This window comes from Cotesia glomerata, linkage group LG1 (assembly GCF_020080835.1).
Source record: "Cotesia glomerata isolate CgM1 linkage group LG1, MPM_Cglom_v2.3, whole genome shotgun sequence".
NCBI lineage: Eukaryota > Metazoa > Arthropoda > Insecta > Hymenoptera > Braconidae > Cotesia > Cotesia glomerata.
In genome coordinates, this window is record NC_058158.1 from 35,217,096 (window position 1) to 35,466,212 (window position 249,117).

The 249,117-nt window shown below is 27.3% G+C and overlaps 4 protein-coding genes and 3 long non-coding RNA genes across 18 annotated transcripts in view; 2 read left to right on the plus strand and 5 right to left on the minus strand.

Annotated features, from left to right (window-relative positions):
* LOC123266683 overlaps window positions 1-17,867 on the minus strand; it is an 18,872-nt gene extending 1,005 nt beyond the window's left edge. The window contains exons 1-2 of the long non-coding RNA XR_006509838.1: window positions 17,852-17,867; window positions 5,353-5,358 (exon numbers count right to left, since the gene is read on the minus strand). This is a non-coding gene — a long non-coding RNA (uncharacterized LOC123266683). The remainder of the gene's footprint in view (window positions 1-5,352; window positions 5,359-17,851) is intronic.
* A 45,623-nt stretch (window positions 17,868-63,490) lies between these two features.
* LOC123264323 lies at window positions 63,491-65,154 on the plus strand. The gene is made up of 2 exons (XR_006509306.1): window positions 63,491-64,173; window positions 64,986-65,154. It is a non-coding gene; the product is annotated as an uncharacterized LOC123264323 (long non-coding RNA).
* Window positions 65,155-80,843: 15,689 nt separating this feature from the next.
* Window positions 80,844-238,590, minus strand: LOC123275262 (serine/threonine-protein phosphatase 2B catalytic subunit 3-like). 11 transcript variants are annotated; one of them, XM_044743258.1, is made up of 16 exons: window positions 238,512-238,590; window positions 236,972-237,206; window positions 173,531-173,734; window positions 136,325-136,449; window positions 129,071-129,182; window positions 121,936-122,081; window positions 112,146-112,285; window positions 105,315-105,486; window positions 103,636-103,762; window positions 102,320-102,400; window positions 101,746-101,748; window positions 97,112-97,144; window positions 84,186-84,270; window positions 83,110-83,207; window positions 82,696-82,915; window positions 80,844-80,995 (listed from the first exon to the last, which is right to left on the minus strand). In XM_044743258.1, the coding sequence occupies exons 2-15, from the start codon at window positions 237,021-237,023 to the stop codon at window positions 82,719-82,721; spliced, it is 1,575 nt and encodes a 524-aa protein (XP_044599193.1). In that variant the 5' UTR covers window positions 237,024-237,206; window positions 238,512-238,590; the 3' UTR covers window positions 80,844-80,995; window positions 82,696-82,718. The 11 variants fall into 11 exon arrangements, with proteins under 11 accessions (XP_044599193.1, XP_044599192.1, XP_044599195.1 ...); XM_044743257.1 differs by lacking the exon at window positions 238,512-238,590 and adding an exon at window positions 238,355-238,445; XM_044743260.1 differs by lacking the exon at window positions 238,512-238,590 and having other exon boundaries at window positions 84,186-84,261; window positions 236,972-237,518.
* On the minus strand, window positions 90,146-91,744 carry LOC123275267. The gene is made up of 2 exons (XR_006511653.1): window positions 91,498-91,744; window positions 90,146-90,681 (listed from the first exon to the last, which is right to left on the minus strand). It is a non-coding gene; the product is annotated as an uncharacterized LOC123275267 (long non-coding RNA).
* On the minus strand, window positions 174,146-175,198 carry LOC123275266. Its single transcript, XM_044743272.1, has 2 exons — window positions 174,442-175,198; window positions 174,146-174,370 (listed from the first exon to the last, which is right to left on the minus strand). The coding sequence occupies exons 1-2, from the start codon at window positions 174,929-174,931 to the stop codon at window positions 174,324-174,326; spliced, it is 537 nt and encodes a 178-aa protein (XP_044599207.1). The 5' UTR covers window positions 174,932-175,198; the 3' UTR covers window positions 174,146-174,323.
* A 15-nt stretch (window positions 238,591-238,605) lies between the features above and the next one.
* Window positions 238,606-243,137, plus strand: LOC123275264 (vesicle-associated membrane protein 713-like). Of its 2 annotated transcripts, none has more exons than XM_044743268.1 (5): window positions 238,606-238,776; window positions 241,565-241,696; window positions 241,757-241,952; window positions 242,039-242,194; window positions 242,985-243,137. In XM_044743268.1, exons 1-5 carry the CDS (start codon window positions 238,610-238,612, stop codon window positions 243,117-243,119), a joined length of 786 nt encoding a protein of 261 aa, XP_044599203.1. In that variant the 5' UTR covers window positions 238,606-238,609; the 3' UTR covers window positions 243,120-243,137. The 2 variants fall into 2 exon arrangements, with proteins under 2 accessions (XP_044599203.1, XP_044599204.1); XM_044743269.1 differs by lacking the exon at window positions 238,606-238,776 and adding an exon at window positions 238,811-239,021.
* LOC123275265 (glutathione S-transferase-like) lies at window positions 239,857-241,107 on the minus strand. The gene is made up of 5 exons (XM_044743270.1): window positions 240,967-241,107; window positions 240,690-240,837; window positions 240,439-240,606; window positions 240,235-240,371; window positions 239,857-240,093 (listed from the first exon to the last, which is right to left on the minus strand). The coding sequence occupies exons 2-5, from the start codon at window positions 240,826-240,828 to the stop codon at window positions 239,926-239,928; spliced, it is 612 nt and encodes a 203-aa protein (XP_044599205.1). The 5' UTR covers window positions 240,829-240,837; window positions 240,967-241,107; the 3' UTR covers window positions 239,857-239,925.
* Window positions 243,138-249,117: the final 5,980 nt, after the last annotated feature.

Below are 249,117 nucleotides of genomic sequence, written 5' to 3' on the forward strand. Positions count from 1 at the left end.
AGCCAATAAGAGAAAAGGGCATTCATGGATCGCTCTCGAGTTGGATTCAGAGTTTCAGATATATATAGTTATAGTTATACTTGCTGGAATAGACTACCTTCTGCAAATAAGCTCTCCGTGAACGCGTAATAAGGTTATAACGCCCGACACTCTACTTCTCCTGACTTTATATGTTTCTGCGCTTGGAACCGAATCATCCCGAATTTGTACTGCAACTAGTTCAGTCTATGCATGGGTAATGAAGTTATTTCAAGTAAATATAAACTACCGATGTATATCGCTAGTCAACATTGTTAGAATTTTCTATTTTTAATTAATACGTTTATTCGAAAAAAATTTTTTTTATATTTTATAAGCTTTATTATTTAACTTTTAATTAGTATTTTCTTTTTTTTTTAAATCATAAAATTAAATAAATAACAATTAATAGCAATCTTTAGAGAATTATAAATTATAAATTAGAAAATTTTAGCTTAATAATTTTTTAAATATTTTAAATTACAATATTATTTGAGTACTTTTTAAATAAATAAATTAATTTAAATAAAAAGAATTATTTCGTTATTTTCAGATCTATTATTGATAATTTAATGAAAAAATCTTATTGAAAAAATTTGTAAAACCAAAAAACTATTAAAAACTCCTTAAAAAACTAAAAGAAAAAATCTTTTATTAAAAAATATATTTTATTATTATTATGGTGTTTTGATTGCATAACTTTACAAGTTTTTTTTATCAAAAAATATATAAAATTGTTCAAGCTTGATAAACATAAATTCTAATTAAATTAATTAATTTATTAATGAACAGTTACTAAATTTTTTAATATAATAGAAAAAAAAAAACTAAAAAATCAATTGTTTATATTTTTGTTTTTCTGAATGTCGGATAGGGTATTGTCTAAATTCCGCGATTAAAATGAACTTGGTATAATACGACGAAGAACACAATGGTCTGGCCATTGGAGTGGAGTTGTCTAATGAGCACGTGCCGCTGACAGAATATTCTGCATCAAGAAAGGTGTCAAAGTAGTCTGGGGAGTGATGTACACATTTAACGTTTCACATTTCAGAATGTTTGTTAAATAAGACGCTAACGAATTTCGAGTCTCTATTATTGTTATTATCATTATTGTTATTTGGTTTAACTATATCTACCACAATTTTAGTATCTCGGCCGTATTTTGTATCTTGTATCTTGCAGACTATATTTAAACTTCATATCTCCCACTGAGATTCTCCTATTTATACGTGCTTTGTTGGACTCGTTTTGAATACCATACCCGGGTAAATTATTTTATCGCTTAGTTTTATCGCTAAAATTTTTTTTTATAATATTAATAGTTCCTAAAATATTAAAAGTTCATTTTTATAATTTAAAAAAAATTTTTAATTTGAATTTATTTACATAAATTTAATTTTAAAAAATTATTTTGAAAAAATTTATTGTCTTAAATAAAGCAGAAAAATTTTTTGAGACAGATTTTTTTTGTTTCAAGTTAAAAATTCCTTTTAAAAATTAATTAATTAATTAAAATTAATGAATTAATTAAAATTAATGAACTAATCAAAATTAATGAATTAAATTAAAATTAATGAATTAATTAAAATTAATGAATTAATTAAAATTAATGAATTAATTAAAATTAATGAATTAATTAAAATTAATGAATTAATTTTTAAATGGAATTTAATTCAATTAATTAATTAATTCCTTAAAAAAAGCAATTTTTTATCAGTAGAAAAATTTTTCTTCAGCTCAAAATAAATTAAAAAATTTAATTAAACATTTAGTAATTAAAAAAAAAATAATATTAAACTGTATGATAAAAAAAATTCCCAAAAAATCCAACAGTTCAATAAAAAAAAACCGTTGCAACGGTCAAATAGACACCGAAGACTGATAAAACGGGTGTCCGAGGTCTAACGGTCTTTCGTAATCTAAAAAAATTTGTTTCAATCGATAGTAATCTCTCTCAATAATAGGCTACAACCCTAAGCTCTGGCCGGCCCGAGTAAAAAAGTTATTAAAAACTAAAGGTAAAAATAAAACGAGGGACCAAGTACTAAGTGCTGGTTCGCCCCGCAATAAATATTTGAACAAGTGGAAAAAGCGAAATGTTATGAAACATTTAATTGTGAGAATATTAAACAAAGTACTGACAGACACAATACGTAAAGTATAGAAAACAGTACCGACTAGGGGGTGTAAAATTGGCCGCACCTGCACTCTGCTTGTCTACTCTACAACAAAGGGTGTAATACGCGAATACACACACATGATTACCGTCTATTTGTGTATAGTGTATTATTTTTAGTTTTAGTTTTAGTAAGGGTAGTTTGTAACTAATGTAACATAACGAGAATCACTAAATAGTTATCGGTAACACCGCGTGTAACCTGGGACCAATGACAAGGACGAAGAGCCATATCGCTGAGTAATGTCGCGGTGAATCACCAATTGAGACTCTCAAAACATATAATTGTATTTATAATTGGTATTTATTATACACAAAATTGGTAAATTTTTTTGATATTTTAATTATTCTTCCTAATTTAAGCTAATTTTTGTTGAATTTTAATAAGTTTTTCAATTAATTCCGTAACTGACAATTTGAAAAAATTTTTTTAATTTATTTTGGACCTTTATAATATTTTTTTCTTCATATTCATTTAAAAAATCTACTTATTTAATTCATGTGGCCAAACGGTGCTTTTTTTAATACTAAAGTCTTCTTAATTCTTTAATTTGACGATATTATTTTATTAATAATTTTAATTACATTTTTTTGGCAACAATTTTTGCCCTTTATAGTGTTTTATTAAATTAAAAATAAAATTTTATAAAGTAAATTTTTTTAATATCAATCTTTAGGTAGTTATTTTTAATTTAAGGTAATTTTTGTTGAATTTTAATAATTTTTTCAATTAATTCTAAGATTGACAATTTAAAAAAATTTTTTTAGTGTATTTTGGGCCTTTATAATATTTTTTTCTTCATATTCGTTTAAAAAATTTATTTATTCACGTTATGTGATCAAAAAGTGCTTTTTTCAATACTAAAGCCTTCTTAATTTTTTAATTTGATGATTTTATTTTATTAATAATTTTAATTAAATTTTTTTAACAATAATTTTTGTCCTTTATAGTAATTTTTTAAATTAAAAATAAAATTTTGTAATGTAAATTTTTTTAATATTAATCTTTAAGTAATTATTTTTAATTTAAGGTCATTTTTGTTGAATTTTAATCATTTTTTCAGTTAATTCCTATATTGACAATTTGAAAAAAATTTTTTAAATGTATTTTGGGTCTTTATAATATTTATTTCTTCATATTCGTTTAAAAAATCTACTTATTCACGTCATGCGGCCAAACTAAAGCCATCTTAATTCTTTAATTTGATGATTTTATTTTATTAATAATTTTAATTACATTTTCTTTGGCAACAATTTTTGTCCTTTTTAGTGATTTTTTGGATTAAAAATTATATTTTACAATGTAAATTCACTGAGAAGTAGAACTTTGAAAAAATATTGGGACGGAACAAGCCAGGAATCGAACTTGGGTCCCTTCAATTGAATGTCAAGTATTTATTTCTTAAATTAAGCTATCGGATACATAATTATTATCATAATTATTGTAAAATGTCTAATTTTCCCACGGGTCTAAATTTTAATGAGTTGTTTTGTCTACTAAAAAATAAATAGAAAATTTTTGGTGTACCATAAACCGATCGCGCCCCCAATAATACGATAGACTCATTGTCGTCAAGACCAAGGGTTGCTCGTTGCCCGATCGAGTAGAGCAAACGTAAATCGTGAATGTAAATACATATGTAGATCTATAATGCTTTACACTCTATATCGAGACGGTTTTTGTCCGTTTGGCTTAGCGTTGGCGTCCGTAGTATTGGTATAGACATAGACATAGGCATAGAATGGAAGACAGATAATAATGAAAGAACCCCTGGCCAGAGTAAAATAAATTAAACCCCGGCGATGCTTTTAATAGTATAAGTACAAACCGTTTACGTTTGTCTGAATTGTAGATTGTGGGAATACTTATATGGCGGCATTTGGACATCATTGTTACATACTTCCTATTGCGTTGCCATGTTCTTTATTTTATTTATTTATTTTACAGCTGTGTACGCAACTATTGTTACTCTAATTGTTCGACAGTTATGTTTATTTGTACCTTATAATAAAGTTTTTTTTTTTTAATTTTATTACCTAGTAATTTTGGCTTGCAGACAGTTGTCTTGTTAGATAAAATAAGGCTGATTATTCTCTAAGTCGTTTTAATTTGTACTTTTTATTTCAATTGCAATTGTTCGGAAAAATAATTCATTTTTTATATTTTTATATTTTAAGTAAAGAAAAAATTTTTTTATTTATAAAAATGCCTGAAACTTTTTGTAATTTTTAATTTTAAGACACTCAAAAATTCATTAATTAATTTTTGAGCTCAAAAATTCATTAATTAATTTTTGAACTCTAAATTTGGAGAAATTTCCTCTTAAAATTTTTAAATTGCAATTTTTTTTGAACCACTATTCAATTTTAATTTTTTTCGCGGCATTCAAAGTAATTTTTAAAGCATAAAAAATTTTTATGTCTTCAGGTACTTCGTTAAAAAATTTGAAAGTCAAAAATTAAAAGCTTTAATTATTTTTCAAGAGGGAAAGTAAAAATTTTGGAGTTATATGAGACTAATTTTTAAATTTAATAAAACATTAGATCATCAGTGAGTCACAGCGAAGTATTTGACAACTGGGATAGCAATAGGTGTATCTTTTTTTGAGTCATGCTACGTTTTAGCTCAACTAAAATATAATATATGTGACGCGACACTTAACGCTAGTGTGTCATGCATGGAGCCAGTCTAGACTGGACATTTTTTCTCCATTCATTTAATCTCTCATTTATTTACATTTTACATGTGCAAACATTTTTAGGGAATACTGATTCATCATTTTTGTAAAAATTATTACTCATTTTAATTATCCGACTTGTGAAGAATTTTAGGTATCAATCGGCCTAAAAAAATATAAAAAGTGTCTTATCATACTTACTAATGACAGCTACGTAGAAAATAATTAAACACATTTTCAATCATTCTTTTTTTTTCTTTACTATTTAACAAAATGATGAATTTTTCTACGATAGTGAGTAAAAAATTTGTAATTTATTTTATTATTTTATTCTTCGGTAACTTTGATAAATATAAAATATGCATTCAGCACTATTTCTTCAATGAATATTCCACTAGATAATTCCCGTAAACAAAGCATAAAAAATTCTTTTACCGCGAAGAAAACGAGTTTGAAACTCTAAGCTTGAATAAAAACAAAGTACTGTGAAGTAAGGAAAAAAAGTTTTAATATTTATTGAAAAAGATGAGGGTGGATAAATAATATATAAGTTGCACGAATATATGGATAAAAATAGTTTAAAGAGGAAATTCAAACGTAGCAGTAGGAACGAGTCTTTAATAGTCAGACAAGCCGGAACATGAAAGCTGGATGATAATAACTGTGCTTATTATTTACCTATACCTTTGCCTTTACCTATGTACGTTGTATGTCCTGCAGGGGTTCTTAGCGAGACAGGTGTGTCTTACACATTATCGAAAGGTGCATACGTTCACCCTTATACCTTGCCGCAGCGTGACACTTTGAGACCTCTCAATCATCGGTATTATATTATTATCATTATCATAATGATAATAATTTATATCAATTTTTTTGTATTAAAGCCTTCTTAATTTTTTGAATTTAACGTTTTTTTTTAAAAATATAATCCTTATCTATATTATGAAGAGAATAAGCAAAATTTTGTGGCTAGAGTATTTATATGATAAAATGGGTTTTTATAGTTAAATTTGGCATCGTTGGAAAAGTTTTGACCTGGAGTTGTTCCTTTTCATGGTTTCATATTATTCTCACCAATAATCAATTTATAATGATAAGTATTTAGGCTGAATTCAAAAATACTCTATTTCTAGATACATAATTAAGAAATGACCTTGTATCTTGTGAACTATTGACATTTTTAAAAATATAAGCTCATTCCGATGTTACCCTCATCAAGACCTTTCATTTGAGTACCCACATCAATTTTTCATATATTCATATATATTATATATATGTATATATGAAAAATATATCAAAATGCATATGGGTACTCAAATGAAAGCTCTAGATGAGTGTAACATCGAGATAAGCTTATATCTTAAAAAATGTCAATAATTAAGACCTGACTTTGCTATCACTCCAAAACCAAGTGTGTTATTTTAACACACATCAAGTGTGAACTATGCTTTGACGGCATAAGCAAACTATAGAATTTTAAAACACCATAAAACGTGTAAAAAGTGACTACAAAAAAGTATAGTTCGTTTCCGGCGTTAAATATGGAACACACTTCATGTGTATTAAAATAACGCACTTCGGTTTTGCTGTGATCTTGTCAACTAATGATATTTTTGACGATATAAGCTCATCTCTATATTACACTCATCGAGATCTTTCATTTGACTACCCACATCAATTTTTTATATATTTCATATATTTATATATAATATATATATATATATATATATAGCATATATATATATATATATATATATATATATATATATATATATAATATGAATATATTTCATATATTTATATATGAAAAATATATCAAAATGCATGTGGGTACTCAAATAAAAGCTCTTGATAAGTGTAACATCGGGATGAGCTTATATTTTAAAAAATGTCAATAATTAAGAATTAACCTTGCTATCTTGTCAACTAATGATATTTTTGAAGATATAAACTCATTTCTATATTACACTCATCAAGACCTTTCATTTAAGTATCCACATAAACTTTTCATATATTTATATATATTATATATATTTATATATGAAAAATATATCAAAATGCATGTGGGTACTCAAATGAAAGCTCTTGATAAGTGTAACATCGAGATGAGCTTATATCTTTAAAAACGTCAATATTTAAGAAAGTACAATGCAATTTAACAAAAGTTATTATTCAATAAAGCAAAATTTGATTTATTTATATTTCACAAGTCACATCAGTCACATAGTGACTGCAAGGTTGCTAGTTATTATTATTATAATTTTTTTTGTCCGCTTTGACGTATTACTTATTCCTTAAGATAACGTTATCACATTCTTATCGAGATGTAAAAATATTAACGCTTTTCTTAAGACGTGGATTAATGATTATTGAGTTAATTATCATCCGAGTAATTACCGCGTATGAGGGAGTAAATTAATTATCGGAGATTACCGGTGATTATAAGTGGATGTGTGCATGGATGTAATAATGTGAAGGGTCGCAAGGGCACCAGTGCAGGCAAATGGTCGTCAAATGTCGATGGGTGGGCGACGTAGAGTGTCTAGACGCCACCGCACCGACGTCGTCAGTCGTCGGACTGACTCACTTGGCGTCGGCGTTTACCTTTATATCTATACATTATGTATATATATTCATATGTAGATGTTTGTTTATATGTGTGAGTGTGAGTGTGTTTTGAGTGTAGATAAAAGGGGACTCCAACTTTACACAGAATATTGCGTGTACACGCAATGATACATGAAAGTGAGTGCGGAAATAGTTTCACTACTTAGTCTATTAGCTAATCGATACTGTTATTTCGAACTGTACTAAAAAATAAATACCTTGGAATATAAGTATTTATCTGATGGGCAATTATATTTTTTTTACTGATACCAAATGATAAGAAGTTACTTTTCGTGCATTCGATTATTTGTTTCCCTCAATTTTTTTGAATTCCAATATTACTTGCAATAATATACCGAAAAAAAAATAGATAAAAAATTTATGCAATCACTATTTTTTTAAAATAGAATACTCGAGAGAAAAATTTTTAAACCAAAAAAAAATTTGTTAAGTTTAGTTTCCTTGAATGAAGACAAAAAACTCTTGAATCATTTAAAATTTACTCAAAAAAATTTTGTTGATTCAAAAAAATTTTTATTTGATTAAAGACAATTTTAAAAAGAATTTTTTTGGTTCAATGTAATCCATACACTGATAGAAGGATTTGTTTATAGTTAAAAATATTTGTTAATATTTAACAAATCATTTATTAGAGACCACTTTTTAGTCCTTAACAAATATTTCTTGGTATTTAAAAAGATTTATTAATATTTAATAAATGAATATCAGATTTATTAAATACAAACAAATCATTTTAAATACTAAGAAATATTTATTAAATATTAAAAAATAATCTTCAATAAATGATTTGTTAACTATCAACAAATATTTTTTTATCCAAATAAATCTTTCTATCAGTGTATTATTAAGAGAATAAGCAAAATTTTGTGGCCAGTGTATTTATATGATAAAATGGGTTTTCATGGTTAAATTTAGTATCGTTGGAAAAGTCTTGACCTGGAGTTGTGCCTTTTCATGGTTTCATATCATTCTCACCAATAGTCAATTTATGATGATAAGTATTTAGGCTGCATTCGAAAATGCTCTATCTCTAGATATATAATTAAGAAATGACCTTGTATCTCGTGACCTATTGACATTTTTAAAGATATAAACTCATCCCGATGTTGCACTTATCAAGACCTTTTATTTGAGTACCCACATCAATATTTTGTATATTTATATATATTATATATATGTATATATGAAAAATATATCAAAATGCATGTGGGTACTCAAATGATAGCTCTAGATGAGTGTAACATCGAGATAAGCTTATATCTTAAAAAATGTCAATAGTTAAGAAAGTACAGTGCAATTTAACAAAAAGTCATTATTTAATAAAGCAAAATTTTAGTTATTTATGGCTCACAAGCTATTTATAGTGACTGTAAGTTTGCTAGTTCTTTTAAATCAAGGTAATTTTTTTCAGTGTATGAAAATGATTTAAACAAAAATTAAAATGAACTGTTAGTAATTTACAAACATATAAAATTATTTATTTCAACTATGGCTACATCGTAAAATAATAAAATATGGTGATTACACCAATAAAATAACCGGTAATAATTTTATAAACTTTATAAAATAGACAAGTATTTTAAAGAGGGTAATTTCACGAGTCCTTGGTCGTTGTAGTGATTTCGTTCCCCTGAATGGCGTAGGGCGCTAACTACCCTTATATCCACTGTCGAGGCAGTCGAGTCTCCTTCATCCCTAAACGCATCTCGAGCGCTTCAACAGGTTCATGAATAACTTGGTTTTCTCTCTTACCCTCAACTTTAATACTCGCTATGGTCCATTATCCCCCGTAGTTCCATCCAACTCGTGCTCACCAGTAAGCCGGGATATTAAAAAATAATTAACTTCTATTCGGGTAATTCCGAGAATCTTTGGTTGCTAATACCGCGAAATTCATTATTCACTTAACTATTCCGCTATTCATTCTTAAAATTCAGACTTGGTCTATTTTATAAAATACCTGAGAGATTATTTATGAAGGTAAGGAGAAGGAGCGGTCTTAAAATTTTCCGAGGTAGCTAACGTGAGAATAAATTGGCCAGAGTCTTCTCGAGGACGTCGTAGATGTTGCGAAATAGGGAAGAGGACTATACCTATCCCCCATTCTCGTTGAGAGCTGAACACGGGAACGGGGGTACAATGAATTTGCATCGAAAGTGGCTCTTAAACGTTTTCTCTCCCGAACTCTTACAACTCAACTACTCTCTCTGGTTTATATTTTATTATTATATTATGTACGCGTATAGAAACTCTATTTGTTGTCGTAAAGTACGTCCCAACAACCCGGACAGATTGTACGCCAGATTCCCTATAAATTGAATATTCAATCACTTGTCTATAGGAACGATATTAGTGTGTTAAATAAGTTGAATTACTTTAGTTCAGCTTGAAGAAGAATATTTAAAATTCTAGCTAGATAAATAGATTAAAAAAAAAAGTTTACCTATACATGCATGGAGAGAAAAATATGGAAATCATTCCTATAATTTTAATGAAATGTTTTCCTATACCATTTTAGGAGCGATTACTTAAATTATGGGAATTGTACCCATAATTTTTGGGAAATTTTACTATAATTATGGGAATGGTTCCTATAATTATAGGAACGATATCTATAATTATAACTGTAATATCGGCATGATTCCCATAATATATAGGAATAGTTTCTATAATATTACAGAAACCATTCCTATAATATTATAGGAACCATTCCTATAATATTATGGGAACCATTCCCATAATATTATAGTGATGATGCCTAATAATACACTGTAAAAAATTTTTTAGACTCGGTGTGGTGTAAATGATTCGGTGTAAAAATTTTTAACACGGACGGTGTGAAAATCGCACTAAGTGTTGTGTTAAATTTGAACGCTGTGAATCCTAAATTTTACACCATCAAGCGTGTAAATGTATTTCCTAAAAATTTCTCATTAATTAATTTGATTGTTTAGTTTCAGACTTGTACGATATTAGATTATAAATATAAACATGTATAGAAATGAATATAATAATAAACACAAAAAAATAATTTTCTTGGTTAAATAATTTTTTTCAGTGTATAGAAAAAATTGTTAGTGAAAATTATGATATTAAATTAGACTTTTAATTATAAAAAAAAAATTGTACTGTGTTGTATCTCGTTGGCAATGTTCAATATTGACGAGGTGATTAATAACAAAACTCCAATATTGTCAGCAAATTTTATAAAGAGCAAAATAAACTTCGTTAAATATTTCCCAACAATCTGTTATAAATATTCCGCGGTTTGCTGAAACAACATTTATTAATAATTATGAACAATTCATAAATTTACAAATAACCTGAAAATAAATAATTAAAGCTTGTATTTATTAAATTACCAATTAAACGCGTTCTATATTTGTCGAAAACAAATTTTTAATGACAACAATTCGAGCTCCAGAGTGACGGAGTAAAAAGTAAAATATAATACGTATTATACACACGAAATGTCACCGGTTTTGTCCTTCCGTTGTCCTCATTGGACACTGAAATTAAATATCGAGCGACATTTTCTTCCGTTTGTCCATCTCGCAAAAAGTAAAAGCTCTCTTTCTATTGATACTTTTAACATTTACTTTAAACTTTAAATTATTATCGCAAGTAGTATTTTTGCGTAATTTACAAACTTTTTCTTTGCTTTCATAAAATCGCTCCTTAATCACTGGACTCAAGACTAAAATAAGTTTTGTTCATTAAGTATACCCTTCGTTTAATGTGTAATCGATTACACATACGAACTTCAATAGTAATTTGAAAGTCTATCCAGTAATTGTCATTTTTATTTTTGTATTTATTAATATTTATTTTTGGATCAATCGATTCTTTAGGTCTTGATTCTTCTCTTCACTTTTTATTTTAATTATTTACAGTCAATTATTTATTAAATATTTATCAATCATCATTTAATAACTTCAAAAATTCCTTTTCAAAATAAAATTTTTTTTTCTAATAAATAATAAAGTATAAAAAAATTATTTTATCTAAAATTTTACATTATTTTGTCTGCAAAATTTTTAATTTTAATAAAAAATTAATTTTTCCTTCAGTGTATTGTTGAAATATGCAATTATTTAATCAATTAAAAAAATCATATAGATACTCCATTAATTAGAGGGGATGTCGATTAATCATAGCTTTGATAAAATGATATATAAATAATATATGTCATATAAAAAGACCATATGGCGTTTTTTTAAAGAAGAAAGAACATAGAAAGTTTACAATATGTTATTTAGGTTTCATAGCAAAGCGTGCCAATGCAAGTTTTGATAAAATTAAAATCTCGTTTTTTAAAAATTTTATTAACAATTTTACATGTAAGTGATTGTATTTATACTACTTACTAAGTATGAATATCGTTAAAAAAAAAATATTAATAGGGGGTGTAGAGAAGAGGGTAAGGAATAATTTAGTGAAAAATTGAATCGGATGTAGCACCTGGCTGATGATGCCGATCGATTTAATTGAGAATGTCCACCGTCGGAAGTTACTTCGGAGCTATTATGGTAGATATAAAAAAATAATAATAATGTTACATATAATATGACATACACCGGCGTACTAACACACAATAAACTATCAGACATGTCGAGGTTTATGCGACAACGCGTAATGTATAAAAATAGAAGCTCGCGTTCGTATTCGGTTGTGGTTGATCGCGATGTGACCACAGGTATAACAACATCGATCAGTGGATGGGGTTGGTTTTCAACTGTCGTTGATCTTTATCAAACTTTTTTGATATTTTAGCCAATTATTTAATGCAGGAGTTAAAAAATTTTCATTTCTTAATTATGCTCCAAATTAATCCTTTCGTTTTTTGTTAATTATCGAAATGAGAAGTAATTAAATTTTTTATTTCGGTGAAAATTTGTGTCTTAAATAATTTATTTGTACAAAATACATCCAATAATTAGAATATCAACGGGCACTTTGAATAAATAAAATTTTTAAATACTTCTTTTTTTAAAAATAATAAAAGTTTTCCGATAAAAAATTTAATAATTAAATTTTTCTGAGACTATACACTGAAAGAAAGAAAAATTATTGTCCAGATAAGAATAATAATTTCTTTCCTCAATAATAAATTAAAATCAACCATTTCAATTATATTAGTTTCTAAATCGAAAATTATCAAGCATACAGAAATTGCTCTATTTTTACTAGCCGTAACTTGAGAACTATAAATAAATACAATTTTGATTTAGTAAATAATGATTTTTGTTAAATTGCACTGTACATTTTAAATATTGACATTGTTAAAGATATAAGCTGATCCCGATGTTATACTCATCAAAAGCTTTCATTTGAGTACCCACATGCCTTTTGATATATTTTTCATATATTAATATATATAAATATATAAAATATATGAAAAATTGATGTGGGTACTCAAATGACAGGTCTCGATGAGTGTAATGTCGGGGTGAATTTATATCTTTAAAAATGTCAATAGTTCACAAGATACAAGGTCATTTCTTAATTATGTATCTAAAGACAGAGCATTTTTGAATGCAGCCTAAATACTTATTATAATAAATTGACCATCGGTGAGAATGATATGAAACCTTGAAAAGACACAAATTCACGTCAAAACCTTTGCAATGACTTTAAATTTCACTAACAAAACCGATTTTATCATATGAATATCCTGGAAACAAAATTTTGCTTATTCTCTTAATAATAAACATTAATTAAAACTATTTTGATCAATTCATCGACAAGAAAATGTCAAAAAATTTCGCTCGCTTCAGATTAAGAATTTTTTTTATTAAATTAAGATAACGAAGATCTTCAAAATTATTTTTTTTTTATTTAAGAATTTTTCTCTAGAATCAATTTTTGTTCAGTATTATTCTCGATAATTTTCCAAATTATACATTCGTGTATCAAAAATAATTTTCTGAAAAAAATTTTATTTCTCAGCGTAAAAATCATGCCATAAATCAATCAATCAATCAATCTTTTTTCTAAAAACTAAAAAAAAAAAAACATGTGCCTGAAAGAATTTCCCACCCACTCAATACTTAATTAACCAAAAAAGCCTCACACTAATCTGATGAATCAAGAATTATCGAAATATTCGACTCATAAATAAAAAAAGGACCCGAATAGAATCGATAGTTAGCCCGGTAATTTGAGCGAGGCGATACTTAAAAGCGTCGTGACACGGATAGTAGCTATCACGCATAGTTTTTTTTTGTTATCCCCCTGTCCCTTTTCCTTTGGCTTGTACACGCACACAAACACGACTTACCCCGTATGATTTCTTAAAAAGCCCTATGCATCCCTTATAACCCGAAAGGGGAATCAAATTCCCGTCGTAACACCCCCCGCCTGGTTCGCTCGTGACCAAAACTCCTCATCACCTGCCCCTTTACTTTTTAGTACGAGCCAATGCAATCGGGTATCCTCGGCACACATATAATATAATATTCCTGGCTTGGTGGCACAGGCCAGGTGATGAGTCACCCTCTGGCTCTATATATTGAACTAGAATCTCCCCATCAAGGTCTTTTTCTTTCCACTTCCCCCTGCCCTTTATTCTCCTTACCCCGTCGGCTTCGTACCTTCTATTCGATCATTTAATGCCCCTCATGCTCATGTGTTTAGTTTTCTTTCGCCCCTCGTCCCGCCGCCGATTGCGTAATTTAAAAACACGCACGCGCTGCACCACGTTTACGCATTTGCTTGTCTCATATGTAACACACTCTTACACCCTTACACCCTTACGAATCCTTTCATCTTTACCTTTTTTATTTAATCTAGTTCTTTTTCACTCACCCTTTCTTCTCAATTATTTTGTTCACATTTTTTAATAGTGTTGTAACTATTGAGTGAAGAATTTTTATATCAATGAGTATTTCAATTTATTGCAAATGATAATTTGAAAAAAAATCAAAGGACTCAAATAATTAAACTATTATAAGATAAAAAAAGCAAATTGATAATAACTTTATTAGAAAAATAAAAAATTAAATTGAATCCAGAGAAAAAATCTAAACCAAGAAACAAAATTTGGAAGAATTTGATCATTTTTAAATTAAGTAAATATAAATTATTTAATAAAAAAATTGTGCTTTTGCGCTGAAAAAAAAAATATTTTTGAACCAAAAAAATTATTTTGAAGAATTTTATCTTTTTGAACAAAGCAGAAAAATTCTTGAATTAAGTAAAATTTACTCGAATCAAGAACAATTTTTTACTTGATTCAAAATGATAATAATGTAGTTTTTCGAAGTAATATTATTGGTTTAAAATTTATTATCTGTATTTAATCTATATTATTAAGAGAATAAGCAAAATTTTGTGGCCAGTGTATTTGAATAATAAAATGGGTTTTTATGGTTAAATTTGGTATCGTTGGAAAATTCTTAACCTGGAGTTGTGCCTTTTCAAGGTTTCATATCATTTTTACCAATAGTCAATTAACAATGAAAAGTATTTAAGGCTGCACTCAAAAGTGCTCTATCTCTAGATATATAATTAAGAAATGACATTGTATCTTGTGGACTATTGAAATTTTTAAAGATACAAGCTCATCATGAAGTTACACTCATCGAGACCTTTCATTTGAATACCCACATCAATTTTTCATATATTTATATATATTACATATATGTACATATGAAAAATATATGAAAATACATGTGGGTATTCAAATGAAAGCTCTTGATGAGTGTAACATCGGGATGAGCTTATATCTTTAAAAATGTTAATAATTAAGAATTGACTTTGTTATCTTGTCAACTAATGATATTTTTGAAGACATAAGCTCATCTCGATATTGCACTTATCGAGACCTTTCATTGAATACCCACATCAATTTTTCATATATTTATATATATTACATATATGTACATATGAAAAATATATGAAAATACATGTGGGTATTCAAATGAAAGCTCTTGATGAGTGTAACATCGGGATGAGCTTATATCTTTAAAAATATCAATATTTAAGAAATTAGTGCAATTTAACAAAAGTCATTATTTGAAAAAAGCCAAATTTTATTTATTGATCGTTCACAAGTCACATAGTAATGCAGAGTTGCTAGTTTTTATTAAAATAACTTTGTAATTTTAAAGTTCGACACTGAACAAAATTAATTTTAATTTTTAATTTTTAATCATTTGATTTCTTACTCACAATTAAAAAATTAAAAAATAATTTTTGAGATTGTGTTTCATAAAAAAAAAATTGTTATTTAAGTAAACTAAACTTTATTTTCCTTCTAAATTAATTTCTATTGTAAAATTAATCTCACTTAAAAAATTCATCATATCTTGTAGAATTTATTCACAATTAATACAGAATTCAATTAATTTTTTTTTCAAGATAATAGATCTGTAAAATTTGTACATTCAAATTAATTAGAAAGTTATAACAACCAATAACAGTTTTTTCATAAATTATTATTATTATTATTCTTATTTATTATATACAAAATATATAATAAGTAAAGGACATGTTTCGTGCGTGTGTAACAATGTGTGAGGGGGTTGAAAGGGCACTTATTCGTGTAGCATGAAGCCGGATGGACAGGATATGGTAGCAAGCAAGGATGTGATTTATGCCACACCGGAACACCCCACGCCGACCAACTAAATAAAAGGGGAGATGGTTAATGTTGAGGAACCATCTACGCCGAATCGAACATGTAGTAGTACAGTATATACAGGGATTAGATATAATATAAGCGCTCGTGCCGTATGTTAGCTTCAGTTTACTTTTATCTTTAGGAATTTTAAAGATTATTTTCTGTCGTCTCTTAGCATGACAATGCCCAATTACCTAGAACCATCTGTTCAAGCTCCAGAGTTTTAAGTTTTCACTTTAGAGTACCATTTATTTTTATTTTTAATGCATCCTAAATCAGAATAATAAATAATCACCTCAACAAATATTTTGTATGCATATGTAGGGGATTGTTTGGTATTGATGAACATGGTGTAATATGGATATGGAGATGAAACCTCTGATGGGATGTTTAGGTAATTATAGTATCATATCTGGTAATAATGATATGTGATACTATTTGCGATAATACACCGAGGAATCTAATTTCATGTAAAGACTTGTGTATTTACATTTTAAAATTTTTTATTTATTTTAGTACTTTTTTAAAAGTTTTAGGAATTTTTACTGACTAAAATACTTTTTTGAATTTTAATTATCAATTATTATTTTGTAATAATTAATTTTCATTATTTTAGAACAATTTTATCAAAATTATTTACATTTAAATGCGAATTTTTTTAACAAAAAAATTAAAAAAAAAATTTTTTTGCAATATAAATAAATCACGAGCGGGAAATTTAAACTTTAACATAGTGTTTGAATTTTTATATTTGATAAAAAATTAGAAAAGATTTAATTGTAACTCAAAATTAGAATTTTTAGGGAATAAAATTAATTTTCGATTATAATTTGTTGAATTAAAATTATTTCAACAATATTTAATAAAAACAAAACAAAAATTTTAATATTGTTAAAATCATCTATATTATTAATAAAATAAGAAAAATTTTGATTTCAAGATAGTCATATGATGAAACCGGTTTTTTTTTAGTAATAAATTTATGATGATAAGTATTTAGGTTGCATTCAAAAATGCTCTATCTTTAGGTACATAATTAAGAAATGACCTTGTATCTTGTGAACTATTGACATTTTTAAAGATATAAGCTCACCCCGATGATACACTCATCGAGGCCTTTCATTTGAGTACCCACATCAATTTTTTATATATTTATATATATTATATATATGTATATATGAAAAATATGTCAAAATACATGTGGGTACTCAAATGAAAGCTCTTGATGAGTGTAATATCGGGATGAGCTTATATCTTAAAAAATGCTAATAATTAAAAACTGACCTTTCTATCTTGTCAGCTAATGATATTTTTAAAGATATAAGCTCATCTCGATATTACACTCATCGAGACCTTTCATTTGAGTACCCACATCAATTTTTCATATATTTCATATATTTATATATATATTATATATATGTATATATGAAAAATATATCAAAATGCATGTGGGTACTCAAATGAAAGCTCTTGATGAGTGTAACATCGGGATGAGCTTAGATCTTTAAAAATGTCAATAGTTAAGAAAGTACAGTGCAATTTAACAAAAGTCATTATTTAATAAAGCAATATTTTATTTATTTATAGTTCACAAGTCACGGCAGTCACATAGTGACTGCAAGGTTGCTAGTTTATAAATTCTTTTGGTTACAATTATTAATGATAATTTATTTATTTTATATTTTAAAAATCAATTTTTAATCAAATTTTGACTTTTTATTAAACCTAAAAGAAATATTAAATTTTAATTAGTCAACAAACATAAAAAAGCCAATATTTATAATACTAAAAAATACCAAAATAAGACCTGTCAACCAGGCAAAGAATAGACACCAAAAATGTCCACCTTGCTTCTATTCTATTTCATTCCTTTCCATTCATTTTAAACAGACGATTGTAGAGTAGTGACTACACTAGTGACGTAAGTCTTCCATTGAGAAGACGCAAGTCTTCTTGTGTCGATGGTGTAGAATTGTCGAGGGTCCCCATTTACATTACACGGAGTTCAGCCCCTAGCATAACATCAACAGTATTATATAGTAGTAGTTTCTTTGGCGTGGTGAAGCGTCTATCCTTACCTCTGATCCTGTGAACCCGTGAATAAGAAAGTAAAAGGAAACCTCATACTCACCAACAAGAACAAGTACCACACATCTAACACCAGAGCTCAGAGTATCAATGAACGAGAACTACCCAGCCGGAAGTCCAGCCCACGTGTGTATTATATAATACGAGGTGCCTTGTACCTATAAGTCTAAGCTAAATATACTTATACTTACACTTATACTTACACCAGCAACCAGCTATTCTTGTTATACATGGAAAGAGAAAGAGAATGTGAATAACATAAGAAAAAAGACTTTATATGTGAGTAAAGCAACAAGATACATATAATAAGACCCTTTTTATGTGAGCGAAATAAGGAAGTAAAAATTAGATGAATTACCTTTTTATTTAAGAGAAGTGTCTCAATTTATTTGTTTGACACCTTTATTGCAGTAATACATGTAGTTACGTGTAATATTTTGCATTATTATTTTTTTATTACAAATTTAAGGTAAAAGACCCAGTTATCGACACTGGCCTAGTTGATTGACACTTGCAATTTTATTCTAATTAAAAAAATAAAATGTTCTCGAAAAACCAATTATCTTAAAATTTATAATTCAAAAATTATATTTATTAAGTTGTTAGAGTCGATTTGTTTTATTTAGTTAAAATAAAACTGCAAGTGATAATAATTAATTCAGTGTCAATAACTGGGCCTTTTATCTTATACGTGAAGATAAAATTTCAGCCCGTAAAAAAATTTTTTATACGGCTAAATTTCATATATACCCTGATTTAGTTATGGCTATGTAAGACATATGATTTTTAAAGCTTTAATTTTTTTCTAAAAATGTTTACATCAATCAAAATTGACTTATTAGTTGATTAAATTCATAATTAATAACAGATAAGCTTTCAAAAATAGTAAAAAATAAAATTTTTATTTCATAAGTTTATATCTTGAATTTAACTCTCTTGTTAGGAGACGACTTAGCGATCATACACCATCTGTTGGCGATTTTTAACACTAAATTTTGGTAAATAGTATATTACACACCTGTGGCAAGAAAATGAGAAATGTCTCAGAACACATATATGTTGCCCGAGGCGAAGCCGAGGTCGACATATATGTGGTCTGAGATATTTATTATTTTCCTGCCATAGGTTTGTATACTATTTTTCTGTCCGACAGAGGCGGAAAGCGGCAATTTCGTTTAGCGCAGCGGGCCGAAAGTTGCCACTTTCCGCCTGGAGGGCAGAAAAAATTATATTTGGGCGTATTTGTCCATATTAGGCTTGATATTAGCTTATCAAGTTATATAGAGCCGTATCTAAGCAGATATAGCCAATTTTCATATCAAGTTAGAAATGGGCATTTTAAATTTTCTTATATAAATACACAGTAAAAAATTTTGCGTCATTGCGTCAAAAAATTTTATGTTAAAAATTTTTGTGTTTAATATTTAACATTTTTATGTGTCAATTTAACATTTATTGTGTTAAATGAGCACAGAAAAGTGTTAAATTAATACAAAAAAGTGTTAAATATTTAACATAAAAATTTTTAACACAAAATTTTTTGACGCATTGACGCAAAATTTTTTACTGTGTATGGATGGCTATTTTTAAAAATTTTTTTAAATGTGATTGGATATTTTTCTAAGTTTGAGTATGCGAAGATAAAATAAGGGTAATAATAAAGTTAAGGTGCATAGTAGCTGAACTTGAAAAAGTATACGTAAATTTTTTCAGTCAATACAAGAACAAAAAACACATATGTGTCTGCAAAGTCTTCTTTTATTTTTGCTAGACGTTTTATCCTTATTCGTATTAGTTTTGGTATATATGTATAAGTATAAGAGTGAGATGTGAGTATGAATGAATGAACACGGGTACGCGTCGAGTAATGCGACCTATGCCAAGAAACCGTAGGGATTCTTGGCAGAACATCAGTCACCCTTGGGTATGGGGCTGACTCGTGCGAGGCACGTGACCGTCAATGGAAACGTCTCGTTATTGGAAGGCTTTGTAACATCTCTGGACTTTTACCTTTCTTGGTGTAGCATACATATACAGCATGGGGTTTTTCGACGTTTTAGTTTTTTGTTCGGACACAATCGACTTTAGAAGGATGTTAATGATGTCTTAAGCTGAAAGAACTTTTATTGTTGGTTGTATATTGCTGTTTGCTCTTTAATTAGCTCAAAATATTCAAATTGATTTATGGCCGATTCAAGAAAAAAAAGGTAACTGTGCCAATTAGTGAAGTTACAGCAGTATTGACACCTTGACTTTTTTTGTTGGATTGTTAAATTGTTAGGAATTATAATGGATTTAGGTTCTATTTTCACTAGGACGTTTTTCACTCAGTTATAATTGAGATTTTTGTCAATTTTGGCTCTTTCAATTTTATCGATGTTATGACAAAATAATTTAAAAAGATTTATTGATTTTTATAGTAGTAATTACATTATTTGAAGTATAAAAAAATTAATTATTATTTTTAAAATTTTATCATTTTTTTAAACATATTTTATCAAAAAAATATCAATTTTTGAATAGAGAATAAAATTTTCATAACTTAAAATAGCAAGAAATAGTATATTACACACCTGTGGCAAGAAAATGAGAAATGTCTCAGAACACATATATGTTGCCCGAGGCGAAGCCGAGGTCGACATATATGTGATCTGAGATATTTATTATTTTCCTGCCATAGGTTTGTATACTATTTTTCTGTCCGACAGAGGCGGAAAGCGGCAATTTCGTTTAGCGCAGCGGGCCGAAAGTTGCCACTTTCCGCCTGGAGGGCAGAAAAAATTTTTTACTTAAACTAATTTTTAAACGTATTCAAGACTTATGTTTCATTACTTTTGGGAATAATTTTTTGATATACAATATCTTGGCCAAAATTAGTACTTAAAATTTCCAACAGATGGCGCATGGTCGCTAAATCATCTCCTTGTAAGAGAGTCAAGTTTGAGATCATAATTGTTAAGATAAAAATAATTTTTCCGCTTCTTAAAAATAAAATAAATACTGAATTTAAAATAACATACTTTTTACAGATATATGCAATGTAAATTCTATTATAAGGAGAGTCTATTAGAACAGGAATTATAAATTAACAATATTATATACAAAACTTGTATCTGTAAATATATTAATACATATTTATTTAGGTTTTTAAATAAAAATTTTTTACCTAAAAAAATAAAGCATGTAAAAATCATATAAATTTATAATAACAAACAATATTTGATACAATTAAGCAAAACTCGCGAGGAATTGTAAACATATTATTATACATTTAATTACAATAGCACTTACACACTGATAAAAGGATTTATTTGTACCAAAAAATATTTGTTAATAGTTAACAAATCATTTATTAGAGACCACTTTTTAGTATTAAACAAATACTTCTTAGTATTTAAAATGATTTGTTTGTATTTAATAAATCTGATTTTCATTTATTAAATAGTAATAAATCTTTTTAAATACTAAGAAATATTTTAATATTTATTAAGGACTAAAAAGTGGTCTCTAATAAATGATTTGTTAAATATTAACAAATATTTTTAACTATAAACAAATCCTTCTATCAGTGCAATCATGCAATTGCAAGAACTGATGTACAAATTTAAATATGTCAATAAATATCTTTAATAAATAAATAAATAAATAAAAAAATATATTAATAAAGATAATTATTAAACAGTATTTCTAAGATCGGTGATTTTACTTATTAAAGAGCATTTATTATTGTAAGCCAACTTTCCCGATCAAATTTTAATGGTAGACTAATTTAATTAGTTACTAAATAAAATAAATGCTCGTTAATAAATAAAGATAATAATAAAAAAAATTTTTCCGCTTTTAGGAAACTTATCTAACATTAAATTTTAGATCCATACATGTCAACAATTGTTCATATTTATATAAAATTGAAAAATGATTAATTATTAAAAAATTAATAATTATTATTAAATAATTTATTATTAAATAATTAATAATTATTAATTATTAAAAAATTATTAATTATTATAAATTAAAAATTATTAATTATTTTTATCTCACATAAAGCTATATATAAAATTTTTTTATGGGTTTATTAAATAGATCCAAATATCGTGCATCAAGTAGTTTTTTATTATCTTTCTATACAGTATAAATAATCAATTATAAGCTGTGCAAATATGTATAAAAAATCTAAAACACATAAATGAAACTTTTTTATTAGTGTCGATAAACATATCCAAATATTTGAAGAAATCAAATGAAGGATATTAATTACATTAAACACAGCTTTCGAGCCGAGGCATCTGTTGTCCATTTATACTTACAATAAAATATATAACATATAAAAACAAGTCTAGAGTTTCACAAAACCTCGAAAAACCGTTGAAAGATCTTTTATATCTGTCTATACTTCGGAATATATATCAGGAACAGTTCTTTGGTCGGGAATAATATGTACGCATCTCAAGAGTGCAGATGATGCGAGGGCGTTTGTTATACCTGTAGGTATATGTTTTCAAACGGTTAAATCGAATGAGTGTACGGACATCTGATCACGAAAACGCATCAATATAAATAGACGATATTCCTCTTGTCACTATTGTTATTATTATTGTAAGTATAACAGTGGCCACAAGAATAAGAAAAGTTAATAATAGGAAAGGTTTAAATCGTTACACTTCTGCGGCAGCTTTCGGGCAGCACACTTCTGCATTCAAATAATCCTTTCGATTTTGGTTTACAATGGGACACGCGTGTTACAATAATATATAAATCTGGCAGCTGCATATGCATTTTTACAATCCGTTGAACCCACGCTACTTTACATACATTTGCAACCAGGCGACAATCGCTTATCGATTCTCCAGCTACACCTTTCACATTTTCCGGTTATTCATTTTTCATATAATAGTCAATTCATAGTGTAACATTCGCTTCCATCAATCCACCCGCTCTCATTTATTTTCTATATAACGATAAATCAAATTTTTACATTTGATACTTTGCCACGATTTTTATTGTAATAGAAGACATTTTTTCTTCGATGGAAATATAGATACGTTCTTTGATTAATTTTTTTGAATACAAATAAACCAATTTTAAGTTCAACGCACCCTTTGAAACTTTAAATTAAATTTTGTCTATTGAAAATTAATTATTTTTGATAATATAGCTAAGCAATATATTTTTTAAAAATTTTGATTTTTGAATGCTGAAAATTTAACTTTGAAATTTGAATTAATTTTTTTTTAATACACAATATATAAGGTTTCATTATTTGAAGATAATTTGAAAGTTAATTTAATTAAGAAAAATTTCAAATCAAGAGAATTAATTTGAAAAAATTAATTAAATCAAGCAGAAAATTTTTTTGATACACCTAACTATGATTTTTTGATTAAAAATAGTTTTGAGGTGTCAAATTCCATTTTTTTTTATCTTTTGAGAGCTTATCTTTTATGAATTTCAAATTTAATTAGCTACAACATAAATTCTCATTTAATGCTACGATTAAATTATCAAAAAATATATAAAAATTAAAATTAAAAATGTACATTTAATTAGCACATAAAACTTAATATGGCCACATAACACCAAATCAAACTACATAAGGCCCATTATAAAATTTATCGATATCAAAAAATTTTTATATGTTTACTTCAAAAATCTTCTGCTTCATCTCTAAGACCACAAAGTTTCCCAAAATAATTTTTCGGTTCAAGCAGTATCCTTTTTATTCAAACTGGAAACCTTGCAGTCACTGTATGACTGCTGTGACTTGTAGACTGTAAATAAATAAAATTTTGCTATATTAAATAATGACTTTTGTTAAACTGCAATGTACTTTCTTAACTATTGACGTTTTTAAAGATATAAGCTCATCCTGATGTTACACTCATCAAGAGCTTTCATTTGAGTACCCACATGCACTTTGATATATTTTTTATATATACATATATAATATATATATAAATATATGAAAAATTGATGTTGGTACTCAGATGAAAGGTCTCGATGAGTGTAACATCGGGATGAGCTTATATCTTTAAAAATATCATTAGTTGACAAGATAGCAAAGTCAGTTCTTAATTAGGTTAAATCGCACTGTAATTTTTTAACTACTGACGTTTTTAAAGATATAATCTCATCCTGAAGTTACAATCATCAAGAGCTTTCATTTGAGTACCCACATGCATTTTGATATATTTTTCATATATACATAAATATAATATATATATAAATATATGGAAAATTGATGTGGGTACTCAAATGAAAGGTCTTGAAGAGTGTAACATCGGGATGAGCTTATATCTTTAAAAATGTCAACGGTTCACAAGATACAAGGTCATTTTTTAATTATGTATCTAGAGACAGAGCATTTTTTAATCCTGGACACAAAATTTTTCTTATTCTCTTAATGATATAGATTAATTTTTTTTTAAATATATTTTTAAACAAATGATTCAATAATATCGATAAAATGTATCTGGCATTTCGTAAGTGAGAAAAAAAAACAAAATACCAGGAGAGTAAGTGAAAGATCTGAAGAGATTGCAAAAGTATTTTTGGCACGTGGTAAAAGTAATTTAAGAGGTCGCGTGTGTATCAGTAATGGAGAATAGAGGAGGCTGGAACAGCTTTAGGCATCCAAGGCAGTATCGGTAGTTTATATATACATATATACTATATAATGGTATACTATAAAATTTAATTCCTCGGACAGTAGCGCGATAGATGGTGGATGGTGGATAGTGGGTAGTGCAAAGTCGCGTGCTTGGCACACAGGGCGACAAACAATGACGAAAATCAGGCATTGTGGTAGGCATTGTGAGCCAAAAAGCTGTGACATCGAGTTCGGGCAGCTGCACTGTTATACGCTGCCCCTCCGTCTTTGCTCTTCTACCCTTGAGCTACTGTGTGGATGGTGTGTGTATAGAATGTACTAACTCTGGTTGAGTAGACTGGGGTAATGTGTGTACGTAAAGAAAGGGGAGGGTAATGTCTAATGTCTAATGTATATATGTAGATAGCTAGCAGATGGATAAGGGACGAAGGGGAGCCGAAGGACCAGGGGAATGATCGAAGGGTGCCTTCCTGACAGGCTTCAACCAAAACTTGATTTGTTGGATTGCGCGTGCCTTAACTTTACGGCTGTATATTTTATGAATTCTTATGAGTGTAGTAGCGTGTGCATGTGTGACGGTACATTATTTTAGACACATTGTGATTCATAATTTACTGATGATTTTTGTAGATAGACAGATAAATGGATTATTATTTTAAGGGGAATGATTTGACGCCTTGCGTTAGTCCAAGTGGGGAAAATTATCATGATTAATTATTTACTTTTATTTATTTTCAATACTTTGAATTATTATTCAACTTTTGATGTATCATCTTTTATTATTATTATTTTTTTTTGACTATACAAATAATAATTACTCTGACAAAAAATTAGAAAAAAATAATTATAGCATATGTTTATACTTTACGAGCGTAATAATGCTTGATACAGACTCAGATATAAAATAATGCCCTAAGATACCTTAGATTATGTATTAATTAACAACCACAAGTCAGCGGTGCGTGTTTATTTTGGCACGCGTTTGTCATGCTCTAAACATTACGACATATGGCTCTACTTATAATAATATGTACATATACTCCAGACTAAAATTATTGTACATTCCTAGCTAATCACATAATTGACCACGATGACAATGTTTACTCAACATATTTTGATTGAGTCATGCATTTCATTAAAAGAATAATTTCATTTCATTCAATTATTATCAAGATTTTTTTTTTTCAAAAATTGTTTTAATTTTTGAAAAATTAAGTTCTATGTGATATATGGGGTTAAATTTGATAAATATTTACAAGTGGGGTCAACTATTTTAGTTTTCATTTTTTTGAACGAAATTTCTATTTGATTTTATTGATATATTTTTTTTTTTTTAAAAAACATAAAAAAATAAACAATTAAAAAAAAAAAGTTTATTATCACAAATTTAACGAATTTTACAAGTTTTCAAAAATATTTATACATTTTTTAGAGAGATGTGATATTCAACGTTTTTTTTAAGTTATTCGTTTTTTTATGTACACTGTAAAAAATTTCGGTGTAAAGTTCGACCCAGGGACTTTTACATCGCCGTGTAAGTGTGAAATGTCAGTGTAAAATTTCTTCCGTGTAAAATTTCCACTCGTGTAAATTTAACACGGTGTAATTTACTGTTTTATACTATTCCGTGTTACTATTTATAACTTTGAAAATTTAATAACGATTACTAGCAACCTTGCAGTCTGTATGTGATTGCCGTAACTTGTAAACTATAAATAAATAAAATTTTTGCCCTCCGGGCGGAAAGTGGCAACTTTCGTCCCGCTGCGCTAAACAAAGTTGCCGCTTTCCGCCTTCGTCGAGCAAAAAAATAGTATACACTCCACGGAAGTAAATAAGCCTCAGATCACATGTTTGTCAACCTCGGCTTCGCCTCGGCCGACAATTACATGTGATCTGAGACATTTCTTACTTTACTTCCCTAGGTGTGTAATATACTATTTGCTTTCTTGAATAATGACTTTTGTAAAATTACATTGTACTTTTTTAACTATTGACGTTTTTAAAGATATAAGCTCATCCCGATGTTACACTCATCAAGACCTTTCATTTGAATACCCACATTAATTTTTCATATATTGATATATAATATACAAATGTATAGATGAAAAATATATTAAAATGCATGTGGGTACTCAAATGAACGGTCTTGACGAGTGTAACATCGGGATAAGATTATATCTTTAAAAATGTCAATAGTTTACAAAATCCAAGGTCATTTCTTAATTATTGATATTTTTAAAGATATAACCTCATCCCGATGTTATACTCATCAAGACTTTTCATTTGAGTACTCACATGCATTTTAATATATTTTTCATATATACATATATGTAATATATTTATAAATATATGAAAAAATTATGTGGGTACTTAAATGAAGATTCTTGATGAGTGTAACATCGGGATGAGCTTATATTTTTAAAAATATATTTAACACTTATATTTAACTACTTAGATAAATTTTTAACAACTTGAATATTAACATTCTTGTTGCAGACTTTCCAATGATATTAAGATTTACGTTGGAATGACTTTACTCCGTGAAATGGCATAATATAAAAAAAAAACATACTTTTAAATATTCATTTCTCTACATGTTTATATTTATAATCTAATATCGTACAAGTCTGAAACTAAACAATCAAATTAATTAATGAAAAATTTTTAGGAAATACATTTACACGCTTGATGGTGTAAAATTTAGGATTCACACCGTTCAAATTTAACACTACACTTAGTCGTGCGATTTTCACACCGTCCGTGTTAAAAATTTTTACACCGAATCATTTACACCACACCGAGTACAAAAAATTTTTTACAGTGTACTCATAAAAAAATATATATCAAAAAAAGATAAATGGGAAATTTTATCCAAAAACATGAGAGCTAAAATTTTTTCCAATTTTTGAAGGCAAAAAAGCTATCAAAATCTTTATTTTTTTTTTTTTTTCACGACATTTTTTATCATAAAAGCATCGTAAAAACAATTGTTAAATTTTTACTTAGTTATGGTCCAAAATAGAGTTGACCCCACTCGTAAATAATTACCTAAAAAATTTTTTTATTTAATTATTAAATCTTAAATATGAGATTGCAAAATTAAAAATTATTTTTGCTTTGATATTTTAAAATTATAAAATAAAAAAAAATATAATTTAAACGCCAACAATTATTTTTCTCATGCAATATTTGCAACTCTCTACAAAATTAATATCAAATAAAATTTTTATCCACTAAATATTCAGTTTAAAAATAATTTTGATAAATTTGATAAATAGCCAAAAAAATAGTTACAAATCCACCAAATGTATCACGCAATGATACATCGGTCTATTATTTATTTTTATTCGAGTTATCTTTAATACTTCGTGTCTTGAATTGTTTGTTGGCATATTGAGTTCCTTAAATGGAAATTCTATGAAGTTATAGTCAACAAGTGTCCAACTTTAACAAAACAAAGAATAAAACTTTTTACTAAAGGAATTTATTATCAAGAAAACAACAATTATTGTAAATATTATGGAGTTAATCAAAGAGATTGGAATTAATTTATAAATGCGTAAGTAATAGCGTAAAACCAAAACAAAAGTGGGTATCAGCTCATATTATCCGAGTGGGTGACAGAATGATGAGAGGGCGATGCCGACTCACTTCACTTAGCAGCTATGCTCCCTCGCAGTGACATGTCAAAAGGTCACACAGAGCACACGCATCTGTGAAGCTCTGGTGTCTTGTTTCACGACTGCTCTGTATATAGTTCTGTTCTGTACATAGTACTTCGGTAAGTCCAATTGTATGTCTCTGTACACATCGGCCATCATCAGAGACCAAACAAAAGCTACTGCCACTCGTATACATTCCCTACACGCGTGATATTCAATGTCGTCAAATGGATTGCTCTGCACATCGTCAATCTTCCACCAGATCAAAGGAATCTTTCAACAAATCTCATGAAATTTTAAATAATTTATTTAAAAAAATTTTTTTTTTTTTATATAAAATCCTCCAAAAATCTGAAAAATTATTTTTACAAGCTAACTAAAACTTTCCGCTAAATTATATAAAAATTTTCTATTTAAGCTTAATAATTTTATGATTGACAAAAATAACTACAAAACAAAGGATCGTTAAGCCCAATTTTATTTAATTGAAAGAAAAATAATTTTAAAGAGTGAAAATTGAATAAAAAATATAAATTTTAATTCCCAGCTCTTCTGAGGTCTAAAAATTTCAAAAAAAATTTTAAAAAAGCTTTTAGATCTTCAGAAAAATTTTTTTTCTGAATTCTTAACAAATTTAAGGGTCACTTAATTCAGATCAATTAAAAAAAAAATAATTTTAAAGGGTGAAAATTAAATAAAAAATATAAATTTTAATTCCCAGCTCTGTTAAGAGGTCTAAAAATTTCAAAAAAAATTTTAAAAAAGCTTTTAGATCTTTAGAAAAATTTTTTTTCTGAATTCTTAACAAATTTAAGAGTCACTTAATTCAAAGCAGTTAAATTTTGAAATTGATATGTATACTGAAAAAAAAAATTCTTGACTGGAGTATAAATTTTCTTGACTCAAAAAAATATTAAGGAAGATTGAAAATTTCTTGAATAAAGTCATTTTCTTGAGCCAAGAAAATTTTTTCTTGCTCCAAAATAATTTTCGTTTTCTTTAAAATTTTTTTGATGCAAGAAATTTATTTCTTGTGTGTAGAGTACTTTAATAATTTATTTAAAATTCTCTTCAAAAATTTTTTTGAGCCATATTGATTACAATATTCAGAAAATCTTTGTAAAAATTGTTAGAATATTTTTTTAGTATCTAAAAACTGATAAATTTGATAGAAAATTTGTTATAAAAAATTTGAAAGGAATTCAATTAAAAAAAAAATAATTTTAAAGGGTGAAAATTGAATAAAAAATATAAATTTTAATTCCCAGCTCTGCTAAGAGGTTTAGAAATTTAAAAAGAAAATTCTAAAAAAGCTTTTAAATCTTAAAAAAAATTTTTTTTTCTGAATTCTTAACAAATTTAAGGGTCACTTAATTCAAAGCTTATTAAATTTTGGAATTGATCTGTAACACTAAAAAAAATTCTTGACTGGAGTGTAAATTTTCTTGACTCAAAAAAATATTAAGGAAGATTGAAAATTTCTTAAATGAAGTTATTTTCTTGAGCCAAGAAAATTTATTTTTGCTTTAATAATTTATTTAAAATTCTCTTCAAAAATTTTTTGAACCAAATTGGTTAAAATATTCAGAAAATTTTATAAAAATAATTAGAATATTTTTTAGTACCTCAAAACTTAAAAATTTGATAGAAAATTTTTTATAAAAAATTTGGGAATCAAAACTTTTGTATCTTTAGCAATTATTGATTTTCACAATGTGAAGTTTAAAAATTACAATCGATTAAAAATAATTGCCGCAATTGAGATCAATAAAGTCAGAGAGAATAATAAATAAATTCTAAGTACGTCATGAGTTGACAAAGTTGACTATAAGTCGACATAAAAAAACATAAATGAAACATACGAGTGAAGAAAAGTATCTAGTGACGTCAGAGAATTACGTCACAAGTTAATGAAAGACATGAAACACCGCGGTGCAGGTTGTACCTAATTGCCATTAAGCAGTCTTGTGTATTATATATTGCATACAAAGTTTGTCCTGCAGCTTTTATTTGGAATAATATAGACCTGCGCTACTATACGGAGCGTAGTTGAAGAGTGGAACGAGCGCCGTATGTTTAATGTACGAGTCATGGTTCATGGTGTATACTTATACAGCAAAGATTTTGATATGATGGATACGATCTTTGGCTGTGTCGCACCTTGCAAAAGGCTCGGTATTTTTCTTTTTTCTTTCTCTTTCGTTTTGTCGGGCCTTTTCTTTGGGGCAGGACGATGTGTGTGTAACACACTAAAGAAGCCAATACAACTCAAACTGTCCCCCTTAGGCCTTAGGTGGTGAACTGTTCACAATAAGGAGCTGAGCAAGGTGGTTTGTTTGTAAGAGAGTTAACCAGAGGTTACTCTAAAGAATTATGAGATAAGTTTTTTTTTCTTTTTTTTTTTAATATCCACCTTACAAAATAATCATGAGTATAAACAGCAAAATTTATTAGATTTATTTTATGCATTAGTTATTATTTCAATAAAAAAATTTATAAATTTTTTAATTAATACATATTTAAAAAATTATAAATTAAATTAGAAAATATATTACTATTAGTATTATTTAAATTATGAATTTTAAAAGTAATGTGTTTTTGAATATAAAATTTGATTTATTATTATGAATTTGAATGAAAATTATTTTTTAAAAAAATTTTGATAATAAATTTCTATTATTTTTGATTAAATAAAATTATTATTATTATCACTATTCAAATATTTGTTACATAAAAAATAATAATATTAGCAACCTTGCAGTCACCATGTCACTGCTGTGAATTGTGAATTATAAAAAATTAAAATTTTGCTTTATTAAAGAATGACTTTTGTTAAATTGCACTGTACTTTCTTAAATATTAACGTTTTTAAAAATATAAGCTCATCCTGGAGTTACAATCATTAAGAGCTTTCATTTGAGTACCCACATGCATTTTGATATATTTCTCATATATTCATATACATAAATATATAAAATATATGAAAAATTGATGTGGGTACTCAAATGAAAGGTCTCAATGAGTGTAACATCGGGATGAGCTTATATCTTTAAAAATGTCAATAGTTCACAAAATATAAGGTCATTTCATAATTATGTTAAATTGCACTGTACTTTCTTAAACACTAACATTTTTAAAAATATAAGCTCATCCTGGAGTTACATTCATCAAGAGCTTTCATTTGAGTACCCACATGCATTTTGATATATTTTTCATATATTCATATATATAAATATATAAAATATATGAAAAATTGATGTGGGTACTCAAATGAAAGGTCTCGATGAGTGTAATATCAAGATGAACTTATATCTTTAAAAATATCAATATTTCACAAGATACAAGGTCATTTCTTAATTATGTATCTAGAGATAGAGCATTTTCTAATGCAGCTTAAATACTTATCATAATAAATTGACTATCCTGGACACAAAATTTTTTTTATTCTCTTAATAATATAGATTAATTTGAATGTAAATTATTTTTTAAAAAAATTTTGATAATAATTTAATCTCATTTTTTATTAAATAAAATTATTATTATTATTATCATTATTCAAAGATTTATTATATAAAAAATAATAATTTTTTAAATTTGCCTATGAAAAAACTTCAAATTTTTTAAATATTAAAATTTTTATAATAATTTGTTAGAAAAAAAAAGTTTTTAATTTCTCACTTTACTTCTTTAATAAAATAATTTTTGCTCTAATCTCAAGTAAAAAAAAAAAATGCTAATTTTATAAAAAAAAACCTGTTCCACTTCGACAACCTAATTATAAAATCCATAACATCCACCATAATTACAATAATATATTCCTCTTAAGTATTCAAAAATAAATTGCGCTCCATTAATAAAAAAATAAATTCGCCATTGGTATTTGATTTTCCATGTGGGGTGATAATCGCAAAAAGTTTCCGAACATACGTCCCGTCCTTTGATACATATATGAGTATGATGTGTTATGTGGTATTATCCACAAGTATTGTCAAGGCACAGCTGCCTATACGACCCCCATGCGTGCCCCCATAGAGTGAGCGACGTCATACCACCTGGTCGGCCGCGAATTGCCCCTCGCTCTCGACACACCGGGCTCTATACTATCCTCTATCCTCTAACCTCGATCCCCGCTCCCCGACAAACATTTATAATCTAACACACGTACAGGCGGCGGACAAGAGTAAAGCAAAGTAAAGCAAAGCGAAAGACAAGAGCTGGCCATGAGCCATGAGGGTAAAAGTTCGAGAAGGAGAGAGCGAAATGACACAAAGAACTGCGAGGGGAGAAGGAGGAGTGTTGGTACTATATAACTATACTGCAACTTGCTTTTCGATCAGGCACGTGCTTTTTTTATTTTATTTTATTTTATCCATTCGTAAGCACGCGCGTGCATCGGGCACTTTTTACGAATGGATGCCTACATACACGTTTAGTGTACATGGACAAGGGAATGCGGCCCCCTTCGGACTCGATCACTATTTCTATTTTTATTTCTATTTCTATTTCTATTTAGGGGATAGGAACTATCAGGTAAAAACACTCGATTATATATCAGACAGACCAACATAGTGTAACTAAATGGATACTGAATATTAATATTAATGGCCAAGATAATAGGCATAAGGATTAGATTGTACTATCCAGGAATAATAATAATAATAATAATAGTAATAAATTAATTTATTAGCATCAACTATTTGTCATACAATATATAGAATTTTTTTTCAATAATAATAATAATAATAATAATAATAATAATAATAATAATAATAATAATAATAATAATAACTAGCAACCTTGCAGTCACTATGTGACTGCCGTGACTTGTGAATTGTAAATAAATAAAATTTTGTTTTATTAAATAATAATTTTTGTTGAATTGCACTGTATTTTCTTAAATATTGACGTTTTTGAAGATATAAGCTCATCCCGAAGTTACACTCATCAATAGCTTTCATTTGAGTACCCACATGCATATTAATATATTTTTCATATATACATATATATAATATATATAAATATATAAAATATATGAAAAATTGATGTGGGTACTTAAATGAAAGGTCTTGATGAGAAGTCTTAAAATTGTTTATGCCTGGAGGGAATACAGGCTAACGATATTATAAATAATTAGATAAAATAATTGTAGTATTAGACTCGATAACCAATAAATTGAAATATTTTCAATGGAAAATATATATAAAAAGTATAATAATAATAACAATATCAAACCCCAATATCTAAAACCGTGAAATTTTATTTCATGACAATTTATTCTCTTACACGTATATAGTACCTACATATTTATTTATATTTTTTATTTTCGGTAGGAAGGACTCGTGTTAATGACCGAGACATCTGGTCGATATATGCTTCAGGAATTTCAGGCATTACTTTGATTTATTATGATTTTTCAAAGGGAGGGAAATATTTGGGTGAATGAGGTTTTTTAATCTATTGGGGCGGTACCAATTATTCAGAGGTAGACAATCGGCACGTGGCCGTAGCGAGGAAGGAAACATTCAGACAATTATGGATTTTAACGATTAATATTAATTTTACCAGGTGTGGTAGAAAAAATGTTTTGATAATTTATTTATTTTTTTTCTTTATTTAAAAGTATAATTTTTGTGAAAATTATTTTAATTTTTATTTACTGTCCGTAATTTTTTTCCAAGTTCCTTTATATCTCCCCCGGAGACTAAAAGGGGAATTGTAGAAGGTGGAAGGTGGCGTGCTGCACGTAAAACTATCTGAGCTTGATTGCATTGTTAGATTTTTACTCTGATTTGAATCTTACGGCGTCATATTAAGTAATTCATTTTTATTAGTTAATCGGCGCCAAGTTCAAGGTGTATTTTAATGAGAAATTAATATAAATTTTATTATTAATAATATTGATTTTGTATTTTTAAAACTTGGTCGTTGAAAAAAAAATTTTATTAAATAAACGAAAGTTATTCAAGATAATTGAATAGTAATTCTAACTGAGTGATTTAGTAATTAAGTTATTTCAACCCACGTTATCTCGAAAACTTTCTATTGAACGATTTAGCGCACTACAAAAGATTCATTGAAATAAAACCCTCAATTACTTCAATCATTTCAAAAACAATTATTCTCTTTTTATTAAAGACTAAATAATATAAAAAAAATTTATAAAAAGTTTAAAAAAATTTTTTTATTACAAATTAAGGCCTAAATAATTTTTTTATTTATAAAATTATTCGTAAAAAATAATTTAAAATTTTTTTATTACAAATTAAGGCCTTAAAATTTTTTTTATTTATAAAATTATTCATAAAAATTTTTTTATTATAAAATATGAGTTAAAGAATTTTTTTTTATGATTTCCCAATAAAATAAAAAAAAATTTCTCTTCCCTGGATTGAGTAATTTAACTTAAAATTAAAATTGAACTAAGTAGACTTGAAATTTAATCTATTTATACTGAAAATAAAACCAATAATAAAATAATTTCCATGCAAAATAGAAAAGTCTTAGTTAGTGACTACGACAAAGTAAAAAGTAAAAAGTATGGAGCTCAAATAGGTAAATTGTGTGTAAAGACCGTCGTGTTTATAAATTTAAAAAAGTTTCGTCGAGTTAGAACTGAACTATAAAGAAAGAAGTTTTTTTTTTTTGTTTTTTTTTTATAATAAAGGTGAAAAACTCTCAGGTAATAACTTGTCAAGTACTTTCTCAGTGTTGAGTGTTCAAAGTGTATTACGAATGGCCGCGTTCAATTAATAAAATATAAGGGAGCGAATCACGAGACAGTTCAAGAGCTCCCAGACAAGCTTTAAGTGAAAAGCATCGAAAGCTCCGCTACTCATAATACATAATAATCAAGTAATTACTCTACACTAATGGACATACCAACTTTATTGTAATTTAAATTCCAAAAACGTTATTTCGTTTTAATAAAATTCTTTCCTTTACTTTTTATTTAATTACCGGGCATAATTTATTATACTTTTAATTAATTTTAATTCATTCCCAAAAATATTGATAAGTATTAATGAAAATAAAGTTAGCCGACATCTAAAAATTTTAATTATTTTTTTAATTAAAGAATTATTACAAAAAAATAAAAAAAAAATTTTTCTATTGTTAAAAACTTGAAAAACTATAAGTGCAATTTTTTAAAAATATTTTTTAGTTATAATTTAATAAAAAAAATTAAGCAAAATAAAAAAATCAAAAATGTCGGCTAACTTTATTATTATTGAGTATTAAATTAAAAATTTTGAATTATTTATTATTTAATTGAACTAAATAAAAGCGGGAATAAAAATAACTGAAGATACAAACATAATCAGCCCGCAGATCTTACGGAAAAAATTCTTAGATCTAGCTGTTCGACCCGTATAATACTAACTGCTTACCTTGAATTGGTATTATATGGGTTCTGTATTTAATTCAAGAGCTAATACCAATACTAAGTAGGTAAATAAAATTCCATTGGGAGTATTACTTGTCTACAAGTATTTGTATTAGAGGGATTTGTTATTGTGGGCTTGTTATTACGGGTAGCCCTTATCCTTGATAGCCTCTATTTCCGAGTGATCAAGCCTTGATAAGCTACTCTCAACTCAACTCCACATTAATATCAATTTTTCAAGAGGAAACCGCCAGAAACTAACGACTAATCACTTTTTATTATCCTAAATTTATTTGGGTACCTGCTGAGACACTGCGGGTTCATTTTAAACTCATTTTTTTGAAATACCGTGTGATCTTACGAAGATATCAGTTCCCGTCGTTTAATATTACCAAATAACAAAAGAAAGAAAGTGAACTTTAAAAGTTATTTTTGTTTTTTTTTTATTAATAACAATTTAATTTTTTTGTATTTAAATTTTCAATCCTCTTTTTAATAATAAGTTCTAAAGTTTTAATTTGAATAATTACAATCTGTATAATTAAGAGAATGAGGAAACATTATGTCTTGAGGCAAATTATACAATAAAATAGATTTTTTAATTGAATTTAGTATAATTAGAAAAGTTCTGACCGACATTTGTGCATTTTAAAAATTTCATATGATTTTTAAAATAGTTAATTTTTTATGAAAATTTTTCGAAGTATTTCTAAATAATTTAAATCTTGGTACTGGATAAAATTTATTTATTTTTTTATACATGTTTATGCAATAGGCAATTAATTTTGACAGCCAATTTAAAAAATTTCGAACAAAAATTTGTTTAAGTGAATTTCTTGAGATCAATTATAGTTAGAAAAAATTTTCAAAGAAAATAAATTGTCTACTTTTAAAAATCATTAAAATTTTTGGTAATTATTTATAAGTAGGGTCCACCCTATTTTTGACCACATCTAGGTAAAAAATGAATATTTTTTAATTCTTTTTTTAGACTCTGTTTGTTTTCACGCCGCATTTATGATAAAAAATGTCGCTTTTTTGCCTTCCAAAGTTGGAAAAAATTTTGGCTTTCATGTTTTCGGATAAAATTTCCATTTTATCTTTTTTTAATGTTTTTGATATATTTTTTTTTTGAAAAGTACATAAAAAAAGAACAATTAAAAAAAAAAGTTGAATATCACAATTTTCTAAAAAATTTATAAATTTGTTAAAATTGTGATAATCAACTTTTTTTTTTTTTAATTTGTTTATTTTTTATGTGCCTAGTTTTCAAAAAAAAATATATCAATAAAATCAAATAGAAATTTCGTTAAAAAAAATGAAAATTAAAATAGTGGACCCTACTTGTAAATAATTACTAAATTTTTGATAGAAAAAATTAAAATAAATATAAAAAAAGAAATTTGACTTGTAAATGTTGTTAAAAAATAAAATTTAAATGTATAAAAAAATCTACAAGCAGATGTAAAAAATGCAACATAAGTTGCCAAGTGCTTGTAAAGCTATTCAACTATATTTGCAATGTATATTGTATAGACATATAATAACTGGAGGCCAAAGAACAAAAATCACAGTCGATAAACGCATCTGTGCGTGGAGTTTCAATGATGCGGGCGGGATCATCGAGTGTAGTACAATCATTAGAATCCTTGGGTAATGCCTTGAATACCTTATACTTACGTTGAACAACTCGACAATTACACATACATTTATAAAGATCGAAAGAGAGAGAAAATATAATAGGCTGGTTTATAATACTAGTAGTTTAGGCAAGAACGCGTGAATCCTGACAAAATGCCTAGCTGTTTGTAAATTAGGGGGAGTCTTGTCTCTTGTCTAAAATACACTTATCCGTCACAAGTTGAGATCTCAAGTGACTGTCGACTTTAGTTTGCCCGCGAATTCCCTCTGTACTTACTCTCTTGCTAAAAAGGGTGATACGAATAAAAGCGATTGAAAAATATATAATAAAAGGAGAGTGCCAATACAATACAATACAATACAATATAGTAGGTATAATATATAATACCAGGAGCCAGGACCGCGTGCCACTAAATGCACTCTGGCTCGCACATCTGGGACTTCATGCTAAAGTCAATCTCAAAAACCCTTGTTATTTTTATTTACATCCATTAAGACCGACTGAATTATCCTTTTATTAATTTACACGGCAAACAAAAATAATGAAATTCATTAAATTCTGGATGTTTACATTCTGTGTATTATTATTGTAATTATTGTAATGATATATGAGGAATATTCAACATTAATTTAATATGTTTGATGGTTGATGGTTTAGTTAATAATGTATGACCTGCAGTGTTCACAATGCGATGTACTAAATGGTCTAGGATGATTTTAAGCGTAAAACGGATATTAGTAATCCCGAGTAGTTTTACCCAAAGCTCTACTGTACTAAAGTACAGTATGAGGATTTTAAGAAGTAAAGCTTTTTCAGGAGAAAATAAAATCCACTCACTCCCTCAGGACTTAGAAATCCACTGCGGGTATTGTGTCATTGCTTTGGGGGTGCCGATTCGCCGATCTTCGTGGGGGGCTACCACTTACACATCTGTTAGGCTAGAATCCCTATCATGCATAGTATAGCTGAATGCTGAGTAAATACTCATAGTTTTTTGGAATTATTAATATGATTTATGAAGCTGATTCAGTGATTTTGTCCCGAGGAATTATTTATATTTTTTATAGATTAATTTTACTAGCACTATGTGACTGCCATGACTTGTGAAATATAAATAAAATTTTAGCTTACTAAATAATGAATTTTGTTAAATTGCACGGTGCTTTCTTAAATATTGGCGTTTTTTAAGATATAAGCTCATCCCGATGTTGCACTCATCAAGAGCTTTCATTTGAGTACCCACATGCATTTTGATATATTTTTCATATATTCATATATATAATATATATAAATATATGAAAAATTGATGTGGGTACTCGAATGAAAGATCTCGATGAGTGTAATATCGAGATGACTTATATCTCCAAAAATATCATTAGTTGACAAGATAGCAAAGTCAGTTCTTAATAATTGACATTTTTAAGATATAAGCTCATCCCGATGTTGCACTCATCAAGAGCTTTCATTTGAGTACCCACATGCATTTTGATATATTTTTCATATATTCATATATATAATATATATAAATATATGAAAAATTGATGTGGATACTCAAAGAAAAGGTCTTACTGAGTGTAATGTCGGGGTGAGCTTATATCTTTAAAAATTTCAATAGTTCACAAGATACAAGGTCATTTCTTAATTATGTTAAATTGCACTGTACTTTCTTAACTATTGAGGTTTTTAAAGATATAAGCTCATCCTGATGTTACTCTCATCAAGAGCTTTAATTTGAGTACCCACATGCATTTTGATATATTTTTCATATATACATATATATAACATATAAATGAATGATATATATATGAATAAATAGATATATAAATTTATGAAAAATTGATGTGGGTACTTAAATGAAAGGTCCCGATGAGTTTAATGCCAGGATGAGCTTATATCTTTAAAAATGTCAATATTTCATAAGATACAAGGTCATTTTTTAATTGTGTCTAGAAATAGAGTAATTTCGAATGCAGCCTAAATACTTATCATAATAAATTGAATATCGGTGAGAATGATATGAAACCTTGAAAATAAATTCAAGTCAAGACCTTTATAATGACACTAAATTTCACTAAAAAAATTGATTCTATTATATGACTATCCTGAAGACAAAATTTTTCTTATTCTCTTAATAATATAGATTAATTTTTATTTACATTTTTTATAGATTAATGTTTTATTAAAATTTTCTATAGATTAATATTTTATTAATTTTTATTTATTATAAATTATAAGTGTATATTTAGGAATTTTCAATAGAAAATTGGAATTTAATTTTAAACAATTTTAATTAAGAAAAAATAAAAAAATTTATTATTATTATCCTGAAAAAAAAAATATTAAAAAAAAAATGGCATTTTTAAGGACTCTCGAATATAGAATATCACTTCCTGGATCAAAAGGATCCGGCTCGGTGGCACGTGCGCAGGATCATGCCTCATGTCGGTTAATTTAAGAATTCGATCATCCAGAAGTTTAACACCCGAACCAGTAATTATATATCACACATCACACAATACACTATACTCTCAACTATAATAAGTACATGACACTTGCAGAGCTCTTTAGTAAAGACTGGGCTTAAAAAACAGTCTAGACTGTCTAAAGACAAACCGCATCAAAATATATACATATATAATCCTAAAAAAAGACATGTAGTCTGTAAGTCTGCATCCGCAATAGTTTATAAAATATAAAAAGCACATTTGTATATTACTCTTCTATATCCCATGCAGTGATATCAATAGAACAGAACCGGAGTCGCTAGACAAGTTTGTCACGATACGAAGGAAGTAAAGGGTGAGAGTCATAAAAAGTCCATCTATCAGCAGGAAAATTAGAGCTCACCTGCAGAAATAAGGGGCTCAATAATCAATTCACTTTGTAAATTCCAGGTTGCGTCAACCACTCTACATACGTACGTACATAAATATGATACGTTCATGACGCTATTAACTTAAAGGTGTGCTATTTTGATGCTAAGAGAACGGGATATTATATATAAGAACTTTTCACCCTTTGACAGGCTTAAACGCACCACTGGAGGGTCGATAACACGTTTCATATGTGTACATATGTATTTTTATATCCGCAAATGGCAGGTACTGGCCGCTGCCGGATATGTTGATCATTTCTTTGTGATTTTTCCTTCACTGCGGCTCCGATAAGTCGGACTAGACCACTTACGAGAAATACGACCCTTCTTTTGCCCAGTTTATAATAAAATACCCTTCAATTGCCTTTTTGTTTTAAAAAACAAATCATCTTTAACAAGACGAAGTTTAAAGTATTTACACTACAAAATAAAAATTTTTTGTAGTGAAAATTACAAAACAAATAATTAGTAATTTTCATCGAAAAAATAAAATAAAAATTTATCTGATGTTTGTTCAATAATTTTATGCCTTAGATAAAAATTATATTAATAAATATTTATGAAGAAAAAATTTAGTGGAGATTTTTTTGAAGGTTCAAAATTCTCCATAATTAATCTGTGTATTATTAAGATAATAAGCAAAATTTTGTGGCCAGTATATTTATATGATAAAATGGGTTTTTATGGTTGAATTTGGTATCGTTGGAAAAGTCTTGACTTGGAGTTGTGCCTTTTCATGGTTTTATATCATTTTCACCAATAGTAAATTTATGATGATAAGTATTTAGTCTGCATACGAAAATGCTCTATCTCTAGATAGACCTTGTATCTTGTTAACTATTGACATTTTTAAAGATATAAGCTCACCCCGATGTTACGCTCATCAAGACTTTTCATTTGAGTACCCACATCAATTTTTCATATATTTATATATATTATATATATGTATATACGAAAAATATATCAAAATGCATGTGGGTACTGAAATGAAAGCTCTTGATGAGTGTAACATCGGGATGAGCTTATATCTTTAAAAATGTCAATAGTTAAGAAAGTGCAGTGCAATTCAACATGATTAAGAAATGACCTTGTATCTTGTGAATTATTGACATTTTTAAAGATATAAGCTCACCCTGACATTACACTCATCAAGACTTTTCATTTGAGTACCCACATCAATTTTTCATATATTTATATATATTATATATATGTATATACGAAAAATATATCAAAATGCATGTGGGTACTGAAATGAAAGCTCTTGATGAGTGTAACATCGGGATGAGCTTATATCTTTAAAAATGTCAATAGTTAAGAAAGTGCAGTGCAATTCAACATGATTAAGAAATGACCTTGTATCTTGTGAATTATTGACATTTTTAAAGATATAAGCTCACCCTGACATTACACTCATCAAGACTTTTCATTTGAGTACCCACATCAATTTTTCATATATTTATATGTATATATGAAAAATATATGAAAAATTGATGTGGGTACTCAAATGAAAGCTCTTAATGAGTGTAATATCGGGATGGGCTTATATCTTAAAAAAAGTCAATAATTAAGAAGTTATTTTGCTATCTTGTCAATTAATGATATTTTTGAAGATATAAGCTCATCTCGATATTATACTCATCGAGACTTTTCATTTGAGTACCCACATCAATTTTTCATGTATTTATATATATTATATATATGTATATACGAAAAATATATCGAAATGTATGTGGGTACTCAAATGAAAGCTCTTGATGAGTGTAACATCGGGATGAGCTTATATCTTAAAAAATGTCAATAATTAACAACTGATTTTACTCTCTTGTCAACTAATGATATTTTTGAAGATATAATCTCATCTCGATATTACACTCATCAAGACCTTTCATTTGAGTACCCACATCAATTTTTCATATATTTATATATATGTATATATATTAAAAATATATCAAAATGCATGTGGGTACTCAAATAAAAGCTCTTGATGAGTGTAACATCGGGATGAGCTTATATCTTTAAAATCGTCAATAGTAAAGAAATTACAGGGCAATTTAACACAGTCATTATTTAATAAAGTAAAATTTTATTTATTTATAGTTCACAAGTCACATAGTGACTGCAAGGTTGCTAGTAATAATAATAATGATAACTAAGAGCACAAATGATAATTTTAAAAATAAAAAAAAGGTACCGCGGCAATTAAAGTTCGGTATTAAATGAAGCCAGTACACCGGTTCGGTTCAGTGTCGGGCGTAATGGCACTTGTAGGGTTTAGGGTTCTCTCGTGGCTGAGGCTGATGGTGGATAGCTTTACCGAGCCGAAGTAACATACATATATGTTATATTCATAAAGACATAGGTGGATTATGTACGTGTAAAAAGTACCTTAACAGGAACAGCTGCCCGGAAGAGCCGACCACGACACTTCCTTCCTTCCTCTCTTCCTTTCCTCCATGTCCTGTCTCCTGTTCGACATTCTGTCACGCCCTTGTATTAAATCCCATATATAATATCCCAGACCACTTTGCTCTCTTTTACACTCTGTTATCTACACTCTGAAGTCCGATCGCCAAAACAATAAACATTTTTCGATCCTCCATTCATCGGGAATCAGAATGAGAATCGTGAGACCTGACCAACCTCGATGGTTACATACATTTATAAGTTATCTATTACAATATATACCTTTGATCCAAATCAATACGCATTCGAAAAAATATCTAATATAAAAATTTAAATAAAAATAACATTTGTATTTTTTTAAAAATGACTTAAAATTTTTTTAATTAAAATTAAATATTTTTGAAGGAACTAAAATTTTTTTTTAATTAAAATTAAATATTTTTTAATGAATTAATTTTTTTTTTTAATTAAAAATTAAATATTTTTTTATGAATTAAAATTTTTTTTTAATTAAAATTAAATATTTTTTAATGACTTGAAATTTTTTTAATTAAAATTAAATATTTTTTGATGAATTAAAAAAATAAAAAATCCAGTCGAAATGAAAGTGGTTCCTGAGTAGTGTAGAGACGATAATAAGTAATTGTCTGGCTAGCAATTTTTACGATTGCACCGACACTTTGGCTGCGGCGTGTCATAACGTCCCTATATACCTGTCATTCAAGTGTCACACACCAGAGGGGAAGAGGTGTGTTGCTGTTTCTGTTGGTTGACACGTTTGCAGGGTCGCCGCTGAAATATTGGGGTTGCCATATTTCACCAGTTCCTAAGATTGCTAATGTTAATGTTGAGTTTCATCACTTATCACTATCTCCTAAACAATATCTATCAATTTAATTAATTAATCCACACTGATAGAAGGATTTATTAACTAAATAATTTAATTTGTTTGAAGACAATTATTTAATTTATTAGATTTTAATAAATATTTTTTAACATTCAATAAATATTTATTTGGGAGAAAAGTACTTTTATTAATAGTTAATAAGTATTTATTAATAGTTAACAAATATTTATTAACAGTTAATAAATTCTACTTAATAAATTACTTATTAACTGTTAATAAATATTTGTTAACTGTTAACAAATATTTATTAACATTTAATAAATCGTATTTAATAAATAATTTATTACCAATAAATATTTATTAAATCCTATGATGTTAAAAAATCATTTATTGACAATTAATAAAGCTTATTAAATATTAACAAATGTTTCTATCAGTGCAAATATCCAGTGCTTTTCATTGAATTTCCGACAACAAAATCACACCAAAAAAAATTAACTTAAATCAAGAAAAAAATTCTTGAACGAAGAAAATAATTTTGAAGAGTTTCATTGTCCTTAATCGAGACGAAAAATTCTTGAATCAATTAAAATTTACTTTAAACAAGAAAAATTACTCAATTAAAAAATTTTTTTACTCAAATTAAAAACATGAAATTCTTCAAAATTATTTACTTGATTCAAGTAATTTTTTTTTTGTGCGGCGATTCTGCGTACCGAGATTTTGATCATTACAGCCGCTAGTTAGGTAAAAAAAAATGAAGAAAAAAACGCGCTCTATGTTTATAAAATCTTTTTTTACAACCAAAACCTAAATTTCACGGTTTACGATCACACATTAGGCGATAATGAGCTCAATTGTCGAAGTTTTGTTACTCAAGGCGACGCGAATATGGTGAAACAGGAGTATGCGATAGATTATCTTGGATCTTGATGAACATACTTATGGCTTCGACACACAAATTTAAAGAATTTTATGTTTTATGAGCTTATCATTATATATTTACACGCCTATGTAAGGTGCCGCATAACTTATAACTTATAATCGTAATAATATATTTAGAATTTTCTAAAGTTGAAACTTTTCGACTTATTCGCTGGTAATTTCAACTTGAAATTTCTTATCGAAAGAATTTATCATATTTTACAACCACAATACATTTAATGCTCAACAAAACAAACTAAAAATTGTCACAATTGACGTTTTGCTTGAGAACAATTTCGAAATTGACCAATACTTTCTCGATTATTATTATTCTTTCTATGCGTGACAATTATTGAGTATTAAATTGTCAAACGTGAGACTCATCTGCTTTAAAATAAATCATACATTCCAAATTATAATATTTGTTCAATCAAAACAATATTTAGTGCCTTCCTAGTGTTTAAAAAATTTCACAGTGTTCAATTAAATTTTTTTGTGATTGACCGGTTGATATATTTGTAACAAATGGACGAAATTTACATCAATACTAATTTATTAGAATTAATTTTTAACTTCATCGATCCAATAAAACTTTTAATATTACGCGAAGTGCATAAATCTTGGAGCTTAATAATCGACGATTCAGATGTTTGGAAAAGATTATGTTTGAGTGACAAATTAAAACCATGGGCTAATCAACTGATAAAACTTAAATTTCCTATTCTAAAAAGTGAGTATTATAAAACTTTGTCGAACAATCAATGGAAGGAAATGTTCCAGCTCTACAAACGGTGGAATACTTCCTTCGATAATACTGACCACATGATAACTTCCTGGATCGATTTAAATGAAATCCCAAAAGATAATAGCTCATATACTTACTACGATTTATTAGGTTAGCAAAACTTTTTTATTTGCTTGACATCTTATCACCCAATTATCAAATTCAATTCAATAAAATTTGTTTATTTCAGGTGAGTATTTTGCTTATATTATTAGTTTTTCTGGAGAACTACAATTGTATAATATTAATACTGGTGAGCGATTGATGGAAGCAATTTATTTGAATGATACTGCTGATACTGAAGGAATAAAAATTTGGCTAACTGGTACGATTTTTGGTCATTAATTTTTTTCAATTATAATCGTTGTAAAATAACAAGTTTTCGTTTTTTAGACAGTGGAAATGTTATACTCGTAATCCACTGCCGCCGTTATATTTCTTTCTGGGATGTCAATAAACGAAGTCAGTACGAAACTCCTCCAATTTTGTCGCAAAGTAATCAAGCTATTCGGGATTTACTGTACTTTTTTTTTAATAGAAATAAATTACTAGGATAGATAGATTTCTTATTTATTATTTTAGTTTAAAAATTTTATTTGAAATTTTTCAATGTCCAATTAATTAAAGTTACAAAATAAATTTTCACCCACTAATAATAGAAGCGAAATTTAAAGAAGAAGTCTACCTAACCTAAAAATATCTTGCACATGCATGAATATAATTAAAAAAATTAATTTTATTGAATTAAAATTCACCCAGACGAGGATTTAACAACGACGTGATTGTTTGCCAGTATGATTTTCCTGGAAAATTGTTCATTTTCCAAATCGAATTAAATGATCAAGACGAAATAATACTGCAGAAAATTTTAACGATAATTCAACCAATTCATTGTCATTATGATTTTGTAGAAGTGCTGGTTGAAAATAGGACGGTAATATAATTAAATTACAATAAAAAAATTAAATTGTTAATCGTTATAATTTTTTCCAGATTTCTGTAATTTACATTGTAGAAATTTCACCAGATTTTTTTAATGGAGATGATTCTGAAGATGATTCTGAAAATGATTTTGAAGATGACGGTAGAGATGCTGATGGATATAAAGTTTATTTGGCAGTGACGGTTGTCGAATTTCCCCAACCATTTGCTAATTCGGTTTATATCTGTGATGTTGATAATAATTATACATTGGAAGTCCTGGAAGGTTACGCTTATAACCATGGATATAGGTTTTTAATTTCAAATTCGATCATTTTCATGGTTATCAATGATGTGAACAAAGGTATGACAGTAAATATTATAGACGATGTATATTATTAATTGTTTATTCAAGTGCTGAAGCAACAAATTATTAAATGATATAGTAAGCCGTTCATCTCTGCGTATCATATGGGTGGAGCACTTTGGTGGTACCAAAAAACCTGTTCTTACTATGAGACATTACGTACTACCAAAAGACTTTCGCTTCGAAACAGTTTCTTATGTGAAAACTTTTCTTAATTTTTTGTTTATTGCTACTGCTATCGGTAATCACTATCAACAATATTGAATTGATTAATTCAAGCGCATAATAAATTAAGATTTTATTTTTTTTCCAGGGAATATCAGTATATACAAACTGAAAAATCTAGAAAATTTATTGACTCTTGATTTAAATCGTCTTCCCATGATCAAATTTCCATTAGACGGTGACTATAAAGTATGCATAAAAAATCTGATAATGACTCAAATAGACGGAGAACCAAGAATAGTTATACCAGTTAAAGGTACATCAATATATGTAATACGCATTGTTTGATTCTTTACTGATCTTCAATGAATTATTGATAAATAATAAACTTTATTTTATTGCATTTTGTTCTGTTTATTTAATATATTTCTTTACTTCTTTATTATGAGCATTAATTGATTGTAATAAATAATCTCATAAAAATTGTTCCAATCAAAAAATTACATCGTAGTTATAGTTATCCTTTGCACTTTTCAGTAAGATAATATAATTCTTCAAAATCATTAAAAATAAATCACAAAATAAAAATTGTCTTGTATCAAATATTGTCACAACTTGTCGAATTTTGGCTCGAGAACAATTTTTAAATTGACAAATACTTTCTCGATTATTATTATTCTTTCTATGCATGACAAATATATAACAATCAGAAATGTCTCAGTACACTTATTAAGTATTAAATTGTCGAGTGTGATATTGGTCTGCTCTAAAATAAATCATACATTCTAAATTATTACATTTTTTTCAATCAAAACAATATTTAGTGCCTTCCTAGTGTTTCCAAAATTTCACAGTGTTCAACTAAATTTTTTTGTTAATTTTTTGTGACCGACCGGTTGATTTCTATGTAACGAAAATGGACGAAACTTACATCAATACTCATTTATTAGAATTAATTTTTAATTTCATCGATCCAATAAAACTTTTAAAATTACGCGAAGTGCATAAATCTTGGAGCTTAATAATCGACGATTCAGATGTTTGGAAAAGATTATGGTTGTGTGACAAATTAAAACCATGGTCTCATCAACTGATAAAACTTAAATTTCCGATTTTAAAAAGTGAGTATTATAAAACTTTGTCGAACAATCAATGGAAGGAAATGTTCCAGCTTTACAAACGGTGGAATACCTCCTTCGATAATACTGACCGCATGATAATTTCCTGGATCGATTTACTTCAAATCCCAGATCACATGACAACTTCTCACTGCGATTTATTAGGTTTTAGTAAAACTTTTTTTATTTGCTTGACATCTAATCGTCAAATTATCAAATTCAATTCAATAAAATTTTGTTATTTCAGGTGAATATTTTGCATATAATATTCTTTCAACTGGAAACATTCAATTGTATGGGGGCGTCCATTAATTACGTGAGGTGTTCTAGGGGGGGAGTGGATCATGCTAAATCTTACCAAATCTCACTTAGGGGGAAGGGGGGGGGGATCTTAACAAATATCACGTAATTTTTTCTCTAGCAGAAAACAGTGTTAAATTGCGTGAATTAGTATTTCTATAATAAAATATGGCCAAATTTGACACAATAGTGTTTGTCGTATTCGTCTGAACCCTGCAGAGCAGCAAAGTAGCGCTCGATTGTTTAATTTGATTATTGATCGATAGGATTCACTAATTTTTTAGGTATAGATTTCTTTAGAAATCTATCGGTGGTAGCCGGTCTCATGTCGTAATTTTAATACAATTTTGTCATAATATGTTTAATTATCTTCAATTTAAACTATTGTTCGTCAACTTTTAATATTTTTTTCAATTTATTTCGTAATTGAGAAAATTCAAAAAAAATCAATAATAAATTAAATTTTAGCTTTTATCATCAAATGACTTTTATATGTAAAAAATCCTATTTTTTAGGTAGATGTCTTTAAATATCTATTTGTTGTAGTCAGTCTCATATCGTTATTTGCAAAAATATAATAAAAAATAAATTTTAGGACATTACGGCCTTTTAATAACGTGTTTTTTTCAATATTCAAACAAGAAATCTACCTATCCATATCGGGTGTAGCCGAATGGCACTTTTTTTCTCAATAATCCAACCCGTTTACAGCCAAAACATAAATTTTGAATAATCTCGCGTGAGATTAGGGGAGGGGGAGGGAGTTGAGGAAAATCTTACGAAATCTCATCAAGGGGGGAGGGGGGGTTAAAAAATTCTCAAAAATACCTCACGTAATTTATGGACACCCCCTATAATATTAATACCAATGAGCGAATGATGGTAGTAATTCATGCGAATGATCGTTTTGCTTTTCCTATGGGAATAAAAATTTGGCTAACTGGTATAATTTTTGGTCATTAATTATTTTCAATTGTAATCATTGTAAAATAATATTTTTTCATTTTTTAGACGATGGAAATGTTATACTCGTAATCTGCTACGAGCGTTGTATTGTATTCTGGAACGCCAATAAACAAAGTCAGTACAGAGCTCCTCCAATGTTGACGGAAGATAATTTAGTTGCATGGCATTCGTGGGTACACGATCGAGTTTTTCGACGTTTATTGTGATTTTTTTTTTTACTAAAAATAAATTAGTAGGATAAGTAGATCTCTCATTTAATATTTCAGTTAAAAAAATTTATTTTAAATTTTTCAATATCCAATTAATTAATTTAAGGTTACAAAATAAATTTCTATCACTACACGGAGAGAAAAATATGGAAATCATTCCTATAATTTTAACGAAATGTTTTCCTTTACCATTTTAGGAGCGATTACATAAATTATGGGAATTGTACCCATAAGTTTTGGGAAATATTACTATAATTATAGGAATGGTTCCTATAATTATAGGAACGATACCTATAATTATAACTGTAATATCGGCATGATTCCCATAATATATACACGGAGAGAATTTTATGTTAACGGTAATCATCCCTATTTTGTAGCTTCTACTATCCAGGATAGTTATTAATTTTTGCAAAGTTAAGATGATAAATGCAATTGTCTGGTGATTGTAATTAGTACAATCAGTATAGGTTGAAGGTAGCAACAGAAATGGCAGCGGTTAACAATTTGTTATACCGACAGAATAAATAGTCCCTAGTTGCGAGTGTAATTACGCATGAGAAATTTTTTCCTCGCGCTGTTATAGAGAGCGCGCGTGTGCTTCTCACAGGGAGTAAATGTTAAACTTTCATTCCTGCCATTAGGGAAAAAAGTACGTACTTTCGACCGAGGTATGAAGAAATAGTATATTACACATCTAGGGAAGTAAAGTAAGAAATGTCTCAGATCACATGTAATTGTTGGCCGAGGCGAAGCCGAGGTCAATAAACATGTGATCTGAGGCTTTCTTATTTGCTGCCCGTGGTGTGTATACTATTTTTCTCCTCGACGGAGGCGGAAAGCAGCATTTTCGTTTAGCGCAGCGGGAGGAAAATTGACGCTTTCCGCCCGGAGGTGAGAAAAAGAAATTTTTTCACTCTAGTGAAAGATCAATTTTTATTTACAAAAAAAAATTTATTAGCAAAAAAATATATAATAATTACTTTATATTTTTGAAGGGATTTCTTCATTATTATGAACATAAACATTCTTTTACTATTATGTGCGTCATTGTTCCCATAATATTATAAGAACCATTCCTTTAATAGTATAGGAACCATTTCTATAATATATTGAAGCTATTCCATCATTGTATAGGAACGTTTCCAATAAATTATGGGTATGGTTCCCATAATGAGTATATGATTGATACCTATAATTATAATTTTATTATAGGAACCATTCCCATAATTTTTGGAAAGGTTTCTATAAATTTCTCTCCGTGTTATAATAGAAATGAAATTTAATGAAGAAGTCTATCTAACTTAAAAATATCTTGCACATGCATAAATATATAATTAAAAAAATTAATCCTTCTGAAATAAAATTCACCCAGACGAGGTTTTGACAACGGCGTGATTGTTGCCCAGAATGATAATTTTGGAAACATGTCGGTTTTCCAAATAGAATTAAATAATCAAGACGAAATAATACTGCAGCAAATTTTAACGATAACTCAACCAATTAATTGTACTTATAAATATTTAAAAGTGTGGTTTGAAAATCGGACGGTAATATAATTAAATTACAATAAAAAAATTTAATTGTTAATCGTTATTATTTATTTATAATTTTTTCCAGATTTACGTTTTTTACGTTGTCAAAGTTTCACATCAACGATATTTTTATAGAGGTAATAGTGAAGATAAAATTTATTTAGCAATCACGGTTGTCGAATTTCCTGAACCATTTGTTCAGCCGATTGATATCAGTGATGTTGTTAATAATTATACATTTAATTGGCTGCGAGGTGACACTGATATCGGTCGATATAAATTTTTTGTTTCGAATTCGACAATTTTCATGATTAACGAAGCGGACACAGGTATGACAGTAAATATTACAAACAATATATATTATTAAATGCTTATCCACACAGAAAAAAAGAAATATTTGATCGAAATAAGATTTATTTGTGCCAAAGATATAATATATTTGGATATGGCTAAATAAATATTCATTTCTGCTAAATATATAATATATTTGAGTAATTTAGTTGCGTAAAATAAATAGTTTATTCATGGTAAAGATATGGCTTATTTGTGGTAAATAAATCATAGTTAACGACAATAATTAACTTTTAAAATTTATTATGACATAAAAGCTAGCTGTCACTTGATCAATTTTTAATTTTATTCAACAAATAAATTAATTCTAAAAAATTATTTTTTTAAAATTGCATTTTTAATTTTTTCAAATTTCTACATGTCAATTTTTTTTCTTATTTTTTTTTGCCATAATTTATTTGTTAACAAAATTTCTGAAAATTATTAAATATCTGCTAAATAAATTCTATCAATTTTCAGAAATTATTATGGCTTTAAAATGAAAAAAAAAAAAAAATCTGGAAAACAGTTGACCCTAAAGGCCATCCCTGCAACTCCCTGCCAATTCCATACCTAAACGCCTGAAAATGCACTTATGACGTTTCTGAGCTCTTCGAGCTCAAAAATATAATTTGTGTGTTATTTTGAGCTCCCCGAGCTCAAAGAAATAGCTTTTTGTATGCTTTTGAGCTCTTCAAGCTCAAAAGGCTGATAGAAGTTTAATAAAACAGTATTTTTTTGAATTTTCAAACTGCAATAATTTCCAAATGAATGAATCGATTTTCACGTGGTTGGCAGTATTCCACGCACTTTTTCAGAATCTATGATATACTTTTGAACACAAACTGATCTAACCGAAAATATTTGAAAAATTCACTTTTTTCGAATTTTTTCGACAACGATAACTCACGAACCAATAAACAAATTTTCACGTTCTTGGTGGCGATCGACGTGATTTTTTGGGCTCTAACAATTATTTCATTTCATCAAAAATGATCCAAAAAGAAATCTCGAAGTTACGTGAAAAAAAAACACTTTTTTCGAAATTTTTCGTTTTCGATAATTCTCGAACGAATCAACCGATTTTGATGGGACTGGTGGAAATCGACGTGGTTTTCTAAGCTTAAGAGCTAATTAGTTTTTGGAATTGATCGCTAAAGCCGTTTAGAAGTTATTCCAATAAAATGATTTTTTGAAAATTTTATTTTTGAGATTTCTCAAAATCTAGCAAACCGAATCAATTCAAATTTTCACGAAATTTAATGGCAATGATACTCTTTGGATCGCCACCTATTTCGATCCTATCGGCCGAGCCGTTCAAAAGTTATAAGAGGTTTACATACACACACACACACACACACACACACACACACACACACACACACACACACACACCATCGCGGGAATAGTCAGGGAAACTTCCTAGGACCTAAAAACGTCGAGATCTGATAAAAACTCGATTTTCGAAAAATGGGGTAAAAACAATAACTTCCCGATTTTTGATAATTTTCAATTTTCTTAGCGGGAAGTTAAAAAAATTATTTTTCTATTCTTTTAGTTGAATAATGAAATATTTTCCGTGTCTTCTATTGAATAAAAGTGTTAATTATGGGTTAAGGACAATTTAGATTTGTTTTCGTAAAATATAATATTTTAAACAACTTACCATGTATAGGTTAGGTATGACTTTTTCGAATCCCTAATTAATGAATAGTTATTAATTAATATTATTTATCCAAACACTATTATGTATGCAAATAAACTATTTTTTGAAAGGTTGCTATAGCTTAAGTTGTAATCAAAACTTTCAAGTTTTGTTTTCAACGTTCAAGTCATCATGATGTTATGAGAGCAGTAATTGAGATTTTTATTGCCAAAGATGTCGTTGTTTTCGACAAACTTAGCATCTTTACCACAAATAAATGATATATTTCTGACAAATAATAAAATAATTCGAGTCAACTGTTATATTTACTTGTACCAAATATTTATAGTTGTCATAAAGAAATATTTTAAAAAACGACTCAAATAAATTGATTTATTTGAGGCAAATAAATCTTTTTTTCTGTGCAAGTACTGAAGCAACAAATTATCAAATCATATAGCAGAACTTCCAACGTTGCGTTTTATATGGCTGAAGCACTTTGGTGGTACCAAAAAACCTATTGGTATTATGAAACGTTATGTACTACCAGAAGACTTTCGCTTCGAAATTATTACTTATGTGAATATTTTTCTAAATTTTCTGTACATTGCTACTGATACAGGTAATCACTGTCGAAAGTATTCAATTTATTAATCTAAGCGTATAATTAATTAAGATTTGATTCTTGAACTGCTTCATTTTTTTCTAGGGAAAATCCGTATATACAAATTAAAAAATCTACGAAATTTATTGACTCTCCATTTTGATCATCTTCCCATAATCGAAGTTCCAGTAGACCGTTCCTATAGAGTACACGTGAAAAATCTGATAATGACTCAAAAAGACGGAGAACCAAGAATAATTATACCAGATTATGGTACATCAATATATGTGATACGCATGGTTTGATTCTATACTGACCTTCAAATAATTATTGATAAATAATAAACCTTAATTGATGTCTCTATGTAACTACATATGTGAGAATGATAAAATAGTACTAGACATAATGTGCTTCAATCAGCCCTTGACAGTCAACGTACTAGCAACCATTTTAGTATCTAAGAGAACAAATTATGAATTAATAACCACCTAACGTTTTTACTTGTGCATTTACTATATTTTTAATATTACTTATTATTAATCTTACACAGTAAAAAAATTTTCGTAAAATTTAAAATAAAATTTTGTGTAGATGTTTTTTTTACATAAAATTTATGTTAATTCTACACAAACGGTTTGTATTGATCAATCCATCCATTTTTTAACACACTCAAGTGTTAATTCAAAGTAAAACTACACTTTTTTAATGTTACTGGCCAACCAACACAAAATTTATGTTAAAGAATTCTTCATATATAGTCACGTATGCCACACAAGATAGACATGTAAATGTGATAGCCTCAACGTCATTTTAATTTGGTGGATTTTGATTTGTGTCATTACGTAAAATACTTAAATGCAGCTAATAAATATACAATTGTAGTGTATAGCAATTAAAAACTAAGTAAATAAAGGGTAATTTATATTAAAACATCCGATAACAGAATTGTAACCTTAAAATTCATTACAAGGTTAATGTCCTTTCTAGTGTGAATCTAGAAGACAGAATAAATTTTAAATTATGAGGAAATAAATAAAATAAGAAAAATTATAAATTTTATGATTATGAATCTAGCAGACATGTTGATTTTTTTTGACAAATTATTTACAAGTTAAAAAATACTTAAAAAATTACACGAATAATTCTTCAAATTTTCTACAAGTGAAATTTTTTTTTAATTTTTGTAATAATTTTTCATTAAAAAAATTGTAAAAATTTTCAGATGTCGGCTAACTTCATTTTCATTTATTTTTTGAATTAGACAAAAAATAAATAATTGAAATTAATAAATTATTAGAAAATAAACTTACAGTTTTTTTAATTTCCTACATGTGCATTTTTCCTTTAATTTATTATTTTCAATTGCTCATGTATTTTTTTTAATCACAAAATATATATATATTTAAATTATTAGTAAAACTCACATATTTGACAGCTGATCTGAGTAACACAAAGAAAAAGTTACAATCAACACTTTATTTGTGTTATGGATAACATTTAAGTGTGTAGAAATCCGAGAATCAGCCAATGAAAGTTTTAACATATTTTTGTGTTACTTTTAACACAGAATTATGTTGATTTCATCAATATAAACAGTATGTGTAGAATTAACATAAATTTTGTGTAAAAAAATCATCTACACAAAATTTTATGTTAAATTTTACGAAAATTTTTTTACTGTGTACTTATTATTAATCTTATCTATTTCATAAAGCTATGTTGGTATTATTTATTTAATATGCTGGATGGATCACAATTTGGATTGACTATTTAAATTATTAATATAATGCCCTTGGCCGCTGTCTCTCCTTATTGTAATAATAATGTATAAATTTATGTATTTGTATCTCATTTGTATACTTATGTGACCCTGTTAATGGTCATTGGCTGTTGGGTCTTTCAAAAAGAAATAAATAAATAAATAAATTGAATTTTTTTAATACTTAACTTAATAAACTTTAATTGAATTATTTTTCTCAATTAATTACACTCCTTTAATTCCCTCGTCCTGATTACTGATTAATTGTCATAGATAATCTTATAACAATTGTTCTAATCCTCAATATTACATCGTAATTAGAGTCATTCTTTGCACTTTTTAGCAGGACAATATAATTCTTCAATATTACTTATGATAAATGACAAAATAAAAATTATCACAACTAATCAACTTTTTACTCGAGAAAAATTTCAACATTTTTCATCTTATTATTCACCAAAACTAATAACAATAATAATATTTACGCAAATGTTTAATAAGATAAGTCCAAGTAAATTTTTAAAAATACTTTCTATTTATCAAGTATATAATTTTGACATCCGGCCTACTGATGTTTTTTTTTTTAAACCTTTACTCAATAATTTTTGCTTCTGCGGCATTTCTATGGGAAACAGTAACAGTCGCTCCCCTGCGAAGAAATACGCAAATAATATGGATTTAATGCTGTTACACCGCGCTGACATATGGCGGTATCAAAAACACTTGCAATATGGAATGAAAAACACAAGTTGTTTTTTTTTTTTTTTTTGTATCTATGCTTAAATATTTTTCGCGTTGCGAATTCCCACGATTAAATTTTATTTATATAAATAATGATAGGCAATATTTCCTGGTTATTGTTTGCAAAATCAAAACCGTTGGAATTATTTACTAAATATGTAATTTTATTCTCCTTAAATATCTATTTTATATATTTTATTTCCTGTGTAATAGTAAAATAATTTGAAAAATTTTTTCAATTAAATTTGAATTTTTAAAATTAATTAAAATTACTATTTATTTAAAAATAAATTTATAATTAAATAAAAAAAATTTTTACCATAATTTACTATCAAAATTTACTTTTTTATTTAGTTTCGCCTCATAGTAAAAAATTTTGTGTCATTGCGGCAAAAAATTTTGTGTTAAAAATTTTTATGTTAAATATTTAACACTTTTTTGTGTTGATTTAACAGAATAAATGTCAAATTTACACATAAAAGTATTAAATATTTAACACAAAAATTTTTAACACTAAGTTTTTTGATTCAAAATTTTTTACTGTGCTTTTTTTATTCAAGAAAAAAAATTGAGAGCACACAGAAAGAACAAGATGACACTGGATATCATCCCAGATTATACTGAGCGAAAAAAAATTTCAGATAGTAGCTAGTATAATCCAGATTATAATGAGTATAATCCAGATTACAACGAGTATAATCCAGATATCACGCAGTATAATCTGGATTTTTCTAGCTACTATCTGAAATTTTTTTCACCATAGATATCACTGAGTATAATCTGGGATTATATCCAGTGTCATCTTGTTCTTTCCGTGTAATTAAAAAAAAATGAATATTTACACCTGTTAAAATTACAACTTGTACCTAATAATAAAATAAAAAATAAATAAACCCAACAATGCTAATTTATCTCAATGAGATCTAAGTGCTCGAAAAATCCATTGAAAAAGTGTTACACAAATAAAGTTTTAAATTTCCCACAATCTTGCCCGACAAAACGCCTCTTTAACCTGCTATTGTTCTTCAAATTTCATAATACATTACACATTATACATAATACATAATATAATAAAATATTTGGCTGCATCTGCATGCCGTTGAATATTCTTACCCCTTATCCCTTGAATTTACTTGAAGTTTGAGCGCTGTGAACCGGTTCTAGAGCTGACCTGAAAGATATTATTGTTGTCCGCACAATGTGAATGTGTTTTTGACTAGTATTGAGTGGAGAGTGGAGATATAGATGACAAAGGGGCTTTTTATTGCGACACTTTTTGATAATATCTATTATCGTGATTTTATTAGTACCAACCACCCTTATTCTCTATTCTTTAATTTTTTATCCTGCCTAATCATTTTTAATGCGCTTTATTTTTCATTCTAACGTAAAAGAAACCAGGAAAATAGAATATAGTATTTTTAAAAAATAGGGCGAAATAATTTATTAATTATTCCATTGAAAATTTAAGATTAAAAGATTGAATGATTTTTTATGATTATTTACTGTGACTCATCAAAAATTATAAAATGCAGTTTGTACAAATATGTACATAAGATTTTTTTTTATAGTAAATTTATACCAATATTGATCACAATAGATCCCACCCATAAAATTTTGACAGAAGGCTCCGTCATCGTATTTTTTTTTTTTTTTGAAGAAAAAAACAGATGCATTTTATTGCCTGCTTCATTTTTTAATTAAATTTTTTATTTTAATTGAAAAATAAATTGTGTTTTTTAATTTTATATCATAATTTTCATTAAAGAATTTTTTTTTTTAATTTTCAATAAATAAATTATTATTAAAAGAATAAAAAATTGAAATTTTCTTTTATAAATTTTTTATTTTTTTTATAAATTTATAAAACTAAAATTTTAGTTTTTTAATTTTAATTAAATTTTTTATTTTAATTGAAAAATAATTTTTTTTTTTTTTAATTTTAAATCATAATTTTCATTAAAAAAAATTTTTTTAATTTTTACAAAATAAATGATTAAAAAAATAAAAAATTGAAATTTTTTAGTTTTATAATTTTTTATAAATTTTTAATTTTTTTGGAAAATTTATAAAAATAAAATTTTAATTAAATTTAATTGCTGTCTTAAATTAAAATTAACAATTCAATCAGGTTGATTAGCGTGACTCGGATAACTTCAAACACAACTCGATATTTTTATTAGATCGCCACCGCTGAAAATATCTGTATACATTTAATAATAATAATAATAGCAAAGTAAATGGGCTTGTAGCCCCAGTATATGCATAATACGATATTAGCAAGAGGAATTGAATCCCCTTCTGTATATACTATAAGTACTACTGGCGCTGTGTGCCCATTTCTTAATTAATTAATTCTTAAACCGGAGGAAGAACGAAACCAGCTTTTGGTCATTTGTATACCTACATGTATCGCATTAATTTAAAATAAAACGGTTTGTTGGTTTCTTGAGCTCATGTTCTGGCACCACGCGCCCTCATTTTGCAGCTGTGTCGCCGAAACTCGGGCAAATATTATTTTATAGTCAATTGCAATCAATTTTTGTTATTCATAAAACTTATTTATTAGCACTTAATTTTATACATTAATTTTAATAATAAAAAAAAAAAATTCATCATAAATTTTTACAAGGGTACGCGGAAAGAACAAGATGACACTGGATATAATCCCAGATTATACTCAGTGATATCTGTGGTGAAAAAAATTTCAGATAGTAGCTAGAAAAATCCAGATTATACTGCGTGATATCTGGATTATACTCATTGTAATCTGGATTATACTCATTATAATCTGGATTATACTAGCTACTATCTGAAATTTTTTTTCGCTCAGTATAATCTGGGATGATATCCAGTGTCATCTTGTTCTTTCCGTGTAGTTTTATGTAAGAATTAAAAAATTAAAACAATTTATTATTAAAAATAATTAAAAATTTTTTATTATTAAATTGTGCTTGTATTAAATTAATAGAAAAATTTATGAGGAACATACAATAGAAGTCTAAATTTCTAGGGTGTCGGTCATCGGCCGGTTCCCAGGTGGTCTAGGGGAGTGATTCTTTGGAATGTGTCGAACATATATCTATATATATGTATATATAAAAGATAATTACAGGAGCGGCTTCTATTCGACTAGCTCATCATTCAAAAGCACACTTTGCGTTATACATTACATTAATTTTGATAATTTACAGGACATGTAGATCTTCTCAGCTGCTATATCGGAAGGTTGATAATTATTAGCCGTGTAAATGTGAAATATTTTCTTAGAATTATATATATTGTTGTTAGAAAAAATTAATTTAGTTTAAATGAAAATAATAATCATTTTTTTAAATAATAGATAAAAATTTAACCTTGATTCAAATAAACATAACCTTGGATCTAGTTCAAGGAAAATTACTCAATTGTATATCAGTAATTGTAATTATATTGAAAAGGTCAGGTTGGGATAAGACTCTAACTCTGGCGATGCGGGTAAAATGACATTTATTATGGAATCCACGATATTTTAATAAATATAAATCTAATATTCAAGGTTTGAGAGAACCCGTATTTATTTTTATTTTCACGGACACTCTATAGAGTATACTCTTTTACAATTGTACACGAGATAACTAAACTGTTATTTTTAATTTACATTACGGAGATAGTGGAGAAATTTTTAAGCAATTTATTTTGTTTTTTAATTGTATTCTTTAGTATTTTTATTGGTCCTTACGGTCATAGGGGTAGATAAGTTTTGAGTTTCGGTGATTTAATACACAGTTGTAGGTCATTTTAATTAAAATTTCTGTACATCTATATCTATAAGATTTTTTGGGAAATTAACAAATTTTTAAGTGGAAAAAATGATCTAAACTTATATTAAAATTTATATAATAAAAAATTTCATTAAAAATTCGCTCTGATTTTTTAAAAATTAAATTTTGTTAATTTGAGAATTTTATAAGCTTTTTAATAATTTAAGCTTTTTATTGCTGAAAAAATTTTTCAAAAATTAAATTCGCTAATAAAACATTTTTTTTTTTTGATAAATATTAATTTATAGCTCCAAATTTCTTCATTATACAAATTTAAAAAATATTCAAATTTACATAAACATTTTTAAAATTTAATAAATCATAACTATTAAAATTTTATTCTCAGATTTTTTTTAAATTAAACTTAATTGAAAAAATTTAGAGTTTATAACTACAAAATCTTTTAATAATTTATTGATTTAGAAAATAAATAAAAATATTAATTTATAATTCGGAATGTCTTCATTATAAAAATTCAAAAAATATTTAAGCTTATACTAAAATTTCAATAATAAAAATCATTAAAAATTCGCTTTTAGATTTATTTATTTATTAATTTAATAATTTTAAGCTTTTTAATATTTAAATTTATACAAAAATTTATAAAATTTAATAAATTATAACTATTAAAATTTTATTCTTTGATTTTTTTTAAATTGAACTTATAATTGATTGAAAAATTCAGATTTTAACAACTAAAAAATTAAAAAAAAATCAATTTAGTTAACAAAATAATTTCTTTAATAAATATTCATTTTTAATTCCAAATATTGCCATTAAAATACTCAAAAAAATATTAAAATTTTTACAATAAAAATTTTGTAAATTTATATATATATAAAAGAAAGTCGTGTTAGTTACACTGTTTATAACTTAAGAACGGATGAAGCTATCGGGATGAGACTGCTACCATTCGACGCAGAATTTTTTGTAGATGGTTATAGGCTCCTTAATTATTTTTTGGATTTTATCAACCCTTTCTCATTTTTTTTACGATTTACTTTTATATACATTTTTACCCGCTAATACAAACAAAAGACTCTCATTTTTCATCCATTTGTTTTTAATACGATTTTCTTTTGTTCTTATTACATAACTTTAATATTTGATTGATTTAACGTAATTTAAAAATTTTAAGAAAGAAGCTAATTATGTCTGGCGAACTAAGTGTTGAAAATTTATATTTATATGCTGATCGTGTGTTTGGTTATCATAATTGGTTCCATGAAATAAAATAGTTAGATTTCTATGAAATCTACTAAAAATATTGTTTATAAACTAGGACTTTTGAAACATGACATTTAGGCCATATCTATTGAGTTTAATTTTTATTGAGCAATAAAATTTACTAAAAATTTCCTTACAACAAACGTCTCTTTTAGCAGCGGGAAAAAGTCATTGTAAGGTTTCCAAAATTTAACATTACATGTAGTAATTCAGTCAACGGACTACACGGAAAAAAAATCCTATGAAAAATTACTATAGTAACATCGTAATCCAGGACTAGACTTTCAGTATCTCCATTTTTACGATGCTGCCGTCTACAGAATACAATTTGAATTATTGAAAATTACGATGTTATTTAGTAAATTTTTTTTCCGTAAGAGCAAGTGAATAAGGACGCATACTATATGTTTTAATAAAAGAGACAGAGTCTAGTAGTTTGCGACGCCACCACCGAAAGATGACCAACTACTGTATCGAGGGTCTTATTATGTGACTGAACAGAAACTTTAAATATTCCCTCCGATAGCGTGAGGGGATAAACCTTGGACTTGAGGCGGAGAGGACACCGGGTTCGATTCCTGAATGATACAGAATTAGTTTTTCGGTGACCTAAACTTCGTTTTAATTTGAGTGATAGAAATTTACGATGTTGCATCGTATAAATTACGATGTTTGAGTTCTGGCCCGGCACTGCAATGTCCTATACTAAAAATTACGATGTTTGCATTGTAATTTTTCGTACAATTTTCTTTCCGTGTAACAATTTTACATACATGTTATTTTTGCTGATTACATAACTTATAAATTGTTCTTATTGCGGGATCACGGAAATGTAACAGATTAAAATGAATGCATTTTCCAAACACCAGATATGTGAAAAATAAATTTGGCTACTTATTTAAATAGAATTCGTAAAAAAACATGCTAAATTTATTTTCTATAAAAATTGATGTCACTGAGAAAATTCATAAATAATAGAAAAATTTAATAAATAACAAAAATTGACTTTAACTAAAACTTTCAATGCTCATTTGGAATCTGTGCAAATCAAAACAATACTCCAATTAAATTTCAAGTCTAGATCTAAAAATGCAATTCTATAAAGCGCTCAGCGAAGCGGGCGGGTAACAGCTAGTACCACTGTAAAAAAAACCGGTGTGAGTCCATGCGGTGTACGGTGTTAAAAATTCCGGTGTTAAATTCAGCATCGAAATCGGTGTAGCCGATTTTGTTACTAGCAGTAACACCGGTCGCGGTGTAAATATTTTTTTCGGTGTTAAATCGGTGTTATAAATTTTCCGGTGTTGATAATATTTTAAGTAACACAATTTTTATAATTAAACTTTTATGTTTAATAATTAAAGATAAATAATCAAAAAAAAAGTTAATATTTAATTTAGAAAGTTTAAAATAATAAAATATAAAGTAGATAAAAGTTTTTGATTAAAATAAATACACTGTAAAAAATTTCGATGTAAAAATGGACCCAGAGCACTTTACATGGCCGTGTAGTGTGAAATAATGGTGTGAAATTCTCTCGGTGTAAATTTTCGATCGGTGTTACTTTAACACCATTATTAAAGGACAATTCTAGGACATCATATCAGAAACTCTAAAATAGTGGATTTTAGTAATTATTTCATAACTTTAAAGTATTTTTTTTAAGATTTTCGGAATACTTCTAAGATAATTTTAGAATCAATGCAATTTATTTGAAACAATTTAGTTAAAATTTTGTCCTTAAATCTTAGGTGGAACCTTTTTTGAATAATCTTAAAACATTTTTTTAACTATTTGAGAACAAATTTTGAATACTTTTGAGACATTTTTCGGATATTTTTGAGACAATTTTGGAACATTTTTTGGACAGTTTTAGAGTGTTTTTACAACAAATTTGAAATATTTTTAGAACAATTTTACGACAATTTTGAACGTTTTTTAAATGATTTTCATATAGATAATTTATTTTTGCACAGCTGTAGATTTTTCATGTTTAAAATTATATTATGAGAAACATCATGGTTACGATAAAAACAATTATTATATTATTCCTAAACATTTAATATTGTAAATACTATTTAACTTGTTGTATAAAATTCATTAAATCGATTTCTGCGTAATTTTATAAATTGAAAATTCTTAAATAAATGTTATTTGTCTCATTTTGATAAATATTGAATATTAATTGTGTTTTATGGATCATGTAATCATGTAATTCATACTCCGATACGGTGTAAAATTATTCTACTGTTACACCGGTATTACACCGGATTTTTAACACCGCAAAAGAGCACCGCTACACCGGTGTTAAGACACAGGTGTTACATAGCGGTGTTAAAATGAGTCCATTTTTTTTACAGTGTATTGAAGTAAAAAAAAAGGTTAAAATTTTTAATATTGCATATTAATATTGTAACCAAAAATCATTGAATTCCTCTCAAAAGCTAAGAAGAAAAAAAAAATCATTACATATCAGAAAAGCGCGTGCCGTCACGGTCCACGCCGTGGACGCATCTGGCCTCCTTAAGCATGTGAGAGATCCAGCCACCTTTGGTACATAGTACATAGAGTACCTCAGCACGGGGGTGAATATTTATCGCGACACATTAGTGCAGCCAATGAGATAACTCTGAGATTGAGTTGCGCGAGTAGAGAGCAGACGCGCGCACTCAGGGCGGTTTTCCGAGCTTGGACTTCCTGGAAGGGGTCCAAGTTGTGATGAAATGCCGAAGAGGGGGTAACATTGACAATGAGTCCGGTAAGAGTGGGGGGCAAGTGGAAGGGGGTTGATGTAACGTGATGTAGATGTCCATAAGGGCACGTGTCGGAGGAAGGGGAGAAGAGTTCGACGCGGTGTTGTAGAGAGCAACTCGCCCCGCTGGAATTAGTCTGCGTTTGGCGAGCAACTGAGTAGTGTGCGCTTGCGTGGCTCGCGAGGGTGGACGCGCTCGCGTCTTCCGGACGCGAGCTGCCAAGAGCCTTCAACCCCTATCGCCGTGATAACTCTCTGAGTCATCTCTTTTTTCAACATCGAACTCACTGGCTCGACTTTTTTTAGTTTTATTTTTGTTACTCAAGTTTTTTTTACTTTGTTGTTAAACTTTAGTTTTGTTTTTTTTACAATCAAAATGTCACTTGGTAAGTCATTTTTATATTTTAATATTTTTTTTTAATTTCCAAAATTATATTAGATTTTTTTTTTAATTTTTTTTAGTGTTTTTTTATTTTTAGTAGTTTTTTTATTTTAAGTGTTCAGTGAATTTGTGTCAGTGATTTTTTTTTATATTTAATAAAATTATTTTTTCTTTTACATTAAAAGTGATTAAAATTTGGTTTTAATTTTTTAAAATAAAAATTGACGGTAGAAATTTCTTTTTTAAGAGTTTTAATAATTATAATCGTTAATTTTTTTACATAAATTTAAATTATTTAATTTTTTATTAATTTAATTTGTGAAAAATTTTTTATTTTCAATATAATAATTGACATTTTATCTTTAATTACAAAAATTATTTTTGATCTTAAACTCGATAATTTTTTTTATTCAAAATTTAATTATTTAATAAATTTACTAAATTTTTTTTCTTAAAAAAATGTTAATTTTTTTTTAAAGATTAAAATGTCAAAAAAAATCTTTTTTTTTTTCAATTTAAATTTTAAATAAATTTTTTTTTAAAATATTTTATTTAAAATTAAAGTTAAAATAATTTTTTACCTAAAAACTGATAAATTTCCCTTAAAATAAACCAATATTTTTTTTTTTTAGTTCAAATTTTAAATAATTTTTTTTTTCAATATTTTATTTAAAATTAAAATTATAAAGATTTTTTTCCTAAAAACTGACAAATTTTCTTTAAATTAAACCAATATTTAATATAAATTAATTAATTTAAATTAGTTAAATTAAGTAAAATTTTTATATTAATAATTATTTATATTTTTAATTACAGACAAGTCAGACGTTTATTTAAGAAAATAATCATAACAACGAGCACAAAATGTACAAATTAATTTTTTAAATAATTTTAACACTGGAGTGGTTAAATTAAGCAGTACAAAAGAAAAAAAATCAATTTTTTACATACCTTAAAAGAAGTAAATTACTCAAATATTCTTCATCCAAAAATGGAATCTCCAAAATTTCGCCGACTCTCCAAAAATACAAAATTCAAATTCAAATTCGACTGAATCAAAGCTGCTGATCACCACCTAGTCCAAAAAATAATCATAAGGAATTTCGGAGTCGACAGAAGAAAAAATCAATCGATATCTAAGCACCATCATCCCACAACAGCAATAGTTTCTTGTTTCTCCGTAGGTACTTAAAGTAATTTTTTTTTCAACTGTACATAAGTAACTTTTAGTTACAAAATTTATTTTATTCATTTCCTCGCATTGTAAAAAAATAGTTTTTTTGTTGAGGTTACTAAACGACTCGCTAGCTTTAATTATTTCTAGTCTTTTTAGTGAGATATAATTATTAATTAAGTTACTTTTAATTAATTAATTTTAAATGTAATTTTAAATATAAATATTGAAATTGTGAGAAAATGTCAGTGAGAAAATACCAAAAATTCAACGAACCAAAGTCAAGAAAAAAAGTATGAGTTCAAACTAGTCACTCAAATTTTTATAAATAATCTAGTCTTATATTTTTAAGAAAAAAATCTAGTCAGTGAAAATTAAGTGAGATTTTCTAGTCAAATAATTATGAAATCCTAAATAAGTTATTCTAGTCATTCAAAAAAGTGAGAATTTAGTTGTAAAAAAATTTTTATAGTTACTCTAGTCATTTTAAACCAAAAAAATTTAGAAATTAGTCAAAATATGGCCATCGAAATAAATCTAGTCAATAAAAATAAAAAATATCTAGTCAGCATAAAATTAATCCATTAATTAATTTTCATTTTTAAATTATCAAAATTGGTTTTTTTATTGAAGAAATAGTATTAAAGTTAAATAAATAATTAAATTTAATAACTTAAATTCAAAAATCATTTTTTTTAATGATCAATATTCAAAATACAGTCGGAAAAATTTTTTTTTATTAAATCAATGGATTAAATCTAGTCAAAAGGAATTTAAGCCAAAGAATAAAAATTTTATTAAATAAAAAATTGCATCTAGTCAAATAAAAAAAATTCTAGTCAAAAAATTTTTAACCAAAAAATACAAATTTAATAAAATAAACAATTGCATCTAGTCAAAAAATTTTCAACCAAAAAATAAAAATTTAATAAGAAAAAAATTGCATCTAGTCAAAAAATTTTCAACCAAAGAATAAAAATTTAATAAAATAAAAAATTGCATCTAGTCAACGAATTATTCTAGTCCCAAAAATTGTATTTTTCTAACAAAAACTAGTCACTAAAAAAATAAATAAATACTTCTAAGTTAAAATTTGCTGAAGAAATTAGCAAATCCATACAGCTTACATTCCAAATCTAATTTTACAAGATAAATATATGATAAATAATATATCTAACTATAATTGCAGAGTTTATATTCTAGTCATTAAAAATAAATAAATAAATAAAATAGCGAACCAAAAAAATAACAAGTAGGTCCTAAAAGAGCAGGCCGATTTCATATGCAATTTTATAATTATTGACTAAAGGTATTTATAATCTGTATCATAAACTAGTAATCTTATCTATCTATTATATAAACTATATAATATGTACCATACATAATAATAATAATCATAATAATAACTGAAGTCACAAAGGCTAAAGTCACTGCCCGTGGATGCGATGCCATATAGACTAAGTACTTCGGTCATGTGGATTAATTATCAACCGAATATCTTAAGTTAGCGCTTAAATTAATCATCTCATACTTTTAATTAAGTACATAATTAATTTTAAATTATAACAATTTTTTAAAAATCATAAATCATAAATAATCAGTGAGATTTTTTTGTTAAGGATTTTTTTTTTTAATTGTCTAGTCGGATAATTAATAAATTAATTATAATTAATTAATACATTCACTAGAGGGATACGTGCCAGTATTAGAAGTAAAAAAATAAACAGTCAAAATTTTTTGAAAAATTTAAACATCAGTTTTTGATTTTAATTTTTATATTAATTAAAAATAAAAAATTTGGGTTTCGTTTTTATTTTTTAAAATTAATAATTCTAGTCCAAAAATTGCACTATAATTTTATTAAGATTAAAATAAAATATTAATTTATTTAAAAAGTCCTCAAGGCAGCTAATAAAAACAAAAATTAAAAAATAATTAAGTCTTAATAAAAAAAAAAGACTAATTAAAATTTTTTGTTTCTATAAAAAATAAGTATTAACCGGCTGTGTTTATTTTACCAAGCTTGTAAACCAATTTAATTTAATTTTCATCATCTATAATATGTAATTAATAATTTTATTATTAAGGGTAGAATTAAGACTAAATTATAGAGTATTTATTTAATTTAAAAAAAAAAATAATTGAAAAAATTATACGAGTGGAATCTAGTCATGAACCACAGGTACAAACCCGAAACGCAGACATTGTATTTGCTAAGTACGGTAAATTGATCTCAATCTGTGCGTAATAGATTTACATAAGTCACTTAATTGTAATCTATTCTAGTCTATTTTAAGCGCAACTATTAATACATTATATTATAATCATAATAATCGTCTAATAATAATGTTTATTTATGAGTGAAATTATTTATACTATTTATTGAAAAATATTCAATTATATTTATGAGTGTGAATTTTGAAGTGTGAAATATTTAACCGTTTGTATTTGTGTGGGTTTTATAGTGTGATTTTTTAATTGGTTTTATACTTATGATTGTCGAAAAAATTTGTAAAATAAAAAAAAAGTTTGCTGGAATAAGTGTCTTATTTTTTACCTTATAAAATATCAAAATTAATTATTTAATATTTGTTTAATTTTTATAATTAAAATATACTTTTAAAGTTTTCTAATGAAAATTGACTATTAGCTTGATCAATATTTAGAGAAAATTGTAATTTTTTATTGCAAAATATTATTAATTAATTATTTAAAAATTTAATTTAGTGTCATTGCAAAGATCTTTACTTTAATTTGTGCCTTTTTAAGGTTTCATATGATTCTCACCGATAGTCAATTTATTATGTGTTAAGGCTGCTCTATCTCTAGATACATAATTAAGAAATGACCTTGTATCTTCTGAACTATTGATATTTTTAAAGATATAAGCTCATCTCGATGTTACACTCATCGAGACCTTTCATTTGAGTACCCACATCAATTTTTCATATATTTTATAGACATATATTTCACAAATACCATATATATTAACATTAAGTAACATTGGGATGAGTTAATATCTTAAAAAATGTCAATAATTAAGAAATGACCTTTTATCTTGAGAGCTATTGACATTTTTAAAGATATAAGCTCATCCCGACATTACACTCATCAAGATCTTTCATTTGAGTACCCACATCAATTTTTCATATATTTATATATACTATATATATGTATATATGAAAAATATATCAAAATGCATGTGGATACTCAAATGAAAGCTCTTGATGAATGTAACATTAGGATGAGCTTATATCTTTAAAAATGTCAATAATTAAGAACTGACTTCGCTACCTTGTCAACTAATGATATTTTTGAAGATATAAGCTCATCTCGATATTACACTCATCGAGACCTTTTATTTGAGTACCCACATCAATTTTTTATGTATTTATATAATTATATATATCATATATATGAATATATGGAAAATATATTAAAATGCATGTGGGTACTCAAATGAAAGCTCTTAATAAGTGTAACATCAAAATGAGCTTATATCTTAAAAAATGTCAATAATTAAGAAAAGGCTTTGCTATCTTGGCAACTAATGATATTTTTTTAAGATATAAGCTCATCTCGATATTAGACTCATCAAGACCTTTCATTTGAGTACCCACATCAATTTTTCATATATTTATATATATTATATATATGTATATATGAAAAATATATGAAAAATTGATGTGGGTACTCAAATGAAAGCTCTTAATGAGTGTAACATCAAAATGAGCTTATATCTTAAAAAATGTCAATAATTAAGAAAAGGCTTTGCTATCTTGTCAACTAATGATATTTTTTTAAGATATAAGCTCATCTCGATATTAGACTCATTAAGACCTTTCATTTGAGTACCCACATCAATTTTTCATATATTTATATATATTATATATATGTATATATGAAAAATATATGAAAAATTGATGTGGGTACTCAAATGAAAGCTTTTGATGAGTGTAACATCGGGATGAGCTTATATCTTAAAAAACGTCAATATTTAAGAAAGTACAGTGCAATTTATTAAAAGTCATTAATTAATAAACCAAAATTTTTTTTATTTATAGTTCACAAGTCACGGCAGTCACCTAGTGACTGCAAGGTTACTAATACCTATAATGAAAAAAAGTAAAATAACATTCGCGTGGAAATCATAGACTTTATTTTAAGAATAATCTGAGTATCATTAAACAACGTAAATATTCACAACAAATGGGCATAGGGTTGGTAATAGTTAATATTCAGAATAATAAGATATTAATATATATATTATAATTATAATTAATAATAATTATTATTTTAAATGTATATATATCATCACGTATTTATTATTTATATTTTAAATTGATGTAAGTGAAATTAATTAATATATTTAATATATTTTCATCTTAATATTTCGTCCTGGTCATTAATCTCGACACAATTGGCGTTGCATACGTCCGTCTTCATGTACATAATATACATAAATAATCAGCCGTATGTCACACCAATAATAGTCAGTAATCATAATCATGATTATTCACACAGCAATTTTAAATTACATGTAGTCTGTACATGCTTAATTATTTTAAATATTTATTATTAGTTTTTTAAAAATTGCTAAAAACGACGCAATTAAATATTTAGCATTATTGCGCACCCTTACTCTGATACTCTCATTAATTATTTATTATTTTGCTTCATTTCGGTCCAAGTATTTAAAACTCAATTAAATCCTATTATTATTATTATTAATCATTAGATTACATTTATTTAATTAATAGTAAGTCGAATGATTTAAATCGAAGGTCTTACGAAGTCGATAACAGTTCTAGTAAATAGATAATAGTAAGCGCACATTTATTTACAGTGTCTTTTTATATTTTATTCAATTTATTTAATTAATCGCGTCTGGAGTGCAGTTTTTACAATTTCATTGCAACTTTTTTTATATATTTAAATAATCCATTATTTCAAAATTATCAATTTTATTCATAATACTGCTTCATAAATTATCTAATTCATGAAAAAAAAAAAAAAAAAAAAAAAAAAAAAAACCCGCGCCACGATTCGAACCCTGTTCTGTCTCAATACAAGATAAGCAACTTTTGCTCTCAGCCCCGCTGAACAATTCTGGTGCGAGATTTTTAAATTTTTTTTCGTGAATCAGATAATTTATGAATGCAGCTTTAAAATTAATACAAGTCTTGACTAAATTTATAAAAAGAAATCAACAAAATTCTAGTCTAACGTTGTAAGTCGGCATTACCGTTTGGTTAATCAATCATAAATATTTTTAATTAAAAAAAAAAAATCAATAGTATGTTTATGATAAAACAGAGAGATCAATTGCTTCTTCCTTACTTTCAAGGTAAATTTAATAATAATAATTTGACTAAACATCGGAGAAGATTGTTTTGAACTCTCTGTGACAAAATAAATGTTATTAATTATAAATAAAATATACAGTGATAAATTACATGATTTATATTTGTTAAATGTTTATTAATTAATAATTATAATTATAATTACCAAATGATAGTAGTACTTTCATACTGTCAATACATTAGCGGTTAATTTAGTATGTTTTTTATGATAAATAAATGATAACTCTGGACGATTGAGTTGTACGCGCGTTTTAATATTTAGATATTTTTAAACATTTAAAATTTATGATTGTTAATATTTATTATTTTATTTTTATTAATATATATTAAGTATGTATTGTTTAATATATACTTTTAATTTAAGAATAAGATTTTTTTATTTAAAAATTGCACGTACCACTCGGCGGGAAGAAATATATTTTTAGAATTTTTTGAAGACTGATGATTATATGCAATAGATATTAAGATATACAGACTGGTTTATATTTATTGCAGATTTTTTTTTTTTTTTTAATTAGTGGGGATAAAAAATAAATAATTTTTTTGTGCGTTTTCTAGCTTTGTCTAAAAATTTTTCACCAATTATAACGTTGATAATTATTTTACTCAATTTATTTTTTATATTAATAATTATAATAACCAATCTGTATATTGTACAACTATAATTAGTTCTAAAGGTATATAAACATATGCAAGTGACAGAAAGTGACTACGAAATTTTTTAGATATTTTAAAACGTTTATGAGACTTGAGTTGCTCGTAATTCAAAAATTATCATCAGAGTATTAATACCCGTACTATATAATAATAATAAGAATAATAAATCATCCACAATGCACAGTATGAATTGCGAGATACTCGATCGATAATTTTGAAATTTTCAGCTCGTCAGTCTGAGAGAAAGGCGCCGGGATTTCCCCTGTTTTCTACAATCAATCATTCACTTAACTATTCTGAGACGATCTTACATTATAGTCGTCAGTACACACTAGTTTCAAAAATCAAACCCAAAAATTACAATCACGGGAAAAAGTAAACTGTAAAATTCACTTGGATTGCGGTTAATTTTTATAGTTTCAAACAGTAAATATTACAAAACTTAATGCAGAAAGTGTAAAAGCTGCAATTTATAATTCAATATCAGAAATGTGATTAGTAGCAGTCACTATAGTAAATAACGACTCTCTCATTTTGAAAAATTACAGTTTCAAACAGTAAAAATTGCCGTTTCAATATATAGTCTATACTATGACGAGAAGAGGAAGGTATCACACTCGGAGAATTTAACATTTAAAACAGTAAAAATTCTACCTTAAAATATATATTTTACTATTCCAAGCAAATCAATAATTATAGTTTGATTTTTAGCGTTACGTTCAAAATTTACCATTTTACTTTGTAAATATTGACGTTCCTTGTATAGAAATTTAGTAACTGTAGTTTATATATTTTACATATCATGCGATCATTTTTTAGGAACGAAATGATAAATATCAAAGTCAAAATTCTTAATTATTATACTTTAACTTTTTCGATACACATAGCGAATATTACTGTTTGAAATAGTATTTTCTTTTATGTAAATAATGAATTATAGCATTTAAATGATAAATATTATAAAGTGATTGTTAAAATCACGAATTTACTATTTGAAATGAAAATTTTTCCAGTTGATCATTACTTATTATAAATCGACTATTATTTATTACAGTTTACTCAGATTCCGGTTAATTTTTCTAGTTTCAAACAGTACAGCAGACATCGGGGTGGCACAAATCAAAATATTACAAAACTTAATGAAGAAAGTGTAAAAGCCACAATTTATAATTTAATATCGAAAATGTGATTAGTCAGTCTCTATAGTAAATAACGACTCTCACCTTAAAAAATTACAGTTTCAAACAGTAAAAATTGGTGTTTCAATATATAGTCTATACTATGACGAGAAGAGGAAGGTATCACACTCGGAGAATATATCATTTGAAACAGTAAAAATTTTACTCTTAAAATATATATTTTACTATTCCAAGCAAATCAATAATTATAGTTTGATTTTTAGCGTTACGTTCAAAATTTACCATTTTACTTTGTAAATATTGACGTTCCTTGTATAGAAATTTAGTAACTGTAGTTTATATATTTTACATATCATGCGATCATTTTTTAGGAACGAAATGATAAATATCAAAGTCAAAATTCTTAATTATTATACTTTAACTTTTTCGATACACATAGCGAATATTACTGTTTGAAATAGTATTTTCTTTTATGTAAATAATGAATTATAGCATTTAAATGATAAATATTATAAAGTGATTGTTAAAATCACGAATTTACTATTTGAAATGAAAATTTTTCCAGTTGATCATTACTTATTATAAATCGACTATTATTTATTACAGTTTACTCAGATTCCGGTTAATTTTTCTAGTTTCAAACAGTACAGCAGACATCGGGGTGGCACAAATCAAAATATTACAAAACTTAATGAAGAAAGTGTAAAAGCCACAATTTATAATTTAATATCGAAAATGTGATTAGTAGCAGTCTCTATAGTAAATAACAACTCTCTCATCTTAAAAAATTACAGTTTCAAACAGTAAAAATTGGTGTTTCAATATATAGTCTATACTATGACGAGAAGAGGAAGGTATCACACTCGGAGAATTTAGCATTTAAAACAGTAAAAATTCTACTCTTAAAATATATATTTTACTAGTCCAAGCAAATCAATAATTATAGCTTGATTTTTAGCGTTGCTTTTGAAATTTACCATTTTACTTTGTAAATATTGACGTTCCTTGTATAGAAATTTAGTAACTGTAGTTTATATATTTTACATATCATGCGATCATTTTTTAGGTACGAAATGATAAATATCAAAGTCAAAATTCTCAATTCTTATACTTAAACATTTTCGACTCACATAGCGAATATTACTGTTTGAAATAGAATTTTCTTCCAAATAAATAATAAATCGTAGCATTTAAATAATAAATATTATAAAGTGATTATTAAAATCACGAGTTTACACTTTGTAATGTCAATTTATCCAGTTAGTCATTACTAATTATAAATCAACAATTATTACAGTTTACTTTTTTCCGTGTACAAATCAACAGAAGATAAAATTCCAAAAAAAAACATTTTAATTTGCAATTTGAATCCCATTTATTTAAAATAATTGTACAGGAAAAATGTATTATTAAAAGGAGATAAGACCTTCGTAACAAAAAAAAAACTCAAAAATGAAATTTGAAATAAAAAAAAAAAAATAAACTTTTAAATACGTATATCAACACGTTTACAACTCCATTCATGTACACAGTTATTATTTTGTTTAAATTAATAATTAATTATAAATATCCATTATCAATTATCATTATAATAATAATTAATAATTAATCATTGTATTGATCAACGACTTATTAATTCATAGCTTTACACACGGAGAAGAGTTATTCAGAATTGCATTTTTCTTGCATTAGATCTTATTATGTTTATTTATTTATTTATTTATTTATATATATTTATATTTTTTTGTTTTTAATTATTTTTAACAACATTCCTATCGTATTAATTTTTAAATTTCTCCACCTTGCACTAGGTTGTGACCCATAACCTGTAGGTTTTAGCGATCGTAACCTTCACTCACTCTATTCGTTATTTCTTCATTAGTATTAATATTAATTTTAATATTATCATTATAATTATTATTAATATTAATTAATTAATTAATAATTTAATAGTAATAGTAATTTAAATTTTCGATAGTGATATTAATGAATAGTATTGATAATTATTTTTTTTTATTATTTATGATATACGTACACATACATACATACATGTATTTACAACATTGCACATATATATATGTATGATTATTTTTTTTATGTACGTTAATAATTATTTATCATAAAATGTATTTATTAACACACTTTTTTTTTTATTTATTTGTACAAGTAAATTAAGAATAAGTACAACTTGGTAGCAAAGAGAGATAGAATTATTTTCTTTTATTATTTATTTAATATTAATATTATTATTTATTATTTTTTTATTATTATAATAATTATTAAAGTGAAAGATAAAGAAAGATTAAGAGACAGATTGAGAAAGATATTTGTTAATTACTTTTTAAACCGTCGCTGGTTAACACCAAAGGGATCTTTGCCGTTAGCTAGTTATTATATATTTATTTATTTATTTATATTTATATATATCCCTCTTATTGTACGCATATGTATTTTTATTTTTATTTAATTAATTAATTCATTAATATTATTATTATAGTTAACGATATACAACATATGTAACTGAGGCGGTGGATTAAAAATGAGGGATTACATGTGTAGAATAAATGGAATAATTATGTAAGTGATATTCTTCATTTATTTAACTTACTCTTCAGCTCGAAAGGGTTTAAAACCTTTTTCATACTCAGGCTTATTTTAATAATTTAGTTTTTTTTTTTTTTTAGTTTTTTTTTAGTTTTTTTATCTATACTTCGTATAATTGGCAAAGAGTCCACTTTCGGTGAATTTTAGTTTATTTTTAATTATTTAAAAACGACACTCGGCTGGACACTGTCCGTTTCGATAGCAACACACATTAAAAATCAATTACGCTAGTTTTTTTTAAGGTCAACTTTTTTTTTTCACCGTACAACTTAAACTGGTGAATGAATTTTTATCTCGATAAAAATTTCCGTCAAAATATTTTTAATTTGAATTTTTTTAAATAAAAATTATCAATTCAAATTTTTTCAAAGAATTTTTTTTTAAATGTTAATTAAAACTAGCAACTATAGATAAATAAAATTTTGCTTTATTAAATAATGAATTTTATTGAATTGCACTGTACTTTCTTAATTATTGACGATTTTTAAGATATAAACTCATCCTGATGTTACACTCATCAAGAGCTTTCATTTGAGTACCCCCATGCATTTTGATATATTTCATATATACATATATATAAATATATGAAATATATGAAAAATTGATGTGTGTACTCAAATGAAAGGTCTCGATAAATGTAATACCGAGATGAGCTTATATCTTCAAAAATATCATTAGTTGACAAGATATCAATCAGTTCTTAATTATTGACATTTTTTAAGATATAAGCTCATCCTGTCATTACACTCATCGAGACCTTTCATTTGAGTACCCACATCAATTTTTCATATATTTATATATATATATATATATATATAAATATATGAAAAATTGATGTGGGTACTCAAATGAAAGGTCTCAATGAGTGTAATATCAAAATGAGCATATATCTTTAAAAATGTCAATAATTCACAAGATACAAGGTCATTTCTTAATTATGTATCTACAATTTTTTTTTAAATTAAAATTAATTTTAATTTTTCACAATAAATTAAAAAAATATTTTGACGGAAAATTTTCTTTACCGAAATAAAAAACTCAGGTAACAGTTTCACCATGCCAATATTAATTTCGATCCTCTATATTATTGATCAATAATTATATAAATAAATACGGTGTCATAATTTGGTATCTCACTTTTCTCTTAAAAAGAGTTCATTCGATGGCTGTCCAAAGAGGCCACGGTGTTTATTTAATTATTTATTTATTAATTAATATATTAATTAAAAAGGGACCGAAGTGTCATGGCTTAACAGTATCATTATTATTATTATTATTAATTAATAATTATTTTTTAATAATAATTATTCTATAAATCCTCACATATTTTTTCAATAGTTTTCTTTAATCGCGAGATTCACATTATTTAATAATAATATAACATATATTTATTTTATTCGCCGTCTGGAGTCTCTCAACAGGATCATAGGTAATATTTATTTAATAATTAGTAATTATAATTTAATTAGTAATGAAAAATTTCAGCATGGATAAATAAATACAGTCCATTAAATGATTAACCTGAGATTCAAATAGCGGTATTGCACTCATATTATTTCAATGAGATTATTTCATTTAACTTTTTGTTAAAAAAAAAGAAGAAAAAGAAAGAATTTGCTTTTAACTTCCAGACTAGATTTATCTAGATCTCAAAGGATCTTATCACAATGCCGAGCTCGTATTTTTTTTTCTTCTACATCATCGTGTCTTTTTTTTATTTATAATTAAGTCAACGTGAAAACAATTTTAATTGCTCGGAACTCGGAATCTAATTAATTATATAACTTAAATACCCGAGAGAGCTTTTTTTCAAATGTTACTTTTTATTTTCTTTCAAATCTTCCCTTAATTATTTTTATTTTCTCTATTAAAACAATAATAATAATAATAATAATTATAATAATAACAAACTTAACTATCTTTATAATTATTAATTTTTAACTTAAATTAACAATTCCTGAGCTCCAAACGGCGACGCAAACAATAAACAAACAATAAATTTATTAAAAAATATTTAACAGTAAGTTTCATTATTTTTTTTTATTATTTATTTTTAATTGGCATTGGATTGCAAGACCCACTTAATAAATATCGTGGTTGCTTAAATTCTCGCGTGTACGGTGAATTAAAATGTGTATTTTTTTTTTATATATATACTCAGGTGATTCTTTTTTTTATTAAATTTTTTATAAATATTTTTTGAGTATAAAAAAATTAATACTAATTTTTTTGATACACTGAAAGAAGGATTTGTTTATATTTAATAAGCTTTATTAACTGTTAATAAATGATTTTTTAACATTATAGGATTTAATAAATATTTATTAGCAATAAATTATTTATTAAATACGATTTATTAAATGTTAATAAATATTTGTTAACAATTAACAAATATTTATTTAAAATAAAAAGCAAAAATAGCAATTTTTTTGACATTTTTTAAAACCCTACAGCTGGAATTCATGATAATAATTAATTTCACTAAAGAAATTAACGTTTTTAATATTTAAAAATATAAAAGATAATTATGAGCTGTGATAGAATTTGGTATTCTACAATAAACGTTATTATAATGTAATATAATTAATGCAAATAATTTATAAAGATGATTTTTGTTTATAAGCAATTTTCATATATAAAATTGCAAGCGAAACAAATTCACTCAACAAAATATTTATTAACTGTTAATAAATATTTGTTAACTATTAAGGAAGTCCTTTCGCTCCAGTTGAGTCAGAAAAACTGTAGTAGTCAATATTCGATAAATTAAAATAAAAAAACCCATAAAAATTCCTAAAATTAAAAAATAAATAGTATATGAGGCATTAATCGTTGAAATTTTGAAAATTAAAAAAAAAATAGTTAAATACAAAAATTAATTTGACTCTTGTAAATCAGCTGTTAGTAACCAGTCCGTGATTTGGCAACGCTTTATTTCGGTTGTTTACATTTTTTTTTGCACAATGTAACCTTAACTATGTTTAACTTTTTGCAGTCAATGTAAATAAATAAATTAATTAAAAATGTTTAGTCACAAAACCATAACATTCTAATATCTCATGGCAAGAATGCTAGTATTTTTTAATTATTGCTTTACTTTTCAATTATGAATTATGAAAATTTTTTAACAATAAATTAACTAATAAGTATGTATGAAAAACATAAGCGCAATAAAGTTTAGTTTGAATTTATTGAATGGTCTGAAGCTCGCGCGCTACACAACGTTGCCAAATGTTCTGATGCCATTTAAATGTACACTGATAGAAGGATTTATTTGTATTATAGAAATATTTGTTAATAGTTAACAAATCATTTATTAGAGACCATTTTTTAGTATCAAACAAATATTTCTTAGTATTTAAAATGATTTGTTTGTATTTAATAAATCAGATATTCATTTATTAAATATTAATAAATCTTTTTAAATACTAACAAATATTTGTTAAGGACTAAAAAGTGGTCTCTAATAAATGATTTGTTAAATATTAACAAATATTTTTAACTATAAACAAATCCTTCTATCAGTGTAGGTTACTTAAAAATTTTCTGTGATTTTACAATCATAATTTCTCCATAAATTCCACGGCAACCTATATATTTTATTGGAAAAAATCAAACCTGAATATTTCGAAAACCTTATTTTGAGTTTTTTTTTACCCCATCTAATCGGTGGTTAATGCCATAATTCGAGAAAGTTGTTAAGGTCTGACTTTCTCGTAAGACTCGGAAAAAATACTAACAATTTTAGAAATTTTTTTTTCAAAAATTTGCTCGGTGAAGTATAAATTAAACTTCACTAGAGATACATAAGGACTTTAACTATTAGATAAAGATTAATTTTATGCATGATCTATTTTTTTTTTATTTAACATTGATGGCGAAAGGATCTCCTTAATAAATACTTATTAACGATTAATAAATGTACTTTCTTCATAAATAAATATTTATTGAATATTAAAAAATATTTATTAGAATTTAATAAATCAAATAATTGTTTTCAAATAAATTAAATTATTAATAGTTAATAAATGATTTTTTAACATCATAGGATTTATTAGATGTTAATAAATATTTGTTATTAGTTAACAAATATTTATTAATAGTTAATAAGTAATTTATTAAGTGCAATTTAATAACTGTTAATAAATATTTGTCAACTATTAATAAATACTTATTAACTATTCATAAATGTACTTTCCTCCCAAATAAATATTTATTGAATGTTAAAAAATATTTATTAAAATTTAATAATTGTCTTGAAAAAATTTAAATTATTAATAGTTAATAAATGAATTTTTAAAATCATAGGATTTATTAAATGTTAATAAATATTTGTTAACTGTTAGCAAATATTTATTTAAAATAAAAAGCAAAAATTGCAATTCTTTTTACCCTTTTCAAATCCCTACAGCTGGAATAAATGATAATAATTAAATTCACTAAATAAATTAACGTTTTTAATATTTAAAAATATAAAAGATAATTATGAGCTGAGGTAGAATTTGGTATTTTACAATAAACGTTATTATAATGTAATATATTGAATGCAAATAATTTATAAAGGTGATTTTTGTTTATAAGCAATCTTCATATCATATGACATTGCAAGCGAAATAAATTCACTCAACAAAATATTTATTAACTGTTAATAAATATTTGTTAACTATTAATAAATAATTATTAACTATTAATAAATGTACTTTTCTCCCAAATAAATATTTATTGAATGTTAAAAAATATTTATTAAAATTTAATAAATCAAATTATTAATAGTTAATAAATCCTTCTATTGGTGTAAGCTCAAAAAATACCAAAAAATAATAAAAATAAGAACCACCGCAATACACATAGATATTGAACAATAAAGTAAATAATAATAACAACTCCTCAGAAAGCAGAAGTAGGAACAAAAAATCCGTCACCCTTTGGCAGACCAGCTGCCATTAAAGCGGTGTGCAATCATTGATTAATATTTAAACTTCTTACTCATTTTCATTAAAACCATACACACTACTGTCGCTGATACTCGCGTTTACCTTCGTGGGCGTGTGCTGTATGTGTAAGTGTATCGTGTACATATTTCGAGGGACGTAACACGATATACGAGAATGTCTATTGATGTTCCAAAATGTACATACGCAAAACATTGCATGTAACGTTCCATTAATCCGCTGATTAATTAGTCCAAATATTTATCGACTTACATAAAATTTATTTTTTCATTTAATTATTATTAATTGCAGTAAGAATTTTTTTTTATAAAAAAATTATTATTAAAAAAAATTGATGAAAATGAACACCTGTATTCATTTAAATAAGTATATTGAGGTGGGCGTTGTTCGCCAGCTCGATGCTCTTTACAAAACTTTTTCTCCACGCACGCGTGAAAGAATTATGCAGTTTTATATGTACATTTTAAAACCGTATTTTACATTCTCGTATATTCGTCTAACATATTATATATTATTCACCTTGACATTATATATATATATATATATATATATATATATATATATATATATATATATATATATATATATATATATACATATCTATATATATGAATGTTAGTATATATAGATATATTTTTATATTTATAGTTGTATTATGTATGTATTTAAAAATGTATGTATGGATATATATATATTGTTGCGTATTAAGTATACGAGTCGGTGATGAGATGTCGCGTATCCTTATTCATTCTTTTCTTCTTTTTTATTTTTATATTTTTTTGTGGTTTTTTATTTTTCTCAAGGTTTCCTCTTTACTCTTGGTAATATCTGATTTGACTCGATGCAACGGCTATGTCTAATTTTTATTTGGGGAGACGAGCAATGTAACATTGGTGGTGTTTCAAGGCGACCAGAAGTTGAGACTCATAGTTGTCACCTGAAATTCATTTATTTATATTAGTTTTTTTAATTAATTGCAAGAAATACAAAGTATTTTAAAATAATTATTTTTTATAAATAAATTTTTTTTTTTTAAATTATTAATTTGCGTTATTAATTCCAAAATAGCGAATAAAATATTTTTTTTGCTTTAATCACTTTAAAAATGTAGAAATTTATTGGAAAAAATGATAAATAAATTTTTTTTTTAAATTTAGCTTTGAAAAAAATATTCTTAAAGTCAAATTCTGAAATTTGTTTATTGACATTAGTTTTTTTATTTAATTGCAAGAAATATAGTATTATTGAGATAATTAATTATTTTCTGTAAAAAAATTTTTTTTGATTATTAAATTGCGTTATTAATTCCAAAAGAGCGAATAAAATATTTTTTTTGCTTTAATCACTTTAAAAATGTAGAAATTTATGGGAAAAAATGATAAATAAATTTTTTTTTTAATTTAGCTTTGAAAAAAAAATTATTAAAGCCAAAAAGTGGATATTAAAAATATTTCATTTTTAATTATTTTAAATATTAAATTTCTGGCTAGAAAAATTGACAAAAAAAATTAAGACAACAAAACAAAAATTAAAAAAAAAACATTAATATAAATTTTACTTCAAAGTTTGAATTAATTTTTCATTACAAATTTTCAATTATTTTACATAAAAAAATTTTTTTTTTTTTCATTTTCTAACTTTATGCTTTAAAAATTAAACGTTTTAAAGTTCTGGCTATAAAAATTGACAGTAAAAAAAAAAATTGAGACACCAAAACGTAAAAATTAAAAGAAAATTCATAAAAATTTTACTTTAAATTTTAAATTAATTTTTTATTACAAATTTTTAATTATTTTAAATTAGAAAAATTTTTTATTTTATTTTCTAACTTTCTGATTTAAAAATTGAACATTTTAAAATTCTGGCTCTAAAAATTGTTAAAAAAAAAAATTGAGACGCCGAAATATGAAAATTAAAGAAAAAAACATTTATAAAAATCTAGATTAAAAAAAAATTTTTTATAAAAAATTTATACCTTGCTAATTTAAAAAAAAAATTTTAATACGTTTTTTCGACATCATTAACACAAAATATTTATGATAATTTTATTAATTAAAATAATTAGTTAAAAAAAAAAATAATTTGTCCATCAAACCAACAAACAAATTTCCAATAAAATAATAAAAAATAAAATCCGAATTTGGAGGGAATTACCATTTGAAGTCACAAATTCACTTAGCTTAAATTCTTTTAAAACTAGTACTTTTGAATTTTTCATGAAACGTGAACGAGATAATGAATTTTAATTTCAAACTTTTAAAGAACACAATGAATCCTAATTTTCAAACCTTTGATATTCATTTACAAATTTCTGTTACATGAGTTTATCGTTCTAGATCATCTCAGATTATCATCTTCTATAATTTGTATAATTTGTACCACTGAGTTAAACTCTTAAATTTTTAGTGCTCAATTTTTATACTCAAATTTATTTTTTTTCTTGTATTTGTCATAATTGTATTCCAAAGTAAAGTAAAGAAAAACGATCAATTCTTAATATCTAATATTTTTGAAATTTTATATTTTCATTAGTCATACGTATATTTTTATTGTAACTCTTTTGTATACTTTTGCCATCTGGCTATACTGCCTTGGCATTGAAATTAAATAATAAATAAATAAATAAATAAAATCAACCTCAAACAAGACGTTTATGAGATTCACGAGTGAGGCGGAGGTGTACACTGTTCTTGCTTTTCTCCAGTAGCCGCAGCGGCAGGTTTTATCACCGGCTTTTCCTCATTTACCGGCGTAGGTGGTGCGTTTTTTCGCGGCGGCATTCGCTCGTTAATAGCGTCAAGACCCTTGGCTTCGGCGAACGACGTGATTTTGTGGTTCGGTGAGAATCCTTGGAGCGCTGTAAAACATTTTAACATTTATTTTTACTGTCTGCTCTATCTCTTTCACATCCACACCTCCATTTCTTTATCAATACTCCAACTCTAATACCCTTATCACCCACACACCCACACACACTGTGTCTTCAGTCTAGGTAAATTGTCCAGACTATCTTAACATCCCTTTTCCATTTAATTTTATTTTTTAGCTCACCGTTTTTTAGAGACATCTTGCCGCCGGACAGTGCTCCCAAAGGAAGGGCACCCGTAGGCGTGAGTCCTTTCAACTGCAAGACACTCTCGCTCTCCTCTCTGAAAAATTTTATTATTAATATTTTTTATTAAAAAAAAAAATAAAAATTTTTTTTGGTAATTATTTACAAGTCGGGTCCACAATTTTAATTTTCATTTTTTTGAATGAAATTCTTTTTTTTAAAATTTTGATAATTTTTTTTTTGAAAAATGAACAATAAAAAAAAAGTTGATTACCACAATTTTAAAAAATTTTACAAATTTTCAAAATAATTTATAAATTTTTTAGAAAATTGTGAAATTCAACATTTTTTTTTAATTTATTTAACAATTGTTCATTTTTTTATGGACTTCAAAAAAAATATATCAAAAAAAAATAAAATAGAAATTTTATCCAAAACATGAGAGCCAAAATTTTTTTTTGAAAAATACTTAAAAAAAAAAAAAAATAGTTGATTACAAAAATTTTAACAAATTTTCAAAAAAATTTATAAATTTTTTAGAAAATTGTGAAATTCAACTTTTTTTAAAAATTTATTTAACAATTGTTCATTTTTTTATGGACTTCAAAAAAAATATATAAAAAAAAATAAAATAGAAATTTTATCGAAAACATGAGAGCCAAAATTTTTTTTTGAAAAATACTTAAAAAAAAAAAAATAGTTGATTACAAAAATTTTAACAAATTTTCAAAAAAATTTATAAATTTTTTAGAAAATTGTGAAATTCAACTTTTTTTTTTAAATTTATTTAACAATTGTTCGTTTTTTTATGGACTTTTCAAAAAAAATATTTCAAAAAAAATAAAATAGAAATTTTATCCAAAAACATGAGAGCCAAAATTTTTTCCAACTTTTGAAGGTAAAAAAATTATCGAAATCTTTATTTTTTTTTTCCACGACATTTTTCATCATAAATGCGCCTTAAAAACAAGCCGAATAAAAAAAATTTTTTTAATTTTAATTTTCCACCTAGATATGGCCAAAAATAGGATGGACTACACTTGTGAATAATTAGTTTTTTTTTCTATTAATTTACCTGAGGACGGAAAATACTCGTGCCATTTTTCCAATCGCCCTGATCTTGTTTCTGATGACTTCCTTGCGTAAATTTGCTGCTGCACCTAAACCACAAAAAAATAATGAGTAAACCGCAATAAAAAAAGTATTTTCCAATAATTGAAAAAAAAATTATCTAATAATACAAGGAAAATTTATCCGCTTAATTAAATTACAATGCAAAAAATAAACCGCATATCGAAGTAACGATTTTTCCTCATAATAATACACTCAAATTAATTATTTATGTATTATATATTAATTTTAAATAATGATAAATTTTCCTCAGTAATATTATACAGTATTTTGTCGTTATTAACACTCTCGACGCTCAATAGACAATTAAACAATATTTATCAGTAATTAAATTCAAACGGCTGAATAATTTTTTAGCGTGAAAAATAAATTATTATTAGAGAATAAAAAAAAAGTAATAATAATAACAATATTTATAGTAAAAAAAACACGAGTTGCGTTATTCGGCGCGTGTAAATAAATTTTATATATTATTTATATTTATATTATTGCGTGCTTTAAAAGCTGCACTCGCTGAGTGTTTGACAAATGCATTATACATAACATGCGCATGCAATTCAGGGTAATTTTTTTTTTTTTTTATATAAACTGTAAATATTTTAGCGCTTTCCGATTTTTTATTTTCAGTATCTATTTTTTGCGAATGAAATTTTTTTTTGTTTTATTTTAAGTAAAAATTTTGTAAATATTTACAAGTAGGGTCATTTCAATTTTCATTTTTTTGAACGAAATTTCAATTTGATTTTATTGATATATTTTTTTTTCAAAAATAAATAAAAAATTGAACAATTAAAAAAAAACAAAGTTGATTATTACAATTTTAACAAATTTTACTAATTTTCAAAAAAATTTATACATTTTTTAGGAAATTGTGATATTTGATTTTTTTTTAATTGTTCATTTTTTTATTTATTTTTCAAAAAAAAAAAAATATACCAAAAACGTCAAAAAAATTTAAAATAGAAATTTTATCCAAAAATATGAGCCAAAATTTTTTTCGACTTTTGAAGACAAAAAAGTTATCGAAATATTTTTTTCTTTCACATTTTTTATCATAAATGCGCCATAAAATTAGGCAGAATAAAAAAAAATTGAAAATATTAATTTTTCATTAAGTTATGTCCCAAAATGAGGTTGACCATTTCAATTTTAATTTTTTTTTAACAAAATTTCTATTTAATTTTATTAAAATATTTTTTTCTGAAAAATACATAAAAAAATGAGCAATTTAAAAAAAAAAGTTGATTATTACAATTTTAATCAATTTTACAAACTTTCAAAAAAATTTATAAATTTTTTATAAAATTGTGATATTCAACTTTTTTTTTTAATTGTTCGTTTTTTTTTATGTACTGTTCAAAAAAAAATATATCAAAAAAAGATAAAACAGAAATTTTATCCAAAAACATGAAAGCCAAAATTTTTTCCAACTTTTTAAGGCAAAAAAAAGCTATCGAAATCTTTATTTTCTTCTTTCTCAATATTTTTTTTAATGAACTCGCCGTATAAACAAGCTGAATCAAAAGAAAAATTTGAAAATGTTAATTTTTCACCTAGTTATGGCCCAAAATGGGGTTGATCCATTTGTAAATGATTACCAAATTCGGTAAATATTTACAAGTGGGGTCAACCATTTTACTTTCATTTTTTTTAACGAAATTTCTATTTAATTCTATCGACATATTTTTTTTTGAAAAATGAACAAATTAAAAAAAAAATGATTATCACAATTTTAACAAATTTTACAAATTTAAAAAAAAATTTATAAATTTTCAAATATAAATAAAATTTGTAATTGTGATATTCAACATTTTTTTTTAAATTGTTCGTTTTTTTTATGTACTTTTCAAGAAAAAAAATATATGAAAAACATCAAAAAAAGATAAAATAGAAATTTTATCCAAAAACATGAGAGCCAAAATTTTTCCCAACTTTTGAATTCAAAAAAGCTATCAAAATCTTTAATTTTTTCTTTCACGACATTTTTTATCATAAATTTGCCGTAAAAACAAGCAGAATCAAAATAAAAATTTGAAAATGTCAATTTTTCAACTAGTTATGGCCCAAAATGGGATTGACCCATTGTAAATAATTACCAAAAATTTCCTATATCAAACAACCGGAAGATTTCCGAAGATTTATTCTATTTAACGACCAAGCCTGTAATTACAGGGCAGAAATTACAATTCATGGGAAAAAGGAGTTTCGGAAAAATAAACAAAATAAATGTTATTTATTATTTATAAAACAAACTCAATCGGAAGTGAGTTGAGGACATGTGAGGGCAGGAAAACTCAATCGCTATTTATAATAAAAAAAATAATTATAATAATAATAATATTAATGGTAGTTTGGACTACTGGCTGCTGGCTGCCAGAATTAAATGGGAAGTAAAGGGAATTCCGGACGATCATGCCCTAAATTGTCGTATCTCATTAACGAGGAAACTCGATATCCGTAATGCTCTCACTCAACATTCAATGATAATCAATAACCCGTCACGCATACTGCATACTAGTGTAAATAAAACTAAATATACTTTAATTGGAAAAATAAACTATTTAAATATTTAAAATAAAAATAATTGAAACTGACAAAATAACAAACTTCTGTTCGATAAAGAATTCAACGTCAATATTTAGTGTAAACCGCACGGTACGTTGTTGTTTTAATTAAACTTTTACAATTTTTTTTTGTAAAAAAATAAATGAATTTTATTTTTTTTATTTTTATATAAAAATTCATTATTTTTACAACTGCTTGCTAGTCTACAATAGTTATGCATTCTCCGTGCTTTTTTTCATGCTCAACTACTTGTGTCTAAAAAAAAATTTTTTTTATCGAATTTTGTTTTTTTATTTTAATTTTTTTAAGGATTTTTTTTTTCAATTTTTAATTTAATGGTAAATATTTTTATGGTAATAATTACTTAAATTAATGGTAATTATTTACAAGTAGAATCCACCATTTTTATTTTTTTAAACGAAATTTCTATTTGATTCAATTGATATTTTTTTTTTTTTTGAAAAAAACAAAAAAATGTACAATTTAAAAAAAAATTATTTATCACAATTTTAACAAATTTTCCAAAAAACTTTTTAGAAAATTGTGATATTCAACTTTTTTTTTTTTTAAATTGTTCGGTTTTTTTTTATTTACTTTAAAAAAAAAATAAAATAGAAATTTTATCCAAAATTTTTTTCCAACTTTTGAAGGCAAAAAATTATCGAAATCTTTATTTTTTTCTTTCACGACTTTTTTTAGCCTAAAAACGCCGTAAAAAAAAAGAATAAAAAAAAAATTAAAAAATGTTGGACCACACTTGTAATTAATTACCAAATTAATAATTAATGTATTTTTATTTGAAATAATAAAAATTAATTAAATTAATTATCTTATAAATTGAAACTAATTTTTTTACCGGGCTTTTACTGGCAAATATTCTCATTAAATAATTACAAAAATTAATTATTATTATTTGATGGAAAAAAAAAATGATAATTATTGGAAATTAAAATTGATGAAAGTAACTATTGTATAAATTAATGGAATATTAGCCGTTGAATAAATAACATTTATTGATAATGATAATATTGTATTATTGTATTATAATTTATAATTATTAATATTTAATTATGGAGAAAATAAATAATAACAAAAACTCACCGTACGCGGTAATTATTGGGGTGATATTCGATTTGGAGCACGTTGGGTAAACCATTGGACCACGTTACAAGGTGTAATAACGTACAGTTAGCGGCGGTGGATGGCAACGTCAACGGCAAGTCGTGATTTAAAGGACAGAAGTACCAACAATGTGAGACCAGCACCAATTCACCCATTTTTTTTTTTTTTTTTTTTTATATATTTATATATACATATTTAACAATAAATTGTTTAATTAAAGGGTGATGGTCGTGGCGAAACGTGATGTAGTTTTTCAGCGACGAATAATCAGTAGTTATAGCGAGGTAGAAGTGTGGAAATAAAACAACACATAGAACAGACAAAAAAAATATGTGCACAGCATAAGTAATTGCATTCTCAAGCTAGTGCTATTAATTTATTATTTTATATTTTTAACAGCTGCTAATTTGTTTAAAAAAATTTTTTTTTAAATATTATTAAACAATTCTACTTTATGATTAAGTCTCCATTTTTAAAAAATTTATTCAATTTTTTTTTAATAATAATAATCAATACTATTAAGAGAATAGGGAAAATTTTGTCTCCGGGATGAACTTGAAGAAATGACCTTGTATCTTGTGAACTATTGACATTTTTAAAGATATAAGCTCATCCCGATGTTACACTCATCGAGACCTTTCATTTGAGCACCCACATCAATTTTTTATATATTTATATATTTTATATATATGTATATATAAGAAATATATCAAAATGCATGTGGGTACTCAAATGAAAGCTCTTGATGAGTATAACATCGGGATGAGCTTATATCTTAAAAAATGTCAATAATTAAGAATTGACCTTGCTATCTTGTCAATTAATGATATTTTTAAAAATATAAGCTCATCTCGATATTATACTCACCGAGACCTTTCATTTGAGCACCCACATCAATTTTTTATATATTTATATATTTTATATATGTATATATGAAAAATATATGAAAAATTGATGTAGGTACTCAAATGAAAGATCTCGATGAGTGTAACATCGGGATGAGCTTATATCTTAAAAAATGTCAATAATTAAGAACTGACTTTGCTAACTTGTCAGCTAATGATATTTTTGAAGTTATAAGCTCGACCTGACATTACACTCATCGAGACCTTTCATTTGAGTACCCACATCAATTTTTCATATATTTATATATTTTATATATATGTATATATGAAAAATATATGAAAATGCACGTGGGTACTCAAATTAAAGCTCTTGATGATTGTAACATCAGGATGAGCTTATATCTTAAAAAATGTCAATAATTAAGAACTGACTTTGCTAACTTGTCAGCTAATGATATTTTTGAAGTTATAAGCTCATCTCGATATTATATTCATCGAGACCTTTCATTTGAGCATCCACATAAATTTTCCATATATTTATATATATTATATATATGTATATATGAAAAATATATCAAATTGCATGTGGGTACTCAAATGAAAGCTCTTGATGAATGTAACATCGAGACGAACTTATATCTTAAAAAATGTTAATAATTAAGAACTGACCTTGTATCTTTGAACTATTGACATTTTTAAAGATATAAGCTCGAACCGACATTACACTCATCGAGACCTTTTATTTGAGTACCCACATCAATTTTTCATACATTTATATATTTTATATATATGTATATATGAAAAATATATCAAAATGCATGTGGGTACTCAAATTAAAGCTCTTGATGAGTGTAACATCAGGATGAGCTTATATCTTTAAAAACGTCAATATTTAAGAAATTACAGTACAATTTAACAAAATTCATTGTTTTATAAAGCAAAATTTTATTTATTTATAGTTCACAAGTCACGGCAAGGTTGCTAGTAATAACCATAATAAAATTCTAATTAAAAGAATAAAATTAATTGGTAAAATGTAATAAAATCAATTTACCAATTTTTATTGACTGCAATATATTTTAAAATTAATTACTTTGAAAATTTTAATTGCAATATCAAATAAATAAAAAAAATAGAGACATTTAATCATTAATTATTAAAATGTTAACTTACAAAAAAAATTAATTAAGTTAGTAAAAAAAAAAAAATTATTTCTAATGAAGGTATTTAGTAAATATCTGATAATAAATTACTGGTTAACAATGAATTAAATAAATATATATTTGTGCATAAATATATATACGTATAGAGAAGCTTCCTGTAAAAGAAAAGAAACTCTCAAAAGAGAAAAATTAGATTAATAAAGTTTAAAAAAAAAACGTCGAGGATCATGAAGTAACTTGTCACGTAGTGGAGCATTTGCTGATAAAGTTTAAGGTAAAAAGTTCCATATATGTAAGTAGAAATTTTTCTTGTCGAGGGTACTATTATTTTACGGTAAACTCGACAAGTGGAAAAGTAATGAAATAAAATATGGATAAAATATAATATAAGATACTTCGAAGAAGTATATGACCCTCGACGTTGTTAAGTAAAGAATAGCAAACTACAGTACTCGAATTATATATCAAGAGATATTATATTGTATAATATATAATATGAAAAATTGTGTGTATTCTCTACGGGATTTTTCTCTTCGTGCTCAAAGTAAATTTCTTAAATCAAAAGTGACACGTCGGGTTACGTTAGCTCTCGTAATAAATTTATATATATATACTCTTATATACAATAGGGTCTATCATTTTTGTTCCCAATATCTTTATTATTACAAGAAAACTTCCATCGAAAATTTATGAGGGAAAAAGATCATTATTTATCAAAAACAATTTAAATTTGCCGCTTTTTTTACTTCACGCTGGCAATAAAAATTAAATAAAAACCAATTAGACCATAAGTTTTTTGTATACGAAGAAAAGTAAACTGTAATAAATAATAGTCGATTTATAATAAGTAATGATCAACTGGAAAAATTTTCATTTCAAATGGTAAATTCGTGATTTTAACAATCACTTTATAATATTTATCATTTAAATGCTATAATTTATTATTTACATAAAAGAAAATACTATTTCAAGAGTAATATTCGAAATGTGAAAGTCGAAAATATTAAAATATAATAATTAAGAATTTTGACTTTGATAATTATCATTTCGTACCTAAAAAATGATCGCATGGTATGTAAAAAATATAAACGACAGTTACTAAATTTCTATACAAGCAAGTCAATATTTACAAAGTAAAATGGAAAATTTTAAACGCAACGCTCAAAATCACACTATAATTATTGATTTTCTTGAACTGGTAAAATATATATTTTAAGAGTAGAATTTTTACTGTTTTAAATGCTAAATTCTCCGAGTGTGATACCTTCCTCTTCTCGTCATAGTATAGACTATATATTGAAACGGCAATTTTTACTGTTTTTAAGATGAGAGAGTCGTTATTTACTATAGTGACAGCTACTAATCACATTTTCGATATTAAATTATAAATTGTGGCTTTTACACTTTCTACATTAAATTTTGTAATATTTACATTTGTGCCGTCCCGATGTCCGCTGTACTGTTTGAAACTATAAAAATTAACCGTAATCCAAGTGAATTTTACAGTTTACTTTTTTCCGTGTATTTATAAAAAAGAATTTAAATTTGCCGCTTGTTTTACTTAGCGCTTCTGGCAGAAAAATGGCGACCATCGAACATATGACTTTATTTACCGATTTTAAGCTTTGATAGTCAATAAAAATTAAACAAAGACCAATTAAACCGCAATTTCTTGTCGGATTGTTTAAATAGACGGTACAAAATTAAAAAAAAAAAAAAAATTGCAGCATATAAGTTGAATTTTCTCATGATTGAGGTCTTGTAATTGGCACCCGGTGATTGTAATTAAAAAATTTCCAAGAAGTAAACAAAAGTTTTAATAAAAGTTTGAGCGCAAAAAACTGAAACTAAATTAAAAAAATGTTAATTAACTAATTATACTTTGTAATTAAATCTGTCAAAGTTAATATAAAAATATTAATAACAATTTTTCACAATTCAGGGAATGATAGCTCAAAAATGACAAACCCAAATGTATATTTTAATTTAACAAACTAATCTTACGTAGAATTAATCAGGGTACTATGTGGCATGCAGTTGGATTATAATACATCGCACAGAAAAGTTATATTAAATTATATTGTATCAAATTATTACAAAGCAAAAATACACACATGTGTACCTTTTTAATTAACTGTTACTTCAATAATAGACTCGTGTCAGAATATCAAATTATTAATTAACATATCACAATAAACTCGGTGTACATTCCCTGCCATTAAATTTAATTAATAAAATATCGCAACATAATTATTAATTTTCATAACTTTTCTGTGTTAAAAAAAAGAAAAAAAACTATAATATATAAAATGAGAGAAAAAATAATGAAAGATGAGTGTGAAAAAAGCTGATGTGGAAAAAATAACTGCTCAAGAGGCTTGTTACGATTGTTTCCGGATTTGAATAATAGTTGGGGATATAAATTAAAAAAAAAAGGCTGGAGGCTAGGAAGTGGAGATGACGTTTAGATATTATTTAAAATTTTTTAAGGGCGGCTTTAAACTTTCATTTATATACAGGTAGATAAAAAATATAGTTATAGTTTTAGTTCCAGTTATAGCCCGTGTAAAAAAAATCGTCTTAAAATTGTCGTTCGTTTAAGATCTTAAACGTGACACAAACCAAGACTCTTTTAAGACGCCAAAAATAAATTTCGAGAGCAAATTTTTAGAAATTTGGTTCTCGAATTTGTTATGAAAATTAATTTTTAGACATTTTGTAGACGATTTTATGACTTTCTAACTGCAATATTTTGGATTACGCTCTTTTTAAATTGAATTTAAAATCGTTGAAAAATTATTATCGGACAATTTTAAGACTTTTTTAAGATGCTCCGTTTCAATGTTCCGGGGCTCTGTCGCTGTTAGCTTATCTTAAAATGGTCTCTAAAATTTTTTTTAAAACTTTTTTATCATTATGAGACTACATAAAGGCGCTCTATAATAATTTTAATGATTTTTTTATGATTTTTTTTAAGACTATTTTAAGATTTTTCTCCGACTTAAAAGATTTTTGAAAAAATCTTAAAATAGTCTTGAAAGGATCTTAAAAAAGTCTTGAAAAAATCGTAAAATAGTCCTTATTATTTTTTTATTTATTTATTATTATATTTTTTTTAAGACTATTTTAAGATTTTTCTCCGACTTAAAAGATTTTTGAAAAAATCTTAAAATAGTCTTGAAAGGATCTTAAAAAAGTCTTGAAAAAATCATAAAATAGTCCTTAAAAAATCTTAAAAAAGATAAAAAAATTTTAAGACTATTTTAAGATATCACAGCGACAGCTCCAGAAAATTATTATAGCGTCATGAAATAGTCTTGAAAAAATCTTAAAATAGTCTTTAAAAAATCTTAAAATAGTCTTAAAAAAGTCATTAAAAAATTTTCAGACTTTTTTAAGATGATATCACAGCGACAACTCCGGAAAATTATTATAGAGCGTCTTAAAATAGTCTCAAAATGATCTTAAAAAAGTCTTAAAATTTTCCGATAATAATTTTTCAATAATTTTAAATTCAATTTAAGAAGAGCGTATTCAAAAATGTTGCGGTTAGAAAGTCGTAAAACCGTCTAAAAAAAGTCTAAAAATTAATTTTCATAACAAATTCGAGAATCAAATTTCTAAAAATTTACTCTCGAAATTTTTTTTGGCATCTTAAAAGAGTCTTAAAATAGTCTTGGTTTGTGTCACGTTTAAGATCTTAAACGAACGACAATTTTAAGACAATTTTAAGACGATTTTTTTTACACGGGAGTTATCAGAATAGATATAGGTAGAGATAGATGGTTGATTTAAGTTTAGTTAAATTTATAAAAAGTATATAGCGTAGGGATGAGAATTGTATCCCGGGCATATCGAGATAGAGATAGCGGAGGTTAAGGAGGGATGATAGCATAGCCTCAACGAGGTTAGATGCACGCTGGAGACGTCGCTTGCTCGACTAGAGAGGGGACTAACCCGGGATTCAAAGGGGTTGATCGATGCCCGTGGGTTTTGTCTCTTATCTTCATATTCAGTACTGCTTAAAACTCTCGTTAGTTTTATCGAATTTATAAGTACATCTTATTTTTTAATTAAATATAATTCATACTATTTTTTCAGCTTTAGAATTTATTTTTATTTACTCTAATTATTTGCCGTAAATTATTTGTTTTTTTTTTTTTTTTTTTTTTTTTTTTTATTTAAATCTTTAATAAATAACCCGATTAATTTTATTTTTTCTGGTTTTGATCGTGAATCACTTGTTGAGATTTTTAATCAAACCACAAACGGTTAAGCGTTAGATTAAATCAAATTCAAACTTTACAACACGACACACGGGTTAGTCAAAAACTTTTATAATAAATTTAATTCTACTTTTTGATTTAGTGGTACTGTAACTTTTCTCACGAATTTTGTTTGTGTTTTTGGGAGGAGATTTTTATTTTTGTAATACATTTTTTATTTGATTGCTTTGAAATTTTTGTGAGCGTGTTGAGGTTTTAATGTTGCGCGTGCTATGTGGACACAGTTCAGTGCCAACGATTTGGGTTTATATATATAATTGTATTCATTATATATATTTTTTTTAAAAGAAAAAAATTTGTAGCAAAGGCGTCAAAAAAAAAATTCTTTCTTTTTTATTTAAATTGAGCAAAAAAAAAATTTATTAAGAGTAAATAATTTTTTTTTTTAATATTAACGATTTTAAAATATTTTTAAATTAAATAAATTCTTCATAAAAAATAGTTAAATATTTTTAAATTTCTTAAAAAAGTCAAAATTTGGTTTTTTAGATAATCTATATAATTAAGAAATGTCCTTGTATCTTGTGAACTATTGACATTTTTAAAGATATAAGCTCATCCTGATGTTACTCTCATCGAGACCTTTCATTTGAGTACTCACATCAATTTTTCATATATTTATATAATATATATGTATATATGAAAAATATATCAAAATGCATGTGGGTACTCAAATGAAAGCTCTTAATGAGTGTAACATCGAAATGAGCTTATATCTAAAAAAATGTCAATAATTAAGAACTGACTTTGCTATCTTGTCAACGAATGATATTTTTGAAGATATAAGCTCATCCTGATGTTACTCTCATCGAGACCTTTCATTTGAGTACCCACATCAATTTTTCATATATTGATATATTTATATATATATGTTATATATATATATATATATAGGTTAAGATATATATATATATATATATATATATATATATATATATATATATATATGTAGATATAAAAATTATATCAAAATGCATGTGGGTACTCAAATGAAAGGTCTTAATGAATGTAACATCGGGATGAGCTTATATCTCAAAAAATGTTAATAATTAAGAACTGACTTTGCTATCTTGTCAACTAATGATATTTTTCAAGATATAAACTCATCTCGATATTTTACTCATCGAGACCTTTCATTTGAGCACTCACATCAATTTTTCATATATTGATATATTTTATATATATTATATATGTGTATATGAAAAATATATAAAAATGCATGTGGGTACTCAAATGAAAGCTCTTGATTAGTGTAACATCGGTATGAGCTTATATCTTAAGAAATGTCAATAATTAAGAACTGACTTTGCTATCTTGTGAACCAATGACATTTTTAAAGATATAAACTCATCTCTATATTACACTCATCGAGACCTTTCATTTGAGTACCCACATCAATTTTTCATATATTTATATATATATATATATATATATATATATATTTATATATATATATATATATATGTATAAATGAAAAATATATCAAAATGCATGTGGGTACTCAAATGAAAGCTCTTGATGAGTGTAACATAGGGATGAGCTTATATCTTCAAAAACGTCAATATTTAAGAAAATACAGTGCAATTTAACAAAATTCATTATTTAATAAAGCAAATTTTATTTATCTATAGTTCACAAGTCACGGCAGTCACATAGTGACTGCACTGTTGCTAGTTTTAAATATATAAATTTTAAATCAATACTTTAATAAAAAAATTATTAAGTAAAATTTGGAATTTTTTAATTAAAAAAAAAGATTTTAATTTAACGTCTTTGCCACAAAAATTTTTTTTACACACGATCAATAAAAAACAATGATAATAATGCGAAAATAAAAAAAATAAATTTAATAAATTAAAACCCAGGATTGAAAATGAACGCGATTAACGTATAAAATATATATATTTGAACATTGAAATTTTCCCTTATTTATGAATGTAATAATTCTAATATGTATGCAATATTATGTAAAAAGGATAATATAAACAGTGTGTTGATATTATTATGCACAGTAAAAACAACAACAACAATAATAATAACAATGCTGAGTATAACATACGTGTGAAAACGTTCGTGACGAAGTCGCGCTACTGGCTAACGATTATTTTCATTTTCATTCTATATATTATGCATTAATATATGTATATATATTCATTATTATTATTATTTATTTAACAGTAGATTTATTCAGAGGAAATCAGATTATTTATGCAGTTTATCGTGATAAAAAAACAAAATAATTTTAAAAGTTTGTTTTATTATTTTCACATACTAGCGACTATAAATTTTTTTATTTTTTTTTGTATCCAAATAATATCATCCAATAAAAAATAAAAAATATGTACGTATGAAATTAAACGATAAAAATATTTAACAGTACAATGCATAGTATGAATTGCAAATGATAAATATAAATATAAAAATACTTTGGTTTATAAATATGTGATCTGCAACTATTCTAGGCGACGAATTTAATATTTAAAAGCCAACGATGAATTTTAATTATGAAACAAATATAAATACATTAAATACGTGATCAAATACTTTAAAAAACTTCAAACTAAATTTTTTATAGATTTGTTACAATAATTGTAATAACTAAAAACAAACGATTTTAAATTAATGGTTGAATTAGCGATGAAAAAGCGGGTCCAGCAGCAAATAAAATAGCGACAACGACACGAAACGTAAACACGCGAATTAAATACACTCCGCGTTTTAGTCGCGATTTATTTTTTTTTTTTTGTTTAATTATTTAAAAAATCAATCAAAGGTTTCATTAGTCGGCAGCTAATTTTTATTTAAATTTTATCAAAACGACCTTTAGTTAAGTTAAGTACTGAGTTAATTTTTTATTAACTTTGCATGTAAGTCATCAAGCGGACTTACCATTTTTTTTTTGGACAACGACTTTGGCGGCGACTTTATGGGGTTGGAGATTTCCCGTATCAACGGAGTTTTGAGTGGTAGTAGTAGAAGTAGTAGAGGTAGTAGTAGCATAGTGTCGTGCCGATATAGGAGGAGTCCAAGGCCAGTGTGATTGACACAAATATAATAAAGAAGGAGTACGATAAAAGACAATAAAGTGCAAATCTGGAGGTCTTTTCTTGTCAAAATTATTTTTTACTCGATTTTTCCGGGCGCGGTTTTCTAAATTTTATTTTTTTTTTGAATAATTAGACAGAAGATTCGTGCGTTTTAATGACTGCTAACTGAATGTCAATAATTAAGAACTGACTTCGTATCTTGAAAACTATTGACATTTTTTAAGATATAAGCTCATCCCGATGATACACTCATCGAGACCTTTCATTTGAGTACCCACATCAATTTTTCATATATTTTATATATTTATATATATGAATATATGAAAAATATATCAAAATGTATGTGGGTAATCAAATGAAAGCTCTTGATGAGAGTAACATTGGGATGAGTTTATATCTTAAAAAATGTCAATAATAAAGAAATGACCTTGTATCTTGAGAGCTATTGACATTTTTAAAAATATAAGCTCACCCCGAGAATCCACTCATCGAGACCTTTCATTTGAGTACCCACATCAATTTTTTTCATATATTTTATAAATATTATATATATGTTTATATGAAATATATATGAAAAATTGATGTGGGTACTCAAATGAAAGCTCTTGATGAATGTAACATCGGAATGAGCTTATATCTTAAATAATGTCAATAATTGAGAACTGACTTTGCTATCTTGTCAACTAATGATATTTTTGAAGATATAAGCTCATCTCGATATTACACTCATCGAGACCTTTCCTTTCAACACCCACATCAATTTTTCATATATTTCATATATATATATATATATATATATATATATATATATATATTTATATTTATTATATGTATGAATATATGAAAAATATATTAAGAATACATGTGGGTACTAAAATGAAAACTCTTAATGAGTGTAACATCAGAATGAGCTTATATCTTAAATAATGTCAATAATTGAGAACTGACTTTGCTATCTTGTCAACTGATGATATTTGTGAAGATATAAGCTCATCCCGATGCTACACTCATCGAGACCTTTCATTTGAGTACCCACATCAATTTTACATATATTTTTATATATTTACATAGATTATATATATGTATATATGAAAAATATATCAAAATGCATGTGAGTACTCAAATGAAAGCCTTTGATGAGAATAACATCGGGATGAGTTTATATCTTAAAAAATCTCAATAATTAAGAAATGACCTTGTATCTTGAGAGCTATTGACATTTTTAAAGATATAAGCTCACTCCGAGAATACACTCATCTAGACCTTTCATTTGAGTACCCATATCAATTTTTAATATATTTTATAAATATTATATATATGTCTATATGAAATATATATGAAAAATTGATGTGGGTATTCAAATGAAAGCTCTTGATGAGTGTAACATCGGGATGAGCTTATATCTTTAAAAACGTCAATATTTAAGAAAGTACAATGCAATTTAACAAAAGTCAGTATTTAATTAAGCAAAATTGAATTTTTTTTTATAGTGATTGCAAAGTTGCTAGTTTTTCATTAATTTAGCTTCAAAAAATCAAAAAAAATTTTTTCCAAACTATTTTTTTTAAGAATTAAAAATAATTTATCGGATAAACATCAAATTTGAAAATTAATCTCAAAAAAATGAACTTTCTATTTTTTATTTTTTTTTATTTTTATAAATTGACTTGTAAAATTCAAGCAATTATTTTCATATTCATTTTTTGATACAAAGCCAGTGAATTAATAAATAATTTAAAAGTAAATTTGTTCCACAAAGAAGTTTAATTTCTCACCGCAAAATTTGAATATTTATGAAAGATTAAAACGCTTGAACCTCCTGTAAAATGCAAAAGTAAGAACTGTCGCCAAGTATTTTATTAAGAAAAACTTAAAAATTCATCATTCAAATCTATAAAATAGCGATAGAAATAAATTTATCATTTATAAAATAAATAATAAAAAAATTAAGGTCCAGGGTTTGCACTGTTAATGTCAAGAAAGATTATTGTAGTTATTACTGAAAATGAAATGCGGAAAAATCGAGACAATAAATAATCTTTCTTAAGAATATATAAAAAATAATAATAAGACTTGCAAGAAGGTAATTTCGAAATGAAAATCGATGGAGCGAATGCTCTAGTAATATATATGTAAATATCTCATTTCCTTGAATATTTCCTAGCATTTAATAAGCATCTTAATCATCGTATTCCACTTCGAAGTGTGAATTTATATTTAGATGTAATGGAATGGAGGTCGTATGGACATATTCGTTTTACAATATAAAATAAAAATAAAAATTTTATAGAACTGCAGTCGGATAATTTTTAAAATGAACGATGCATAAATAAAATATATAAAAAATTCAATAATAAATATTGAACACGCATGATAAAATGGTTCTAAGCTACGGGAATTTAATTGGATGCTATTACAAGTGTATTTTACAAGGATGAGAAGAGAGAAGAAAAGGGAGGAGAAGTATAAGAGAAGTTTTAATAATTATTTATCCAGTCGAGCATAAGGCTTGATTTTATGTACGAAGCTTTTTTACAATGATAAAAAAATATGTTTTGTATTGTAGATTGCTGATTGTAAATTTAGTAAAATAAATAATAAAGTTGAAATTAAGCCAGTATCTGCAGAGGATGTTTTAATAATGTAATATAAAAAAGAAAAATAGTTTTAGAATATATGTGTACGAGATAATAAATAAATAAGGAGAAAATTTGTGATAAAAGAAAGATAAATCATAAAAATGGATTTTATGCGCATTGTAGCATACGAAGAAAGTCTATGGTAATTTTAGACTCAAATGTATGTACATAATTTTGTGGTATAGCAAGTATATATATTTATGTGGTTTATAAATAATAATGTTAAAATAAAGGCGATAATGTAAATTATTATTTTTTATGTCTGTGACTTATTATTTATGATTATGATTGATTAAGCGATTTATTAATGTTAATGTTAATGTAATGGATTGTGAGGTGATTGATGTATATATACTTATATATGATAATGATATAAAGGTACAGTCGATTGACGTTTTCTTACCATCTGTCCGTACCAGCGGATAATATGGAAAAAGACAATTATTATGGTTTTAGAATATTTTTTTTTCTGACTTAATTATATATTTTTTATTAATAATGAGGGTGGAAATTTTTATATAGGGAATTCGTCGAGCCTCACGTCGAAATTTATCGGAGGTTAGTTTTCACAGTGCTGGCAACCATTAAGGAAATCGAAATACCCTCCTAGTATAAAGAATGTCTATAAAAAAATTATACGAAAAAATACTTTTGTTATGTATCTTAAAATTAATTTTTAAATTAATTAATAAAATTTTTGAGGAAATTTCCGATAAATTTACTCATTAATATTTAATTGACTAATAAATATATAGCACTCTGAATTACCGGTATACTTGAAAACACCGCAAGAGTTCCTTAACCTTAAAATTAATGTATATAAAATAAGCGATAGGAAATTTAGTATAGCCCGGATAGCTCAAATGGTAGAGTAGCCGACATGTCTTCGGAAGGTTCTGGGTTCGAATCCCAGTCCGAGCTATCTAATAATTTTTTCTCGCATATTCTATAAACTCACATTAAGATGATCCTCTCCACATTCCTTTCTCAATCCTTTCCTACCAATATCCTGTTACGTGAATGTGGAACGCTTCACGTAATAATTACCGTAACTCCTATTCTTTCCCGCTTCACAGCATTATTTATATTTGTAAAAATGCTTGCCGTAAGATGGAAGGTGTGGCTTAATGTATATAGAATAAGCGATAGGAAATTTAGTATAGCCCGGATAGCTCAAATGTTAGAGTAGCCGACATGTCTTCGGAAGGTTCTGGGTTCGAATCCCAGTCCGAGCTATCTAATAATTTTTTCTCGCATATTCTATAAACTCACATTAAGTATAAATATAAATAATGCTGTGAAGCAGGAAAGAATAGGAGTTACGGTAATTATTACGAGAAGCGTTCCACATTCACGTAACAGGATATTGGTAGGAAAGGATTGAGAAAGGAATGTGGAAAGGATCATCTTAATGTGAGTTTATAGAATATGCGAGAAAAAATTATTAGATAGCTCGGACTGGGATTCGAACCCAGAACTTTCCGAAGACATGTCGGCTACTCTACCATTTGAGCTACCCGGTCTATACTAAATTTCCTTTCGCTTATTCTATATACACTAAGCTACACCGTCCATCTTACGGCAAGCATTTAAATATCCCGGAAATCTACTGTTATTTAATTTTTTTTATTAATTATTAGGCTACGTAGATTGAATTACGAATTTTTAGGAAGTTTTAAAAATTTTACTACTTCGCGTGGATCTCCTTAAATAGCTTCAGTAGATTGTAATTTTTTATTGGAAGAAAAAATTGTAATTAATCCCCGAGATTTATAAAATATTTAACTAGAATATTTTATTAAAATTTTTTTTTTCAGCGCAGAGTAATTTATTTCACCATCTCTGACAGGATAATCGGGGTCTGAAAGGTTGCTCGCACTGTGCCAGGGTAATGGAGGTTAACTTGGGGAAAATAAATGGAGGTTAGGCTGGGAGATAAAATATTGGAAATCAGGAGTGTTTTCCCACGCAATGACGTTGGAATTTAAAAATGAACATGTGGAACCGGGGAATGCAAATAGGCTATAAATTTTAGTGGAAATTGCATCACTGTGTAGTAATGGCGAATGTGGAATTTCCGGTATTTCGACGGGAGGCATCTGAATTTTTCAGCTTGATAAATACCCGCTTCTATTTTCATTAGTTTTTTCTTTATATTATTTCCCGATTGCCAATCGTACAATATATGTACGTAATTTATATACGTAGATAAATAATCTCGGATAATACAGATTAGCTGAGATTTGTAAAGCATTTTCTGATCTCTATATATTTATTTTATCGGATTTAGAGCGCGGGTACTGATAAGACCAGAATAAATTAAAAGTAAATGCCGAAGAGGGACTCTTAAAAAAAAAAAATTTAATAATAAAAAATAAAATATTGTTAATAAAATAAAAAAAGGGTCTTACCTTCTTCGAGGGCGTCGTCTCCGTCGCTCATGAGCTCGTCGTCCGAGCAAATGTTCAATACGTTAACCAGCATCTCAGTAACTGCGGAAGGTAAACTTATGTTACATTATTTTTATTTTTATTTAATATAATGGTTTGTTGGGCTATTTATGGATTTATACACGAAGAAAATTTTATAGTAGAGTTTATTATCTAGTTTTGTTCAAATCTATTAACTGAATTCAATAGTAGAAAATATTATTTAAATAATTACGTAAACCATCTGAATTATAGTATTTACCATCCTGATGGTAACTACTACTATTATGATGGTAATCAGTAATAATAACTGTTATTATTTTAATTAGTTACTACTAATATCAAAATTGTAATTCTTAATATAACCTGATGGTTGCAGTTACCATCAGTAATAATTATAACTACCATCTAAGCTAGTAAAAAATATTAAAAAAATTAAGAATCTGCTGCGTTACCGTGGATGCATTTCTGAATAAATTAAAAGCAGCTGTAGTGCAGTGTAGTGCACAAAAAATCGGGATTAAATTCGGATTGAATTTATATTTGTCTAAAACAAGTTTCAACGCCAAATTTTTCAAAAAAAATTTGAAATTTCCAAAAAAATTAAAATTTTCAATAAAATTTAAATTAAAAAAAAAATTAAAATTTCAAAAAAAAAATTATAAATCTTAAAAAAAAATCAAATTTTCAAAAAAAAAAAATTTGAAGGGAATTTAAAATATTTGAATATTTCAAAGAAAAAAATGTATATTAGCTAAAATATGGATGTATATAAAGGGTTTAATTAAGTAAACTTATATTATTTTTTCTTTCAGAATTTTTACAATCTGAGATGGTTACAGTTACCATCTTCGATTGTAACAGTTATAATTCATAATAATTACAATTATTATTTTCGATAGTAATCGTTGCCATTATTAATAGTAACTATTACAATTGTCAATTATACCACCTATTATTTTGTTACTAATTAATTTTATTACCATTTTAGATGGTAAGAGTTACTATTTTTGTATAGTAAGTAGTATAATTAATTTTTCTCCGTGTAGCATTGGGAAATTTAATTTATAAAATAAAGTAGAGAAAATAAAAGTGAGGACATCTGGAAGCAATAGTGATATATAGTTTTAATTTAACGAGGACGTTTTCTCAACTGGAGTCGAATTATATCGGACTACTCCTTGGGTTTTATTTTTTAGTGTTGAAACTAGAAGCCGTAAACCACGTATATTAGACCGCGGTGACATTTCTGCGGTGATTATAGTTTCTGGATAGCCATTGAAAACGTCAGCTCTTACCTTTTTCACCGACGAATGGCAGGGACCACGTGAACACATCCATAAAGTTCGGCAGCCAGTATGGATGTGGCGAGCAGTTGAATTGTCTGATATTCATTACGTTGTTCTCGTACTTGAGCACGGCCGCCTGCAAATTATAAGTTATTCAGTTATTCAATATTTTACTTTTGTTTTTCGGGTTATGTCTTTTTACCTAATTAAAAATATTTTTTTGTTCTACTCGGTGATCACTTGAGATTTATAGGGTAGAAGTACTGTTTTTGGCCAGTTAACATTTGAATTAATTTATAAAAAATTATAATATCATGACCATATTTTTGTTAAATTTTAAAAAATTTATATTAAAACAAATTGAGTTTGTAATGGTTTATAAATATAAATTCATTTCTATCGTTTATTTGAACAATAAATGGCCAGAAAAGGTACAGTGGCCACAAACGGTACTTCTACCCTAATTAATCTGTTCTGACTTTTTAGAATTTAAAAAATTTCAATTTGGAAATTCAAAAAATTATCAATTTATTTTTTTATCAAATTCTTTATTTTTAATTAATTATACGTAAAATACTAATTTAATTTTTTTTTAATCTCATTTTTATAACTTTTGTCCATTAAAAAAAATTTTTTAATTGGTAAATATTTACAAGTGAGGTCAACCATTTTAATTTTCATTTTTTTAAACGAAATTTCTATTTGATTTTTTTGATATATTTTTTTTGAAGAAAAAAAAAAAAAATGAACAATTAAAAAAAAAGTTGATTATCACAATTTTAACAAATTTTATAAATTTTCAAAAAAATTTATAAATTTTTTAGAAAATTGTAATATTCAAATTTTTTTTTAATTGTTTGTTTTTTTATGTACTTTTCAAAAAAAATATCAAAAAAAGATAAAATAGAAATTTTATCCAAAAATATGAGAGCCAAAATTTTTTTCAACTTTTGAATTCAAAAAAGCTATCGAAATTTTTATTTTTTTTTTTATATTTTTTATCAAAAATGCGTCGTAAAAATAAGCAGAATCAAAATCAATTTAAAAATGTTAATTTTTCATCTAATTATGGCCAAAAATGGGATTTACCCCATTTGTAAATAATTACCAAAGACTTTATCACATTGTAAAATTTATACAATATTTTTTAATAAATTTTTAATTGATTATTCTGAAAAAATGGTCAATTTTTGTATTTTTTTTTAATTGTAAAAAAAATTTGAAATTCTTAAATCAAATGAAAAAAAATTAAAACTGAATTTTTTACTCCAACTATTTATTTTTAAATAATTAATTTCAAAGTTGAAATATTTTATTTTATAATAACAATGATATAATAAAATAAATTAAAAATTGAATAAATATAAATTCTACTTTACAGTTAATTAAAAACAATTAATTTAATTAAATACAATAATTTAAAAACAAAGGTTAATAATTTTAAATTAATTACTTAAAATTACTTATGCTCAAATGTAAAAAATCAACTGAGAATAATTACTAAAAAAAATAAAATTTTCACTTAAAAATTAAAACTACAATTGGACTTTTATTAATTAAAGACAGTTAAAGTTAATAATAAAACCCCAGAACAAACGAAACAAATGACAATCCAAAGTGATTAACGAGTGTAATTGCAATAAAAAGATGATAAAATGGAATGAGGAATAAATAAAAATAAAAGCGACCTTATTGTTGTAGACATCGAGGTAGTTGGGTGCACTGAAGATAGTTATGAGCGATGGGAAGCCCGTCGTCTGGGATTTACGGTACATACGATAGCCAGCGTCCTGTGCTTCGTGCGCCCTTATGATACTCAAGAGACTGTTGTTTTGCAGAAAGTCACAGCACGCTGCATAGCTGTTGACAAAAGTGACATTAGTTTCATTGTATCAACCTTAACTATACTTACTTTTTTTATCTTATTTTGTTTCATATTTTACATTACTGTCGGGTTATAACGATGGAAACTTCACGGTTTAAATATGAATTTATACATTATATTACTCCCCAGGATATTTAGATCTCCGGGTCATGAGAAATTATAAATTCAAATGTTTCTTCTCCAATAAATTACAGTAATGTTAAATAAAAATAACAAACAAAGATAATTTTAAAGTTTTTATATAAAAAAAATTAATTTTACAGTTTGTAATTTAAAAAAAAAAAAAATAAAATTTAACAATTATTTTGCTTTGATTAGAGACAGTCAGCAATTAAATTTTATTTAATTTAAAATAACAAAAAAAAAACTGTTTAATTAATTAATTAATGGTGTCGCAAATTATGTCATCGATTTCCGATAATTTTATCAATTATAGAAACTCATTAAAAAAATACTTTCCTTGCATACAAACGAATTTCTAAATGTCAGGCTTTGATTTATTTAATAATTTATTTTATCTCTAATTTTTTCATAAAATTGTTTTATTTTTTTACAAAATTGTTTTATTTTGTTATAAAATTGTTTTATTTCGTTAAAATTGTTTTATTTATTTAGTATTTACGTTCTTGTAATTACCGTAACTTCTATTCTTTCCCGCTTCACAGTATTATTTATATTTATAAAAATGTTTATGACACGCAAAATCGTGAAGCGTTCCACATTTTTTACAAATATAAATAACGCTGTGAAGCAGGAAAGAATAGGAGTTACGGTAATTATTACGTGAAGCGTTCCACATTCACGTAACAGGATATTGGTAGGAAAGGATTGAGAAAGGAATGTGGAAAGGATCATCTTAATGTGAGTTTATGGAATATGCGAGAAAAAATTATTAGATAGCTCGGACTGGGATTCGAACCCAGAACCTTCCGAAGACATGTCGGCTACTCTACCATTTGAGCTATCCGGGCTATACTAAATTTCCTATCGCTTATTCTATATACATTAAGCCACACCGTCCATCTTACGGCAAGCATTTTTTACAAATATAAATAATGCTGTGAAGCGGGAAAGAATAGGAGTTACGGTAATTATTACGTGAAGCGTTCCACATTCACGTAACATGATATTGGTAGGAAAGGATTGAGAAAGGAATGTGGAGAGGATCATCTTAATGTGAGTTTATAGAATATGCGAGAAAAAAAAAAGTAATTACAAATCTAAATTAAATCTCTATTTTTATTTACAAAGAAAATAATTTTATATTTGATGTAAAATTAAAATCACATGAATTTTATCAACAAAGTAAAGAAAAATATCTAATAAAAAAAAAAATAATAAATAAATCTTAGCAGCACTTTGACACAAAAATAAAACTCTTCTTGTTCGGTTCGTCGATTTAATCAATTCAAGATAGTTATATTGTCAGTGGCGCAGATCCACATTTAGTCCGACCGTAACTTACTCTGGAGCTATATTTATTTTATTTATAATTTTTTTATCGTGGCAATTACTTGAAAAAATACCATCGTAATAGAGTCATTAATATTGCCGGCGAAAGCCGGGAATTTCGAGCTTGACATTCGTTCGATTGAATTCCTTTCTTTCACTTTATTTATCTACGACAAAAACACACGTCTAGCCGTATTGAAGCTCTTTGTATGTCAAATTTTAATTTTACAAACGATAAAAAAAAAATCTGGAAAACGGTTGACCCTAAAGGCCATCCCTGCAATTTCCCGCCAATTCCATACCTAAACGCTTGAAATTGCACTAATGACGTTTCTGAGCTTTTGGAGCTCGAAAATACAATTTGTGTGTTATTTTGAGCTCTTCGAGCTCAAAGAAATAACTTTTGTATGCTTTTGAGCTCTTCGAGCTCAAAAGGCTGATAGAGATTTAATAAAACAGTATTTTTTGAATTTTCAAACTGCAATAATTTCTAAATGAATGAATCGATTTTCACGCGGGTGGCAGTATTCCACGCACTTTTTCAGAATCTATGATATACTTTTAAACACAAATTGATCGAACCGAAAATCTTAGAGAAATTTGAAAAATTCGCTTTTTCCGAATTTTTTCGACAACGATAACTCACGAACCAGTAAACCAATTTTCACGTTCTAGGTGGCGATCGACGTGATTTTTTGGGCTCTAACAATTATTCTATATCGTCAAAAATGATCCAAAAAGAAATCTCGAAGTTATGTGAAAAAAACACTTTTTTCGAAATTTTTCGTTTTCGATAACTCTCGAACGAATCAACCGATTTTGATGGGACTGGTGGCAATCGACGCGGTTTTTTAAGCTTAAGAGCTGATTAGTTTTTGGAATTGATCGGTAAAGCCGTTTAGAAGTTATTCCAAGAAAACGATTTTTTGAAAATTTTATTTTTGAGATTTCTCAAAATCTAGCGAGCCGAATCGATTCAAATTTTCACGAAATTTAATGGCAATGATACTCTTTGGATTGCCACCTGTTTCGATCCGATCGGCCGAGCCGTTCAAAAATTATAAGAGGTTTACACACACACACACACACACACACAGCCGCACGGACACCATCGCGGGAATAGTCAGGAAAGCTTCCTAGGACCTCAATACGTCAAGATCTGATGAAAACTCGATTTTCGAAAAACGGGGTAAAAACAATAACTTCCCGAATTTTGAAAATTTTCAATTTTCTTAGCGGGAAGTTAAAAATTCAAAGTCATATAATTATTTATCCCCGTGAAAAGTGATGAATATTGAAATATTAGATACGAAATTATTTTATTTCAATTAAAAATTCACAAACTCAATTCCGGAATAACGCAAGTACGTCCTGCTGTTAATTCAACCATTTCCGAGCTATATAATGCGTGAAAACACCCTCGAGTATACATTTTTTATTTATAATTTCCCATGAGAGACAGTTCTACTGTAGGCTAAATCGTGTTTCTGGTATATTACATGGATAGCTCTTGATTTCAGTGCTAGTGATAGTGATTCCTTCATAAATCTCGTCGATTTAGCCTACAGGTTATTTTTCTTCATATCATTATTTTATAATCAATTGATATATGTTACATGATGTAAAAAATATATTAATAATTATTGAAATTGAAACATTTAAGAATATTAATTAATGATATTAAAATCAATGACTTTTAATAATTTTTTTAATAAGCTAATTATTAAGAAGAAAATTTTTTTTTTTAATTTTTCTACCTGATAGAAGAATTTGTTTATATTTAATAAGCTTTATTAATTGTTAGTAAGTGATTTTTTAACAACATAGGATTTAGTAAATATTTGTTAACAGTTAATAAATTATTTATTAAATACGATTTATTAAATGTTAATAAATATTTGTTAACAGTTAACAAATATCTATTAACAGTTAATAAGTAATTTATTAAGTAAAATTTATTAACTGTTAATAAATATTTATAAATGGTTAATTAATATTTGTTAACTGTTAATAATTATTTGTTAACTATTAATAAATACTTATTAACTATTAATAAATGTACTTTCTTCCCAAAGAAATATTTATTGAATATTAAAAAATATTTATTAAAATTTAATAAATTAAATTATTAATAGTTAACAAATCCTTCTATCAGTGTAATTAATTCTTTAATTTTTCTTAATAAGTTAATAATTAAAAAGAAAATTTTTATATGAAATTTTCAATGAAATATTTTCTTAGTACTGATTTTTTAATAGAAATAATAATAATGATAATATATAATAATAATAATATAAGTGAACAAACAGCAGTGATTGAAGGCTGAGCAACAGCAGGACGTAAAACAAGGGAATAATAATAATAATTGGTTAGGGTGTATTATAATTTACAAACGCTTGAACAATTTGAGCTCCCTTATCGCTTCGGGGTAAAATTATCCCACTTGAGCTATCGTGTTAGCAACTTTTCCGTCGGATGACCTCGCGTGTGATTTGCGTGCTGCGCAAGTCCAACTTGTTCGTACAATACATACATACATACTGACAGTCTGTAGACATACACATACAAACAAACAGACTAGAGCTTACAAGCTAATTGGTTTAATCTCTTATACGATTTTCAAGTATGTTAAATAATGTAAATGTACAGTGTGTGCTTCTTATATATATGCTTAACGCGTTTTAAACACGCCCTATTAACTTTAATTACTATATTACTGTCTTTTGATTGCTACTTAATTATTAATAAATCACTAAAATAATAATAATAGCTATTAAAATAAGGAGTCAGTGTCAAAGAATAAAATTTTATTCATTTTATTATTGACCTACTAAACTAAAGAATATTTAATAAAAAAAAAATTTTAATTGCCTGTATGTTCATTTTTGCAATATTGCCAATTTGTATCATAAAATTTACAGTATTATTATTATAAGCCGAGCTTAAATATGCAAAAGTTTTAATTTTAAAAGTTCAAATAATTAAGAGTTAAAGTTTCTTAAGTTTAACTTTTTAAATTGAAATTTCTAGAGGTTAATATCAAATCACTTAATTTAGTGTGAAAAAAATAATTTTAAAAAAAAAAAAAACTATAATCTATACTATTAAGAGAATAAGAAAAATTTTTTATCCAGGATAAGCATATGATAAAATCAGTTTTTTTAGTGAAATTTAGTGTCATTGCAAAGGTCTTGACTTGAATTTGTGCCTTTTCAAGGTTTCATATCATTCTCATCGATAGTCAATTTATTATGATTAGTATCTAGGCTGCATTTAAGAATGCTCGATCTCTAGATACATAATTAAGAACTGACTTTGCTATCTTGTCAACAAATGATATTTTTGAAGATATAAGCTCATCTTGATGTTACACTTATCTAGACCTTTCATTTGAGTACCCACATCAATTTTTCATATATTTATATATATTATATATATTTACATATATGAAAAATATATCAAAATGCATGTGAGTACTCAAATGAAAGCTGTTGATGAGTGTAACATCGGGATGAGCTTATATTTTAGAAAATGTCAACAATTAAGAACTGACTTTACTATCTTGTCAACTAATGACATTTTTAAAGAGATAAGCTCATCTTGATATTACACTCATTGAGACCTTTCATTTGAGTACCCACATCAATTTTTCAGATATTTATATATATTACATATATGTATATGTGAAAAATATATCAATATGCATGTGGGTACTCAAATGAAAGCTGTTGATGAGTGTAACATCGGGATGAGCTTATATTTTAGAAAATGTCAACAATTAAGAACTGACTTTACTATCTTGTCAACTAATGACATTTTTAAAGAGATAAGCTCATCTTGATATTACACTCATTGAGACCTTTCATTTGAGTACCCACATCAATTTTTCATATATTTATATATATTATATATATTTACATATATGAAAAATATATCAAAAATGCATGTGGGTACTCAAATGAAAGCTGTTGATGAGTGTAACATCGGGATGAGCTTATATCTTAAATAATGTCAATAATTAAAAACTGACTTTGCTATCTTGTCAACTAATGATGTTTTTGAAGATATAAGCTCATTTCGATATTACACCTATCGAGACCTTTCATTTGAGTACCCACATCATTTCTTCATATATTTATATATATTATATATATGTATTTATCAAAAATATATCAAAATGCATGTGGTTACTCAAATGAAAGCTCGCTTAAGAACATGTAGGACAGAGAATATTCAAATTATGGACAAAATACTGAGACGCTTTTTGACCTAGTAATTTTTGAACAAAAAATCATTAAACTTGGCAGGAGTAGGTTATTAATAGTCCTTCGTAAATTGATTCTTCTATTTTTTAATTTAATCATTGAAAAAAAATAACAAAATGATAAATAAATAGGTAGAGTTCGCGCGTAAAACTGCCTTATCTCCGGGCCCATCATATATTCAATTAAATAAACATTACTATAAAGAAATTACTCATAAACTTACAACCAATATAATCTTTGAGATTGATTTAATTTTTTGGTTAATCTTTACTTTAGTTTAGATTACTTATAAGACAGAATTATTAAAATGCAACTAGGTTTGAATAGAAAACTTATTATCAACAAAAAATTTCATTTACTTTTTGAACAGTGTTGGGAGTATTGACAAGTCAGCCTGATAATCTTCAGTGCATTTTATTTGTTTCAAATAAACAATCCGATTTATTCAATTGGCATTTGTTATCACTAGTCCAAACTGAATTACCGACAACAGACTTTATTATATGCTCTTAATGAGTGTTACAGCGGGATGAGCTTACATCTTAAAAAATGCCAATATTTCAGAACTGACTTTGCTATCTTGTCAACAAATCATATTTTTGAAGATATAAGCTCATCTTGATGTTACACTCATCGAGACCTTTCATTTGAGTACCCACATCAATTTGTCATATATTTTATATATTTATATATATGAATATATAAAAAATATATGAAAATGCATGTGGGTACTCAAATGGAAGCTCTTGACGAGTGTTACATCGGGATGAGCTTATATCTTAAAAAACGTCAATATTTAAGAAAGTACAGTACAATTTAACAAAATTCATTATTTAATAAAGCGAGATTTTATTTATTTATAGTTCACAAGTCACTTACTGACTGCAAGGTTGCTAGTTATTAAATAATAAAATTACCTGTAGAAATACGAACAACCCCGAACGCTATTATGAGAAAAGTGTTCGGCATTTTTTTCATTACCAAAGTCTTCGAGTGGATCCGACCAAAGTAAGTCACACATTGGTCCATAAGCTGGTGGCTCTTTGAACCTGTCCAACTGGAAAAAAAAAAATTAAATTTATTTAAATAAAAAATAAAATTGATATCAATAACTTTTCCAGAATAAAGTCCTCAAACATGTGAGGCTGATTAATATTAGAGTAAACAAAATATTTGAGTATGACTCAGGGGGTCTAATATTCGTTTAAATGTTATCTCAAGCGCAGGGATGATTACACATAAAGCAACGCCGTATTGCGGAGTTATCCTAGTATTTAATGAGAATTTCGGAGTAAGTGATGTAAGTAAGCCAGGAAACTAAATTTTGCCATTGCACCAAATGTTATTAAACATTTATACACACACCATCCACTTTATTTCGTTAATTAAATGTTTCGTTTGTCGCAACGCTGTTTATTTTTCAGTTATTTATTTTTGTTGTTACAGTTGCTAAATTATCTCTTTACTTGGATTGCGCCGACACTGTTTTAACTTTCAATAATAAATCAACTAATTAAACGATTTTTTTAATGAACAAGTAACAAAGTTAAATGAACAAATGAAAATTAAATGTTGCTTCTATTTTATGCGATTTATTGCGCTTCGTGTAATTGGGAAAACCCAGTACTATTATTACATTTTAAATTATGAATTATTAAATGTAAATTGCTAAAACAAAAAGGACACATTGCAAAAAAAATTTGGTTTTATTTAATTTCGTTCAATATTTGGAATTTTAAATTAAAAAAATTGAATATTTTTTAAAATTTGAAAAATTGTAAATTATTTATATGATTAAAAAATAATCAAAATTTTATTACAGTATTTTAAGATCTTTTTTTAATGAAATTAATTTTTATAAAAATAATTTTTTATAATTAAAAAAAAATGATATTAAAGTTCAAAAAAATTTATTTAAAATATAAAAAATAAAATTATCATGAAACAATAATTTATCTAAAATGAAATCGTTTAATCCGTGAGTGACAAATTTATTTAAAGTTTATTCGAAGGGAACTGCTGATCGATTCAACCCTAGAGACAGTGTAAAGAAATATCCATATACATATTATATATTATAAAAGGGAATAAAGATAACCGATAAATGTCACAAGATATATGTAATATATAAATACAATATAAATATAAATTCAACGAAGATATATAACAGTGTAGAGCATGAGAGGGAACTTGTTATGGTATATTGTCATGCATTATTCCCATCCTGTTGGTCTGAGTAGTCAGTTGCCGGTTTAGCGGGCCAGGTCATTTGAATACAAAATTTATTAGGAATATATATATATATATATATATATATATATATATATATATATATATATATCTATATATATATAAGCGAAATACCACTCACTCATCACGAGATCTCGAAACTATTCGCCCGATTGACTTGAGATTTAGCATAGGTACTCCATTCGTGATGTAGACGCTAACTAAGCACGGATTTTTACGCAATTCTAGCCAAAATGAATTTTTCGTCTACCATCACATATGCCTCCCTCCCCTCCCTCTCATTCTTCTCCTCCCCTCCGTGCCCTATAATCTTTCCCCTTCCCTATATCTCTCTCTTTTTTTGGGAGCGAAATATCATTTTGACCCTCTAATCTAAGAAACCATCAGTGGCACCCGTAAATTATCGAACTCAACCCCCTACAACCACCCACGCTAATCAACCTTTGCCATGGTTACCATTGTCATGGTTATCGTTGCCATGGTTACCGTTGCTATGGTTACCGTTGCCGTGGTTACCGTTGCCATGGTTACCGTTACCATGGTTGCCGTTACCATGGTTACCGTTATCATGGTTACCGTTGCTATAATAACTGTCAAAATGATTGATTTTAAATTTTATCGATTGACTGTTGGGACGGTAGGAATTCATAATCATACGTTTTTAAGAAAGAATAGCTAAATCATTAATAACTGAAATAACTTATATGTATTGGAATAATCATGAAGGATGAACTCGATTATATCATAACACAGATAAATTAAACATAAATATTATCAAGTTGATATTGTTAAATGATTATACTGATTTTAATGATTAAAATTAAAATGGTAAATTGTGTCTGATGCGTCTTCTCTAAAAATTTTACAACGATATCGTTAAATTATTATAAAAACGGTCGATTTAAGATAATCTATATATATATAAGCGAAATACCACTCACTCATCACGAGATCTCCGAAACTATTCGCCCGATTGACTTGAAATTTAGCATAGTTACTCCATTCGTGATGTAGACGCTCACTAAGAACGGATTTTACGCAATTCCTAGCCAAAATGAATTTTTCGTCTACCATCATATGCCCTCCCCTCCTCCCTCTCATTCTTCTCCTCCCCTCCCGTGCCCTATAATCTTTCCCCTTCCCTATATCTCTCTCTTTTTTGGGAGCGAAATATCATTTTGACCCTCTAATCTAAGAAACCATCAGTGGCACCCGTAAATTATCGAACTCAACCCCCCTACAACCACCACGCTAATCAACCGTTGCCATGGTTACCATTGTCATGGTTATCGTTGCCATGGTTACCGTTGCTATGGTTACCGTTGCCGTGGTTACCGTTGCCATGGTTACCGTTACCATGGTTGCCGTTACCATGGTTACCGTTATCATGGTTACCGTTGCTATAATAACTGTCAAAATGATTGATTTTAAATTTTATCGATTGACTGTTGGGACAGTAGGAATTCATAATCATACGTTTTTAAGAAAGAATAGCTAAATCATTAATAACTGAAATAACTTATATGTATTGGAATAATCATGAAGGATGAACTCGATTATATCATAACACAGATAAATTAAACATAAATATTATCAAGTTGATATTGTTAAATGATTATACTGATTTTAATGATTAAAATTAAAATGGTAAATTGTGTCTGATGCGTATTCTCTAAAATTTTACAACGATATCGTTAAATTATTATCAAAACAGGTCGATTTAAGATAATCTATATATATATAAGCGAAATACCACTCACTCATCACGAGATCTCCGAAACTATTCGCCCGATTGACTTGAAATTTAGCATAGTTACTCCATTCGTGATGTAGACGCTCACTAAGAACGGATTTTACGCAATTCTCAGCCAAAACGAATTTTTCGTCTACCATCACATATGCCCTCCCTCCTCCCTCTCATTCTTCTCCTCCTCCGTGCCCTATAATCTTTCCCCTACCCTCTATCTCTCTCCGTTTTTGGGAGCGAAATATCATTTTGACCCTCTAATCTAAGAAACCATCAGTGGCACCCGTAAATTATCGAACTCAACCCCCCTACAACCACCCACGCTAATCAACCGTTGCCATGGTTACCATTGTCATGGTTATCGTTGCCATGGTTACCGTTGCTATGGTTACCGTTGCCGTGGTTACCGTTGCCATGGTTACCGTTACCATGGTTGCCGTTACCATGGTTACCGTTATCATGGTTACCGTTGCTATAATAACTGTCAAAATGATTGATTTTAAATTTTATCGATTGACTGTTGGGACAGTAGGAATTCATAATCATACGTTTTTAAGAAAGAATAGCTAAATCATTAATAACTGAAATAACTTATATGTATTGGAATAATCATGAAGGATGAACTCGATTATATCATAACACAGATAAATTAAACATAAATATTATCAAGTTGATATTGTTAAATGATTATACTGATTTTAATGATTAAAATTAAAATGGTAATTGTGTCTGATGCGTCTTCTCTAAAATTTTACAACGATATCGTTAAATTATTATAAAAACGGTCGATTTAAGATAATTTCTAATAAAATGAGTAATAATAAATATATTTTTAATACCACTTAATTTGTTATGAATTTATTAATAACTAGCTGATACCCGCCCGCTTCGATAGGAATACAATAAATTTTTATGGTGTAACCTAGATGAAAAATATAAACAAAATGGTTACTTTCAAAAGATAATGAATATAAATTTTGAATTAGAGAAAAGTGATTGTTTGTGATGACCGGTGTTAGCGAGTATTAAATATATGAGAAAAGTATTTTATTATTAACATTTTTTTAAAATTAAAAAATTATTGACATTTTTAAAATTAAATAATACTATGAAGCGGAAAAGAATAGGAGTTACGGATAATTATTACGTGAATCGTTCCAACATTCACGTAACAGAATAATGGAGGAGGAAGAGATTGAGAAAGAAATAGGAAGGACCTTCTTAATAAGAGTTTACAGAATATGCGAGAAAGAATTCAGATAGCTCGGACAGGGATTCGAACCCAGAACCTTCCGGTGACATGTCGGCTACTCTACCATTTGACCTATCCGGTCTAGACTAAATGTTTAGGATAACATTATTATAATGGGAACGCATCTCACTACACAGTACGTCATGGGTGATGCGGAAATCTGTCTAATGACAGATTTACTGACTAACTGACCCATTGATTGATTGATTATTAATAATAAAATACTTTTCTCATATATTTAATACTCGCTAACACCGGTTATCATAAACAATCACTTTTCTCTAATTCAAAATTTATATTAATTATCTTTTTGAAATTAATCATTTTGTTTATATTTTTCATCTAGGTTACAACATAAAATTTTATTGTATGCCCAGCGAAGCGGGTGGGTATCAGCTAGTATTTATATATGTATATGTATATATGAAAAATATATAAAAAATGCATATTGGTACTCAAATGATAGCTGTTGATGAGTGTAACATCGGAATGAGCTTATATTTTAAAAAATGTCAATAATTAAGAACTGACTTTGCTATTTTGTCAACTAATGATATTTTTGAAGATATAAGCTCATCCCGACATTAAACTCATCGAGACCTTTCATTTGAGCACCCACATCAATTTTTCATAAATTTTATATATTTATATATATGAATATATAAAAAATATATCAAAATGCATGTGAGTACTCAAATGAAAGCTCTTGATGAGTATAACTTCGGGATGAGCTTATATCTTTAAAATTGTCAATAGTTAAGAAAGTACAGTGCAATTTAACATAATGAAGAAACTACCTTGCATCTTGTGAACTATTAATATTTATAAAGATATAAGCCCACCCCGATATTACACTCATCGAGACCTTTCATTTGAGTACCTACATAAATTTTTCACATATTTATATTTATTATATGTATGAATATATGAAAAATATATTAAGAATACATGTGGGTACTAAAATGAAAGCTCTTAATGAGTGTAACATCGGAATGAGCTTATATTTTAAAAAATGTCAATAATTAAGAACTGGCTTTGCTATCTTGTCAACTAATGATATTTTTGGAGATATAAGCTCATCTCGATATTACACTCATCGAGACTTTTCATTTGAGCACCCACATCAATTTTTTATATATTTATATATACTACATATATGTATATATGAAAAATATATCAAAATGCATGTGGGTACTCAAATGAAAGCTCTTGATAAGTGTTACATCAAGATGAGCTTATACCTTCAAAAACGTTAATATTTAAGAAAGTACAGTGCAATTTAACAAAATCCATTATTTAATAAAGCAAAATTTTATTAATTTATAGTTAACAAGTTACGGCAGTCACATAGTGACTGCAAGATTGCTACTTAATATTAAATACTTGCATTAAATTTTTTTTTTATGTTTTGCAATTGCTAAAACTTTCTTTTTTCAATATTAAACTATAATTATCGTCTTGTAAAATTTTTTTTACATTACATTTAATAATATTTATTATTATTATTATGCCACTCCAGGATTAGATGTGCCATTTAAAATCCTAATAAGCACCAAAAATTAAAATAAATCAAACTACTTAATTTCTTCCGCGTTTGAAATGTCAATTTTTAACTTTTAAAGTCAACGTTGAATATTAAAAAAATATAAATGGTTATTAAGTTGAAAAATATGAAATTTATTCCGAGTTTACTTTATCAGTGATCGAATGCGTCATGAAAAGTATAAGAATGCATAGGATCGCAGTAGAGATATGTAAAATTGTAAGACGGCAGATGGAAGATGAAGATATAAATGTAGAGCATTAGCATATGTTGCGGATACTTTCCGATATGGGATGCAGAGGAAAGAAGGAAGGAAGGAAAAAGGAATGGATCCAACAGAACATTTCTGGATTCTCGTATAGTGGTTTATAAGCATCTATTATCCATTATAGCATTCTGAATGCTTATGCAGCGTATCACAAGATTTCTTCTGTCTTCTGTCTTTATATTACTTGCTCTCCCGCCCTGAGACGTCAAAATGGAATAAAGCGCTTGAAGAAGAGTGCCTGATGCGAATGCGATAACCATTAAACTGATGATTGCCAGAGTAGTGAGGACTTTTAACTATTTAGTGCCCGCTTTGAGTGCTGAATTTTTATATACGATTCTGAGCCATTGAAAACACAGAGGAGAAATAAATGCGATACACTAGCTATTGTCGATTTATTTTTATGTTAAACTATCAACTATTGTTCTTCACGATCGCTATAAACGATTTTAATCCTCTTTTATGAGCCCGCTAGCAGGATTTTAAATTTTTAAATGTAATAGAGCTTGCATTAGCTTTTTATAGCGTGTTTAGCATTTTAAATTCGGTGATAAAAAGGTTTATCAACATCAATTCTTAACTCGCGGGTTTAAGAGGTTGCAAGATCCAGATATATTTTATGGAAATTTATTTTATATATGTGTAGAGAGTCCTTTAAAATTAAATTATTGTAAACGTTTTATTTTTTAGTATTTACAATGAGAGACAATTTTATTTAATAGTAATAAAAAAGTTTATTTGGACTTGAAAAAAAAAACTTAGTTAATATTAATAAAATTATATTTAATATCCACAGATTCGGTAGAATCTGGCGCCAAGTTCCGTTCAAATCTGCTGTAAACGGAGCGCCAGACTACCGACTGTGTTTACTGTAAGCAGAACGGTATTTTGAGGTTGCAAAATTTTATTTAATTCTACGGTACTTTTTTTTCCTAAATTGTATATTATAACAGTAATTCATACTTTATTTGACTGTTATTAATTAATTATAGTCACTTATAACAATTAATCTACTTGAAATTATTAAATTTAATCAGCACAAACTATAGCAACGCAAAAATTTCGATCCTGACTTTTTTTTCGATGGGCAAAGTGATCTGCCACAGACTAAATAATTCGAGAATGCATAGTAATCCTTCATTAGATGGGAAACTACAGTTAAAAATAGATATTTCACAGCTTGCATCTACGCCCGCCAGGGTGCGCTGGAATTATTTTTACATAAACTGTAGTTTCAAGGGGATAGTTTGCTATAAAAAATGCAACCAACGCAAGATTTAATTAAGTTGGTACCAATTGTAAATTTTTATTATAATTACAAAAAATACTAAAATCCGAACAAAAACAGTTTCACTGTAAAAAAATCGCGCCAAGTCCACGTTCATAAGACTATTAAGAAAAAAAAATTTGTTTTCTTTACAAAATATATAAAATAAAAAATTAAAAATCCAAGTAACCGATATGATTGTTTATGATTTTCGGAAATTAAAAAAAATTTTGTTATAAATTTAAAAATTAAGAAAAAAATTTTGGAACGTACTTGGTGTGCGTCATTGTGTATTTCAATTTTTTTAAATTTTGCAACCGCGCACACTAAATACGTTCCAAACTTTTTTTCTTAATTTTTAAATTTATAGCAAAATTTTTTTAATTTCCGAAAATCATAAACAATCATATCGGTTACTTGGATTTTTTAATTTTTTTATTTTATATATTTTTGTAAAGAAAAAAACAAATTTTTTTTTTCTTAATAGTCTTATGAACGTGGACTTGGCGCGATTTTTTTACAGTGAAACTGTTTTTGTTCGGATTAATAAAACTTTATTAGTATTTAACACTTCGTAGGTCGCATAATGAGCGCGGCGCCGCCTTTTTTGCATTTTTTTTTCTCGAAATTGAGTTCATTAATTATTTTGAAAAAAATTAAGTGCATTCTTTTAACCTTTTTGAAAATTGTGACGTTATTAATAAGCATAAAACTATGTACAAAGTAATTTAAAAAAGGAATTTTCGGAACCGGGCGGCGCTATGCCGCCAAAATGGGGTGACATCCGGACGTCCACGTAAAATTTTTTTCAAAACGTTTTTTTTTTTTTTTTTCAAAATAGCAACATGAAATGACTTTAGAAAGTAAAAGATGATTTAATTTAAGTGTTTTTCGGTGTACATCTACTTACATTATTAAATAAGTGTAATATGGTTGTGATAGAAGCATTCAAAGATCACAAAATTGCTTGGTCTTGACGAGTCGAGTATAAAGCACAACCTCACGCGCTTCGCGCTATGAGGCGTGCAAAAAAAAATTAATATTGATCAATTTAATTTATTAAGATATATAAACATATAAAAGTTAAATGTACTTAATTACAATACATAATTCATGTTTCATAACATAACAGAAATTTATATTAATTATAATTTAGTCAAATATATTTTCACAGTAATATCTTTTGATAAATAATATTAAGATTTTTCAACGAGACATCCTAACCTAACCTATTTGTTAATTTCCGACTTTTATGTTGTCTTTATGACAGACAGCGTCTTTTACATACTAAGAAAAATTTATTAGTATTTAATAAAACATATATTAGTATTTAAGAAAATTTTTATTAGTATTTAAGGAAATTTTATTAAATTTTTATTTGGGATTAGCTAAATAAATGTTTTATTAAAGAGTAATAAAATTTCATTACTATTAAATAAAATTGTCTCTCAGTATATTTATTTAAATTATTTTTTGAATTTTAATTAAAAAAATTTTAAACTTAGTTTTTTCGAAAAATTTGTATCAAATTAGTATTTAATTTTTTTTCTAATTAATTTATTTTAATTAACAAAAAAAAGCAAAGCTCAATTTTGTTGGAAATTTTTGATAGAAATTTCTGTTTCAAATTTTTTTCTAATTTATTCAAATTTATTTTAATTGAAAAAATATGGGACTTAATTTGGTAAAAATTATTGTTTAGAATGTTTTTGTTATTAACAAAAATATTAAAAAAAATTTTAATTATCGATTTTTAGAATTTAAAAACTACCAATTCTTCAAAAACTTTTATACCTGTCGCGCAAAAAATTTTTTTACCAGTCAAAAAGACTTTTATAGACTATTTAAAAAAATTTTTTTCATTTTTATAAACTACCCTCTTTTTTAAAAATTCAAATAGAAAATTGTAACAAAAAAAGTTCGAATATGAGTATTAAAATTAAAGTGTGGAAGAGCGTTATGTATATGAAAGGTATAAGCGTAGGTGGACGATCGATAGAGCAGGTGGCAGCACATTGGGTTAGCTTCCTAGTTCACTTCCGCTTGTGTGCCTTGGGTTCGCATGGCATTATAATAGATCAGCCGATTTCTCGTCAATCATTTTATTCATATCAGTTAAGAATATATTTAATGTCATTTATACAATTAGCTGGTTCTAAAAAGGCCAGGCGGTATTAAATTCTTTATTATAGTTAATAACAATAATAATTAATACGAATTTAAATCTTGTGATCTACTTTAATTTAATTTTATAAATTTGATTTAATATTGTATTAATTTTCGATTGAATCTTATGACTAAATCAATTTTTTTAATGAAAAATTGACATTGAAAATTGAATTAATTTTTTTGTATATAAATTTGTAAATTAAAAGTTTACCTTTCGGATATCTTCCAAGACATGGATTTCTGGTGACAGACCACCGTGAACACACAAGAACTGTTGGTTCATCAGGGCCGCTAGTGGTAAACAGTCGAACGCGTCCATACACGCATCGTATACTTTCTCCGAGTATTTTATTTTGCCTGAAACAATTAAAAAAAAAAAAATTACTTTGTAATTTATAATTAAAATACTAGCAACCTTGCAGTCACTATGTGACTGCCATGACTTGTGAACTATAAATAAATAAAATTTTACCTTAAAAGTAATGATTTTTGTTAAATTGCACTGTACTTTCTTAAATATTGACATATTTAAAGATATAAACTCACCCCGATGTTAGACTCATCAAGAGCTTTCATTTGAGTACCCACATGCATTTTCATATAGTTTTCATATATTCATATATATAAATATATAAAATATATGAAAAATTGATGTGGATACTCAAATGAAAGGTTTCGATGAGTGTAACATCGGGATGAGCTTATATCTTCAAAAATATAATTTGTTCACAAGATAACAAAGTCAGTTCTTAATTATTGACATTTTTAAAGATATAATCTCATCCCGATGTTACATTCATCAAGAGCTTTCATTTGAGTACCCACATGCATTTTGATATATTTTTCATATATACATATATATAATATATATAAATATATATGAAAAATTGATGTGGGTACTCAAATGAAAGGTCTCGATGAGTCTAACATCGGGGTGAGCTTATATCTTTAAATATGTCATTAGTTGACAAGATAGTAAAGTCAGTTCTTAATTATTGACATTTTTAAAGATATAATCTCATCCCGATGTTACATTCATCATGAGCTTTCATTTGAGTACCCACATGCATTTTGATATATTTTTCATATATACATATATATAAATATATAAAATATATGAAAAATTTATATGGGTACTCAAATGAAAGGTCTCGATGAGTGTAGCTTCGGGATGAGCTTATATCTTGAAAAATGTCAATAGTTCACAAGATACAAGGAAATTTCTTAATTATTGAACTTTTTGAAGATATAAGCTCATTCCGATGTTACACTCATCAAGAGCTTTCATTTGAGTACCCACATGCATTTTAATATATTTTTCATATATACATATATATGAAATATATAAATATATGAAAAATTGATGTGGGTACTTAAATGAAAGGTCTTGATAAGTGTAACATCGGGATGAGCTTATATCTTTAAAAATATCAATAGTTTACAAGAAACAAGGTCTTTTCTTAATTATGTATGTAGAGATAGAGCATTTTTGAATGCAGCCTAAATACTTATCAAAAATTGACTATTGGTAAGAATGATATGAAACTATGAAAAGGCACAATTCCAGGTCAAGACTTTTCCAACAAAATTAAATTTAACCATAAAAACCCATTTTATCATATAAAGACACTAGCTACAAAATTTTGCTTATTCTCTTAATGATATAGATATAAATAATTAATGAAGCGGAGTGATGGATGGTCATTAGGGAAATTTAAAGATAATTAAATTTTAAATTAATAAAAATTGGGTCTGAATCTTTTTGTCGGGGAGTTGACTGATATTTAACCTTAATGAGGGATTTAACATTTAAAATGGTCATTACTCTAAAGTTTAACAGACAGGAAATCCAGGTTTAAAAAAGGATTTTTGTTTTGGATTAACTTGTAAATAGAACGGAAGTTATTTAAATAAATTATATATTTTAATGAGCCCAAGTCGTGATAAGTAATAAATTAATTTTGCTAAAAATTATTTTCTCGCTGGTAAGAATTTATTTAAAAAACAAAATATTTTCCCTTGAACTTTGTTACTGAGCCGACAGAATTAATGAGATTTGAATAAACTAAAAATTAAACCCACCGGAAATTATTCCAACCCCGAATAATTATATGAAAAAATAATTTCTCGAGATAAATTATTAATGACTTTAAATATTCAGTCATAGTAACTCTATTTTTTAGCATTTTAAATAAACCCAAGAAAACTCGTTAATTATAAGCATTTATTTCAATTCGTGGTCTTAAATGGAAATTTTTTGAACTTTTTTCCGCAATAGCTTCTTTTAAATTACAAAGTAACATTACTGAGCAACTGGAGCAAGAACACAAGACCGAACACTAAAAGTTCAACAGCTAAAGAAATTAACAGGAACCAGTCAGTTTTACTCACTGCTGAAGTTCTTTTAACAAAATTGTTAAATTTTTCACGTCAATGACCAACTTTAAGTTTTATTTTGTTTCTTATTCTTAAGTTTTTTGTTTTTAAGTGTGTCAAGTTACAAATTACTCGGAGGAAACATTTGCCTTTTATTCTATTCATTTAATCTTTAGTTGTGTGTGCATATGAAGAGGTTGATTTTTGCTTATTGAAAATTTAAATTTTTATATTTTTTAGCAAGTGATTTTTTTATTTTTTATTATTATTATACATATAATAAAAAAAATTAGTAAAATTTTGTTTTTAGTAAATTTGTATATTTTTAAAGTTAAATTTAGTGTAATTGGAAAAATCTTGACCTGAATTTGTATATTTTCAAGGTTTCATTTCTCACCGATAGTCAATTTATTATAATAAGTATTTAGGCTGCATTCGAAAATACTCTAGATACATAATTAAGAAATGACCTTGTATCTTGTGAAACATTGACATTTTTAAAAAAATAAGCTCATCCCGATGTTACCCTTATCAAGACCTTTCATTTGAGTACCAACATCAATTTTTCATATATTTTATATATTTATATATATGTATATATGAAAAATATATCAAAATGCATGTGGGTACTCAAATGAAAGCTCTTGTTGAATGTAACATCAGGATGAGCTTATATAATTAAAAATGTCAATAATAAGGAACTGACTTTACTATCTTGTCAACTAATCATATTTTTGAAGATCTAAGCTCATCTCGATATTACACTCATTGAGACCTTTCAATTGAGTACCCACATCAATTTTTATATATTTCATATATTTATATATATATACAGGGTGTCCAGAAGTAACGGACGCCATTTAGCATCTGATAAACAAAATAATTCTGAGACGAAGTCCTTAGCCATTTTAATCAGACATAGATAATTAGTATTAATTAAAATAACGTCCTTTATGCGTTAGAGAGAGAGCGCTAGTGTCAAGTCAAGTGCGTTTCAACGAAGACGCTTTGCACGTGTGAATGTGTAAATATGTGTGATTACGTTAGCTATATGAAGCTATAGAAGCTAGGTTAGTCATACAGTTAGTTGTGTCTTGTTTGGCACATACTTTACTGGACACTGGCGCTCTCTCTCTAACAAATAAAGAGACGTTATTTTTAATTAATAATTAATTATCTATGCGGTTAATTGAAAAATGGCTGGACTTTCGTCTTAGAATTATTTTTCATCAGATGCTACAATGGCGTCCGTGCAGGACACCTGTATATAAATATATGAAAAATATATCAAAATGCATGTGGGTACTCAAATGAAAGCTCTTGATGAGTGTAACAACAGGATGATCTTATATCTTAAAAAATCTCAATAATTAAGAACTGACTTTGCTATCTTGTAAACTAATGATATTTTTTAAGATATAAGCTTATCCCGATGTTACACTCATCAAGACCTTTCATTTGAGTACCCACATCAATTTTTTAAATATTTTATATTTATATATATAAATATATGAAAAATATCAAAATGCATGTGGGTAGTCAAATGAAAGCTCTTGTTGAATGTAACATCAGGATGAGCTTATATCATTAAAAATGTCAATAATAAGGAACTGACTTTACTATCTTGTCAACTAATCATATTTTTGAAGATCTAAGCTCATCTCGATATTACACTCATTGAGACCTTTCAATTGAGTACCCACATCAATTTTTATATATTTCATATATTTATATATATATAAATATATGAAAAATATATCAAAATGCATGTGGGTACTCAAATGAAAGCTCTTGTTGAATGTAACATCAGGATGATCTTATATCTTAAGAAATGTCAATAATTAATAACTGACTTTGCTATCTTGTAAACTAATGATATTTTTTAAGATATAAGCTTATCCCGATGTTACACTCATCAAGACCTTTCATTTGAGTACCCACATCAATTTTTTATATATTTTATATTTATATATATAAATATATGAAAAATATATCAAAATGCATGTGGGTAGTCAAATGAAAGCTCTTGTTGAATGTAACATCAGGATGAGCTTATATCATTAAAAATGTCAATAATAAGGAACTGACTTTACTATCTTGTCAACTAATCATATTTTTGAAGATATAAGCTCATCTGGATATTACACTCATTGAGACCTTTCATTTGAGTACCCACATCAATTTTTATATATTTCATATATTTATATATATAAATATATGAAAAATATATCAGAATGCATGTGGGTACTCAAATGAAAGCTCTTGATGAGTGTAACAACAGGATGATCTTATATCTTAAAAAATGTCAATAATTAATAACTGACTTTGCTATCTTGTAAACTAATGATATTTTTTAAGATATAAGCTCATCCCGTTGTTACACTCATTGAGACCTTTCAATTGAGTACCCACATCAATTTTTATATATTTTATATATTTATATATATGAATATATGAAAAATATATAAAAATGCATGTGGGTACTCAAATGACAGCTCTCGATGAGTGTAACATCGGAATGAGCTTAAATTAATTAATCCTGAGAAAAATATTCTTCTATGTAAAAAAAATTAATCCTTCAATTTTAAATAAATGAAACAATTTTCAGTATTTGTAAAAAAAAATTGAAAAAATATTTTATTGCAATAAAAATATGTATAAAACCTTTTAACCTCTTTCCGACAGAAACATTTCAATAGAATTTGGCCATAAAACTTTTGATTCAATCATCAAACACTTGGTATATATTTGCCAATACTCGAACAGACAAATTTATCGTGTCAACAAGGTAAAAAAAAATGAATTTGATGAAATTTATAGGATTTATTCGAGCAACAACGAAATAACAAATTGGCAGATGGACATTAGTCTGTGTATGAGATGAGATGAGATAAAATAAAAATTAAACACTTAAACAGAACACAGTGACTGGATTACTGCCAGACATGTGCTGGGAGTGCTTTCACAATTTTAGTTTCCGCTAGCCAAATCCTATTGTCTCGAGTTGACAATGTCTATGAGTAATAAAAAATAAATAAAATCAAATATAAATAGTTTGTAGTTGTAGCTTTGTATCAGGATTTTAATTTATCGCGACAATAAAACAAAACCGTTAGATTTATTGATACAAGGGACAGTAATCACCATTGGCAATCAATTTTCTCGGGTTCTCGGGTCTCGCCTCTCGATTCTCGGTTCTCCTATCTACCGTCTAATCCTGTTCGCCCGTCAATCGGTACCAACCTCCTTGGTGTCCGTTTTATTGACGACAAATCCCTCTCAAATGTCACTAGGACGAGAAATTTCCAACGAATCGCCTTTACATCTTTTCTGACCTTTTTTTATTTCAACACTTGCTGTCACGTCAACACTAATAAAATATAAGGCTATGCTTCATTGCAAAAAAAAAATTTTTTTTCTATAAATTCCCACAATACAAAAAGAATAATCTATATTATTAAAAGAATTAGAAAAATTTTGTTGCCAGGATAGTTATTGAGGCTGCATTAAAAAATAGTCGATCTCTATATACATAATTAAGAAATGACCTTGTATCTCTTGAAATATTGACATTTTTGAACATATAAGCTCATCTCGATGTTACACTCATCGAAACCTTTCATTTGAGTACCCACATCAATTTTTCATATATTTTATATATTTATATATATGTATATATGAAAAATATACCAAAATACATGTGGGTACGCAAATGAAAGCTCTTGATGAGTGTAACATCGGGATGAGCTTATATCTCAAAAAATGTCAATAATTAATTTAAGAACTAACTTTGCTCTCCTGTCAACTAATGATATTTTCGAAGATATAAGCTCATCTCGATATTACACTTATCAAGAGCTTTCATTTGAGTACTCACATGCATTTTCATATATTTTTCATATGTACATATATATAATATATATAAATATATGAAAAGTTGATGTGGGTACTCAAATGAAAGGCCTCAATGAGTGTAACATCGGGATGAGCTTATATCTTTAAAAATGTCAATAGTTGAGAAAATACAGTGCAATTTAATATAATTAAGAAATGACCTTGTATCTTGTGAACTATTGACATTTTTAAAGATATAAGCTCATCCCGATGTTACACTCATCAAGAGCTTTCATTTGAGTACCCACATCAATTTTTTATATATTTTACATATTTATATATATGAATATATGAAAAATATATCAAAATGCATGTGGGTACTCAAATGAAAGCTCTTGATGAGTGTAACATCGGGATGAGCTTATATCTTTAAAAACATCAATATTTAAGAAAGTACAATGCAATTTAACAAGAGTCATTATTTAATAATGCAAAATTTTATTTATTTGTAGTTCACAAATCACAGCAGTCTCATAATGACTTCAAGGTTACTAATAATAATAATAATAATAATTTTCTAAATTTATTCAAACCAAACAATTATTTCACTTGAAGTAAAATAATACAAATTAAATCTCTAATCTTTCAGTTAACTTTCCCGAATTATTCAAATTATGCATTTGGAACCCGGAGAAAGTAAATTTCTCCCGGCCTTCAAAATTAAGATTCTTATTCAAAGTTTAAATCAACATAATTCCCGCATAATTATTTAAAAAAAAATCGCATCCTATCCATATATTATAAAAAGTTACTACTAAAATTATTCAATCAAATCAAAGTGATTTTAGTATTGTTGACCCGGAAAACTCACAAAATTACCGATAATATAAAAAAAATTACAAAAAACTAAAAGTTTTATCGAAAAAAAGCAGCCCGCAGCTAGAAAAGTTTTGCAGAAAATCAGAACGAGATTTATGAGTAGTTACTTTTATTTAACTACATATATATGAAATCCTTGGCATGAATAAGATAAACCCGTTCAGGGAATTTGAATGGAAGCAAGTATAATAGAAAAGCTCGAATATGTAAACTATTCAGAACGTTACAAATATATATATTTATATAAAGAAACTTACATTCTTGTTTAAATGTGAAGTATTCCGTGAGATGCCGGCACTCGTGGTTGCCTCTGAGTAGGAAGAGAGTGGTTGGATGGCACAGTTTCAGTGCCCACAGGTACAATACGCACTGAAAATAAAATAAAACAAAATTAAATTAAAATATAATTAACTTCAAGACAATGTTAAGACAAGCCAATTAGACAGAAGTCATGAGGTTCGGCGACAATTGACAAACCGCCATATTAACGGTTGACTTGTTGTAAAATTTTCCGACAAATAAAATCAACAATAGATCCATTGTCTGCTGATCCATTGGCACTTTATTCTTACAAGTTTATAAATAGGCTGGGAGATTAATGAAAAATTGAAGTAGGTGGGAAATAAAATGTCGGTTTCGTTGGAAGGAATTTTATTAAGTGTGCCAGTGAATCGTCTGGTGGTAGTGCTCTTTGTTGATAGTGTTTCAAAGTTTGTCCCAAGTTTGGCGGTGAGTCACAAGCTTCGGTTGCTCGGTCAGACGATACCAGGCTTGCTCTACGGAAAGTAGTCAAGTGGACGTCGTGGCAGACGCGGTAATTTGACTTAACTAACTATTCCCCTAGCTAAGGGACTGTTACTGCTACTTTCATTAAATATTATCATTATTATGCTCAGCTTCAAGTACTTCGCTTCCGAATTTTGTTTTAAATGTCAGCTGATGTTACTTTTTAATTAATAATTTATCTGATTTATTTTTTATGTAAAAATTTGGTTCATGGAAAAAATGTAAACTGTAATAAATGATAGTCGATTTGTTATAAGTAATGATCAACTGGAAAAAATTACCGTTTCAAACAGTAAAATAGTGATTTTAACAATCACTGTGTAATATTTATCATTTAAATGCTACACGGAAAAAAAAAATTTCGTTCTGGTAACCTAACTGTAGAGTTACCACAACTATACACGGTTTACTATTCTCTGTAGAGTTACAGTAACATAATGTTATTTAGTTCTGATAACTCAATGTTGTTGAGCTCTCAGAGCTCTACGGGATTGTTCTCAGAGCCAAACGGTATAGTTGGGAGCACCCTACGTTGTGCAGTAGTGGAGTGCGCTGACATATTTCATAAACTTCTAAAATGACAAACAGAATTATTTTGTTACTCATCCATATTATTAAAAAAGGCCATTCGGCCATACCCGACATGGATAGGTAGATTTCTTAGATGAATATTGAAAAAAATACGTAATTTAAAAACAAAATACTAGAATAATTTTTCAAAGTCACAGAATTAATTAAAAAAATCATCAAAACTAGACAAATGATAGTTTAAATTGAAGGTAATAAACTGAAGTTTAAGATAAATTTGATAGATTTTATCTTTTTTTTACACCTGGAAAATTATTTTCACAAAATATACAAAATTCAAAATTTTTTGAAAATGAAAAAAATTTTCAAACACCCACAACTCGAAAACTAACCAGCCGATTTTGCTCATCTTCGAACTTGATCTTGGTATTGATCCATAGAATAAGTCCACAAAATTTCATAAAGATCGGTTGAGAACTGTGGGCGCAATCCTGCTGACATGGCGCGTTATATCACATATATATATATATATATATATATATATACATAAATACATATATAAACTTTTGAGCCAATGCTATTTTTCGACATTACTCGATGAAATAAAACATATTATGACAAAATTTTATTAAAATTAAGACATGAGACTGGCTACAATAGTTAGATTTCTAAAGAAATCTACCTAAAAGGCCATTCGGCAGCCGAAATGGAAGTAGATTTTTCAAATAAAGAAAATTGATTTTTAATAAAATAATATAATAACACTAATAATGTATAACTTAATTTATGAATTAAAAACAAGATTCAATAATAAATTTAAAACTATTTAGAACAAATTTTGGAAAAAAAATTAACTTTTAAAGAAAAAGTTTCTCAAAGAATTGCAAAGATTATAAAATTTGAATTATAAATGACCAAATTTTAAATAACTGCTTAGGAACAACAATTTGCAAATCAATCAGATGTTTGAAACCGGATAAAATTTTAATTGAAGAAAACAATATATAGAACTAATTTATGACATATTTACTGACGAATTACCTGAAAACATTACACGAAAGACTAATCATTATCGTAATTATTGAATTTACATCATGATTAAGCTGTGATGCAGACAATAATTCTAAAACGGCTGCAACAGTAAAACTGTTTCATTAAACGAATTCTAAAAGGAGTAATATTGAGGCTATTACCACTTCTGAGTAGTGAAAATTGAAGCTTTTTAAAAGAGCTTTGCGATGCATTTTACCGAATTTTTATATCTTGTCTCGATCAGTAATTATATCAAGTTGAAGTAGTGAAAACATCAATTTTTACGATTTTCAAAATTTCAAAATCCTGTCATTTCCAAATTACTCGCCCGATTAAGCTCATCTTCGAACTCAAACTTGGTCTTGATCGATAGATAAAGCATGCTGAGTTTGAGAAAAATCGGTTATAAATTGAAAACGCTATCGTGCTGACAAGCCGCGTTATATCGTATAAATATATACAGGGTGTCTCAGATGGACGCCATTGTAGCATCTGATAAACATTTCTGAGACGAAGTCCTTGGCCATTTTTTAATCAGACGATAATTAATTATTAATTAAAAATAACGTCCTTTATGCGTTAGAGGGAGAGCACCAGTGTCAAGTCAAGTGTTCCAACGAAGATGCTTGCACGTGTGAATGTGTAAGTAAATATGTGTGACTACGTTAGCTATAGAAACCAGTTAGTCATACAGTTAGTTGTGTCTTTGTTTGGCACATATTTTACTGGACACTGGCGCTCTCTCTCTAACAAATAAAGAGACGTTATTTTTAATTACTAATTAATTATCTATGCGGTTAATTGAAAATGGCTAAGGACTTTTCGTCTCAGAATTATTTTTCATCAAATGCTACAATGGCGTCCGTGACTTTTGGGGACACCCTGTATATATATATATATATATATATATATATATATATATATATATATGGCAAGAGTTTATATATATATATATATATATATATATATATATATATATATATATATATATATATATAAATACATACATATATAAACTTTTGAACTATATACATTTTCTGACTCAGCTCGACAAACTGAGTCAGAAAACGACTAAATTTTTTCAAAGTTGCACCATGAGGACGGCTGCAATAGTTAGATTTTTATAAAATCTACTAAAAATATATGAGGACAATTAAGTTTCCAGTTTATTTATTTAAGGAAATAGGTTTTTTTTTTTGTCAAATTGAATTTCGTTAGAACAGTTTTGTATTTGTGGTTTTTCAAGGTTCATTTGCAGTGACTGTTAATTAAATTTATTAGTTGAATATATTGTGATAAGTAATAAGTTATCGGAATACATTCAAAAGACCCCATTTAACACAAAATAAAATTTGTTTTCGTTTATTTATCTTTCCTTGTGCATATACGGTAGTGATTTTATGTCCAATATTTATTAATATAATCAAGAAAATAAGATAATTTTGTGACGACCATATTTTTATTTTACAAATAATTTTTATTTGTAATATAAGTTCTATTATTATTTTATTTCTATTATAATACTATTCTTATTTGTCATATACAATTATTGTTGGCAATATAAATTCGTTCTGTCGCATTTATTTATTGAATTATCAATGCTAAATCGTAAAAAAAATTATTAATCAGACTGCCAAAAATTTGTTATAGTCTCGAAACGATCCTGTAGAGTTGTGAGAGGTAAATAACGTTTAGCTCTCAGAGCTCAACGATGTAGAGTTGCAGGAGCCAAACGGTATTGTTACCATAAGAATATGTTAACCTACTGGAACTTTTTACAACTAACTAACTACTATAGAGTTCCTATAGCAAAATTTTTTTCTCCGTGTACAATTTATTATTTACATGGGAGAAAATACTATTTCAAACAGTAATATTCGCTATGTGAAACTCGAAAATGTTAAAGTATAATAATTAAGAATTTTGACTTTGATATTTATCATTTCGTACCTAAAAAAATGATCGCATGATACGTAAAAAATATAAACTACAGTTACTAAATTTCTATACAAGCAACGTCAATATTTACAAAGTAAAATGGTAAATTTTAAACGCAACGCTAAATATCAAACTATAATTATTGATTTGCTTGGACTGGTAAAATATATATTTTAAGAGTAGAATTTTTACTGTTTCAAATGTTAAATTCTCCGAGTGTGATACCTTCCCCTTCTCCTCATAGTATAGACTATATATTGAAACGGCAATTTTCACTGTTTGAAACTGTAATTTTTTAAGATGAAGGAGTCGTTATTTACTATAGTGACAGCTACTAATCACATTTTCGATATTAAATTATAAATTGTGGCTTTTACACTTTCTACATTAAGTTTTGTAATATTTACATTTGTGCCACCTGATGTCCGCTGTACTGTTTGGAACTAAAAAAATTAACCGGAATCCAAGTGAATTTTACAGTTTACTTTTTTCCGTGTAATAATGTATCTGATGAATTTTTGATGCACTGATGGAAGGATTTGTTTATATTTAATAAGCTTTATTAACTGTTAATAAATGTTTATTAATGGTTCATGAATATTTGTTAACTGTTAACAAATATTCATTTAAAATAAAAAGCAAAAATAGCAATTTTCTTTTGACACTTTTTATAACCCTATAGCTGGAATACCTGATAATAATTAAATTCATTAAATAAATTAACGTTTTTAATATTTAAAAATATAAAAGATAATTATGAGCTGTGATAGAATTCGGTATTTTACAATAAACGTTATTATAATGTAATATAATTAATTCAAATAATTTATAAAGATGATTATTGTTTATAAGCAATCTTCATATCATATGACATTGCAAGCGAAATAAATTCACTCAACAAAATATTTATTCACTGTTAATAAATATTTGTTAACTATTAATAAATACTTATGAACTATTAATAAATGTACTTTCCTCCCAAATAAATATCTGTTGAATAAATATTTATTAAAATTTAATAAATTAAATAATTTTCAAATAAATTAAATTATTAATAGTTAAAAAACCCTTCTATCAGTGTGTAAAAATTTGGTTGGGATTGCAAATTTTTTAAAAAATTCTGCATAAAAAATTTTGATCAGATAAAAAAACGATTTATAAAAAAAATTTTTCTATGACATTATGATTGCGATATTGACTAAGTGAAGAGAATTTTTTATCAGCATAAAATAGAGAGAAGAAAGAATTCATATTCATGGAGGATTTCGGGTCGCAGGTTTATAGTGAAAAAATAATTTTTCTTTTCAATACCGAAAGTATTTGGTCGTATAATTTTTATAGTACTGTGAGGTTATGGGAGAAAAATTTCTTCACAAAGGCATAAAAGAATGGAAGTATAAAAAGTTTAAAGGGAAAAATAAAGAAAAGCGGAGTAGAGACAAGTATGTGAGTATGAAATGCATGGATGAATGTATGAATGTATAGATGGATGTGAATATGTGAAAATGTGCCGAGCCTTCAACTACGAGCATTAAAAAGCTTTATCCGTAACAGCCGTCGGGTTTTACTGTTCACCGTCAGAATGTACACGAGAAAGCACGAAATATGGATCACTGAGAAATACGTACTTAAAAGATCATAAGTTAAGCTCTCGTGTGAAATCCCACTGACATCTTCGATTATTTTTTCTAATACTTAGCTACCAGATTTTTAATAATTTTCTTTTCTTATTTTACTTTTTGAATCAACACCTAGATTAATATTTCAAGTTGTCAACATTTTTATTAATATTATCATCTATATTATGAAGAGAATACGAAAAATTTTGTTTTCCGGATGGTCATATGATAAAATCAGTTTTTTGTTCGAAAATTTTTTATCTCTAGATACAAAATGAAGAAATTACCTTCTATCTAGTGAACTATTGACATTTTTAAAGATATAAGGTCACCCCGATGTTACACTCATCGAGATTTTTCATTTGAATACCCACATCAATTTTTCATATATATTTATATATATTATATATATGTATATATGAAAAATATATAAAAATGCATGTCTGTACTCAAATGAAAGCTCTTGATGAGTGTACCATCGGGATGAGCTCATATCTTAAAAAATGTCAATAATCAAGAACTGACTTTGCTATTTTGTCAACTAATGATATTTTTGAAAATATAAGCTGATCTCGACATTACATTCATCGAGACCTTTCATTTGAGTACCTACATCAATTTTTCATATATTTATATATATTATATATATGTAAATATGAAAAATATATAAAAATGCATGTCGGTACTCAAATGAAAGCTCTTGATGAGTGTAACATCGGGATTAGCTTATATCTTTAGAAATGTCAATATATAAAAAAGTACAGTACAATTTAACAAAATTTATTATTTAATAAAGCAAAATTTTATTTATTTATAGTTTACAAGTCACGGCAGTCACATACTGACTGCAAAGTCGCTAGTTATTATTAAGTAAATTTTTACTTAAAAAAAAATATTACGAATAAAAAATTTAAAGAACTCAATAAAAAATGTAAAACTTGTTAGAAATTTAAAATAAAATAGTTTTGCTATGACAACATCACAAATCCGATCTATTGCCAACATCGTAACAGGTGAGACGCGTAAAATGTGTGACTTGGCATCGCATCATCACGAGTTACATTTATTGTATCACAGATTGACCTCCTCTTAGATGTTATTGTAAACTTCTCAAGTTCCTTGATCTACTTCCAAGCTCTTTAACATTTCTATATTTTTTTACACTCTTCAATAATTCTGTATTTTTCTACACACTCGTTTAAAAAAATTAAATAAACAAAAAAAAATAACTAAAATAACTTTAAAGCGATAATTTATCCCAGAAGCGCGAATAAATAAAAACACCGAATAAAACGGGAAATAAAATCGCTAAATTCCTAAATTACTCCTAAATAAATAACTTTATTTTATTGATTACAGAGTTTATTTAAACAGTTTTATTTGTTGCCAGTCATGTGTGAAAATCAGTAGATAAAAAATAGACCAGAACTTAGAAATACTTGCGCATATTCATATATACATAAATTTATGTATATTTAACAAGAGTTATTTTGGCTCGCGTATTTTTATATTTATATTTATACATTTTTTTTATTTATATTTATTATCAGTCATTATTGCTTTTATTATATTTCTCTTGGGACTTATTAAGGATATTTATAAACTCACCTCGATACTGAAGTAACCCCTATCTACGTAGTCGCCTAGAAAGAGGTATTTTGTTGTTGAGGGTGGACCTCCAACCTCGAATAATTTCATAAGGTCGTAGAATTGTCCATGGATATCGCCACACACTGCAATTTTACAATAAAAAAAATTATTAGAATCTATTTTTATAAGCTCAAAAAATTATTAAAAAGATTTTTTTCTCTTATATTTCAAGGGTTCCATCTAAATTTTTTTTTTCTATAGATAAAACAGTTCAATTAATCTATATTATTAAGAAAACAAGAAAAATTTCGTGTCATTGCAAAGGTCTTGATTTGAATTTGTACCTTTTAAAAGTTTCATAACATGATCACCGAAAGTCAATTTATTATAATAAGTATTTAGGCTGCATTCGAAAATGCTCTATTTCTAGATACATAATTAAGAAATAACCTTGTATCTCGTGAAATATTGAAATTTTTAAAAATATAAACTCACCTCGATCTTACACTCATCGAGACCTTTCATTCGAGTACCCACATCAATTTTTCATATATTTCATACATTCATATATATGTATATATGAAAAATATATCAAAATGCATGTGGGTACTCAAATGAAAGCTTTTGATGAGTGTAACATCGGGATGAGCTTATATCTTAAAAAATGTCAATAATTAAGAACTGACTGCTACCTTGTTAACTAACGATATTTTTGAATATATAAGTTCATCTCGATATTACTCATCAAGACCTTTCATTTGAGCACCTACATCAATTTTTCATATATTTTATATATTTATATATATGAAAAATATATCAAAATGCATGTGGGTACTCAAATGAAAGCTCTTGATAATTGTAACATCGGGATAAGCTTATATCTTAAAAATGTCAATAATTAAGACCTGACTTTGCTATCTTGTCAGCTAATAATATTTTTGAAGATATAAGCTCATCTTAATCTTATATTATCGAGACCTTTCATTTAAATACCCACATCAATTTTTTCATATATTTATATATATTACATATATGTATATATGAAAAATATATCAAAATGCATGTGGGTACTCAAATGAAAGCTCTTGATGAGTGCAACATCGGGATGAGCTTATATTTTTAAAAACGTCAATATTTAAGAAAGTACAATGCAATTTAACAAAATTCATTATTTAATAATATAAAATTTTATTTATTTATATTACACAAGTCACAGCAGTCACATAGTGACTGCAAGGTTGCTAGTTTACATTTAATTATTCAAAAAATTTTTGTTTCCAAACTTTTCATTTAAAAAAATTTATTTCTTAAAGTAACTTTTTTAATTTTCTAAAAGATTTTCAGAGTTAAAATTTTCTTCTTTAGATTTCCAGACAAAAGACATTTTTATTTTTCATAAAAAAATGCAAAAATCAAGGTATCGATGTCAGTTGGGGCCGAATGGCACTTTTACTTTTTTTTTTTTTATTTCATGGAAGTAAGTTAGAAAACCTTTTCATTTAGAATTTTTTTTAGTTTCTCTGGGTATACCAGTGAACCGTATGATTCTTTGAAGAGCTCATGTATATATTTGTGTACATATGTATGTACCTCGACATATAAAAATATATATAAGATGTGTACAGTAAAGAGAAAAGTTTCTAAGTTAAAAGTAATGTTAGAAGCATTATCGGCGTGGGGCCTCAAAGAGAACGTTTCTCTGTTATTTTTTTTTCTCTCATCCCTTGGAAAATAGATTTTCTGAGATGTAAGGGAAGATGGAATATAAAAAATACATAAACGGTAAAAAAATTCACTGATTATCGTACAACAACCATCAATCTGTGTATTGTTTCTCTTTAAATAAATCATCCAATACATCATTTGCTTTTTTTTTTATCTCGCTTGTTGGTCTATTATTTTTCTTCTTGCGATTTATCAAATTTTTTCCTCATTATTTGTACTGTGTCTCACTAAATTTTGCTTTTATAAATTTATAATGTAATATTTTTAGATATTTTTTCTTTTTTTTTTTCTCAAGAGAAAAAGATAAATCCATCGCAAAAAATAATTTACGAGCATCGAGGTTTATTAGATTATTTTATTAATAACAGTAATGAATTTTATTGAAGTATCGTAAACATAATGAAAGCAATGACATAAAATAGCTCAATAATGTCATAAGGCAAATGTATATATAGATTATCTGAGTAAATAATGTCAGTTCTGATCCATAACACGATAAAAAAAAATTACATCAGCTAGTTAAATTATTTTATATCCTTCTTTTGTAAATATCAATCACTTACGATAATAAATTACGATAATAAATCAATATATTTATATTGTTATTATTAACAAGTACTCATGTAAATTGAAACATAAAGTTTATTGTTTTTTTCCCGTCTATTTGCACTTGCAAAACCGAGTGCAGAGCTTCTAGAATGCGGTCAAGGTGAAAAATGCCTTGGTTCGCAAATTCGCCGTTAGGTGGCTACGCTCTCTCGCATTTACTTTGGTAAGGCTACTAAAAATTGGAAATTTGGGAACTGTGATTTGAATTTGAGCTCTTTTGGGTATGTTTTATTGATTTTATGCGAAATTACTACAAAAAAATGTCATGAGGGATAATAAACATAGGGAACAAATAAAAACTTTCTATTGCGCAATATGCGTATGAAAAATTAATAAATGCAATAAATGTGAGCTGGAAATCCTACAAAGTTAGCGGAATGCAAAACTTTTTCGATTAAACGTATTACTTTTATAGAACAAATTAAAAATTCGGTAAATTATTGTTTTCATCACAATTTTAGAGGATCAAATTTCGAAAATTAATTCTTCCAAAACCTTCGTATGAAAAAGTTTAATTTTCTTTTAAAAAAAACAACTTGTTGGAAATTATGGATAAGTAATTGTGATTATTAAGGTTTTATATTTGTAAATGAAATATACAGTGGTTAACATTCATATGTTTAGTCTTTATCAAACGACTACGTTTTCGAGAAGCGTCCTTACGCTTGAGAGTCGATTTGCACTAACTTAAAAATTGATAGGAAAAATTTACCATGAGGTCTAAGCTTTTTCTTAAGAATCGTAAAATTACAGATGTTTTACTAAAAATATATGTACATTTCAAAAAAGTGAAAGAGTTCTTTGTGTGACCCAAGTGTCGGGGATTATAAAACAGAGGTAGGACTTATTTTTCCCTTTCTAAAATATTTCAACTCAATATTAAATTTTTTTAAACATAAAAATCTAAGCTTAGAGTGAAATACTAAAAATAATTTGTAAACTACACAGAAAGAAAACTTTCTTGACTGGAGAACAAAATTCTTGGCTCAAGAAAATTTTCAGATGCCTGAAGGAAGACCGAAGTTGTGTTGGTCGAAGTAAAAATTTTTCTTGAAATTCTTTTCTTGTTAAAAGTAATTTTTTCTTAATTCAAATTATCATAAATACTTGATACAATAAATTTTTATATTTGATCAAAATTTTTAAATACTTTAGGGAAGCAGCACCACCTACTTCAGCTGAGAAAAAAATTTTCTCACCTTGAGAAAATTTTTCTCTTGAACATTTGATACCCATTTTACATTATTTTAGCGTTCAATTATACATATTGAATGAAAAAAAATGATTCAATATTATTTGATCTTCCCATTTGACACGTTAATCAATAAAAATATTAATGAAAATTTACTTCTATCTTTATATTTAATTTTTTGGAGCAAGAGATAAATTTTTTCAAGGCAAGAAAATTAACTTCTATCAAGAACTAAATTTTTTGGAGCAAGAGGCTGAATTTTCTCAAAACAACAAGATTTTCTTGACTTAAATAAATTTTCTTGGATCAAGATACGTATTTCTTAAAGCAAGAAAATAAATCTTGTTAGAATAAGTGAAATTTCTTGTCAAAAAAAAATTTTTTTGCTCAAGAAAATAATTATGAAGAAAAATATTTGCTTGACTCAAGTGAACCTTTTTTTTTTTGTGTAACACAACTTAAACTTGGAATAGTCGAGTAAAATTTTGAAAAAAGGAATAAAAGGAATTCAGTTGATAAAAGACGTTAATAATGGTAGATATTAATTATTATAGTTATATTAACGAATAAAAGGATCTTTATAAATGAAGGAAGTACGCGGTGAATTGAATAATAACGCTTTATCAGAGTTACCATGACATGGAGAGCAGGCGGATCGATTGTAAACCGCTTTCATTATATCTATCTCCTCGGCAGTAATTTCAATTTGAGTGATCCTAGAATGGCAAATGTAGTAGGACGTGAGCCTTCCAGATGCAGAGACCGCCATGTGTGTGTAACAGCGCCCACATGTGTATTCATCCTTATCCATACATAATTTTAAGCGAAATGAGAGTGTACTCTCTCACCTGGCAACCGACATTCGCGGTGTATGCAGTCATCAACTGAGCGCATTGTGGTCACCCAATGTCACTCGGATAGCATACTGAGTGCTGATTTGTTTGCGTCTGTACTGACATGTAGCAAATCATCAATATCTCCTCCTACTCATCGATACCCAACCGGGTTTTCATGTATTACATGCATTTATAAACTCCAAATCCGGTATTTATTCACCGATCCATCTCGAGCTCGCGGCCAATCCCGAGTCCCTGTTTTATCGCTTCTCATTGTTGATAAATTACACTATTCAACCTCAGCACAACACATGTGTGCACTGCTTTTTATTTCGTTTCAATTCATAGCGCTGCCAATAATTTTACTGCAACTGGCATTCAAACTCGGCTATCATCGCTCGTGAAACTTATTTTTATTGTTGTGGTTGTTGTTATTGTTATTCGAAAGTGTACCGAGTATGAACATCAAATATTGTGCTCACATCAGAGCTCCGACAAGACGACTTGAACTAAAGAGCCTAAAAAATAGTTAACACGAGTTACCGTCGAGTGGATGGGCATGTTCATTCAAGTTTGGACAGTTTACTTTATATTATGTGTGGGTGTACATTATATACACCACGGTAAAGTGCATCATGCTATAACTTTCTCAAAAGCAGGTCATTTGTCCTGAATTTCAAGAGTCAAGCTTTGTTGCGGATATATATTGTTAGGTGTGATAATAATTTTGAACGTTGCTGGAGAAAATTCAATTTACTTCATGGGACTTGTATGGAATGATAAAAAAATTCATTTGATTTCAGAGAAGATAGCTTGTGTCAAGGAAATTATTTTTTTAAATTTTATCATTATTATTATGAATCAAAAAACAATTTTTTCTGTATAATTTATACATTCTTCTGCTGGATTCAAAAGAATTAAGATCTTTAGAATAATCATTTTAGTTGAAAAATTTTATTTTTTCCATCAAATTAATTTTTTTAATCTATAGTATTAAGAGAATAAGCAAAATTTTGTGGCCAGGATAGTCATATGATAAAATCAGTTTTTTTAGTGAAATTTAGTGTCATTGTACAAGTCTTGATTTGAATTTGTGCCTTTTCAAGGTTTTATATCAATCTCACCGATAGTCAATTTATTATGATAAGTATTTAGGCTGCATTCGAAAAAGCTTTATCTTTAGATACATAATTAAGAAATGACTTTGTATCTTGTGAACTATTGACATTTTTAAAGATATAAGCTCATCTTGATGTTAAACTCATCAAGACCTTTTATTTAAGTACCCTCATGAAATTTTCATATATTTATATATTATATATATATATATGAAAAATATATCAAAATGCATGTGGGTACTTAAATGAAAGCTCTTGATGAGTGTAACATCGGGATGAGCTCATTTCTAAAAAATGTCAATAATTAAGAACTGGCTTTGCTATCTTGTCAACTAATCATATTTTTGAAGATATAATCTCATCTCGATATTACACTCATCGAGACCTTTCATTTGAGCACCCACATCAATTTTTCATATATTTATATATATTATATATATGTATATATGAAAAATATATCAAAATGCATGTGGGTACTCAATTGAAAGCTCTCGATGAGTGTAACTTCGAGATGAGCTTACATCTTAAAAAATGTCAATAATCAAGAACTGACTTTGCTATTTTGTCAATTAATGATATTTTTGAAGATATAAGCTCATCTCGATATTACACTCATCCAGACCTTTCATTTGAGTACCCACATCAATTTTTCATATATTTATATATATATTACGGAAGTGTGCAATCGGCGATGCGGGTGCTAGCGCAGTTGAAGGTAAATAATGAAGTCTTCAATGAGAAATTGCGTATAAAGCTTGTCACCACGCTGATATTTCCGGTGTTTGACTACTGTTGTGTAGGTTACTGTAATATTAGCAATAGTTTGCAGGTGCGGCTGCAGCGTAAAATGAACTCCTGTGTTCGCTATATTTTAGGGTTTCAAGGGCTGAGCATATTACGCCGTACTTTAAGAGGCTGATGGTTGAAGTTGAGTGACAGGAAAAAATTATTTCATGGCATGCCTTTTTTATAAAGAAATATGTATGGGCTATCGACAATTGTTCAGATGTAATTTGGAGTTTTTGCCGGTAGCTTTGCGGAGGGGTGATGTAAGGGAGGATTATTTACGCCTGCCTAGATCTAATTGTCGGATATTTGAGAACTCTTTTTCTTATCCGCGGGATACGCATTTGGAATGCGCTACCCCAGAAGTAACTAAAGCTGAAAATTATGAACTGTTCCGTAGTGCGTGCTATAATTGTTATTTGCAAAAGTATTAATTTATGATATTGAGCTTTGATTGTCATTATTGTATGCTGCTGTGCCTTGAGTGATATTGAATGATATTAGTTTTGCTTAACTGTACTATTACCAGGTTTTCTGGCAACTTGTCTCATATCTACCACGATTATAATTTATAATTTATAATTCACGTTATTATTTCATTATAATATGTTATTATTTTATTATTTTCAATTTATGTAATTACATGCTCTGTATTTTACACTGATTATAATGTATAATTATGATGGTCCTGAGGGAGCTAAGGCTCTAGGGCCAATAAAGTTTATTATCTATCTATCTATATATTAAAATGCATGTGGGTACTCGAAAGAAAGCTCTTAATGAGTGTAACATTGGGATGAGCTTATATCTTTAAAATTGTCAATATTTACGAAATTACAGTGCAATTTAACACGTCATTACTTAATAAAGCAAAACTTTATTTATTTATAGTTCACAAGTCAAAGCAGTCAGATAGTGACTGCAAGGTTGCTAGTATAATATTATCATTATTAATTTTTACTACTCTTCTTTAATTTTTTTTTCATTTTTTATAAAATTAATTTTATTTTTTTCGATAATTATTAGTAAAAAATATTTTTATTTCATAAAAATATTTAAACATTGTCAGTAGACTAATATAATAATTTAATTAACACTTCAAAATAAATTTTAATAAATTATAATCAAGCTAATAAATAAAAAAAAGTTAATAAATAATACATTTTAAATCATCTTAAAAGATTCCCTTTTTGGAGTGCAATAACAGTAATTGCAATAATCATAAAATAAAAGAAGAAGAATAAGAAGCCGGTGTTATGGAAGATAGCAGGAGTGTTGGCTCTTAAGACATGTCCAAGAGTAAAATTATGAATATTTAGCTCATAACATAATGTCTTATGCAGGAGCGACAATGAATATCTCCGGGACAGTTGTATGAGTAGTAGCTTTCGCTTGACACAGTGATTAATCTGTTTGATATTACTTCGTACTTTGTTACTTCTAGCAGAGCAAGTGGTACTGTTCTGTAAGTCCCCAGAGCTGGCAGATGGCTAGAGCAATATTAATGAGACGTATGCATTAACTCGATGAGAATAAGAACAACCGTAACTGAAAACTGGATGCATAAAGTGTCACGGAATGCAAGAAAGATAACTTTGCTGGTGTCATTAAAATTTGTAAGTACAATAGATGGGACGATGCTGCTATATTATGTATTATGTATAATAACTACACGGAGAAAAAAGTATTGCTATTTTCACGATACAGTATAGTGATGATGACGATCCTCGTATGACTATACTTTAGATGTGCATATGCCCGATCTAGTGGATCGTGATTATCACGATCCACATGGATTCGGATATCGAGTGTCTATATTGCTATGGTTTATAGATGATTAAGTTGTCTTTAATTAAATGTTAATTATATTTTATTGCAGATTTTTGTTTTTTTAGTTTTTTGGTATATAATTGTTATTAACATAAATAAAAATTCCTATTGTAGCTTGATTAGTTTAAAATTTTTGTGTAGATTATGACAGTCAAGAATTGGGTTAGGTTTAAAAATTTTTAAATAATGACTTACAGCAGTTGGACTTTATCTTATATAACTTTTTTTTTATTTTTACAAATATCATTAGCCTAGAAATTTGCATTATCGAAATATTCATTTAAAAGAGGCAAATATTTTTGTCATAAGAAAAAAATTTTTTAATGGAATTCTTACTCCTTTATTACTGAACGTACTCCATACAATTATATTTTTATGTATAAAATAGTACGGGATCAAATCATTTATGCTAAAAAAGACTTTTATGAAAACAAGAATTTTATTTATTTAATACAATATATAATGTTCATTGTTTCTTCTTATCAACGCAGTAGAATTATATACAATAACCACGGACACGACATTAACACAGTTAACATAGGAAGATTTATTTCTTTACTATAGTCTTCAAAAATCGACACAAGTTTTTCAAGATTCCACTCGAGTAATTTATCAACAACCCAATCATCCATATCGCTGTTGATATTAATTAACTAATTTATGTAATTATCACTATTTAATCACCAAAATTGTAAACAAATCTACTCGTAAGAGTTTCAGACTTGGTTATGCATGGCGGCGCTGAAGGCGTCGTGGATCGTGATAATCACGATCCGTTTCGCGTAGTAAGGAAACGTTTCTTTATGATCGCAATACGTTTTGACATATTCACTATACCATGAAAAGTTCATATAAGAATCCGAAGTATAGAGTATATCAGGTTATAATATCGTGAAAATGACGATACTGTTTTGAGGTAATCACAATACTACGTTCACGATCCACTGGATCACTATAATAGCAATACTATTTTCTCCGTGTATAACATAGTTTAAATAATTGCGGATTATACGGCTGTTCTTGTTCTGGCGGGTAACTTCGAAAGCTCTTGTTGAGATTTCAAAAGAGATTCCAAGTTTAGTGTCTCGGGAGAAGAGAAGGGAAGCTTCTGGAGGCACCGAGCAATCTCTCTGCTCTGCTTTATTCTATATCTATGCTTAAGACCAGATTCTGGGTGTATAGTAGGAACTGCGCTAGTAGAGCTTACACAGAAGATACTGCTCCGAATTACCAACTAGCTACTTTGTGCTGGTGTCTTATATCTGTACAACACAAATTCGGTAGCGCTGCTCAGGTGCGGTTAGACGGGTCAAGTTAACAGATGAGGACTAATGGCTACATGCGAAGACACTTGCATAATGTATTATGTTAATTATCCTCAGTAAATACCCTATTTGTTTGCCTTTAATTACCTTATTTAGCTTCTGTTTATTATTCATACCGGTTTTTAATTCCCGGGCCAAATAGTATTTTTTTTTTTTTTTTTATGAAATACTGCATTAATTATGCTGAATTAATGAGAAAATTCAATTTATTTATTTTATTAATAGTTTTTCTTTTTTGATTAAATATATGAGGATATTTTTTATTTAAGTCCAAGAAATTTCATTTACATACGATCTAGATCGAGGATTTTTACGATGCTTTTTAGTAGGATTTATTTTAATTAAAGTCGGGAGATAGAGTGAATTATAATTAATTTTTTTTTAGGTATTATAATAAATTTCAGGTTGAAATTAATTGAGGATTTTCGCTCAATTATTTATGTATTTTTTATGCTTTAGAGATGGGAAATAATTTTAACAATAATTTGTACTGAAAAAATTTGATTAAAATTTTTTGAATTGTGGATTTTTTTTATAATCTATATTATTAAGAGAATAAGAAACATTTTGTGTCCAGGATAGTCATATGATAAAATCGGTTTTTTTAGTGAAATTTAGTGTCATTGCAAAGGTCTTGATTTGAATTTGTGCCTTTTCAAGGTTTCATATAATTCTCTTCGATAGTCAATTTATTATGATAAGTATTTAGGCTGCATTCGGAAATTCTCTATCTCTAGATACATAATTAAAAAATGACCTTGTATCTTGTCAACTAATGATATTTTTAAAGATATAAACTCATCCCGATGTTACACTCATCAAGACCTTTCATTTGAGTACCTACATCATTTTTTCATATATTTATATATATTGTATATATGTATATATGAAAAATATATCAAAATGCATGTGAGTACTCTAATGAAAGCTCTTGATGAGTGTAACATCGGGATGAGCTTATATTTAAAAAAATGTCAATAATTAAGAACTTACTTTGCTATCTTCCCAACTAATGATATTTTTGAAGTTATAAGCTCATCTCGATAATACACTCATTAAGACCTTTTATTTGAGTACCCACATCAATTTTTTAGATATTTTATATATTTATATATGTAAATATGTAAAAAATATTTCAAAATGCATGTGGATACTTAAATGAAAGCTCTTGTTGAGTATAACATCGGGATGAGCTTATATCTTTAAAAATGTCAATAATTAAGAACTGACTTTTGTATCTTGTCAACTAATGATATTTTTGAAGATATAAGCTCATCTCGATATTAGATTCATCAAGACCTTTCATTTGAATACCCATATCAATTTTTCATATATTCATATATATTATATATGTATATATGAAAAATATATCAAAATGCATGTGGGTACTCAAATGAAAGCTTTTGATGAGTGTAACATCAGTATGAGCTTATATTTTTAAAAGCGTCAACAGTTAGGAAAGTACAGTGTAATTTAACAAAATTCATTATTTAATAAAGCAAAATTTTATTTATTTATAGTTCACAAGTTATAGCAGTCACATGGTGACTGCAAGGTTGCTAGTATTAAAAATTCACCTTTTTAGGTTTAAAAAAAAATTTTTTCGAACAAATATGAGAATTAAAACAACTAAATAAACAAAATAAAAACAAACTACCTACATCATGATAATAAATATTATAAAACCAGTTAGCAAAGGTCAACAAAATATTATTTTTTATCATTAAAACTAAAGCATGGTTAGATTGGTAAACAATATAAAATTCAATTTAAATTAAAAACATAAAAAACAAACAACGAGTATTAAACTTAAGGGAAGTAGTTTATTGTTCGAGAGAACAGTATGCCTCTAAAATGAAATAACGATCGGAGAAACAATGAAGGTAAAAGATAAAATAGGTAAAACAATAAGAATTTGATATACATTGGCAAGACATATCGATTGAAGAATGCCAATCCATTGGTATTAATTACTTTACCATCGGGTGTAATTAAAAAAGATTTACTGAGAGCAATTTACAAGCATCTATCGGTTCTTAAGCATTTACTGCCAGCATACCACGCAAAGCTTCTATTTTTTCTTCCTGCTCTATTCTATTATTTTTATTTTTATATTTTTTATTCTTTTTCTTCACCTCGGCTCAGCTACCTAACAATCCATTAGACATCAAGTGCTTTTGTGAGTCGGTAAAAAAATAATTTCTCAGAACAAGTGACCTCAATACCGCGGAACTATTTATTTATTGCACACTTACTATTAATTGTTAAAGATTACGAGACTGAATAAATAACAGAGTCTATTTTGGCGGCTGATAAATATTTAAAACGTTTAAATAAATCGATACGATCTTGATATTTCCTTTTGTTATTGTTATTGTTATTATTATTGTATGTATTAGTGCAGCAATACTTGACCGAATATTACAAGCCGCATGTTATGACCAGGTGAATTAACTAAACTAGTATGTACGGTCCAGGATAGTTAACATAACAATCGCTTGCTGTAATACTACCCAAAAGCTCGCTATTGTTATAATTATAATTATAATTATTGTCATGCTTACTAAATTCCGTAATGTGAAAATATTGAACTACTCGGATGTTCGGATGAAAATAGGTTGACCCAGAATAGCCCGTAATTTTATAAAACAATTTTTCTTGATCACAAATACGCTGACAAATTGTTTTTATTGCTGGATTATGATAACGTGTATTTTTACATGCAAGTCATTAGAAATGTAAAGAATTTTTTCGGCGTTATTATGATTGATATGTTTTAGTTTTTAAATATTTTTATTTTTGTGAGGGTGGAAATGGGGCAGAGTGCCAAAGGCACATACCAATCATAATAACGCCGAAAAAATTCTTTACATTTCTAATGACTTGCATGTAAAAATACACGTTAAGAGACGAATGTTTTTATGTCACTCAACTTGTTTAAAACACTCAGTATAGAGGAATATTGAGGTATTTAAAAAACTTTTTGGATTATTCGATCAATAAAGGGGAAAACAATAAGCGTTACACTGAAAAATTTGTTCGGAGATTTGAGAAGTGGGTCACATCTGTTTGGGGTTAAAGGGTCAGAAATTTAAGGGGTTATGGTTAAGTTTACAGAAAAGTTTTTAGACGAATATTTTTTTTTTCTTTTAATTTTGTTGATATTAAAATGGGTTTAATTGAATTTTTTTAAGTTTTGTAACAAAAGTTTAATTTTACGAGACATTTGGCAATTTGTAGAGTTTTTTTTTTATTAAATTATTGTATAAGAAATTGAAAAAAAAAATTCTTTTTAATACTCAAAAAAATTTGTCCTAACTATTGAAATGGTTTTATTTAATTTTTAAAATTATTTATTTATTTTTCATAATATTTCAGTTATCAGACATTTTACAATTTTTTTTGATAAATAAATTACTAGCAACCTTGCAGTCACTATGTGACTGCCGGGACTTGTGAACTATAAATAAATAAAATTGTTCTTTATTAAATAATGACTTTTGTTAAATTGCACTGTATTTTCTTAAATACTGACGTTTTTAAAAATATAAGCCCATCCCGAAGTTACACTCATCAAGAGCTTTCATTTGAGTACCCACATGCATTTTGATATATTTTTCATATATACATATATATAATATATATAAATATATGAAAAATTGATGTGGGTACTTAAATGAAAGGTCTCGATGAGTGTAACATCGGGATGAGCTTATATCTTCGAAAATATCATCAGTTTACAAAGTCAGTCGTTAACTATTGACATTTTTTATAATATAAGTTCATTCCGATGTTACACTCATCAAGAGCTTTCATTTGAGTACCCACATGCATTTTTATATATTTTTCATGTATATATATATATATATATATATATATATATATATATATATATATATATATATATATATATATATATATATATGAAAATTGAAAAATTGATGTGGGTATTCAAATGAAAAGTCTCGATGAGTGTAACATCGAGACGGGCTTATATCTTCAAAAATATCATTAGTTGACAAGATAGCAAAAACAGGTCTTAATTATTGGCTACGTAACAAATCACCCGCACGACATTTCACCCGCGACAATTTCATGATTTTTTTGAATTTTAATTCAAACTTGATATAAAAAAAAAATATTCAAAAATATTTATAAAAAAAAATTAAAAATATCCCGGACACAGTGGCCCCAAAATGTCGCGGGTAAAATGATATGCCACCTAATTATTGACATTTTTCATAATATAAGCTCATTCCGATGTTACACTCATTAAGAGCTTTCATTTGAGTACCCACATGCATTTTGATATATTTTTCATATATACATATTTATAAATATATGAAAAATTGATGTTGGTACTCAAATGAAAGGTCTTGATGAATGTGATGTCAGGGTCAGCTTATATCTTTAAAAATGTCAATGGTTCTTAAGATATAAGGTCATTTCTTAATTATATAACAGCCTAAATACTTATTATAATAAATTGCCTATCGGTAATAATATAGATTTTGCAAATCAGAATTAATTACCCATAAAAGTAATTTTTTTTCTTTAAATTTGTTTAAAAATTTTTATAAAATTAATTTAAAAAAAAATCAAATTTTGAATTAATAAAATAAGTGATAGTATGATAAGATTTATTAAAAAAAATTTTTAATTAAAAATTAAGAAAGTTAAAAAAAATAAATTTTTTTCAAAATACTTAAGCTTTAAAATAATCTGCAGTGAAATATTAACTTAAAAATAATTAAAAACACAAACAAAAAAAAACATAATTTTTCTTTTATCACTCAGAAATCAAATAAAAACTTTCAAAACGACCTGCAAACACACGAAAGAAAAATAAATAAAGATAGTTATCAGTGAAAAGACCATTATTAAAAAACTATCAACAGATTTGACATTAAAAAACGTCACTCGATAACGTTAAAAAATAAGTAAATAGAGTAATTGCGGCATTGTATTATGCGTGTCGACCATTATAATTTGCCTGCACGTGACAACAATCGATCGTTGTAAATGAGCCGGAAGACAAAGAAGTGAACAGTTAACATGCATGTGCTCAGCGTACGTTTATTTGCATGCATGCGTACATACATACAACATAACTACATAATGTTCGTTCATTACCTAGATATAGTTATAGATATACTCTATATGTTTACATGCATGTATATTATACCTCTGTGTTGTTCTCTAGTGCACAGAGATAGCCTGATAGTAATAGTAAGAGCAGTAGTAAGTAACCTGCTGTATAGATCCCTATAAAATGTTCACGAGGTATTCAGAGAGTGAAGTTTAATGCGTGCATAGCGAGTAGAGGGCTGTTATCGTATATCTCAGCTAAAGATCTGACCCCGAGAAATATTTGTGTAGAGCAAGTTTCGATTCGACGAGTTTACAGTACACCTATAACTTCACCTAACTTGGGTTAATATAAGTACTGGGTAGTTGCATTCGCTCTAGGGGTGAAATTTACAACAGATATTGCTTTGTTATTAGTTGTTGTTATTATTTTCAAGGTTTGCTTCAGATCGATTAATTTTAATTACTTAGAGAAAAGTAAAAAATAAAGTAGGAAAATTTTTATATTTTCAATTTTTTTTTTAAATATTAAGAAAAAATTTAGCTGACAAATTTAGGAAAGAAGGATTGATAAAAAATATATTTTTATAAAATTTGATTGCTGCTTAAAGAAATTATTACATTGGAGATAGTCAATTTATTATGAGTATTTAGGGTGCATTCAATAATGCTCTATCTCTAGATACATAATTTAAATGACCTTGTATTTTGTCAACTCTTGACATTTCTAAAGATAAAAGCTCACCCCGACATTACACTCATCGAAACCTTTCATTTGAGTACCCAAATCAATTTTTCATATATTTATATATATTACATATATATAATATATATAAATATATGAAAAATTGATGTGGGTACTCAAATGAAAGCTCTTGATGAGTGTAACATCGGAATGAGCTTATATCTTAACAAATGTTAATAATTAAGAACTGACTTTGCTATATTGTCAACTAACGATATTTTTGAAGATATAAGCTCATCCCTATGTTGAACTTATCAAGACTTTTCATTTGAGCACCCACATCAATTTTTCATATATTTATATATTTTATATATATGTATATATGAAAAATATATCAAAATGCATGTAGGTACTTGAATGAAAGCTCTTGATAAGTGGAACATCGGGATAAGCTTATATCTTTAAAAATGTCAATAATTAAGAACTGACTGCTATTTTGTAAACTACTGACATTTTTAAAGATATAATCTCACCCCGACATTACACTCATCGAGACCTTTCATTTGAGTACCCACATCAATTTTTTCATATATTTATATATATATATATTATATATATATATATATATATATATATATATATATATATATATATATATATATATATATATACATGAAAAATATATAATAATGCATGTGGGTACTTAAATGAAAGCTTTTGACGAGTTTAACATCGGGATGAGCTTATATCTTTAAAAATGTCAATAATTAAAAACTGACTTTGCTATCTTGTCAACTACTGATATTTTTAAAGATATAAGCTCACCCCGACATTACACTCATCGAGACCTTTCATTTGAGTACCTACATCAATTTTTTATATATTTATATATTTTATATATATGTACATATGAAAAATATATCAAAGTGCATGTAGGTACTCAAATGAAAGCTCTTGATGAGTGTAACATCGGGATGACCTTATATCTTTAAAAATGTCAATATTTAAGAAAGTACAGTGAAATTTAAATTAACACAAGTCATTATTTAATACAACAAAATTTTATTTATTTATATTTTATAAGTTACGGGAGTCACATAGTGACTGCAAGGTTGCTAGTTGAAAATTATTAAATTAAAATTAACAACAATTATTTTGTTAATTTTTATAAAAGAATTTACTGAGTCAGTATTAAAATAAATTATTTAATAAATATTGTGATAAATTTTAATTAATACTTGAAATTTAAAAAAAAAATCAAACTTTCATTAATAAATAAAATTTCAAAAGAAAAATTTTTTTATTTAATTAATTTTAATAAAATTTATTTGTTTCAAATATTTATAAATTAAATTTATAAGGAAAAAAATTTACTACAGTCCAAAAAAAGAAAATAATTGATTTTTCAAACAAAACTATATTGTTCTGTATAAAATCGTCGGAACCATACATTACAAAAAATGTGTTGTTACATAATAAAATATGAGTATGTTATGTCTAAATCATAGAGCCCTAGTAAGAGAGGGTGTGCCTTATAGAGCAGGGTTTCGTGCGCAGTGGCACACCCTTCCTTATGACCTTGTTGTTGATGTGTTTTGACTGTACTAAATCACCCTTCAAGCCTAATGCCCATTTGTAACAAACATCCCTCATACGTTCAAATGACCACCGATGTAATAACATTATATAACATATTATAACGAGTGCACTGAAAAGGCTTAGCTTCCTAATCTTTATCCTCTTTTCATCTTCCATCCACTTTTTCCCTGCATCCTTGCTTCTCCCCACCGTATAAATCCACATTAATATTAATAACAATAAAATCCAAATCATAGTTGTGAGTTATGAGCTTTGATTAATATCATGTATGTCTAGTGTACACTGTTAAAAAATTTTTAGTTAATATTGACAAAGTACCCGAGCTAGTTTCAGGCGAAACCGCTGCGGCAGGTCGTCTGTAAATATTTGACTTTAAAATTACTTGAGATTAACCTTGTAGTCCGTTGAAATTTATAATTCAGTTTACTGAAACTCTAATAAATTTCATACTATTATTGTTTTATTAATATATTTTTGTCTGTATTAATGTTGAAATAATATCAAAGAAAAGTTAAGAAATTTTTAGTCGTAAATAAAATTAAAAATTTGTACATTTTAACTTGCGTAAAAAAAAGAATTTCTAAATTTTACTACAAATTTTTTTAATAAAAAATTTTCAAATGAATAATCAAAATAAAATTGAACTGATAAATAAATTAAGGGATTTTATTAAATTAAATTTAATTAAGAATTTTTTACTCGGAAAAAAAGAAAATTTTAATTGAAATATAATTAAAAATATGATTTTAATAATTACTAGCAAGCTTGCAGTCACTAAGTGACTTCCATGACTTGTGAATTATAAATAAATAAAATTTTGCTTTATTAAATAATGACTTTTGTTAAAATGCACTGTACTTTCTTCAATATTGACGATTTTAAAGATATAAGCTCATCCCGATGTTACACTCATCAAGAGCTTTTATTTGAGTACCCACATGCATTTTTATATATTTTTCATATATACATATGTATCGCGTTACTAAAACCATAAGGGCGTATCTCAAATATACGCCCCTATGGTTCTGCAGAACTATAAGGGCGTATAAAAAATTTTTTGCTCCAATCAATGTAAAAATGTTGAAAACATTAACATCTATGGAAAAACGAAAATTTTTTGTGATACGCCCTTATGGTTTTAAGAAAATATTTTTCTAAAACCATAAGGGCGTATCCTGTTTTTTCGGTTTATTATCAATTATAGGTCAGAGTAAGAAAAAAAATTGCAAAGGTAATAGAAATATCACTTTAGTTTATAAACTTTTTTGTCATTATCTAGTTATGTTAAAAAAAAAATTTAAATATCTTTTTTTTTTATTTTTATAATCTTAGACACAGATGATCCTGACGATGGAGATGGCATTGAACTAATACCCTGATTAATTTATTTTTCCTTAATTTTTATTAGTTTTTTCACTTAAATAAATATTTGTTGACATTAATTAAGTTGTGGAGTGATATTTCTATTATCTTTGCAATTTATTTTCTTACTCTGATCTATAATTGATTATAAACGAAAAAAGTAGGATACGCCCTGATGGTTTTAGAAAAATGTTTTCTTAAAACCGTAAGGGCGTATCACAAAAAAAAATTTTTTTTTCGTTTTTTCCATAGATGTTAATGTTTTCAACATTTTTACATTGATCGGAGCAAAAAAATTTTTTTTATGCACCCTTATGGTTCTGCAGAACCATAAGGGCGTATATTTTGAGTAGATTTGTTTACAATTTTGGTGATTAAATAGTGATAATTACATAAATTAGTTAATTAATATCAACAGCGATATGGATGATTGGGTTGTTGATAAATTACTCGAGTGGAATCTTGAAAAACTTGTGTCGATTTTTGAAGACTATAGTAAAGAAATAAATCTTCCTATGTTAACTGTGTTAATGTCGTGTCCGTGGTTATTGTATATAATTCTACTGCGTTGATAAGAAGAAACAATGTACATTATATATTGTATTAAATAAATTAAATTCTTGTTTTCATAAAAGTCTTTTTTAGCATAAATGATTTGATCCCATACTATTTTATACATAAAAATATAATTGTATGGAGTACGTTCAGTAATAAAGGAGTAAGAATTCCATTAAAAAATTTTTTTCTTATGACAAAAATATTTGCCTCTTTTAAATGAATATTTCGATAATACAAATTTCTAGGCTAATGATATTTGTAAAAATAAAAAAAAAGTTATATAAGATAAATTCCAACTGCTGTAAGTCATTATTTAAAAATTTTTAAACCTAAGCCAATTCTTGACTGTCATAATCTACACAAAAATTTTAAACTAATCAAGCTACAATAGGAATTTTTATTTATGTTAGTAACAATAATATACCAAAAAACTAAAAAAACAAAAATCTGCAATAAAATATAATTAACATTTAATTAAAGACAACTTAATCATCTATAAACCATAGCAATATAGACACTCGATATCCGAATCCATGTGGATCGTGATAATCACGATCCACTAGATCGGGCATATGCACATCTAAAGTATAGTCATACGAGGATCGTCATCATCACTATACTGTATCGTGAAAATAGCAATACTTTTTTCTCCGTGTATATGAAACTTTTAGCTTCTGTCAGATTAATTCTTACGAGATGATGTTAATAATCTTATAAAGTAATTTACATTCCGAAAGTATCGGAAAACAAAGTCCTGTGAAACTAAAGAAATAAAAGTTGTGTCAGTGTAAGGAGTTAGACTCGAGAATATACTTTAGTTGTGACAAGTTAGACATAAATTCAAGTTCTATCCTCGGTACTATGCGGGTTTAGGAGCTTCCTACACTATTGAGATTCAAGTACAACACTTCTACCATTGAGAAATAGAATAAGAAACGTTAAATCTTGGAAAAATAAAATAAAATTACATTTTACACTCTCCACTCTACTTATAGTTTGACATGTTTGCTACATGTTGAATTTATTTAACAATTTACTATTTTATTTTACGGAACAAAATTTTATTTTTATGTAAGAAATTTTCCTTTTTCTGACATTCAATTTCGCTTCGCCGTTGTTGTATTTAATAAACTCGGGGAAAATTAAACCCTCGCGGCTTTATAACTAATTTTCATCGAATATTTTACGAGACAAAATACTCGATAGCGTTTTACGCTCAGAAATTGATGGAACAATTTAAAAGTTTTTTGTAATTTTTGTAATTTTAAATAATTATTTTTTACATCTTTTATTTTAAATTAACATTTTAATGCCGTAAATTTGTTTTAATTATAATCTATTGATTAAATTAATAAATATGAATATAATTTATGAAGACGTGAGATTAATTTAAATTATAAATTAAGATCAATGAAATAAGGGTCGAAAGTTTAAACTCATACTCTGTAAATAAAACAAAATTTGAATGTTAATGTAAGCAAGCAACGATCTGTGCAATTAAACTATTTTGTTTTTTTTTTGCCTCGTTTTATTTATCAGCCGAGTGTGTGTGTGTTTTTTGCATCTCACCCACGCAAGCGGCAGTGTCATGTGGGTTAAAGTGCAGACATTAAAACGGCGCACGTATATAATAGCGTGAACCCAGCTATTTAACTCAAAACGATCTGTACACCGCGCACGCCTCCGGCAACAAACATAACTAATCCCCGCGTACCAGCCTTCCGTTGAAATTTAATGCATTTTCATGTGTTAATAAACCTTTATTGCCTTATTGTAAATATATATATATATATATATATATATATATATATATATATATATATATATATATATATACAGTAACGAAAATTATCTTTATCAGCAAGCATTAAATAATCTTTTCCAATTTATATTAATTTACTTAAACTTTTTTATTTATTCTATCGTCTTTTTTAAATAACGCTCTTTATATTCAATTATAATTCAATCTTATTGTTTAAATTAAATTTTTATTATTTATATTATTAAGAGAATAAGAAAAATTTTGTATCCAGGATAGTCATATGATAAAATCGGTTTTTTAATGAAATTTAGTGTCATTGTAAAGGTTTTGACTTGAATTTGTGCCTTTTCAAGATTTCATATCATTCTCACCGATAGTCAATTTATTACGATAAGTACTTAGGCTGCATTAAAAAATGCTCTATCTCTAGATACATAATTAAGAAATAATCTTGTATCTTGTGAACTATTGACATTTTTAAAAATTTAAGCTCACCCTGATATTACACTCATCGAGACCTTTCATTTGAGTACCCACATCAATTTTTCAAATATTTTATATATTTCTATATATATATGGGTAATTCTCTGTAAGGACGTCTTAAATCTGTACAAAATTGTCCGACCAAATTATTTTTGATTTTATTAGAAAAAAAATTAACAAGGACTTCAAAACTATCAGTTTAATTATAATAAATAAACAGCCGAATTAATTTTTGCTTTTTCGATATTTGTGTATCTTTTGCCATATAACATGACAGGGGACTGATTTTTTTTTATCAAATTGAGAAAAATCGAGCAAACTATTTCAATGCATTCAACTTTTTAAGTTCTCAATGAATGTTTACATTAATTAGAATAATATTAAGACTTATGGATCCAATTTTATAAATAAATTATAAATAAAAATAGCTGCCAGGGGACTAAGTTTTGAAGTGGCCCAGACACATATTTCCAGCACAAACGGTGCTTTGACACTAAATAAAATGCCGATAAAGCGCTAACAGCCCTATGGTTATTAACTCAAGGCTAGTGAGATCCTTTTAAACCTTACAAAAGGTAAAATAACACGCTAGATTTTTTTGTTTTGGCTTTGAACTTCTGGCAGGGGACTGATCTTAAAATGCCCGGGACAAACTTTGGTTTAATGAATTTAATGAAACAAATTAACTTTCGGTACTTTTTATTGAAGAAGATTGTTAGTTAACTAATTAAGTTTATAAACATTATGGACTAAATTATATATTATTGACGAATAACTTAAAATTTAATCTTAAAGTTTTAATTTTGGGACTGGGACAGCCCAGGGGACTGACATTTCGGGGGTTTACGAATTTATAGCAAAAAAACCAAAATTCATTCCATTTTAGTTTTCAATGCTCCAAATAGAAATGTTTTTTTACTTTCGTAATAAATTTTTTTTAGTAACAAAATAACAATTTTTCTAATAAAAAAATGCCTGGGACAGCAAAAAACATCCTTACAGAAAATCACCCATATATATGAATATATAAAAAATATATCAAAATGCATGTGGGTACTCAAATGAAAGCTCTTGATGAATATAACATCGGGATGAGCTTATATTTTAAAAAATGTCAATAATTAAGAACTGACCTTGTTATCTTGTCAACTAATAATATTTTTGACGATATAAGCTCATCTCGATATTACACTTGTCAAGACCTTTCATTTGAGTACCCACATCGATTTTTCATATATTTATATATATTATATATATGTATACATGAAAAATATATCAAAATGCATGTGGGTGGGTACTTAAATAAAAGCTCTTGATAAGTGTAACAACGGGATGAGCTTATATCTTAAAAAGTGTCAATAATTAAGACCTGACCTTGCTATCTTGTTAACTAATGATATTTTTGAAGAAATAAGCTCAACTTGATATCACACTCATCGAAACCTTTCATTTGAGTACCCATATCAATTATTCATATATTTATATATTTATATACCCTCAGATTCGACTAGCTCCATCAATAATTTTTTTCTATAGTGACCCTTGAGGCTTTTAATTACACTCTGGTCCATTGGCTGCAAGACACTAGTCGTACTTGGAGGGAGAAATACCAACTCTATGTTTTCAAGGTTTGATATAAGCGGGTGGGCAGGGCAGTTGTCAATAAGAAGTAAAATTTTCCGTCCTTTTAATTCTGAATCCCACTTTCGCACTTCTTCTTCAAAAAGTTAACTGGTCATCCAAGCTGATTTATTAGCTTTATACGTCACTGGCAATTTTTTAATGTTCTTGAAACAGCGCGGATTTTTCGATTTGTCTATTACTATCAGCTTTTTTTTTTTTCTGTGCCATCCATATTAGCCGCCACAAGCACTGTAATACGTTCCTTGGAGAGCTTTCCTCCCACACACTTTTCCCCTTTATATTTCAGAGTTTTATCTGGAGTCAACTTATAGAATATTCCTGCTTCATCAGCATTGAAAATGTCACTTGGGGTGTATTTTTCTGTCAATTTTGACCACACTCTATTAATCCAATCATAAGTAACATTTGTATCAACACTTCGTGCTTCTCCACTTATTTTACCATAGTTGATATGATGACGTTGCTTGAACTTTTTCCGAGCCATCCTTCGGTATAGATAATCCATAACTCCTACTTATGAGTCATGGTCAACAACAGTCTACACGTGCATAAGCTATTCCAATTTGTAAACAAAAGAAAGAATTTCTTAGAAAGTTCGGTATCCATGATGCCACTTAATTATTGTCGTTATTGAGAATGAGTGTAATGCTATATAGAGTGTATCATTGTATGAAAGACAAGCTAAACCAACCAAAGACAAGTGATTTCGACGCTTTAAGGAGTTTGTCGTTATATAGAGTAACGTTATATAGAGTTTACACTGTACATGAATATATGAAAATTATATCAAAATGCATGTGGGTACTCAAACAAAAGCTCTTGATGAGTGTAACATCGGGATGAGCTTATATTTTTAAAAATGTAAATATTTAAGAAAGTACAGTGTAATTTAACAAGTCACTATTTAATAAAGCAAAATTTTATTTATTTATAGTTCATAATTCAAGGCTGTCACATAGTGACTGCAAGGTTGCGAGTTATAATTAATTAAATAATTATAATTGAAAGATTTCAAATTGAAATTTTCCAATGTTCAAATTTTGAATACATTGTAAAAAAAGCGGTGTTAAAATGGACTCATTTTAACACCGCTATGTAACACCTGTGTATTAACACCGGTGTAGCGGTGCTCTTTTGCGGTGTTAAACCAGTGTAATATAGTGTTAATACCGGTGTAATAGTAGAATAAATTTACACCGTATCGGAGTATGAATATTACATGATCCATAAAACACAATTAATATTCAATATTTATCAAAATGAGACAACTAACATTTATTTAAGAATTTTAAATTTATAAAATTACGTAGAAATCGATTTAATGAATGTTATACAACAAGTTAAATAGTATTTACAATATTAAATGTTTAGGAACAATATAATAATTATTTTTATCGTAACCATGATGTTTCTCATAATATAATGGATGTTTTAAACATGACAAATCTACAGCTGTGCAAAAATAAATTATCTATATGAAAATCATTTAAAAAACGTTCATAATTGTCGTAAAATTGTTCTAAAAATGTTTCAAATTTGTTGTAAAAACACTCTAAAACTGTCCAAAAAATGTTCCAAAATTATCTCAAAAGTATTCAAAATTTGTTCTCAAATAGTTAAAAAAATGTTTTAAGATTATTCAAAAAAGGTTCCACACAAGATTTAAGGACAAAATTTTAACTTAATTGCATTGATTCTAAAATTATCTTAGAAGTATTCCGAAAATCTTAAAAAAATACTTAAAAGTTATGAAATAATTACTAAAATCCACTATTTTAGAGTTTCCGATTATCTATATGATGTCCTAAAATTGTCCTTTAATAATGGTGTTAAAGTAACACGGATCGAAAATTTACACCGAGAGAATTTCACACCATTATTTCATACTACACGGCCATGTAAAGTGCTCTGGGTCCATTTTTACATCGAAATGTTTTACAGTGTATTTATTTTAATCAAAAACTTTTATCTACTTTATATTTTATTATTTTAAACTTTCTAAATTAAATATTAACTTTTTTTTTATTATTTATCTTTAATTATTAAACATAAAAAGTTTAATTATAAAAATTGTGTTACTTAAAATATTATCAACACCGGAAAATTTATAACACCAATTTAACACCGAAAAAAAATATTTACACCGCGACCGGTGTTACTGCTACACCGATTTCGGTGTTGAATTTAACACCGTACACCGCGTGGACTCACACCGTTTTTTTTTTTACAGTGTAATTATAAAAACAATTTTCTAAAAATTTCTTTTGGCATAATTTTCCACAACTTAATTAAATGTGAGAAAATAAATAGGCGAAAAAAAAACGTATTAGCCTTGGCTAGAGTCTTATTAAGATTTTTGATAAGCCCGGACTAGAGTTCAGGGGGGGGGGTGTGACAAATTGCAGATCCGAAAGCGGCTTTATCTGTTCTCATATTGTTTTTCATGTAACCCCACCCTCGCCAAAATTTTCGCCACATTTTTCCAGTTAATTCTTTTATCTTCGGCAGCACTTTCAGCACGCGGAAACAAAAGAAATCTAAAATAAAATAAAAAGCAAATTGGCAATCGAGTTGTAACGATTACCCTCAACTGGAGCCTTGAAAAAAACTATTAGGGTGATTCTATAGAATGTGATGCCCGGTGAAATTCCCAGTACTTGTACAAAAGTTTATGGGCTCTCGACGAATTTCCGAAGAGGGATGAACGGCTTAGGTCTTCTTTATTACACAGACCGTGATAAAACGATCGATTGATGTGACACGTAAGAATTAAAAGACATTTAACAGTGGAGACATAACCTATAACGACGCTACCTGCTACGAGCTATTATCCATTAACTTCAACACAATGTGCGATGATATAATAGTGATACTGTCCATAACCATTTATAAATATATATTAAATATATATTAAAAATTTAACAGCCTTTCTCCGCCATCAAGCCAAATCAGTTTCCAGGAGATCAAAAATTTAATAGTTCATTTTTTTATTATTAAAACTAAAGCTTGAGTTATCTTTGCAGATAATCTTAGTAACTAGGATTTGAAGTATGAAGTATGAAGAAGAGAAAAATGTGCATTACACTCTCGCGTGCCTGTTTAATGTCGGACAAAGATCAAAATATAGATTGTCGGTACGGAAAAATATTCTCAGAGCTTTAAACTCGCTAACATTCTGCACTCGTGTCACACAAGTCGCATAAAAATAATAATAAAAATAATAGTATAATAATAATGAAATAAAATTTTCAGTGAGTTTCCAGACGACCATTCACTGGATCAATTTCTCGAGAATTTTTAATGGATAATGAAATCAGTTATTTAGTATTATCCTTGAAAAAAGTTCAAATCAATTTCAATTATCGAGGAAACTTTTAAGTAATAAATAAAATAATTTTTTGGCATTTGTTATATTTGAAGGATTTGGGGTAGTAGTTCTATAGATCAGTTCATTACTTTTTAAATAATTATCATCATAAAAGAATATTTTATTAGACAATAGTCAAAATTTTTTGGGTATAAATTTAAATATTTTATGACACTAAAATTTTTTAATTTAATAAAATACAGTTCTGATATTATTTATTTTAAATTTTCGGGTAAAAAAACATTATTTTCATAATCTATATTATTGAAAGAATAAAAAAAATTTTGTGTCCAGGATAGTCACATGATAAAATCAGTTTTTTTAGTGAAATTTAGTGTCATTGCAAAAATCTTGACTTGATTTGTGCCTTTTCAAGGTTTCATATCATTCTCACCGATAAACAATTTATGATGATAAGTATTTTGGCTGCATTCAAAAATTATCGATCTCTAGGTACACAACTAAGAAATGACCTTGTATCTTGAGAACTATTGACATTTTTAAAGATATAAGCTCATATCGATATTACACTCATCGAGACCTTTCATTTAAGTACCCTCATCAATTTTTTATATATTTTATATATTTATATATTACTAATATTACGAACATATATATTACTAATATATGAATATATGAAAAATATATAAAAATGCATGTGGCTACTCAAATAAAAGCTCTTGATGAATGTAACATCGGGATGAACTTATATCTTAAAAAATGTCAATAATTAAAAAATAACTCTGGTATCTTGTCAACTGATGATATTTTTTAAGACATAAGCTCATCTCGATATTACACTAGTCGAGACCTTTCATTTGAGTACCCACATCAATTTTTCATATATTTTATATATTTATATATATAAATATATGAAAAATATATTAAAATGCATGTGGGTACTCAAATGAAAGCTCTTGACGAGTGTAACATCGGGATGAGCTTATATCTCTGAAAATGTCAATAATTAAGAACTGACTTTGCTCTCTTGTCAACTAATCATATTTTTGAAGATATAAACTCATCTCGATATTACACTCATCAAGACCTTTCATTTAAGTACCCTCATCAATTTTTTATATATTTTATATATTTATATATTACTAATATTACGAACATATATATTACTAATATATGAATATATGAAAAATATATAAAAATGCATGTGGCTACTCAAATAAAAGCTCTTGATGAATGTAACATCGGGATAAACTTATATCTTAAAAAATGTCAATAATTAAAAAATAACTCTGCTGTCTTGTCAACTGATGATATTTTTTAAGACATAAGCTCATCTCGATATTACACTAGTCGAGACCTTTCATTTGAGTACCCACATCAATTTTTCATATATTTTATATATTTATATATATAAATATATGAAAAATATATTAAAATGCATGTGGGTACTCAAATGAAAGCTCTTGACGAGTGTAACATCGGGATGAGCTTATATCTCTGAAAATGTCAATAATTAAGAACTGACTTTGCTCTCTTGTCAACTAATCATATTGTTGAAGATATAAACTCATCTCGATATTACACTCATCAAGACCTTTCATTTAAGTACCCACATCAATTTTTCATATATTTATATATATATATTATATATATATAAATATATGAAAAATATATCAAAATGCATGTGGGTACTCAAATGAAAGCTCTTGATGAGTGTAACATCGGGATGAGCTTATATCTTTAAAAACGTCAATATTTAAGAAAGTACAGTGCAATTTAACAAAAGTAATTATTCAATACAGCAAAATTTTGTTCATTTATAGTTCACAAGTCACGGCAGTCACGTAGTGACTGCCAGTTTGCTAAACTAAATTCATGCCTAAAAAAATTTATTAAATTTAATTTTTATGGTTACATAATTATTTCGACTTTAATAAATTTAAAAATGAAAAGAAATTAATTTTTTTTTCTGTTGCAATTGAAAAATACACCATTTATAAATTTTATAAAATTAATTATTAGCTTATACTTTTCTGAGATCGTAAAAAATATTTTTAAACATTTAATAAATTTGCATTCAAAATTAATTCATTAAATGTTAATAAATAAATACGAACTGAGAAAAGTTATTAATAATTAAATATTATTAAATACCAAAAATGATTAAATATTAAAGAGTATTCCCAAGTACAACAACTCTGAACTAATAATCCGCTTTATCATTAGTAATGAATATAATTGATTATCAAAACAGTTATCTGAAACCATGACCACCCATAAGCGGATACAAAACTAATAAATCTTGAACAATTAAAAAATAAAAGTAATCGAGTGGTTGCACTTGGAAGTATAAGAGTACACTATTTTATATTAATACTTTGGAATTTGCACGACGCTTCTAAATAATCTATTATTAAACCAAGCTGCCGGGCGTCACTGAAAGTTACGTAAAGCAAATTGAGAGGAGCGATAAGCAATTCTTATGCTACCGCGACTCTTGCACTTGGGTTAATCTATGCATCAATCTACATCTTGTTCAGCTGAATTCACTCGCAACTCTCAACTTGGCTCTCTACTCAATTTTACTCTTATTTTAATAATTTTATTTTTCAACTTCATTTCATCCCTTCATTCAAATTTTTCAATTAATTTACTATGCACGCTCCAAAGCAAATACTGGTTTTATTTCTTTATTTTGATGTTACGAATAAAACGCCTGAATTTATATCCAACTAAAACTTTCATTTAATATAATATAATATTAAATAAAAAAATATAAAAAAATTGTTTATCTCCGGAATTACTCGTACAGTCTATTTGCCTTTTTCCTTCCGGCAAAAGTTACAGTATAGTCGTTGAAAAAATTAAACCAAGAGCTTGTAAAACTAAATCAGTACTTTTGTCTTTTCTAATTTCTTTTTTTATTTTTATTTTTATTTTATTTTATTTTTTTTTTTTTTTACCGGGGTATAAGACTGTGATTATGTCACTAGATTTAATCCATTCTCTCTTTATTTACAAGGTGCTGTTCCAGCAGTTGAGAGGCTTCTTATCTTTCTAATGACATCAATAACCATCATATATATTACTAAACATTTGTAAATATATATATTGTACTTTTAAAATGTTTTTTAAGAAATTTAATTCTATATTAACTTAAAAATTAATTATTTTATAATAATAATAATAACTAGTAACCTTGCAGTCACTGTGTGACTGCCGTGACTTGTGAACTATAAATGAATAAAATTTTGCTTTAATAAATTATGACTTTTGTTAAATTGCACTGTACTTTATTAAATATTGATGATTTTAAAGATATAAGCGCATCCCGATGTTACACTCATCAAGAGCTTTCATTTGAGTACCCACACGCATTTTGATATATTTTTTATATATTCATATACATAAATATATATAATATAAATATGTGAAAAATTGATGTGGGTACTCAAATGAAAGCTCTTGATGAATGTAACATCGAGATGAGCTTATATCTTCAAAAATATCATTAGTTGACAAGATAGCAAAGTCGATTCTTAATTATTGACATTTTTTAAGATATAAGCTCATCTCGATCTTACACTCATCAAGAGCTTTCATTTGAGTACCCACATGTATTTTTATATATTTTTTATATATTCATATACATAAATATATAGAATATATGAAAAATTGATGTGGGTACTCAAATGAAAAGTCTCGATGAGTATAACATCGGGATGAGCTTATATCTTTAAAAATGTCAATAGTTCACAAGATATAAGGTAATTTCTTAATTATTGAGATTTTTTAAGATATAAGTTCATCTCGATGTTACACTCATCAAGAGCTTTCATTTTAGTACCCACATGCTTTTATATATATTTTTCATATATACATATATATAATATTTATAAAATATATGAAAAATTGATGTGGGTACTCAAATGAAAGGTCTCGATGAGTGTAATGTCAGGATGAGCTTATAACTTAAAAAATGTCAATAGTTGACAAGATAGCAAAGTCAGTTCTTAGATATTGACATTTTTTAAGATATAAGCTCATCTCGATGTTACACTCATCAAGAGCTTTCGTTTGAGTACCCACATGCATTTTGATATATTTTTCATATATTCATATATATATAAATATATAAAATATATGAAAAATTGATGTAGGTACTCAAACGAAAGGTCTCAATGAGTTTAACATCGGGATGACCTTATATCTTCAAAAATATTAATAGTTGACAAGATAGCAAAGTCAATTCTTAATTATTGACATTTTTTAAGATATAAGCTCATCTCGATGTTACACTCATCAAGAGCTTTCGTTTGAGTACCCACATGCATTTTGATATATTTTTCATATATTCATGTACATAAATATATGCAATATATAAAAAATTGATGTGGGTATTCGAATGAAAGATGTCGATGAGTGTAACATCGGGATGAGCTTATATCTTCAAAAATGTCAATAGTTCACAAGATACAAGGTCATTTCTTAATTATGTATCTAGAGATAAAGCATTTTCAAATGCAGGCTAAATACTTATTATAATAAATTGACTATCGTTAAGAATAATATGAAACTTTGAAAAAGCCCAAATTAAAGTCAAGACCTTTGCAGTGACACTAAATTTATTTTCATAAAAGTTAAATTGAAGCTAAAAGTTAACCAATCCACTTCTCTGTTAAAGTAACAGCCTTTAAATAATTCAAATAAATTCAAACTCGACAATAAAACCATTTATACACCCAACCGAGATTGAATTCTTCAACAATATATTTTTATTTTAGGTTTATATTCCCACCCGAGGCAGTTTCGAGCATCGGAATACCGTAATAGTAATACCAAAGCAATCGTTCCACTCCCTATACTGTTTTTCACGTATCTCATCAGGATGAACGAACAATAAAGCGTTTGATTAAAGAATCTTATCTTATAGGACTCCATAATAGGACCTTTGGAAAGGAAAAACCACCTCTGAAAAATAAAACGGTGAAAATTTTAAGGCCAAAAAAAAACAAAAAGCTCGCCTGTCTCTTTAATTCGATACACGGAAAATATAAAGCTGTTTGCCTTTGGATGGCTATTGCCAACTCTTAGCAGCTAGTACACATCTGTGTCTATAAATCCATACATCTACATTACTCCATCTACTTTTTTCCTTGCACATAGACACACGTGAGAAAAAGGGCGGAAAAAGCTCGTGACTATTATTTTTCTTAAGAATACAAGGAAAATACTTCCCAGCGGAGTTGTCTGGTTATTCTTTCGCTCCGACGTGCCCTCTAGCCTCGATCTAACCGTTGACTAGTGAAGAGGACGAGTGGTTGAAGAGAAATGGCCGGGGAAATAAAAAGATAAAAACTGGCAAGATGAAGAAGACGGTAACCAGGTGAAGAATACTTCCTTTTTCGCTCCTATCCTTCTTGTTAAATTGAACATATAAATATAGCTATTTTTTTTCCTCAGCTTCACCTGGATATCTATCTTTCTCATTCCGTCTTTCGACCTCGATCTCTTATTCTCAACACAGAGTTCAGCGAAAAGGGTAAAGTCAAAGGCTCGGCTCGCTCTAATGTTTACTCAGTCCGTGTAAATTCCCGACGCAAAGATTCCGCCCCGAGCTAACGACTTTTCATTTACCACCAGCATATTCCAGCTCTGCTGGAAGTAAATATCTCCGAAAATTTTTTCGATTCTTAAATTCTCTTTTATCTTTATGTTTATTATTTTTTTTTCACCGGAGATTATTTGAGCTTATTAAATATTTTTGATTACTTCAAAAAGTTTTTTTATTTTATTTATTTTTAAATGCATTTTTAAGTTGACAATTTTTAAATAATTAAATTTTGGATATATTTTTAATTAAATAATTAAAGTTTGGATTTAATAATTAAATAAGGACAATTAATTTAATTTAAAAAAAAATTTATAGATAATTTTAATAATTGATCTATTTTTAATTTAATAAATAAATTAGTAAAAAAATTTTTTTAAAGAATTTTGGATTCATGTTTTTACTTTTAAATTTTTATTTTTAATAAAAAAAATTTTTTTTCTAAAATATTTTATAATCTGTATTTTACTTAATTTTCTTTTAAATATTGTTGAGTAAAGTTGTAAAAATTGAATAATTTCTTCTTAAATTAATTTTATTTAAATAATTAATTTTTTGGAAATTTTTTCATCAAATATTCTAAAAAAATTTTTTTTCATCGTTTTATATACAAAATATCTATAAAATAATTATAAATAATTTTTAACTAAATAAATTATTGCTATTAAATTTTTTTTAAATAATAAATAGATTAAATTTTTTTTAACAAATTTAAATTTTAAATCAACTTTGATTTTTTAAAGGAACAATCATAAAATAAAATAATTATTAAAAATTATTTTTAATTTTTATTTCGTATATAAATTATTATTTTTCTTAGATATTTTATACTCTGTACTTCACTCAATAATTTTTTAAATATTGTTGAGTAAAATTGTAAAAATTAAATGATAATTTATTTTAAATTGATTTTATTCAAATAATTAATTTTTTTAAAAGTTTTTCATCAAATATTCTAAAAAAATTTTTTTTCATCGTTTTATATACAAAATAATTATAAATAATTTTTAATTAAATAAATTATTGTTATTAAAATTTTTTCAACAATTTGATAGATTAAATTTCTTCTAAGGAATTTGAATATTAAATCAACTTTGATTTTTTAAAGGAACAAATAAAAAATAAAATAATTTTAAAAAATAAAAAATTTTATTTAATAATTAAAAATTATTATAATAAAAATTTTAATTTAACCACCCTCTTAAAAATGCCTGCTCTACATTGTTTAATAACAAACATGGTAATGTATGTAAGATCATACATAGAAGGTGGATAATTTACCCTAGTAAATTAAACTTACCCTTAAAAAGCGAAGAAACTGTAAGAGCGCATGCGGTAACAAACAAAACTCTTAATTTATCCAGCAGAAATAAAGTAAAAAATATATATGCAAAAAGGGTGGTTTTAAAAATGAATCAATGGATTTTAGTGCTCGACTCGGCACGGGGTTAGCTCGGGGTTTTAAACCAAAAAAGCGTGACCCAGTTTGAGCACCAGTGTGCTTTAATGTGCCTCCCCACTAGCTTTATGCTCATGTTCACCCTTTACACACTCAACTCAACTCCCTTTTCCCTCACTCAAACTCTAAGCCCACTCACTAACTCAACTCGACTCAACTCTTGGCTACGCTTATGCTATTCTATGTATGCCGTCGTTTTCTTTATATTACCCTTTTTCCCACGCACACACATTAAACCCAAGCTTTTTCTAATTTCCCTTCCTCTTTAATCTTTTTGTCTATTTTCCGCTATCACTATCATTTAATTTTTCATCAACGCTGAATAAATTGCATCTATAATTTAATTTCACTGGCTTTAATCCATATTATTAAGAGAATGAGCAAAATTTTGTAAACAGTGTATTTATATGATAAAATAGGTTTTTATGGTTAAATTTGATATCTTTGGAAAAGTCATGACCTGGAGTTTCTTTTCAAGGTTTCATTTCATTCTCATAGATAGTCAATTTATAATAAGTATTTAGACTGCATTCAAAAATGCTCTGTCTCTAGATTCATAGTTAAAAAATGATCTTTTATCTTGTGAAATACTGTCATTTTTAAAGATATAAACTCATCCCGATGTTACACTTATCGAGACCTTTCATTTGAGTACCCAAATCAATTTTTCATATATTTATATATATTGTATATATGAATATATGAAAAATATATCAAAATGCATGTGGGTACTCGAATCAAAGCTCTTGATGAGTGTAACTATGGGATGAGTTGATATCTTAATAATTGTCAATAATTAAGAACTAACTTTGTCATCTTGAAAACTAATGATATTTTTGAAGATATAAGCTCATCCCGATAATACACTCATCAAGAACTTTCATTTGAGTACCCACATCAATTTTTCATATATTTATATATATTGTATATATGAATATATGAAAAATATATCAAAATGCATGTGGGTACTCGAATCAAAGCTCTTGATGAGTGTAACTACAGGATGAGCTTATATCGTTGAAAATTTCAATAATTGAGAACTGACTTTGTATCTTTTCAACTAATGATATTTTTGAAGAGATAAGCTCATCTCGATGTTTCACTCATCGAGACCTTTTATTTGAGTACCCACATCAATTTTTCATATATTTATATATATATTATATATATGTATGTATGAAAAATATATCAAAATGCATGTGGGTACTTAAATGAAAGATCTTGATAAGTGTAACAGCAGGATGTGCTTATATCTTAAAAAATGTCAATAATTAAGAATTGACTGAACTATCTTGTCAACTAATGATATTTTTGAAGAAATAAGCTCATCTCGATGTTACACTTTCGAGACCTTTTATTTGAGTACCCACATCAATTTTTCATATATTTATATATATATATTATATATATGTATATATGAAAAATATATCAAAAATGCATGTGGGTACTCAAATGAAAGCATTTGATGAGTATAACATCGGGATGAGCTTATATCTTTAAAAAAATCATCAGTTAAGATAGTACAGTGCAATTTAACAAAATTCATTATTCAATAAAGCAAAATTTTAATTTTTATATTTCACAAGTCACCGCAGTTACATAGTGATTGCAAGGTTGCTAGTTATTATTATTCACCAAATTTGCAAAAGAATTTAAACAAATAATAAAATATTCTTACCATGGTTATTAAAAATTATTTTTTGTCGTACAAAAATACAAGAGGCCTATTACCGAGCCAAATGCAGGTTGAGTACCTGGTAGGTGTTAAAATTAAAATTAGTCACGGAAGAAAATTTAATCCAACTATGACCCAAAAATTTTTATCCTTGAAAAAAATTTCTTATCAACTTTTGCTGATTCAGCAATTCATTTCTTCTTTAATCGTCTAAAAAAATTTTTTATCTCTCTCCATATTAAAAGAAATAAGAATCAAACTTTGCTCTTGATCTTTCTTAAAAAAAAAAAAAAATATTCAAATTAAATTTCATAGAGCGAAATTAATTTATAATCAATAATTTATCAGAATAGAAGCATTTTATATTGAATAAACAAACTAATTGAAATTATAAATCAATATATTTCTCTGATGGATTTATTATTATCACTAGTATGCCCTTAGCATCAATTATTGTCAGAATTAATTACAATATACAACATCCAGCCTCAAATTGCCTGTAGATCCAATTGAGTAATTCGGAATTAATTTAACACACTGGAATATTATTGTTACAACGTGTATTAATTATTATCAATCATTTATTCATGAATTTTATTATCAATTTAATATTTATGTGTGTATAAATATATATTTATCAGACAAGGGATAATCAGATGGAGATCTGGATGAATTTTGTCAAGGACGTTACTGGAGCGCGAATTGTGTGCACGCCTTATTGGATTATTTCTTGTATAATTTAATGTGCTATATATTTAACAGTATATATAATAGAAATTGTGGTGGTAACTCCGGACAGAGTTTACACTGCAAGTGTCACCGAAGATACCACCGCACTCAGTACGGCTTGTCCTTAACCGTTAATCGATCTGAAGAAAATTATAATGGAGCATTCTGTTCGAGGAGCAAAAGAAAAAATATTTGTCTACTGAGAAGAAAAATATATGTTTAAAATTATAATTAGAAATTGGAAAAATTAAATATTAATTAATAGTTAAGAATTAATCTTAAAAATTTCCCTTAAAATTGTTTTTATAAATTAATACAGACCGAGAAAGATTTTAAAATAAATTTTTTTTAGGTTTATCTTGGTAGTTAATAATATTGATATTAAGAGAATAAGAAAAATTTTGTGTCCAGGATAATCATACGATAAAATCAGTTTTTTTAGTGAAATTTAGTGTCATTGCAAAGGTCTTGACTTGAATTAGTGTCTTTTCAAGGTTTCATATCATTTTCCCCGATAGTCAATTTATTATGATTATTTAGGCTGAATTAAGAAATATTTGATCTCTAGATACATAATTAATAAATGACCTTGTATATTGTGAACCATTGACATTTTTAAAGATATAAGCTCATCTCGATGTTATACTCATCAAGGCCTTTCATTTGAGTACCCACATCAATTTTTCATATATTTATATATATTATATATATATATGTATATATGAAAAATATATCAAAATGCATGTAGGTGCTCAAATGAAAGCTCTTGATGAGTGTATCATCGGGATGATCTTATATCTTTTAAAATGTCAATAGTTAAGAAAGTACAGTGCAATTTAACATAATTGAGAAATTACCTTGTATCTTATTAACTATTGACATTTTTAAAGATACCACCTCATCCTGATGTTACACTCATCGAGAGCTTTCATTTGAATACCCACATGCATTCTGATATATTTTTCATATATTTATATATATATATATATATATATATATATATATATATATATATATATATATATATATATGAAAAATTGATGTGGGTACTCAAATAAAAGGTCTCGATGAGTGTAATACCGAGATGAGATTATATCTTCAAAAATATCATTAGTTGACAAGATAGGAAAGTCAGTTCTTAATTATTGACACTTTTTAAGATATAAGCTCATTCCGATGTTACATTCATCAAGACCTTTCATTTAAGTACCCACATCAATTTTTCATATATTTATATATATTAAATATATGTAAATATGAAAAATATATAAAAATGCATGTGGGTACTCAAATGAAAGCTCTTGATGAGTGTAACATCAGGATGAGTTTATATCTTTAAAAATGTCAATAGTTAAGAAAGTACAGTGCAATTTAACATAATTAAGAAAGTACCTTGTTTCTTGTTAACTATCGATATTTTTGAAGATATAAGCTCATCTTGATCTTATACTCATCGAGACCTTTCATTTGAGCACCCACATCAATTTTTCATATATTTATATATATTATATATATGTATATATGAAAAATATATCAAAGTACATGTAGGTACTCAAATGAAAGCTCTTGATGAATGTAACATCGGAATGAGCTTATATCTTTAGAAACGTCAATATTTAAGAAAGTACAGTGCAATTTAACAAAAGTCATTATTTAATTAAGCAAAATTTTATTTATTTATAGTTCCCAAGTCACTGCAGTCACATAGTGACTGCCAAGTTGCTAGTATTGATAATTATTGTTATTATTGTTGTTATTATCGATTGGTTATTACTTTAATTAGGATTAAGAATAAGAATATAACTTAAAAATTGACTCACCAGTAACTGGGGCCTCTATGTCGATCATTGTTTTCTCTGATCGTAGAAGAGCAGCACCATCATTGACAATGCGCAATGCTGCTGCTTCGTCAATTCTGCCTTCGAGAACGAAATGGTGCTTGAGTACATCTGGTCGAGGCCTTCCTGTTCGAGCGTCGAATACCTCTGCCACTGTCAGTTTGTGAGACGGTGGGAATGGTACACCTATTGACACAATTTAAATATTAGGACTTAATTATAAATGTATAATAACAAAATTTTAATAAATTTACCATGGTCAATAATGTTCAATAATTGCGAGTAATAAAAAAAAGTAATTACAATAATTTATTCATTAAAAATTATTTTAAATTCTTAACTTTAAAGTAATATTATTTACCTAGAATTAATTAAAAACATTAAAGCCTATTAAGTCAGTGACCTTTTGAAAATTAATCCTTATTTTCTACCGAGCAATTACCAGGAAATTTTTCAATGATTAGAAAATAAAACCTGGGCTGTAAATTTCAGGTAGCGAGGTTATAAGTACAGTAATTGTTTGACAACAATGAAACAATAATAACCTATGACTAAAATAGTAGGTAGAAATAAAAAGAAATATTAAATTTAATTATAAAATTTTATAGTTAATTTATTTCTAATAAATGCTTTTTTTAAAATACATAAATTACAATTATTTTATACAAAAATTAAAAAAATATATGCACATAAAAAAAATTAATTTTTAGTTTAATTAATAATTAAAAAATTAGAAATTTTAATTTTTAAATCAACTTATAAATAAAAAATTATATTAATTATCCTTTTGATCAAATTTTGAAGTTGTTGCCTTGTCAACATCTGAAAAAAAAATATAAAAAAATAACATTACTTTATTCTTTTATTCTTGAAAAGAATAAAAATAAAATTACCCAAGAAATTGAGCGAGCGACGAGGAGATTTGTGCAGCGTAAAATAATCTGCGAATTTCTTCCCAATATTATTTGGCGACAATTTAATCCTGGGTCCAGACGAAGACGACGAAGGCGATTTGTTACCAAAAAGCTTGCGCTCAAAGATAGCTTGTATATCTTTGAACTTTCCCAGACTGGATTCTCGGATGACGCCACTCTTTGAAGGAGTCCTTGGGGCCGGCGGTAGAGTGCTCTTGGAAATACGATTGACTTTGTTCAATTTCTTGCGAGCTTCAATGTAAATCATTTCCTTTGGCTCGTCGAGGGTCGAATCATTACATGTATCACATGTTTCATTGTGTTCCTTGGGCTCAATGCTAACCGAGTCGTCTCCAGAACCTTCTCCAGACTCCTCTCTAATGGTTGAAAGCACATCACGGTTGATATCATCACTTTCACCACTTATTTCCTCTTTTATGGCAACTTTGCTTTGCATATTATTATTCATTTTTAATTCAATGAATTATTCAATTTTTTTTTTCAACACAAAAATTATCTAGTTTCTATTTCACTATTTTTTCTTTTATCAACACAATATAAAGTACACTTGATGGCGTTTTGATCACCGCAATCTTACCAAGCTCATAAATAAATAGCTACTGATATTTTGAATCTCAAGACTGGCCAGGTGTGGGTTCGAATCCTGGCGCCAGCCGGATTCTTTTCAATGCCGTGTAAAATAAATTACAATCTCTCCACAGCTCAAATATACTGCAACTGATTGGGTAAAAATTTTCTAGAGCCTATAATAATATATACTCTCGTCTAAAAATAAAGCTAAGTACATAACTAATTAATGATTACCTTAAGACACACTTTCAATAAAATCCCAGTCCTACCATCTTTGTCTAAATTTTTTTTGAAAAATATAAAGTATATTTAATGCAATTCGGGTTATACCAATGTTGCCAAAATTAGCTTTTGATTTATACATCAATAAACACCTCACGAACTCTACTGGAAAATATGTAAAACATCAAGCAATTTTGACAAGTTAATGACTTTAATTATCCAGTTCTGATAAATTATATCCATAAATTACATCCGTAAATTTATCGACTGTTTTTTTACTTCGTACACTGAGAAAAAAGTATTTTGCTACTAAGAATATTTTTTTTGATAATCAGAATACTTGGTATTGTGCTACTAAGAATACGTGGTATTTTGATTATCACAATAAGTATATTGATTATCACAATACCTAGGTATACTGATTATCAGTATACCAATATAACAGACTATTAGATATTTATAACCTCACTTTACTGGGACAAATCAATTGACTTATAAAGCTAACAAAACAAATTAAAATTAAAATTAAAAGTGTAATATTAAATTTTTTTCTGCCCTCCAGGCGGAAAGTGGCAACTTTCTGGCCGCTGCGCTAAACAAAGTTGTCACATTCCGGCTACGTCGAGCAGAAATAGTATATTACACACCTAGGGAAGTAAAGTAAGAAATGTCTCAGATCACATGTAATTGTTGTCCGAGGCGAAGCCGAGGTCAACAAACATGTGATCTGAGGCTTTCTTATTTACTTCCCGTGGAGTGTATACTATTTTTTTGTCCGACGAAGGCGGAAAGCGGCAACTTTGTTTAGCGCAGCGGGACGAAAGTTGCCACTTTCCGCCCGGAGGGCAAAAAAATAGTATACACACCTTGGCCAGTAAATAAGAAAGCCTCAGATCACATGTTTGTCAACCTCGGCTTCGCCTCGGCCAACAATTACATGTGATCTGAGACTTTTCTTATTTTACTGGCCTAGGTATGTAATATACTATTTCAAGCTAATATAATAAATGTTAGTTGAATTCTATTTTTACTAGTGCATAAATCAAATAAACTGACTGTTAGTGTTAAAACGTCGATGGCAGTGACAGCACATATATTATAGTTTACTGTAAAGAGTATAAGTCTTGAACTGACTTATATTCTGATAATCACAATACTTGGTATTGTGATTATCATAATACCAAGTATTGTGATTATCAAAATACTTTTTTTTCAGTGTAATGAAAATTATTATTCATTTTGTTTATTGCAAACTGTAATTAAAAAATTACTTTGGTTGAATTTTAAAAATTTATTTTTTATATTAGAGTTTGTTTATTGATGCCAAGGCACAGGCCAAATAGCAATTTATACTACATAGTACACGGAAAAAAAAATTTCGTTCTGGTAACCTAACTGTAGAGTTACCACAACTATACACAGTTTACTATTCGTTGTAGAGTTACAGTAACAAAATGTTATTTAGTTCTGATAACTCAATGTTGTTGAGCTCTCAGAGCTCTACGGGATTGTTCTCAGAGCCAAACGGTATAGTTGGGAGTGCCCTACGTTGCGCAGTAGTAGAGTGCGCTGACATATTTCATAACCTTCTAAAATGACAAACAGAATTATTTTGTTACTCATCCATATTATTAAAAATATATGAGGACAATTAAGTTTCCAGTTTATTTAAGGAAATAGGTTTTTTTTTTGTCAAATTGAATTTCGTTAGAACAGTTTTGTATTTGTGGTTTTTCAAGGTTCATTTGCAGTGACTGTTAATTAAATTTATTAGTTGAATATATTGTGATAAGTAATAAGTTATCGGAATACATTAAAAAGACCCCATTTAACACAAAATAAAATTTGTTTTCGTTTATTTATCTTTTCTTGTGCATATACGGTAGTGATTTTATGTCCAATATTTATTAATATAATCAAGAAAATAAGATAATTTTGTGACGACCATATTTTTATTTTACAAATAATTTTTATTTGTAATATAAGTTCTATTATTCTTTTATTTGTATTATAATACTATTCTTATTTGTCATATACAATTATTGTTGGAAATATAAATTCGTTCTGTCGCATTTATTTATTAAATTATCAATGCTAAATCGTAAAAAAAATTATTAATCAGACTGCCAAAAATTTGTTATAGTCTTAAAACGATCCTGTAGAGTTGTGAGAGGTAAATAACGTTTAGCTCTCAGAGCTCAACGATGTAGAGTTGCAGGAGCCAAACGGTATTGTTACTATAGGAATACGTTAACCTACTGGAACTTTTTACAACTAACTAACAACTATAGAGTTCCTATAGCAAAATTTTTTTTTCCGTGTATGTACAGTTTTTACAAGAAAACAATTTTTGTGAGTACATAGTATAGTATTGTATAAAATTAATTTAAATAATTTGTATATAAACAAGGTAAAATCAGATTAAATTTGGAAGTTAACATTGAAAATAAGAATTTAAAGTATAGAAACTTAAGGGGGAACACCACTGTGACGATAAAAAAAAGAGGTGATTTTTGGGAATTTTTTTGATAGGGAAAATAAAGCAATTTAGGAATCGGGTTTTTGCACGCCTCATAGCGCGAAGCGCGTGAGGTTGTGCTTTATACTCGACTCGTCAAGGTCAAGCAATTTTGTTATCTTTAAATGCCTCTATCACAACCATATTACACTTATACAATGATATAAGTAGATGTACACTGAAAAAACACTTAAATTAAACCATTTTTTACTTTCTAAAATCATTTAATGTTGCTATTTTGAAAAAAAAAAAAAACATTTTGAAAAAAATTTTACGTGGACGTCCGGATGTCACCCCATTTTGGATGTACCAACGATTGCTCCCGAACAAATTGATATTTCAAGATCGGACTTTTTTTATTAGTTTAAGAATTCGATTAACTGGGTCCGTATTCCATATCAGTGGCCTAGTTTACGTATTTTTTGTCACGTGAAAACTATGGCGCCACTTGATCAAGCTAGATTTTTTAGACTGCGTGCGCATGACAAGAAAAAAGGGCGCTGATATTTAAAAAAAAAAAAAATAAAAAATATGTAAGAAATTACTTAATTATTTTTTTTTTAATCAATTACACAATTAATTTTTTTCTTACAAAATGAATGAGCGTTATGAGGTGTGCACTTTTGGATTTTCCAAACTTTTTTTTATTTTATTAAGGGTACATTAAAGATTGTTACCCTAAATTTTTATTAAAAAATATTTAATTATTACAAAGTTATTAACAATCTCGTCGAACACTGGAGAAAATTTCCCCCCTCCACGGTCGGTTTGATAACTCAAAAACAGATTATCTGAAAATAATAACCCAAATTGCATTCTAATCAGTAAGGATGTAGTTATCGTCGCACATACGGAATTTGAAAAATTTTTATTTTAAAGATTTTTTTAGCCGGGTTAAAACAAAAAAAAAACAGTAAAAATAGTGAGAAAATTTTCAATCAGTCGCCATTTTTTTTTAAATTAAAATTTTCAAAATTCCGTATGTGCGACGATGACTACATCCTTATTGATTGAAAAGCAATTTGAGTTTTTATTTTCAGATGATCTGTTTTTGAGTTATCGAACCGACCATGGAGGAGGAAATTTTTTCTAGTGCTCTACGAGATTGTTAATAACTTTGTAATAATTAAATATTTTTTAATAAAAATTTAGGGTAATAATCTTTAATATACCCTTAATAAAATAAAAAAATCCGATCCCCAAATTCCTTTACACAGTGGTGTTCCCCCTTAAAGTCATCAATACAGATGATAACTTGGCATAATAATTCTGCGAATTAACTAAAAAAAAATTCAATATTTTATCTTAAGCTCCGAATCGTCGTTTTCTAACTCGAAAGAAAGTTAGTTGTGAGTGCATTTAATTTATTTATTTATTATTTTTTTTTAAATAAGCTTAAACTGTAAATTTGGTTACTAACATAAAGGTTAATGTATTAGAAATTAATTTGTTATTTATTAGACATCATTTCAATTATTAAAATTTAATAAGTAATTGAAAACTTCTTTTTTGAAGACTTGCAAGCTACTCGAATTTATAATTTCACGCGGGAGTTCTATATGAGCTATATATAAAATTAATTGCCTTAATTTTCTACATTATCAACGGAGGTTATCGAATTAAAATTTTATAAATATATATATATATATATGTTAATTATTACAAATTAAAGAATTAATATTGAAGTTTGATTGGATGTAAAAGTCACTTTTAAGTTTTTAATATAAATTAATAATTAAATATTATATTAATTTCCTTAATAAAAATTTTAAACTTGATCCTGAATGAAGAACAAGTTTAACAATTTTTAAATTTTTTGTTTTGAATAATTTAATAGTATAAAAATAATTTTACAAATAAAAATTTGATGAACTTATGACTTTTATTTTAATCAAATTTCAATAACAAAAATTTTATTTTATTTTTATTTATAAAAAATAAATAAAATAACTTGTGAATGATCTATATTAAGTCTTTAGTTTTTGGTTAAAATATTAAGTATAAATAATAAATCCGAATTTTTTCCTCAAATATTAAATAACATATAAAGTAATTAAATTTAAACGAACCTGAAAGTCACCGTAAAATTTTCAAATAAATCAAACATCTTTATCTTGTAATTAATTACCCAAGAAAATTGATTATTTTATTTTACTTTATATTCTAGCAATTGACAGTGCAACGTCATTCGTACGGTAAAAAGTTATTTTTATACGCAATACAAAGTCTTATCATATCGCTCTAAGCACCTCGAGACTTTTAAATAATTATTTAGTCGTTATATATTTTATGAGTTTAAATAAAATAATGAGTTTAATATTTTCATCTTATTTTACAGTTAAAAAAAAAATAAGACAGTTTAATTAAAAATAATCGTTCAAATTTTTGCAGAAAAAAAATAAAAATTTTATTTTTTCAAATTAATTAAATACAAGAATAAAAAAATTGATTTTTAGTATTAAAAATTGAAAAATAAATTAATAAATAGTTTTATAAAAATTATTTAGTTATGTAGACGATTAATTTTATTATTTAAAAGAAATAATTTATTATAAAGATTAATGATACATTAAATGAGAAAATTATAACGCTTGTTAGGAAATGACTATCACGATGCAATAAATCAATAAATAATCGAAGAAAAATAAATAAATAATAGCGATCACGATAGAATGGTATCCAAGCGAGTGAGCATACAACAATTTAGGGGATAAATAATAGCGGATACAAGAGGGTAAATGTTTCCAATTGCAAGCATCAGCCAGTAACGCAATTCCTCTACTACAAAGATAACGATCGTAAATTATGTTAGCCGTTTGAATCAAATGAGAGACTATCCAGTTTACTTTGTTGTGAGGTTTTATCCCTCTGTATTATCGTAATACTAAACAATTAACAGGTAAATTCCGTGTAATGCTATTAACTTTCTCTCTCCCGTTAATTAGAGTCCGCATTCCCCGAAAGTAATAATTATTGTATCGATATATGAGGATGAGTCTTTGGTAGGGATAAATATTGACAGTTAAGATATTTTAATCGTTTATAATAGCCGTCAATTTTTAGTAGATTTCATAGAAATCTAACTATTGCATTGGTCCTCATGACGGAACTTTTAAAATATTTTGCTATATTTCGACTATATATAGTATACTCGTCGAGCTGAGTCGGAAAATGCATATGGTTCAAAAGTTTATATATATCTATATATATATAGGGAAAGTGGGTTTCGTAGACCGTCAATCACGCAAAAACTACTGAACATATTGACATGGGACTAGGACCATTCGACGCGGAATGAATTGTAGATGGTTATAGGCTACTTATTTTTCGAATTCCATCAATCCTTCACCATTTTATTTCTATTTAACTTAGATAAACATTTTTCTCATCTCCGGGCGGAAAGCGTCAATTTTCCTCCCGCTGCGCTAAACGAAAATGCCGCTTTCCGCCTCCGTCGAGGAGAAATAGTATACACACCACGGGCAGTAATAAGAAAGCCTCAGATCACATGTTTGTCAACCTCGGCTTCGCCTCGGCCGACAATTACATGTGATCTGAGACATTTCTTACTTTACTTCCCTAGGTGTGTAATATACTATTCCCGCCCATAAAAACAAAAGACGAGCAGTTTTCTTTAATTCATTTTTTTGCCCTCCGGGCGGAAAGTGACAACTTTCGTCCCGCTGCGCTAAACTAAGTTGCCGCTTTCTGCCTTCGTCGGACAAAAAAATAGTATACACTCCACGGGAAGTAAATAAGAAAGCCTCAGATCACATGTTTGTTGACCTCGGCTTCGCCTCGGCCAACAATTACATGTGATCTGAGACATTTCTTACTTTACTTCCCTAGGTGTGTAATATACTATTTTTTTTATCGGCATAAAGGGTATTACGTTTTTATTTTGAGAATTTAGTTCCATCTACCATCGCGTGGGCGAATGCGTGGGTGGAAAATATACATATATAACGAAATAGGGTTCCTTTGATAAAAGTTGACGTCAAAACTACTGAAGCTATCGGGATGGGACTGCTACTTTTCGACGCCGAATTTTTCATATATGGTTATAGGCTACTTATTTTTGGATTTTATCAACCCTTTCTCATTTTTTTTACGATTAATTTTTATATACATTTTTTCCCGCTAATAAAAACAAAAGACTCATTTTTCATTCATTTGTTTTTAATACGATTTTCTTTTGTTTTTATTACATAACCTTAAAATTTGATTGATTTCACGTCATTTTAAAAAAAAGTTAAAGAAAGAAGCTAATTATGTCTGGTGAACTAAGTGTTGAAAATTTATATTTATATGCTGATCGTATGTTTGGTTATGGTAAAATTGGTTTCAAGAATTAAAATAGTTAGATATCTATGAAATCTACTGAAAATGTTGTTGTTTATCAACTAGGACTTTTTGAAACATAAAATTTAGACCCTGTCTATTGAGTTTCAATAACATTTGCTAAAAATTTCCTTGCAACAAACGTCTCTTTATCAGCGGGAAAAAGTCATTGTAAGGTTTCCAAAACTTAACATTATTTGTAGTAATTCGGTCAACGAACTTAGAATTTTACATACATGTTATTTTTGCTGATTACATAACTTATAAATTGTTCTTATTACGGGATCGAGGGAATGTTACTGATTAAAATGAATGCATTTTCCAAACACTGGGTATTTAAAAACATATTAAGTTTATTTTCTATGAAAAATTGATGTCGCTGAGAAAATTTTAAATGACAAAAAATTCTTCGCACTTGAAGCTAGACAGACTTCAACTTTACTTATGAGACTTGCAATGACATTAACTAAAACTTTCAATACTCATTTGGAATCTGTGCAAGTCAAAACAATACTCTAATTAAATTTCAAATCTAGATCTAAAAATACAATTCTATAAAGCGTCCAGCGAAGCGGGCGGGTAACAACTAGTAGTATATATATATATATATATATATATATATATATATATATATATATATATATATATATATATATACGGGGTGTCCCAAAAGTCACGGACGCCATTGTAGCATCTGATGAAAAAAATAATTCTGAGACGAAAAGTCCTTAGCCATTTTTCAATTAAACGCATAGATAATTAATTATTAGTTAAAAATAATGTCTCTTTATTTGTCAGAGAGAGAGCGCCAGTGTCCAGTAAAATATGTGGCAAACAAAGACACAACTAACTGTATGACTAACTAGTTTCTAGTTATAGCTAACGTAGTAACACATATTTACTTACACATTCACACGTGCAAGCATCTTCGTTGGAACGCACTTGGCTTGACACTAGTGCTCTCTCTCTAACGCATAAAAGGACGTTATTTTAATTGATAATTAATTATCTATTCGTCTGATTAAAAAATGGGATTAAAGAATTTGGGATTTCAGGTGGAAAATCTTGCCAGAACCTGATAGCCGAAACAACAAACGAATATTCATAAATGGTACACGGAGAAAAATTAATTATACTACCTACTATACAAAAATAGTAACTCCTACTATCTAAAATGGTAATAAAATAAATTAGTAACAAAATAATAGGTGGTGTCATTGACAATTGTAATAGTTACTATTAATAATGGTAACGATTACTATTGAAAATAATAATTGTAATTATTATAAATTATAACTGTTACAATCAAAGATGGTAACTGTAACCATCTCAGATTGTAAAAATTCTGAAAGAAAAAATAATATAAATTTACTTAATTAAATCCTTTATTTACATCCATATTTTAGCTAATGTATATTTTTTTCTTTGAAATATTAAAATATTTTTAATTCTCTTCTAAATTTTTTTTTTGATTTAAAATTTTTTTTTTTTAATTTGAATTTTTTTTTATTTGAATTTTATTGAAAATTTTGATTTTTTTGGAAATTTCAAATTCTTTTTGAAAAATTTGGCGTTGAAACTTGTTTTAGACAAATAAAAATTTATAAATATAATTTAAATCCGAATTTAATCCCGATTTTTTGTGCACTACACTGCAATACAGCTGCTTTTAGTTTATTAAGAAATGCATCTACGGTAACGCAGATTCTTAATTTTTTAAATATTTTTTACTAGCTTAAATAGTAGTTACTATTATTACTGATGGTAACTGCAACCATCAGGTTATATTAGGAATTACGATTTTGATAATAGTAGTAACTAATTAAAATAATAACAGTTATTGTTACTGATTACCATCATAATAGTAGTAGTTACCATCAGGATGGGAAATACTACAATTCAGATGGTTTATTTAACTATTTAAATAATATTTACTACTATCGAATTCAGTTAATAAATTTTAACATAACTAGATAATATAATAATAAATAGATAATAAACTCTACTATAAAATTTTCTCCGTGTACTCAAGAATTTAGGAATTTTGATCATAACGTTATTTTTTGCTGCTAATCTGTCTGATCGTCTAATTTCTGGGTCTTCATCAACAAATAGACTTCTGAGAAATTTAGGTTCACCTGTAGATAATAATTTATAGAATAAGCAGCCTAAATAATACAACCTGCGCAACTTTACAGTTAACCAATTTAATTGACGTCGATATGGTGTAATATGTTCATCCCGTTTTTAATTATAAATAAATCGAATAGTACCATTTACAAGACGCTGAAGTTTACAATTATGAAATATTAATAAAATGAAGAATGCGAAAAAAAATATTTAAAACAGCTAAATTAGCACGATAATGAAATAATCTCTAGTGAAATAAATGTGCACAATATATAGATATCAGTCTTCTGGTTTTTGTTTTATTTTATTAATTGTCCATAAACGACACTGAATTACCTAGCCAGTCGCATTCGGTGACCTACAATTCTTTCAAAGAATTAAAAAAAAAAAATTTAACTCAATTAATGCATATTTTCGCAAGTTACAGTGTTTCCGGAGTTTTATACATGACGGACAGGAAAATTTTTTGACCTATTTTGATGTTTTTTTCCGTTTATATTGCACTAAATTAATTTTTAAAAAGTGTCAAATTAATCTCCATTAAATTATCTTGACAATAGTATGCAAAATATATTAATTCCGTGAACTAACAAGACTATAATAATAAAAATAGTTATAGAAATGAGGTGAAAATAATTTTTCGATCGATTAAAAAAAATTGGGTTCTTATTTTGTAGAAAATAAATGGAGTAATAATTTAATTAGTCAAAACAATTTATTTTTTATACTAAAAAAATAAATTTACATTATTGTGTTTGTAAAAATTATATAAATTAAAGTAGACAAAAAATTTGATTTAAAATAATTAAATCTACTTAATAATAATAAAATTTATTTTATAAATAAATAGTGTTAAAAAAAATAACTATAGATTTCCAAACGCCTCGATAAAAAAATTTAACTCTCTTTTATTTAAGTATTCAACGATATTTAATATTAATTCATACGGCAAAGGTATAAATTTTCTCAAATTTGAAACTTTCTCCAATTCTTCCAAAAGTCGCAATAAAACTCTGAAATAATATCTATTATAATCCAAATTTTTGTCTATAAGACAACTTCTCCAATAATATTATATGTTCAAATTTCTTTTAATTAATTCCTTCAATTTTTTATCATCAACCACAAGCCTAATAAATTCATACAAACTCATTTTTTTATTTTCTACTTCAATAAATCTTCGCTTAATAACACGAGAAATAAATTTTCTTTTATGATCATTAACAAATTTTTTGTTCATTTCGTTGTAAGCTACTAACCTATTCATTAATTTAATTTCTTTCTTCGAAACAGAGAACCCAATTGCAGATCTGTTGACCAAGTCCTTTAGAATCAATTCAAAACAATTTATTTTTTTCTTCCTAATTATCCGCCGCAATTCGTAAGAACGATTAATCTGATTTTCTGGAATTCGTAAATATTTATCCGACTTCTTATTGAACGTAAGTGTGGTGTAATACAAAGCTCTGGAATGAGTAATATCGGAATAATAAGGCAGCAAAGGATCGAGCAATGAGTCGCAACTTCTGTAAGCCGCCATGTTTAATAAAAATATTTCTGGATCATCATTTACCAGTGCGTAAATGTTAGCACCTTTTGCTGCAAGCAACTATTCGACCTATCACTTTATCCGTTCCTGGCGTTTGCGCTTGTTTTACAACGTACCGAAGATCCCCAAACTTTTTGGGATGCAATATATAGTGGATCGCAGCCATACTTTCACTGTCTCTAGCGCATAAATATTCCGGATCTTTCTTCATGAATTCTAATGTCCATAACGCGGCCGCGAAATGATTATACTCAAACGCGTACATTAATAACGTTTTATTCATCATACTTTTTATTTTATAGTCAGCTCCGGATCTTGCCAAATAATAAGTTAAGCTTTGTTTGTAATAAAGAACCGTGTAAGTAAGCAGAGTTATTTTTTTACCAAAATCTTCGGACCATTTTTGGTGTTTGAAGTACTTTAAAAACATTTCCTTCCCAATTTCGGCGTTAATATTTGCTCCGGCGTCTATTAAAGTTACACGGAAAAAAAAATTTCGTTCTGGTAACCTAACTGTAGAATTACCACAACTATACACAGTTTACTATTCGTTGTAGAGTTACAGTAACATAATGTTATTTAGTTCTGATAACTCAATGTTGTTGAGCTCTCAGAGCTCTACGGGATTGTTCTCAGAGCCAAACGGTATAGTTGAGAGCGCCCTACGTTGCGCAGTAGTGGAGTGCGCTGACATATTTCATAACCTTCTAAAATGACAAACAGAATTATTTTGTTACTCATCCATATTATTAAAAATATATGAGGACAATTAAGTTTCCAGTTTATTTATTTAAGGAAATAGGTTTTTTTTTTTTTGTCAAATTGAATTTCGTTAGAACAGTTTTGTATTTGTGGTTTTTCAAGGTTCATTTGCAGTGACTGTTAATTAAATTTATTAGTTGAATATATTGTGATAAGTAATAAGTTATCGGAATACATTCAAAAGACCCCATTTAACACAAAATAAAATTTGTTTTCGTTTATTTATCTTTTCTTGTGCATATACGGTAGTGATTTTATGTCCAATATTTATTAATATAATCAAGAAAATAAGATAATTTTGTGACGACCATATTTTTATTTTACAAATAATTTTTATTTGTAATATAAGTTCTATTATTATTTTATTTCTATTATAATACTATTCTTATTTGTCATATACAATTATTGTTGGAAATATAAATTCGTTCTGTCGCATTTATTTATTAAATTATCAATGCTAAATCGTAAAAAAAATTATTAATCAGACTGCCAAAAATTTGTTATAGTCTCAGAACGATCCTGTAGAGTTGTGAGAGGTAAATAACGTTTAGTTCTCAGAGCTCAACGATGTAGAGTTGCAGGAGCCAAACGGTATTGTTACCATAAGAAAACGTTAACCTACTGGAACTTTTTACAACTAACTAACTACTATAGAGTTCCTATAGCAAAATTTTTTTCTCCGTGTAATAATATTTTTGGGCCGGATTTATTTTTTTTTTTTTCAAAAAAACAAGCTAGATGAATTGGCTGAATTCCATCTTTAGTCGTCACATGGACATTAGCTTTGTAATTTACAACCAGAAATTTTACCAAATTTTGATAATTCTCCATACATGCGATATGCAATATCGTGAGTCCAGCGAATGGGCCAGTCTTAATTAACGGATCATTAATCCCTTCGCCATTTCTTAATATTACTTTTATAAGATCCAGTATTGTTAGGCACGTCATAGCTAGACTCAAAATAAAATTGGAAATTTTTACCAATAGATTTGATATATTCCCCATTTTTCACCTTTATAATGATAAAAAATAAATATTTACTTAATTATATTATAAATAAAGATTCTCTATTACTTATATAGCAATTTAAACTAAATCTTAATAATTAACACTTTAACACAAAACGGTATTTATGACGGTCTCGTCACATAAAATCAAAATACCGGTAAATGTACATCTCTACATACAGTTAAACTCAAATGAATTGCAAAAAATAACAAAATTCCTTAAAAAAATAATAGAATATCTTTCACTTCTATTTTCTAAAATTTTTCCCTTCTCTTTATTTTCTTTAGCCTCCCAAGTGGAGCGTCTCAACTGTTTTTAGAGGAGTTTTTTATTGGCTTGTAGCGATATCTCGGGGTCTTCCATTCCATTGGTTATTATTCCTGAAATTTATTCAAACCGAGTATCTCCGGTGAATAATCGTTGCCCGGTATCGAGACGTCGATGACCTCCCAGCATCTCGTCTAGATATTCCGGTCGTCGAGTTAGTTACCTTCGACCCGTTGATTTCCTTTTGTGAGTCTACACCCAATATTCTCCACTTTAATACTCTTTTTGATTACATAAAAATATTCAAACCAATTCCCGATAGAATTTCTCCGGAAGTTATTAATAATATAAATTAAAGTTCTATCACCTTGCGGTCAAGTGACTAGTAAATTTTAACTTGGTATCATCCCTAGGTAATATGTCTTTCCGTATATACTGGGATAGTATCTAACTATACCTTTAACTATAAGTGGTAATTTTGTAAAAATGCTTGCCGTAAGATGGACGGTGTGGCTTAATGTATATAGAATAAGCGAAAGGAAATTTAGTATAGACCGGATAGCTCAAATGGTAGAGTAGCCGACATGTCTTCGGGAGGTTCTGGGTTCGAATCCCAGTCCGAGCTATCTAATAATTTTTTCTCGCATATTCTATAAACTCACATTAAGATGATCCTTTCCACATTCCTTTCTCAATCCTTTCCTACCAATATTCTGTTACGTGAATGTGGAACGCTTCACGTAATAATTACCGTAACTCCTACTCTTTCCCGCTTCACAGCATTATTTATGTTTATACTTAATGTGAGTTTATAGAATATGCGAGAAAAAATTATTAGATAGCTCGGACTGGGATTCGAACCCAGAACCTTCCGAAGACATGTCGGCTACTCTACCATTTGAGCTATCCGGGCTATACTAAATTTCCTATCGCTTATTCTATATACATTAAGCCACACCGTCCATCTTACGGCAAGCATTTTTACAAATATAAATAATGCTGTGAAGCGGGAAAGAATAGGAGTTACGGTAATTATTACGTGAAGCGTTCCACAATCACGTAACAGGATATTGGTAGGAAAGGATTGAGAAAGGAATGTGGAGAGGATCATCTTAATGTGAGTTCATAGAATATGCGAGAAAAAATTATTAGATAGCTCGGACTGGGATTCGAACCCAGAACCTTCCGAAGACATGTCGGCTACTCTACCATTTGAGCTATCCGGTCTATACTAAATTTCCTTTCGCTTATTCTATATACATTAAGCCACACCGTTCATCTTACGGCAAGCATTTTTATAAATATAAATAATGCTGTGAAGCGGTAATGGAGTAAATCTTAACTTCAATATTGGTCGAGAGACATATTCTCTCTTTACATACTTTCGATCGTGATCCACCGAACCTGAATACTAGTGAAGCTGAGAGCTTTTGTGGTATTTGTTCGAGTTATAAAGATGCTTTAGTGAATGAAAGAAATTAAAGATGGAATGTCCATCCGTTTGACTTGAATTAAGATTTACTAGTCACTTGACCGCAAGACGATAGAACTTTAATTTATATATAAAATTCGGTTGATAAAAATAATAATTAAGTTATTAATAATATTATTGCTTTATATTTAATATAGATTTATATTTGTATAAAACGATCTTGTCTAGTGACTCGAAAGTTTTACCGTCGTGCCAAAAATAAAATATAAATAGCCACCAAAAACACATGTGCTTGCGATTTTCGGTTATGATTTCTTATTAAAAGTCTAATAAAATTTAATTAAGTATTAATTATTATTTTAATTTATTTAGGCTCTAAATTTTGATCTTAATTTACTAGTTTTTATTTTATATCATTATTTATTTATTTTTTATTTTTTATTACTATTTATTTATAATCTAAGTGCAAAATATGGAAAAAATTAATTTACTATAAAAATAATAATATCTTCTTAAAAATCGCAAATTTTCTATTTTATTGTACGAAAAATTGTCATTAAAATTTTAATACAATTTTAAGAAATATTTTAAGTAAAATTTAGTTTATAAAATTTTTATGCACTGTAAAAAAATTTTTAAATTAAATAAATCAAAAAATAAAATATTTTTACTTAAATTAAGACAATAAAATTTTTTTAATTGATATTTTTGGTTTAAAAATTAAAATTTTAAATTAATTAATTTTTTTTTTTCAGTGATAAAATTAAAAATATTCCAGTGAATTATTTGTCTCAAATTTTTAAAGCTTTAAAATTTGAATTAATTAATTTTTTTATTGTTTAAATATTTATTTAGTTGTTTAAATATTTTCCAAGTCCGAAAATTAATAATATTATTGTTTTTCTTGAATTTTTATCTTATGTAAAAATAAGTTTTATTTAAAAAAAATTATTACCGTTTTATGCTTGTAGTAAAATGGAGAATTTTATAATAAAACTGTGTTAAACTAACGAGTAAATACAACAATACAACAAGGTCAAGGCTTGGTTGGCATTTGTCGTTAGTGTAAACACGTGTGTCTTCTTTGAAATGCGTCCAATTTCAAAGACACTTAACGTGAATTCAATTACATATTTTTTTATTAAGCTATTAAATAAATATCCCATAACTTAATAAGATTTGCGTAAATAAATTCAAGCAAAAGTCTGTTTCTTTGAAAAATAAAAATAACTTTTAAAATATAAGTTTTGTAACTTGATTTTTTATAATTCTCTTGAAGTTATAGAGGTTCTTTATTTAGTTACGCTCTTATTTTATGTACGGAATTAAACTAGTAATGTAATTAGTTTATTTCAGTGCCCATGTGAAATGTTTATCACAAAAAGTGAAACATAAAATTTATTTTTTATTTTTTAGTACTGATATTTTATCAATCGAGTGTCAGTCATAAGAACTGCAAACTGCAGGCATTAAAAACAGTAATAAAAAATTAATAATTAAAAAAAAAAAATTCTATGGAACCATAAAATATTTTCCAAGTACTGGAAATTAAAATAAAAAAAACTCGTATCTAAATACTGTAAAATTGATAGTAAAAAAAAATTGGCTGCCGGCCAGTCCAATTTGGATTGTCAGAACTGTTTCAGTTCGTAGAAGATAAAGAATAGAACTAGCATACCGGGTTCTTGTTCCTGTGGTAGTCAAGCTGAATTTGTCAAAGTTTGGACAAATATCCGCTAGATGGCAGCCTAACAATATTTTTCGTAATAGGCTGACGTAAAAAATTTTTTTCCGCATTGAATACAGTGTTATAATTGATTTTTATACGAGAAAAGAAAAATTTCTTGAGTGGAGAACAAAATTCTTGGCTCAAGAAAATTTTCGGGTGCCTGAAGGAAGACCGAAGTTGTATTGGCCGAAGTAAGAATTTTTCTTGAAATTTTATTCTTGGTGGAAGTAATTTTTTCTTAATTCAAATTATCATAAATACTTAAGTATCAATTGATACAATAAATTTTTATATTTGATCAAGATTTTTAGATACTTTAGAAAAGCAGCGCCACCTACTTCAGCTGAGAAAAAAATTTTCTCACCTTGAGAAAATTTTTCTCGAGAATATTTGATACCCATTTTATATTATTTTAGCGTGCAATTATACCTATTGAATGAAAAAAAAATGATGAAATATTATTTGATCTTTCCATTTGACATTTTAATCAATAAAAATATTAATGAAAATTTACTTCTATCTTTATATTTAATTTTTTGGAGCAAGAGAGAAATTTTCTCAAGACAAGAAAATTTACTTCTATCAAGAACTAAATTTTTTGGAGCAAGAGGCTGAATTTTTTCAAAACAGCAAGATTTTCTTGACTTAAATAAATTTTCTTGGATCAAGATACACAGAAAGAAAAATTTCTTGACTGGAGAACAAAATTCTTGGCTCAAGAAAATTTTTGGGTGCCTGAAGGAAGACCGAAATTGTGTTGGCCGAAGTAAAAATTTTTATTGAAATTCTATTCTTGGTGGAAGTCATTTTTTCTTAATTCAAACTATCATAAATACTTGATACAATAAATTTTTATATTTGATCAAGATTTTTAGATACTTTAGGGAAGCAGCGCCACCTACTTCAGCTGAGAAAAAAATTTTTTAACCTTGAGAAAATTTTTCTCTTGAATATTTGATACCCATTTTATATTATTTTAGCGTGCAATTATACATACACTATAAAAAATCCGGAGTGAATCGGGAGTGAATTTCACTCCCATCACTCGGAGTTCCGGAGTGAAGTAATTAATCACTCAGCGTAGGGAGTGAATCCGGAGTTTTTATTTGCGGAGTGATTTCGAATTTCACTCCGAAAAACATCCGCGTTTGGAGTTTTTAAAATAAATAAAATAAGGATGAATTTTCGTTCTACAAAAAAATCTCAAAATTAATTAATCTTTATATATATATTTCTTCTGTGGGTGTGTTTGTCACTGAACTCCTCCTAAACGGCTGGACCGATTTTAATGAAATTTTTTGTGGGTCTTCCGGTGGATTCCAGAATGGGTTAGATTTACAATTCAGTCCACGAGAAAATGTTTATTTAATAGATTTTTTATTTATAAATTGTTGTTGATCTTGACTACCCACATACACTTCATACATTTTATAAATATCATATATATAAGATATATGAAAAAATTCATGTGGGTACTCAAATGAAAGGTCTCGATGAGTATAAAATCATAATGGACTTATATTTATGAAAATGTTAATAATTAACGAATGGTAATGTATTTTGTTAACTAATGATGTTTTTAACGATATAAGCTCATTCCGATGTTACACTCATCAAGAGCTTTCATTTGAGTACCCACATGCATTTTTGATATATTTTTCATATATACATATATATAATATATATAAATATATAAAATATATGAAAAATTGATGTAGGTACTCAAATGAAAGGTCTTGATGAGTGTAACATCGGGATGAGCTTATATCTTTAAAAATATCATCAGTTGACAAGATACAATGTCATTTCTTAATTATTGAAGTTTTGAAAGATATAAGCTCATCCCGATGTTACTCTCATCGAATTCTTTCATTTGAGTACCTACATAACATTTTTTATATATTTTATATATATGTTATTTGTGATATATATAAATATATAAAATGTATTAAAAATGCATGTGGGTACTCAAATGAAAGTTCTTGATGAGTATAAAATCAGAATGGGCTATATATGCCCATTGCATATTGTTAACTAATGGTTTTTAACTATACAAGCTCATTCCTAAAATTTCTAAATTTAAGACGTGTGTACATGACAACGTCTGTCGGGTCCGCTAGTATAGTATATATATATATATATATATATATATATATATATATATATATATATATATATATATATATATATATATATATATATATATATATATATATATATATCTACATATTTTTTTTAACAATTTTTAATTATAATTAATTTATAAAAAAAAAATAAATAAAAACATTATAATAATAATTAAAATGAAATATTATTAAAAATAATAAATTAAATTTTTAATAACTAAATATAAAAAGGGTTTATAAAAATATTTTCTTTACAAAAATTTATTTATTTTTAAATTCATTTATTTTGGGAGTGAATGCGGAGTGAATTTTATTATCAAAAAAAATTAATTCCTTCTCGGAGTAAATATCACTCCCGCTGGGAGTGAATCAATTAAAAATCATTCACTCTTCATTCACTCCGCGTTCACTCCGCAAATTTTTTACAGTGTATTGAATAAAAAAAAAATGATTCAATATTATTTGATCTTTCCATTTGACATATTAATCAATAAAAATATTTATAAAAATTTACTTCTATCTTTATATTTAATTTTTTGGAGCGAGAGAAAAATTTTCTCAAGACAAGAAAATTAACATCTATCAAGAACTAACCACGGGCAGGAAATAAGAAAGCCTCAGATCACATGTTTGTCGACCTCGGCTTCGCCTCGGTCATCAATTGCATGTAATCTGAGACATTTCTTATTTTCCTGCCATAGGTAAGAAATATACTATTTCCCTCAAGAAAATAATTAGGAAGAAAAATACTTTTTCGGCTCAACCTTTTTTTCCGTCACTGCAGATGGAGCTGCCTGTGGAGGAGTGAAGGGAAAAAAGGAAGATAAAAATGTTAAACTCGTGTTAATATAAACAACATGAAGAGCGATAATGAGGGTGTTGATGATAACGATAACAAAGAAAATAAAATAATAAAACAAAGAAGTGTGATGCGAAGGACGAGGAAGTAAGTATGACCCAGTTAATGTGACCTATGGACGTTTCATTCTGGCCACGACTATTAATAATTGAACACGATGTTTCCGAGTTCAGCGATCGCACAATTTCCTTCTCATTTAAAATCTATTATCACAATTACTGTTGATTTTCTAACTGGCTACCGCGTTATCAATTGATAAGTTAAAAATGAATCTATATTTTATCTTCTATCTCTTATCACCCGAGAGAAGAGGAAGGGATTAATTATAACAATTATTAAAAACAAGATAATGATAACAACGTACGGAGCTGATAAGTACCGAGGAAAGATATTGCTCCCCAATGGAGGCAAACGACGTTCTAATAAATTAAACGCGTGTGTTAAGGAACGGAATTAAATCGAAGGGAAGAAACTCGAGCGAGTATGTGGGTCGAGAGGTCACACACAAAGTCCTCTCGTATCACATGAATTCGTAACATATAACACTCGCCGTACACAAAGTGAATGCTTGGTTAGTTGGAAAATTTACCAACACACGCATATTCGATTTTCGTTTGATGCGTCCTACTATTCATGCCCATTAATTGCTTCGCTATTTCTAAATTAAAATTTCTGCATTAACCGATCAATGGCATTCTATTTTATACAAATGCTTAAGCATAAATTTTACTCTGTAATTCGATGTATGTAAATACATATTATTAATGCACTAAGTGTACATGTGCATTAACAGCTCGATTTTAACGCAACATCTCGCTCTACACCTGCTACGATTATCGCTATTGAGTTAAAGGTTTTGCTCACTGGCGATGACGCTTAATTAGTTTGTAACTTGTGAGATAAATTTATCTAGTTTTAATAATATTTATTTAAATAAATAAAGTTAGTTTTAAAAATGGAAAAAATAATTATTGGATTCATTTTTTTTGTGACAATTTTTTGATGTAAAGTCTAAATAAATAGTTACATTTTTTTTTAAATTTAAATAAACAAATAGATTTTTTTTTTATTACATTTAGAAAGAATTTTTTGGCTCAATAATTTATTGAAATTTATTTATTCCTTGATAAAATATTATCGATTAATTTGAGAAATTTTTAGACAAGAAAATATATTGTCAAAAATAATAAAAAATTTATTTTTAGCTCTCAAAAAAAATTAAAAGAAAAATAATTTTTTACCAAGGATCGTATTATTGAATTTTAAAACTGTTGTTTTTAAAAAAAACAAATTTAATATTTTAATTTTTCCTAATTTAAATACTTACTTGTTTAAATTAATTTTTTAATAAGTAAAAAAAAAATAAGAATGTATTTTATCATTATACTTTTAGGGTTAAATTGAAATAACTTGTTAACAATTATTATAAAATATTTTCAAATATATAAATACTAGATTTAACTACGTTCTACGAAAAAAATTTATAACCGCTTGTTTAGTTAATATTAACCATAAATTGCGTGTTAAAAATAAAATTTTTAATCTATATTATTAAGAGAATAATTCTCACCAATAATCAATTTATTCGAATAAGAATTTAGGCTGCATTCGAAAGTGCTCTATATTTAGATAAATAATTGAGAAATGACCTTGTATCTTGTGAACTATTGAAATTTTTAAAGATATAAGCTCATTCCGCTGTTACACTCCTCAAGACCTTTCATTTGAGTACCCACATCAATTTTTCATATATTTATATATATTATATATATGTATATATGAAAAATATATGAAAATGCATGTGGGTACTCAAATGAAAGGTCTTGATGAGTATAACATCAAGATGAGCTTATATCTTTAAAAATGTTAATGATTGAGAACTGACTTTGCTATCTTGTCAACTAATGACATTTTTGAAGATATAAGCTCATTCCGATATTACACTCATCAAGACCTTTCATTTGAGTACCCACATCAATTTTTCATATATTTATATATATATTATATATATATATATAAATATATGAAAAATATATTAAAATGCATGTGGGTACTCAAATGAAACCTTTTGATGAGTGTAACATCAGGATGAGCTTATATCTTAAAAAATGTCAATAATTAAGAACTGACCTTGCTATCTTGTCAACTAATGATATTTTTGAAGATATAAGCTCATTCTGATATTAGACTCATCAAAACCTTTCATTTGAGTACTCACATCAATTTTTCATATATTTATATATATTATATATATATAAATATATGAAAAATATATCAAAGTGCATGTGGGTACTCAAATGAAAACTCTTGATGAGTGTAACATCAGGATGAGCTTATATTTTTAAAAACGTCAATTGTTAAAAAAGTACAGTGCAATTTAACAAAAATCATTATTTAATAAAGCAAAATTCTATTCATTTATACTTCACATAGTGACTGCAACGTTGCTAGTTAAAAATTAATATCACAAAAACTCTATTAAATTTTTTTCACCAAATTATTTCATACGTAATTAATATTAACAAAATATTAAAAATTAAATGCAGATAGGTGACAGATATTTTAGAATAGTATCAGAATAATTAGAATAAATTTCTATAAACAGATTAATTATCTTACGTCCGATATTTCGAGACCGGTAGGTCCTAAAATAAACCCAATAAATAAAATGAACAAAAATATCTATGAAAAAAAAAAAAAAAAAAAAAAAAGAAAAATGTAATCCAAGGAAGTCATAAAGTGAAGAGTGCCCGAGAATTCTCGGCATTAAAGCTGATAAAAAAGATAGAAAGATAAGTAGAAAAAACAGAGTCTAAACTGAGTATGATAATAAGAACAATGAAGCAGGGGTTGTTGAGCACAAGGGTAAGCACATAGGATGATCGTCGGGTGAAGAACCAGTGTACCATCAGTATAATAAGTTGTGATCTGTTGTAGTGATGGAGGGAATAGAACGGAACAACCAAAGGGAGAATAGAACCAGAGAACCTTAAGAGGAACGAGAGATATGGGTCAGAGGATGGACCGGACAGAATATTGATCCGCGGGTTGCGACGCGATAGCTATGTCTGGTATATGTGTATAATGCTATAATACCTAACCAGTACCGGTGCTCCTTCTCTTTCTCTTCTACGTTGTACGCTATGAGCTATATTGCTTGTACGAGCTACGGGAAAACGGATACGTGGCTAAAACGTGCTGCGACGCACTCTAACTACCCTCTTTCTCTTCCTCTATTATCAACCCTGTCTCTTCACCTCTCTCTTAAGGGCGACATCATCTGTACAACTGCTGCTGCAGATATTTCTTGATATTGATACTCGTACTTTACAGTAAGCTGGTACTTTTATAAAAAAACCGTCTTGATGCACAAAAAAATTGTCTTGGGCATGATCTGGTGTCATTTTTTAAAATTTTGCCTTTTTTGTCTTGAGCTTTGAACTCTTGGGTCAAACTAGCCATATCTGCAGTCGGTATAATCAAATTTTTTGACAAAAATTATGTATTTATTTTTGTAGTAGAATTTTTTTTCTTGCTCTCCTAGCCGAAAGTACGCTCTTCCTGCACGGAAAGAAAATTGTACGAAAAATTACAGTGAAAACATCGTAATTTTTAGTATAGGACATTGCAGTGCCGGACCAGAACTCAAACATCGTAATTTATACGATGCAACATCGTAAATTTCTATCACTCAAATTAAAAAGAAGTTTAGGTCACCGGAAAAATAATTCTGTATCATCCAGTAATCGAACCCGGTGTCCTCTCTGCCTCAAGTCTAAGGTTTATCCCCTCACGCTATCGGAGGGATTATCTAAAGTTTCTGTTCAGTCGCATAATAAGACCCTCATTACAGTAGTTGGTCATCTTTCGGTGGTGGCGTCGCAAACTACTAGACTCTGTCTCTCTTTTATTAAAACATATAGTATGCGTCCTTATTCACTTGCTCTTACGGAAAAAAAATTTACTAAATAACATCGTAATTTTCAATAATTCAAATTGTATTCTGTAGACGGCAGCATCGTAAAAATCGAGATACTGAAAGTCTAGTCCTGGATTACGATGTTACTATAGTAAATTTTCATAGGATTTTTTTTCCGTGTGGCAGCAATTCACTCCAGGAAGAGCAACTTTTATGGCCTGCACTAATGCATGCGCGCTACGAATATTTTATGGCTTGGCAGCACAGAACCTCGCTTTCTTTCGCATTTTCGTGGCGCGACCGGCCTATACAGCGAGTTTCAACTGTATATATAACAGTCACAACATCGTCTGTATGTAACATGTCAGCGCATAAACTAACCAAAAAATGTCAAAGAAATAATAATAATTTTTAACTAGATGATTGTTAATGAACTATTTAATAATAATACTGCACAAATAATTTATATAAAAAGTTTAAAAAATAAAACATAATAGTTTTGTGAATTTTATTTGCTTTTTTTTATATTTTGATAGTTAGTAAAGCAATGTTTATAAAACGATCCATGTACTCTACAAACTTGTAATAATTTAATTTCAATCTTTCTTAGCCGTCGAATTCTAATTAAAAACTAATTTTTAATCAACTAAGAAAAATAAATTCTGTAATTAGAATGAGTTTAAATATTTGTGACAAATTCTGTGCATGATATCACTCTTAATCAGAGCATTTGTTAGTAAAGTTTAAAATAACATTTTTTTTCAATTTATTAACTTTTATTTTTTTTTTATACCCGCCCCGACCAGCAAAGCCTCGGCTTTGCAAAAGTCGGGCGGCACCCCCCTCACGCCCGGCAAAACCTCGGCTTCGCCTCGGTTTTGCACAACCCCTTCCACGGGGTTACGTACTTTCGGCTGGAGAGCAAGAAAAGGAAATCTAACTTTCTGGTCTTGGGCTGTAATATACTATTAATTCTCAATATTTTATTTATTGAATTTTAATGCCAAGGCATAAAGCCAAATAGCACACGGAAAAAAGAAAACTCGAAAAATTACAGTATAAAATGTAAAATAGGTCCCGTCGTAATCAAAACTAGAAAAATTACAGTTTGAAATAACATTTTTCTAAATTCAATTTTTTAATTTAATATTCAGAGCTTCCAATGTAAATATTACATTCTACAATGCAATTCTTATAAAATCTCTAATAATTACAATCTGAAACTGTAATTTTTTCAGATTTTATCACGAAGCGCCATGTTGCATTATATATTGTAATTTTTCGAGTTTTCTTTTTTCCGTGATAAATAAGTAAACAAATAAAATTTTCCAAAAATTTTTTATCTTGAACCACTTAAATTCCTTTTTTTTTTTTAGTAAATCATCCAAAAATTTTCCTCCAAAAAAAAACTACTCGGTCAACAAATATATGTAAAAATAATATATTAGATAATTATCGACCGCGGATATCGATAGTGACACCATGATCTAATTAAGCGCTATCGACGTGCTCTCTTACACCGTAAAAACCAACTAAGTCCTGAATTTTCAAGATTTTCTCTTTTTGCTTAAATTTTTCAAACATGTAGCAGCAAATAATTTGTTCATTAGGTTTAATTAGTTAAATTTAAACAAATTAATCAATCTACTTTTTCGATCAGCACCTCTATTACTTTTTATACTCATTAATATAAATATATAAAAATATTTCTGGTAATTATCTTAAAATAAAATAAAATTATGAAGAAATTACAATTTTTTACAAGTTGTTCTGCTGAATGATAACACGCTTCGTTTAATTCTCGCTGACACACTATTATCCGAGCCACTTTACTTTTATGTACATGTACATGTACATATGTTTGTATATATCGGTTGAAACTTGCACACGTGGGACACAGAACGTCGACGACCCAAAAAGCTCCTGTGCACAACTTCCATATCATATCGCATATCTAGTTACGTTTTTGACTGGTGAATTAAAGGATCAATTTCCCAGCGGGCACGATCCCCTCGCATCTACGCTAAACAAACTACTCTGTACTCTGTACTCGGTACTAGTTTAGCAACTCTGTACTCCTATGTAGTCATACCTCATACAGATACAGATATCTTTGTACACACCGAGTCTATAGTTATTTTTTTAATTACTTTAATTTAGATATATCCGCGGAGCAAGCCCAGAAAATACTATTGAAATTTAATTAATTTTGTTGAATTTATCTCCCGAGAGGCGTATTTGTTTGTTAAGAGCATGTTTGTGGCGAAATCTTCATCAACTTTGTTTGTTTCACTATAAATATAACAAACATTCATTTGTTTACTTTCATTTTGTTTTTAAACATTTGATCTCGAGATTAAACCGGGAAAAAACGGGTTTGAAAATGGACTAAGTTATAAAAATTCAGGCTCAGGGGCAAGTTTTATATTTCAATAAAAAATTAATTGATTTAAAGGATATATTTTTGATTATAGAAAATTTTATTTCATTGATTAAATTATTTTGAAAAGAACTTGGAGAATTTATTGTCCTTAGTCTTGGTTTTTTAGCTTGAGAAATTTTAAATCTCCGATTGATGATATATCAATTTTCATGAGATTCAATCGAATTGTTTATAGATAAATCCAATTCCCGTAAATTAAGAATAATTTTGTTTTAAGAATTTAAAATTCTTGGTTCTAGAATAAGTTTCTTCATTTGAAGCAGCAAAAAAAATAAATCAACATTAAAAAAAATTAATTCTGGATAAAGGAAAAAAGAATTGTTTGGCTCCAAAAAATATTTATAAAGATAATTATTTTGGGTGAAATAAAATTTTTTTAATCTAAGAAAATTATCTTTCAATAAAAATTCACTTGAACCAAAATTATTTTGATCTTTTTCATCAATTTCTTTCATTTAATAAATAATTTTTTTTTGTCCACAGTCTTCATTTAAAATAAATAAAAAGTTTGGTTAAATAGAAGTAATCTTTTTATGGAAAATAATTAAAAATGTTTTCTTGAATTGGTAAAAATCTTTAATGGAGATTTTTTTCTTTCATCTTCTTTGTTTTATTTCCTTACTTCATTTTTTGATTTTCTTGACTTAAATATCTCGAAGAAAAAGTAAAATTTTAGGATAATTTTTTTTCCTTTTAAGAACATGTAGGACAGAGAATATTCAAATTTTGGACAAAATACTGAGACGCTTTTTGACCAAGTCATTTTTGAACAAAAAATCATTAAACTTGGCAGGAGTATGTTAATAATAGTCCTTCGTAAATTGATTGTTCTAATTTTAAATTTAATTATTGAAAAAAAATCTGGAAAACGGTTGACCCTAAAGGCCATCCCTGCAACTTCCCGCCAATTCCATACCTAAACGCTTGAAATTGCACTTATGACGTTTCTGAGCTCAAAAATACAATTCGTGTGTTATTTTGAGCTCTTCGAGCTCAAAGAAATAGCTTTTCTATGCTTTTGAGCTCTTCGAGCTCAAAAGTCTGATAGAGGTTTAATGAAACAGTATTTTTTGAATTTTCAAACTGCAATAATTTCTAAATGAATGAATCGATTTTCACGTGGTTGGCAGTATTCCACGTAGTTTTTCAGAATCTATGATATACTTTTGAACACAAACTGATCGAACCAAAAATCTTAGAGAAATTTTAAAAAATTCACTTTTTCCGAATTTTTTCAACAATGATAACTCACGAACCAATCAACCAATTTTCACGTTCTTGGTGGTGATCGACGTAATTTTTTAATCTCTAATAATTATTTTATTTCATCAAAAACGATCCAAAAAGAAATCTCGAAGTTATGTGAAAAAAACACTTTTTTTGAAATTTTTCGTTTTCGATAACTCTCGAACGAATCAACCGATTTTGATGAAAGTGGTGGCAATCTACGTAATTTTTTAAGCTTAAGAGCTGATTAGTTTTTGGAATTTATCGGTGGAGCTGTTTAGAAGTTATTCCAAAAAAACGATTTTTTGAAAATTTTATTTTTGAGATTTCTCAAAATCTAGCGAATCGAATCGATTCAAATTTTCACAAAATTTAATGGCTATGATACTCTTTGAATCGCCACCTATTTCGATCCAATCGGCTGAGCCGTTCAAAAGTTATAAAAGGTTTACATACATACACACACACACACACATACATACATACAGCCGCACGGACACCATCGCGGGAATAGTCAGGGAAGCTTCCTAGGACCTCAAAACGTCGAGATCTGATGAAAACTCGATTTTCGAAAAACGGGGTAGAAACAATAACTTCCCGATTTTTGAAAATTTTCAATTTTCTTAGCGGGAAGTTAAAAATAACAAAATGATAATAAATAAATCCCGTGTAAAAAAAAAGTTTCCTGAAAAGTTCCGGAAAAGTTCCTGGTCCGGAACGTTCCTATGATGAGACAATCCGGAACATCCCCGGAATACTTCTGCAATGTTCTCGAAATAGTTCTGGAACATCCGTGGAACACTTCCGGAACATTTCCGGAAAATCTCCGACTGATTTATAGAAAATCGCTGGAATACTTCCAGAATAAATTGGGAATACTTCCGGAACATCTCTAGTACACTCCTGGAATATTCCCGAAATACTTTCGGAACAAATCGGGAATAGCTACAAAATATATTGGGAATACATCGGGGATATGTTTAAAATATCCCTGGAAAAATCCTCGAATACTTCTAGAACATTTCCGGTAAACGTTTGGATTATGTTCCGTAAGTATTCCCAATTTATTCGGGAAGTATTCCAGCGATGTTTTATAAGTCTGTCGGAGATTTTCCGGAAATGTTCCGGAAGTGTTCCATGAATGTTCCAGAACTATTTCGAGAACATTGCAAAAGTATTCCGGGGATGTTCCGGATTGTCTTATCATAGGAACGTTCCAGACCAGGAACTATTGCGGAACTTTTCAGGAAACTTTTTTTTACACGGGATAGTTAGAATTCGCGCGTAAAACTGCCTTATCTCCGGGCCCATCATATATTCAGGTAAATAAACTTTACTATAAAGAAATTACTCATAAACTTACAACCAATATAATCTTTAAGATTGATTTAATTTTTTGGTTAATCTTTACTTTAGTTTAGATTACTTATAAAACAAAATTATTAAAATGCAACTAGGTTTGAATAGAAAACTAATTATCAACAAAAAATTTCATTTACTATAGTAAATAAACTATAGTTTAATTTCTTGGACAGTGTTGGGAGTATTGACAGTCAGCCTGATAATCTTCAGTGCATTTTATGTGTTTCAAATAAACAATCCGATATATTCAATTGGCATTTGTTATCACTAGTCCAAACTGAATTACCGACAACAGACTGTATTACATGCTCTTAATGCATAAAATATTGTTAAAATACTTTCAAATTTAGATCTTTAATTTTTCAAACATAAAATCCACACAAAAAAAATTAACTTGAATCAAGTAACTAATTTTGAAGAACATCTTTTTGATTTGAGCAGAAAAATTCTTGACTAAGAAATTTTTCTTGGCTTAAATTAATTTTATTTGATTCAAGAATTTTTTGTCTTGATCCAAAACAATTAAACTCTTCAATATTATTTTCTTAGTTCAAAATTTTTCTCTTGATTCAAATTTTTTTTCTGTGCATTATTACATCTCTTCATAATTAGCTATTTATAATTTTTTTTTTGGCTTAGCAGCTCGGCTCTGTTTACACTTGCTAGCCGCGTAACAGCATTAATTTCAAAGTACAAGCTTTTTGTTTTCGCTTTAATAAATAGTCTGTTTTCACATCTCTGTTAGCGCAACTTCATTTCTTGCAAAAGTACACAAATTTTTCCATGTATAATTTTTATTCCAAGTAAAGTTGCCATCATTACTTTACTGCTCAAGCAAATGCTAACAAAATTTGAATCATTAAACCCGAGAGTAAATTTTGATATTTTCTTTCCGTAAAATTTTCCTTCTAATTCGTGATTGAAAAACAAACTTTTAATTCAATTAAAAAGTTTCAATATTAAATCATAAATCATAATATTCATCAGCAGTAAAACTTATCTTATTCAAATGAAATTAAATTTGTAAGTCTGTTTGAAAAGTCATAAAATTAATTACAATTCTATGATGAATTTTATCAGTCAAAAAAAATATTTGCAAACAAACAAACAGAATTATTATTATTTAACAATATATTTAGATTTACGACTTGCGACTTGAATGGGCAAGTAGTTTATCTTGTTTGTGCTGAGAATAATGATAATGAAATGATGAATGATGAGATTCCTTGATATGAATGAAATTCACGCGTCGGGTAACTTAGTATCGCGGATAGGAGTAAAGACTTCCAGTTGTTATTGTTGTTGTTATCGAATCAAGACAATTAAGTTCGACGAACTTGTATGCTGGCACTTTCGAGCGACTGTTTGTGCCAGGTTCTTATCTAGTCTCTATACATGCCTATATTTATATTTATATTTATATTCACGAGTATTGTGGACGAATAGTAATGTGTTGGTATTTGTATTTATGTTTATATTTAAATCGCTGTATACTTGAAACATTTAGCACGAATTATGTTATTGAAAGAATTACGACAGTTAATGATAAGTTGATAACGAAACAGAGTCACGTTCGAGGTCGTCACTGTAATTCATTTAACGTCTTACTATTTTACCCGCAGTTTACTTTTTTTTTTATTATTTGTATTATTATCTCAATGTAATTTACTTCTGCATTAATCTTTTACAAATATTTGTCCTACGGGTATTCAGTTTGTTATTTTTATTACACATGTTTGTCATGTTATTTTAAGTAATTAAATTTTTAATACCAATTAGCTATTTTTCTTCTATTTTAATTATTTATTTAAAATATATCATTAGAAGTAATCAAAATTTTTATTTTCAAATTAAAAAAAAAATTTTTTTATCATTATTATTTTTATTAATTTTTTTATCACTATTATTTTTATTAATTTTTTTATCATTATTATTTTTATTAATTTTTTTATCATTATTATTTTTATTAATTTTTTTATTATTATTTTTGGCTGTTTGAAAGATCAATTTTAACAAAAATTAATTTGATTATTCTTCACAAATTTTTATATATAAATTTTTTTTATAAAAAAATTTTTTTATTATTATTATTTTTATTATTATTATTTTTATTATTTTTATTAATTTTATTATTATTATTTTTATTAATTATTTTTAGCTGTTTAAAAGATCAATTTTAACAAAAATTAATTTGATTATTCTCCACAAATTTTTATATATAAATTTTTTTTATAAAAAAATTTTTTTATTATTATTATTTTTGTTAATTTTTTTATTATTATTATTTTTATTAATTTTTTTATTATTATTATTTTTATTATTATTATTTTTATTAATTTTTTTATTATTATTATTTTTATTAATTTTTTTAATATTATTATTTTTATTAATTTTATTATTATTAATTCTATTAATCATTTTATTATTATTTTTGGCTGTTTAAAAGATTAATTTGAACAAAAATTAATTTTATTATTCTTTACAAATTTTTATGAATACATTTTTTTTATAAAAAAAATTTTTTTTTGTATAACATTTTTAATTAATTAAAAGCTATAGAGATATCGGAGAAAAAAAATGATTAATTGAAAAAAAATAATTAAGTAAAAAATTCCAAAATTTTTTTAATTGAAAAATAAAATCAATGTGGGAAAATTGGAAAAAAAAATAGCCAAGAGCAATAGTAAAAAAGAATGGAAATAAATTTTTTTAAAACTCACAATCAGGTAAAATAATAATAAAAAAAAAAATAGTTTTAATTGAAGTTCAACACTCGAGCAAATGAAAGAAATTTAATCCATTTAATGAAAACTCGGTACAGTATTGAGAGCGAGAAAAATAAAGTGTAATAATATTGGAATTTCTTTACAAACTGTTGTGTACACGATAACTTTAGCGTAGCATAAATGGAGCATTTTCGATGCTTGAAACATGAAAATAAAACAAAAGGAGTGATAGACAAAATGAAATGAGATAAAAAGGATGAAGTATAATGAAAATACAAAAATGAGGAGTACACAAAAAGAAAAATTTCTTGACGAGAGAACAAATCTCTTGGCTCAAGAAAATTTTCGGGTGCCTGTAGGAAGACCGAAATTGTGTTGGCCTAAAAATTTTTTTTGAAATTCTATTCTTGATGGAAGTAATGATTTCGTGATTTAAATTATCATAAATACTTGATACAATAAATTTTTATATTCGATCAAGATTTTTAGATACTTTAGGGAAGCAGCGCCACCTACTTCAGCTGAGAAAAAAATTTTCTCACCTTGAGAAAATTTTTCTCTTGAATATTTGATACTCATTTTATATTATTTTACCGGGCAATTATACATATTGAATGAAAAAAAATGATGAAATATTATTTGATCTTCCCATTTGACATGTTAATCAATAAAAATTTTCTTTTATCTTTATATTTAATTTTTTGGAGCAAGAGAGAAATTTTCTCAAGACTAGAAAATTAACTTCTATCCAAAACTAAATTTTTTGGAGCAAGAGGCTGAATTTTCTCAAAACAACATTTTCTTGACTTAAATAAATTTTCTTGGATCAAGATACGTATTTCTTAGCAAGAGAATTAATTTTGCTGAAATAAGTGAAATTTCTTGTCAAAAAAAAATTTTTTTGCTCAAGAAAATAATTAGGTAGAAAAATATTTTCTTGTCTCAAGTGAATCTTTTTTTCGCTCACGTAAAAAACACATATGTATCTAAATTATCGACAAGTATTCAAGTATCCAGTGGCACGATACGAGTACATGCAGTAAGTAAATTAAAATAGAGAATAGATCGTGGGGGATAAAAATAGCAAGTATTCGGCATCTTAGATCCGATGGAGGCGAAGAAAAGTATAACAAGAAATCCGAGATGTTCTTTGTGCCCGCCTCTTTGCATCCATCGTAATCTCGTACTCTTACTTACTTACTCTCTCTCTCTTTAAAATTGAATTAAATAATCTAACCGAACAAAATGTGGAAAAGTTTCAAAGGACAGAGGTAACAAGCGAGGGGACAGGGACGTGACGATGAGCAACCAACTGCAGAATGTTTGCAGTACCTTACTCGTATTGTCGCTTTTTTACTCGTTTTTTCACAGCTTTTATTTTTAAACAAAGCTATTTGTATGCTCTGACATTTCTCTTCAATATATTAATCCATTCAATATTTTTTATCTCCTGTTTTCTCCGCCAAGTCCATTATAACTCACGGTTTTATTTACTCATATATATTTCATATATTTATCTCTGTGTTTAACAATAAATTTATTTGCTTTGTTTCTATACAAAAATGCTTTTTATTTGCTAAAAAAATTCCAAAATTAATGGTTTACTCGCAATTATTGAAAATATTATTCTTACCGTGTCGTCTGTCTTTGTAATAAAAGATGAAATAATCCAAAAAAACTTACCTAGAACAAACAGGAAAAAAAATTGATTAGTTATTTTATTATTTTTTTTAAGAAATATATATTTAATTAAATTATTTAGCGACGTATTGAGAAGATATATAAGTAATCTCGTCAAGAAACTTTTATTAGGAAATATTATTAGAGGGTCTACGATCAAATCTTAGCGACGAAAATCTTGAGTGATAAATAAAATTATATGCTTGGATTTTCACGTTTAAGTAAAATTCTCTTAGATTTTATAATTTACAACTTCTAGTTCTAAGAACATTTATAATGCTACAATATGTTTAGATATGAATTTTTGGAGAAAGGCCAACAAATGTGAAGTGGAACGAATGGCACTTCTCTTTGAGAAAGATTGATGGAGTTTTCATGAAATATTGACAACTCTATTTACGAATTTCATATCGGAGACATTATAAGATCTGTACTCAAAAATTCTATGGACTTCTTTTAGTTTTACCCTAGTTTAAGAAAATGATATATTGTGTTATTTAATTTGAAAATTTGTATTCTTTATTTGTATCAGTAAAAAGAATAAAACTGGGTGAAAAATAAAATTCTGAATTTATTTTGACAATCAATTAATTTTTTGTCAAAAATTTTGTAAAGTATATTTTTTAATTCAAGTATTTCTATCCCGAAAAATAATAATAACAAAATTTCAAAACATGTTTCAAGATTTATTTTTTAACATCAACTCTACACACATAGCCTTAACTCATCGTTTTTTTTTCTTTAGTTATTAAGCTACTTTGTTAATTTATAGTACTTAAATATAGAAATTTTGGTTTATATAAAATCATATTTTACTTAAGTATTTTCACTCTGTCGTAATCTTCAACTTCGTATGAATTGAGTAATCCTATTATTCGCCCTTTGGACTGTTGGGTTTAAATAAAGGCAACAAATAAATAAAAGTTTGGAAAATCCAAGTGCATTCCTCATGATACTATTTTCCATAATAAAATTGATTAAAATAAAATACAAAAAATAATTTTAAATCTTTCGCGCTACACGGAAAGAAAATTGTACGAAAAATTACAATGCAAACATCGTAATTTTTAGTATAGGACATTGCAGTGCCGGGCCAGAACTCGAACATCGTAATTTATACGATGCAACATCGTAAATTTCTATCACTCAAATTAAAAAGAAGTTTAGGTCACCGAAAATATAATTCTGTATCATTCAGGAATCGAACCCGGTGTCCTCTCCGCCTCAAGTCCAAGGTTTATCCCCTCACGCTATCGGAGGGAATATTTAAAGTTTCTGTTCAGTCACATAATAAGACCCTCGATACAGTAGTTGGTCATCTTTCGGTGGTGGCGTCACAAACTACTAGACTCTGTCTCTCTTTTATTAAAACATATAGTATGCGTCCTTATTCACTTGCTCTTACCGAAAAAAAATTTACTAAACAACATCGTAATTTTCAATAATTCAAATTGTATTCTGTAGACGGCAGCATCGTAAAAATTGAGATACTGAAAGTCTAGTCCTGGATTACGATGTTACTATAGTAAATTTTCATAGGATTTTTTTTCCGTGTATTGTCCACTCAGAGAAGAAAAGATCCGAACAAAAACAGTTCACTGTAAAAAAATCGCGCCAAGTCCACGTTCATAAGACTATCAAGAAAAAAAAAATTTCTTTTTTCTTTACAAAAAGATATAAAATAAAAAAATTAAAAAATCCAAGTAACCGATATGATTGTATTTGATTTTCGGAAATTAAAAAAATTTTATTGTAAATTTGAAAATTAAAAAAAAAATTTTGCAACGTATTTAGTGTGCGTGGTTACAAAATATTTTACTTTTTATGAAATTTGTAAAATCTATTTATTAGGACTTTAAAAAAATTGAAATACACAATGACGCACACCAAGTACGTTCCAAAAATTTTTTTTTTAATTTTTAAATTTACAACAAAATTTTTTTTAATTTCCGAAAATCATAAACAATCATATCGGTTACTTGGATTTTTTAATTTTTTTATTTTATATCTTTGTAAAGAAAAAAGAAATTTCTTAATAGTCTTATGAACGTGGACTTGGCGCGATTTTTTTTACAGTGAAACTGTTTTTGTTCGGATTTCAGTATTTTTTGTAATTATAATAAAAATTTACAATTGGTACCAACTTAACAATCGCGTTGACTGCATTTTTTATAGCAAACTATCTCCTTGAAGCCACAATTTATGTAAAAATAATTCCAGTGCACCCTGGCGAGTGTAGATGCAAGCTGTGAAATATCTTTTTTTAACTGTAGTTTCCCATCTAGTGAAGGATTACTATGCATTCTCGGATTATTTAGTCTGTGGCAGATCACTTTGCCCATCGAAAAAAAGTCAGGATCGAAATTTTTGCGTTGCTATAGTTTGTGCTGATTAAATTTAGTAATTTCAAGCAGATTAATTGTTATAAGTGAATATAATTAATTAATAACAGTAAAATAAAGTATGAATTACTGTTATAATATACAATTTAGGAAAAAAAAATACCATAGAATTAAATAAAATTTTGCAACCTGAAAATACCGTTCTGCTTACAGTAAACATAGTCGGTAGTCTGGCGCTCCGTTGACAACGGATTTGAACGGAACTTGGCGCCAGATTCTACCGAATCTGTGGATTGATAATTATTTACACATTAATATACACAAATTTTTACTGATTTAGAGTGTTTTTTAGCATTTTTTACAATAATAATGCGTACAGGTTAATAAAAAAAAATAAAGACAGACACACACACACACTCGTAAAGGTACAGTGTCAGTGTGACCAATGTTTATGATTTAGTTGTAGGTGGCGCGATTTCGAGTTTTTACTCGATATCGCTGGCCAGTTACTGGTTTATATCGAGTGAAAACTCGATTATTTCTACTAGGGATTCTATTAATTAATACTACATTTATATTATACCAGACGACCCGGTGAACTTCGTATCATCTACATATATTTGTGAAAAGTATAGTCAAAACTTGATACAAAATTTTTATTTACATTAAATGCAACATATTTATATACTTAATTAATTTTAAAGCTTTCCGATGGACTACATTTTTTATCTTTTCTTGCGGTGCGTAAATATATAAAGATGGTGGTTTTTCGACTCACGAACAGTCGTCAGGTCGTCTTCTCCTTGGTATTTTAAAACAATAACAATAAAAAATTTCTTGCGCACTGACAAACTGATGATAGATTTTATTCATTGGCTTGAAATTAATTTATTTCTTTTAACAACTAACTGACACTTTTTTTTATTTCTGAAAACAAAACAGACCAAAAAGATCGGACCTCACTTCACAGCTAGGAACGGACCCAAAGAGATCGGACCTCATTACTCAGCTCAGAACATTGTGTATTGGAAAACTAAATTGTCGTTTTTAGTATTTTCTGTTGTTTATTATTTATATTTTTCACCGTTTAAACTTCCCTGAACTTCCAAAATTTCCTGTTTCTCTTGAGATTTTATCAAATTTTATATCTGTAGAAACTGATATTTGAAGAATATGAATTTTTTTACAATTAATACCCCCGCACTCTTATGTGAGGGAGGAATTTCATAAGATCCTATTCGAGATGATTTATACATTATAAATAAAATATTCTTACAAAACTTCGAGTCTATAGAAACTATTGTTTGGAAATGATAGTTTTTCATTGTTGACGTCCCCGCAATCCCTTTTGGGGTTAGAATTTGATAAAATCCATTCTTAGCTGAACTTAAAATTATACACGAAGATTCCTACCAAATTTAGAGTCTGTAGAAATTTACAGTTTGGAAATAGAAATTTAACATTCTAACACCCACCCCCGTAATCTTTATTAGGGTGGGTTGCTGTAAAATCCGTTCTTAAAACATTTTCGCACCACATATGGAAGGCTCCAACTAAATTTGCCGTCTGTAGGATCTATAATTTGAAAATTAAAAATTTTCATTGTTAATATCTGCCCCGCAACCCCCTGTGGAGTAAGCTATCGTGAAATTCGTCCATAGATTATTTCTATATCCTTTACAGAAGATTCTACCAAATTCGGGGTCTATAGGATCCATAGTTTAAAAACAGGAATTATTCATTGTTAACGCTCCCGCAATCCCCTTTGGGGAGGATTTTTAAAAATTTTTTGACTTACAAACCTTCTCCTGAAAATTCTGAAGACAACAAAAAAATTAGCCAAATCGGTCCAGCCGTTCTCAAGTGATGCGTGCAAATACATGCGGCATTTTATTTTTATTTATATAGGTCTAATATTATATTAACCTTATATGTCGATGGTCTAATTAGCAATTTGTCTAACTCCTTATTTTTTAGAGGGTGATTTTTGAAAATTTTGATGTAGCAATAATCCAATTGTAAATTATTTGAATGATTCAAACCTAAATATTATATCTCTATTAGATATTAATGATATTGAATGGTTTTTCAAAGTGATAATAAATTTTGAACTAATTGTTTTTTTCGTATAAATAAAAGATTTTCTAAAATGGAGTTAGACAATTTGCTAATTACAACGTCGATGTACTCATTATGTACTTGATTATTATGGTCCTTAGGGAGCACTTGCTCTAGGATCAAAATTTAATAAATAAAAAAATAAATCAAATTTTTCATCAATTTGGCGGGCAAATTTTTTTTTAATAAGAAAATTTGAAAAAAATTTTTGAATGTTAGTTACTGTGCTTTGAAATTGGGCAGCCGATGTATTGTAAACGAACCTTATTTACATAAATATAGATATACAAACGATCAGTGGATTTTTAATTAATTGCTAATTATAAATAAACTACATTGAATTAGACCGTGATCTTTGAAAGGACTTAGTTTTAAATCATACTGAAGCGTATAAAAAAAAAATGGACTTGATCAGTTAAGTTTTTCGGCAGTTATCGTGACCACGCCAGTTTTCATATATACATTTGACAGCCGGATGTCTACGGAATAATTTTTTTAAACATTCTTTTTATTTATTTAAAAAGCAAAATATCTTTTAAAAATGTCATAAGTATTGAAACTAGTGTTTTTCCATTGCATTTATGTGTAATTATTGTTCTACAAGTGCGATAGAAAATAAATAGAGACAATTTTAGTAGCTTCGCTTATGAGTCGTGCAATACTTTAAATCTCAAAGAATTGAGTTCGATTCCTGGCCAGAAAAATTTGTAATTTTCATCCTCAAAAATATATATTTATTTTTTTTCTGTCAAAAAATTTTATTCGATCTATAAAAAATCGAAGTAAAAATTTTATCATTTATATTGAGAACCATCAAATAATTTTCAATTATTTCTCACTCCATAATTCTCTAAAAAAAATATTTTTTTTCCGAGAAATAAAATTTTAGCTTAAATGTAAGCATTTAAAAATATACCTCCATATATTTATTTTATAGCCAATTTTCTCTGAACCCAATACTGAAATCTCTCAAATCCCATAAGCTTAAAAAATTTATGACTATAAGACCCTTAAAAATCTAAATCTGCTTGAAGTATATAAAAAAAATAGTTAAAACTAATTTCATAAATAAATCGATATTTTTCTAAAACTCCCCGAAATTAAAAAAAAAAAATAAAAATGGATAATCTGAGTTAATCAGAGGCTCAGAAAAAAAAAACTTAAAAGTTTCTCTAAGATTTAAAAAAGCTCTCGAGCGCGAAGAAGTTATTTATTTGAGCGGTTATAGAAAAGGGGAATCTTTTGGCACAGCGTGCATTTCGGATTTGTAAGAGTGAGAATCACTCGACAAAAAGTGTATGAAAATAGAGAAGAAAATATAATAATAGGGAATTGACTGGCTGGAGAAAATAAGAGTTTGTAGTTGGATAGGAGGCGAGAATGGATTTTGTAGACGCACGCGCGAATACATCGATTGGTCGGGAAGTAGAACCGCGTTGCAGGATTTTCTCTGAATCGCCTACAAGACTTAGTCGACTTTTGAGACTCGGCTGGTTATTATTGTCATTGTATTGCTATTGTTATTCTTCTCTTACTCTTATTCTTAGTCCTGTTATACAATCGACTTAAGCGTATCAACATTTAATACACACACCGCCATAACTTTTAATAATTTAATTTCATGCACGCAGAAAAAAATTTTGTTAAAATAACCTAAGATATGTTCTTGTAACAAATGCATTTGTTAACATAGGGATAACAAATTATGTGTTAAAATAACAAAATTTAGGTTGTAGCAAGTTATTGGTTGCGTTCAGGTTTACTAAGTTCTGAGCAGAGCTGACTTTATCTACCAAAAAAATTAATTTTAGACACACAAATAAATATACCTTGCATTGTTTTATTATAGATTTAAAAAAAAAAATAATATAGTTATTTTAAGTTGTTGCTACAAGATATGCTCAGATCTGCTAAGAAGTTAGTAAACTTGAACGCAGCCATTGATATGTTATAACAACAAAACAATTTGGTTACTAAAGCAAAATCTTTAAGTAGATTCGACAAAATAATTTAGTTGGTATAACAAATTTTTTTGTTGAAACAACAAAATTTTTTTTTTTTTTTATTATTATTATTTAGAGTCGGTTTTAACTGCTGTGGTCATATCGCCGACTTTTAACTGTTGGGAGTAGTACGTTGGGTCTTTTTGGGTTGTGTAAATCTTAACCTACGCGGCAAGGGCCGAATATCAACCAAGTTGGTTTCTAAGACCAGCTTGGGATTCGAACCCACGCCTGGCCGGTAAGTTAGTCCGAGTTCTCTATAGGCCATGCGCCTTAGACGACTCGGCTAACGTCACCAGTTAACAGCAAAATTATTCTATTAAAATAACAAATAAATTTACATTAAATGTTACATTAAATTTTATAAGAATCTATAATTTAAAAATATGCTATAATCAGTGATATCTGATTTGGAAAATATTTTAGCAACAAATTAGTTTTGTTATTGCAATAAAATGATTTCGTTAGGACAACAAATTGATTTGGTGATTTAACAGACTGGTTTGTTAGTACAACTTGAAACATTTTGTTAATTTTATTAATGCGATTAATGGATTTGTTACTATAACTAAACTCATTTGTTACCAGAACATATTTTTCAGTTATCCCGTCTTTTGTTATTTCAACAAAATCATTTTTATGCGTGTGTTATTCTATCTAATTATTCAAACTTTGCATCAAGTTTCTTATTATAATTTTATTTTTATTTTTTCTCCTTAGTTTCAAAAGATCCAAGTCATTTCTTGGATGAGTTTTAACTTTAACATCAAAAGTTGATTTAAAAACAGTGACTCGGAAGAGTATTAAGAGATAAATTACATAAGTGACATACTTTTTATTTAAAGTATAAGCAACATTTTTTGACCTATTTTTTCTTTTGAAATTTATTTTACGAATTCTGCGTTAAATATTGAAAATATTAAAAAATTATAAGACCTTATTTATATAAATTTTATTCTCTACACTGATAGAAGGATTTGTTTGGATTTAATAAGCTATATTAACTGTTAATAAATGATTTTTTAACATCATAGGATTTAATAAATATTTATTAACAATAAATTATTTATTGTGTCTTGTATGATAATTCATTCTTAATTCATGGCATACGTATGTGGAATGCACTGCCAGCTGAGACTGTGGCTGTAGATAATTTGGTTGAATTTAAAAATCACTTTTTTGAACATGACAATTAACAATTGCAATCTTTATTTTTGATATTATTTAAATATTTTTTCTTGTAGAATTATTATGACTAAATTAAGTTATTTGTTTGTATTAAATGATCTATTTGGATTTTATTACATTTGAAATTAAATCTAATTGTAAACCTTTAATTAGTTAAGTAATCTTGTAAAATATGTAAACCAATGTAATTTAAATATTGATGGCTTTAAGGGAGCTTAGGTTCCAGAGCCAAATAAAATTTTTATCTATCTATCTATCTATCTATTAAATACAATTTATTTAATGTTAATAAATATTTGTTAACAGTTAACAAATATTTATTAACAGTTAATAAGTAATTTATTAAGTACAATTTATTAACTGTTAATAAATATTTATTAATGGTTAATGAATATTTGTTAACTGTTAACAAATATTTATTTAAAATAAAAAGCAAAAATAGCAATTTTCTTTTGACACTTTTTATAACCCTACAGCCCGTACAAAAAAAATTTTGCTTCATGATGAATTTCCGGATGAACTTCAGATTGTGAAACAAATATGAATTTCATAATGAATTTCACGGCGAATTCCAGCTGAATTTCGTGATGAATTTGAAACAAATTGTGTATGAAACTTACTTTTTATAATCAGTAAAGAAACTTTTGAGTCAATTATATTGGCATTTTTATTTTTATTTACACTCACTTAACATTTATGATTCTTAAGATTCTATTTAGATATTTTTAGGAGTAAAAACCAATATGCAAAATAATAATTCGAAATTCATCATGAATTACACGGCGAATTCCAGCTGAATTTCATGATGAATTTGAAACAAATTGTACATGAAACTTAATTTTTTTAATCTATAAAAAAATATTCGCAGTTAATTATATTAGAATTTTTAGTTTAATTTATACTGACTCAACATTTACGATTTTAAACTTTTATTCAGATGAATTGTTTGGAGGAAAAGAACACAATATGCAAAAAAATAATTCGAAATTCATCATGAATTACAGGGCGAATTCTAGATGAATTTCATGGTGAATTTGAAACACATTATATAGTGAAACTTAATTTTTTTAATCCGTAAGAAAATATTCGGAGTCAATTATATTGCAATTTTCAGTTTTATTAACACTGACTCATCATTTACGATTCTTAAACTTCTATCTGGATAAATTTTTTGGAGTAAAAGAACACAAAATGCAAAATAATATTTCGAAATTCATCATGAACTTCACGGCGAATTCCAGCTGAATTTCATGATGAATTTAAAATATTATTTTGAATATTGTGTTCTTTTACTCCAAAAAAAAAAAATCCAAATAGAAGTTTAAGAATCATAAATTATAAGTCAGTATAAATTAAACTAAAAATTCCAATATAATTGACTGCGAATATTTTTTTATAGATTAAAAAAATTAAGTTTCTTATACAATTTGTTTCAAATTCATCATGAAATTCAGCTGGAATTCGCCGTGAAATTCATTATGAAATTCATATTTGTTTCACAATCTGAAGTTCATCCGGAAATTCACCATGAACCAAAATTTTTTTTGTACGGGAGCTGGAATAAATGATAATAATTAAATTCACTAAATAAATTAACGTTTTTAATATTTAAAAATATAAAAGATAATTATGAGCTATGGTAGAATTAGGTATTTTACAATAAACGTTATTATAATGTAATATAATTAATACAACTAATTTATGAAGATGATTTTTGTTTATAAGCAATCTTCATATCATATGACATTGCAAGAGGAACAAATTCACTCAACAAAATATTTATTCACTGTTAATAAATATTTGTTAACTATTAATAAGTACTTATTAACTATTAATAAATGTACTTTCCTTCCAAATGAATATTTATTGAATATTAAAATTTAATAAATTAAATTATTGTCTTCAAATAAATTTAATTATTAATAGTTAATAAATCCTTCTATCAGTGTACAAAAATATTTTTATCGATCTTACCGTATCTCTCATTTTTTAGCCAGAAATTTGAAAAAAATAGTCTAGAAAAATTTTTATTGAAATTAAAACTAAGATTTTTTTATGATTCTTCAAAATTAAAATTTTGGGTTAAATATTGAAGATATAAAACAATTATTGCGGATATTTTTTATAGAAAATTTTATTCTCTACAAAAAAGATCCTTGTTAATTTTACCGTATCTTATATTTTAGCCAGAAATTTAAAAAAATGACCCAGAGAAATTTTTATTGAAATTTTAGGTCAAATATTTCAATAAAATTTTTGACTGTTTGTTCAATCTAAATGTATAAGTAAATTTTCAAAATGCCTATGAAATTGTAAGAGAAATTATAATCATAATTAGTTTATATAATTGCAATCGGAGTGCTTTAATAACTGTAGAATTGTTTTAATCAATATTTTTTAATTTTGTAATTAAATGTATTTTTATTTTTGCTTGGCATTTGGCCATCAGGCTTTAGCATAAATAAATAAATAAATAATCTATTAATATACTCCTTATTTATTTAGTTTTTTACAAATTCTGGGTTAATTAATTTTTTTTAAACAAAACTTTGTTTTATGTCAATTAAAGGAAGCCTCAAAAAAAATTTCATGCAATAATAATGAAAATAAAAATTTATTAAATCTATTTTATTGAAGAAATTAATAATGAAAGAAAGAATTTAAACTTTTTGACTTAATTTATTTAAATTTATCTTTAAAAAAAAAAAAAAAAAAATAATTTCTTTTATTCAAAAAATGAAAGGATGAAAATCATAATTAAAAATTGAACTTGAATAATTTTATTTCCCAAAAAATGATCTGAAGACTTAAAAATAAAAAATAAAATGTAAAAGTATGCAAAAAAAGAGTAGATGCAAGCAAAGAAATCGGAATGTTAGAAGGCTGCTAGCATATTGATCGAACTGCAGGCTCCATCTCTCAGTAAAAATACGAGCCAGTGCTTGATAATTTGAATCGCTTGATTTATTTACTTCTTCGTATCGGTACTTGTAATTTTCCCTTCGCGAAACAAATCTGGAGGCGCTTTTGCGGGTGATTAGTCAGATAACGTATCACCGTGATTAAAATGCACTGCGACCTTATTTATAATTAATATACAAGATGTTTTTGGTATTAATATAAGCTACTAATAGAACTGTCGCTACTAGTTAGATATCTATGTATATTTACACATTTATTCTGCCATTAATAACCAGACATTGGTCGCAGTAAAGCTCGCCCTATAATTCACCGCGGCCTTGTATTTCCAAGTCAACTGATTCACCTGTTGATGCATGCCAAGGACTCAGATAGTCCCAAGGACGAGATTGTGACTCGCGTTATTTTAAATCAGAGAAATAAATCTCCCTGCATGTTAATTAATTTGCGAACTTTCGTTTTTTATCAGCGCGCGTTGGTAAATTTTCGAGCTTCAGAGTTATAAAGTAAACTAGGAAATTCACTCGGATTCCGGTATTTTTATAGTTTCAAACAGTACAGCGGACATCAGGGTGGCACAAATGTAAATATTATAAAACTTAATGAAGAAAGTGTAAAAGCTATAATTTATAATTTAATATCGAAAATGTGATTAGTAGCTGTCACTATAGTAAATAATGATTCTCTCATCTTCAAAAATTACAGTTTCAAACAGTAAAAATTACCGTTTCAATATATATTCTATCCGAACAAAAACAGTTCACTGTAAAAAAATCGCGCCAAGTCCACGTTCATAAGACTATTAAGAAAAACAAAATTTTTTTTTTTCTTTACAAAAAGATATAAAATAGAAAAATTTAAAAATCCAAGTAACCGATATGATTGTATATGAATTTCGGAAATTAAAAAAAATTTTGTTGTAAATTTAAAAATTAAGAAAAAAATTTTGGAACGTATTTAGTGTGCGTGGTTGCAAAATATTTTACTTTTCATGAAATTCGTAAAATCTATTTACTAGGACTTTAAAAAAATTGAAATACACAATGACGCACACCAAGTACGTTCCAAAATTTTTTTCTTAATTTTTAAATTTACAACAAAATTTTTTTTAATTTCCGAAAATCATATCGGTTACTTGGATTTTTTAATTTTTATATTTTATATCTTTTTGTAAAGAAAAAAAAAATTTTGTTTTTCTTAATAGTCTTATGAACGTGGACTTGGCGCGATTTTTTTACAGTGAACTGTTTTTGTTCGGATTTCAGTATTTTTTGTAATTATAATAAAAATTTGCAATTGGTAACAACTTAAATCTCAAGTTAGCTGCATTTTTTATAGCAAACTATCCCCTTGAAGCTACAGTTTATGTAAAAATAATTGCAGCGTACCCTGGCGGGTGTAGATGCAAGCTGTGAAATTTATTTTTTTAACTGTAGTTTCCCATCTATTGGACTATTACCATTCATTCTCGAATTACTTAGTCTGTGGCATGTCACTTTTTACATCGAAAAAAAGTCAGGATCGAAATTTTTGAGCTTGCTATAGTTTGTGCTGATAAAATTTAATAATTTCAAGTAGATTAATTGTTATAATTGAATATAATTAATTGATATCAGTAAAATAGAGTATGAATTACTGTTATAATATAAAATTTAGGAACAAGAAGTACCGTAGAATTAAATAAAATTTTGCAACCTCGAAATACCGTTCTGCTTACAGTAAACACACTCGGTAGTCTGGCGCTCCGTTTACAACGGATTTGAATGGAACTTGGCGCCAGATTCTACCGAATCTGTGGATTTATTTGAAACAGTAAAAATTCTACTTTCCAAATATATATTTTACCAGTCCAAGCAAATCAATAATTATAGTTTGATTTTTAGTGCTGCGTTTAAAATTTACCATTTTACTTTGTAAATATTGACGTTGCTTGTATAGAAATTTAGTAACTGTAGTTTATATTTTTTACGTATCATGCGATCATTTTTTAGGTACGTAATGATAAATATCAAAGTCAAAATTCTTAATTATTATACACGGAGATAAAAATATGGAAATCATTGCTATAATTTTAATGAAATGTTTTCCTATACCATTTTAGGAGCGATTACTTAAATTATGGAAATTGTACCCATAATTTTTGGGAAATGGTTCCTATAATTATAGGAACGATACCTATAATTATAACTGTACACTGTAAAAAAAAACCAGTGTGAGTCCATGCGGTGTACGGTGTTAAAAATTCCGGTGTTAAATTCAACACCGAAATCGGTGTAGCAGTAACACCGGTCGCGGTGTAAATATTTTTTTTTGGTGTTAAATCGGTGTTATAAATTTTCCGGCTTTGATAATATTTTAACTAACACAATTTTTATAATTAAACTTTTTATGTTTAATAATTGAAAATAAATAATCAAAAAAAGTTAATATTTAATTTAGAAAGTTTAAAATAATAAAATATAAAGTAGATAAAAGTATTTGATTAAAATAAATACACTAAAAAATTTCGATGTAAAAATGGACCCAGAGTATTTTACACGGTCGTGTAGTGTGAAATAATGGTGTGAAATTCTCTCGGAGTAAATTTTCGATCCGTATTACTTTAACACCATTATTAAAGGACAATTTTAGGACATCATATAGATAGTCGGAAACTCTAAAATAGTGGATTTTAATAATTATTTCATAACTTTTAAGTATTTTTTTTAAGATTTTCGGAATACTTCTAAGATAATTTTAGAATCAATGCAATTTATTTGAAGCAATTTAGTTAAAATTTTGTCCTTAAATCTTAGGTGGAACCTTTTTTGAATAATCTTAAAACATTTTTTTAACTATTTGAGAACAAATTTTGAATACATTTGAGACATTTTTCGGATATTTTTGAGATAATTTTGGAACATTTTTTGGACAGTTTTAGAGTGTTTTAACAACAAATTTGAAACATTTTTAGAACAATTTACGAAAATTTTGAACGTTTTTTAAATGATTTTCATATAGATAATTTATTTTTGCACAGCTGTAGATTTGTCATGTTTAAAACATCCATTATATTATGAGAAACATCATGGTTACGATAAAAATAATTATTATATTGTTCTTAAACATTTAATATTGTAAATACTATTTAACTTGTTGTATAACATTCATTAAATCGATTTCTGAGTAATTTTATAAATTGAAAATTCTTAAATAAATGTTACTTGTCTCATTTTGATAAATATTGAATATTAATTGTGTTTTATGGATCATGTAATATTCATGCTCCGATACGGTGTAAATTTATTCTACTGTTACACCGGTATTACACCGGTTACATCGATATTACACCGGTTTAACACCGGATTTTTAACACCGCAAAAGAACACCGCTACACCGGTGTTAATATACAGGTGTTACATAGCGGTGTAATATCGGCATGATTCCCATAATATATAGGAATGGTTCCCATAATATATAGGAATAGTTTCTATAATATTATAGGAACCATTCCTATAATACTATAGAAACCATTCCTATAATATTATGGGAACCTTTCTCATAATATTATACTAATGATGCCTAATAATATTGAGATATATATCATTACAACTCAAGTTATTTGTGACTTCGATGACCACTTTGAAGCATTTGAAATTATTAGTAATTTCAATAATTTTACTTGCTTCCCAATAACATCATTTGAAATATGTAAAATAAGTAATATTGTTCATATAAATAATAAAAGTTACATACCCAAAAAGTGGATTTAATAAATATTCAACGTATGTATTGTAAATAAATAATTTGTTTTAAAAATAAAATGAAATTGTAAAAATAAACAATGAATTTCCATATCTACTTTGCTCCTCTAATTGTATAGTGAGAAAATATCCCTTTTATAATCCTAATATAAAATTGAGATGAAATGTATGTGGCATCAAACTATTCGTAACGTGATTGGTCGAATATATCATAAGCATGAAAATATATGCAAATGCTATAGTCAGACGCGCGCTTGCGCGCGCAAATTCAAATTCTAGTCAGAGAAACTTTAGAATTGCTACAATATTTTTCTATATTATCTAACACAATAATAACTGAGTTGGAATAAACAATTTAAGATTAAGTACACACGTGAATAAAAATTATGAAATAGTATATTACACACCTAGGGAAGTAACGTAAGAAATGTCTCAGATTATATGTAATTGTTGGCCGAGGCGAAGCCGAGGTCAACAAACATGTGATCTGAGGCTTTCTTATTTACTTCCCGTGGAGTGTATACTATTTTTTTGCTCGACGAAGGCAGAAAGGGGCAACTTCGTTTAGCGCAGTGGGCCGAAAGTTGACGATTTCTGCCCGTCGAGCAAAAAAAGAAATTGCCGAGGCGAAGCCGAGGTCAACAAACATGTGATCTGAGACATTTCTTACTTTACTTCCCTAGGTGTGTAATATACTATTTTCACTTTAGTAAAAGATCAATTTTTATTTACAAAAAAAAATTTATTAGCAAAAAAATATATAATAATTACTTTATATTTTTGATGTGATTGCTTCATTATTATGAACATAAATATTTTTCTATTATTATGTGCGTCATTCCCATAATATTATAGGAAACATTCCTATAATATTATAGGAACCATTCCTATAATATTATAGGAACTATTCCCATAATATATTGAAGCTATTCCATTGTTGTATAAGAATGTTTCCAATAAACTATGGGTACAGTTCCCATAATAAGCATAGGATTGATAATGATCATTTTATTATAGGAACCATTCCCATAATTTTTGGAAAAGTTCCTATAAATTTCTCTCCGTGTACTTTAACATTTTGGACTTTGACATAGCGAATATTACTGTTTGAAATAGTATTTTCTTCCATGTAAATAATAAATTGTAGCATTTAAATGATAAAAATTATAAAGTGATTGTTAAAATCACGAGTTTACAATTTGAAATGGTAATTTTTTCCAGTTTATCATTACTTATTATAAATCGACTATTATTAAGTACAGTTTACTTTTTTCCATGTTTAATTGACTGAGGTTTTGTTTGCTAATAATGCTAATGCAATAATTGGGAATTACAAATTCAGTAGTTGAGCTTTGTGACGTAAGTAGCGACAATGACATTAGTGAATATAAAGCAGAGCCGGTTCTGGTGTGTGCGGTTTCTCCAGTAAGAACGGAACCGTTTGTGACAACCACCAGGGAAAGTTGTGTCTAAAAGCTCGTACCTGAGCCCTCAAAGTTTCCAACCCGACTAGACGTTTACGTTTAACGTTCTACTGCTATGACGGCATGGTTGGCGGCCGGCCGTCGACCGTGGTTCAAGATTTAACTGTCGGTGATACATGTGTATCAGTGTCTTGTAATCATTGTTATTATTGTTGTACTAGTAGTTGCTTCTTCAGCTCCTGGTTTTATTCCCGAGGATTTCGTGTCACTTTCAATTTAACGAAAACCGAATAGAGACCAAATTATAAATACCCGTGAGATCAAAACTAATAATTTTTGCGACTCAATTTGCTAGACTAATTGGGTATAAAACTAGATTTATTCCGAAGGACGAAATGTTTGATAGGGATCGAGGTCATGGGAGAATTTTAAATTCCGTTCATTATTATTATGATGACTAAACTATGTGAAGTTTACTTTTCGGTACACAATTTAGCGTTCTAGGTCAAATTATTTTAGTGAAATAATTAAGGGATAGAGTATTTTACTTCATCAAGATATTAATTTAAGATTTTAGTGATTATGTTAATTAATTTTGGTAATTATTTCTTCAGTAAATTTAATTTTTAAGATTATAAATTTCATGAGTAATACCAATTAGTAAATACAAAAATTATCTTGATCATCTTTGTGATAATTTTGACAATTTATTCCAAAAATAATGATATTTTTATGAAACAAATTTAAAATATATTTTTTACGTATTTATCATTTTTTTTTTACAAATTTAATTTTTCTGAAATTTTCAACTTGATTTGTTAATAAAAATTTTTATAATCTATATCATTAAGAGAATAAGCAAAATTTTGTGGCGAGTGTATTTATATGATAAAATGTCTTTTTATGGTTAAATTTGGTATCATTGGAAAAGTCTTGACTTGAATTAGTGCCTTTTCAAGGTTTCATATCATTCTCACCAATAGTCATAGTCAATTTACCATGATAAGTATTTAGGCTGTATTCAAAAATGCTCTATCTCCAGATACATAATTAAGAAATGACCTTGTATCTCGTGAACTATTGACATTTTTAACGATATAAGCTCATCCCGATGTTACACTCATTAAGACCTTTCATTTGAGTAACCACATCAATTTTTCATATATTTTACATATTACATATATGTATATATGAAAAATATATCAAAATGCATGTGGGTACTCAAATGAAAGCTCATGATGAGTGTAACATCGAAATGAGCTTATATCTTAAAAAATGTCAATATTTAAGAACTGACTTTGCTATCTTGTCAACTATTGATATTTTTAAAGATATAAGCTAATCCCGACATTAAACTCATCAAGACCTTTCATTTGAGTACCCACATCAATTTTTCATATATTTATGTATATTACATATATTTATATATGGAAAATATATCTAAATGCATGTGGGTACTCAAATGAAAGCTCTCGATGATTATAACATCGAAATGAGCTTATATCTTAAAAAATGTCAATATTTAAGAACTGACTTTGCTATCTTGTCAACTATTGATATTTTTAAAGATATAAGCTCACTCTGATATTACACTCATCAAGACCTTTCATTTGAGTACCCACATCAATTTTTCATATATTTATGTATATTACATATATTTATATATAAAAAATATATCTAAATGCATGTGGGTACTCAAATGAAAGCTCTCGATGATTATAACATCGAAATGAGCTTATATCTTAAAAAATGTCAACAATTAAGAAATGACCTTGTATCTTGCCAACTAACGATATTTTTGAAGTTATAAGCTCATCCCGATGTTACACTCATCAAGACCTTTCATTTGAGTACTCACACCAATTTTTCATATATTTATATATATTATATATGTATATATGAAAAATATATCAAAATGCATGTGGATACTCAAATGAAAGCTTTTAATGAGTGTAACATCGGGATGAGCTTATATCTTGAAAAATGTCAATAGTTAAAAAAATACAGTGAAATTTAACAAGTCATTATTTAATAAAGCAAAATTTTTACATATGTACTCTTTTAAATTTTTCTTAAATGTATAAATTCTTTTTTCATTTTTCGACAAACTATCATACCAATTATAACCCAAATAAATGATCGATTTTTCTTCTGTGTAAGTTTTACTTTCAATTATTTCTAATTGATTAATTTGTCTTATCATACTGATGTTTATTTCTTTTTAATTTTATATCAATATTAAATTATATCCCAAAATTTTCAACCATCAAAAGTAAACTTGAAAGAAAAACAAATAAAAATTTTCTTTTGATCCAAATATTTAAAAAAAAAATGAGATCTAGCGACTATAAAAAAAAAATTCATGAAAAAGCGATAAAGAATCAAAGAAAAATCTATTTGAGAAGTAACCGATATAAATTGAGAAGTACAAGCCGACGATCGGTGTATTTAAACAGAGCAACTGGGTATATGGCCAAGCCAAATGTAGTTGGCCATCCGGCCAAATGAGTTTGTTTGTGTCTATTATTATACTCCAGTCGGCCGTGAGCGACGAGCCACTGCTACCAACCTGACACACACTGCTTTCATAGATCCATACATCGAGAGATCCACACATCGAAGTGTAGTAAGTAAACGATAGAACAGACGCGTCGATTGTGGTGAGCGTACGGCTGCAATACCCTCCACTGAATTCAACTCTCTATCCCATCCGGGTAGTGTTGGGGTGTCCGGGTGTTGGGATCTCCCGGAGTGACTTGACTACACTACTTACACCACACCATTATAATTCAACCCTACATGACACAAGGAAGTCCGGCAGCTTAACATACGCGCTCGATAACCCATCTTTTTCCTGTCAAATCTTTTATGCTGCCTCCCTTCATCGTCTTCAACAGCCTTTGCTCTAACAATAGACCCACAGCCCAAATTTTCAGGGGAGGTGTTACTTATATATTATTTTTAACTTCCCGCTAAGAAAATCGAAAATTTTCAAAAATCGGGAAGTTATTGTTTTCACCCCGTTTTACAAAAATCGAGTTTTCATCAGATCTCGACGTTTGAAGGTCACAAGAAAGCTTTCCTGACTATCCCCGCGAGGTTGTCACTATGTCTGTATGTATGTGTGTCTGTATGTATGTGTGTGTGTGTGTGTGTGTGTGTGTGTGTGTGTGTGTGTGTGTGTGTGTGTGTGTGTGTGTGTGTGTGTGTGTGTGTGTGTGTGTGTGTGTGTGTGTGTGACTCGCTTATAACTTTTGAACAACTGAACCGATCGGAACGTACTAAACGGCGTTCTAAAGAGTTCCCTCAAATTTAGATTTCCTGAGAATTTGAACCGATTCGGACCGATAGATTTTGAGAAATTTTGAAAAATCTCAAAAAAAATAAGAAAAAAATCATTTTTACAAGTGGTTTTTTTTTTTAATATCTTTTAAACGGCTCTATCAATCAACTTCAAAAACTAATCCGCCCTTAAGCTTGAAAAACCACGCCGATCGTCACTAATCCGGTCAAAATCGATTGATTCGTTCGAGAGATATTCTGAGCAAGGCCTCGTGACGCTGTCAAATTATTTGGCAACGCAAGTAAGCTCAAAGATTCGGGGACTAGATTAGACAGACATGCGAACGAGACTCTTGTAGGGGGGATAATAAGTATTATGGCTCAAACAGGTCTTACGGCTGTACTTCCCCGCTGGTAACTGGTCGGATTGTCATTATATTACCGATCAGGCTAACGCAGTCGTTGAATGGGTTGATACAGTTAACTGAGTACGAGGACAGATTGACATTAAATTCAACTCAATTCACATCTGTCCTATGATAGCGTAAATGCTTGAGGGCAGGGTTTTTCCTTGTCCGCAAACTTGGCTGTGTATTTCCTACGTGAGGGTAGGACAGATATACGTGCGTGTATAGCTTTTTTGAGCCCAGGAAACGGCCTTTTCGGAGGTAGGTGAAAGCCTCGCCATATGTTCTTCGTTCGAGAGATATCGTGAACGAAAGAAAACCGAAAAAAGTGTTTTTTGACATAACTTCGTCATTTCTTCTCGGATAGTTTTTGATTATGTAGAATAATTTCAGAGCTTGAAAAACTGCGTTGATCGCCACCAAAAACGTGGAAATCGGTTGTTTGGTTCGAGAGATACCCTCAATAAAATATTTGGAAACAAGTGTTTTTTTAACATAACTCCGACATTTTTTGGAATAACTTTTAAACGGCTGTACTGATCAATTTCAAAAACTAAACAGCTATTAGCATGAAGACATTACGTCGATCGCCGTCAAGTCGGTCGAAATTGGTCAATTCGTTCAAGAAATATCATGAACGAAAGAAAACCAAAAAAAGTGTTTTTTTTGGAATTACTCCAAATTTCCTAGTTTTATTAATTCAAACTTGAAGATTCTTCATGAAACTAAAAAAATTGCGTCAAATACTTCCAACCGCGTGAAAATCGGTTGATTCATTCAAAAGTTAGTGCGGTTTGAAAATTTAAAAAATATTGTTCTATGATACTTCTATCAGACTTTTAAGCTTGAAGAGCTCAAAATAACACATAAATTGTATTTTTGAGCTCGACGAGCTCAAAAACGTCATTAGTGCAGTTTTATGCACCTAGGTATGGAATTAGCAGGAAGTTGCACGGATGGCTTTCAGGGTCTACCGTTTTTCTAATTTTTTTTTAATTAACTCAAATGTGACTAACTCTAATCTTAATTACATAATTCAACAAAATGATCATTCTTATTTAATTCATTGGTGTAGTTTTGTGCATCAACTTGTCGGCAGCACATCTGTCTTTCCACATGTGCTACTCATATGGCCCCCAAAGTCATCCCACGCATGATTGTGTGACCAAGTGGTTAGTTTATACACCAGATAGATTAATTATACATTACATTAGTGTATTTATGTTTTTATTGTTACATATCAACAATATAGATGAGTAACAAATGTTTTATGAACGAAATTATCGTTTGTTTGTCATTGTTAACACTTGTGGTTCTCTTGTTATACTTTTTTTTTTTAATGTTCGACAAAAATGTGTCACTTGAATTTTTTATTTAAAAAATTTGAATAAACATCTCTGGTTAAATATTTGCCGAGTTTATTATCGATGGAATTAATAATTCTAAAATCGGATAACGCCTCGAATTCTTCAGCTTTGTTGTAAATTATAGATGATCGAGTATTTCGTTTTAAACGATAAGCTTTAAAAAAAAGAAATTCGTTTCGCGGTTTTCCGATAATTTGTTAAAACACTGCAGTATTATTGAACAAAGCGGTAGGATTTAATCTTCTGATAGTTTGGGAATTAAACTTTTTGGGAAAAAGTTGTATAGGTATTATGTGTAATATTATGTGTAATATTCTACAATTATAATACATGACTACACATGATTCACGTATGCAATCCCCTATGATTTGATATGTAAAAACTTTTTAACGAATTTACATATGACATTTAATGTTTGGAAATTTGTATTACTTGTACATGACTTCACATATGTAACTTTACATCATAACTCCATATGTGAAGTCATAAAACAAATTAAACTTCACATATGACATTAAAGTTTGGAAACGTGTGTTACTTACACATGACTTCATATTTGTAACCATATGTTATGATGCAACTTCATATGCGGAGAGATTGTAATAAATTGAACTTTCCATATGACACTTAAGATTTGAAAGTGCTAATTTTTATCCATGATTTCACATATAAAATCATACGTGATCACATATAACTTCATTTATGAAGTCATTGAAGTAATTAAGCTTCATATATGATTATATATGATATTGAAAATTTGGAAATGTTTCCTACTATCTATAATTTCACATATGTCGTCATATGTATTCATATATAATTTCATATATCGAGTCGTAGTTAAAAATTGAACTTCACGTATGAGCATATGTGATATTGAAGGTTTGAAAATTTTTATTACCAACTATCATGTCACATATAGAGTCATATGTGATCATACATAACTTCATAAATGAAGTTATAGAAGGAATTAAGCTTTAAATAAGTTGTGGAAGATTTGGAAGTGTTCACTACTATCTACACAGTAAAAAATATTGTATTAAATACGGTCTACACCAAATTAGTGTTAAAATTCAACACAATTTTGTGTTGACCGTATTTATCACAGAAATTGTGTTGATTTTACACAATTTTTTTTACTGCGTAGATTTCATATACATCGTCATATTTATTCATATATAATTTCACACGTCAAGTCGTAGTAAGAAATTGAACTTCACATATGAGCATATGCGACATTGAAGATTTGAACATTTTTTTTACTATTTATCATGTTACCCTAGTAGAAACTAGAAAAATTACAGTTTCAGATTGTAATTATTACAGATTTTGTAAGAATTACATTGCAAAATGTAATATTTATATTGAAGGCTCTGAAAATTAACACTCAAAGTTTGAATTTAGAAAAATGTTATTTCGAGCTGTAATTTTTCTAGTTTTAAATAAGACAGGACACTTAATATTATTTATAATGTCATTTGGTTCTGGGAACTTTCTTTTGGAATTCCTTGCCACCATCAATAACAACAGCTGAATCACTAGCAATATTTAAAACAAATTGTTATAAATACTTATTAGCTACTGAGCGTGCCGATCTCTAAGTGTGTATTCTGCATTTTTGACCAAGTGCAATTTAGTTATTTGCTATCCTGTGCAATATGGTATAAGACTAGAAGTAGGCTGTTTTTGTTTCAGCATTCATTATTAATCTTGATTAATTAAATTTATATTACTGTGATAAAATTGACGTTGAGATACCTATTAATATTAACATTAACATTATAAGAATCTATTCCGATTGTTTAATAATAGCTTTGATATTATGTATGATTGTTAGGATCATCTTAATGTGAGTTTATAGAATATGCGAGAAAAAATTATTAGATAGCTCGGACTGGGATTCGAACCCAGAACCTTCCGAAGACATGTCGGCTACTCTACCATTTGAGCTATCCGGTCTATACTAAATTTGCATTCGCTTATTCTATATACATTAAGCCACACCGTCCATCTTACGGCAAGCATTTTTACAAATATAAATAATGCTGTGATGCGGGAAAGAATAGGAGTTACGGTAATTATTACGTGAAGCGTTCCACATTCACGTAACAGGATATTGGTAGGAAAGGATTGAGAAAGGAATGTGGAGAGGATCATCTTGATGTGAGTTTATAGAATATGCGAGAAAAAATATTATGATATTGATTTGTACTTAATTTTAAGATATTATGTATGCTCTGTATATGCTTTTGTCCGTTAGAGGACTACGTCCTACGGCCTTTTTCAATAAATTACAATTACAATTACAATTTTTCTTCTTTCCGTGTACATATATAATCATATGTTATCACAAATAACTTTATTTATGAAATCGTAGAAAGAATTAAGCTTCACCTATGATATTGAAGATTTGGAAATATTTACTACTATCTATGATTTCACATATGTGTCATATGTTTTCACATATCGACGGTCTAATTAGCAATCGGTCTGACTGCTTATTTTTTAGAGGGTGATTTTTTAACATTTTGATGTAGTAATAGTCCAATTATAAATTATTTGAATGATCTTAACCAAAATATTATGCCTCTATTAAATATTTAATGGTTTTTAAAAGTGATAATAAATTTCGAACTAATTGTATTTTCGTACAAATGGAAGATTCTCTAAAATGGAGTTAGACAATTTGCTAATTAGAACGTCGATATAATTTCATATCTAAAGTTGCAGTAAGAAATTAAGCTTCACTTATGATCACATATGACTTCAAAAGTTTAAAAGTGTGTGTAATTATGTGATTTTACACATGAAGTTATAGAAGAAATTAAAGATCACATATGACATTAAAAATGTAGGAATATTTGTTACTACTCATGATTTGAAATGTAATAACATATTACAAATCTTAAACAAAAAATTCTCTCGTTGACTTTTTCGGCTCGATTGTCACATAAAAAGTAAAAATAAATTTTGAAAAAAATGAATAAAATAGTCTGAGAAGCAAGTGGGTTTGTAGGCAAGATTGCTTTACAGCTAACCTACTACTCTAGTTAGAGCCGAACATTTAAATACAAGCAAAAGCTCCGCTCACTAACATATTTCTAAATTTCTCTCAATCTCGTAAAATTAACCGAGGAGTCTGCAGCAGCAACGAAGCCATTTGGCAACTTCTTAGCTTCTACCTATTAACGTCAACTTACTACATAATATACCTTTATCATGGGCGAAACTTTTTACCCACATGCATAATACACATCGAGGCATACATAATGTAAGCCCACACATAAATTTATATAAAACTTAAATGACCTTGCTCCATGAATAATTCACGTCATTAACACCTTGTTAGAGATTTAGTCAACTCACTGCTCACGCGGGAGGAATTCGTAAGACAACAATATAAACCCGGCGATAAATAATGTATTGAATTTTAAGTTGCATCGCCCAGTTGTTGGCTTTCTGTTTAATACTTTGTCTTGTTTCTTCGCTCACTTCCCATCTTTTAAGCGAACAATGTACTATGTATAATATATGAATATATATCTACCAGGATCATAAAAGTTTTCCCAGCTGTGACCAGCTGCATTGACTACCGCAGTCATATATTACCAGACACCAGATAAAAAGCTCACGGAGAAGATGAACCCCGCTTTTTTATTCGTTCGAGCACTAAGCTCTTGTTTTTATTACTCAACAGTTGAATCAAGACATTACGAAATTTTGTTTTTTTTTTAACTTTCGACGAAATATCTGAGCGTATGTTTGTACATAAATTTTTAAAATGTCAACCGGGCAGAGAGTGCTTTAAGAAAATAAACTTTTTTGGGCTCTTAGAAATGCTTAATTTATAATTTTTCAAAAATTTTTTTAAGAAATTTGACTCTATGATAATCTTTTTAAATAAATTATTTTGTCAATTTTTATTCTATTTAAAAACTATTCATTGCATAATTTTGTTTTTGAATAATTATTTTTTGTTTGTAATTCAAGTGACAGCAAGTAATTTTTTAATTATTTATTAAACACAAAAAAAGCGTCATTATTATTGTTTAAAATATATATAAAAAAATTGCTTAATAAAATTAATTGCAAAAAGTTTGGAAAATCCAAAAGTGCACACCTCATAATCTCATTTTTCACAATAAAATTTATTAAAATAAATGATAAAAAGCAAAATAATAAAAAATAGATAACTCTGCTATGGTTAGTGGCGCCATAACTCTGAGGTGAGGAAAAAAAATACTATAATAAAATGTATAGATAGATATACAATAAAATCCACAGGCATAAATTAGTTTTTTTTTAATAATAATTTAACGACAGTGAATTGAACGCTCATATTAATTAAGAAAATCTGTCGTGTGTTACTTTAGATAATAAAAAAAAAATTATTCCGGTACGATCATTTTTTCGACCAATTTCCCTGCCACATATACGGACGTTCAGAAAAGATTATGTTTAGTGTTATTATTTACTATATTAAACAAAAAAATTGTTATTGAAATAAATTTTATGTGTCTAACAAATTATTTGACTTGATATAAGTGTACTCATATTAATCTGTAAGTGCGATATAAAAATAACAAAAAATCAATTTCAGTTTCGAGAAAACTGCTTTTTTTGAAATGTCGAGAGTAGAGCACAACCTCAACGCTTCGCTTATGAGGCGTGCAAAATTATTTTCTATGTTAGTAAAATTACAATTATATAGTTGAAAAATTTTGTGAAATTATTAAACTTTAAACAAAAATTATCTATATTATTAGAAAAATAAGCAAAATTTTGTGTATTTATATGATAAAATGAGTTTTTATGGTTAAATTTGGTATCGTTGGAAAAGTCTTGACTTGAATTTGTGCCTTTTCAAGATTTCATATAATTTTCACCAATAGTCAATTTATGATGATAAGTATTTAGGCTGCATTCAAAAATGCTCTATTTCTCGATAGATAAATAAGAAATGACCCTGTATCTCGTGAACTATTGACATTTTTAGATATATAAGCTCATCCCGATGTTACACTCATCAAGACCTTTCATTTAAGTACCCACATCAATTTTTCATATATTTTATATATGTTACATATATTTATATATGAAAAATATATCAAAATGCGTGTGGGTATTCAAATGAAAGCTCTTGATGAGTGTAACATCGAGATGGGCTTATATCTTAAAAAATGTCAATAATTATGAAATGACCTTGTATCGTCAAGTAATGATATTTTTGAAGATATAAGCTCATCTCGATGTTACACTCATCAAGACCTTTCATTTAAGTACCCACATCAATTTTTCATATATTTTATATATGTTATAAATATGTATATATGAAAAATATATCAAAATGCGTGTGGGTACTCAAATGAAAGCTCTTGATGAGTGTAACATCGAAATGAGCTTATATCTTAAAAAATGCCAATAATTAAGAAATGACATTTTATCTTGTGAAATATTGACATTTTTAAAGATATAAGCTAATTGCGATAATACACTCATCAAGACCTTTCATTTGAGTACCCACATCAATTTTTCATATATATATATATATATATATATATATATATATATATATATATATATATATATATGAAAAATATATCAAAATGCATGTGGGTGATCAAATAAAAGCTTTTGATAAGTGTAACATTGGGATGAGCTTATATCTTTAAAAATGTCAATAGCTAAGCAAGTACAGTGCAATTTAACAAAATTCATTATTTAATAAAGCAAAATTTTATTTATTTATAGTTCACAAGTCATCGCAGTCACGTAGTGACTGCAAGGTTGTTAGTTATTCTATAAAAATTTACTTTTAAAAAACATTAATTTTTAAAAAAAATTTTCGTCGATTTTTAAACTTAAGATTTAACAAAATTACTATAAAAAATATTTAATTTTTTCTTCTAAAACTACTAAAAATTATTTGAGCTTCCATATTTTTATTTTCATGTTTTAAAAGTCTGGAAATTTGGAAAATTTAAAAAATCGTCCCTAATTCAAGGTCAATTTTTATCTTTAGAAAGTTTTACCTAATCTTAAAAGTTAAATCTCCCTGATAATTGATTATAATAAAATTTTCGAAAGTAATCAGACGCTAACGTACACAAAATTAAACTTGAGGTGACGTTGTCACCAAGGGTATCATATCAATTTATGTTTGTAGGTTTCAAGCATCCGTGACGTTTATTGAACAAGAGACGAAACATTAAATCGACATTCTATCGATATATCTCTCGATAAATTTAAATACACCGATAAAAAAAAAATTTATACCGATAAGCGACATTCACGGTTAAGTATACTCGTATTTACACTCAATTCGTAGGAAAAAAAAATTTTTTTAGCTAAAATTTATCCTCCGAGGCAAAAAAAAATTTTTTTTTCTCGCCCTAAAATTGGAAGATTTTTTACACCTAGAAAACACATAAAATAAAAAAACGTTTACGTTGACTGCCCACGTAATGGGTCATTACTCGAGAATTCATCCTTTTAAAAAAACTAAAATAGACTCATCGAAAAGGGAATGTGGCATAAACTTTATTTAACGTTTTTCTGTAATCCAGTTTGTTTTTTCAGAAGGTATTATCCGTGGGGCATTCCGATGTTAAACGTTAAGGTAAATTTATGCATTAAATTCTTAAATAAATTGTTTGGTATGGGATAAAGTCGGTATCCGTATTTGCGGTAACGGACAAATCATATTACACCCACGTGGCGTTTCTTAGAATAGAATAGAATACCTCTCAACCTCTAAGGTCTATACTAAGATATAAGAGTTTAGCTCTAACTTATCCGGCCGACTAGACGGTTTAAGTTCCAACCGAGATAAAACTTTTCTAAATTCCCTCTTTTATGTATTGTTATATTATTATTCTTGTTTTTATTTTGAAAAATCCTATTATTACTATTGCTATACAACTGTCTCAAGCTATTTTCGTCGGCTGTTTGTCATTAAAAGTGTCAAGTCCGTTGTTTTGTTAAGTAATACCTCACTAAATTCAATGATTAATTACTGGCATAAATCATCTGCATCTAACTAAATCTATATATAAATAATTAACATTGATTTTATGAGAGGTTGAACTGAATTAGTGATGACACTGAAAATAGTCATAGAAAATTAAAAAAAAAAAAAACGTTTCTGTTTTTACTTAATATTGTAAAACTTTAAAATATTTTGAATGGCTGCTACTTAATCGTGTATGAATAAAATCAAAATAACAACTTTAATACCTCATAATTGATCAACTAAATTTTTTTTAATTTTATTATTCTGCCTCACAAAAATATTTATTTTTAATATTTTTTTTTTGGTAATTATTTACAAGTTTTCAGACTATTTTTGGCTATATTTAGGTAAAAAATTAACATTTTAATTTTTTTTTAATCTGCTGAAAAAAATACAGATTTTGACAGCTTTTTTGCTTTTAAAAGTTGGAAAAAATTTTGGCTCTCATGTTTTTGGATAAAATTTCAATTTTTTTGATGATTTTTTATATTTTTTTTTTTAGTACAAAAAAAAACGAACAATTTTAAAAAAAAGTTGAATATTACAATTTTCTAAAAAATTTTAAAATTTTTTTAAAAATTTGTTAAAATTGTGATAGTCAATTTTTTTTTAATTTTTCATTTTTTATAAATTTTTCAAAAAAAAAATTTATCAAAATTTTCAAATAAAAATTTTGTTCAAAAAAGTGAAAATTAAAATTTTGAACCTTACTTGTGAATAATTACCTTTTTTTTTCACAAAATATTTCTCATTCGTTTTTACTCAAATTATTATAATTTTTTTACTCAAATAATAAATTGAAAATTTATAAAAAATTATCAAGGCAAAATTTTACAAATTTTTTATTCTGATTCTAAATAAATAAATTTATAAAAGCATTAAAATTTTTTCTATACAAAAAAAAGTCAAAATAATCAAAGCAAAATTTTACAAATTTGTTATTCTGATTTTAAATAAATAAATTTATAAAATCATTAAAATTTTTTCTATACAAAAAACTAATCAAAGTTAAAAAAAAATCGCCCCTAAAAAAATTTCAAATAAACTTCTAAATTGAACAATAAATCATCAAAACAAAATAAATTTCAATAAAAAATCAACCCTGACAAGAAATTTAAAAGCTTCTATCCGAACCAGTTGTTCAAAACCCACCCGATTGACGTTTGTAAATAACTAACTCAATTAAATCCCGTAAAAAACCTTCTAGTATCTCATAAACATAGCCATCAAAATCAACCTTACCCCTAAAAGCAATTAAAAACAACCACTCCCCTAATAACCAAGAAAAAAGCATAAAAAATAATAAAATAAACTGTAATATAATGTATTGTATAAAAGAGAAGCTAGTGCAAGACGACGGTCTCGGAAAACGGAAAAGCGTGACTCGAGGGCCGGTTGGTGGTCGATAGCAATGGCGCCGCGACCCCGCGGAGAAAATCAATCTCGGCTTGACGCCGGTCGGCCTTGTTTTCATGTACGCTCTCGTTTTCTCTCTTTCTCATCAACGATAGAATCGCCTAGCCGGGATAGAACTTGTATTTGTATTTACTATACCATCAGCGTTCACTCCACCCCCTTTCTCCTATTTTTCTCAATTCTGCACCCTTGTACTACCCTCGGAGCCTATAACAATAGCATCTGCCATGTACGTAAATATTTCAGGGCATGTAGTCGAGCGTCCTGTTGTACCGACCGAGGCTGGATAAATTATCAGCCAGTGTTGTTAACATTTGACAACATTAGCACGCAAGCTTAATTATTGCAAAAAAAAATGATAAATATTATTAAAGTACTTAAAGAAAATCTTTCTTACTTTTTATTACACGCTCGGTGGTGGACAACTTCGGTGAACTATTGGAGGTCATGCTGGATGATATTTCCCGGCTTTATAGTTTTAATTTTAAGCGGCTGACAACCAGCCGCACACCTTATCTCACTACTGTCACTGCTGTCACTGAATTAACCCGACGTATGTTACTTCCAATTGTTTAGCTTACCAGCTAGCTACCAGTTGATGTTGACGTTGCTGCGTCTGGCCGGATAAAACTCTATTTATTCACAAAAAACCAAAGTTTCACTTTTGGCTCTTGAGTTTTCCACAAACTCAACACAGGACAGGGGGGTTGTCGGCTTGAGGGACTTAGGGAAGGGAAAGGGAGGATTCGGGAGTATCTTTCTTGTATAGATAATCCAATCCGTCACGTTATGCTTTGAGTAACTAAACGTACACACGGCAGTCGACAGCAACTATCTGAATGGTGGATGGTGGATGGTGGCAGCTAAGAGCTGCGCCAGATACTACCGTTCGTGATGACCATACATCTATTTTTTTTTCCAACTTAAGTTGCTTTAATATTTATCTAAATTATTTAAAACTTCAGAAAATTATTTATTTATTTATTTATTTATTAGTAGCCAATTAATTATTTTTACTCCAGGCAACAAAATTCCTCCTAGTAGGAGTAAAACACCGCAGATGGCTGCTCCGCTTTTCCTCAAGAGCTTCTGGAGGATATTTTTCTTTACACACACGCGAGCAAGCCACACAAACGTTTATTATTTTTATTTAATATTACTATCGATAAAATTATAGGTGTTTATTTAGATGGTATGTTAATTAAACTTTTTTTATTTTTGTCGAAGGGAATAAAGTCGACGAGTGACCGCAGCTTGACCCACTGCGGCGGGCGTAACTAATACGGATTTTTCTACTTTTTTTATTTTAAATGATTTTATTAATTAAGATTTGTTTTTCTTCATCCACACATATCTAGATATAATTATTAGCATAAATATAAATACATATGTGTGAGCGTATTTTTATTAAAAGAGTAATGATAGATTTAGTTTTTTTTCACAGGGCAATTTAGTTTCTTTAATGTAGTGTAATGTGCTAGGAATATAAATGTGTGTGAGTAATTGTAAGTGTATGTACGGTTGATTATCACACCGCACGGTTTAGCTCACAAAATACAACTGCTCAGACGATTGCGCTGACTTGTATGCCTAAATATATATATATATATATATATATATATATATATATATATATATATATATATAGCAGCATATATGCTATATATATATATATATATATATGCTGCATATAGATATGTACATACATATAAATATTGTATATTATAAATGTATGTATATATCTATATATACAAATGGAGTTCACTTTTAGGTGGCTTACAATGCAATGTGTAGAGCAAGCCTCAATTGGTGAGGGGGGGGGGGGGCTTTTAAAGCCAAACAAGCTTTATAATTATTGTTATTATTGTAAACAATAACGACAGCAATTATGATAGAATTATTAACTGGAGTAATGTAAAATATAAGCGGGTACGTACGACGGGCACACGGTGCTCACACGCACGACACCACCGTAACCACCACGACGCACCGCTCGACACCCACGGTCGACCACGCCGCTAAATTCTACTACAAGATGTCTGTTCTGCTACGCGCCGCGAGCACTGACGGACAATCCAGCACACGCATACGGATGTATACTTCTAGTGCGCATCGTTCATACGCAGCTATACCACAAGATCCGTGCTCCGAGGTCATCAGATGTCAGTTTCCGCCGCCAGTGGGCGATAGGTTTCTTCGTACGTAAGTGCGCCACCCTTTTTTGTTTTAGTTCTGTGGGGGGACGGTAGGCGGCGCCAGGAATCAACTCTGGTATTGGTTAGGTAGGGAGCTACCTTAAAGTCTGTTAAGCGATCGTCTGATGTTTTCTTTGTTTGGGAGTGTGGAGAGAGATACTGCGCAGTTTGTGATTGCTGCGTATTTTGTATAATGGAAATTGGGAGAGTTTCGGTGGGAGCATTATTTTATTTGAAGTCTGGAAAGTTGAGGTCATTTTTTGGGACAATATTTTAATTATAATAATGTCCTTTTTTGACTGATAAAGGTGTACGATTTTATAAAACTGCCTGGTTCGCAAAAAAAGAGACTGATTGTATAAGTTGCAACAGCTTTTCCGTTCTAAAACTTTGTCCTTTATTCCCACCATTTTTGATAAAGTTTTTGAATTTTGAATATTGAAGTAAGGTAAAAGATCCAGTTATTGACACTTGCAATTTTATTTTAATTAACTAAAACAAATCGACTCTAATAAATTAATAAATGTAATTTTTGAATTATAAATTTTAAGATAATTGGTTTTTTGAGAACATTTTATTTTTTTAATTAGATTAAAATTGCAAGTGTTAATTAATTAGGTCAGTGTCAATAACTGGATCTTTTACCTTATATTTTTTAACTTTAATTTCTGAAATCTAAGACACCTCAAAGTATAAAGATGTATAAGTTCTGCTGTTTAGGTTTTATATACGGTGTCTCCTGTTCGTCTATGAGCAGTTTCTGCATTTTTCAACCGATTTTGATAAAACTTAGTACACTCATTTTTATAATTATTTCCTTGAATTAGTTTGCAAATTGATCGATTTGTTTAGAATTAGGGACAAGATATAATTTTTAGAATATTTCATCCCGAAATCTTCCATTTTCTATCGTTTTTTTCCAAAATGTTTAAAAGCGAATAAAAACAGCTCATTTTTAAAAATTTTAGGTTGAATCTGATGAAATTTCTTTGAAAATAGTATATTAATCTTTAATTTTATCCCTATTTTTACAGAATTTATAGAGCTTCAAAATTATTTCGATAATGATAATATTTCATTAATGAAAAAAATGACTTTTTTAAGAATATTTTTATTAAAATGGTTCAAAAATACTAAAATAGCATGAAAAATTATTTTAGAACTCCAACTTAGGGCGCTTGTCAACCCATTCCTTGATTTTCGGGATAGACAAGACGTTTTCACGAATTTTCTTCAAGTTCAGATGGTCCTTGGTTATTTCTACCCCACAAGCATTTACAAGAGAGTCATGAATCGCAGCAAAAAATATATCTGCGTAACTTAACTGCAAAAGAAAACCAATAAATTTCACAGATATGAATTCTGGATGAAATCATATAAAATAATTTTATCAAAAAACTGTATCGTAATAATTGTAGCAGAAAATTGGATAGAAATTCGAAATAGGCTTAATAAAATTTTTTACCCTTCCGTTTACAAAGTAACCATTATCAGCGCAACTTTCCAATTTGTTCAAATAAAACGGCAAAGTTTTGGTCAATACTTCTTCTTTCCTCGTAGCTTTTATCTCAGGATTAGATTCTCGATAGAACAACGCAACGTCTGTAATTACATAGAAACAAATTAAAGATTTTTTTAGACCACTAATACCTCACAAAATAATCCTCACGTTTTCTCAATTCGTATAGCGCCTCGACAATCGAATCAATTTGCAGAGCATCCAAGTCTGTTTCGCCAATTAAATCCATCTGTTTAGCCAAATAGCGGCAGATAGGCACTGATTGACAGTAAGGCTTACCATCAATTTCTAGAATGGGTAATTGCCCGAACGGTGTGTCTGAAATAGGTTAAAAAACTCTCAAAATTTAAGTAAAATTTAAAAATTGAATGAAACAAATGAATCAATTAAGTTACAAGTACCTGGTTTCATTTTTGGCCATTCATTCAGACGATCGACCCGGAAGTCTTGAAATTGATGGCCTCCATAGCTCAAAAGAAACCTTATAGGTTCACCGAGCCCCATTACGTTAAAGTACGTCAATTTATATTGATGTGGCATTTTAAAAATCTAAAAAATTCACCAATATATCACTTCCATTAGAGAAGACAAATATAATCCTGTTATTTCTATTCCTATTATTTGACGCTGCAATAAAACCACAAGGAAAAATATTTATATAAAACGAAATTTACTCACCGAATAGAAATAACCTTTTTATAACAAAAACACTGCCGGTCTGGTGGCGTCGAAAAATATTGTTACAAAGTGAGACTGTCGAATGTGATGCCCCTTCTTGGACTACCAGTCTGCCGCTCTCACTTTCACTTTACATTTATTCACTCTTTCTTGTTCTACATAACATATATTCCCACATATCATATGTATCTCCCATTTGTATTCGTCGTAAAGAGCAATGACTCATCCTTCATTCAAAAGTTATCACTTACAAAATTTATCAACCTCGTCATTAATTATTTTAAAACATTTTTATTCAATCTCTTTTTTTTTTTTTTTTTTTTTTCTTCATACATTCGATCGATAATCCAATCAGTGCCCTTTGGTCACTATTTGCGGGTTTAATTATGATGATAATAAAATACCAAGCCCATTTTTAACTCAACTTGTCAACTTTGATGCTCATTCACCGACGACGCGTCGTATAATTTAAATTATAATTCATTAAAGTCGCTTAATTTTGGTGTTACTTGTATTTTAATTTTAATTATAAAAAATATATATTTATTATTACTAATTGTGAGATGGATTACATTATGTATGCTTCGGTGATTCACAGAGAAAGACGGGAGTATATTGTGGTGGCTTCTTATCCTCCTGAGGATAATCCTTATTATAGAGACATTGTTCTTAATACTATTCGGGACTCAGCGAATTCTGAAGATGATAAAATTAGCATTCCTTGCGATAGGTAACTATTTTTTTTTTTTTTTTTCATTCATCTTCTTATCTTAATGCCTTTATCGAACAGATTCGTGGCACATATCCTGACCGGGGAGTTGTACTATACGTGCTTGACGCCCACGTCAGTTAATATCGATTTTAACCCTCAAGAATTCTTGGAAAAAGTTAGGAGTGTCTATCGTGAGCTATCCATTTTGGCGGACTTTTCTCAAGAATTTCAAAAGTCAAAAGCCAAATTTTCTGAGCCGCTCAAGGAAATTATTGTAATTCTTACAGAGAAATTTTTAATTTTTCAAAATATTCTCTATAGAAGGCATATTAATATTCTTGAATATTTTTGATATTTTAGGAAACCAAAAATTGCCAGAATTTAACGTCTTTGCCGGTAGTTAAAGACGAGCTTGCTCAAGTGAGAAAAGTTCTGATCGAATCCGTTCAAAAATTGATTGACAGAGGACAAAGGCTAGAAGAGCTCGTCAAAAAAACTCAAATTTTGGAAATAACGGTATGATTTTATTTTTGTTATTTTATAAGAAGGTTTTTTGGTCTAGAGGCACAGATTTTAGTGCAATAATAAAAAAAATAAATAATATTTTTAGTACAAATTTTTTGTAAAATATTTATTGATATTTCAAAAAAATATTCGAATTGTAAAATTCAAAATATTACTAACTAGCAAAATTATTATTTATTTACTATTCATTAAGCCTAATGGCAAGTCCAAAAAATCTAACAGATTCATTTAATCACATAATTATTAAAATGTATATTTAGAACATAAAAGAAATAATTATAATGTTCAGTAAAAAGAGTGAAAAATAACGTAATACATAAAAGTACATAATCTTAACGATATTATGCAAAATTAATATAAATTTATACAAATTTATACAGAGACACAATAGTTTATACAATATTCAAATAGTAAGAGGTTGCAAACATAAAAATTGTCCAAAATTTGCTTCTTTATTCATAAAAAATTCATATGATTTATTTTTGAAGATTTGAAATTCTGTATTTACAAAAAATAAAAGGACGCGCTTTCATTGACATGATTCTAATTTTTTTAGTCACCTAAAATTTGAAAAATAATTAAATTCTTGATTAGATAAGACGCTGAAATTATCTAAACTAGAAATAAGTAGAAAAAAAATTTTTCTTTTGGAAAATTTGATCAAAATAAAAAATTTATTTTATAGTAAAGACAAAAATTCAATTTTTTTAAATTCTAGACCAAAATACTTTCTAATTTTTAATAAAATAGAAAAAAATAAACTACCAAAAATTAATTTCAGATGCGAAAAGATTTTCAGTTAACTCAGCGATCGACCAAAAAAAAACATAGCGTCTGCTTTGCCGCTCTTTTATCGATTGTAATGCTCCTGACGTGCTTAGCGTTTGGCATTTTTGTTTACGTTCAATTTATGTGACATTTATGTTTATTGTATAGGGGAGGGGGGGGGGCAAAATGGGGTACTTAAGAAATCGTTATGATTTTAAGGACTTAAATACGCTGATTTTTCTTATTTTCAGTCGTAATTAAAGAAAAATAATCAAATTTCAAGTTGCCGTAGAAAAAAAAATTTTTTTTTTGCGGGCAAAATGGGGTACTCCCTGAAAAACTGAAAAAAAAAATTTCTTCATCCGAAAATGAAATATCGTTAAAAAAATAACATTTTCTTATCGATAAGTCTACGAAAGAACCCGAAAAGAGGAACAAATCACCCAAAAATGGGACATTGTAAGCTGAAGCAATATACTCCTAACAGGAATTGAGGTAGTAAAAAAAATTTGAAAACTTTGTAATAATTTTTGACGGGTTTCGCTTGAGTAAAAATAATATCAAGATAAAAAAAAGAGTTCTCTCGAGAAAATTCTAGTTTTTGGAACTTCCGGTGAAAAAATTTTTAGACTCATAGTTCTCACGCAATTCAAAATAATAGCATGAAAAAAAAGATTCGTAATTTTTTTGCACTCTCTTTCTTGGTTTAGGGATTCAGGAAAATTTTTTCAACTTGAATAATCTTGTAGGTCTGAAGATCTTACTTTTTAAATTAAATATCTCACAAGCGCACCAAATGATTTTGAAGAAATTGGCGGCCTCTGACTCAGTTTTCTGATTATTCATAGTTAAATTATGTCATCAAAAATAATTCGAGAATAAATTCGATGTTATTTGAAAAACATACTTTTTTAAAATAATTAATGTACGATTTGATTTCTCTTCAACACATCACCCGATTTTGATGCAGTTTGCAGCAGTCAACGTCGTTTTTTAAATTAAAGAACTGTTTAGATTTTGGAATTGATCGTTACATCTATTTAAAAGCTGTTAAAAGAAAAAAGTTATTTTAAATTTATGAGGAAGTTTAAGTTTCACTGAACCTTATCGAATGACGCGATTGTCGTTCAAATCAGTGGAGTTGCTCAAAAGTTATGAGAGGTTTACACACACACACACACCCTGATAGAAATCCTCGTAAGAATATTAAGAGCTACTTCCTAGGACCTTAAAAATGTAGAGATGATTAGAACTTGATTTTCGAAAACTGGTATGGAACCAATGATTTCCCGATTTTTTTTTTTTTTTTAATTATTTATTTGTAAAGTGAGAACTTAAAAATTTAGAAAAAAAAATCTTAGATGTGAAAAAAAAATTATTACGATGCACAATGACGATAAAAATTACTGCACAGTAAAAAATTTTTCGTCAATGTGTAAAATGTAAAAATCTTTGTGTAGCAAATTACACTCTAGTGTGTAGAATTTTACATTCTCATGTATTGAGTTAACATAACACACTAGAATGTAGAATTAACATTAGTTTGTGTAAAAACAGTCAGTAACACAAATATTTGTGTTAAATTTGACGAAAATTTTTTTACTGTATGCAAAAAAAATTAGAAAAAAAAATTTTTTTCATGTTTTTTAATTAAAAAAATTTTTTTCCTCTGAAATTGTAGGAAATGACGTTAAAATATATTTTAGAAAGCTAAAAGAGCTTTTTGGAAAAAAAAATTTTTTTACGAAATTTTGGGGGTACCCCATTTTGCCCCCCCCCCCTCCCCTATAGACTGGAGATAATAACATGACATTTAATGTTACTTTTTTTTTAATAAGTTCATCAGTATTATAAATATTCAATCAATAAAATCTTCTTTTAATTTCACCAAAAAATTCAGAATATTTTTTCCTAGTTTTAATTTAAATACAATTTAGTCGATAACTTAACTCATGAAATTTCCGATAACCTGCAACCCCACCGTATGTTACTCCGTATCGATATTTACATTTTTTATCTGAATAAAAATAAAAATTTCAATTAAAATTCACATTATCAGTCTTTAATTTTTTTCATCCACCAGCTATCTTCATTTCAAATGATAAAAACTTTAATTAAAAAAGAAAAATTGAACACGTCGTGGTTTTACGGAGTAAAACAAATGAAACTGAAACAGTAATAAAAAAATAAAGCTCGACTTATCGAAAGAACGTCTGGAAAATTTGTAACCAATCGAATCCGGTGAACCAATCAACGAATCAGCGTTTCGACCCTTTAGCTTTGTGTAAGAGTCGTTTCGAATCAAAGAGCGGGTTGTAACAGGATCTACAGATAATTTTGTGTTTTACAGATGAAAAGTATTACGCTGGATTTCTTTCACACAAAAAAAAGCTGCAGTTTGCATTAATTAACTTTTTTATTTTTTTTTTTTCATTTTTAAAATATTAAGGTAGAGCTTTGCTGATTCTGCAGAAGGTTGACATGAAGGGCAAGTGCAAAAAGCTTACGGGGAGTCTAAATTTAACTTCAACTTCACCTGCTTCTCCGTGGTATCCTATTGGCTAGAGCCCTGGAGAAAGGCGTGCAAAAGGAAAGTTTCGATTTTCCCCTCTTCAGCAAAAGTGATAGTCATGTCACATCATCGGCTAGCTTATGGTATCGAAGAATAGAAGTTAATACACTGTAGACAAATGGTATAACTCAGTATAGTTTTCTCTTAGAAGTCATTGCAAATTCTGAATCAATAGTTAGTTTGACATTGACTTCCGAAGGTGAAACATCTCATGATTTTCGTTTTGCAACAGTGTATTTTAAAATTTTCTTGGTAAGTTTTTTTTTTTTTTATCTATTAATTGCAATTTAAATTGAATTATTTTTTTCTTATCTTCAGTGCACTGATAGAAGGATTTGTTTATGGTTAAAAATATTTGTTAATATTTAAAAAATCATTTATTAGAGACCACTTTTTAGTCCTTAATAAATATTTCTTAGTATTTAAAAAGATTTATTAATATTTAATAAATAAATATCAGATTTATTAAATACAAAAAAATCATTTTAAGTACTAAGAAATATTTGTTTAATACTAAAAAATCGTCTCTAATAAATGATTTGTTAACTATTAACAAATATTTTTTGGTACAAATATTTCCTTCTATCAGTGTGGTGTCGAAATTTATTCCCTAATTAAAAAAAAAAATTTAAAAGATTCAACCCATGCAGATTGTATATCTATCAATAGCTATATATTTGTCAAATTGAATCTTTTTTAATCTTTTCAAGCCATTTTGAATATTTTCAAATCTCTTTTGCTAATCAGGGTTCTTCTTTTTTAAGTTTGAGATTTCAAAAGTGGTAATTATTAATTTTTCCGAATAAAATATAGATAGATAGATAGATATTTATTATCATGCCAAGGCTATAATGGCCGAATGGCAAATACAAAATTACATATTTGATAATATACAGTACAAATAACGATAAACATTATTTATTTAACTACTTATTTTAATATTGATTGATTAATTTTCAATCTATTTCTATTTTGTGTATAATATTTAGATTTTGATTTAACTGAGAAAATAACTAAAAATCATGTTTTTGCTCACATACAAAATTCAATTAGCAATTTGTTGTTATGTCCTACTTTGTTGTTAACAATTTATATTTTTGGTTTATTTCATACAATTTTCAAACAATATTAGATCTTAAATGACGAACAATTATCATATATCTTACAATGACTTTCTTGATATTAGGATACAATAATTTAAATATCCGAATAAAATATGATTATTATTATGATTAAAATTGTAATAATTGCAAAATTTTCCAGCTATTGATTTCTTAAACGTAAATTTGTGAAATTTCACTTTAATTAATAAAAATTTACTTGAATTTGTTTAAATTTCTATAATTTCTTTACAATTTATAAAATTCTCTTGAATTAATGAAAATTTACTTGAATTTCTTTAAATTTTTTAAAAATTCATTCCATTTTGTGAAAATTCAATAAAATAAAACCTTTATAGTTTAATTTTTACTCTTAATAACTACTTAATAATTCAAAATTAGAGAGCAAACTTCAAACAAGTGATTTTCAATTATTATTTTTTTTTTTGAAAGCTCTCGAGCTAAAATTTGAAAAATCATAACAACAATTTAAATGGATGATTTATTTTATCAATCACTATACAAAGTAAGTATAAATTTATTATAAAAAATTTTAATTGAAGAAGTGTTAAATTTAACTAGTTGTAGTTTGAATTTCATTGATTACTTACTCACCCTCGCGATCAATAGTGTTGGTAATAAAGGAACAGTTGAGGTACAGAGTGGCTCGTGTTACCTACGAGGGTTGGTAACTCCAACAATGGTTGATAACAATACTTCATATGGTAAAAAGCAATGTCATATAATTTCTATTGCTGATAAGTCGCAAGCTGCTAGAGATAAAGTGAAAATATTGTGATCACCCTGATAGCCAAGTTGGCCGCAACTTTCTGTCAATCTACTGCCGCAACTTGTCACCAACTTGGCGGCAACTCTTGGAAGTAACTCGGTTGGTGTCAACTTTGTTCACCAAGTTGTCACCAAGTTGTCGGCAAAGTTGCTCTGAAACTTTTTCGCACCAAGTTGACGATAAATTTCTCAAGAAATTTGGCGACATATTGCAGGCAGTAGATTGGTCTCTTTTTTCTCAGAAACTTGTAGCCAACTTGGCGCCAACAGTTACAAATTCGGAAGTTGACCGCAAGTTGTCGCTAAGTTGGTGGCAACTATCTGACACCAACTTGGTTGGTCTGAAACTGTGGCTATCAGGGAATGTTCAAAAATAGCTTTAAGATACTTCTATTGTGTGTCGCTTTAATTTTTTTTTTCAAAAATATTTAAACATAATTTTGTTAAAAATATTTGAAACTTAATGTTTTTTTCATCAATTCATTTTTATTTTAATCGTTATAAATTATATTAGACATTTTTTTGTACTTATCAGTGGTTCATAAATTTTTACATAGAATCGCAATTTTTTTCTACAATAATTAAAATAAATCAAAAACTTTTTATCATTCTTTTTTTAATTTTTGTAAATTATTTAAAAAATTTTTTTTTTACAAATTTAACAACTTCAATTTTTCTTCAAAAATGAAATAGGATTAAAACTTTGTTACTTTTTAGAAGTTATATGTTACTAAACTGTCTTATAAATTAACATTTAATCGCAAAAACCACACGGTGAAAAATTTCCATTATTTTTTATTCTGCATGGATTTTAGATATTACAATGGTGCATATTACTAGTGAACCTTATTGACTCAGAATAAAATTTTACAATGGCCCATAGTAATTTCCGAAACAAATGAAATCAGACATAGTAAATGGTAGAAATTGAAATGTACCATAGTAAAATGAAATATGCAATAATTTAGATTTCCGAATGTACTATAGCAAAAAAAATAAGAAAACGTTTGTAAAAAATAAAAAATTTTAGAGTAAAAAATGTTTTTAGCAATCAAAAAAAATATCAAACCAAACAAGATTTTTTTTGTTTGCAATAATTTTTAAAAATATTTTTTTAAAATATAGTCTTTATTTTTTTTCATTTTAACAATGAACGTAGGATTTATTTTGGCAGTTAATTTTATTATGAATAATTATAAACACAATATATAACTTTTAAATTATTTTTATTATTATTAGAAGTGTCGGTTGCAGGTTAACCATCAAATGTTTGTTTTCATTTTAATTTTTCACGGTAAATTATTAAATATTTTATTATTTATGAATCTTACAAATTTTCATTAACTATTCATGTGTTGATGGATTTATAAACTAATATTTATTTAAAACTTAATGTTTATTGCAATTTTCATAACACCGTTAACCACTACTGATAGCGTCTGTAGACTTATGTTGACAAAACAAAGCAGCACGAAAAAATGAAAGAGCGCGCGTCGCGACTGACGCGCATACGTTTACTATGGGACATTTGAAAATTTCATAGTCACAATTTTAAATTTAAACCGAGTACACGTGACTAAATGTGAAACTTTTTATAAATTTTATTGTCGACTGAGCAACAGAAATTTTACTATGGAACTATAATGAAAAGTTTTAAGCACACTAACAGTTTTGTTCTGTCAGTT

Coding starts and splice junctions, on each gene's coding strand:
- LOC123275262 (XM_044743258.1), bottom strand. CDS start 237,023: ATGACCTCCAATAGTTCACCGAAGTTGTCCACCACCGAGCGTGTAATA. Junction 112,286..121,935: donor TCTTGGAAGATATCCGAAAG/GTAAACTTTTAA, acceptor TTTTTTTTCCAG/TTGGACAGGTTCAAAGAGCC. Junction 82,916..83,109: donor CAAGATGTCTCTAAAAAACG/GTGAGCTAAAAA, acceptor AATGTTTTACAG/CGCTCCAAGGATTCTCACCG.
- LOC123275264 (XM_044743268.1), top strand. CDS start 238,610: ATGTCTGTTCTGCTACGCGCCGCGAGCACTGACGGACAATCCAGCACA. Junction 241,953..242,038: donor AGCCGCTCAAGGAAATTATT/GTAATTCTTACA, acceptor TTGATATTTTAG/GAAACCAAAAATTGCCAGAA. Junction 242,195..242,984: donor CTCAAATTTTGGAAATAACG/GTATGATTTTAT, acceptor AATTAATTTCAG/ATGCGAAAAGATTTTCAGTT.
- LOC123275266 (XM_044743272.1), bottom strand. CDS start 174,931: ATGAATAATAATATGCAAAGCAAAGTTGCCATAAAAGAGGAAATAAGT. Junction 174,371..174,441: donor TCGCTCGCTCAATTTCTTGG/GTAATTTTATTT, acceptor TTTTTTTTTCAG/ATGTTGACAAGGCAACAACT.
- LOC123275265 (XM_044743270.1), bottom strand. CDS start 240,828: ATGCCACATCAATATAAATTGACGTACTTTAACGTAATGGGGCTCGGT. Junction 240,607..240,689: donor ATGGCCAAAAATGAAACCAG/GTACTTGTAACT, acceptor AACCTATTTCAG/ACACACCGTTCGGGCAATTA. Junction 240,094..240,234: donor GTTACTTTGTAAACGGAAGG/GTAAAAAATTTT, acceptor TTTCTTTTGCAG/TTAAGTTACGCAGATATATT.